Here is a 288,358-nt window from a genome sequence, read left to right as displayed (position 1 = left end):
CGTACACATGTGTACGCATCTTTCTGTGTGCACCTGTGAATGCGTGTGTGCATGTGTGTGTCTGTGTACACCTGTGCGTGTGCATGTGTGTGCATGTCTCTGTGCACCTGAGCATGTGTATGTGTGCATGTGTGCCCATCTCTCTGTGTGCACGTGTGTGCATGTGTGCACCTGTAGGGCTGGGGTGGGCCCGGGCTGCGTGTGCCAGGAAAGTGCTCTTCATTGAGCTGCTCTGGTCCTATTTCTTAGTTAACAGCAAGTTTAATGTCTGCCCTTTCCTCGCCGTCCTCCTGTAGTGCCCCCAGCATCCCTTACCCTCCTCTCCTTTCCTTTTCTATCAACTTATCATGGAGAAAGCCGCCAGGCTCCAGGAGAACAGTATGGGGCAAGCGGCCCTCCAAGTTGTCTGCCGAGCTGCCAGCCCAGGATTGGGCCCTGCTCCACTGCTCGGAGTCTCAGCACCAAGCACTCTGTGTTGAAGTGCTGGGCCTCGTGGAGATCTCGATACATATGTTACCAGGACCACCTGAAGCCGCCAGCCGAGCGGCACACTCCATCTCCCGAGAGAAGCTGAGTCCACGTGCACTTGGACATGGTGGTCCCTGGTCCACTTTCATCTCCAGCTCACTGTGCCTCTGGCCCCAAGCAATTCCAGGCTCCAGATGCAAGACCCTAAGGTCAATATCTGAGAAAAGTGCTCCCTGTCCCGGGCCTTAGTCCTAGGTTTTCTTCATATCGCCTTATCAGGAAAAAAACCCAAAGATGTTTTAATTAAAAGTAACGATAATCAGAAAAAAAGAATGGCTATAAAGTTTATGATTTTATTTCCTCTTTGAGAAAGGAGAGCCATAATATTCTCATGCATATCAATCTCTTGAATACGCATTTTTCATGACGATGGGAAGGAATTCAGATGCAAAGTGGACCGCTTGCCGTCTCAGGCACAGGAGCCCCTTCATCTCCCCTGCGGCATCTCACTGCATTGCCAATCAAACAGCTCACAGAAGTTGCCAACGGAAATGCCCAAGTCCCCTCTTCAGCTTTACTCTGTGTCCTCTTCCACTCCAGGCACACCTGCAGATTTTAGCGCATGTGTGTCTGTGTGCTCTCTGTATTTCCCAAATGAAGAAGAGTTTATAAAAGAAACACAGGTAGAGGGATAAGAGTGAACTCTTTCCATCTCACACTTTTCAGCACTCTTTGCCTAGAATCCGGCTGATGTATTTATTGTCTTTAAACTAAATTACTCTGCAGATGACATGATTATGAGTTTAGAAAGTTCAGAAGTTTCTGCAAGCTACTAGAATTAAAAGTCAAGTTAGCAAGGTTACTCTCTGCACAAATCAATCAAATTCCCATATAATAAAAAATGCATAGTGGGAAAAATTTATAACTACACATATAAAACATACAAAAATAAATCAAACGCAAGTGTGCAAGACCTGACACTGAAAACAACCACATCCCTGAAGGCTACCAGCACCAGTGTGTCCCCAGGTGGGATCTGTGTGGGGCCGGTCTGCTCCCCATGTGCACAGCACAGGGCGAGGGTCTGGGGCCATGTGCGGTCCACAGGGAAAGCCGATTATCCCTATCAATTCACAGGTAAGTGCAGGTGCATTGCAGATCTCAATGTGAAAAATAAAGCCAAAGTTTTTAGAAGAAACAATAGACCATCTTTATGATTGGAGTAAGCAGAGATTTCTTAAAAAGGAGAAAAAAATTGAAGAATTTGGACACAATAAGGTTAAGTACTTGTGATTATCAAAAGACACTATTGAAAGAGCCAAAGGATAAAACCCAGAGCAAGGGAAAAAATACTTGCCACATGCCCATCCAACAAAAGATTCACACCCGAAAATGTAACACATCTGACCAAATTAAAAAAAAGTAACAACATCATTGGGAAAAAACACAGGCCAAGATGGCCAATGAACACAGTGAAAGGCACCAGATTTTACCATCAGCAACATGCACATCAGATTTCAGAGGGAAACTGAATTCCCCATCTGGAAAGATAACATGCAACAGAGATTCACCATCAGCTATGGGGGTTGTGGAATGGCGACACCCATCATCTTGTAAATGGTAACACTCTGGAAAACAGGGAATTGGTGGACTGAATATTGAACAGCAATGTCTCAGCAGCTGGGAGCTGCAGACCATGCAGGGACTCGTGGTTGAGCCAGTGTTACACGTGAAGCTCTAAGGCAGCAAGGACCACTGAGCTGTGACTTCTTGCAGCAATGTGACAGATCTTAGGATGAAGAGCAAGGCCCAGCGACTGCCTCCTACAAGACTCTACTGTGAGAATTCCAAGAGGAAAAACCAAGGTGGCATCATGGTCAGAGCAGTGGCTGCCGCTGGAGCAGGCAGCAGTGGTGGGCTCAAGGGGCTAGAAGAGAATTCCGGGAAAGGCAGGCATGTTCTGCTCATGAAAGTCCACTGTACGTGTGCTGGACACCTGTGACTTCATTCTATAGCTCAAGGATGCCCTTCTTCAATAAGAAGTCTTCCAAACTATGTCTCTTCATATAAAACCACACACCTTGATCACGTAATGATTCTTCCAAACCTTTATTTTGTAAATGTGATTTTTATGGCTTACTGGAGTTCAGAATTCTTGACCTGCTTGATAATCTTGCTCACATTCGTCAGTCAGCTCTGCTGTATTAATTCTGACTCCCAGAGAGTCTTCAATATAAAATTTACACATTCATAAAACTTTTTTTTTACACTCTACCTTCAAGGTCTCAATAAATTTTGGCATTTTTGTGTTGAGAAGTGTTTTCATGTGAAGTCATCTATCAACAGTGTCTTTCAGCATGAAATGCCCACTGTGGACTTCTCCTGGGTCCTCTCAGGCTCATGGTGCAGGTCCACTACAGAGGAAGGGCAGCAACACACTTTGGAAAAGAGGAGCCTGTGGGGCCAAGCAATCCTGCACTCTAGATCCCATGCACCTCCTCCCACTTCCCCGGGAGCTGTGAGCCCACTGGGTTGCCTGGCACAAGGGCAGGCTTCCTTTCCCTGCGCCTGCCGCTGGCCCCTCCAGGGCCCCATCCAGGGAAGGGGAATGGCCTGCAGGAGGTGGACGGGTGGCCCAGGCTGTCCTCTGTCTTTGGAGCCTGCCAGGGGTGGGCGCCCTGCTTCCAGCCAGACCTGTTTTCTTCCTGGCCACAGGTCCACAGGGCAGTGAGGGCAGGCTGGGTCATATCAGCTTCCTCCAAAACCTTTCCTCCTCAATCTCTCTCTCTCCCTTAAAAACAAACAAACAAAAACAAAAACAAAAAAAAAACAAAAAAACAAAATAGTGATTCTAAGGGTTTCGGGAATATGCAAATTCCTCTCTCCGACATATCAAGAGATCCATGGTCTTGGTTCACAGTGGCCGTAGTATCTATGGATATCTTACTCTGATCATGTGTCAAGAAAAGGAGGGCAACCACAGAGGTGGTCTCTGCTGCCTGCCCACCACAGAACCTGGTCGGGAGCCAGTACCAAACTGTCCTTCAGAGCCTTCGGCTTCTGCTTGTCCGCCTCTTTACCCTGCGACCTGCGCCCTCTGCACAGCGCTACCAGCCCAGCCCACACACCTGCGCAGGAGCAAACACTCCGGCTCAGGCCCACGGGTGGTTTTGCGAGTGCTCCTACCACGTGGCACTTACACTTGGCACGGTGCAGCCTGGCTTGCTGCTGGGTTCTTGTCCCCTCCCTGGGCAGGTAGGCAGCTGCCCCCGAGAAGCCATGCAGCCTTGCGGGAGCCCTCGGGCTGGGAATGCATGCTGTTCCAAGGCTGCCGTGATTATATGAACTTGAAGCAGTGCTTGGGTCTGAGAATTGTCCTTGAGTGTGTTCTACAATAAATTATTTAAGTGAGATGTGAAAGAAATAATTGGTTAATAACCACAATTGGGATTAAAGAGTAATTTTGATTTTCAAAAGATGCTTAAAAGGATAAATATTCAGTTGTCTCATTTTGCTATTAAAAAGAAATAAGCCTTCTTAAATGACTTCACATAATGGAAAAAATAGGTGGGTTAAATGCTACCCTCCTTGTGGAGGTGACAAGCCATTGTCAAAGCTCCTGCTGGTGGCAGGCACCTGGGAGCAGGCCACTGGCCTGTGCGTTGCCTCGAGGGCATGGGCTGTGATCACTTGTGTTCTACTTGCTCAGTGAATGTGCACTGCGCAGGACAAAGACGAAATCCTGCTGAATAAAGGACACCTTTCTGGCCCCAGGAGGGGGCTTAAATTTTAGATGCTTAAGTGACCCAGCTCAGGCCTTGCTTAGCAAGAGTGTAGGGCACAGGAGCATAGTGAGGGGGTTGGCAAGAGCTTTGCCCTCCAAATCGGCCAAGTAGCAGGATCCCTGGGGTGGGGCCTGCAGAGGGAAGCGGACTTGGGCTTTAGAGAGGAAAGGGAAGGGCCACAAGGAAGGAGATCTAGAGGAGAAGGAGGGACCCACACCACATGCTGTCGCTCCCACTTGTGCCAAGTCTGGCTCAGTCCTGGCAAATCCTGTGCAGACCATGGGTAGATTTTTAAAAACTACTTAATCTGTGTGGATGCTAACTGGGTAGGAATGGTGCTGTCCTTCCTAGCAGTATTTATAGGACACTGTATGACTAAGAAGCAATCAGATTTCCAGGTAGCTGACTGAATTCAGGTCCTCCTCAGTTGTAGAACCACAGGGCCACCTTTGTTTCCCACAGTGATTTAGCCAGGACTTGAATGTAGTAAGTGCTCAGTAAGTACTTATAGATGTAGTAAGTACTCAGTGAGTCTTTGTAGATGTCATAAGTGCTTGGTAAGTACTTACAAATAGAATAAGTGCTCAGTAAATATTTACAGAAGGCCTGAGCACAGAGTTCAGCATTCTCCCTTTTTGAGCACAAAAGGGAATAAAGATGTATTTCAAGTTCTGAGGTTCGGGGTGTTTGGTTTTAGGAATGTGTGGTCAAGACCTTCAGGGCTTAATTCTACAGACAACCAGGTACTGTGTCAGGATAACTGAGCTACACCTGGAAAGGGTTTGATCCAGGCATACATTTCAAAATTATATCCACAAATTCAGGACACTTGCCAGGTCTAATTCTGGAAATTCTAGAAATGCTAGATTCTTTCCGTGCAGTGATAAAGAAGTACCATTTCATGACCCACAGCTGATGTTTGGTTTCTTACTCCATTTATAACCAAGTCACTTCCCAAATGTGATTTCTTCAAAGAAATTTCTAATCTGAAAGGAAGTCCAAATTGGCACAGACGCAGCAACCTTCTTGGCACAAGTGATATGTAGAAAGCAGCACCCTAACCCTCCAGCAGCCATCCTGTGGCAAACGCTGCTCGTGTGTGCCTGGTAGGAAGGGATGGCCGCACGGTCAGGCAGAGCCCAGGGATACCCACTGCCTCCTCTTAACCTCCCACAGCCTTTGCCTCCCAGGTGCCTCTGCCTCCAACTAGTGCAAATATCCACCCATTGGAGAAGACACACTCACCTGGTGGCCCTGAGGCCCTGCCTGCTTTCCCACCTGGCTCCCGGGCCCCACCCAGGCTCGGGCCCTTCCGTCCTCTCGGAGCCTCTAGCACCCTCCAGCACCCTCTCTCCCTGGGGGGCAATCCTGGACTTCCGTTCCAGGAGATCTGGGTGAATGTCACATGTAGTCAGTCCACGGAGCTGAGAGAAGGCGTGATCCCAGGAAGCTCTGCAGAGAGAAGACTTGAGCCAGAGGTCATCGGACCAGTGTTTCCTAGTTCAACTGCTACTCACAAGTTTTCCTGAGCTTCTCTCTGAAACACGAATCAAGCTGCTGAAGGTGAAGGAGAGCTGCTCATGGTCCACACTGCCTTGGCCTGGAGCCCTGAGCCGCTCCTCCTGGCCTGCGGCCCCGCTGTCCACGTAGGTGGGACAAGGGTGCTCACCCCGGCTCCGCGGTCTGCCACTTTGCGAAGCCACGTCCCTCTCCTGCGCGAGGGCCCTCTCGGCTGCACCCTGGCTCCCTCACCGGCCTCCCAGCTCTGTCCTTCATGGGGCCTGCTTCTCCGGGCCTGCTTCCTAGGTAAGGGTGCAACGCATGCCCTAGGAGCTACAGTTCTTCATTTCCTTAAATAAAATGTGTTGAGGAATAAGAAAAGCAGATGCCTAGGAACACAGTTCCTAACGATCCGTTGAACTCGGGGCCCCCGTTGGCAGATTCCAACACAGATGAAAATCCCCGGGAACCTGTTGAGTTTACCTGAAGATGTGAGGACAGAGGTCAGTGTGACCAGGCCGAGGAGTCTGCACTAACCATCCCATGAGGTGAGTGGACCATCTCTTCACATTATCAGAGAGAAAGTCAGAAAAGGTGGAAACAAAGGGATAAAAAGGCCGTCCCAAAAGCTGGCTGCTCGTCCCTCACAGTGTGTCTAAAGCTCTTCTGACACTTTCAGAAACTCATACTAGTGCCCCATGGAGAAAAATGTCATTAGTATTCTTAAATGTACTGAGATGCCCTGTGGAACCCATTTTCACTGCATAGTATTAGTCAATTTATATAAGATGTTTGTGAAAGAATAATCTGAAGGCACCTGAAAGAAAATATTTGTTATTCTTTTAAAAAATCTTGAAAATTTAAATAGTAGGGGTAGTGCATTTGGTTAGGGTGGCAAGACAGAAGGACATGGGGAGAGAAACTGGGCAGGACTGGCCGCTGGAGAGGGACTAAGTGAGAGCTCTCCATACCTCCTCTGCTGAAGGCGGCATGCGTTGGTGTGCAAGACCCTGGAGAGCCTGGGCGCCCTGCAGGCTCCCTGGTCTGGAGACAGCTGGCCCGAGGGCAGAGGACGAGCGGTTTCAGAAGCCACAGCATGGCCTCTGACTAAACCCCTGGCTGACAACCTGAATACTCAGGAGCCCAGCAGGCCATGGATTACCACATTCCACTCTGGTGCAGGCACATTAGTGCTCTAGCAAGACAGGGCAGACAGCCCTCAGAAGAACACAAAATCCAAAGTTGCCATATGTGTCATCTACAGTGTCCCATTGCAACCAAGAATGATTAACCCTGGGCGCAGAGAGGAAAGGCCACCCAAAACCAGGTCCTTCCTGTAGTCCTTGACTTGGAGCTAGTGGTCAGTAACTGAAGAGCAGCTCTCACACATACGTTTAAATAATCAAAGATGATCCATAACTCAATAAAAATACATGATTAGTGAGTGATAGAATAAACCAATGAAGACATGAAAACTGTATAAAACTACATAACTATATTAAAAAGCCACAAATTCCAGAGCTGAAAAGCACATTGTGGAATAAAAATCAGCTGAATAGGTGTGTCAGCACATGGACATGGACGAAGGAGTCCACTTAAAAAGGACAGATCCATAAAAATCCAATGTTAGGAGCAAGGAAAAGATGGAGTAAAGCTGAAGAGACCCTCAGGTCTTGGGAACAGCATGAGGCTTTCCAACACACCTACAAGTGGGGAATCATAGAACAATCAGAGCACCAGTGCCTAGAATTTTCCATCGATTTGCAAATCTATAATGCTCTAAGTAAGTGCCCTAGAAAAAGAAATGCGTCTGGACGCCTTACGCTCCTGCCACGCAAACCTCAGAGAGCACACCTTGAAAGCCGTCAGGACAATTCGTGCTCTAAAAGGAACAATGTGACTTATGGGTGATTTCATCCAGAAGAGTGGGAAGCATGGAGGCTAGGATAAAATATTCAAAGTACTGAAAGAAAAATCATATAGCCCACAAATCTGTCTCTTACACACAAAGACAGAAAGGGATCTTGGATAAACAAATGCTGATGGAATTCTTGCAGCAGACCTGCAGTATAAAAACATCCAGAGAGGTCTTCAGAGTGAAGGCTTCAAGATGAACCCTCAGATCCACAAAAGAAGTGACGAACACTGGGACTGGTAAATACGCAGTAGAAATCAGAATTTATTGATTTGACCTTATTTTGAAATACAGTAGTGGCTTAATACATGTTGTGTATTTCTTTGGTTCTCTTGACTTTATTAAACACACATGACCACTTAAAACAAAGTTTATAAAGTACATTTTAAGTTTTATGATGTATATTGATATGATATATATGGCAATAAGGAGTGGACAAATTGATATGATATATTTGTCACTAAGGAGTGGACAAATGAGAACGCACTGACATGAAGTTCTCACTTGGTTGTAGATGAATGTCAGTATTAACTGGAGGTGAAACATCACCTACAGCAACAAAGAAAATCAGCTAAATAGTCAACAGAGAAATTAGAAAGACACAGTAAGACATTCGACACGAAAGAAACAGCAACTGAATAGGAGACAACCACCCTGTGGCCACAGTAGGACTACCAGCCCCCTGTGACACTTGGACTGCTGTCACTTGGACTGGGAAAAATCAGCCATTTTCAGACTGGTTAAAAGAGGAAATCACATTAGATTTGCTCGACATCAATATGGACCTGGTGGACATTTTAAAAATGGTAATAAAGAAATTATATGAAAAAATTCATGTTTGCAACTTTGATACTTTAGATGAAGTCAACAAATTCTTCAAAAACTAGGAATTATAAAATAGACTGGAGGAGGCGGAGAAATCTCAGCCACCTATGTCTACTATGGACATTTAAATAAGAGTTAAAACTAGACCCACGCGTGCCCGTGTAAGCACCTCCAGGCCCAGATGCTTCCACTAGTGAAGGCTCTCTAAGAAGCGAGAGAAGGAAAGCACTCCCACATCTAGGACTTCAGTTTTTTCTCAGTCCCCCCAAAGGGGAAAAAATCCCAAGAAATGTAAATACTGGTATTCTCAAAAAACATGGCTGTGAAAATTCTTATCAAAGTATGTGCAAACCAAGGAGACCGCATATAAAAAGGGTGCCAGACACACAGGAAGTGGACGCATCCAGGAAGGCAAGGTTCAGTGACCACCCGAGGGTAGACTGACGGGAAGCTTCACTACTGTAATCAGATTCAGATCCTCTCAAGAGATGCAGAGAAACACTGGACCACAGGAAGCCCATATTCGAGGTGGCGCTCTTCATGTACAGGAGTAAGAGACCCTTCACCTTGATGCAAGGAGTCTGTGAACACAGCTAAGTCTGTATTTAGTGGAAAAAACACCTGCAGGTTTCTGCTTATAGTCAGGAGGAAGGCAAAATGTCTCCTTTCATTGTTTTATCTAAAGTTTCACTGGAAGTCATCGTACAAATATGACAAGAAAAATCTAAAGTAATTTGGGCCTGAAAATGAAATATTTTATTTTTTCATAGGTGATATGAATGTTTACACAGAAATCCTGAGGAAATTACAAAATAAGATATAATTACTACGTGCATTTTACAAGGTTTCAGGACATTATGGAAACACACAAAACCCATTTTACTTTTTTATGCTAATCTTAAAACCATTCAAAACACCCATTTACAATGATATTAAAAATAAGGTACTAAGAAATAAATTTAACTATGTAAAGCACATGTGCCCTGGATGCTAATAAACAAAGAAATGTCACAGTGTCAAAATACGTGAAGAAAGATCCTGAATCCACCAACTGGAAGACTTATTATCATGAAGATGGAACTCTTCTCCAGGCTGACCTATAAACTTAATCAATATCCTTGAAAATACATGTAGAATTTTGTGTAAATTCATGAGCTCATCCTAAAATGTATATGGAAATTCAAGACACCAAGGATAGTCAGTTTTTTAAATGACCAAAGCCTGAGGAGTTTGTCTGATTTAAGCCTTCTCTAAATACTGCATGTTCGAGACAGCAGGTATTACAGAAGGACAGACACACATTTTGTCAGCAGAACAGAATTAAGGGTCCAGAAACAAATCAGCTTATGAGCTCAGCTGAATTTTGAAAAATGTGCCTTGGTTATTTTTAGAGAAAAGAATTGCTTTTTAAATAAATGGTGCTAAAATATGTGGGTATCTGTGTGGATAAAAAGAACTTTGACCCTTTCCTCACACTACACACGGGTATTATTCAAACGAGTCAGAGGTCTAAACTTTATAATTACGAATATTAGGGGGAAATAGGAGAAAATCAACTTTTGTGGTCTTGGATTAGGCAAAGTTTCTTAAATAAGTCATGAAAAATATGAATCATAGAGGAGAGAAGGCGGCTGAGTTGGCCTTTCTTCAAAGGACACCATTAAGAAACAAAAGCGCTAGCCACAGACGAAGGAAGTGCCTCAGACTCTGGACACAAATGACCCCTCTGTCAAGAGGCAGAGAGCAACTGTAGGAGGAACTGGGTGGAGCACTGTGTCAGAAAAAAGATGGGGGTGGACCTCCACACCTTGGCCTCTGAGGCACATGTTGGAGGCCATAGAGGTACAGGGTCCCAAATGGGAGCAGGTGTATGGGCAGCTGGGTGGGTGGGGGTGGGAGAGACAGCTCAGCTATGTCTTCTAGGCTTGGAATACACATGCCACGGGGCCCCAGACCTCGCTCCTGGGCCTTATCCACTAGCAAGGAAACATGTCCCCACCAAGATCTGGATGCAGACATTCACAAAGGTCATGAGTAGGAAACAAGCAAAGTGCCAGCAGAGACTAGTGAATGTTGGCACTCCACCCCCCAAGGAAATGCCACCTCTCACCTGAATGTCACTGACTGCCGACCCTGACAATACCTGGGTAGATTGTAAAGTCAGCGAACTTGGGGCAAAATCTCTGTAGATAGAGTTCCACTGTCCAGGGTTCTAAGGAAGTCAGTGTGACTACAGGATGCCCCTCGGCCTCTGTGTGGAGCCAGGGTAGAGATGGAGGCTGACCACTGATGGACAGCAGGGAACTCTGGGAGGAGGTGGGGCTGAGCACCAAGGGACAGCAGGGAACTCTGGGAGGAGGTGGGGGCTGACCACTGAGGGACAGTGAGGAACTCTGGGTGGAGGTGGGGGCTGACTGCCTGTGGCAGGACCCCTTCTCTATTCACTGTCAGGAGCAGGTGGGGAGCCTATGAGTCTCCTTGGGAGGTGAAGTCCCACCTGCTGTGGCACCCAGAGCAGGAGGGAGGTCTGTGCTGCACTCTGAAGCCACCCTGACACCCTCAGAGCCCTGGCTCGGAGCAGTATGAAGGCCACCTGCCCAGTCGAGGCTGGGATCTGTCTCCTAGGCCCTAACAGAACACTAAAGGTGACAATGATGAGGAGGGCCCCACAGGGCCTCTGTGATCACCGTGCCCCTCCTGGGTCTGTGCTAAGCTCAGAGCTGGGAGGAATAGCTGCCCGTGGGTGGAATGGCCGGAGGACATCCTTGTGAAGGTGGCCAGTGAGTGAAACTTCAGGGATAGGCAGAGCCCACCCCAGAGGCCAGGCCCTTCCAGTGTGGCTTGAGCTGCTGCTCAGAGGAGGGGTGTGCACGGGGCCGACTAACCAGACTTGAGGATGGGGTGTCCTGGCAAGCAGGTGGAAAGGCGAGAACCCGAAGCCAGACTGCAGAGTGTGGAGGGTGGGCACTGGCATCCCTGAGGGAGTTCTGGAGTAGAGGGACAGCAGGGCTTTAGGTGGACACCTCAGGAGATCTATGGGTCTCAAGGCTGAAGGCACAAGTGGACCAAGGACAGAGGCATTGGCCTTTCCCATTAGCCCAAGTGGGGCTGAGGGACAAAGGTAGACTTGGGTGCAGGCCAGTGGGTTGGCCAGATAGATGGCCAGGAGCGAGGGCAGAAGAAGGGAGGACAATTCCCTCCGCAGCATGTCGAATTGAGTAGGAAACTGGAGAGGACAAGAATTGGACACTACAGGACTTAGCCGCAGATGACTGGGAGGATCCAAGAGCCACACAAATGGCGGTGGGACACACAAGGACAGGTCGTTGTGGGAGGTAGGACCTCAGCTTGGACACCGTGCAGCTCACCATCTTTCCTGGGGACCAAGACGTGGGTCACACTGACCTCAAGAATGGCAGAGGTCTGTCCCTCCACTCTCTTGACACCTGTAAGGCTGCTGAGCACGTAGGGGGGCCTGGCCCATCCCCATGATCCTCTGTTCCCAGTGTGGACGCTGCTCTGCAGTTTCAGCTTTGTTGCTGTGGCCATCGAAGAGGTACCCTGTCCCATGGACCCTGCGCGGCTCCTGCTGTCTGGCAGCTGTGAAGACCCTCCTGGTGCTCCCACCCTCCCACCCACTGCTGAGCCCAGTGGACATGGGAATCCCTGGGCACCCTCAGCCTCCCTGGAATGCAGAGGCCAGGTCAGCACTCCCCTACAGCCTCAGACGATGGGCACACTGTGCCAGGCACAGGGGTGCCGTGAGTGAGATGTGCCAGCTCATGGTCACCGGGAGGCCACCTGGGCAGCCAGCTACTAGGAAACATGTGGTGAGGGCACTACGCTCAGTGTAGCTCCATAAATTGCATGAAGGTGGCCTGGTGGGCAGGTGAAGCTTCATGCAGAAGGGGCCTCTGACCAGCCTTGAGGAGTGGACGAACCCAGTGTGGGAGCAAGACCTTAGCTGCTGGGTCTGCCTTTGTCAGCCATGTGTGTCTTCTCAGGGGCCACATCATCTGTCAGCACAAAAGTCTGTGTCACCGGTCAGTGTTTGTGGTGGTTTCTGAGTCCTGAACAGTGTCTCATGGCTCCCACAGCATGGGGGGGGCGCCCTATTGCTTGCAGTGTTGGGGGGGTGTGCGAGCATGTGGCCGTGCCCTGCCTGTGAGGCTCTCCTAGGACCCAGGAGCTGGAGGCAGGTCTGGGTGTGGGAGGCGGCCATGTCCCAGCTTCCTGGGGCAGCTCCTCCTCCCTTCCTGGGCACTGGGGACTGCTGCTGCCCTTGTGGACGAACCTGACTGCAGCTGTGCTTTGTGGACTCATGGTTTCTAAACAGCCTGGAGCCTGCTCTTGTCCCTGCTTTCTGACTTGCCGCTTCCCCAGTTGGTCTGTGGCTGGAGCTGCCGAGCCAGCTGCTGGTCCCTGTCGATGCTGGCTCTCAGAACAGGAGGGCCGCTGCCTTCCCAGCTTGACTTGGGCGCCCCGCGCAGGAGAGAGTAGCAACCACGGGGCTGGGGCTGCTGACCTCTGGTTGCCCTCCTGGCCCGCGTGGCCTTCAGGACGTGAGGAAGACAGACCTGCTTCAGCAGTGGCTAACTCCCCTGGACACCTGGCAGGTCCTGCTCAGTTTAAGGCAGCTGCAGACATTCCCTGTCTAACGACTTTCCTTATTGCCTGACAATCTATCTGAACTATCGGCTCATTTTCGACCTGCCAGTTCTCTCAAAAGTTATGAGAATGGCCTTCAAACTGCAGCCTCAGCACCTCGCCCCAGGCTGGCTGTGCACACAGAGAGCCTGTCACCAGAGGGCAGAGGCCCAGGGAGCCTCTGCAGCACTCGCAGGGCTGGCCTGGGGGAGCCACACTGCTGTCATGGCTGGCCTGGGAGTGCTGCGGCCTCCAAGGGCAAGGCAGAGAGCACTGGCCGTGGCCAGCATCGGTGCCCTTGGCACAGATGGGGAAGCACAGGGAGAACTGGCCTCCAGGTGGTCTCTGTGCTGGGCAGTGCTCTGTGCTCACTTCCACAGTGTCCTAAGGACTTTGTCCCCCCGGGGAGGCAGGGCATTGAGGACAATGTCCTGCCTCCCCTGGGGGAAGGAACTCACTTAGGAACGCTGTGCTCAGGGTTCCCTGGCAGCTCAGTCATGCCAGGGACATGGTGAGAGCTCCCTACGCTCCTGCCAGCCCCAATGCCAGGCAGGAGGTGGGGGGAGCAGAGGAGCCGACCCAGCCAGGGAAGGAGCTGGCACTCCTTCTGCCCCTCCCCGTGGGCAGAGCCCACAGTCACTGAGGTCTCTGCTCCATGTGGGAAAGGAACCTACGGCACTTCCGCCCTCCCACACCTGTCTGTCTCCTGAGCTGAGGAGGCAACGTGAGGGCAGCGTGTTGGAACTGCACAAGGAATACAGGAAATGGCTGCTGTGGTCATCGGTGATGCTCTAAGAGGCCTGGTCTCCACCCTGGAGACCCTACTTGTAGGAGAGGCAAGCACATAGAGGCATTTTCATACCACGGCGTTCTCTCTGTGTGGAACAGTCGTGATGAAGTTCTCTTCCTAGAAGCACTAGCATAGGAGGCTCTCCGAGCAGCCCGAGGCCAGCGCTGTCCTGACCCACAGGCAAGTTGTGCCATCGGGCCTGCAGCTTGTGACAGGGCAGCTCTTGCCCCCAGACTCCCAGGTCCAGCCGAAGCTTGAAGCCCTGTTGTGTTGACCTCCTTGAGAGCCTACAGCACAGCTGGCTAGTCTGGATCCCATCCGAGCCGCTGCCCATGGCTGGGGGAGCTGGGAGGCAGCAGCTGCCCTCCCGCTGGGGGCTCTCTGCTGCAAGGGGTGGGGGAAAGACCCGCTCTTGCTCACCCTTATGTCCCTGGGGCCTGGCGGCAAGTCTAGACCTCTACTCCTGCTCAGGGACTATTTGTGTATTAAATAGAAAAATGATGAGTGAGCAAGTGCAGCCAAAGAGAAGTCCAGAACCAAGCTTCTCACAGAAGTTAGAGCTGAGCCGTTCCTAAGGAGCTGGAGGATGCTTTGCAGCTACCAAATGGGGAGAGGAGAATGTTCAGAGGGAGCCACGGGACCAACAGTCAGATGTGAGGTGGACGAGGTCCATGTTGGATCTGTGGGTGAAGTGGGCTCTTCTTCCTTAGCCTTTACCAACAAGTGCCACCATGGAAAGGCAGGTGCATGCATGTCTGTGCATGTGTGCACGTGTGTGTGTGTGTGCATGTGTACAGGGAAGGAGAGGAAAGAGCAGACTGAAGAGCAGATGTCTTGCTCCCAAGGTGCTGGACACCTTTGCAATACTGTCCTTCTGTGAGGAGCTAGGGGACACGCATCTCACTCTGTCACCTTACTCTGCCCCCTTCCCTGAGCCCTTCAGTGAGAAGGCAGGAGATGTGGTGCCTCACTATCTGTCCTATAAACCGTACATGTACATGCTTCCCCAGACCGTGTCACCCGACCTTGGACCTAAGTGCACCACCTGTGCACAGGGCTCACTGCTGCCCGTGAATCCATGAGCGTCCTCATCGGGCCATTTCTCCTTTCTGACAAAGCACTTGCCTGTTGAATTAGGGCCCTGTGCTTGGGGCAGTGTCTTTCTCCCCGAGCCCATTCAGTGAGTCCCACAAGACCAACGTGGACACAGGAGCTCCCTGTGCAGGTCAGGAAGCATCTCGCCTCCCCTGCCATCCAGGACAACCTGTCCTGGGGCCTGGCACACCCAAAAGTTGAGGACATCCTGAGTGGCACCTCTTCTGGTACACTTGATCTGCTGAGCATCAGGTGTGGCAGCCCCCTAAAGTGCCAGCCGTGTAGCCTGGTGATCCCAGTGCTGGCAGCAGTAGCAGTACGAGATGAAAGATGGGTGAACGGAAGGTGTGTGGCTGTCACAGCATCTTAAACCCCAGATTGTAAGTTAGAGCATGGAGTCAGGAGGAGCTGGACCTGCAAACTTCTGATAGCACTTTGAGTGTGAGGAGCGCTTGGAAGGAGAGGAGCCCTGAGCCCCAGGCACCTGCGAGGAACATGCGTCACTCCCGGCAAGGTCACACACTTGGCCTGGCCGAGGGTGCTTTGCTTGAGCCCATGGGGGCTGGAAGAGACCCTGGCACAGGGGCTGGGGCCACAGCCAGGTTCTCAAGCACACGAGCTGGTGATGGAGTTAGGGAGGAGGGTCATATCAGGCAGGAGCCTGTGTCACCCTCCCTGCAAGAGGGACAGTGAGAAAGGAGAATAAGAACAGTGCCAGTACCCAGGGCTCACCCGGGTCCTCACCCCAGGAGGGAGGAGAGGTGAGGGTCAGTTCCCATAGCAGTGGGGTTCGGATTGCAGTTGGCCTTTGGGGAAGGAGGGAGCTCGTGTGCAGGAAGGGCATGGAGCGCCATGTGGTGGGACTCGAACTCAGCTGGGGACGGGTGTAAGGGGCAGTGGGAAAGGGCAGGGCAGGTGTCCAGAGGAGTCATCCCAAAGGCTCCTTCCCTTTTCTGTGGAGAGGGGCAGTGTGGTTGGCCGGCCAACCCACTGCCCAGCCGGGCTCAGCCACTGAGACTTCTTTCCAGGTGGAGGAAGGGGCCCCTCATGGCCCAGCCCTGCAGGCTGTGAAGGACAGCGGGTTTCACCTGAAGCTGCAGCTTGTCCACTTCCCACAGCCTTAGGGGCAGAAAGGGCCATGTGCACAGAGTGCGAAGCATGCCAGAAGTCAGCCAGGGGAAGCTGTGCCAGCGGACAGCAACATCCTTGGACTGGCCTGTGAGCCCAGCGTCGACCAGGCTGGGTCCTCTGTGGATCCTGAGGCAGGCTATCAAAGTGCTGAAAAGCGGCGGTACTTTGAAGTGCTGGCTCTGATGTCAACATTCTGATGTTTAATGTAAATTCATAGGGTTTTTGGCCTCACAATTGTACTGTTTAGTTTTAGACAATAAGCTTGATTTTTTAGGTTTAAAGAAAAGTCAAGTGGACAACGTGGCTGCTGGGTATCCCCACTCATGCCTGCCACGGTTTCTACCCCCTGAATGTGCTGAATCGGGTGGGACAGTGTTCTACTGGAGAGTAGCTTACTGGAGGGCTCTGTGCGGGGGGGGGGGAGCCCTGTGGGTTGGCAAATGCTGTGCGTCCGCCATTGGGACTCGAAACACAGTGACTCCCTGGCCGCAAACCTCCAGTCACGGATGGAGCTGCTGAACGCCTTCACGTGCGAGTTTCCGTGCAGATATGCTTTTCACTAGGCAAACACCAGGGACAGGAGTTCTGAACCACTCGTAAGTGTGACTGAGGTCGACACGATGCCAGGCTTCTCCGAGGTGGCTGCCCCTTCTGCATCCCCTCAGCATGAGTTACGTGCTGTTGGTCAGATGCTGCTTCCAGCCTCCCACTGTGAGAGTCCTCAGCCTCCGTTCTGGAGGCTGCAGCAGTCGCTCATTGCTCTTCTGATTTGCATTCTCTGTTGGAATACGCTGATTAGCATCTATTTTTATGCCCATTTGCCATTTGTTCAAGTGAGGTGTCTGTTCAGTCTTTTTGGCCACTTTTTAACTAGTTGTTATGTTTCTTATTGCTAACTTTTGAATATTCTTTGTATATTTTGGATACTGATAGTATAAGTGCCTTGCAAACATTTTTCCCTAGTGTTAGCTTACCTTTTCCTGTTCTTAAGATTATTTTTACAGAACAGTTTTAACCTTAGTGAATTGCACCTTCTTTTTTTTTCTTTCATGGATCATGTGGTTGGTGTCATAATTGCATTTTTAAATATATCTCAAGTAATTTGGCTTAAAAGGAGTTATTATCTTAATTTAGGTTTATTTTGACAAGATTAGAAATAGATGAATGTGTACATAACTTTTAAAAATGGCAAAGTCAATTCTAGTTATGTGTATATCTTTTTGTTGTTTTGGTGGATTCATACTATTTTTTTTTTTGCCTCTGATGCTGCTGATGTTGATGAGACTGATGATGATAGTGAGGATGATGGTGGTGTTGATGGTGATGATAGTGGTGGGTGATGTCACTGATGATGTTTTGATGTTGATGATGATGTTGATGGTGATGGTGGTGATGATGGTGTTGGTGGTGTTGGTGGTGGTGAAGTTGATGGTGATGGTGATAATGGTGGTGGTGAGTAATCTTATTGATAAGGATGATGTTGTGATGGTGATGGTGATAGTGTTGATGGTTTTGATGATGGTGATGATGGTGGTAGTGTTGATGATGGTGATGATGATGGTGGTGGTGTTGATGGTGATGATAATGGTGATGGTGGTGTTGATGATGGTGACATTGATGGTGATGGTGGCAATGGGTGATGTTAAGGATGAGGATGATGTTTTGATGATGGTGGTGTTAATGATGACATTGTTGATAATGATGATAATGATATTTCTTGATGTGATGATGATGCTGTTCATGATGATGATGATGATGATATTGCTGCTGCGGTGTTGGGCTGTGAGAACCAAACATGTCTTTTGGCAGAAATACATCACACTCTTCTTGCTTTTGCCAACCAATGCTTCAAGTCCTGTGAACTAGATGGAAATGATTTGAATACAAAATTATTGATTTGCATCAGTCTCTGCATTAGCTCAGTCAATTGGTTGGAGACCTGGCATTCTACCACTAAAGCCAACAGGAGAAGTCATGTCCTGAGTTTTCATTTTAAATCTGGTTTCTATTGTTTTGCTGTGTCATATCCTAGAATCACGCCTTACTGGGTATTATTATGTTTTTCTTGTTTATGATGCTGCCTGTTTCCAGGCCGTGATGTTCCCTAGCCTCTGCCAGGCTGAGCTGCTTCTCACACAGAGAGCTGTGGAGCTCACCTGTGCATCCTGAGATTTGCTGAGGTTCTGCTTGGTACTATCTCCTCAAAGACTGATTCCCGAGCCATCCTGTGAGTGGCCTTCCACCGGGGACCCGTTTCTCTGAGGGTTTCCTCAGGCTGCTCTTCCTATTCAGAATCGCACTGCCTTTCTGTATACTTGCTTGGGGTCTGCCTCTCCACTGTGTCACTTCCTGGAGGACAGGGGTGGCCCAGCCTGGTGCGGCTGCCCTGTGAGCAAGTACTTTGACAGGTTTCTTCATAATACAAGCATGCCGCTGGCAAAGGTCGCCTCTGGATTTTGTTTTGGGAAGATTATAATACTAAGTTTCCACTTGGCGATGTTGGTCCTGAGTATAGGTCAAGCACATGCTTCTGTGTGCTGTACAGGAAAAGAAAGCAGAGCTCAGAAGGTCTTCTTTGGGGTATGAAGCAATTTCTTAACACCATGCTCTTCTTCTTAGTTAATATGAAATTCAAAAGGAGAGGAAAAGACATAGACCATGAAAAGTCCTCATGACTGTCGTTCAACACACGTGATGTGCCGAGGGCAGAGACCAAGACAGCTTGAAAACCACTGAAGGGGACTAGCTGTGCAGCAACTGTGAACGGGGGTCCTGCTAGAGGGTGTATGTCACTGGGGTGTGCTTTTGGGTTTAAATTTGATCTCCCTGCTTCCTGGTCGCCACACCTTTCTGCCATGATGTTTTGCCTCTCCTTGGGCCCAGAGCTGTGGAGCTGCCATCTGTGAACTGAACCTCTGAAACTGAGAGCCAACATATCCTTCTTCTCTGCATTGTTCTTGAAAGGCAAAAGCTGACTAAAACAGAGGTGGTGGCTTGGATATGGCCGGATGTTCCCTTTAGCCTAATCAGGATCAAATAGCAGAGAAGAAAGAATTGAAAAGCCTGCCATTTAGCCAGAAAAGTGAAAGGCAAATAACAGTCCATAAATTTTAGAAAAATGGTAGAGTAATAAGGCAGGTGTATTTTTTATAATCTCACTGACATAACAAATACCACAGACGGGAGGGCTGAAACAATGCAAATTTATTTCTCATACTTCTGGATGGTGAAAGTCCAAGGTGCTGTCCATTTGATTCTGGTAGAGGCTCTCTTTCTGCCTTAGGAATGGCTGCCTTCTTGCCAAGTCCTCACATGATAGGTGTTGGCAGGGGAGATTTGATGACCCTTTCTCTTTTGTAAGGAGATTCTATACCATCGGGGCTCTAATGCTGTTTATAATAGGAAAGACACATTTGGATAGGACTTCAACATAATAAACTTGGCATAGGGAACAATATAGCCCTTAGCAGTAGGTGAGGTATTTTCTCCTACCGGTTGCAACACATATTAAATATCAGAATGTTGAAATATCAGTCCAAGATCATAAGCTATAGTTAAAAACAGAACAAAACAAAACAGAGAACCTATAGGCAGACTCTCACTATAGAAATTTCACCTTTAACAAAAGTGATGTTAAATTTAATAATATAGATGATATCATCATTAAATGGTGCCAAGGTATTAGGTTATTTATATAGAGAAATATTACAAAAAGATACTAGCATTTATCAGCATAAAATTTCAATTATAGATAAAGCAAAACTATGTAAAGGATTATATCTGGATAACATTCTAAAATTCTTACAAAGAAATAACAAGAAAACAAATATCCTAAAGGAAAAAAATGGGCATGACAGTCTATTTTGGTTATTTCTGGTAGTAACTTTCTATAAAGTCATTACAAACATTGAATTAGCAGAAATGGAGCCACCATTCATAGTGGGTGTACAGAGTTAGTTTTTTACAAGTCTCTGTCACAACATTTTCCTCCACCTGTCAATACATATATTATATGATATATAATATTTTATATTATATATATATATATATAATTGATTTGTTAGCATTGAAGTCACAGCCAACAGCATTATAGTTCATGTCTGAACAAAGATTGTAGAACACACATATTTCTTCAAAGATACATCCCAGCCTTCTCAGGCTTTGGAAGGCTAGACAGCAGTTTTGCTCCATGACTGGGAGCTACTTTAGCCTGGGAAATCACCAACAAAAAAGCATAAAAATATATAAAAAATATGACACTAAATAGTCCACAAAAGTAAAACTCATTTATAATCTGAGAACTAAAACAAGAAGTGTTGCTCTGTAACCTGAGCTTGGAAAGTCTGTTGTTTTGACTCAAATTTTCACCACTCTGTGCATATCAATGAATAACTAGAAAAACACCCTAATTGTTGATTTTGAGTTTCTAAATAAACCATAGTGAGTAAGTGACTTTGCAAACAGAGAATCTACAAATCATGAGAACATGTGTTGTGTGAACAGACAATTCAGTGCCTATTAAACCAAATAGATGAGGTTCAACCTCATGATTAACTAGGGAAATCTAACATAAAATTATCATTTGGCCTAGGACACTGGCAAAAATTTTAAGTTCTGATAAAATCATGCTCTATAAAGAGTAATGGGAAATGATAACTCACTCATTGCTGCAGGACTCTTGAGTCCCTCAGCCTCTATGGAGGGCAATCTGGCTCTTCCTGGGGAGAAGGGAGGTGGCCACCTGCAATTCCACCCCAGAAATCTGTCCTGAGTTGATGCTTACCCTCAGGAACAGGAGGACACGGGGCAGAGGTCCACTGTGAGGTGGTCTGTATTAGTGATAAGAGCTAACCTGTGTCTACAGGTAGTGAATGTGTACTTAAAAGCAGCACTGGTGTACAGATTTGAACACTGAGTATTAGATAAAATGAGCACATCTTATGTGGAATTTTACCTTGAAAATTACTCCTCTCCAACATCCAAAAATTATCTAGTTACATGCTACTAAACAGAGACCTACATATAACAGGATGTAAAATATGATTTTTTTAGCTATTTTTTAAGTAGGACAAGATAGTAAAATGAATTCCTGGCAAATGCAAATGAAAGGAAAGTAGGTATAGTTATTTATTCAAAAATGAATTCAAAGCAAAAAGTATTAAAAGGAATTGTACCATGTATAGCCAGAGGAATGAGAAATTGTACTCCATTTATGTATAATGTGTCAAAATATATTTTACTGTCATGTATAACTAATTAGAACAATTTTAAAAAAATAATACAACAAAACTCAGAAAGCAATAAAACCTTTAAAAAGCCCAATGACAGATTTGGGGCAGAGAGATGCAGCCAGAATGGTGTTCAGAAGTAACTATATTGTCTTAAATACACTTACATGTTGAGATCCTTTATTCAAAGTGCTTACCACTGAAGTATTCCATACTTTGAGAGATTTTTTTGTATTTTGGAATGTTTACCTAGACTTCATAGGTTGAGCTTATCTAATTTGAAAGTCAAAAATGCTCCAAATTCTGAAACTATTTGAGTACTAACATGAGGCTCGAGGAGTTTTGGATCTTATTTCAGATTTTGGATTTTCACATTAGGGATGTCTGACCTGAATTTGAACATCAAAAATTACTAATAAATATTACTTTTACAAGATGCTAGAACAATATAAAATATCAGTTGGACCACTATACAAAAGAGTAGCTAAACTTAAAGAGACTGACCACCCCAAATGTCACCAAATATATGCAGTGACTAGAGCTTTCAATGCTATTGGTAAAACCACAGAATGTGGCATGAGGACTTTAGATAAAGGTCTAAGAATTTCTTTAAAAATCATGCACATATCCCAATAATTCTATGCCTAGGTAACATTAGCAAAAATGAAAACACATGCTCACAAAAATCTTGTATGAGAATATCCATACCAGTTGTATTTACATAGCCAAAGACTGTAATGTGCTTAGGTGTTCATCCATGGGAGGTTGAATAAACCCACTGGTAAGTTTAGAAGATGGAAACTACTTGGAAATGAACAGCAATAACCTGTTGCACACTTACAATGTAGATGAATCTCAAAAACATCATGCTAAGTGAAGGAAGCAGGCTTACACAGCTACAGGCTGCAAGAGTTCATTTCTGTGAAGTTCTAGAACAGGTAAAACTCATCCATGAAGAAAAAAATAAACAGTACGGTGGGTGCATGGAGAGAGAAGTGACTAGGAAATCCTCTGGCTGAACTTTCTAGCATGCCAATGCTCTGCTGGGATAGTTGTTTACTTCAGAGGATTGTTTTCCTGTTAGCTCTCATTGGTGGTATTGAAAACTGTACATTACATTGTATGTAAACTTGAACTAAACAACAAGAAATGGGAATAGGAAACAAATATAAAACTCCTTAATAATATATATCCTGAACTATTTCAGGGTAACTGTAAAATAATTGTAACATATTGTGAAATGAATGAGAAATAAGATGGACTGATGGAAAGAATGGAGGAATAGGTGAGAAAGAGAAATGAAAAAGATAGCAGAGGAAAATGTAAATCTTAGAACATGTCTGGCAGGTGCATGGATGTTCTCTATAAAATTCCTTCTGTTTTCATATATTTAAAATGTCTCATAAAATATTGTTAGGAAAATCACAATGCCTTAAACCATGAAGTGGTTCTTTATAGGAAAATTCAATTTAAATTTCAGTTTTCACCAAATTAAATAATATTCATTATAATTCCAACCAAACCACCATCAGAATATTTCAAGGAAATTGAGGCATTCTTTTAATGAGGTAGAATAAGAAAAAATATTTATAAATAACAAAATAATTTAATTTCTATATGACTTAGAAATAAGACAGGGATAATTATTTAAAATCATTAAGAAAAAACATTAAGGGAAAATGGACAGAGAATACAAGGAGGTAAATGATAAATGGAAGCTACCAGTGATAGGAATTTCTCATTCACAGGCTCAGTCTCACCAGTAATGAAGGAATGGAGAATAAAGCAGGTTTGATAACATTATTTCATCCTTCAAAGTGGCAAAATTAATGAATTTGGAAATCAACTTATGGAAGATAAAGAGAGCCATGTGTTCTTAGGACATGGCAGGAAAGTAACCTGTGAACAGTTGTTGTCTGTATTAATTAAAGTAGTCTCCCCTTATCTGTGAGAAATACATCCAGAGAATAGTTAAACTTATAAGGACAGACCACCTCAAATATTGGCGAATACGTGCAGTGACCAGAACCCTGATGTTATAGGTGGTATATTACACAGTGGTGCAAGGGCTTTAGGAAAAGGTCTAGGAATTTATTTTAAAATCATGGACATACATATACTATGTACACATCCTCATTTGATACATGAAACCACCAATAGCACCATAAACTATATATTCTGTTTTTTCCTTTATACACATACTATAATAAAGTTTATTTATAAATGGGCACAGGAAAAGTTTAACAATAATAACTAATAATAAAAAGAACAAACATAACAACATACTATAATTACATTTATGTGAATGTGGTTTCTTGCATTGTTTATATTTCAAAACTGACTTTAAAAAGACACACGTCTCTTTGGAAAATCTGAATTGCCAATAACATTTCTCTTGTGCCATGGGGCTCTTACTAAGTAAAATAAGTGTTACTTGAACATAAGCACTGTGACACCATGACACTCAATCCAATAATCAAAATGGCTAACTAAAGTGACTAATGGGTGTGTAGCATATATAGTATGGGTATACTGGACAGAGGGATTATTCATACTCTAGGTGATGGAGCAGAACATTATGAGATTTTACCATGCTATACATAATGGCACATATCTTAAAACTTATAAATTATTTCTGGTATCTTTAATTTCATATTTTCAGACTGTAGCTGACTGAGTGCAATGAAACCTTCAAAAGCAAATCTGTGGATAAAGACTACCACATAAAAAGATGAACAGTGTGGGCTCGGTTTGTGGCTTAGTGGTAGAGCACTTGCCTAGCATAATTAAGGCCCTGGGTTCAATCCTCAGGAACACATAATTAATTAATTAATTAATTAAAGATATTGTGTCCTAAAAGAATAAATTTTTTTTAAAAAAAAGATGTACAGTGTGCCTTAGTATGTTTTACTCTTCAGAATCTGTCCTAGAGAAATTTATCCTTAGGTCCCAAGGCACATGGCCAGGGAAATCAGTGTAGCACTATCAATGGGTCCATTAGAAATGCCAATCACTACGGGAATAGTCACATGCTGTATGCACAAGTTCAGAAAGAAGAAAAGAGATTACCAGGGAAATTTAAAATACACAGACATGGAAAGATATCTAAATACAAACTGCTAACTAAGTATATCATTTATTTACTAAATCATAAATAAATGAGAAGATATATTTCTCCAGGTACACTTACATACAATATCCCCCCAACACACAAACATTGGTCTGGTTCAATTTGACAAGGGAAGAAGCTTTTGCCATACTACAAGTGCCCAAATTATTTACATGAATGTGCTGATTTAACCCAAAATTTAAAATGAGAAGGAAATTATCATAAAAATGGTATGAAGTATTTCATACAAATATTTAATTATATAAATGTATAATGTAGCATATATATTAAAATATTTCACATTTATATAATAAATTAGCTTTATAATTCTAAGTAAAATATTTACATATTTTTAAATTATATATTGTTACAATTACATATATATTGTAAGAGTATATATTTATAATAGGATTTGTTATTTTTATTTGTTTTTGCAATGCTAGGGATTGCACCTACAGCCTCACATGTGCTAGGTAAGTGCTGTACCACTGAGCTACATCCCCACTCCCTACTATATGTTTATAATATAATAATAAATAAAATATAGTCATTATAAAATATATTAGTGTAAAGACATAAATTAGAGAAAAAATAATAACTTCTGAAGGACCTATGCTTTCCCCAAAGCCCATCAGTATGTGATTGATGCAACTTCTCTGCCTAGTCATCCTAGGTAGGATTGATCACTAAGGATTTGCTTCAGCACTATATTTCAACAGAGACCTTCTCAAGTAGGCTACCCACACTCCCAACATGGCCCCACAGCACACCACCCTGTGGAGGCCTCAGGGAAACAGAAACCAGCAAAGACTGAGCAGTTCATTGACAACACAGTGTTCATGACACTGCTCAGAAAAGCTGAATGTGAAGCCATAGCTATCCAAGGTGGCTGTGTGGGAAACAAAGGGAACTTAGTCCTTCCTTGTCTCAAACACTGACAATGAAATTAGTAATTCTCCCTGTACCTAATGACAGCATTTTCAGTTCAGATGAGAACCTCCTAATCCAGTGGCACTGGGTCAGCCATTGTGCTGGAATAAAAGAGGCCCAAGTTCCCAAGCCAAATTAAGCCAGCAGCTGGCTAGGGGGATGAGTGCCTGGCTGTGTGTCTCATCCTTTTCATTTATAAGGTGGCTTGAGACCCTGACAGTAGGGAGTGCCCTAATCTTTATATACTCCATGTGCAGTGGCTGGGCATGTAGCTTAGTAATAGAGATGCCTGCTATGTGAAAGGCCCTGCGATGTATCCCCACCACTGCAAAAAATAAATAAAATTAGAATTACAAACTGCAGATGGGTGGGGCTGGAATTTCACAGTGAAGAACTACCTCCATGTTTGCAAACATACTTGTATACCAGGCTGCTCCTGCAGGTCCTGACAATCTGGTGTGTATGTTTATACTCCATTCAGTTGTCCTGAAAGGTCAATATCCCTGAAAGCAATTAACATTTTTTTTTTATTTTTGTGACATTTTTCCTTTACATGGAAACATGGAAAATGTGAAAGTTTCACAAACTTAAACAAGCACATTGCCATCCTTGAGTAATGCCCAGCCAAATTTTACCAATTTCAGCAAAGACAGGAGTCTGTTTGATTTAAAACCTAGATTTTTACATAATTGAAACAGAGTATCAGAAAATGGTTTGAGGAAAACAGATACTTACTGAAAATTATGATTTAGGCTGTGATTTGGACCTAAAAGGATAAAGCAAAAAACAAGGTTATTAATACTGCATGATCCAGAATACAACTGCTTTCTAGTCATGCAGTTCTTTTGTGGCCACTTGTCTTCAGGCCTTGGATTCTGTTCAGCTCATGAGGACACGCCAATGATTTCAAAAATCATTAAAACAACAAAAACATGAACAAAAAATAAGGGATGTATCTGTTTATGTGAATATTTTGAAGGCTATTTCAGGAGTTGCTGCAGTCCCTTATCTCTCCTCATCTAAACTTCACACACAAAGTCTGTTTTACTAATTGTAGCTGGCAATGGTGTAGACCTGGAAGGCAGGCCTAGGGCATCCATAGCCTGGGAACTTCTCCCAACTGGGACTAAAGGAATGCATTCTTTCTTGCCATTCAATTCCATTACCTCATGTGACAAGCACTCTGCTCTCTTGCCCCAATTAGGCCAGGTGTGCATGAGGAAGGGAGGTGCACGCACTTTTACAAAATCTTGGCACAGACTCCAGCAAGTGAGCTGAGACCCGTGTGACACAGTCCAACACTCACCTGGCCATCTGCAGTGTAGCCAGCCACCCCATGGACACCTGACCTGCTGAAATGTGGCCTTTCCACTGAATGATACAGTTCACTTTGTGTTTCTGGGATTCTTTTCTAGGCTCCATGTTTACACACCACTCCATCTGTATCTATTTTCTGTTATTACTAGTAAATGTGTAATATGTTAAGCCAGGGCTGTGCTCAATGGGAAAAGCGTTGGGGAATGGTTTTATTGGATTCCTTTCATGTTGATTTGTGTATTTCATTTTCAAATATCGAACCAATCTTTTGTTTGGTGGCTGTGAGCATTCCTATCCATGAATCAACATGTTTTGCTGTCCAACATGTTGATTCATGATTCATTGACTCACTGAAGACTTCAATGAGGACTTCAATGGTGGTAATTATCTTTAACCCATCGGTGGCCACACACTGGTAGTAGCCAGTTTCTCTTGTGTCCAGGTCTTGGATTTGCAGTTGAGAGCCATATTCCATCTTTCAGATGATGATCTGCCTTGGCTTTTCCATGACGGGGGCATCATTCTTCAGCCACCACATGTTGGGAGGTGGGTTTCCTGCCACCTTGCAGGAAAGATTTGCTGTCTGGTCCTGGACAATGGTGATTTTGTTGACTGTCTCTAGAAAATTTAGAAAGTAACCTGCCAAGCACAGGGATTATTAAAAAGCAAACATCAGTGAAAGGTGGAAGAAAGTGCCCCTGGGGGCTCCTACTTGAACTACTTGTAAGGGAAGATTTCCATTTTTGGTCACATATACACATACAGTGGATTCCAGGTTTTGGAATTAATTACATTACTTTGCACAATGTTGCACTGAATCCCGAGTTAGGTAGTAGGAACTGTTGCTGCTGGGGAAACATAGGGTCAGGTTCCTGAGATTCTCTGGTCACATTTTTGTCAATCAATTGATACAAAACTAATTTTACACTTGTTTCTGTTTAAATATTCCTTACTTAATACAGATTGTTGACTCATTCATACTGAAATCAAGGACAACATCCTGCAACTTGTGTGCAAATGAGGCTTCTCTAACATATATGTTTCCTTTTGGAGGGACATGGAAGCTTGATTGTGCTTTTGCACAGTACATAGCACTTCAACACTATGCCTGGGGGGCCTTTAAGCAGCAAAATTACCAACATAAACTGAAAAACCACACAGGCACCCAAAAAAATATAAATATACTGAGAATAGAAAATATGTTCAAAACATGAGAACATTGGCCCTCTGGGGACACAAATTCTTAAGAGTTGTGTACAATTCTGATATTCCACCCTTTGTGCCCTATTCTGGGGTCCTTGCACACATTGCTCTGGTGCTCCATAAACTTAGGTAGAAGTATGAGTCATAATCCTTGTCCCCCAGGTCCAACAAAAAAGGGATGTGTAGGCCAGGCTGCTGTGTTTAAGCTTCACTCTCTGACAAACTCACAAATCAATTCAGGAAAGTATCAAGATACAAAATTGACACCCATAAATCAACTGTCTTATCATTTAATATTTAAAATAAATTGTTAGATATATAATAATATTAGTTTGTTGATAGTATAATTATTTTATTTTCCATGTGATGAAAGTGAATTGAAAAAAAGCTAAGGGACTGTCTAGGTAAGCATCAGCTGAAGATATTGGTCTTTTCTCTTCTCTGAATTTCCTCCCAGGGCTACCCATGCTCCCTTGAATGGTTCTCATTGTTTTATGACAATATAGATTTTTTTCTACTTGGGTGAAGCCCAAAATTGATATTTCCAAAAACAATCTCCATAGCTCATTATAGATTTTTACTCAAATTAGTGATATGTCCATATCTATCCCTGTGTCTTGGTGGACATTTTTTAAGTTGGGTTAACTTTAGGATATCTCTTGCCCTAAACTCCCCTAGAATTTCAATTGCTATTTTGATATTTCACTCTAAGCATAGTGTTATATTTTTGCAATGTGTTGTGCTAACTGGCACTGCTTTGATTCTTTCCCATTTTTTAAATTATAAAAAGGCAAGGGTGTGAGACTAAAATATGAGGATGTAACTAAGAATAGAGGACATGTCATCAGCAAATGACAAAGAAAGTTTAAAATTAAAATATAGGTAGCTGTCCTATAAGAGTGCTTTAGTCCTCTCTGTCTCCCAGGCCTTTCCAGCAGCTCTTCCTCTATACAGAAGGCACTGTCGCTGAACTGTGGTACCTGAAAGCCTATGCTACTCAGCCTCCTCACTTCTTCTGTGCAATCATTTATCCAGAATCCCACAGTATTGATTATTTTTGCAATGAGCCTGGATGTTTGGCTAATGAAAAGCAGAGTAGGAAAAAATAAAACTATTTCTTTTTTCTCTTTGTTTGTTTCTGCTAAGGAACACCCATTGCTACTCTTGACAGAAAATCCAGCCTTGATAGTCCAGAAATAATTTAGTCATTTAGGGACTGATACATAATTATTTGGTGTTTTTTCTTAGTCAATTTGAGGTTTCCTTAGGATTCTTTCTTCCTGGGTAGACAGAAGCTCCCAGAGGCCTTCCACTTGGTGCACATTGCTTACCTATCTTCCTACTCCCTGAGGGCACAGAAAGCCAGGACTTTTTTCTTACATGTTTATGGGGGGACACAGCATGCTGGTAAGGGCAACCTAGGAACCATTATATTATATAATTTCTTCAATGATTACTAAGTAGCACTCAAAGATGGTTTCAAATATGTGTTCCCTACCACTTTTTTTTTTGTATTTCTAAAGTTACCACCCAAACCAGGCCACAAAACTGTTTTCTCTGTGAATCTCCTAAACTTTTCTAATATTCTTTGCTCTGGAAAGTTTTGGTCACCTAACTAATATTCAGAAAACAAATTCTGTGCTCCAAGTAATTGATGTCACTCTACAATCTGACCATGAAAAAGCATTTTTTTCTTAAGAATCTAAAATAGTGGCCAGTCGGGATGAGTGAAGGAGGAACAGAGACCCTGTTGGTTGTTGTGAGGTTGTCCCCAGCGGCAGGGGCAAGAAAAGGGACTCACTGGGGACTGCGGGCTCAGCACACCTCATTATCAAGGATCTTGGAGAAATTCATTCAAAGCTTTTGAATCACAGACCAGTTATTCAAGGTGAAACTCGTTATTTTGTAAAATAATTTGAAGAAAAACGTGGTCTTTGAGAAATGTGAGTTCTTGAAAATTGGAAGAATATGATCCATAAAACAAATGAACATACTCTTCCCAAATGCAGAGAAATGATGCAGGAAAACTTGAACGAAGTTCTCCAGAGATTGCAAGAAGCTTATGACTCCATTTGTAGACTTCAGCAGAGGGAATAGGAATGAATAAAGATATATCATGACCACTTAATAGCTACTGAGAAACAGCATCAACTTCAGTGGGAGGATTTCATGAAAAAAAATCTGCTTTCAGGCTGAGGTGGATGAAGAATACAGAAGAGCCATGGAGAGACTTAAAGAGCAATATGCTGACATGGAGAAGGGACTAGCAAAATTCTCAACTTTTTCAGAAATTGAATCACAACATTGACAAATGAAGAAAAAGACATTGATTCCTCCACAAAATACTCCCACCAAAATTAAGCCTCTGCTTCAAGCTTAGCAATACCTTCAGTGGCACTCTCCAGTGGCACACAGAGAAACTGTAGCTGGAACCTGACTGAATGGCCAATAGAAGAAGAATGCTATGCCATTCCTGTTTCCAGTGCCTAAATATGATCATTTGAATGGGGAAGAAGAAGGGGAAAATGGGATGAATTTACTCTTTGTCAGAAGTTGATTTGTTTTCTGATCATTAGCTGAGAGAACTATGACTACAGATTTCTTAGAAGTATCATTCAACTCATTCTCATACAGGGTTGATGTTAATTACTGTAGCTTAAAAGGCAGGTAGCACAGCTGCCTCCCAAAGCTTCCCTGGCTGTGAGAGACATAAGGATGCATAAAGTATCATTCCATGAGTAATGTAAACAAACAGCTGTCCTTGGAACAAAGATCACATTTAAAAGAGAGAATGATCAAAGCATTGTCTCCACTATGACAATGATGGCCATGGTGGTGCTGGCACTGCCTGTTGGGAAAGATTAGATTTTGCAGTGCAGCAGAGTGCCCTGCATTTCCATGGAGACAAAAATTGTGTGTTACGCTTTGTGGCCTTCCAGCTCTTAGTATTTTCATGTTTTGAAACATGCTTAGAAGGAAAAGCTTACCAAAAATATATTTTGGCTTTTAGCCCTTTTCCATGAACCACAATCTTGCCCATAGAATTTAACTCATTTTTGTGTCTGTTTTTCTGTGGATAAGCTTTATAACATAAATAACATCTATACATGTTCAACTGTTTAAAGAGTAATCAGCAAGTTCTGCCAAGGAGTCCCTCTGGAACCATATAAGCATCCTGGCCCTAAATGAACCAGAAGTGTTTTTCCACATGGCAAATGATCTGTGTTAAATGTAAATCCTTTTTAATGTTCACATCTGCTCTCATAAGCAGGTGTATTATGATAAAACGTGTACCAATTTGTCATCACTGTAATTCTTAAAATTCTGCATTTAACAATTGAATTGAAGAACTAAGTTGATTTTGTTTGCCATACACCAAGCAAAAGTAAATGCAATAATTTCAAGAGATTTATGAAAAATTGAATTTGAAGTATGGCCAAATCTTTGTAGTAGTTTTCATTGCTTTTCAGTCAAGAAAGGTACAAGAAAGAGAATATCTAACTCTCTCATCTTATCTCACTATTGTCACTGCAGAAAATTGACAGTGCTCAACTGTGTAAACTTATGGCTTACTGTCAAACTTCATTCTTGGCTGCATGTTGAAAATGTGATTAAAATTAATAGCGAAGATGGAAAAAAATAATATAAAATAGAAAAATTGCTTTGGAAACTCTACATTGAGCAATTACCAGTTTTTTCCTAGATGTTATAAACCACTCTACACCAAAATTTGATAAATTATTTTAGTATAGAACCACATGGAAACTTCGAATATCCAGCAATGAATGTGTATTGAATTTTTCTCTGTTAGTATTCAGTGATTTTTATCCTCTATATATCTTTAAAATTGAAAGTTATATTTATATTCTCAATCCAGAAAATGTTGTTTTCACAGTGAACTATTTATATTAAAACATATTAAAATCATCATAATAAATATTTCTCAACAATTCTAATAACCAACTATTAGAATAACCACTTTTTTCTTTTGTTTTTCATTTGTCATGCTACATTAAAAACATATAAAAATAACTTTATCAACTACATAGAAACTAAAAATGGTTTGAAATGCAATCAATTTTACCTTAGACTAAAAGTAAACACTACTCTTAATCCATATATAAGTCAATAATGGACTTTATAATATATGGAAAGCATGTTTGTCAAGATAGCTAATGCCAATATAAGTTTTCATAGGAACTTTAAAGAGGGGAGATATTGCAGTTGTTAGTTTTGTCTACATTGCTATTGACTTTAGAAAGCATATTTTATATTATATTATATTTAAGGGGAACATGAGTAAATTTGTTAGCAGTCTGTCCTTTAGGAGACAGACTATTCTGGGTTTTTATTAATATCACTGGTTGTACTATAAACTGTCTATACTATTCAGACACCACAGACTGATTTTTTTCTGACGAATGAGATGTACATCCTACATATCCCCCTAAATAATAGATTTAAAAGCATTATTTTATATTTAGAAAAATCAATATATTTCAAGATGTTTGTGGTTATAACTTAAAAATTAAGATGGAAGACTCAATTAAGAAGTGTTACATAGAATCATAATTATACTCTTAATGATTGTTGTAATTAAATTCATTCTGTGTTTTACTTGTGAATTGAGGCAACATTGATGAAATTTCTACTGCTCTGAAAGATTGAGAACAAATTATGTTTTTAAAACACTACTGGCAATTTAATATGCATATTAATTGATATTTAACTTTTTGCACTGAAATTGTTTCCTGAAAACTTAATTACCTTATCCTCCATATGGGTTAATTATGAAGCAATACAATTTGAAATTGAAAGTGTATATGGTTTTAATTTAATTACATTGAATAATTAATAATGTAGATAAGCTTCTTCCAGTAAAGATACCCATGATCAAAGAATATATTTGCAAAGATTATTGGAATATTTTTATCACATTTTGTAAAGGGATGCCTGGGTATGTAAGTAAAAGATTAAAGTGTTTTAATAAGAAAAGTTACCAGTGGGATTCCTGTGCAGACTCTAAATAAAAAAAATTAAAGACATTCTCAATATTTGCTTAATACAATGAGTACAATATTTACTACTGGAAAGATTATCAGTTTAGCCTGTGAGTATCAATTATTAGCAGAAAAAGTGAAAAATTATTTTATAAAATGCATCATGCACAAAAATTGAAACATGTAGAGAGACATCTATTATTTTCCTTTCAATGATAGAGGTGTTTTAATGTTTAAAATGCTTTCATTTTTAAAAAATATTTTCTTTCCTGTGTTAGTTGGAAAATTTAAGTTTTGGCAAAATACAATGGTGACCCTTCTTTTAAAAAGTCTATTTCATTCTATCTTTAATAGAAAATTTCTTGCAATTTAATTAACCTCAAGTAACTAGAGGGATAACTTCAAAAATTGTAGAAACACTGTGAATCACAGTTGGCTAATTACAGTAATTTTCAATAATTTTTCTTCTTTAATATACTCTATGCAGAACAAGACATATTTGACCTTTAGACATTGAGATGTGTTAATTAATTTAAATTTATTTAATTCCCATTTTAGAAAATTTATTTCTGATGATCTATCAAAAAATTTATACATAATTTTATAAATAATAATTTATACATAATTTATAAATAATAATAATAAATTTACAAATAATCATTTTTTTATTCCTGTTTTGGTGTTTTGCATAATTATACTCTCAAGAACTTTTTATACTCTATGCTTTATTCTGTTGATCTCCTTATTGCTTTTATGAGATCCTCTTTTTATCTTCTCTTTTTAGCTTCCATATGAGAGAGAAAACATTTGATACTTTATTTCCTGAGTCCCTTAGCATAATGTTCTTCAGTTTCATCCACTTACCAGAAACTGATATAATTTTATTTTTCTTTCTGGCTGATTGAAACTCCTTTGTGTATAGACAGGACATTTTCTTTATTCATTTCTGTTGATGGACACTTGAACTGCTTTCATAGCTCAATTATTGTGAATTGTCTTGCTGTTTACATTAGTATGTATGTATCACTGTAGTATGTTGCTTTTAGTTCTTTTCTATAAATTCATAAGGAGGGGGATAGATAGGTTTTATGTTTTTTTCATATGTGGTCTTTTGAGGAATCTCGATACTGCTTTCCAAATTAGTATTACTAATTTACAGTCTACCAAGAGTGTACCTTTTCCCACATATCCTTGACAGCATTTATTATTATTTATATTCTGGATTGACATTCCAATTGGAGTGAGGTAAACTCTCAGTATAGTTTCGATTTGCATTTCCTAGTTTGCTAGGAATGTTGAACATTTTTTTCATACATTTTCTAGCCACTTGTATTTCTTTTTCTTTCTCTCTTTTCCTTTATTTTCTTTCTTGATAATTATCCATATAGTTCATTTGGCTGTTTATTTACTAGGTTATTTGTTTTTCTGGTGTTAAGGTTTTGAATCCTTTATATATTCTCCATATAAATACCTCATTAGAGGAGGAGTTGCCAAAGATTTTCTCTCATTTGTATATTCTCTGAACACTCTTGTTTCTTTTGATATAAAGCAGCTTTTTAATTAGAGGCCATCCCACTGATTGATTCTTGGTTTTATTTCTTGAACTTTAGAAGTCTTGTTAATGAAATCAGTACTTGCACTAACATATTGGAGAATTGACTCTTAAGATTTTTTTTTTGTTTTGTTTTTGTTTGTTTTTGTTTTTCTTCCTAGCAATTAGAGTGCTAAATCCTAGATATTTAATCATCTTTGAAATGACTTTTGTGTAAGGTGAAAGTTAGAGATCTAGTTTCCTTCTCCTATGGGTTTTCCCAGCACAATTTGTTAAAAAGGCTCTCTTTTCACCCACTTAATATTTTTGGCATCTTTGTCAAAGATCAGATGACTGTATCTAGGTGGATTTATCTCTCTGATTCTATTGTTTTTCATTCCTGTTGGGAATGTATCTCACTGGAAGAGTATGGGTAATGTCCTAGGTTTTATCCTGAGCACTACAACAAACACAAACACAAACCAAATTCATTTTGAGGAGAACGCAACAGAGAGAACCACCTTCAGAAGACTCCTGCTGCAGGAACTGGTGAACCTGGGGTAGTGGTCCCTTGGGTTTCTCCCTTGTACCATTTACAGAGGCCAGCCTCTCTGTTAGGCAGTGTTACCTTATCAATCTTTGAATAAATTTCAGTAGGAGGAGAGGTGGAAGGGTAGTAGAAAGGATGAGACCTAGAAGTACCACACCACAGTCACGGGAATGGAAAGATAAAGTTCGTACTTGAAGGGTACATAGGCCATCAGGTGAGTTTCATAAAGAGTCCTGTGCTGAAAATTTGTGTTTGGGGGATTCAGAGTAGTAGTTCATGGCATGGAAGGGGTAGAGGTGTTGAGTAAAGGAAGAGATTTTATAGAAGATAAAGAGCTGGCTTCCCAACTGGGCTGAGGGCCATCTCAGGGTTAAAGAAGCATTACTGTTTATCTGACAGATGTTACTTCTGCCTGGATCTCTCACACTTGCCTGTCAGACTTTCTCAACTGGTGTCTGTCACTAGAGTTCATCTACACTCTCATGACCTCTGCAAAAAATCCTTTAGGGTTTTCAAGATCTTATCCTTCTCAATAATGCCTGTTTTCTCTTTCATTGACTGATACTATTCTTAAAATGACTCAGCCTATAGGCACCAAACAAAGGCAAGATGACAGCTACAGGGTGTCAGAGTCCCATTCCCATCACCTGGCCTCCCCCTGTTCCTGAGCTGACCTCTCTGACCCTGCTGGAAAAGTCGTGAATCTCCTTCACTTTATATTCTTAATGAGGCTATTTACCCTGCATACTAAAAGAGATCATGACTGTATAATGAATTTCCCACTCTGAGCTAAGCATACAGAGTGACCCATTTGAGCTGCTTACAGTTTAACCTTTTAACAGATGAGAACACTATTGTCACACATAGAGACACATTGTAAGGTTGTCATAATTAAATAATCTCAGTAATCTACAGCTTTTTTACATTTACTTTTTAAAAATTGTTTTTTAATTGAAATTTTAAGACTGGTTCTTATGTTTTTTTAATTCTGAAAAATATCTGGGAAAATATATGAACTGATAAAGATTTTTTTAAAATGTCATATGCATATCCAAATGGGAATTTTGCATATTCAAGGAAAAAGCCCAGTTTTCCAGGTGTTACCTAGAGCTGGATCTATTTTATGACTGGCAGTAAGTCTCATAACTCTCTGAGTCAGGTGCATCTTGTGTATTTAGAAAGTTTTGTTATCAGGCCACAGAGGTCTGCACCTGGGCAAGACTGGAGGTTTGGAGAAAGGATGGAAGTGTATTCGTGGAAAATTGAGGATGGACATTAGAAGTGAACTTTTGGTGTAAAATGTGCACTGGATGAGATAAAACCCTTCCTTAAATTCCTATATATTGTTTACAAACACCTTGATTAGTAGATTATTTATTTAAAATGTGAAGAAAGCTAATATTGATTGAGTTTTGAAATGGGTTGACTTAGAGGCAGCATGATTGTCTGATTTTTCATGTGTTGGAATGCACTTATTTTTAAACAATTTTGTCTCTTAAATCCTGAAATCTTAACAATACAGACACCTCTTTTAAGCAATTGTCTTTTTCTTGCATCTTTCATGGAATAAATTTGTGTTTCCCCTGAGAGCTGCTAAACAAAATGGTAAAGAAAGTAAAGCAATCAAATTCCACACTGGGCCCTGCCACCCAGGCCAGCCCTTGCCTATGTACCCAAGGGTGCTGCCAATGCAGGGCAGGATAGCCTATGAGAAAATAACATCTGCTTTTATTTTCCATTATACCCTATCCTCCCCTGTGATTTATCTAAAGACCGCAGCTCCTGAATCTTGGTTTTGGGCAAGCTAGGGAGAGAAGCTGATGGAGACCCAGGAAGGACAACTGTGGCAAGAAAGAGGGAGGAGATTGTGATTGAGGATTTGAGCTGCAGTGGGAGAAAGGTCTGAATGTTCTCCAGGGGAAAAGTAGGTATGATGTGTGTGTGTGTGTGTGTGTGTGTGTGTGTGTGTGTGTGTGTGTGTGTGTGTTTTCACACATGGTATGAGTGGAGTATCATTGTTTGTTCTTTTATTATTGATTTATATGTTATGAAACTCCTGTGTGTCTAACATGTTCCTCAATCTCCACAAACCCTCTGTCTCTGGAAAAAGCCTTCATATGTATGTGAGTTATCCACTTAAAGTTCATGGTGTGAGACAAACAAGATAGTTTAGAAGGGCTATGATTGGGTTATGAGATTCTTAACCCAATCAGTGAATTAATCCCCAGATAGGATTAACTAAGCCATCACTGAATGTGGGTAGAGTATGGCTGGAGGAGGTGGGTCATTAAGGGTGTGCCTATGGAATATATAGTTTATATCTGTGAATGCAGTCTTTCTCTGATTCTGATCCTCATATGAGCTGCTTCCTCAGTCATACTTTTTCACTATGATATTCTGCAATTACCTTGACCCCCAAAGATTGGAATTAGCCATCTATGGATTAAGACTTCTGAAACTGTGAGTCCTTAATAAACTTTTTCTCCTCTAAAATTGTTCTTGTTTGGTCTTTTAGTCACTGCAATGAAAAGTCTAACTAAAAAAAAATGAAACTAAATGCAATAAGTAATTAGTGCTAGCAAAGGGCATATAAGACTTCAACCTGCCCAGGGGACAAAGCCTATACATGGTTCAGCTTACCTCTGCAGCTGACATCATGGTGTCACAGTTTCTGTGGCCAAAGAAACTATTTCACCAGTCCCCCCATCACTGAAAGGTCCAGTTTCCCCCTTAGATCTCAACAGGCTAGTTCAGACTTCTCCACTGATCTGCTTTGAAAGATGGAAACAATTTTCATCTTGCAGAGGGAACATCGCATGTTTGATGGCCCACCAAAGGTAACGGAATATATCAGCTGCCTCATTCTGCAATATTTATTCAGGAGGAAGGTACATTTTTAAAAGGGAAGGCTTAAAATGTGGCTTTAAAACTTAACCCTTGAGGTCAAATAGCTCTTAGAAATCTTACTAACTAAGAATAATTACGAAGAGAAATGAAATAGCTATTGCAAAATGTCACTCCTGTTCTCTCTCATTCATATATAGATGTATATGTAGATATATTTATATATCTATAGATAGGTTGGTTTTATCCATCTTTCTATCTATCTATCTATCTATCTATCTATCTATCTATCTATCTATCTATCTATCTATCTATCTACCTACCTATCTGGCATGCTATTGAGGAAGGCTAGAAAGCCTTTCTCTCTCCTAGCAAATACAAAACTTAACAGGAAAGACTATGATGTAGAAACTCAGCTGCTCTCTGTGATGTTAACCCTCCAGCCAAGTGCCTTCTCTACCTCTTTCCAGGAATTTCTTGTTTCCCATTAGTTTTTTTCTCCTTCCTTTTCCCCTCTGTCCTTCCCTTCCTTGCTTTCTAAGGACTGGGTGTGTGTAATTCACTTTAGCCAGCACTTCTTAGTTTTTGAATTACTATTGTCATTATCTGTCTGTCAAAGCCTCTCTTTTTAAAAATGTCATAATTTTCTCCTTTGTCTGATTTCCTTAATCCCATTTATTAACCTTCCCACCCTTTGATACCCATTAGTGTTTTAATGCATCTTCTGGCATGTTTACTTAGATAATTACATGTTTACTTATCTAAGCAAACAAGGTGGTGAACTAACTGGAACATATTTACTTAGATAATTACAAATGTCTGAAAAATACACAGTGTTCTGTGGGCATTTAATTTTGCATAGATGGTGCTGGGTTTTGGGATCTCCTGTTCTTTCCTCTTTTTCCTGCCCAATGTGTTTCTGCAGTCTATCCTTGTGTTGGTATGCAAATTTAACTCACTGTCTTCGATTACTCATAGTGTATGACATAGACTATAATAAGCTTGTGTTACATTTTATGTTTATGTTTCATTCTTCCACACATGGACAAATACTCTGCAATATTTAGCTGTGCTGCAATAAAAAACCTGTCACCTGGTTCTGTTTTGTTGTGCACTTGTTTTGGGTTCCCATATGGAAGGACAGACTGATCTTGCTAGGAGGTAGGGTATATACATTCTTAATTTCAGTAAGGTCCACTGGATTGCTCTGTGGAATGGCTCTAATGGTGTAGGTACACCTAAGCTATTCATTTATACCCTTTCTTGTAGCATGTAAAATTATCCAGAATTCAGATTTCCCCACATATCTATGCAAAATGTAATGACTGAATTCTAACTGAAGATTGGGAACATTAGGTAGTTAATCCTTTTCATAAGAATTTTTTCTGAGTTTATGTTTTTGCTGTAATATATCCAGAAAAGTAAGTGGCATTACTCTGCTCAGACTGTACCCCTTCCTGTATTTACACCTTTAACCACAACATCACTCTGAAATTCCTTACACAAAAAGTAATGTGATTTCCTCACTCCTCTGATTATAAGCTGAGCAGAAATGATATAATGCCAGTTCTAGGGTGAGGTTTTAAGAACACCAAGAGTTTCTGTCCACTGTTTTGCACTTCTGCAAATGGCAGGAGAAAAATACAACCTGGGTAGTATATTGGACTTTCTATTGAACTGAGTTACCTTAGCAAACCACAAACCTCATGACTTAAAGCAATACCAATTTACTCTTTACTGTTCTGCAGTTCCAAAATGGATCACGCTGGGCTAAAATCAAGGTGTCAGCAGGACTGTGTTCCTTCTGGAAGCTCTAGGAGTATCACTTTCTTTGCCCTTTCTTGATTCTACATTTCTTGGTTTTTGGATCCTTTTTATATCTTAAAAATCTGCCACATCAGACTGAATTTTCCTTATGCTGCTGTTTCTCTTACTTTTCATTCTGTTGTCTGTCTTGCCTTCCATCTTCTACTTTTAAGGACTCTGTGATTACAATGGGCTCAGCCAATTACTTCAGGAGAGTTTAATCTTGTCTCAAAGTTATTTAGTTCAACACCTTATTTTAATCAGCAGCCTTAGTTCTTCTGTGCTATAAAACCTAACTTTTATGGGTTCTGAAGAGTCTAGAACATGTACATCTCTGTGGGACCATTAATACCAACACAGGTTTGGGAGGTGGGGCAGGAGCATTGCAAGTTCAAAGCCAGCCTTAGCAAAAGCAAGGTGCTAAGCAACTCAGTGAGACCATTTCTGTAAAAATTATATACAAAATAGGACTGGCGATGGGGCTCAGTGTTTGAGTGGCCCCAAGTTCAATCACCAGTACCCAAAGTGGAAGGAAATAAAAGAGCATTGTTAATCCAACCTGAATCTAATCCCTGACCTGGAGCCAAGTGCATCAGAGATCAACAGAGTGGCCCCAAGCAACCTTCATGAACTTGGAAAAAGATAATATCTATTATCACTGAAATGTTCAAGTTGTTTGATCTTCTTTGGCAACTGTTAACTAAATCATCTACAGACAAACTCAGCTTAAAATTTTAACCTGATTTCATGAGAAGCCAAAAATTTTCTGACAATTTCTTGTTGTCTTTTCTGTGCTAACATACACAATATTTCATCCTTTTCCATAGGATCTTCATTTATATAATGATGCTAGATTGCTGTCAGTTCTGATCACTGCCATCTTTTTTAAAGAGCAAAGATTGTCTTCCTCAGAATCTCTTTCATCACAAGTCTTTGGGTCAGAATATGAAAATGAGTGGTACTGCAATACAATTTTGAAGGCAGAAGAGAAGGAAGAGTCTTTAATCTGTGAAGACAGCTGCAAATAAGGAAGTGGGCAGAGGAGAGATACTTTGCATCTTCCATCCAGTTATAAGTGTCATTCTTTTCAGTATCTTAGCCTAAATTTTTCAGAGTGGCTTCCCAATCTGTCCTTCCCCAAACTCTTCCAATAGTTTTAAAGCTACCTTCCTTGTGTAAAGCTATGGAATGCATGAAATAAAGTATCTTCTTGACAATAGACAGAAACAATGTCAAAAGACATTAATTGAGAACATACTACCTGCCAATCAGTATAAATGGTGCTTTCTGGTTGATTTTAATCTCTATCCCTTTAAGTGTCATTTCTACATGGATCCAACATTTGACCATATTTTCTTCATTCCAAGAGACTAAGACATTATTTTCATGTTATCATATTATTACATCTGGTATTATGTTGACTTCAGTCATCTTTCCGTACATATTATTAGTTACTACTTCCATACCATCTATATGTGAAGTGGTTTATTAGGAGGGACCTTATGATCAATACCTGCCAAATACTATTCAATATAGTCTTCCAGGTGAATGCAAAAACATTGCAATAACCTGCTTTTAAATCCCCTGAAAAAATAACCACTTTCTTAGTTTGTGTGGCAATCATCTGTGGGTTACAATCAAATGATTTATAAAATTTTAAAAAAGCTTTACTGAAGTAAAAACAAGATTTTTTTTTAAAAATGTTACCATTCAATTCATTGAAGTCAATTGTGCTACATTTAGAAATATAATAAATTCTTAATATTCATATTCAATTCTTGTGCACAAGAATTGTCAATTCAAATTTTGGTTCTTCACATTTACTGGAATTTATATTTGTTGACATTAGGCATTTGTTATTATGTTAATATTTGACTTGTCATCTCTCATAAAGCACATATATATGATGTGCATGGATAGCCATCGTGATGATATGTCTATTTCTATCATATACTCTATCATATTTTACAAATAAAATGGTAAGATTTGGATTATGACTATAAATAGTGATTTAAAGGATGATCCCACCATACAAAGCAATCAAATTCTTTCCCCAAACTTTCAGATGATTATTGTATTTGTCTAAAAATTCATATTTTCTTTCTTCCTTTTTTCCTTTGTGATTTTCCTTAATGTTTTAATGTTTTATTTGTGTATTAATATTATATATGAGCTTTGAATTCATTGTTACATTTTTATTTCCCTTTCTATTCAGATGAACAATTTACTATAGACTATGGAATAAAATTGCCTGCAATTATCACCTGTTCCAATAAAAAGGGTTTCATTTTTAAAGTTATTTATTATAGAAGACATTTTCAGCAAATGCTTTTTTACTAAGATACATGCTTGTACTCCATCCCATGTTCCTGTATTAGTGCTTTTTTTATGTCTGCCATTTCCCATCAACTTGCCTTATGTTCTAGGTTCCTATTTTTCCAGGATTCTGGAATTTTATCTATTGCATTAACTTGCTTTCTAGTGGCTGGGTGCTCTTTTTCCTTGAAAACCTGCTTGATTTGTTCCATGGCTTGCTTTTCCCTTGAGCTTCAATCTGTGCATTCCTCACTTTCTTCCTTTGAGCACAGGGCACTGTGCAGCCCAATTCTAAATGACCTTGACTTTTTCAAATCTACTACTTTAATCTTCTTAACTTAAAGAGAGTGGATATAATAAAGTGATGTCCACACAAATAAATTTTAAAGGTAATACAACCTTCAAATATTAGCACTCCAGCATGTTCAAGGACAACTTGAAGTTTTGCGTTTAATATGTAGAAAAGCTTGCACAATTAAAAAAATATTTTCAGGCTTCTGAATATTTTATGGTTTTGGTCATAATTTGGAATGGATTCTATCTTTATTGGAAGGAGTGTACAAAATCAAATATTTGAATAAATTATGTTGTATATATACAGCAGCATTTTTCAAAGTGTGGTTATGTGATATTCACTGATACTAGATGAATAAAACCAAGATTGTATTTGCAAAATTTGAGAAATACTGAGGATTATCAAAGTTAAACAGATTTATTTTATGTAGATTTTCTCTGGACTTTTTATATGTTAATTGGATTCTGAATCTTTATAATAAGAGGTAAAGTTTGCAGAATATCCCTGAGTAGTTTGACTACAGATTCCTTTTATCTATGCAACACATTTTAAGATATCTTACTGGATACTAGAATTCTGTGGAGCATGATTTCCATAGAAATGCTGCAAAATAGACTTTCAGAAAATCTTTTAATGATAAAGGGCACAGATTAAAATAGCTCCCTCTCAATAAGAGAAATCTGCCTCATTGCAGCCTGAGTTAATATTATTTGTGAGCCTGAAACAGGAACTCAGCAGAAGAGTTAGATACAGTCAAGAACTATCAAAGGCCTAAGAACCTAATGGGCATTGTGACTGCTCTCTGGTGAACATACCTATTACAGGCAACCTTCATTTTTCATTTCAAAATTACAATGCATCCAGACTACAGACCTCTCTACTCTTATTGTTGTATTGTAACAAGAATCATGTGATAAAACTGGTTCCATCTAACTCTGTCTGAAAATTCACACAAGGATGTTGATTGCATGTCAGTTTTGACTAGAATATGTTACTCAAAATTAAACTAAGGGAGTCTGTATCTGTAGTCTGCATTTTTTTTTTAAGTTTTAATCCCCCAAACAGTACCAAATTTTTAAAGTGAATTGGGGAAGAAGAATATTTTTTAGATATTAGCCACTATGTTTGTGAATCTTGTATTTTTCTCTTCCCTGTGACCTGAGGCTTTATTTCATTTTGTAAACTTAATATCCTATAGTTACCACCTTACGGGAAAGAACCTTTGAGATATTAAAAAAGAGCCAAAGATACTGGCCATAGTTTCAATGAAGAATGCAGCAGAAGAAGGAAGAGGACAGAAGACCATGTTGAGAGGAAAGACCTGTGGGTACAGAACTGGAGATTCAGACTGAGTGATTAGCTGACAGGAAGGGCATCTGCACCTGGGCACTGTCTCATGCCCATTGAGCAAGCATCGTCTATCAACACTGAAAACCACCAGATGCCAAGAAATTACTGCACCCATCATATTTCCATTCAAGGCAGCCTAGAACATTGTACAGAGTGAGCATTCCTAATCTGAAATTCAAAAATCAGAAATTCTCCAAAATTAAAACTTTTTGAGTGTTGACATGATGCCACAGCTGACCTCGTAAGTCATAGTCAAAATGCATGAGCACTCAGAATATTATGCAAAATTACCTTCAAGTATGTGTATGGGTGCTATATGAAACAAAAATGACTTTTTCATTTAGACTATGTTTCTATCTCCAAAATATATCATTATATAATACTCAAATGTTTCAAAATACAAATATTTCTGGTTTCAGATGTTAGATAAAATTCTCAACCTATATAAATTTGACCAGTTAAGCATGACTTTTCTTTGGTGTCAAAGGATGACCTCCCAATGTTCTTTCACATTTTGACGCCAAATAACAGGGATTCCCATCTGTGGCCTGGGATTTTACCCTCATTCTTATTTTATGTGAATAACATTTCTTTCACCAGCCCAAATCCCTTCAAAGACAGAAGGGGTTTGTACTTGTGTAGACTCACTAGTGTTTATTCAAATCTCACAATAATATCCAATTAAAGCTGAAACCCATCTCATCCTGGATTACTGGTATTTCTGCCTCTTGGCAAACTGGATAATATTTGCTTCAAGAATTGTGTTTCTAAAATACACTAACACATTCCTTGACTGAAGAATTATACCTTTTACTGTTTAAAATTTATTTTCAATTTCATATGAACTAAAACAATTCTCTAACTGGGAGTGGGAGTGCATGCTTGTAATCCAAGCAGTTCCAAAGGCTGAGGCAGGAGGATCAAAGTTTAAAACCAGCCTTGGCAACACCAAGGCAATAAGCAACTCAGTAGACCCTCCCTGTCTCTAAATAAAATACTAAAAAGGGCTAGGGATGTGACTCAGTGGTTGAGTGCCCCCAGAGTTCAATCCCTAGTACCTCCCACCACTAAAAATAATCTCTGGCTGTAGTTAAAAAATGTAAAGCACAAGATGGTTTTCCAGGATTGTGCTTCTCTGGAAGAATCATTAAAATGAACCAGGATAGGGATTTGCTGTTATGTCCAAAGACATTCTGTGAGCCACATCATGCCTGATACAGTGAGTCCCCTCTTAATGGCAAGTGCTATACATAGCCCCACCTTCCAAATACCCAAACAGCTGTATTTCTCTCCAGTGAAGAAGGACAGGGTCGACCTTCTAATATTATTGTGAAAATGTTCAGTTTATAACTGATGAGTGTGTTATTCATCTCATCTGATTCAGGTTCTCGTTTTCGCTTCTTGCTTTGCATCTATATAAACCTGGAAATAATCTAAGCATGTATATTTGGAAGTATTTCCATTTTATGAGAGCAACTGGAGTCCCTAGGATATGTGAAATAGCTAAACTTTCATCTGGCTTCCTGAAAATGCTGGGGCATTTTCATTTTTATCTATACTGTTACCTTTTTCTAAATGATCAACTTTTCTTGTTCCATTTTCTTTCATGTCACAGTTATCTTTCCCAGAATAGTAGATGAAAAGCTATGAAAATACTAATGAGTATTGAACATATTTTTGGAAAGTATTTTTTCTTTATATTCACATATCCTGACTCTTATTTATATTTATGCATAAAGTTTGGTTGTGCACAATAATTATCTATTTTTTTTTGTATGTATGAAGACCAGGCTGCTATTTGAAGCAGTATCCAGGACTTGAAAGGAAGATAATGCTATAACATGCATTTCAAGAGAACTCAGAAGCATCCTTTCGCCCATTTATCACCTTCACAGCCACAGTGATCACGTGTCTTTTTCTCTCAGTAAACACATTAATTGGAAACTAATTTTTAGAGGGCCCATGGAAAGACAGTGTTGCTTACATCTCAACCACCTCTTATGACAGATCTGGGCCAGACTTTCCTTTTCATGAATGGACAAGGGTCTCTCCCTTTTGGGGCTCAACATCCAACCATTTGAGAGCAGAATTTCTTACACAGACCAATAACTGAATCTCTAAATCTTTATAGTTATCTAATGGTAATAAATAACAGGAACATTTTCAGAGCCTCAGCTTTTTCATCTATAATATAAACATAAGATCTGACATGTCTATTTCAGAAAGTTGTTACACATTTCAAATAAGACTGTAAAATAAAGGAACATTAAACAATAAAAGTTATGTTATAGATGGAAAAAGTTTACATGTAATCTCAGAGATCTTCCAAAAAAACCATGAAGAACATATTATTATTCCCTATTGTCAAATAAACAAATTAGAGGCAAAGTACATTAAACTGACCTGTGCTTTATAAGTGGCAAATTTCTGTATGGTAGGACCCCAAATCCAGAAATCAAAAGACAAAGAAACAACAGCAATGGCTGTCAAAATGGAATAAGCTATTATATTTTATAAGCTAATAAGCAGATTTTTAAAATCACGTAAGATAAAAGTTAGCATAGGATAGGAATTAGCAGTTCAGAGAAAAATACAACCAGCTAAAGCACTCTTAGGTGTTAAAGAAACTAATAAAAATATGAAAAAGATAGTGATAATTTTTAATAAAGGTGTGTTTCAGATAGATAATAGATTATTAAAATGGTTCTACATCGACATTTGATGAGAATGTAAATTGAAGCAAATTTTGGAATGCTTTTTGGTAATCTATATTAAAATTTATGACATCTTACTCTCTGATCCAGAAATTCTAAATTTAGAACTTTACTCTAAGGGTATTTATACAAATATATTTTTCCAAACTGATTTATTGTAGAAAATAACTAGGAACACTACAAATTATTTCCAATTGGGAATTGGTTAAATAAATTTTGATCTATGGATATATAGATATATATTTATATATAATATATCTATATTATATATAATAGTAATTTAGTATGAAACTGTATAGTTATTAAAAATAATAAAATATGTGTGTTATATGGAAAGATGACAAAGATATATTTTGAAGTTCAAAATTGTTTTGACAAAATATGGCTTGCATTTTGGGTATTTTTTTAAAATAAGGTATTTATCAATATACAGTTGGCCCTCCACGATCTGCATCTTCTATTCCAACAGCCTGAAATTTTTAAAAAAATATGTATGCACAAATAAAATGATGTGCAGGTACACCCTTCCTATAGCTTCTTGACATTTGGGATCCTCAGTCTGTCACCAGCAATCTTACACAAGCCTTGTTCCATGTGTGTCTTGTTTGTGTACTGTGCATTTAGGCCTGTGATGCTTGTGTTGTGAATCAAACAGAGAAATATTTTTCCTCTTGTCATTATTCCCTAATAAATACAGTATAACAACTATTTGCATAGTGTTAACATTGTGCTAGGTGTTGTAAGTAATCTAGAGGTGATTTAATGTACATGGGAGAATTGTGAAGGTTATGTAAAAGTACTACATGAGGGGCAAGTGCAACGGTGGATTTTGATATCCTTCTTCGACACCCAAGGACAACTACACACATCCACAATTTCTAGAGGACTTTGACCAGTTTAATAACAGTGATAATTTATTGAGGGAAGAAGAGAAAAAAATATTATCATTACTTTTTCCCTTTTTCTACATTTATTAAGTGTTTAAATTGTTTGCACTCCAAGGTGATTTTCTTCCATAAATTCTTTACATTACCCCATGTCACTGTTTGGAAATGCTTTGTAAAATACAAAGAGCAAAATTATTATTATATGTGATCTTCTGGCTGTTGGTTTGATGGAGTTCTGCCTTAACAGAGTTCTTCTCAATCATTTTGATTACCCATTGCCATTAGTGCCAGGCATTTGCCTGTATCTTCAGACCCACTTCATACTTTCTTCCCTCGGCCCCATTCTGAGTTTTAAAGGGGCTGACTCTGCACACTACACTTAGCAGAAGCCAATGAACCCTCACCTTGGCCTTTGGATAGGTGTGGCCAAAGGGGACTTTCTCTGAAGGTTGGAAGAAGAGTGGAGGAGAGCAGTCAGGGTAGTATTTGTCCTTCCTCTCTACATTAGAGGCATATTCAGTGGATAGCAGCACTTTCTCCTAAGGGAACCTCTCCCTCCATGCCCCAGGTTCTACTCTCCTGCCCCAGTTAACTGTTCCAGATTTTTTTAAATTTAGTCTAATTTGTTATATTTGATAGCAGAATGCATTTCAATTTATAATACATGTATATAGCACAATTTTCATATCTGATTTCATATCTGATTGCACACTAGAAAAACTAGGGATAACAGGAACATATCTCTACATTGTAAAATCTATCTATGCTAACCCCAGGCCAACATCATTCTGAATGATCCAGGGTTTTTGCTTGTCTCTTAGATTTGCCAGTCTGAAATTGGTAGCACTTTCCTGTTCCTGCTAATGTTTTTGCTGTTTCATCTTCTCTGTCTACACAGTCGTCCCAAGGTATCCATGGAGGACTGGTTCCAGGACCCCTCATAAATACCAGACTTCACCAATGATGATTTAATCTGTTATATAATATTACATAATATGTACATATAATCTATGCACATTCTCCAGTAGTCCTTGAACCATCTATAAATTACTTATAATACCAATTACAATGTAAGAGCTATACAAACAATTGTACTCTATTTTTTAGAGAATAACTTCAAGAAGAAAACCTGAATGTGTTAAATACATAAATAATATGTTTGGGTATATTTGATATGGGGTTATTTGATTCCCCAGATGCAGAACCTACATACATAGTGTGCAGACTGTTCTTGCAATTCTCTTAAAACTGTTTTGAGTAGGCCCTTGTATTAAAAAAAAAAAAATCACTCTACAACTACACAGCCTGTCTAGTATTATTCTAATTGGACTTTGACTGATACATAACTTTCATTCAATTTATTCACCATAATTTTTACTGCTTGATGTACTAAAAATATATATTTTTAAGAGGATGGTGTGCCCTTTTAGCATTATAGAGAGATAAACTAACAATATGGTGAATAATTTTTCTTCTATTAAAAAATAATGCTCAAACTCTTTACTATCACAAAGTTCAGTAAAGTGATAGACTCAGAGAATAATTATTTGGCCTAAAAATGGCACAGATGGGATTCAGATGCAGGTCTCACTACCTTCAAAGTCAAAGTTATTTTCAGGATGATAGCAAGTTGATTTCTGTGTTTTTTATTTTTTCTTTCTCTACTTAGTTTCCTCTTTTACTTCACTTTTTCAGGCATGTAAAATACACTGGTGTCCTGACAACATAGCATTTTAGATTTTTAATGGTTACTTTCTGCTCTGCCACAAAAGCACTTGTTAATTGTGCTATGCATTATTCAGATCTTGCTTTCTACTAAACTGATAAACAAACTTGAGCTGAACTCATATTTGATAATTGTTACTCTGCCAGAAAAAAAATGGATTTGGAATTTTAACTGAAGGCTGTGGTTTCACACACACCAAAAACATATTCATCTATTCAACTTTTCTTTGCTGAAAATGTGCTGGTTGCTAGATACACAGCTCTGAACAAGATAGATTGCAACCTGGTAGGGAAGATAGTGATTAAAAATGTGTATTGACTTTTGTGTAGGAGAAATATTCTGTGGAAGCCTTTGAGAGGAAATTGTACTGTGGAGTCCAGAGACACTTCCCTAAAGAAATGAAGTTTGTGTTGACCATAAAGAAGGCATTAGATAAGTAAAGGCTGAGTAAGTGGGAAAGAGGAAAAGATTATATGACAGCATTATGTAAGTCTTTTGTTGTTCATGTAGACTACAAGAATCTTCAGACTTTTTAAGGCCATAGTACTCGACTGTAGAGAGAAGAGCCAGCTAAAGCACAAGAGGTGGGAGGAAGCCTGATCACACAGACCCTCCAGGAAAATATTAAGCAAGGATTGTGTCTTTTCTGTCCCAAGAGTAATGGGAAACAACTTAAAGGCATTTAACAAGGAGGAAACATGACAAGCTATTGCTCTCTAAAATGAATATTCTGGCTATATTATGAAGAATGAAATGGTAGACAGTGATAATGGATGCAGGTCAAGTATTTATGAGACTTTTTGAGGATTCTTATTGATAGATGATGGTGGCTGGCACTATGGGGTGAGGGAGGAAGACAGAGGAAATAGATGGATTTGAGAAGTGTGTAAGAAGTAGAACTAAGAGGATTGTGGGAGTCAAGGATAGGAGGAATAGAGAATAATTCCTAGTCTTAGATTATGTGGTAGAGTTGGAAAAGGTTCATAGAGAAGCTTAGCACAGAAGCCGTGCATTTAGTTATCTTGGACATGTTGGGCTTTTGGGTCTTTGAAATGTCAAAGTGAAGATGATGTGTGACATTACTGCATATCCTTTTCAAGCACAGAAAAGAATTCAGGACTGCATTACAAAGAAAAAAACATGGCATTGTTGATACTTGGATGATAATTGAAGTTAATAGGGGGTAGATGAATTTGTTTACAAAGAAAGAGTAGATTAAGAAGAAGGCCTATCAGAGAATTCTGAAGAATCAGAAGTATTCTAACATCAAGAAGGGAAATAATTGATAAATTCATCAAGATATATTTTTCCTTGAGTGTCTTGGTAACTCAATGATACTGTCCAATTCTATCTTTGGAAGGGACACATTCAAGAAGAAGGATTGTTTTAGAAAAAAAAGATCATTTTAAGCAGTTAGTGTGTTCACATTTGCACACACACACACACACACACAAACACATAGACACACCTCTCCTTCTGAACAACTGGAATGGCACACTCACATTTCTCTAGTTCTCAGGCTAAAAAGATATTGCAGATGTGTCTCAAAGAAACAAAGGCATGTTAAACATAGTCTTCAAGATTGCTGGTGGGAGCCTGAATAGACTCTCCATATTTTGCTAATGTCAATCTTAATTAACTAGCTTTCCAGTTTAGAATTTTGTTATTCATGTAGACTACAAGTACCTTCTCCACTGAGTCGTGCTTGCTATCGACTGTGGGAGTAATTTTATTCTCCTTTTAGTTATGAGTCTTTTTGAATGGAACTTTCTTATTTCATAGAAACTAAAAATCTGAGTGATGCTAATAATCTGATGGGGATCTTCCTTGTTACCAACATTACCTTTTCCTGTGTTTGTTTTTGTTGTTGTTGTTGTTGCTCCTGTTCTTGTCCTGGTTCACTTCAGGGTTGTGTTCATATCAATATGGCTGTGTACCCTTGGTGAGAGACAGCAAAGTCCCTAAGACATGGAGGCCCCCCAGTCACCCTAACTGGGACCCATCATCATTTACGAATCTGCTGAAATTTTTGTTACAATTCCATTGGATTAAAATATTAAATCAAGGATAAATTACTATTCATGTGTTTAACTATTACTATTATATTTCAAAATAGTTAAACACATAAAAGGCAAAAAATAATGTACAAGGGAGTAGGAGAGAAAAATAATTACTAAAAGTTGAATCAAGTCTCTGAAAGGCCAGGCAGAAGTTAAAAGAGACTTCTATGATATTCTATCAAGGTAATTGGGGTATAAGGATTTATGTTGAATCTGTAAATAATACTGTGTATTTCATGTAATTTAAGGTTATTTTAAGATTGCTTCTTTAAGGTTTAATTTATTTATCCTAATATCTGCCCATTTAAAGTATGCAATTCAGCAGTTCTCAGTTGTACAATCTGCACACTAGTTTTAAAACAACTTTGATTACTCTAGAAAGAATTCTCTCTACTTGTTAGAAGTTATCCTCCCTTCTCCTTCCCCCAGTCCTAGGCAAGCACTAAAAAAGAGCTCTCATGAGCTCTACAAGTCACTAGGTGCAATCCCTGGTGATATTCCTGACTACACAAGTCAAAAGAGAAGTGAGTCTGAGAAACAGCTTCTTATTTCTTATTTTTCTCTTAATCTCAGTAAACCTGAATCAATTTACCTCTATCTCGACAGAAATTTTTTTCTTTCTGGTTACACTAGGTGGAATGTACGTATACATCTACTCCTATGCCACTTATTATCTCCACCTAAAATATTGCTTTGTTTTCATAATCATGAAAAATATCCTCTTACCACTTGTGAATCAGCTTTTCTTCACCTAGGAGAGTGGTTTTCTTTAGGATCCACACCTTTTCACCTCTCAAAAGCATTTTGTTACATCGCACCATCTTCGGCTAGAAATCTGCTTCTTTCTTCACACTTTCCTGAAGTCTCTATTGGGCCTTAGATGGATCCCTGATCAGCCTTTTCTTCCTTTTTCTACCCACATAGAAGGAATGCCTAAGCTCCTCTCTGCACTTCCTCCCTTCTCTCTCTCATTTAACATCACCCTCTTGATGTATTTTAAGGTTTACCTATTTGGGGAAGAGTTCAAAATCCCTATGTTTATGCTGGCACCTCCCCTTTTCTAGGGCTCATACAGAAGTGATTTGAAGGACACAGTCCCCTTCCAGAACCTCAAACCCAGAATGTATCCAACCATACCTACCACACCTGTTCCCTCAGACAGCTTCCAGCTTGTAAATACCCTTCTTCAATTGGTGGAATAAAGCTTCAGCCTCCATCTGGATAAAATCTAAAATTTTTTATTAATCTTTCATCCTCTTGACATTTCATATTCAGTTGCCGATTCCAAAAGATTGTTCCTTTTTGACATTTTTCCACCTATCACTTCTCTTTCCCCTTTACTCTGTGAAGAGAAATACTATTTTTTTCCAGCTCTCTTCATGGTCTCCTGTCCTGATTTTCTCTGATATTAGAGGCAAGTTAGTTTTTCTAATATAAGATTTAAATAAGTCCTATTTTCTACAAAGGTCACAATTGTTTACCTCACATTATATCTATAAATAGCCACAGTCTATTTGCTAAGCTTTAATTTGTCTTTCATGTCACTCAGGCCAAACAAGATCACCTTTTTTTCCTCAAAGTGCCTTCCCTAGAGTTTCTGTTAGTCAGTCTATTATCAGAACATTAAACTCTTCACCTTTCATATTACCCACTGACCAAAGCTTTCTATTATCTTTTCCATGAATTTTTTCTCTTTTCACCCTGAGAAATGTTTTTTTTTTTTCCTCTTCTGAGCTCTACAATATTTACAGTCTACTTACTCATTTGTATATCTTTGTTCCCTTAGTTTACTGGAGGAATTCTGCAAACAAATGTTAGGAAAAAAAGAAATATATATATACAGAGATTTCATCATATTATATTAGTTTGTATTAGTCGTGGCTATGGTTATCAAAATACACCAAGTAATGGTGATTTTTAAAATATTAAATTTAGTTTTGTTTAAACAGATTTAGGGCTGTTTTTATGGCTATTTTATGTCTGCAGAAATTTAGGCTTCTTCTTTATTATTCTATTGCTATGTCACATGTGATTTTGATCTCAGGGACTTTTAAAGTAAACATAAAAATGCTCTGAAAAAGGAAGTCTATTAAAATAATCAAGGCACAACTAGTAGTGTCTACCCCTTTCCTCCAGAATAGATTGAAATAAAATAAAAATATTGTGGCTTAAACAAACCAATGACAATGTAGGGTGAAAGATGGTTTAGGAAGATTGAAGTAATTTTCTGAGGGAATTATATTGAGACTTTTAGTTTTAGTTTTTTTTTTTCTTTTCTGGGTACCAGGGATTGAACTCAGGGGCCTCAACCACTGAGCAACATCCCCAGCTCTATTTTGTATTTTGTCCAGATACAGGGTCTCACTGAGTTGCTTAGTGCCGCCGAGCTCTTGGGATTACAAGCGTGAGCCCCCATGTCAGGCCAACACTTTTAGTTTTTTACTTAGTAAAATTTATGCTTAATGAAAATATTTTCCTTGATATAATATTCTGTGTTCTGAGTTAGTGTTTATAGTCTTAATAACTATAGCAAAAAAATATCTTCCAAAATCAGTTCCTAATCAAGCATAGCTTTAATGGATTCATATCTAAATTATTTCTTTTAAAGAAGAGGAGATATTTTTATCTATTTTGAAAGCTTGACAATTATCATTACATTTGCATTAACTTGTAAAATAGCTATGTCAGCTACTATTCCTATGTTCAATTCTTCTAGAGTAAGCACTAAATAATTTCACTAAAAAGTTGTATTTTCCAAATAAGTTTTTGTAATTGTGTTCCTTCCTATATTTATGTTGCCTGATTCTGTTTTATAATGAGTATGAGGAAGGGAGTTTACTTTTTAATATTGGCCAATTTCTTTAGTCTCTATTCAATTCTTTAATGTATTTTCCTTTTGTCTCATTCTACACCAGTTCTTTTGGTCTTCTAAGAAAAATATATGGTTGTAAATGTCTGAGGAAAGTGATTTGTTTGTTCATTTGTTGTGTTGTGTTTTGTTTTGTTTTAAAAAGCATCTATGTAATGATCATATTCATGTAATATACCTTTCTACAAGGTAATGTTGCCAATTTAATTAAGAGAAGGGGCTGGGCTGGGGATAAAGCTCAGTTGGTAGAGTACTTGCCTTGCATGCACAAGCACCTGGGTTTGATCCCCAGCACAAAAAATAAATAAACAAACAAACAAACAAACAAATAAAAATAAAAATTAGGATAAGGAGGCCTGGAATAAATTTATCTTCCAATCAGTCATCTATCTACATTTATTAAGCTCTTCCAGAAGAACAAAACCAATAAATAATATACACAATATCATGAGGGTATTTATTGGTTTGGCTTTCTGATAAGAAGATGGATAGTCCCACAAATGCTGTTTATATGCTAGAGAGCTGGGAAATCAATAGCTGCTCAGTCTAAAAGGCTGGATTGGATGCCTCAGAAGAGGGATCAGGGATGTGACCCCAGTCCATGGCTGAAGTCCTGAAAGGTCCCTGGAGAGTCACTGATGTAAGTGGAAGAATCTGGCAGAAAAAAAATGCACTTGAAGAAGAAGGGTTGTTGAGCCTATATTTGCACTTCCTCTCTCTTTCATTTTTTGTTCCATATGGGACTCCAGACTATTAGATAGTGGCATACAGTTTGTTCACTCATATGCCAATAATTCCTAGAAAAGCCTCACAGACACACCAAGAATGCACCCAGCACCTCTCTCTCTCTCTCTCTCTCTCTCTCTCTCTCTCTCTCTCTCTCTCTCTCTCTCTCTCTCTCCATATACATGTATATAATTATATGTATATAATTATATAATTGTATTGTTGCATATATAATTGTAATATATAATATAATCTCATTCACATCCCACATGGGTGATGGAATTTGTGTTTCTTCTGCATAAATGAGGCTGGATGCAAAGTAAAACTAAGAGAAGAAGATGACAAAAAAATCACAGGACACAGAAAGTAATTTTGAAAAGCAAAGGCAAGATGGCTCTACAACCTTAGGAGTCAAGCTTCCACACTGGAATGAGAGAGAGTAAGAGCCCACGTTTGCTTTATTTTATGTGGAGAAAACTTCAAAGTTTTCCACAGAATGTTCTTCTGCCAAATAAGGTAGGATTTTGCCTGTCCAGTCCCAATGGGTCATGCCAAGGGGAACTAGGAAAGCAGCCTTCCTAGCCCAGTGAAGACTGAGGTCATGTGCATTGCATAATCTATTAACTAGGAGGAGCCACAAAATGACTTGTAACGTCAAACCAAAATCTCCTTGGCTTAGGCTGAGTGAAGACACTAAATAGCTCAAGATTGGCTTCCCACAAGTATATATATAAAATAAAATATTATTTTCCAGTGGTTACTATGTTTCTAGTTGTGTTTGGGCACAACATGGACAATACTTTACAGAGCCTGTGGAGACACAAATAGGCAATTAGATGTTCTAGTGGGACATACAGAGGCTTTTTCTCTAAATGTATTTAGGAAACAGGCTTTGTGAAACAAGAGGGTACATTGTCATAGATGCATCTCCACAATGATGGGCATAGAGTCATGGTATGTACAAGAGTGTGCTAACTCTCTGGACTAGCACCTGGAAAGAAGGTATGGCTTTCAGCAACAATAGCTACACCACAACCCCATCAACCACTCCTTACCACCATCTATGGTGGTCATGCTATAGGGAAACTCTGTATTAATACCATTACCTGTATGATTTTTTTCCCATTTAAGGATGGGAAATTTATTGAAGCTTCAGAACCATGGAGCTCAAGAAGGAGATCATCCTATGATGTCAGAAAGAACTAGTTGAGGGGGCCTTTTTGGCTGGTTGGGAATGTGAACTATAGGGACTGTGGCCAAGTTAGCAACTTGTGTGAATCATCTTCATGTGATTGTATTTCTGGGTAAGCTAGCTAAGGAAAAGATCCAGCCCCATGATGAAGCATTGGGAGCACATGGACCTACTTCTGGATTTTTTTTTTAAAAAGTTGGCATTCTATAAAAATCTGCCTGCAGAAATCACACATGCTGGACAGGAAAGATGCCTCTTTGTGGTGTTATTAGGTTTGACTTGGAGGGTGATTATCTTACCCATTGTGGTCTGCATATAGACATATCACTTGACTAATTATTTATGAGAAAGAGGAATGTGTAAAGGATGATCTTTATTAATCTCATAATAACTTTAGAGTTTGGTATTGATCAAAAAAGGAAATTAATACTCAGAAAGCCTATGTTTAACCCTGTACTGGACATGGGATTAATATATATGGGACATGTTTCTGGGCCTGGTATCTATATTTAGTCCAAATTGTTTAGTTTTGTTTGTGAGAGGGAAATATTCCACAGGTAAGGAATGTTGTTTTTTCAGGCAAGCATCTGTCCCTCTGATTGATGCTTCAAGTCACCCTATTCTTAATAAGGCCAAGGAAAGTATTTGTATCCCTTGGTGAGGAAGTAGTTGAAATACAACTTCGGGGCATCATGACAAAGTGGGCTACAGTACAGCATGGATAGCCATAGCCACTGGAACCATGATGTGGCAGAGTGTGATGCCTCTTCCAGTCCAGCTCTGTTTTGAGAGGCAATATAAAGCTGATCACATAGGCAGTGGACTGGTCTGCTAAGTGCACAGTGATTTGATTCAGAAAATACTCCTAGAGTTTCAGCCATCTTGCTCTATGCATCAGAGCAATTGGCACAGGGGAAGTGTTGTGGGTGGGGGGACAATGACTTTCAGAGAAGTAGGACTGCCAGGCACATGGATATACATGTCACAGGACACAAGAGTGGCTGTGTCCCAGGAGCTAGAGTAATTAGACAAAGAGTAGAAAGCCAATGGAGCTGGGAACATCAGAAACAAACTCATTAAACCTGGAATTTTCTTGGAATCTAACAGAACTGATTCCAGATAATAACTGATGGTATTCCCCCACCCCCCTTGTTGCTGGTGTTTTTTGTACAAGTAATCAGAAAAATGACAAACTTCTCATTGTTTTTCTGGGTGGGCTTCAATGTAAAGAGCCACTCAGCCTCTGCCTAATCAAACCTTTTGCATCAGGGCCCCCTCGGGTTTATTTCTATATCTATGAATCTGATTGTTCCCAAGAGAAGGCTAAGAGCACATACTTTGTGGGAAGCCAAAATTGCTTCAAATTGACATCAAGGACTGACCAAAGGATGAAATTAAATGTTGTCAATGACCCAGATGTTTTGAGTGGGATGGGGATGTTCATTTTCCAGTGACAGGAAAAAGTTTGGAGCCCTCCACAACTCTCTTTAGGATTCCAACTAAGTTAAAAAAAAACACTTCCTAACTTATTTGTTTTTTTAACCTTCTGTGACATTTTATTATTTAATTCTCTGAATAAAATGTTCTTCTGCAGTGTCTTTACATTCCTTTATTGTGAGTCCCTTCTCTTCTTAAATGCACTATTGATCAATTGATGCACTTGTTCTTTTTGGACTCCTTGGGAACAGTTACAAATTCATTGTTAAACTCCTAAATGGATCAAATCAATTTCCCAATTCCCTGAGAATAAATATCAAATTCCTGTCTTCCAGGATCCATAAGCAAAGAGATCACTCTCCATTAATGAAATAAGGTTTCTTTTAAGTGTTATTGCTAGTAAGAGGAAAAAATGCTCAGTTATTTTTTATAACCAAAAAAATGTTCTGAATAACTCTTTGAACCCACTGAAATCTAGCTTTCACAGATGCCTATCAAATTTCACTGATATAAAATGTCTTTACTTGGAAACTGACTAATAATAGACCATGAATATCTCTATATTTGTGTCATCAATTTAGTGAATAAATATTTTAGAGCCTTTTAAAAAATAGTTCAACTTTAAAAAAAATATTTGTTTTTTTAGTTGCAGTTGGACACAGCACCTTAGTTTTATTTATTCATTTTTTATGTGGTGCTGAGGATGGAAACAAGGGCCTTGCATGCACTAGGCAAGTGATCTACTGCAGAACCACTACTCCATCCTCTCTTTTTTAATAGTCATAAAATCAAGTTTAGTAGACTCAAGGAAATGATATGATGGGATTACAAAGGTCATAACATTGGAGTATAATAGCAAGAATGAATCTGTTGAGTCAATGCTATGTTAGTCAGCTTCCCCCTCACTATAGTAAACACCTGAGATAATGAACTTACAAAGACAAAAAGTTTTATTTGGATTTACAGTTTTGAAGATACCAGTCCATGATTAGTTGACCCTGTCACTTTAGGGCTGTGGTGACACACTGTATTAGGAGTATGAGGTAGAATAAAACTCCTCCCTCAAGGCTGGAAAGTAAAAGAGAGAGGAAGGAAGTGCTAAGCATCCAGAATCTCTTTCGAAGTCATGCCCCCTTTGACCTAAAGATTGTCACCTCTTAAAGGCTCCAACCACTTCCCAGTAGCATTATGGACTGGGGTCTAAGCTTCTAACACATGTCATTTGGGACCATTTAAGATTCAAACTGTAACAAATGGAAAAAATGAAAAACAGAAGTGATTTGAACATAGGACAGTGACAACCTCAGAAAATACAGAAAAACAGTCCAATCCATTGGATTCAATTTCAGGTCTGGTTCAGATAAAATAAATAAGAACAAGGTGAGAGTGGACTATAGAAAATGAATGAGATAGGAAACTTGATAGGAGTTAAATGCCATCACCAGAGATGTTGCACATTTCTATACATAACTGAGTAATAATAATAGTTAATCTGTGCTAAATTCTACATGACAGGCATTTCTTTTCTTTTCTTTTTTTTTAAATTTATTTAACTTTTTTTACCAGATATTGAACCCCGGGGCACTTAACCACTGAGTATGATAGGCATTTCTAATCTTAACTTGACAATCAATCAAAAGATTAATTAACTCAATCATCATGGTATATATTTCTTGGGTTAGCTATTATTATTCCTATGTTACTGTTGAGATGTAATAAATTGTTGTAGTTTACAAATCAAATATGCCTTGAGGCTGCACTAAGCGTCCAGTAGCCTAATTTCGGAGCTTGTCCTCAACCACTGCAAGACACTACCAGGGTAACAAGGGAGTGCAGGTAGCAGGCAATTATAGAAACCTGGAGGGAAGAGATGGAGGGGGTCACCATAGGCACAGAAATGACATCCTGGAGATTGTTTCTTCTCCCTAGAGATGTACTTCACATTTTCATGGGTGAAAGTGCTTGTTAGTGGACACCAAGCAAAACAGAGGCCAGAACCCAGAGTCCAGGGCAACAACTATGAAGCCTTGTTTATAAGGCATGTTTGAGGCAGAATACTTAAAATGGAGAACTAAGATAGAGGATGAGTTGGCAAAAATAATTTGGAGCCAGAAGACACAGCACATTGAATGGTGAGGAAGCAGAAAAAAAAAAAGATCATATGATGAAATCAATGTGTTAGATAGAGAGGCAAAAATATCTCTCAAAGGGAGAGACTTTAAAGAGATAAGAACAGAGGGGCAAGAAATCACCTGTATCAGTTGAATCCTGAGAAGAAGGAGGAGGAGGCTACATGAGCATGCAAAGACAAGGCATGAGGAGAGTGTGGCAGTCTTTGGAAAAGAATCTGCTTGTGAAATAGATCAAAGAATGTGGATTCATGAGTCAATGATATGAGAAAACTCAGTATGGTAGAGAGCCAGTATACTGTAGAGGTCAAGATCAGAGATTTGAAACGAGACTGCCAAGAGACACAACTGAGCTCTGATAAGCTACACAATCTTAGAGAAGCTACCTACCTTCTTGTAGCCCAAGACCATCATCTGCATGATGGATGGCATGTGCATTTCTGTGATACTGTAAGCCTTAAATGACTTGATACTTGACAGTGTGTGGTACAGTAAACAGCATACCATGGGCTGTACAAACATAGTTGTTAAATAATTCAAGGAAAAGAAAAACGTCAGGTTATGATTGGGGCGCATAACTTCTACAGTTTTCATTAAGAAGTCAGATCAATGAGAGGTAACATTCAAAAGTAAGCCTGGATACTAACCCTTATTGGAAGCCTTGAGTTTTACTTTCCAAATGTCATTTTAACTGGGCACGGTGGTACACAACTGTAATACCAGCAGCTTGGAAAGCTAACGCAGAAGGATCACAAGTTCAAAGCCAGTCCCAGCAATTTAACAAGACCCTAAGCAACTTAGAGTGACTCTGTTTCAAAATAAAAATAGTTATAATAAATAGGGCTGGGTATGAAGCTCAGTGGTTACGTACTTCTGGGTTCAATCCCTAGTACAAAAAAAAATGCTATTTGTATTGCATATATACTATATGTGCTTTTCAGTTTTGATATATTGTCATAACTCTCTCTCTCTCTCTCTCTCTCTTTATTCTCTCTCTCTCTCACACACACACATAAACACACACACACACACACACACAACTCTCCCTCAGTATTCAAGAGGGATTGGTTCTAGTATCCTCTGTAGGCAACAAATTAACAGATACTCAAATACCATATAGAAAATGTCCCAGTATTTATAATAAGTTACACACATACTCTTGTACACTTTGATATAGCACTAGATTACTTACATTATCTAAGACAATGTAAATCTTACATAAATAATTATATTATTTAGAACTAATGACCAAAAGAAAATAAGCATGTTGTTTTAAAAAATATTTTCAATACATTGTTGGTTGAACCTGGGGATGTGGAAGTTGCCAATAAAGGGAATCAAGTTTATTTGTAATGTTTTATAACCATCTCAGTATCCTGGACATACTTAATGTTTAATAATATCTGCTAATGATGCTAATTCTAACAGTGAATGTGACTACATGATTTCATGACCTATCTTTGACAAAGTCACGTAATATAATCTTTTGTTTATTTTAACTTTGCATTTCTTCTCCTTGCTTCAATATTATCCTTCCCTTTACCAGAATCACTTTTGGGTGCATTGCCATTAGCCAGTGATTAATGACCTATTCTTCCTGGGTGTGGTAGTTTATACATATAGACCAAGGTTTAGATAGATTAAGTAGAATCTCTTAAGATTAAGAGGAATAATAGAAATGAAAGGAAGATATTTTGATTGGGTGTAGAGAGGTGCCAACAAACCAAGATTTTTCCATTATTCTATGAAGGTTATGCTCTATGCTGATCACTGAGATTTTTCCTTCCTGTACTGGGTAAGGCAAAAGGTGTTATGACTTGTATAATTAATTTAAGTGGCAAGCCTGACAGTATTCTCCTTGTTTTTGTCTTTTGGGTTCTACTATATTTCAGAGTCTGGCATAAGACATGAAAATTGTTATAACCTACTCATTAATAAAAATGAAGATCGTGACTCTTTGCATTATGGTCAGAGGTACTACCACTGTCCCCCATGTCACCTACTAGTTTTTAATGACTAGAATACAGCAGAATGCCACAAATTTTTGGCATTCACATTGCTTATGAATAATAAAAATGCAATTCAAACATATGCTTTCTCAGGCTGGCATTGTGGCTCAGTGGTATAGTGCTCATCTAGCACATGCAGGGCCCTGGGCTGGATCTTCAGCACCACATAAAATAAATAAATAAAATAAAGGTCTTGTGTACAACTACACCTAAAAATAAATATTTTTTTAAAAATATCATATTTCTTCTCATTCTGTGATCCTCTCATTGTCTGCTCTTTCTCTTAATGCACAATGTGAATGTCAAATCTGTTTGCTCTAATTATGTTACAAGGTTATGTTGGAAGGTTATTCATTTAGTCTTTAACAACATGAAATAGCACTTATATTATCATTGTCACTTTACACACATAAACAAGAACTTGATTAACAGTAGCCAACCATGAGAAAATAAATGTTCTCATAAATGAGGATATTTTTAGTGCTTAAGCACTCGGTGTCACTAGTATACTCTCAACTACAATTATCTGCACCAAAAGAATGTGAAGTGAAGCAAACAGTTGAAGAAATTCAGGCATTTTGAGCAAAAATGGACAACTGTTCTTTCATCAAATAACATTCTTTTGAAACAAAGGAGACATCCCTGAGGCAAAGTTTATGAAATAATGGTGAGTATGGTCGTTAAATACCTTTGAGCTATGTGAGAAAGCATCATTCTGCAATTAGAAGGATGTGGAAATTGTGTGGGAATCAAATATTTGTAAGCTGAATTATGTTTCCCATTGACTTTCTTTCCAATTTTGGACATGTCCTACTACTTCATTTAAGATAAAAGTTATTTCTAAGGGGGTGAAAATGTTCTGTTTCTAAATAGAGTTCCATGGGAACAGTTCTATGGAAGAATACAGATGGAGAAAAGTCATTGTGGTATTTGAGATTTGACATTTTACTGTATAAAAATTATACCATGATAAAACACTATCAAAAATTACCATTATTCATCTTAATGTTGTTTCCAATAGCCTTTTGCTGTTGTAAACAGATATTCTGTGATTAAGTAATGATTCTACAGAGCATTTCAAGTACATAGACAAATGAATGCTGAATCCTTCCAACCTTTGCATGTTCTAAAATATGTCACGTGGCTAATTCCCACATCTTGAGAACTGCTTACCATTTGATAAAGATTTGAGCTTTCATATTTAAGAGACCAGGCTGGTGATTTTCACACTGATGTGTAACCATTTTGTGGATTGCAATAAGTGCCCCTTGAATCTGAAGAGATTTCATGAAGGTGAGCAGCCATACTATTGATGAAGGAACAGTTGTTTTAAATTTTGTCTATTACTTTTCTTAAAGCAGAAATCCTCACACTGTGTAAGCACTGTTCGAATTCAATTTATGTATACAGGTTCTCTTAAAGTCAGGCATATATACAATTTACCAAGTGAATTTTGCTGTCATATCATCTTCTAGCCCAATTATTAAGTATGATACTTAGCTTTTGTTTCTCTATAAACTGGTTGAAGATTAGTCATTTCTTAAATATATAAAACCTGGAATTAAAAGTTTATTTAAAACAATTTCAAAGAAATTTTTGATGTGTGTTTAAAAAATGAAAAAAAAAGAATAAAAAGAGAAAACAAAAATCCCAACATATCCAAGCATACTGCGCTTTATTTTGCTTTTATTAACTTAAAAATTTTTCTCTTTCACATCACCCTAGATAACATAGATTATTCTTAGGTTTTTATTTTTCTTGTCTTAGAAAAGAAAAATCATTTGGTTGTACCTAAACTAATCTTTGAAATCAAACAGAGTATGTCTGGACCTTACCTACTGAACTTTGATTCCAGACCACTGATACACTCAGGCTTCAGTGAGTATGTTACCTCTGGCTTTATAATTTCCCAATTAATTATGTGCTTCTTAGAATCATTTAGAGGCTTTCTTTCTTTTTGTCTCAGCTGTCCAGAACTTAAACATTGATTATATATATATATATATATATATATATATATATATATATATATATATAAAATATCTTAAAGAATATATATTGTTTATGTTGTAGATGAACACAATATGTTTATTTCATTTGTTTATTTTTATGTTGTGCCTGGGATCTAACCCAGTGACTCACGCATGCTAGGCAAGCGTTGTACTACTGAGCCACAACTCTGGCACCATAGCATTGTTTCTAAAATCTACCTGTCCTACAAACCAGCATAATGCATGAGTTGACCCCCATCCAAAACCTTATTTCCAATTATTTGTAATATATGGTACAGTATTTTGTTTGCTGCTTTTCCACCCTACTGTTAGAAGCTAGAAACAATTCAAGTAAAAGAAGATATTAGATTTCTACTATGTTCCAGGTACCAAGCTAATGAAATGATGGACACATGGAGGTTTAGACATGGTCTCTGATCTTGAATACCTCACAATACACTGCAGGTCATGTATTCATAAATTGGTTATTTAAATATCATTGTGTATACCTCCCATACACAAATTTTGTCAATTCCAAAATAAAAGATAGAAGATAACTTGCTACAATAATCTAAAAATAAGTCAGTATAATCTCATAGGACAGAATTCCACATCAGAGAGTTAGATCAGCCCCAGAGATTAGACTAGATTGAAAGAAAAGTCTAACATACATTCTACAAGTTTTCACACTTGTCTCTTTTTCTCTTGTGTACTTTGGTATTCACATTATCCTCAATCCTAAATAAAGTTGAAATGGGAAAAAAAGAGAAAAAATAAAAATAAGCAAGCTTTTGCATTTGTGAGACCAGAAAGTGAAAGACTATTATTAAATAAACTTGATAGTGAACTCCCATCTGAGAATCCCTGTTAGGCTAGAAAAAATTATCATGAAAGATTGTTTACAATAGCCCAAACACAAATGTGTGTACATATATGTGTGTGTCTGTGTGTGTGTGTCTGTGTGTGTGTGTTCATTATGAATACAAAAATCAGATATCTCCCAATGAGTATGTTGCAAGCCACTTCCATACATAGGGCTATGATAGATAGTTTCCTTTTCTCTTTCATAAGTGCCTGATCGCTTTTGAGTAATTTTTAACCTTGTTTTGTTCAATAATATACTATATGGGAGAAAATTGCTAGTTTTTTCTTTTCTTTCCCTGGAGGAAAAATAAACACTCCTCATAGCATTGAATTTCCTTCAGGATCCCCTTTGGGAGTCCACAGTGAACACCTATAATAAAGAACAAGTGTAGAAGAACAGCTTACATGAATGATGATGAACAAGATGTACTGTGGAGTTGGGAGTCATTGTTTGCTGCTGCTATACACGGAGGTCCTGCTAGTGTTTGAGGAGACAGCCACCATCACTCAGGGCATTATGTCAGCTCTGGGCATGGTGTGAATCTCTCACGCTGTCCCTAGGCTGTGTAAGACACTACTGTGTCTTAAGGGCAGACCCAGGAGGGAGAGAGGCACATCTAAAGTCAGCAATATGAAAGATAAGTTTGCATTTGGTACCACAGACCAAGAAATGATAGTTTAATATCAATCGTCAGAAACAATTGCAAAACAACTAAATGTTCACACATAGAAGATATATTGACCATTAAGAGGCAAATGTATCATGAACAGCACCCTAACACTTACTTACTAAAATCTGAATAAGCATCATATGTCCAAGAGCAAATAACCTTAAGCTTATGTGTTTGTAAAGATGAAATTGGATTGACCTTCAAGTGCCTTGTACTTCTAGGGTAGCAACTACAGAATAGCCTCATTGAGGGCTTCATTATCATAATTAGGAGATTTCTCTTCTACCACTGTCTTGATGAGTTAGTTTTCATAAATGAAATAGATATAAACCTCGTGCATGAAACACATATTTATTCTCCCATCATCATACCGGAGATCTTAGAATCCCAGAGATCATCTCTCTCTTGATCCCAAAGCTTGCTCATTGCAGAATCACTAGAGGGCATAGAACTTTTAAAAGACAGTTATCTTTGCCTTACTTCTTGAATCAGAAGTTATATTTGATTCCTGTCATTGCCATAGCAAAATTCTAAAAATCTGGTGGTTTAAATAACAAACAATAATATTGTCTCACAGTTTCAGAGGCCATGAATCAGAAATCAAGGTTTGGGCAAAGCCATGTATCTATGAAGCCTAAGGGGAATTCTTCCTTATCTCCTCCTAGTTTCTGATACTTTCAGCAATCTTTGACAGTACATTACTTAAGTCTCTGCCTTTCTCCTCACATGGCTTCTCTCTTGGTTTATGTGACTGTCTGTCTCTTGTACTCTTCTTATAAGGACTCCTGGGTATATTAGATCAAGGGGCAATTCTATTCCAAGATTATCTCAGCTTAGCTAATTATGACTGCAAAGATCCTGTTTCTGAATCAGGTACTTTAGATAGAACCTAAACATACTTTTGGGTGGGGAGTAATAATTCACTCCATATCATTGGCACTAGGGTGAGAATCACTTAGGTGATTTGGCAATAGCAACATTGAGAACTATTCATAAATCATTCCAATTTCCCTGGAAAGTAGATATGTCCAGGGGGTTTGGGTTGATGGAGTCAGAATACAGATGAGCAATCTATGTAAAACACAATCCTCTAGAATCCCAAATTATTCGTTATGATAACCCTGCAGCTTCCTTGATCTTGAATTAAGATCACTTGATATTGTTCAATTTAATCAAAATCTCTATATAAAATGTATTCTATTTTGAAACCAATTACCTAACTTTAACCTAAGAGTTTCACATATAAAAAATTTTAGCAGCCGTGCTATTCAGTTATTCAAGCAAGACTAAATAGATTGGATGCATTTGCAACTGCAAAGAAGCACACACATGCATAGACATACACGTTTATCTATGAAAGTGAAATGCATTACTCAATGTAGTCTCTCAGAAATATAGTTATTATTTGGGGTAATGCAAATTTAGGGCTAAATGTTACTTATTTTTTTAAAAAAGCACTTAGAGATATATAGTTATATGTCTGCAAAAATCAAATGTTCAAATAAATGTACAATAGCCTAGTCCACTTCCTGACACATGTGCCTCTCAAATTTCTTTTCAGCTATGTCCAGGGAGTCATTAAGGCTTGTCAGGTATTAATAAAATGAATTCAGAAACAAGGTTTATAGTTCAGAGGGGAGGATCATAAAAATGTTTCCTTCACAATCACTCTCATGGAAAAGGGCAAAATTTGGGCAAGATTGTCTCAAAATTGGTCACAAGAGCCATTGGAATATGCAATAAATAGGTACATGCTGACATCAGCCCGAAAACATGCAGAGATTCTATTAGCTTCTATAAAAGAATAAAAAAAGCAAAATTGAGATCTGTGTGGGATGATATTTGACCAAACATCTTAAATCAGAACACAATTGCACTTTCAGTCCTACTCCCCATAAATTAAGGAGATATCACTTACTTTCCTTATGATATGCTGAGTATCTCTAATCTGAAAATCTTGAATTGTTTTAAAATCCAAAACTGTTTGATCACTGACATGAGCTTTGAGAGGAAAATTCCACATCTGGTCTATGCAATGGCTCATATTTAAAACACTGTTGAACTTAAACTATTATATACAATAACCTTCAGACTATGTGCATAAAGGCATAAAGTATGTATGAAATATAAATGGTTTTATGTTTAGATTTGAGTGTTATCCTCAAGATATAGTTATATTTATACAAATGTATCAAAATTTAAAAAAATTCAAAAATCTAAAATATTTGGTCTCAAGCATTTTGGATAGAGGACACTCAATCTGATATAATTCAGAGGGGAGGATCATAGAAATGTTTCCTTCACAAACAGAATTATATGCAATCACTGGCATGGAAAAGGGCATATATAAAACAAAGGATCAAAATTAAGAAATTTGGAGAAAGATATTTTCAAATTTAGACAGGATTGAGAGTAATATGAAAAAAGTTGGAAGTTAAAAAATGAACATAACAAACAAAAGGGTACATTTTGTATGTTTATACACACATAAACACCCCCACACACAGGATTTTCAATTGCAGATGCATAAATTGGGACAATGTACTCTATGAGAACAAGTATTTACAATTAGCCTGTAAAATTATCAGGAAAAAGGAGCCCTTATTTGCATATACTGATATATGGTTCTGAATATAGTTTAACGAAGAGAAATGGGCCAGGAGTAACTAGAGAATTTATATCCAAGATAATTTGAAATTTGTGACATATACATAAAAATGTTTGTCTTTTCTGATCCTGCCATTATCTCAGACCTTATCTCAAATTCATTCTTAGAAGCTATAAAGGTAAGCCACAATATGACCAATCTGTTTATAGACTGGTATGACATGGAAAATACATAAAATTTTTAATCAAGTCACTTTATAAATGTCAGTGATTTGCCTTCAAATCAAAGAAATAATTCTCAGGCAAAAGATCAAAATTTAGACATTTGGAGAAAGATATTTCTAACTTGAGAGAGAATTGAGAGTAATATGAAAAAAAATTGGAAATTAAATAATAAACACAAAAAACAAAAGAGTACATTTTGTGTACAGTGGGTAAGAAATAAAGAGTAGAGGTCAAGTCTTCTCAGAAGTCTGGTGAATTGAAAGTGTCTGAATGAGGTTCACTGACTCCAGAGACTAGCCTCAGAAGCCTCTGTCACATTTGTAAAGATGAAATTTTCCAAAATGGCTGAGTCAGAATATTGTTTCTTTGCACATATTATTGAATTCTCCCCCATGCTTCTTATGAACACTTATAATTAAAAGACAGTGCTTGGGTTTTATAATCCATAAAGAGGTTCAGAGGTGACAGCTATAAAGAATATAAGGAAACCGACTAGGATGGAACTAAGAAATTATAGTATGTAATTGAAAAGGGTTATATGAATTTCCTTAAAGAAATAAAAAAGGTAAAGATAAAAGAGCAAGTTCATGAGCTGACACCTGATTCCAGTAAAGGAAAATTAATTCAGTGATTTAGATGCAGGTGCTCAAAGTTCAAGCACAAAGGTGACTTTCATTCAAATTGTAATGAATGGCAATGCCTTGGGATGTGTCCTTCTGACAGAATTCCATACTCTTGAATATGCTTGAGCAAAGATACAGCTTTGAATGTCAAACAGAAAAAATATGATGAATAATCATGGGAGAGGGGAAGAAATATGTTATTTATAAAAAAGGCAGAGATGGACTGGGACTGTGGCTCAGCGATAGTACCCTCGCCTGACATGTGTGAGGCACTGGATTTGATTCTCAACACCATGTATAAATGAATAAAATAAAGATCTATCAACTGAGAAAAAAATTTAAAAAGGAAAAACAATTTAAAAATAAAAAGGCAGAGAGGAGACATTAGAAATTAGATATCAGTGATATCTAATAATATTGCAGAGTCGAATCTTGGAAGACAATTCAGATAGTGTTTGAAAATCACAGAATGAACATAATACAAACCTAAATGATATGAGTCAAACATTCAATGTGGCCTCTTCATGAAATCAAGAGATGTGGTAAGTACAAGATGTATGAAATTGCTGCTATTGTAACATGGTATTCTGTAGTACAGTAAACATTTTTCTAAATAAAGGAGTACTCTCTAATATAACATACAAAATATAGTAAATGTATAAATCATTTATGGTCATTTTTAAATTATCAAGTAATACGTATCGTACATACTATATTTGTGCTATAATTTTATATAGATTTTGCAGTGTTATTTACAGCAATACCACCACAAACATTTGGGTAGTATATTGTGCTACAAAGTTACAATAGCCATGACATCATTAAGCCACAGGAATTTTTCAGTATTAATAAACCATTACTTTATGTACAAAATTAGAAAAATTAAAAATATTATGGGACCACAGTTGTATGATGTGTTGACTAAAATGTTGTAATGTGAAACATGACTATATTAACAGGTAAATTGTAGCAATTCTTATAAGCAATGGTATTAACTTAATTCCAGACATAACATTGGGCATAGTTATGTACAAAGTTTTGTGTTATAGACCTAGGGTACCAGTTCCTCTTCTCCATGATTTCCATCTCTAGCATTAGCAGATATTTAAGCACAAAATACCCTTTGCTATATTTTGGATCTTGAATGTCCACAGGTCTCCAGCCTGTGGTGCTATTGGGATATGGTGGAACCTTTAGGAGGTGGGGCCTAGTGGGAGAAAGTCAGGTTATTTGGAGCATGCCCTTAAAGGAAATATTAGGAGCCTGACTGCTCCTCTTTCTCTCTCTGCTTCCCCAGCTACCATGAGGTGAACAGCTTTGCTTCCTCATGTCTTCCATATCATGATGTTCTGTGCTTCATCATAGACCCAAAAGCCACAGCGCCTACTGACCATGGCCTGACAACTTTCAAACCATAACAATATTGAAACTTTTCTTCTCTAAATTGATTTATTTCAGGATTTTTTCTCTTTAATCCATTTACTGATGCACATCCATCCTGGACAAGCTAAATGTAGATACCTGAGAAACATTAGTGTTAAAATATTTCCCTTTACAAAGACTGGTAAATGGAGTGCATTGTCAAAAATTGTCAAAAGCAATAGTTTTTCCCTTGGTTTGTTTCATATGTTATTTTCATAGTTTTTTAGAGCTCCTGGTGCCACTCAACAATCCACAGTGTGGACAAATCCTGCTCAGATGAAACCCAAGTCAAATAATTCACACTTCCATACTCTAATGATAGCTTAACTGGTTCACAGGTTTCAAGACCCTAGTGTCCAATGAAAGTCATTAGAGTTCTCTAGAAAGAAATATATACAATTGCTAAAAAGAATGTCTGGATATTGTCTATAATTACTCCAGTTAGCCTGGTATCAATGGTTTGCCTATAGCTGTTATTTGGTTCAATTACAGAATAAGATGACACTTTTAACAATTTACAACTGACTTCTCGTTGCATACAAACACACACACACTCATGAATGCACACAGGCAGGCACACACAATCGGGCACATGACGCCCCAAAAATAACAAAACAAAAGCATAGAGGGCTTTGGTGGGAAAGGAGGGGTGCTAAATAAATAAACATCTTTACAGACAGAACACTTAGGCTGTGGGAATGTCCCTGAGGTTTCTGTGAAGGCTGTGCAGAGGTCTGCATGCTAGAAGTAACTTTTTGGAGTCTCTCTCATCAGGCTGCTTGCCGCTGGGAGATGAGGGAGGTCTGTAATTAATCTGGGAAGACTTGGACTTGTGAGAACAGAACAGGGAATGTTTAGTGAAGGCAGGGTCCTTGGAGACAAGCTGCTCCTTTCCAACTGCCTTTGCATTTGGTTGCTGGGGGCCTGGAGGCTGGTGGCCTTTCTTGGCCTTGTCATCCATGGCACACTTACTCTCTGACTTGACAGAGCTCCCACCCGTCTTTTTAGACAGCAAGGTTGTCTTGCCGAGGTCCGTCAACCACCTAGTTTCTTTCTGCTTCAAGGCTGACTTGAAGAAGGACAGCCCTTTATCCTCAGACTTGCTGTCCCTCTTCAGACCAGACCACATGCTCGTGCTGGGGGAGTACAGGCTGGCTATGGAGGATCTCCACCCATGCTTGCTGACACCCTTGCCTCCCTCGCTCTGGTCTGTCTCACCCAAGGGGATCTGGGTTTGGAGATGGAGGTGACACTGGCTCTGTCATATCCCAGGCTTATTCTGGAGCCCTCCCTACTCAAGGTCCCATCTGAAGTACTGTTCTTCCCAGGAGGGAAGGGGCCCCTAATAGCAGAGCCGGAGGCTTTTTTATTTTTATTTTTATTTTTTGGCAGATGTAGAGAAAGCAATGTAATCGAGGGCAGAAGCTGATTTCTGCTTCTGTGGTTAGGGAGATGATGTGGAATTATGGGACTTGGGGAATGACTCCTTTTTTAGCTGGGCAGGAGCAGGGAATGAATGCTTTCCACTGGCCCTGGAAGAATCTGCTTTGCTTCAAGAGCAATAAAGCTTTAGAGAAACTTTTACAGGAAAAGGAGAAGAAGGGGATGTAATTGAAAGAGATGATTCTTGGCTTGCCAAGGCTGTTCTCCCTTTCTACATGCTTTTATCTGGTTCAGAGTGCCTTTGGAGCTGGGGGATCTCTTGGTGTACTCTCTGGTTTCTTTGTGAGCGAGCCTGGGTGGCCTAGGGATTTCACTTCTTTGACAGGAGAGCTGTCCATGGAATCACTCTGATCCACTTAAGCAATCTGGTTATTGTTATCAAATGCATTGGAGACAGAATGTAAGTGATGCCCTTGTGCTAAGTTTTTGCTCTGTATATCTACAACACTGGAGTTCAATTTGTAGGTCTCTGAACACAAGCCCCTCCATGACAGCTAGGTGGGCTTGGCTCACAGCCTTGTGTTCTCTGTGATTATCACTTGCTTCCTGATAACTGCTGGAAAGGTTCTTAAAGCTTCCAAAGAAAGAGATGAAGAGAAACCTTATCATCCCCTGCCTCCCCAAGCTTCTCTAAGGTGGAGGCAGACCTGTGAGTCAGAGTCCCCTGAGAAGGGGAAGGAGAATTGGAGCACATCTGCAGCTTTGCAGACAGGGACCAAGAAAATCTCCTGCAATTTTCATTAACAACCAAGGAGCTGGTCACAGATGATCTGGAGGACAAGCTCTGGCGCTGGACACTCCTCACAAATGGCTGAGATGAAAAGCCACCACCATCTTCACTCCTTTCCCTGTCATCTCTATGTAGACTCGGAGATTGAGGCCAGGGAGGTGCATTTGGAGGAGGCCACTGAAGTCACACTGGCTTACTTGCTCCCCGGAAGCCCGCTCACCCAGTGCTCGCACAGGGAAGAACTTATGGAGCCAGCTACTGAACTGTTAGCTGACAATGATGGGATGGCTGTCTGCCTTTGGTAGAAGAGGATATAGGCTGTCTGGGTGCACACCTCATCCTCCGACAGCTGCTGCACATCACTGTCATTAAAGCAATACAAGAGGCCATCCACAGAGTTCTTATAGTATGCTGTGAAGTGCCCCCCTTGCATGGTGCCATGGTGATTGCACACAGCATATAGGTCATAGATATAGTCCTCAGGGTCCCTCCTGAGTCCATAGGGCCACCTCCACAGGGACCAATGGGATGGCAAACTCCAGCTGCTCTGGCTTCTATTGACCACATGAGGAGTCATGTCCAGGCCAGTCAAGAGGAACTTGACTATATGCTGAAGTTTCACAGGCCTGTCTCCTTCCTGTTGAAACCTCTTGAGGTGTAATGATGAGCACAACAGGCAGAGTCCACAGGCTCAGTGTGATGCTCCCCTGCTGCAGCTGCTTGCAATGTGGGCAATGCCAGGCATCATCTGGGGCCAGTCGTTCCTCTCGATCTGTCCCCTTTGCGCTGCATCCCAAGGGCTGCTGGGGTCAGGCGAGGGCTCCAGCCACCCTGCCAGGTACTGGTCCAGTGCCAGGTACTGGGCGAAGAGCTCGGTGTTGCTGAGATACTGCATCACGGCATTCATGAAGCACGTGTTGCCATGGTTTTGGAGCCCCGCCACTCACCAGCTTGGCCGCTCAGGTGGGCAGTGCGGGCAAGGCGGGTGAAAGCGCGGGCGAGGCATGAGGAGCGGGCGGGAAGCAGCTGCAGAGGCCGCCACGGTTTGGGCCGCTCCCTCAGAGCTAAGGTGCGAGAGCCTGGACAGCTTCTTGGGGACGCGGCTCAAGAAGCTGCCCGTGGAAGGCGCTGAAGAAGGCGACCGGCCCGGACCCCCGTGCCCCCGCGGCCTGCGTGGCGGCTCTGGAACAGCCGCTTGCTGAAAGAGCACTTCTCCTTCCAGCCCGCCGCCTCTACCTTGGATTGGCCGCGGCTGCCCATGCTCATCACCACGCCTGCCCGCCCGGCCTGGGACCTCGCCGTTGCCGCAGCCTTACCGGCCAGAGGGCTCGATGCCCCGCACACCTCAGAGCGCCTCCGAGCCAGCAAGGGAACCTATTTCAGGATTTTTTCAGTTATGAAAATCTGACTAAAACACCTTTATCATAGGACTTCCATTATGGAAAAATGTTATTTGAATCCATATGTGCCACACACTGTACTCATTATGGAGATAGCAAGAATGAATGAATAATCTTCATTGTAGGATGTGAAGCTAATGGCAAAGTTATGCATGGGGAGACAGAATACAAGAACAAATAATGGACCCAGCATGGAGGAGAAAACTTGCTGGAGTGATAGAGGAATCAAATGAAAAAATGTGGATGAGCTGTGGCATAGTGGGATGTTTGAGATGAACTCCAGGCAGTAGGGAACAACATCATGGCAAGATGTACTAGAAAAATATAGGTACAATGCCATTTAATTCTATATAAATCCAGATATGTAAATTTAAAATAACAAAGTTTAAGAGGTATTAATAAATTATTACTTTATGTACAAAATTTGAAAAGTAAAATATTTCCTAAATGTAAAAGATTATTAACTTTAACCTGTTGAGTTAACAGTTTCTACTATTTCATGTGACCACTTTAGCTAATTCAGACAAATTTCTCCCTTCCTTTGTCAAAATTTACCTTCAAACTTCTGTGAATGCATTTGGTGACTTCCATTCTATAATTTTAGTGTGCATAATTGTCTTACTCCATTTTCTGTTGCTATTACTGAATACCATAGAAAATGTAATTTATAAAGAATAAAGTTTTTTTTTTCAGCTCATGTTTCTGGGAATCCAAGGATGAAGTGCTGCAAATGAAAAAGTTCTACTTTTTTTGGAGCCTCTTTGTAGATTCTCAAAGTGGTGTAGGGCAGCACAGGGTGAGGCAGAATGTACCGGTTAAAGTTTCTCTGCCTCTTTTTTTGTTAAAAGCAGAATCCCATTTGTTAAGTTCTACTCCTATTACCTCATTTAACCTTAATTACCTCCCAAATCCCATACAAGGATTAAATTTCTAGTCTTTTACTAACTCACAATGGGGATTAAATTTCAGCATGAATTTTAGTGGGGCATATGAACCATAACCACAACTCTACAAATCATTTCCCTGTACACTATAAAAACATAACTTAAATCTGCATTAAATATTGCTACTGGGGCTCAGGCTAATGCTTGGGGTAATGTTTCCAAATCTGAAACTTTGAAACAGGATTTTAATGCAATAAAATAACAAGAAGAAGTTCACCAATCCACTATCACATGTTCTATAGATTTAAGAAAATGTCTGGTATGAACTAATAACAAAGATTCTGGGCAGAGGTATGTAGAGTGAAATGTGTTCCTCCAAGGTGAATCCACTGTTCCGGAAAGCCATGACATATATACAGTTTAGATTTATTCACATGGAAGAAATTTTATTAAATAATGAACCTTTTGAATGATGTAGGCCTTTAGGGCACTTGTGTAAGAGGCAATTCCTGATGTTGATGGGAAGCTCATAATTGTAAGCTGCAGATAATTGGCTGGAGAAGAAAGAAAATCATGGGATCTTAGAAGTCACATCAAGCCTATGGAATTCAGCCTTTGAGTAAGGGAAGGATGATGGTAATTTTTAAAATAGCATGGCATGTCCAGATTTCTGTTTCAGAGAGAATATTATGACAACAGTGTAGGGGAGGAAAGATTTCGGGGTGGAATTTGAACAAGATAAAGAGTGTCTACATAATTTCAAAGGAGCTCTACAGATTCTTCTTAGTTTATAAATAAAAATACTTATGAGTTAATTTAAGACTGGAAAAAACCTTATCAGACTCTTTGTAAACCAATCAAAAGAAAAAGATCTCTAAAAATGAGACACACTGACATCAGTTGCTTGTACATATAAATATTAGAATATAACAGAATTTGTGTGGCATTCCTGCCTTTATTAGTTGGGGTTCTCTAGAGTATCAGATCCAATGGAGGTATAATTATACAAAGGGGATTTTTTAGGTTGTCTTACAGGACCAGAAGTAGGATACTCCATAATATCCATCTGCATGCTGGAAAGTTGCATGAGTCAGGAGCTGCAAAGACCAAGATGCTGAAGCCTCAGAACAAAAGGGATCAGTGATGTTACCCCAATCTGACTCCAAGGGCTTTGGAAACTTCCTGGAGAATACTTTTCAGAGTCTTCTTTGGAAGAGTGAAGATCTGATATAATCAAGTGATTGCAGCAGCTATCAAAAACACATTCAAGAAGAATTGAATCTTGCATCTGCACCTGCGGCTTTTTTATTATTCCAAGTTTTATTCCATCCAAGCCTCCATCCTATTGGATAGTAATACCCAAGTTTAGGAACACATGCCAATCATTTCTAGACACACCCTCACTGATACACCCAGAAGCCTCTAAATATTTGGCATCTCTTAATCAAATCAATTTGACAATTCAAATTAACTGTTATACAGCCTGAAATAAATAATGATTTAAAAATGTCCCAAAGTCCCATATTGAGAGACCATGTGCTAAATGAGTGCCCTATGTCTTAAAGAAGGCTGCATCATGGAAGACAAAAACTGAAGAGCTGCTCAGACACAGACAGATGAGAGACACTTCACCCAGTGCAGGCAGCACGGCTCTAAACTGGACTTTAATGAAAGGGTGATTGAAAAGGGCATTATCAGGACACTGACAGAATTTGTAATGGTTTGGATGTGAGGTATCCCACAAAAGCTCAAGTGTGAGATAATGAAAAAAGGTTCAGGGGAGAACAGAGTGGGTTGAGAGTCCTAACCCAATTAGTGAGTTTATCCCCTAATATGGATTAATAAAATGTTACCTGAAGTGGTAAGTTGTGGTTGGAGGATGTGGGCCTTAGGGGCATGTATTGGAGTATTTATTTTTATCTGGTAAATGGAGACCTCTTGCTATGTTTCCTGATCATCATGTGAGCTGGTCCCCACCCCCACACTACTCTACAATGATGTTCTACCTCATTTGGAGAGCCAAGGAATGTAGCTGGCCTTCTATGGACTGAGGCATCTTAAACCATTAGCCCTCTAATAATCTTTTTCTTCTCTACAATTGTTCTATTTGAGTCCTTTTTGTCACAGCAGGAAATAAACTGATTAAAGCAAAATTCAAAAACATTGTGTAGCTGAGATGGTATTTTGGCATCAAGATTACTTTTCAACAGAAAAGGTTACAGTGAAAACATTCTTGTCCTTTGAAGAAGTTTGCTGGGATTGGGCATCATGTCCACATTTACAGATGCTTCAAAACTCTACAGATGCTCATGTTTGTGTAGTCATGTGTGCACACAAACACTGGACATGCACAACACAGTATGTGGGGCACTGTAGTGAAGGCTTTGTTTGTTTGTTTTTATTTGTTTTTTGTGGGATTCAGTGAGAAAATCAGTTTCATTGCCCTTTTTTTAGAACCAATGCCTAACTTTTTTTTGACCTTTGGAACATTCCCTCTCTCCTGTACTAGTGCTAATAGTTAATTGTGCTAAGAGTTAGCCAGATTTAGGAATGTTCTTCATCACCTCCACCTCTGGCAAAAGAAGCTGTGTCTCCAACTTCTCAAGCTATGAGAAGTTTCTTACAGAAAACACTGCTCTCTGTTGACATTGCTGTCACAAAATTTGGTTCTAGAAGTCAATACAATTTTCCATTAAAAAATAAGATGCTCAGAAAATATCATTCAAAATAGGATGGAGTGCCCCTCTGCACTGGGTGGGCTGGGAAGACACCCAGGTTAGAGGGGCCTCCACTCTGGGGGGGGGGAGTGCCCCTCTTCCCTGGGTGTGCTGGGGAGCTCCTCAGGACACCCAGGTTAGAGGGGCCTCCCTACCTACCTAGAGTTCTTTTCACATTTGCCTTCCCCATTGGACCCCAGCAGGATGCTCATAGAAGTCTGGTGAGCCCCAGGCCTACCCCCACATGGAGCCAGGCCCTAAGCCCCCTCCCCCACCCTAAGGCCCCAACTGCCAAGGCCAACACTGCCCTCTGGCTCCAGTGTGGAAAGGTTAACCTTCATGAAATCCAAATGAAACCCCTGTGGATCAGGGGGACATAGCCCCCAGTCGAACTCCTGCCTCCACCCTGGGGGTGCTGCCTTCTCTGCAGGTACACCCTAACCCTAGAGTACCCTGTTCGGCAGTGCAAACAGGAAGTCCATGGGAGATGTAGGAGGCAGGCCCAGGCAGGGGCATTTGTTAGATGATCTGGGCACACACATAACCCGACCAGGGGCAGACACTCATGGGCAGGTGGTGGCTGGATGCAGAAACCCTGCTGGTTTGGGTCTGGGGGTGGATGGGAGGACCCAGGGCTTTATCTATGTCCTCCTCCTCTGCAGGTTTCCAGGCTACTGTGAACAGGCCTACAGCATTCTGTGGTGCCATGGGCTCCTCTTCCTTCATCTCTTTGCTCTGATGTGGGCAGCAGGCCTGCCTGAGCTCAGCTCCTCCAAAGACATCCAGTATTTGAAGGTATGCCAGCACAGGGCCACACCAGACTGGAGGCCAGGGTCCACCACATACTTCCCAAGGCCTGTCTAAATATCTACAGCTGCAGAGGAGCCTGCCTTCCCTATGTATAGTGTAAAAATTGAGCTTGGCAGAGCTCATCCTGGTCAGAGTGTATCTTATCTGAACAGCTCAGAGACCTAGGAGATTCACCTGACAGATGGGGGCCCTCATGCAGTCCCAGGCCCAGCAGTGCAGTATGATGAGAAGTGGCCAGAGTGGTGTGCTCCCTGTGCCTAGTCCCGCCCAGTTGCAGGTGAACTGTGATCTTGTTTGGTCATCCCATATGTCCTCAGTGTCTTTCATGCTGAGATAAAGTCCCTTGTAGGTTTGCAAGACACTTTTCATTTCTGTCTTTTCAGTTGGCTAGAGGCAGAGTTGGAGGGGGTGTATTCCCTAAAGCTTCTCCTGCCCTTCTCTCAGATAAGGTGAGGCCACCTGACCATCCTCTTGCAGTTCATTTAGGAAAAAATTTCAACAACCCAAGGGGGCAGGAGTACAGGAAGGCAGAAGAGATTGCAGAGGCAGCAGGGTCATGACCCCTGAATGTTGATGCAGTTGTGATGATTCTGTCCCAGGACACTCTGGTGCTGGGGAAAACGGAGGAGGAGAGGCTGAAGAGGAGGAGGGGCTGAAGCACTTTCGGATGAAGTTCAATGAAGCCCTGAGGGAGAGATATGAAAAATTGTGTTCTATTTGTGTAATAAAAATTGTAATATATTCCACTGCCATATATATATATATATATATATATATATATATATATATATATATATATATATATAGAGAGAGAGAGAGAGAGAGAGAGAGAGAGAGAGAACACCAAACAGCCAGGGCTGGGGTTGTAAGCTCAGAATTAGAGTGCTCCCTCGCACATGTGAGGCACTGGTTTTAATCTTCAGCACCACATAAAAATAAATTTAAAATAAAGGTATTTTTCCATCTACAAGTAAAAAATAACAAAAAGAACAAAACAGCATAAATGCAAATGCATCCTCGTGCAGAGGAGGGGTGCTGCACTGAGTCCAAGCACTGTGAGTTGGGCACCTTGAGTTTGTACCTTGCTCTTGTCTTAGGATGGGCATTCCAGGTCTTCCAGCTGGTGGATCTTGCCCAGCAAAGACTGACCTCCTCTTGGGAAAGCCTTGTTCCCAGGCTCCCCACCTAGCAGTTACTTGGCTTCCTATCCACTTAGGACACCTCAATCCCCAGATCACCTTCTGCCACCTGTGTGGCCCACCCTGTGTGTTTTCAATTGAACAAGTCCTAGACAGCTCCCAAAGAAGCCAGGGTACCCTCTAGACACAGGGATGCTTGCTCTTCACTGCTAAAGTGACTCTCGGGTAGAGGATGCCCTCACCTCTTTCACCTTCAGGTAAGAAATTAATACCACTCTATTTACTGAACCTAGACAGCTGCAGAGGAGCCTGCCTCCCCTATGTATAGTATAAAAATGAGTTTGGCAGAGCTCCTCCTGTTCAGGGTGAAAGGTCAGAGAGGGTCTGTGTGGTGAGGGAGAGGGAACAGAAGCAGGGTCATTGCACTTTGTATCCTAGTCCTGAGTACACTAGCACAGAGAATTACAATGTATTTACAAAGCATTAAAAAGTCAGTTGATCATCTACATATTTATTAACCCCATTCTACCACTTGTGAAAGCACTAGTTTGGAAAAAAATAAAGACCTTCAGAAAGAAAAAGAAAAAAAATAATTACCAATTTTTACTCTTTGTCAGCTAGTCTAGTCACTGCAACTTTTCTGGAGGTGCAAGAGGTGGGCAACTCACTGGATGGCAGAAGCCTGGAGCCCTTGAGCTGGCAGGACATGGCAGGGAGGAAGAGTCAGCTTCTGACTTTTGGGAAAAAGAGATCCAGCAGGTGTGGGCAGATGGTGGGAGCCTACAGTCCCACACACTGGGAATGGAAGGATAATCAGCATTGGGGATTTTCAGACCAGCTGGCTGAAGAGATTTTGTACATGGAGAACTCACTGGTTGGGAGCTGGGTAGCAGACATTCTGAGGTGGGGATGCAAGAGTCCAGGTTGCACTCAGTAGCTGAGTGTGGAGCTTTCCCACTTCAGCTGCTGATGCTGATTGAAGTTGTGGCTGTCCCCAGGGCCACCCTCCTTCTCCTCAAAACTCTCCCACTTGTTGATAGTGATGTCTTTCTCCTCCTCCTCTCCAGCCTCACACTTCTCTTCCTCTTCCTCCTCCTCCTCCTCACCACTATGCTAGTCCTGGTAGGTCTGCAAAAAGAGGAAGGTGCAAGTCCAGCTCATGGCCAAGTCACCCAGTGTCCACCTTCCAGGAGCAGCAGGAGAAGGGAGCCCCCAGTGAAGCAGCCCCCAGTGAGGGAGACTGTCCAGGGAAAGGGGCCTAGGCCTCGCTGGAAGTGGCCTCTCCATGGAGTCCAGGCATGCGGAGAGCTCCTGGATGGGGATGCTCAGTTCCCTCCTTGGAGCACTTTCTCTGCATAGAGTGGGAGGAGTACTATCCTGAAGCCAGATCATCTCTACACTTACACTTACTAGGTTGTATGAACTTCAGTAAGGCCTTACTGAGCCTCAGATTATCCTCCCAGATTTGAAGATCCTAGCTCCCGAGTTGTGTGGTTATAAGGTGCAGGCCCATGGAATGGAGGTGCCTGGCCTACAGTGCTCTGTAGCCTGGGGCCCTGTCTGCTCCTACCTCCTTTTGGAGTTCATGGTGATGGTCAAGGCAGAGTCACTGCCATCCACCTCATTCTCCTTCCCTGTGTCCTGGTCCCACATGATTCACTGATGTGCATCCCATTTCTGAAACACCCCCAGGATGATCATGAACACCAGGAAGTAAATTCAAACAACAATAACCATGGTGGCAGGATTCAGGATGACTGTCAAGGGAGAAAAAAGGACAAACAGGGCTGCAGAGAGGACACCCAGATAGAGGCTTCCCACTTGTCATTGGCTATACTAGGTTGGCACAATCCACCTGACCCTCAGAGACTAGAAAGCACTAGAACAGCTTTGCATGGTCTCAAACTTGCTAGGTCACTGTGGCCATGGGCAGGCAATCATTTCCTCATGTGTGATGGGGAGTGGGAACGGTGCTGCCATGCTCCCAGCCAGGTGGGACAGGGACATCTGCCTAAGCTCTGTGTGATGCTTAGTGTTTGCACCTAGGTGCCTCCCATGTCCTTCCTGTAAATGATTGAGGACTGAGCAGGTTGGGCCTGAGAGGTAAACAAAAAAGCATTGCTTAGGGTGAACAAACTGTGGTTGGGCAGCCATGTGTCTGGCATGTTCCACAGGATTGAAAGCATGGATCATGTTCACTTGCAGTGGACAGGAAGAAAGGATCACAAGGGATGAACATCCTGACTGTTTCTAAGTGGATAAATGGGGCAGTAGCAGCTGTGAACAATGCTAGTCTTAGTAGCCCCTGGGCCCTGCTGTAAGAAAATGGTGCATGTGTCAGTGACCAGAAGAAAACAAACAAACAAAAACAAAACAAAACAAAAAAAAACACTTGTAAGCACTTAGAAACCACTGTAAATCTGATGTTGTTCCATGTCCAAGAAACAGCACTTTTCTAATAAATCCTTTTTAGTTAACTTTATAAAATAATCCATCCATGAGAGCAGAATGGCAAAGCTACTTCAGGTATTAGTCACTTGGGAAGTGGATGGTGTAGACATTTCCCCTGCTTTACCCCAAAACCTAGAAACACGAAAGATGACACAATTCATAATCTTTTATTTCCTTTCATGGTAACGACGGTCAGTTGCTAATAACAAACCTGGATCCAATTCCCAAGACCACAGAGCCCTTGAGCAGTGAGAAAGCCACAGAAGATGATGTTGAAGGCTTCAGAGCAGGGTGCTGCTCTCCCTGCTGTGGTCTGACAGTGACCACTGCCAGCTAGGGCACTGTTAGCCCTGAGTGCAGTGGGTCCCTTCATCAGTCCAAGGTCCCATCTTCACTGCCAACAGTGCCAGTGACCTGACACCACTACATTTAGTTAACCAGCTGCTGTTCTTTATAGAAGAGCATCCTTGTGTCTCATGTGTGAATACTTTAGCAACAACCTTGTCCCTTCCTGTGGTATTCCCTGACACTTGCTCTCTATCACGTCCCTCCAGGGTTCCTCAGGTTCTCACTCAGAATTCAGCAGATGGTGGAATGGAGCAGCAGCTCAACCTGTCAGTACAGACTGCACAGGTCTAACCACAGCAGTCGAGGCTGAAGAAGGCCACCACTCCTGGGGTAAGCCTCATTTCCCATGACGAGTGTGCTAAAGTGTGTCTACAAACATCAGGGCCAAGAGACAGGGCCCTCTGTCACCACCACAACTGGCACTTCTGGGTAGGAGCCCTATACTTACCTCCTCCTTAAGTTCATTGCTGAGGTAGCAGACATTTAGCTCAGAGGAGATGAGAATGAACTACCAGTTGGTCAGTTGAACTACCAGTTGGTCATTGAACTACCAGGTATGCCAGTTCCAGTAGCACAGGAGTTACAAAACCTTTTGATAGCTGGCCATGGTGCCACACCTCCAGGGTTAAGAAGAGTACCAGGTGGCTCAAGTTAGGAAGCTGGGTGGGGCCAGAGCCAGGGACCTAGTGTCTAAAGGTAGGCACCTCGGTTGCTGAGCCAGCAGGCCAAATGCATGTGGTTTTCCATTTGAGGAAACAAACAGCATGCTTGGCATTGTAGGGGCATATGCTAGTGCTTTGTAAGTTAGTGCCACATGTCCCCTTCTTGTTCAGAAGGGGGACACTGTGCAACAATGCTGGCTCTCCACAAGTTTGCAGATGGTGAGAGCCAGGTGGCCTCCAGCTGGCTCTGGCCTATCACCTGTGAAAACCATGCCCAGGTCAGAGGGGTTCACTTCAATGCCCTTCTGTTGCAGATGAGCTGTGTCCACCTCCAGGCTCTCCTGCTCTGGGTTTGGTTTCTCTCTCTCGTCCATATGCAACCACCTCAGATAGCAGGGACACTTGAACTTCAGAAATGGCCCAATCAGATGTCACTGAGCCTGTGGGGCCCACCAAAGCTGGTCATACCTAATGGGCACTCAGGCTCCAGCTCACAAACCCCTTTTCAGGACAAGCAAGAGAGGTAAGGGAGAGTCAAATTCAAGAATTGGGGACTACTGATGGTGTGGCTCAGTGGTAGAGCTGAGCATACACATGGCCCTGGGTTTGATCTCACTGTGCAATAAACAAAGCACTGCACATATCCTGGGCAACAACAGCAGGAACACTGTCCTTCTATGGAGTGAGCTGAAAGACATAGCTCAGAGCCACAGATCAGTCAGGGAAAGGTGGAAAGACCCTGAATTGGTTTCCAAAGAGCATGATGACACCAGGCAAGGAAGAAGCCCTCTCAGGAACAATTTCTCCCAAAACCTCAGAGGGAAAGAAGGTGGGTACATCACCGGCAATAAGGAGTGTCCGGGAAGGTAAGGAGGCCTCCCCATGCAGAGGGGCTCTTACCCTGGGGTCTTCAGATTCATCCCCCAAGAGCTACACTTCTCATGTGATTGTGCTGATGATTACAAGCTCAGGGAACAGGAAAACCCATAAGAGCTCTGAAAATTAGAAGCAGTTCAGGCAAAGCAGTGGATTCCACTCAGGTTGATCCTGGGCTCTTCTAGCTGCAAAATCATGATGTAGCTTTCCACTGGGGGGACTGCAATGCAGGGCACCTTATTAAAACACCTGCCACCAAGAATGAGGCTGTCAGGGCTCTGAAAACCACCTGGGAACCCAAAGGTGCAAATTATGGTGGAGGGGAACCACACAGGTTCTCACTACCTTGGGACAGAAGACTGCGGCCCCTCCACGAAATCAGCCATCAGCACAGCTCCCACCCCCACCATGTGGTGCTGGCCAACTTGGAAAAATATCATAATTATCATGCCAAGTTACAGAAGTTACACACAATGTCTGCATGCTGTAGGCTTTCATTTAGGTAAAGCACTAGAAAATACAAAATAATGTATGGCAACAGAGAAGAGACCAGTGGTTGCCTTGGGGTGGGTGGCTGGGGAGTGGGGGGTTAGCAAGGCATTAGGAAAGGGCTAAAGAAATGCTTGGGATTATAAGAGAGGGGTTCACTATGATTGTGGCAAAATAAATCATGGGTATATACATATATCATATTTACCAAACTGCACATTCCTAAATATGTGAAGTCTATTACACGACAATTATATTTCAACAAACACATCTTTAGAAAATACAGGGGGAAGAAAAGTTTCCTGCCCTCTGGAACCTGTGTCTGTCCAGCAGAGTGAATTCCTAACACCCAAGGACTCCCCAGCCCACATAGGGCCAAAAGCCTCACCTATAGAGGTCCCCTTAGGGGCCACTGCCAACCATGGGGAGGAGCTCGAGATCTACCCCAGAGTCTGCCTCAGGACTTCAGAAAAAGGCTGAGGAGGGGCCTCCCTCTCAGCTCTGGGCCGGTCCCACCTGCCCAGCCTGAGTCGCCCTGACTCCTGCTACCAAGCATGAAGGGTGCCATTTCCCAGCAAGGAGCCTCAGCCTGAAGCTCTGCCTGCAGGAGGAACAAGGGAAAGCCCGGTGGGCCTCCCAGGCTCCAACCAGCAGCAACCCAGCACCTTCCCATCCCTCCCGCGGGAGCTGAGGAACATGGGCCAGGAAGGCTCCGAGCGCCCTGCAGCCTCTTTTGTGCTGTAGCTGCTATGGCTGCCCTGACACTTGCTGTTGCCACCCCCAGCCTGCCATCCTCAGGCCCAGGGACAGTACAGTACCTGAGAGGATGGCCCATCTTGGTTGACTGCCTTCCAGGCCCTATTTCCTCTGCAGCACCCTTAGATCTGGGTGTCTGGGTGAAGGGGGGAGCTCCCCCCTGCACCCAGGAGAGAGGGCACCCCCCCCTCCAGAGGGAGGCCCCTCGGACCTAGGTGTTGGGTTGGGGGGGAGCTCCACCACCCCTGAACCCAAGGGAGAGGGCACTACCACCTCCCGGGGGGAGGCCCCTCAGACCTGGATTTCGGGGTGGGGGGAGCACCCTCCTCATCCTCCCCGCACCCAGGGGAGAGGACACTCCCCCCTACAGGGGGGAGGCCCCTCTAACCTGGGTGTCGGGGGGGGGGGGGAAGCTGTCCCCTCCACACCCAGGGGAGAGGGCACTACCCCCTTCACGGGGAGGCCCTTCTTAACTGGGTTTGTGGAGGGAGCTCACCCCTGCACCCAGGGGAGAGGGCACTCTAGACTCCAGGGGGGAGGCCCCTCTAACCTGGGTGTGTGTCGGGGGGAGGCCCCTCTAACCTGGGTGACAGGGGGGAGGAGATTCCTGGCTCTGCACCCAGAGGAGAGGGTACTCTCCCTTCCAAGGGGGAGACCCTTCTAACCTGGGTGTGGTTGGAGAGCTCGCCCCCTCCGCACCCAGGGGAGAGGGCACTCCACCGTCCAGGAGGGAGGCCCCTCTAACCTGGCTGTCAGGGGTAGCTCCCCAGCGTACCCAGGGCAGAGGGGCACTCCCCCCTCTAACCCTAACCCTAACCCTCCTGGGGGAGGTCCCTGGAAACTGGATGTCAGAGTGGGGAGGTGAGCCCCCTCCCACCCGCACCCAGGGCAGAGGGCACTCACCCCTCCGCGGGAGAGGCCCCACCAACCTGGGTGTCAGGGTGGGGGAGCTCCCGCCCCTCACCCCGAACCTAGGGGAGAGGGCACTCCCCCTCTAGGGCAGATGCCCACTAACCTGGGTGTGTGTGGGGGAGCTCCCCCCTCCGCACCCAGGGGAGAGAACACTACCCCCTGGGGGGTGAGGCCTCTCCATCCTGGGTGTTGGGGTTGGGGGAGGAGCTCCCTCCCCTCACCCCTCACCTGAGAGAGAGGGCACTCCCCAGTCTGGGGAGGAGGCCCCTCCGACCTGGGTGTCGCAGGGGTAGGAGCTCCACCTCTGCATGCAGGTAGAAGGCATTCCCCCCTCTGGAAAGGATGCCCCACTAACCTGGGTGTTGGGGGGGGAGCTCCCCCTCCGTACCCAGGGGAGAGGGCTCTCCCGACTCCAGGGGAAGGCCCCTCTAACTTGGGTGTTGGAGGGGAGCTCCCCCCGCTCCACACCCAGGGGAGAGGGCACTCCCCCCTCCAGGGGCAAGGCCCATCTAACTTGGGTATATGTGTGGGTGGGGGGAGATCCCCCCTCTGCACCCAGGATAGAGGGCACTCCCCCATCCAGGGGCTAGGCCCCTCTAACCTGGGTGTCCAGGGGAGCAACCCAGTGCACCCAGCATAGAGAGCACGGCCCCCTCCAGGGATGCGGCCTCTCTAACCTGGGTGTCAGGAAGAGCTCTCCAGCATACCCAGGGTGAGGGGCACACCCACCTCCAGTGGAGAGGCCCCTCTAACCTGGGTGTCGGGGGGAGTTCCCCAGCGCACCCAGGGCACAGGGGCACTCCCCCCTCCAGGGGGGAGGCGCCTCTAACCTGAGCGTCCAGGGGAGCTCCCTTGTGCACCCACGGCAGAGGGGCACTCCACTCTAACCCTAACCTTAACCCTCCTGGGGGAGGCCCCTGGAAGCTGGGTGTCAGAGTGGGGGGTTGAGCTCCCCATCCACCCCTCACCCAGGGCAGAGGGCACTCCCCCCTCCGCAGTGGAGGCTTCACCAACCTGGGTGTCGGGGTGGTGGTGGGGAGCTCCCGTCCCCAGTCCCCACCTAGGGGAGAGGGCACTCCACCCTCAGGGAGGAGGCCCCTCCGACCTGGGTGTGAGAGGGGTGGGAGCTCCACCTCAGCACCCAGGAGAGAGGGCATTCCCTCCTGGAGTGGAGGTCCCTCTAACCCCGGTTTGGGGTGGGGAAACTCCCCTCCACACCTAGGAAAGAGGGCTCTCCAGACTCAAGGGGCAAGGCCCGTCTAACCTGTGTGTGGGGGTGAAGATCCCCCTCCGCACCCAGGGGAGGGAGCACTCCCCCCTCCATGGGGGAGGCCCCTCTAACCTGGGTGTTGGGGGGAAGATCCCAATCTCCACACCCAGGGGAGAGGGCACTCACCCCTGTGGAGGAGGCCCCTCCAAGCTGGGTGTCCAGGTGGGGGTAGCTCCCACCACCCACCCCGCACCTAGGGGAGAGGGCACCCCCCCTTCCAGGAGGGAGGCCCCTCTGACCTGGGTGTCCTGGGGGTAGGAGCTCCACCTCCGCACCCAAGTAGAGGGCATTCCCGCCTCCGGAGGGAATGCCCCACTAACCTGGGTGTGGGGGGGCGAGCTCCCCCTCTGCACCCACTGGAAAGGGCTGTCCTGACTCCAAGGGGAAGGCCCCTCTAACCTGAGTGTTGGGGGGAGCTCCCCAGTGCACCCAGGGCAGAGGGGCACTCCCCCCTCCAGGGTGGCGGCCTCTCTAACCTGGGTGTCAGGGTGAGCTCCCCGGCATACCCAGGGCATTTCCAAACACATGAGAGTAGCATTACCTTGTTATTAAAGAGGCAATAGCAAAATGGAAATTATAGAGCTCTCCATCCTGATCAAGTGAGACTTATTCCAGATACACAACATGGCTTAATATTTGGAAATCATTCAATGTAATATAATTCAATGTTTTATATATTTATATATTTTAGTTTCAAATAAAAGAGAAAATCTTTTTTTTGTTGTTTTCTAATTTTTTATGATTAGTTGTTCAAAACATTACAAAGCTCTTGACATATCATATTTCATACATTTGATTCAAGCATCAACAAATTTCTACAAACCATGATTTCTACAAACATAACTGAATCAGGTGGACATATACAATTAAAATATATCAAGTTTTAAGATTTTTTTTGTAGATGGACACAATGCCTTTATTTTATTTATTTACTTATGTGATGCTAAGCATCAAACCTAGTGCCTCACACGTGCAGTTGAGCACTGTACCACTGAGCCACAACCTCAGCCCTTTTAAATAGATCAATTTTAGGCAAGGAAATAGAAGATGCCATCAAAAGCCTATCAACCAAGACAAGCCCAAAAGCAGATAGATTCTCAGCTGAGTTCCACCAGACATTTCAAGAAGAAATAATACCAATATTCCTCAAATTTTTCTATGAAATAGAAAAGGAGGGAACCCTTCTGAACTCATTCTATAAGGCTGTTATCACTCTGACACCAATTGCAGACAAAGTCACATCAAGGAAAAAACTTAAGACCAATACCCCTGATGAACATAGACACAAAAATTCTCAATAAATTCCTGACAAATTGTATACATAAAATACACTAAAATACAGTGCACCATGACCATGTGGTGTTCATCCAGGGATGAAAGTTTGGTTCAACATATGGAAATCAATAAATCTAATATATCACATCAATAGACTTAAAGACAAGAATCATAAAATTTTCTCTATAGATGTTGAAAAATATAGAATCATTTCATTTTCAAAACAATAGAAAAACTAGGAATAGTAGGATCATACTTCAACATTGTAAAAGCTGTCTACACTAAGCCCAATGCTAGCATCACTGTAAATGGGGAAAAATTGGAAGCATTCCTCTAAAAACTGGAACTAGTCAGGAATGCCCTCTTTCACCACTTCTATTCAACATAATCATTGAAATTGTAGCCAGAGAAATCAGGTAAGCAAAAGAAATTAAATGGACACACAAGAAAAAGAAGAATTCAAACTATCACTATTTGCTGATGACATTTATAATACCCCCAAAAAAATTCCACCAGAAAATTTCTAGAACTAATAAATGAATTCAGCAAAGTATCAGGATACAAAATCAACACCCCAAAATCAAATGCATTCCTATATATCATCGATGAATCCACTGAAAAAGAAATTATGTAAAGGATTCCATTAACAATAGCCTCAAAAATTAAATATCTGGAAAAAATTGAATAAAAAGGTAAAAAAGCTCTACAATAAAAAGTACAGAACCTAAATAAAGATATTGAAGAAAACCTCTGAAGATGGAAAGATGCTCCTCAATAAGCAGAATTAATAGTTTAAAAGTCCATACTACCAAAAACATCATACAGCAATAATGCAATTTCTATTAAAATCCTTATGACAGTCTTCATTATAATATAAAAGGCAATTATGATATATTTTTTGGTAAAATAGGAGACCCAGAATAGTAAAAGCAATCTTTAGTGAGAAAACTGAAACAGGAGGTATCATAATACCAGACCTTAAACTATACTACAGAGCTATAGTAACAAAAATGGCATGGTGTTGGCACCAAAATAGACATGTAGATCAATGGTATAAAATAGAGGACACAGAGACAAACCCACACAATTTAATATGATTTTCTCATACTAGACAAAACATTCACTGAAAAAAAAGATAGCCTATTCTTTCAACAGATGGTGCTGGCAAAACTGGAAATCCACATGTAGCCAAATGAAATTAAACCTACATCTCTCACCCTGCACAAAAATCAAATCAAAGAGGATCAAAGTTTTAGGCACTAGAACAGAGACTCTGAAACTAATAGAAAAAAAAATAAGCACAAATCTTCACCACTTCAGCCTAGGATATGACTTCCTTAACAAGACTCATAAAGTGCAAGAAGTAAAATCAAGAATAAATAAATGGGATGGGTTCCAATTAAAAAGCTTCTTCTCAGCAAAGGAACCAGTAAAGTGAGGAGAGCACCTGCAGAATGGGAGACAATCTTTACCACATGCACCTCTGATAAAGCCCTCATCTCTAAGATATATTTAGAACTCAATAAACTTAGAACCATAAAAACAAATAAACCAATGAATAAATGGGCTAAGGAACTGAACAGATACTTTATAGAAAAAGAAATACAATTGATCAACAAATACATGAAAAAGTGTTCCAAAATCTCTAGCAATTAGAGAAATACAAATGAAAACTACTCTAAGATTTCCTCTCACTCCTGTCAGAATTGCAATCATCAAGAATACAGGCAACAATTAATGTTTGTGAGGATGTGGTGAAAAATCCACACTCATACATTGCTGGTGAAACTGAAAATTGGTTCAACCACTATGTAAAGCAGTATGGAGAGTCCTCGGAAAACTGGGAATGGAACCAGCTTTTGACCCAGCCATCCCACTCCTTAGTTTATATCCAAAGAACTTAAAATCAGCATACTATAGTTCCTATAGTTCCTGAATAGATGAATGGATAAATAAAATGTTATATATATATGTGAGTGTGTGTGTGTGAGTGTGTGTGTGTGTTTCAATGAAATATTACTTAGCTTTAAAGAAGAGTGAGATTATGGCATTTAGTAGTAATGACTGGGGTTGGAGAATATCATGCTAAGCAAAATAAGACAAACTTACATAACAAAAGGCTGAATGTTTTCTCTAATATGTTGATGTTATTTCACAATAAGGTAGTGGCACTAGGGAAGAATTGTATTACCTTAGATTAGATAGGGGGAAGTGGTTGGAGGGGAGGGGAGGGCATGTGAGGCTAGGAAAGATAGTAGAATGAAACAGACATTATTACTGTAGGTATATACATGATTACATGGCCAATATAACTCTGCAACATGTACGCTCAGAAAAATGAGAAATTATATCACATCTCTGTATGACATAGCAAAGTACATAACTGCATTCTAATGTCATATATAATTAAAATAAATAAAAACTCATTAAAATTGAAATAGATAAATGTAAGTCAAATAGTAAAAAAAACTCAACTGAAAAATAATAATACATCAAAAATCACATGAATCGACTCATAAGAGTTCATAGTAACAAAAGACAGAATAGCTTGAGTGATAAAATGTATATAAATAGTGAATTATAATTCACAGAATGGAAAAAATGAGTATAAACTGATATGTAAACTGCTAGAGGAGAGTTCTTCCTTACAGAATTCACATTAATGAATGAAATAGGCAATTCTTTAAAAAATCACCATTACAATACTGTAATAATTGTTGCAGAAATTGACCACAATGGGTGCTAAAAATAATGGACAAAATATTAAGGAAAATCAATATATTTGCACGGACTAAAATGAACATCAACCAAGACAATTATTAATTAAAAAAGAAAATTATTAACTTTAAAGTGGAGAATTAGAGGAATCACCAATAAACCAGGCATGGTGGTGCACACTTATAACTTGAGAGTTTGAAGCAGGATTATCACAAGTATGAGACCAGCTTCAGTAAATTAGTGAGAATCTCAGCAAGTAAGCAAGACCCAGCCTCAAATAATAAACAGGACTGAGGATGTAGCTCAGTGGTAAAGTGCTCCTGATTTCAATCTCAGTTACCCCCCCCAAAACAAAGAAATCACCAGTATATGACTTATCAACATTATATATCCTCTGATATAATTCATTGAGAAGGGCACCATAGTCACTATTATGTTATTCTCAGCAGAAACAAATATACTCAAAGTAGTCACAAAAAATACCACAGAAACCAAAAATGAGTGACATAGTCCAAAATATCTGAACAGGACTTTTTAACATAGCATGGTCATAAAAGAAAAGGAAAGGAGCCGTGGTTGTGGCTCAGTTGTAGAATGCTTGACTAGTATGCATGAGGCACTGGGTTTGATCCCTGGCACCACATAAAAAATATAAACAAACAAAATAAAAATATTGTGTCCATCTACAACTGAAAAATATTTTTAAAAAGGAAAGACTTTTAGTCCTTCAACTAAAAGACTTTTATCATTTCAAATTTTCACAGATTGGAGGAGGCTACAGACACATGACTATTAAATGTAATGTGGAATTTTGAAACATAAATTGGACATTGGATAAAAAAACAAGTGCAATAAAACAAATCATTAAGTTAAAATGATTGTAACGATATTAATTTCTTGATTTTTACCATTTTTGTTAATATTAGGGCAAGTTCAGTGCAGGATATATGAGAAACTTCTACTGGTTTTACAGTTTTGCTATAAATCTAAAATTCACTCAAAATGAAAAATGAATTAAAGATATTAGTGATACATTAGAATTCCTTTTGACATGATTACAAATGCATGGGGTATGATTTGCTCCACTTCTGTATTAAATTCTTACCCTCATCCTCTCCTCCTCCTGCTCCTTTTCCTTTAATGATTTTTCTGCTAGTTACTTACATTTATTTTTCTTAATTACTCTCTTGTGGATACATATACGGATATACACTGTATTATTGTGGATATACACTGTACTATATTAATATTAGACTTTTGAATGAAAATGTAAGAACTTTCAAAATAAAAAGTATATATTTTCCTATGGCATTGCTGTTTCACAAAGCTCTAATATGACAACCTTTAGTGATACACTAAGTAGAAAGTGATATGAATTTAAAGTCTTCAGATAAAAAAAAGAAAGTCAGAAAATAGACAAGTAGAGCCATAATATATCTAGTATAAATAGTTAGATGCTTTAAAAACAAATGACAACTTAAAATTAGTCAAACATTTTCAAATTCATTTTCTCCAATGAAAATCAGAGCAGATTCAGTTTGTGATAAATGTCTACTTACATCTATTTTCTATCTTATTTTTAAGCCTATAAAATAATATCAAGTAATGTAGCATTAAGTAAATCACAGGGAAAATACAACTTATAAAAAAGTATAGAGAATTTTTGTTTAAGATTTTTTTACACCATAACTTTAATTAATTACTTTATTTATATATGGCACTGAGTATTGAACCCAGGGCCTCATGTATACTAGGCAAGCATTCTATCACTGAGCCATAACCCCAACCCATATTAGGAATTCTCTGATATGGAAAATCACTCAAAAATTATTAATCATAACACATACTAAAATCAAAAGCAATAATTCAAATCCTCTTACCAATTTCAGCAGGTCTGATTTTGTTCCCTCAAATGCTAAGTTTTCTGAGTCTTGACAGGTTTCTTATGTTCTTTTCTACATTAGTTATACTATTAAAGCGAAGGTAGAGAGTGGTGAGAGAATCTAACCTATTACCACTGAAGGAATTTCTCTCAGTTTATTATGTCCCCAAATCTCCAAAGGCCTTTGCCACCTTTTCTCTTTCCTTGACTGATGGTACTTTGGGCTCTTTCTTTTTAGAGTGGTTTATTTTCCTAAACTACTAACTCATGGTGACTTAAACTTGGGAAAAAACCATAGACTTTTACATTGTTTGCTAGCAATCAAATTCAAAGATGAACAGACACCTTACACAACACCTGTCTGTCACATGTTGGATCTAAAAGCACTATTACCATTTCTGACAACTCATTCCAACTGGTAAAATGGTGCTGGTCAATCAATTTATTAGAATTTCTGAAATATAATAGATAATATTAAATTACCTTCTGTTAAAATTTACATTAAGTAAATAGCCTAAGAAAAACAATCTTAAAGTGAAGGTTGCTGTGGAGAGCAGTGACAGAGAATGGGAAGCTTTGTTTGAGATTGGGGTCTCTGATGACCTCATGGCTGTGGCATACCTGTTACCTTGGAATGTTTCTGTGCAAAGGTGCCAGAGTCCCAGTGGCTATACACTGCATGAGGAGACTCTGTCCTAGAGACTTACCAGCCTCAATCTTGATCTCAGACACACAGCTACTGGGAACAGAGGAACGCTCTTGCTAGAAAACCACAATGTTTCACCAGTCTGCTGCACCTGGACCTGTGCACCTAACAGTAACTTCAGACAATGGACTTTATATAAAAACAGGACTATGCAATATATATACTATGACAATGAAGCACAGAAGTATTCTTTAGTAACTAGTTTTTTTATCTTGTAAAAGAAAAAAAATTAAAAATTTTAAAATGAACAGCATATATACACAGCCTATATTCCTAACCAGCACCCTAAAATTGCTCTATCTGCAACTAACTATAGCTTTAGAAAACAAGAAGGAGAGGGTCATTATAATACAAAATACTTGTATGAAGATGTGAATTTGGTGTTAACATACCTTATATACAAACAGAGATATGATAAATGGTGGTATAAAGGTGAATTAAGAATTGTATGCAAAAAATAAGAGAAAATAGGAAGGGTTTCAAAGTTGATAAAAGAATGGACCAGCAGTGTGACAAAAGAACAAACGGAACAAAATGATATGAATGGAAAAAAGTAAATAGTTCAGGTAAAAGAGTATTAAAGTATGCACTTTAATAAGCACTCTAATTGATTCTCATACAGGTATATTGGAGGGCTCACTCCTGACCAACCATGACAGAGCAATCTCCAATGATGTCTGTATTCTAGGAAACAGGAGAAAGATCAATAACAGGGAAATTACAAAAAGTTCAAAGTAGAAGAAAAGGTAAGTAAAACCTTTGTGAAGGGCATCAGTCCTCCCTAAGCATTTTTAAATTTAAAATAAATTATTCTTATTTTTAACTCTTGTTAACTCTCATAAAACTGCTTGGTTGGAATGCATCAAGCCTCTGGGTTTGATCACAGGAATGGGGTAGTCACTTAAATTATTTTTATTGCTAATCTCTTAATAGCAAAACTTCTCCAGGTAAGTGCTTTTGTGTTTCATACATAGAATAATTATTAGGAGATGAATTAAAGTTAATGGACCAAGTTCTCAAACAATATTTCACCATTTCCTTACTGAGAAAAAAAATATCCCTGAATGCTTTTGAGATATTGATTGAAATATGGGGAAAATATAAACTTTCCACACATTTTCTAGACACTTAAAATCATTAAATAGATTTAAGTTTTATTTTTTTCTGAAAGAAGCGATAATAATTTGTTACATTTGTTTTGCATAAACATAACTTTATATAATTTTATATGATATTTATGCATTATTCCACTTTGAATTTTTCTGTCAAAAGAGCTGAAATATAGAAGCATAGTCCAATGTAATTTATTTAGAAAAAATAAACTTTCTTTCTTTTGAGAGGGAGATACAAGAGAAGTTTTGGAAAATGAAATAAAACCATAGATTTGCAGACTAACAAACTGATTTTTAACTATGATTTCTCAGGATTATAACATAGAATATTTATTTTTATGATTTCTTAATACTGACTATACTGGTTTTATTTTTTCTTATGAAAATTTTAGGAGAATTCTCTATGGACTCTGTATGCAGAAAAGTTTCTGAAGATTTGAAGTGGTAAAGGTTTTCTACTTTATTTTGTTGTAAAACAAAGAAATGTAAATTATTTGAAATTGCTGAAACTCAAGTATGTTATCCTTAAAAGAATATGAAATCATTTGTAGGAGTTTATCCTGTTTCATGCAGTCACAGTTACTAATAAATAAAAGTAACATAGTTTTCTTGTTTTAGATATTTTAAATTATTTTTGTAAATCTAGAAGATATTTAAATGATATTCAGTTTTTTTACTGTTTGTTTTGCTAGTAATAATTTACATGTATATTGTATTTGTAGAAAGAGGCTTGGTTTAAGGGATAATAAACTCAACAGAGTAGTGTAAAATAACTGTTTTATTAAATGTATTTAAACTGTATTTAAAGATTTAAATGCTTGATGATGCTTTCTCTAGTAACAAAAAAATTGAGGCAAGAATTAAACAATGCAGTTTTAATTTACCTTTTTGGATATTCTCAGCAATTGGAAGCATGTGGTGAGGAGCCAGAAGACAGAGAAGATTTGAACCAAGCTGTTACTTCTCTCATGAATCATGAATGGACATAATGTAAAAACTGTATTCATCTAGACACCAATCTTCTTAATTCCAAACTGATGAAACAATAAATATTTCTTCATGCTTCATTGTATTTGGTGCTTGGTTTTCTCAAAAAATATAAATTATAATGAAAGTTGCAATTTTAAAGGTCATGCTTTTCTTTCAATTTTCTGTTTTACTTTTTATTAGCTCTTTCACAGCTAATACACCTAAAATGTGTTTAATTATTTTTATAATCAATACAAGAGTTTAAGTTTCTTTGTAATTTTACTACTTAGGGTAATAGGAATTTTGAAATATAGAGTCTGTAGTAGTTCTTTTTCACAGCAATGAAACAGGGCATATATGTATTAGTGACAAAGTTAAAAGAACATAAATTTTGTTTATAAAATTTAGTATTTTGTTATTTTTTTTCTTTTAAAAGTCTGTGGATTATACCCATGGTTTTATTTATACTGATAACTTGTTCTGTACCACTGAATAACACCATTAGCCCAATGCAATATTTTTGCAACTTGATTTGAAAGTTTGCCCTTGAGGCAATTAGGAATTGGGATTGTACAATTATTGATTAAACTTAAATTCTTATCCTTTTTTTTTAAATTAGGGATCCAGTTTGCCTTTTTTATAATCATTAATTAATTAGAAAGAACTGGACCAACAGAAAAATGACAGAAATTGGGAAAAATAGATGGATGGATAAGCAAAGATATTGCACAGTGCTGCAATGAATTCATAATGGAAGGACAAATGCCAAGAACTGGTGCTAAGAAGAAAGACATATTTTTTTCTTTGATGGCTTAATGATCAGAAGTAAACTTAATCATGGCCAGACCAGCTTCCAGGTTACAGTAGTGCAGACTATAGATTAAAAGAAAAGTTTTCTTTTATGTGGAGAGTAGAAATCTGTGATAAGGAAGATACCTGTGGGGCAGACATGCCTTTGCACTAGTACCCCAAATGACAACAGTATCATATTTGCTGCTAAGTCTGAAGAAGAGAAAAATAATTGCATGGCAACCCTTGCTTATCTTAATTAAGGATCATATAGCTGAAGGCAATTTTTTTTGTAGTTCTATGTATGCAGTATTGTAGAAAAGGCTTTATAGAATTTGTATGTTCTATAAAATGATAGGAAACTGGAATCTTCAGTTGATTAGTTTTCTCTGTTGTATTTAAAATGTTTTTTTTCTAATTTATGTATCAACAAATTCCTTTACTTTTGGTTTCCTTCTTAGATTTGAAATTCCAGATCCAGAACCTACTGAAGCAGACAAATTGGCAATAGAGAAAAGTGAACAGCCATTCAGTGTTGGACTTCGAAATAAATATGTCCAACCAGGACAACTTAGGTTTTAATTGAATATTACATTTTCTATGTGCCATTAATGTTCAGTTTATAGTAAACACAAACGTTCTTAGCTCTTAATTTAAATATAAGTGTGTTAACTTTATGATCATTAAATTTCCAAATTTCTTTATCTATGAAGCTATTTTAAATAAATTCTCTGAAGAAATGTAGCATGCCCTTTGCATTAGCTCTCTCAGGCATGTGATATGTTTACAAATCAAAGTGTGTTATGGTAAGTAAAACTGAAATGGGAAAGGGAGGGGCAGCGTGGGGGATAAAGGAAAAAGAAAAGCAGCCAGTCAGTCCGGGGTGTATGAGAAAACTCGGTCCTCCGCTGTTTCCTTCCACCTCTTTCCCATAGAACTAATGAACACATAAGCCGGAATTCTAAATTAAGAAGGGTCCTACACAGAGCCTGGAGACCTGGTCACTTCCCTTCCCTTCCTCCCCGAGTGGGCTGTCCAGGGCGATAGGGTGACAGGCGGTTGGGTTCTGCTCCCACGGACAATGAGGTGCCAAGGGGTTGGTGATGGCCCCTGGGATCCCAACCCATTGGAGGGCGGTGGCCCTGCATCCCTAGGCTCCTCAGGACAACTCTCCACAAGCACCACCGGCAGCAGCGGCTCCCATGGGTCAAGTTCACGGCCGCCTGCGCCCCTTGCCTTACTGGAGGCCGCCCTGAGCGTGGAGGCTCGGCCTCGAGAGGTGGCGCCACGTGCGGAAAAGTTTGCGGGAGAGCTGCGGGGCCTCGCGCGACCCAATGCCAGCTCCCTCTGCGGCGCCTGGTCATGCCCAGGCCTGAGCGCCCCGCGGCGTCCCCGCCCAGAGCCTCCTCGGACCCCAAGGGTCGCCTGGGGGAAACGCCTTGAGGCTCCTCAGGGGGGTCAAGGAGCAAGTGTCCCGGGAAGACACACAGTGAACGAGGAGGGTCAGGGGGGGCGTCCCCCCCCCGCCCCCCGCGCGGTCCTCGCCCCCCCCCCGCGCGGTCCTCGCCCCCCCCCCGCGCGGTCCTCGCCCCCCCCCCCCGCGCGGTCCTCGCCCCCCCCCCCCGCGCGGTCCTCGCCCCCCCCCCCCCCGCGCAGTCCTCGCCCCCAACCCCGCGCGGTCCCCCCCCCAACGCCTGCGCGGTCCCCGCTACCCCCAGTGCGCAGGCCCGGCCGCCCCAGCGCACATGCCCTGGGCTCCGGAGCGCTGCGGGGCTGCTGGGCGGGCTGGGGGCCAGCCGCCCACGTGATCCTGTTACCGGCTGCCTGGCCCGGCCTCTGCTGGCTGCTCCGCTTGGACTTCTTGCAGCCTGGAGGTGAGTTTTCTGCGTGAGCAGCGGCGGGGGCGTTCTCCCTCGCCGGGGCGGGCGAAGTTCAACGCCCCCACTTTGCTGCGACCTTTGAGGGCTCGCTGGCGGGTGCGGACTGCGAGCGTCTGTGCGGGGCGGAGGGACACCATGCCGCGGGAGGGAGGGCTCCGTGTAAATTTTTTTGTGCAACCAACTGCGCCAGGAGCCTGTGGCGCGCGGGCGGCGAGCGCGGGGACCCTGGCGTGGCAGAGCCATGGATGGACAGGATCGGGGCCTTGGACTCTGCAAAAAGCTGCAGTTGCAGCGAGACCAGAAGATGCGCTCCGGGGTGGGTCTGGCGGCCGGCGCGGCTGGCGGCGGGGTCAGCTGGACTCAGGCGCCCTGGCTCCCTTAGTCGTTGGAAAACAATGGGAAGCCCCGGTCCTCCGCAGGCTTCTGCCCAGACCCCCGCCGAGTAAGCGGAGCGAGTCCACCTAGGCCAAAGAGGACATCATCGATGGGTTTGCCAGGACCAGCTTTGTCCCTTTTGAAGCGCTGGAGGTAAGTGCCCCCTCCCCCCATCTGCCTTTACGCACAAAAATTGGAAAAAAATGGTTTCTGTGTTCCTTCCAGAAACAGCACTGTTACTTGCACTTGGCTTCTGCTCCTAACTTTGCCACTCTGTATGTATTTAACACTAAGCAAATTTCATAATCCTTTGTACCTCATTTTAAAGGTGTTGAATGTATAGATTGCTACTATCCCTTCCAGCAGTGGAAGTCTGTGATTTTACAGATGACTGAATGCTCTGAATAAGATTAAGAAAGCTTTTTTTTTTTTTTTTTTTTTTTTACAGTGTCTACAGGTCAATCCAAAGTGCTGTAAGTGTCCTCAGCTCTTAGGTTGTTTGGTATCATTGGGAACTATAGTATGGAGTTGTTTTTTAAAATAGGCTCAAATTTTCACTTGTCTTAGTGTTTCACTTTGACATGTAGTGATACCTACTTAGAACTTTAGGGAAGATGGGTTAACTAGTGCAGAGGATGACAAGATGTCTGGAAAAATCATTATTTGAAATACTCTTCAGGTAAATAAATACATATTCTCCCAGTATTAAGGATTGAACTTAAGGGTGCTCTTCACTGAGCTGTATCCCCAGCCCTTGTAAGAATGGCTTTATTTTGAGGCATGGTCTCCCTACATTGCCCAAGTTGACCTTGAACTTGTGATCCTGCTGCCTCAGCCTCCTCCATAGCTAGGATTGCAGGCATGTGCCACCATGCTTGGCACTCTGGTTATATTATTTATTGTGCTGCCATATGAATTTTCCACCTGTTCTTCTAACTAAACTTAATTGTGTGTGTGTATATATATTTATTTATTAGGGGATTCTATCTTAAAATGAAATAGCGTCATAAAAAAGAAAAACCACAAGTATTACAGAAAGTCTTTAAATAGATATTGGTTTTAGTTTTACCATGTATAACCTGTGTATCTTTGTGCAAGTTATTCAAATCTCTGATCACCTGGCTCCTTGGATGTGAATTCTAGTGATAACATTGCTTATATTTCTTTAAATCTATAGGGTAAATGCTGGCATTACTCAAATAAGAAGGGCTTAGAATTATAACTATTGATAACTCCTTCAAAAAATGTTCTAAGAAGTAAAATGGGCCTATGAAAAATTCTTTAAACATAAAGTCCTATCCACCTGTTCATCATTATTAATTGTTACTATTGTTAGGCTTTTCATGCAGAATGCATGCTACTTAATTAATATTTGGATTATCATATATGAGTTTTAATTTGTGGAATATAGTTTTTCTTTAATGTTATCAAGACATATTGCATTAATATTTATTGGTACTATCTTTGCCTTCCTAGAGAAGTCCCTACATTATCATGATTCATTTCATTTATTGAACGTTTATTTTAAATAAACATTTAAGAATGATATTTACTATGCTCTGCTTTAGCTATATCAAATTTTGACACACAGTGCTCTGTTTTCAATGTCATTGAAATTACATTGTGATTTGCTATAAAACCCTTGTGTTTTGTAAAAGAATGCTTTTGAAATTTATTCCTGTCCTAATTTTTTTTTATTTGCAATTGGTTTGTTGACAAAACCAGGTCATTTGTTTTATAGTTTGTCTTACTCAAAATTTTGGTGATGTATCCTTGTCATATGTTTCTTTGTCCCCTCTATTTCCTGAAATTTGACTATTAAATCTAGATCCTTAATTAGGTTTTAGTGACACATCTCTGGCAAGAATATAGTAGCCAGGCATGGTGGAACTCGCCTGTAGTTTCAGCTACGCTGCAGGCTGAGGTATGAGGATTGGTTGAGCCCAGGAGTCAGCCTGTGCAACATAGGGAGACTCTGCTTCCAAAAAATAGAGAAAAAAGAAAGAAAACTTCATAGGTATTATTTTTGTGTTACCATTAACTGACAGTAACATGTTATCGTCTTTTCTAATATTAGCCATCAACAATTATTGTCTGCATCTTAAACAGTAATTGATAAAGGACAAGAGTGTATGTAAACATTACTTTTAACTGTTTGTTGAGATATTTCTATAAAACAAATGCACTCATATCAGCAATTTGACTCCCTAGGTCGAATTCAGTCAGAAAAGGTCATATGAAAATGGGATAATTTTTTTCTCTTTACTGGATGTTTTTTTTTAAATAATGGACTTGTTCTCTAGCATGAACATGATGAAGAGTTCTTTTCTTAGTATCATTATGAAAGCACAGAATGAAATGTATGTGATTGTTTCTATTATGGAATCATGACACCAAATTTGTTCAGATTTTTGCATTAGAAACCATCCTGAGTCCTTTTAACATGAACTCCAATATATTTTCACAGTTTTCTTAATTGTTTGAAGATCATCTTGTGCATTTTTTTATTACTATTATTATTATCAATATATATTATACAAAGTAATGGGTTTTACTCTACATTTCCATATATACATGTATCATATTTTGATCATGTCTACCCTCCATTCTACTTTCTCTTGCTCTTTGCCCCACCCACCCAGTATCCTTCCCCCTTCCCAATAATTTCTTTTCTACTTCAATTCATCTCCTTCCCACTTTTTACCCTTTGAAAAAACACTAAGGAATGGTCTATTTGGATTTTTTTTTTTTTGGTGGTGGTGGGGGGGAGGGGGGAACTAGGGATTGAAGCCAGGGGTACTTAGCCATTGACATTCCCTGTCTATTTATTTTTACTTTGAGACAGGGTCTCACTAAATTGCTAGGGCCTTGCTTAGTTGCTGAGGCTGGCCTTGAACTTTTGATGCTCCTACTTCAGCCTCCCAAACTCCTGGGATTACAGGTATGCACCACTATGCCCAACTCTAGTTGGATTTTATGGTAAATCTATTTTTAGTTTTTTGAAGAATCTGTAAACGGTTTTCCATACCAGGTATACTAATTTACATTTTCATCAACAGTTTATACAGATTCATATTTTTTCCACATTTCAACTAGCATTTGTTATTTTATTTTTTGCTTTTGCTTTGGTTTGTTTATTTATATGACAAGAGCCATTCTGAATAGGGTGACAGGAATCTCCATGTAGTTTTTTGTGATTTATTAAGGCTAAAGATATTATTTTTACATATATTTGTTGTCTTGTATTTGTGTTCTTTTGAGAAATGTCTGTTTAGATCATTGGTCCAGTTACTGATTGGAATATTTGTTCTTTCTGAAGATTAATTCTCTGTCAGATGAATAGCTGGCAAAGATTTTCCCCCATTCTATAGATTTTCTCTTCACTCTCTTGGTGGTTTCCTTTGCTGTGCAGCAGTTTTGATTTATTGTAATCCTATTTGTCAATTGTTTCTTTTGTTTCCTGAGATATCAGAGTACTATTCAGGAAATCATTGCCTGTTCCAGTATTTTGAAGTGTTTCCTATATGTTTTCTTCCAGTAGTTTCAAAGTTTTATGTCTTAAATTAAGATTTTGATCCATTTTGAGTTGATTTTTCTTCAGGGTGATTGAAATCTAGTTTCAGTCATCTGCATGTGGATATCCAGTTGTCTTAATACCATTTGTTGAAAAGGCTTTTCTCCAGTATATGATTTTTGGCACTTTATTGAGATCAGCTGTCTGAAGATACATGGGTTTATTTCTGGGTCCTCAATTCATATATATATATATATATATATAGAGAGAGAGAGAGAGAGAGAGAGAGGGGGGCAGGGAGAGAAAGAGAGAGAGAGAGAAACTGTAATGAAAATTGTATTATCTGTAAATAATACAGATAGCGAGATATATCTTATTTATGTTTATATTCTCTTTTTTTAATATTTATTTTTTTAGTTGTAGTTGGACACAATATCTTTATTTTAATATGGTAGTGAGGATCGAACCCAGGGCCTCACATGTACTAGGCAACACTTTGCTGCTAAGCCATAACTCCAGCCCCTTTATATTTTTTTTTGTTGTATCCATGTATATCTGTTTTTATGTCTATACCATGTTTTTTTTAATTAAAATAGCTCTGTAGTATACTTTATTTATTTGCTTGTTTAGTCATTTGTTTATTTATTTTTTGCATTACAATTCTTACTACACCTTTATACCACAATTTATCATATCTTTGATTGTATATAAGGTATGTTGACACCAAATTCACATCTTCATATTTTGTATACTGATGAGGGTCTCTATAGTATATTTTAAAATAAAGGATTACAATGCCTACATCCTTAGTCCTTTTGCTCAGAATGATTTTGATTATTTGTGGTCTTTGTTCATTCCAGATGAATTTTAGGATTTTTTTTTCTATTTCTGTGAAGAACTGTGAAAGATGTCATTGGTATTTTGATTGTGATTGCATTGAATCCATAGATCACTTTCAGTACTATGGCTGTCTTAACAATATTAATTCTTCCAATCCATGAACATGGAAGATCTTTACATCTTCTACTCTCTAATCTCTTTCTTCACTACTTTCCAATTTTCACTTAGCAACCTTTCGCCTCCTTGTTCAAGAAACACTGATTTCTTTCTCAGTCCATTCATTACTGATGTATAGAAAAGCTATTGATTTTTGTATATTGATATTGTATCCCTACTACTTTGCTGAATTTATTTATCAGTTTTGAGTCCTTTGGTGGAATCTTTAGGATTTTCTCAGAATATAATTGTATTATTTGCAAATAGGGATAATTCAACTTCCTCCTCTCATATTTATATCACTTTATATATTTTTCTTACCTAATTGCTCTGGCTAAAATTTCAAGCAATGTACTGAATGAAAAGGTTGAGAATAGATACTCTATTTCCTGATTTTAGAGGAAATGCTTTCAGTTTTTCCCCATTCAGAATGATGATGGATATAGGTTTATCATATATAGCTCTTATTATAATAAGGTATCTTCTTTCTATATGTAATTGAACTTAATCATGAAGGACTGTTGAATTTTACCAAGGACTTTTTCTGCATCTATTGAGGTGATCATGTGATGTTTATTCTTGACTCTATTTATGTGCTGTATGCTGTATTACATTTATTGATTCATATATATTGAGCCATCATTGCATCCTAGGAATGAAACCAACTTGATCATGATATATGCTCTTTTTAATGTGCTATTGAATTCAATTTGAAAGTATTTTGTTGAGGATATATATCATCTATGTTCATCAGGGACATTGGTCTATAGTTTTTTTGTTGTTGTATCCTCATCAGGTTTTGGTAACAGGGTGATACATTGCAGAATGAGTTTGAAAGGGTTTCTTTCCATTTTAATTCATGGAATAGTTTGAGGAGCATTGGTGGTAGTTCTTTAAAAATCTGGTAAAAATTCATCAATGAATCTGTCTGGTTCTTATACTTTTTTGTTGGGAAACTCTTTATTACTGCTTCAATCTCATTGCTTATTATTGATCTATTTAGATTTTTTATGTCCTATTAGTTCGATTGTGGTAGGTCATCTGGGCCTAGAAATTTGTTAATTTCTTCTAGAATTTCCAGTGTATTGATATATAGTTTTACTCAATATTGCTAATGATCCTATGAATTTGAGTGATATGTGTCATATTATCTTTTTTTCATCTCTTTATTTGTTTGGGTTTTCTTTTTTTTTTTGGTTTGTTTAGCTAAGTATTTGTCAATTTTGTTTATCTTTTCAAAGAATCACCTTTTAGTTTAATTGATTCTTTCTATCCTTTCTATTCATTTATTTCCTGTTCTGATATTTATGATTTATTTCCTGCTACTGATTTTGGATTTGGTTTTCTCCTGTTTTTCTAATGCCCTGAGAAATATCATTAGATTATTTGTGTTTGCTGTGGTGATTTTTTTATGTACTCATAGTTATAAAATTCCATCTTAGTACTGCTTTCATTTACTTCTGAAATGTTGGTAATTATGCAACACTGGCTGAGTCATAAAGAATTGAGTGTATGTCTTAGTTGTGATTATTGATCCTGAGTATATCTTAGTTTAAGTTTCCTATGTTGTGAAACAGGAATATTTGTTTCTTTGAGGATTTTGTAAAAGTAGTCCTGAGTAATTCATTTCAGATTATAATGACAACTTTTATTACTGCTTAAGTTATTGTTTTTATTTATTTTTAAAGTTTTTGGTACTAGGGATTGAACCTAGGAGTGCTTTACCACTGAGTTACCTTCCGTATTACCCCCTCTTTTTTAAAACAAATTTTTGAGATGATTTTGCTTAGTTTCTGAAACTGGCCTTAAATTTGTGATCCTTTTGTCTCAGCCTCCTGAGTTACTGGGATTCTAGGCATATACCTCCATGCCTAGCATATTAGATAGGGTTTTAGAGGGAAAGTAAGAGAAGAAAAACTTGGAAGTGAATATTCAACTCTCTGTACCAAAGTAAGATGACTTTCTTCTTTTTTTCAATCCTGCCAAATATCACAAAACCTGGACATTATGAAGGAAAAAGAAAATAAAGGTTTTTTTAGTTTTTTTCAATGTAGTAAGAAAAAGTGGGAGCAAGTAAGTATTTTCTTATGCAATATCTTACAAGAGTCTTCAAATCTTGTATAAAATAAGTGGTTTTTATCTTGAAATCGCATATAGACACTGTCTTTTTCTTATTAGACTGCAAGTGCTCCTGCAACCTCTCTAATAAATAAGCACCGCCCAACTTTTTTGAGGTCCAATACTATTTCCAAACCACATGTTTCAAACATCCTGCCATTGGATGCACCCAAGAAGAGGCGTGCTCCATTGCCTCCAATGGCAGCATCTCAAAGTGCCCCTCAGGACCTTACAAACATACAGGAGAGGCCAGCTTCTTGTGTGGTGAAATCCACAAGTGTGGAGGAGACTGATAAGGTGGGTAGGTTTGTTTTGTTTTACAGGATGAGACAAGGTTACGTAACTTAGACCCCCAAGAAAGTTAGTAACAGTTATTAATATGTAATAACATGAGTAAGTATTTAACTAAAATTGGTACTGGGAAAAGATTATATGTAGTTTGATGCAATGAAGAATAAGTTGCTATTTTAAGGAGCTTTTTTTTTTCAAGCAAATAGCTGGTCTATAAACATTAAGTCTTACTTAATGCATATATTACAGATGAAAATGCTTATTTTCAAATGAAAATGTTTTTAAACAACAGTCTTTGTGCTAATTCATGGGCTTCTAATTTGTATGTCTTCTTTACCTAATTTTGAGATTCTGCAGAGGAAATACTGGTGTGTACCTAAAATCAATACTCTGTTTTTTAAAATGAGCCTTTTAATAGAACATATTGTGATTACCTTTATGTGTTCTTATGTTCAAAGCATTGTTCTATGTGTACCTTTTCCTTTAAGTTTTATTTTTATTCTTCTTTATTGTCTTGTTTTCACTCCCCTATTATTATTGGTTCCCTTTAATCCTAAATTTGGGAATCTATTAGCAAACAGCTTTTTATGACTAAGCAATCTGAACATTCTTGTTTTATTCATGTGGAAGGTAGATGATTTTTCAAGTAAATGTGATTGAACATAAGATGATGTATTATGTTGCTTGTAATCACACAATGATTTAAATGACTTTGAGAGCAATTTTTATTTTGAAGTATTCAAGACAACAGGTGGTCTTCTCATATCTGGTTGAAGGATTTTATTTCCTCCTCAGAAGTTTAGTAAATTGTAGCCTCAAGAAATGAACTCTTCCCATCACCTAATATGCATTTGGATACTTTCTTAATTTAAGAAAAACCCAGCAACTTGATTATAGTTTTTTTGTAAACTATCATGTGTGTCTTTAGAACATAGCAATTTGAATAGAAACACATCTTTAAAGAAATGCTTAATGAAGTTGTTACTTAGAAAATCAACTCTCTTATTTCTATTAATATGTCTAATTTAATGTTTGTGGTGTAAAATCTCATAAATCAGGAATTTTTTTCTGTGATGGAGTCATTTTTCTGACAAAGTTTTCCAGGGTTACTGCTTGGTAGTTGAGTGAAGCTTTGCAAAAAAGGTGATCCTTGAGTTCAGTCTTAAAATGAGTGTGGGAGTCCATCGGTCAGGTGGAGGACCCTGTCCAGAGATTCAGTTCCTGAATACAATAGCTTGCCTGGGTGTGTGCAAGGATCAGATTGAACCAGCAAGGAAATCTAAAACCAAGTCAGGGTCAGAGACTTCATTTTGTGCTTGTAGCTCCTATGCATTTCTTCATAGCAAAAGCATTTTCAGGATTTTTTATACTTGTATTTACCCTAAAATTACATCCTAAGTGTGTAAGTTATTATACTCTCAAGTAGTTACCAAAGCATCTTTTTCTGTATATAGAAATCATCATAGCCCCTGCTTATAAATCTTTCTTCTGGATTTCCTCATTTAATCCATTCCAGTGAAGTTCCTTTGTACTTGGATCCCCAGGAGGTCTAGGTTGTCTCTTAAAATTCTGGACTGTGCTACCAGTGACCTTACTGAAAGCTATTTCTTTTGATTCTCGCCCTCTGCTCTATGACCACTTGGTGCCCTCTGTTAAGTAATCTTTTTTTAGTATTTTGCCTTTGGCAAACTACACATCTTTATACAATTTTTAATTATTTTTTCTTTTGATCTGGACATCTGGATAGTTCTTTGATATATTGTTCAGCAGAACCCAGAATTATTTGTTTTTCCCTAGAGAAGCTGAAGAACCATTTTTTATTTATTCATTACAAAAGTGCATGTATGCACACACGTGAATTCTTGGTTGCCTAGGCACCTTAGTGCCTTTTCCTTACATTCCTGGCCATACTTGATGTGAATAGTCACCTTTTGGTCCTGATTTTTTATCCAGGAGGAGTCAGTTTTTGTTTTTGTTGTTGTTGTTGTTTTTAGATGGGGATTGAACCAGTGATGCTTTATCACTGAGCAACATCAAAAGCCCTTTTATTTTTAATTTTGAGACAGAGTCTCAGTAAGTTGTTGAGGCTGGCTTTGGACTTGCAGTCTTCCTGCCTGAGTCCCTGGGATTACAGGTGTATACCATGGTACCCTGCTAGGAACCAACTTCTTGTACTTTAACCACATGCTATTTTTATTTTTCTTGCGTTCACTCTTTTACACATTGTCTGAATTGCAGATACCTGAATTCATGATTCACTATGTTCACTCTACTCTTTAAGAGGCAGCACATCTCTTCTTTTGTTAAATCCATGGGCTGATAATTTTCACTATGTGATTTTAATAGTGTCCCCCTATGTCCAGGTCTTAAATAAATGAAGTCATATTTAAAACTAGTGTTTTGTGGATATACTTATGGGTGTAGAGATGAGAGCATCTTAATTTTAAGTTAGACCCAAATCCACTGGTGAGTATGCCAATGATGAGTCCACTGAGAGGGCACATAAGGTGAAGACAAAGCAAAGGTGATGTCATGCTGCTGCATGCAGCTAAGGAGCACCAACAGCCAGCAGAAGCCATGGGATCATGGCCTTTCCAACACCTTGATTTCCTTGATTTCGGATTTCTGGCCTTAGAAACCATGAAAGAAGAACTTTGGGTTGATCTAAGCTACTCATTCATGGTAATTTGTTATAGCAGTTATAGGAAACCAATATATCAGTAACTCCAATCCTGGTATTCTTCTGGTTGTACATTGACCTCACTGTTACTTAGTGACTCATTACACGAATAAATCAACATATTTAAAACCAAAATCATTTTTTCCCTCCTAGACTGAAAAGCTAAAGATCATTTTTTTTTTTTACTTTTTTCCTTATTCTTTCACATCTACTTAGAAACCAATTCTTCACATAGTCACCCTTCATAATGTATTCCATTTCCTTTGCTGAAGTCATTCCTAGGAAAATACAGGCAGAGTAAGGTGAGAAATAGTATTGAACTTATCCTCAGGATTCTCTAAATGGAGCATGCTGCCACATTTCTATTTGTTAATTATCACTTCCCAGTTCAGAAACCTCAGTTTGCTGTGATTGATTTTCTGGGTCTCAAGTTTCTTTACAGACTGATCCTAACTTTTAAACTTTTAATCCTCATAATTTTCAGGATGCTTTTAACTCTGACCACAAGATTTGACTTCTTGACTCACATGTGAAATCCTGCTTCCTTTCCTTTCATAATTGAATGGCCCAATTGCATTTACAAAAGTGCAGGTATGCACACACATGAATTCTTGGTTGCCTAGGCATCTCAGTGCCTTTTCCTTACATTCATTCCTACTATCCCATTCAGTGGATCCTGTTTGTTTTTTTTTTTAACTTAATGAAGAATTTTTTTTTTCAGATTTTAGCATAGAATACTTTTTACTTTATCTTAACATGTCTCCCTTGTGCCTTTTTATTTTTTATGTATATGTTTAGGTTGTATGTTCATATATTACATAATGCTAAAGGTAAAAAGGGGAATACAGTGAAAATCATCCTTTTCTGCTTTGTCCTCAACTAAATTCTTCTGCCCAAGGGCAACCAATGTTGACAGTTCAAGTCCTTTTCAAGAGCTAATGAATCTATGCAAATTTAAGTCAATACTCATACTACCCATTGTTCTTTTCCCATGGTCATGTGCTACCTATACCATGTTATTCCTCACTTTTGGTACTTAATGATTCATTTTGGATATCCTTATTAGAACATAGAGGGCTTCCCTTGTTTAAAGATTGAATAATATTACATTGATGGATATAACAGGATTTACTTACCCTGTCATCTAAAGATAAATATTAGGGTTAAATTGTTATTGTTTAAAGCATAAAGCTCTGATAAATTTTCCTTTTGTCCTCTTCCAGCTATAGGGCAGGAATTGTATTCTCCAGCAAAATCCTATAACACTGTAGGTATTCAAGAGAATTGGTGGTATAGTACAGAGAATTGACAAACATTAATAAGTAGAGCTTCCACATATCCAAGTATATTATATACAATGAGAATTTGTCATATCACAAAATTTTAGTATTTATTTCAGTTTTGTATTTGTTGAATTTTCTGAAACACTTGGATAACATAGGTTGCTTATATTTAGTTTTATGGTAACTGGACCACATGGCTTTTAGAAATGTTTTCTTGGGCTTTTATAGAAAATCCAGAATTTTGACAACCTTATATTTAAAAATCAAGGATGAACACCTAAAACATTATATTATATATTACACTGTGCATATAAATATAATTAACCATTGGATTGACATTACTTATATACAAACATTCAGAAAATTCAGCAAAGCATATCAGTTACTTAGTTTACTGATTACTTGCTGAGGCTGGTCTTGAACTTGCAATCCTGCTGCTTCAGCCCCCTGAGTTACTAGGATTACAGATGCCACCACTCCTGGCTGAACTTTAAATTTTAACAAGTCACTATTTTATGTGATTGAAAGTATAGGCATGTTGGGGAAAATGTAACTGGAAGAAAAAATATTTGTACAAATCTGTTCTTAAGTATGCAAAGAATTTTAGATACACTTATGTCCTATGATTTTCATTGTCTGTGATGCAAAATAAACTACAAGGGTGCGCTGTTTAACAGAAGTACAGTGTTGCAATCTTTTCCATTTTTTTTCTTCCAAATTTACTAATGAGCTGGGAAGTTTTCACGAGTTGCACTCATTACATGTAAATTATACATGAGTAAAAAAGAATAAGGATTTGCAGAAGGGTAAAAATTGCCTTCTCAGTTGAGTCAGCCTTTATGAAGCTCTTTTCAGGAGGTTCCATGTAATATTTTTACCTTTATATCAATAGCCAGAACTTAGTTACATGACTCCATCTGCTGCAAAATAACCAGAAAATGAAGTCTTTATTTTCGTCTTACCTTATTTTATTTTTGGTTCTGGCGGTAGAATTCAGGGCTTGCATGCATAATAAGCTATACTCTAGCACTTCCAGCCCTGAAGTCATTCGTTTAATTGATTTTTGGCACTAAGGATTAAACCCAGGGCCTCACACATGGAAGGAAACCACTCTGCCACAGTGTTATACCTCAGGCCCCTGGAAGTCTTTTGTTTCAAATGATAATAGATGCAGCTATGAAATCTCAACTCTGTCCCTAAGGAATAAGGGGGAAATGGACACTAGGATAAGTTCTTCCCAGCTTTGCCATATCATATCCCAACTTCTACAACTCACCTATAAATTTAGTTTCTAGAGCAATCTATGGATTGATTTTCCCTCACTGGAGTTTTTCAAAAAATTATCTCAAGAGTACTTACTTAGTAGGTGCTGTTTGAGAGAGGAGAAATAGCATGTTCCTACTCCAGGGACCTTTTAAACAGTTTGGGCAAAAGAAACCCATATAAAAGGAACAATCCAGAATGCTATGTACCAGTATGTTCTGGAGAAGTGTTTTGTGGTTTGAACCACTACCTTAAGCTTAAAAACTTATTTGATCTAAAAACGATCTCAAGCTAACTTTAAATGAACCACATTACTATGTTGACCTATACTGAGGAGGAAACTTAATATTTGTCAACAATAAAGCATTCCAAAGTGTGAAGGTTAAAACAAACCAATAAAAAATGCTCTTCAGATCTGTTGTTCTTAATGCTTCTTGTAACTTTTCAGGTATAGATGAAACCTTGCAAAATGATATTAGAATAATTTTTAGCTTCTTAATCTTTCCACTGATGTAATCATCAAATGACTGGTTGGAGGAAAAACAGACCTAGACTATAACCTTATCAAATCAATTTAGCAAATATGTTCTTATTACCCAATAGAGCAAGGCACTATACTGGGCCCTAGAGATACCAAGACACTTCTGTCAAGCAGCTCACAAACCAGGGGAGGAATCAGGTATACAAGGAGAGATGGTGCTAAAGGTTTTTCAAATTATTGCTGTTCATCTTGTTGCTTTAGTCATAGGGATTTTAAGAGAGGTGTAATGCGTGGTAAAATAAAGAGTGGGAAGAAATGATTCCTCACTGGAAGCAACCAGAAAACACCACAGAGCAGTGGTTCCCAACCAGAGGCAATTTTGGAGCCCAGAGCACATCTGGCAATATTTGGACATATTTTTAATTGTCAGGACTGTGGACAGTGGGCAGGGGTGAGGATTGCTTTGAGCTCTAGGGAGCAGAGGCCAGGGATGTTGTTAAACATTTTACAATGCACAAGACAACTACTCACAACAAAGAAAATACAAGATGCTTGTAGTAGCAAGGTCAAGAAATCCACTTTAGTAAGAAGGAAACATTGTACAGGGATGATTAGAATTTTCTCAAGCAGAGAACAGGAATTCCAGAGAAAAGGCTGTATGAGCAAAGCCAGTGGGGAAAAGGAAAAAATCATGTACTGTTTGGGAAATGCGGAAGGGTTCCATGGAGGTTTAGGGTACCAACTGGGGTACAGTAGGGAGAAAGAATGGTCACCTTTGAGATTGAGGCAGATTGTGGAGCCTCCTGCTTTCTTGGGTTTCATTTTATGGACTGGCGTAAGCCACTAAGGGTTAAAATAGTTGAAGCAATTAAATTAAAACTGTGTTTTAGAGATATAATCAGAGGGAGAAGAAGCTTTGATTCTTAGCATATAGTAAGAAAATTATTTTTGAGGAAGACAGTCACCTTCATTTAGGAGTTGTCTGTTGTTAAGCACTGGTTGTTGCAAAGTCCCTAGGAGAAAGAAGGAGGGATTCTGTGTCATTGGACTGGGGTTAGTTGGGAAGTGAGGAGATAAGGAAGGACAGTGGGTAAAAGAGGTACAACCCTGGAATTTGCACCACCACCTTCAGATATTCAGTAAAGTTTACAAAAATCACATGTTCACTGTTTGGAATTTTATTTTTTATTTTTAGTAGAAAATTTTAATATTTATCTTTTTTTTTTAGTTTTCAGCAGATACAACATCTTTGTTTGTATGTGGTGCTGAGGATCGAACCCTGGCCTCATGCATGGCAGGCAAACACGCTACCGCTTGAGCCACATCCCCATCCCTGTTTGGAATTCTTTTGGGAAATGATTGCATTTGGCTTGACTAAGGATTGGCAGGGAGAGTGGTGATAATGGGGCAATGGCAGTTGGAGATAGGACACTGAATTGGGAGGTTTCTGTAATGGGCAGTTTCACCTCCTTCTACTTCCATCTAGGTGTTGTTGTCCTGCTCCAGGAAGCTGCTGATGCTCCTCTGATGTGCTGTGCTTACGCACACCTTCTGCCTTCTCTCGTGCCTTTCTCTCAGTTTGGTATACTTTTCTCCTCTTTCCTGAAGACTTGTGTTCACACTTCAAGGCCCACTTCAAATGTTCCATTCTCCATGCTGTATTTTATATCAATTCTCAGTATTCTATTGTGTTTACTAAAGTGTTTATTTTCCTTAACCAGAGAATAAAGCCCTCAGGGGTAGAAATTCATTTTATGGGTTGGGGTTGTAGCTTAATGGTAGAGTGCTTGCCTTGCATGTGTGAGGCCGTGGGTTTGATCCTTGGCGTTACATAAAAATAAATAAATAAACAAAAATAAAGATATTGTGTTCATCTACAACTAAAATAATGCAATTTACTCATTTCTGACTCCCCAGCAGAGTGTCTAGCATAATACCCCTGCTCAGTGATCACTGAAAAAAGCATAGGCAATATCAGCAAGTGGCAGAAAGAGCAGCTCCAGGACTATTGTCTGACTATTAAAACTGCACTTCTCCTTCTTATTAATTTTATGTTTTAAATTTCATCCCCTTGTTTAAATATTTCCTTCCAATATATGATATGCTATCAGGAAGAGATATGGCTTTAAGCTCTGAATGAATGGGCCAAAATCATATTTAAATATGCTTTTTAGAGTACTTCCATGTTATTAATTTAATATTGACCATCTTATTAAGATTCCATTATTAAGGAAACATTATAAAAATCATTAAGAACATTTTTATAGATCTTAGCCTCTGACTCATCTTGCTAGTTTTTCAATTAACTTGACCTAAACTTCCCTCATTTGGAGTATAAGGTAATATTGTATTTTCCTAATCATTAGTAAACACTTATCTTTGGGCTGATTTTTGTGGTTTTTCTGTTGTTGTTAATGTGAGTTCTATACAGGAACAGGTGCACACGTGAGATGATGCACAGGTCTGATTTAAAATCACCTTTCCAAAACCTCTTCCCCATGTTATGCACTGTCTTTGTCTAGCACTTCCAAAGTATTTCCTTTAACTTAACCCAGAATGCATGTATCAATTTTAGCTTCTCTTAAGCTAGGGAAAAACTCTTCTGGCTTCAGAAACCTGTATTTGGAATGTGGATCATTTGTCCTATTCATCATTTTTTTCTTTTGTGGTGCTGAGTATTGATCCCAGGTCCTTACACGTGAGACAAGCACTCTACCAACTGAGCTATATCCCAGCCCTCTGTCATTTCATCTTACATTCCCCTTCAGAATTTACTCAACCCTTTTATGAAAGTATAAGATGGCTCAGGTTGGGGGGGGTCAAATATTTTAGGCTAAGATTTAATGGAGGAGTCACTCACCAGTGTCTGGGGAAGTAGTAGAGGTAATACCACAGTTTCGAGGGCTCTCAGAGCCCTGGCAAATTTCTCATATGACTCTCATTTTTCTTCTTTCCGCAACACTCTCACAGCCTCCCCATCACAATGTGCATAAGAGATGATTAAGAACAATCTCATTACTTCCCTTATCCTTCGTCCCATGCTACCAGGCCATTCTTAATAACCTGCCCTATATTCTTTTGTTTATTCCCTTTTCTTACTCCATTCCTCTTTCTCACTTCTGTTCCTGTTTTGTGCTCTGTAATCCATCACCAGCAAAAACCTCTTCTCTGAATGTCCCCTACACGTTATTGTTCTGACTGAAGCTTGGACCTCACAGAATCTTGCTTTCTTGCACCCTGGTCAAGTGGTGCTTGTTTAAAAGTCCACTCTCCTTTGAGTGAAAGTGAGAAAACTGTAACTATTTCAGCCTTTTGGGGGATATAGTATGATTCTTGTGGGATCAGCACCATATTGACATATATGGAGTATGAACTTGGAATAGAATTATGGATTTAGAGGGAAAAAAGATGTCTCTCTGGGTTTTCATTACTCCCGCTAGATGAATTCTCATCTCCCTTGAGGAGTGTCAATATGAAACTGATGACATCCTTACCAGTTACCCTTCATTGTTAAAGTCACCTGCTAAGGTTGGGTCACTCCTTCATGTTCTTTGAACACTTAAGCCACCAACTGCCCTCATTCCTATATGACCACCACTATCCATAGTTATTTCAATGTACATGTGGATGATCATTTTAATATTCTGACCTCTGACTCCCTTGATATCTTTTCTAATGATTTCATTCTCTCCCAGCCTCAACCATACATTCTCATGGAATGGGCCACTTATACTCTACTTTCAACCTTGTCTTTATCAAGGAGAAGCTTACCCTTCCATAACCCCAATCTTCAGCATTCCTCTCTAGGACAACCGCCTCATATCTTTCCAGCTTACTGTACCTAGCACCCTAACTTAAAAATTATATGACTTTTGGGCTGGGAATGTGGCTCAAGCGGTAGTGTGCTCGCCTGGCATTCATGAGGCCCGGGTTCGATCCTCAGCACCAGATACAAACGAAGATGTGTCTGCCGAAAACTAAAAAATAAATATTGAAATTCTCTCTCTCTCTAAAAAAAGTATATGACTCCGTAATGCATTTTTCTCACCATCTTTTCACTGTCTTCACTGTCTTTCATACCCCACATGTTCTCATTACTTCCTTATCCATCCTAGGTTTTGTAGTCCCTCATAATAATAATCCATATGAGGGACTACATACCTTAACTCCTCTCTCACACATTTTTCCTTTGGCAAAACTCTAATCCCATTTATTTTGTACCTGTTTTCTGGTTGTTGAACTTGCTACGGGAAAATACCCAGTATTACTGCATGGATCCATTTTAAACTCATGACCCATGAACTCAAATGGTCCTGGCAATTCTAACTCATTTCCCTACCCAATTTATTCTTACCTCACAAAAATAATTTCAAACATTCTCCTCAAACTTTCAGCACTTTCTCCTTCATTTTTAACTGACGAACTTGATTCCTTTTTAATGGAGAAAGTCAAAACAATCAGAAGGGACCTTCCACAAGGCAGCTTCCATGGCTTCTACTACCAGGCTTATACCTGTGACAGTGTTTCATCTTCTTTTCTGTAGTGAGGGATTGTCTGTGTTTCTTTCTAAGGCACACTCCTTTTTGACTTCACCTCTACTCAAAGACCAGAAATTTTATCAATTTTGAAGAGGCATTTTCTTCTTCCTTATCAATTTATTTCCATCAGCCCACACAAGGTATACTTCTCATGTTAAAATGCTCTCCCCTGATCCCATGCTTTCCTCCAGCTACCTTTCCCTTCAAAGTGCTGTCCACCTTGAGTATCTGTTTCTGCTTCCCATGCTCTCTTTTGAATCACTTTAAATAAAACTTTCCAAACCTTCCCACCAAAACAGCCAGGACATCCATCTGTCAATGCTATTATTGGTTATCAGTCCCCATCTCACTTTAGTAATTGATTACTCCTCCTTGGAACTTTTTCTTCATTTGGCTTCCTGGGATATCATCTGCTTTAATCTTTTCTAACCTCACTGCACACTTTTCCAATTTTTTCTAATGATTCTGTTTTATCTCCCTGAACTCTTAATTTTGCAGACACCCCAGGATTCTATCCTTAGACCTCTTCTGTTTTCTGTCTATACACACTCACTAGATGATCTCATTTGGTCTCATAACTACAAGCTGTCTATATCAGTGCTGTCCAGTAGAGATACAATAAAAGACAAATGTGAGTCAGAAACATAATTTTGAGTGTTCTAATAGCCTTATTTAAAAAGTTAAAAGGAACAGTTTAAACTAATTTTAATAATATATTTTACTTAACCCAATACAATGAAAGTCTTAACATTTCAACATGTAATTATCATAAAATGATTAATAAGATATTTTTTCCATAGTAAGTTTTTGAAATCTATTGTTTTCCACATAGAGAATATCTCAATTAGAACTAGCCACACTAAGTGCTTGGTAGCTGCATGCTACTACTGCATAGGACAGCACAGATCTGTAAGTTGGTTGTTGGCTTTTTCTGAGTGACATGGAAGCCCATGGTAAGTTTTGAGGAAGGAAATGACATGAATCAATTCACTTTTAAAATGTTACTTTGGCTGTGCTGTTAAACATAGGCTACAAGAGAGCAAGGAAGATTCATTTAGGAGGCTGATGCAGGTAAAAGATGAAGGAGGTACTGAGGAAGGCAGGGAAAAATGATTATATTTTGAAGGTAGAATGAATAGAATTTCCAGATGAATGTGTAGAAAGAAAGGACTTCATTGATTTTTTAAAAAAATATGAGCCATGGAAGAATGGGGTTGCCTTTAAGACAGATAGGGAAGACAGAAGATGGAGCAGCTTTGGAGAAGGTAGAAGGCAGTTCAAGTTTGGATGTAAAGTTTGAATTTTCTATGAAACAAACAAGTAAGCAAACAACAAACAAAACAAGATTAACAACAAATGAAGTTCATTTCAGATAGTGAAATGTGTCTCAAAAATATCTATAGTAATACACTGTGAAGGTGTTCTTTTTTTTCTCCCTATTTTTTCAATTTTTTATTGTTGCATTATAGTTGTGCTATATATTCATACATGCATGAAGTATAATTTGGCCAATATCACTCCCCAGCACTTACCTCCCCCTCCCATCTCTGACAACCCCTAGTCCATTTCTTTTACTGATTTCCCTTTGATTTTCATGGTATCTACCCCTACTTTACATTTCCTTTTTCCTATCTTCCACATATAAGAGAAAACACAATCCTTGACCTTTGAGTTTGGCTTATTTCACTTAACCTAAGGGTCTCTGTTTCCACCCATTTTCCTGCAAATGACATAATTTCATTTTTCTTTATAGATGAATAAAACTCCATTGTGTGTGTGTGTGTGAGTGTGTGTGTGTGTAATGTAATGTGTATAGCACAATATCACATTTTCTTTATTCATGCTTCTGTTCACAGATACCTAGACAGGTACCATAGTTTGGCTATTCTGAATTGTGCTGCTATCAATATGGGTATGCGTGTATTACTGTAGTATGATGACTTTAATTTTTTAGTATAAATATGTAGGAGCATTATAACTAGGTCTCATGATGGTTCTATGACTAGTTTTTCAAGGAATAGAGGAGGTACTCTTTAGATAGGCTTGTCAGTGAAAATGTCTCTAAAGGAGCGTTTGAACTGAGTCCTGAATGAAGAAACAAGGCAAAAATCTGGAAAATATCAGAGAGTACATGAAAGATAAAAGCCTTGAGTTGAGGCAAGTATGTTCAAGGATCAGAAAAGTGGGTAGGATGGGAAGGCGGGCATGGCAAGTCATACATTTCCTCATCAGTTGTGGTGAAGGAACTTGGATTTTATCTTATGCACAAAGGGGGCACCAAGAAAACAACCCGGGTGTCTGGTGGGTTTTCAGTCCCCAAAGTCTTGTTCTTTTCCTTCAAGTTTCTGCAGCCATTTGAAATCCATTGCTCAGCACCTGAAGTTTCAGTACCTTTAGATTAGGGATCTAAACCCGTAACTGATGATCCATTAGACTGTCACACTTGGCATCCAAACAGAGCTGACAGGTCTGGTTACAAATTTGTCATTAATTACTGTGTGTAATCACATTAACCCAAGGTTGGCGACACTTTGCTGTTTTGATGTTTTATATTTGAATTGTACATATCTTTTAAAAAGAGCATGCTATTTTTGGTTTTGAATTAGAATATGGGGTTTGGGGTGGTATATATTATGTTTTTTAATTGTGCTTTTTTCCTGGGAGGGGAGAAGAGGAAAAGACTTTTTCTTTTCTATCAACAATTGCTCTCATTTATACATAGGAGGGTGGAAACTTGGTTCCTCCCTCAACCCTTCTAGACAATGAGTCCATGGCTCAGATTCATAAAGGTTATTGATTCTGACTTTGGGTTGCCCTACTCTGTTTTTACCCTCCTTTCAGTTTACCCAGCACAATCCATAAGTCCTTCTAGCCAACACTCCCTAAGGGTGGGGTAAGAAAGACAACCCATTTAAGTTGTCTTATTCTACGCTTTGGGTAATCTACTTTTATATTCGCAAAAGATGCCAAGTTGGTGGCATATTCTCCTTTGTTCTTATATCTGACATGAACTTAAAGTTTAAATGTTGCCAGAATGAGTCACATTGCTTGCATTCTTGTAACTAACTGCAAAACATTCCAGACTTGGGCCCAATAATCCAAGGAAGATGTCATGTTTCCATATATTATCTCATCCCTGTTCTGATAAAAAAATTTATTATATACTGCTTCATCCCCCATGGAAGTCTATTGTCATTCTAATATTCTTGCTCATCATCTCTCTGCCTTTGAAAGGAAGTCGACATTTCCTCTTTCCCATCTTACCTCCATCTGCTCCTTGCTATATCACCTTCCTGAGCCTGAGTTGTGTTGACTCATGGGTAAATGGAGATAATAAGGAATACCTGCCTTTCCAATGCCACAGAGTTACTGAGGATCAAGTGAGACAATGGACATGAAAGTACTTTAATTCTGCTAATGTAGGCAATTGTTATTATCATTCACATAGTGTTCTTCCCTAGCTATCTACATAGTGTACTCTCCCTTGCTGTGTTTCAAATATGGACACCTTGCTGCTCCTGTTAGTGAAGAACCATTCAAAACCCAAATAAAATTATAAGAAATAAATCAATATAAGAATCCTTTCTTGATGTGTAGTTCATTTCATTATTATGTATGTCATTTATATACTTTTCTATTTTTATATAGGTTGAATTCAGCTGCCAGCTGAATATAAAAACTGTAAGTCTTATGGTGACCAAGCACTTCCATCCAAATGGCTACCAGTCAAAATTCCTCTAGATTATCAATAAAAGGAGAACAACTGCATGTTATTCATTTTAACTAGCAACAGGAATTCCAAGCATTGCCATACATATGGATGTTTTTGTGTCAGAATGAATTTTGTGGTGAAGTGCTCTGAGCCTTTTAGTATATTTGTTTCCACTCATTTATTCCTGTGAAGAAGATGGATAAACCAAGATACAAAGGTGTACATAATTCTCTAAAGCCACATAATTGGTGTCAGACTTATGAGAGCTCCTTGCCTCCTTCTTTTCCGTTTTACATTCAAAATATCTTAATAGATAACTTAGTAAGTTTATGTTTATGGTTTTTGCAATGGCTTTTAATTTATTTTAATTTCACCCTAGGTTTCAAACAGTTTTAAGCTGCATGCTTAAAGTTTCTTTCTCAGAATTTGTAAGGTGAGGCCTTACAAACTGAATTTTTACTCCGTGCTGATCTCATGCTAAGGCTCCTCTCACACATCATTTTATTTAATCTTGGAGCAATGACTCAAATTACATAATATTATCCCCATTTTGTTGAACATTAAACTGAGATTAATAAGTTGCATTAATGGGATTAACTATACCTGTGCTGTATCTCTATGAAACATTGAATTCACTATAAGTTTAGTATTTCCATTTATGAAGAATTTAATCTTTCCAAAATTATAGTTATTTATCCTCCCTTTTACAGATTCCACTGTAGTATTTAAATTTAAAAAAAGAAAATATAGCTGGTAATCGTGGTGCATGCTTGTAATCCTATTGACTCAGGAGGCTGAGACAGGTGGATCACAAGTTCAAGGCCAGCCTTAGGAACATAGCAAGGCCCTAAGCAACTTGGTGAGACCCTATCTCAAAATAACAAATAAAGAGGACTGGGGATGTGGCTCAGTGATTATGTGCTGTGGGTTCAATTCCAGGCACATAAACAAACAAAGAAACAAACAAACAAGTAAATAAATAACAAATATAAAAGGAAATATACTTTCAATCTGGAAAGTGATAAAGATACAGATAAACAGAGAGTACCTGACTGATGATGGTTCCACTTCTGATGTTACTACTTACAATAGTATGAAAGTGAAATACATTTCATTGAAACAATACTTTGAATTTTGATCTTTCCCAGGGCTCATGATATTCAGTATGACACTCCCAATGCTTGCTAAATGGCAGCAGGTCACAGCTCCTAGTCATTCCTAGGATCTTGAGCGTAGGCAACCAGTGCTCTACAATGGTTTGTGTTGCTAGGCTTAGGTGTTCATCAGATTAGGTGAATTGAATAGTTTGATTTGTTGTGTTTTTCAAGTTATAGTAGGTTTATTAGGATGCACTCCCATCATAAGTTGAAAAGTTCCTATATTTGAAAGGTTAAATATAAACTACTAGAAATACTAAGAATAATTTATTAATACTTTTTATTCAAATGTAAAGTAAGATAACATATTAGTGCTACTGTGCATATAGTGTAGGCAGATTTAACAGCTTTCTTAATTATGACTTCCCTTAACTACCTAAAATTATATTGTGTAGTTTTAATATTAAGAGAAAAAATATAAATGGTACCTCTATTTTCCCTTTATATTAAAGAATTTTCTGAATACAAAGATATCTTGGTGGCTGGAGAACTACCAGAATGCATTGAGGAAAGTGACACTTTCTTCAATGAAAGTCCATCCATGTGCATAAATGCCTCTTTGCTCATGAGAAATTGTATCCCCTTTCCCCAACATAATCCCCAAGAAGACTGCTTATAGTTAGTGTTAGCAAATTCTGAGCCACTTAAAAGCAAAACACTACTAGTGTAATCACCCCCTAGTGGAAACTTGCAAATATTGGTACCAATAAGCTAACGGTAGTCAAGCAAATGAATGTTTTAGTCATTTTTTGTTCCTCGAGAGAGGGAGTACAAAGAAACTCTCACTCATGGAACAAATTATCTAAAATGATATTTTCTGATTTATATCTTGGACAAAATCTACAAGGTATAACAATATCCTATTTAAAAATTAGATGTGACTTTCTAGTTCAGATTCAAAACTATGTTGGTCTGCCTTTTTCCACTATGTTGATAATTCCTCTTTGAGGGAATGATTTCTGGGATTATCTTCAATAATGAGTTAATAAATATACTATACAAATACCCTTTTAAAATATGAAAACAAAAACATTTATAATCAACTGGACTTTTTGAAGTTCTGGGTTAATGGAAGGCAGACCTTGGATTTTTGCATTTTATTTCCTTCTGTCTGCCACAAGCTGGAGTTACTGTATAAAAGCCAGTCCCTTTGCATTCAAAGTAGAACTCTGGAAAATGAAGCTGGACAGCCTTAATTTCCAAAGAGCTTGAGAGTAAATTTCAGAAAATTACAGATGGAGAAATGCAGTGTCATAGAGAACTAAGTAATTTCACTTGACTACTTATTCCTTACATGATTCTGGATAATTCTTTGTCCTTGACTCCCAGTTTAGTTAGTTGTAAAATTCATAAAACAAAACCAATTTTGTGGGGATCACCACAAAATTGTGATAATTAAATGTTAAAGCTTATACAGATGCATGTTATGTACTCCATACATGATGACTAATGTCATTGGTGGTTGTTTTTATTTACCTTATCATCATTACAACAGTCCAAGGGATGCTCATTTTTCATATTATTACCCATCATCTTGTATCTAACATATGAAAAGTGTTCCTTAACCTTCCATTATTGGTGTTTGCTTCTTGCTCTTTGGATGGTGTTTGCAAAGAGACTGTTATATTATTATAATGTTGAAGATCAAAATGACAAGAACATTAACTGTCTTATGTATTAGAATCAACCTTAACAGCAAGCTCGTTTATTATGTCAGTCACTCAAGCTTGCTTTGTGGTAAGAGCAGTGTTTCCCAGCATGTGTTCCGTAGAACTTTTGTCACATCTGCATCAAGTTTCATAGTCAAATAAGAATGGGAAACTCACCTTGTCTCATCCTTTTTCTATTTTAAGGAATCATAATGCGTATGAGCATTTTTAAGACTCTGAAGATGTTATAGGAATAATCATTCTCCTATTTATGCCTAGTTTTGTAAGTGATGTTTCCATTTTCACCATGAAAACAATTAAAAAAATATTTGGGTAGCACATATAAAGTTCGGAGATGCATGAATGGCCAAATGTGTACTTATAGTATTTAATATATAAATTCAGATAAAGATAGCTATTCATAATTACATGTTAAAGAGCATCATACTTAGAAATAATAGCTTTTGAAAACTCAAATTTCATATGTCTTTTTCCAACTCACATTCTATGAGAAAGATTTCAGTGTTTTTTTCTCATTATTAGGATCACTTTTTGAATCATTTACAATTTCCTGGAGTGCTTCTTTTCTCATTTGTTGGAGATAGCACTTTTTGGACATGTCTGCATTATTACAGGAAATCTTATCCACAGTTTCAGGTACCCATTTGTATAACACAAGAATTTTTTAAAAACTTATTTATTCATGATTATTATAGCAAATGATCTTCAAATGTGTTTTAAAAATGATTTAAATTCTGAGATCACAATCCCAGAAATAATTAGTATTTTTTGTTAAATTCACTTGCTGTCTATTTAATGCTTTTTGTCAATTACCTTGTCATTTAAAATAAAGCAGCTACTAGAGGGCATAGACATGGAAGGCTGTTAGAAATGCCACATATGACAACACTTTCTTTTTTTTTTCCTTAAGGAATTATTTTGGGGAAAATGTTGTACCATACATGTATTTGTATAAAACAGTGTTGTGTGTGTATGTGCTGAAATAACTATTTCTATGCTAAAAACAGTCTCTTGGCTAGCAGCACAGAAAGTAGCTGCTGCCATCAGGTTTTGATAGGAATAGGCTATTAGCAAGTGTTAAAGGTGAAAAGATTACAGTCAAAAATCTGTATATATGGGTTGGGATTGTGGCTCAGCAGTAGAGCGCTCGCCTAGCACAGGCAGGACCCAGGTTCCATCCTCATCACCACATAGAAATAAAGGCATTTTGTTGTGTCCATCTACACCTAAGAAAATAAATGATTTTTTAAAAAAATCTGTATTTATAACCTTATTCATTCTCATATTTCCTGGGTCATTTTTCTTTGATTTTTCCCCCTCAGAATCTAGTCAAGTGTTTTTAAAAATCATGGCTGCATTCTGGGACCCTGGGATGCAGGGTGGATAAAGTATCCACCTGAGCTTTATAGGGTGGATACTCTATTGAGATTAAAATGGTAGTGAGTTAGTAGTTAGACCAAGGAGGATTCCAAAAGAAGGTAAAGGCCTGGGATAAGGCATGGCCCCCAAGACTCTGTTACCTGTATCTCCTTGAAATCTCAAGACTTACTAACCATTAAAATCTCCACAGAAGGTTTAAAAAATAGATGATGCCACCTGAGAATATGGAAGTCAGAATCACTGGGGGTGAACACCAGGCATCATTTTTTGGCAAAGTCTTTCCCAGGATTGACAGGGCCAAAACCTTCCAGAAGGCCTTTAGTTTCTTTTATGTCATCCTCCTAAAAATTTTAACGGAAGCGACTTATTCAAAGCCAAGAGTTGGATCTGTTAGGAAAAGGCATTTGTGTAATGTGCTCTTTATTCTTTATGTCTCTTCTCTCCACTTCCAAGTCACTCCTAATATTCCCATTATGGTGTTAGAAATAGAAAACCCAGATGGAGAAGCTGCATGCTCCCAATGGGATGGGAGGTTATTGGTAATGGGCAGTCTCATTGCTGAATTGAATTTGAGTGCCAGGAAAGCTTCTTGGCTAATGTTTCAGTCCTTTGGTTGAATTCATCTTTGACAACAAATGGCTGCAGTTGAAGTTACACCATTCTCATCCCTTTCCATTTCCCTTCACTGGGGCAATCTTCCTCTGTGTATTTTCTCCTTTGATGGGAAAGATTCTGCAGCTATTCTCTTCTCAGCCAATAGGCTGCCTCCTTGTGAATTATTAGAGGCTAAAAGAGGGAGTTACTAGCGAAGACTTGGGAAACAAGGATCCTTCTCCTGTGGACATGCCTCTTTGCGCATTTTAGAGAGAGAGAGAAAAAAAAAAACAGGAATACCAGTACAAAGTAATGATAATATCTTACAAGTGTATGATGCCTTACAACTTTTAAAACAATTTCACATTCATCACCTTCCCTTGGATTATTCCAGAAATTGATGCAACAAATCTTTTGAATATTCCAGAAATGGATGCAACAAATACTCACAGGCTCATTTTAGAATAAAAAAAACCCCACATATGTTGAGAAAATAAATTATGTTCCCACAAGAGCCTGGGCAAAGACAGAAGTGGGTCCAAGACCTGACCTTTAGTAATTAACTACAGCAACCCCTTATCTGGCTACTTCCTAGAGTGGCCTGGGAAGATTGTAAAATAACACAATTACTGCAAATGTGGGACTCTAATTCATTCAGCCTGGGATAGAGCTCAGGAAATCTGTAATTTATTTATTTTTTTTAAAGAGAGAGTGAGAGAGGAGAGGGAGAGAGGGAGAGAGAGAGAGAGAGATTTTTTTAATGTTTATTGTTTAGTTCTCGGCGGACACAACATCTTTGCTGGTATGTGGTGCTGAGGATCGAACCCGGGCCGCACGCATGCCAGGCGAGGGTGCTACCGCTTGAGCCACATCCCCAGCCCAGGAAATCTGTAATTTAATAGAATTTTCTCATAGATCTCAATTCCAATTAAACCTCTGAATCACCCAGGAAGTGTTAAAAAAGTCCATTGCTCAGGTTTTACTCCAGCATCTCTAGTGTGGAGTTTCAGGGGCCAGTGGTTTGTGAAATTCCATGTTGGCACTAAAGCTCTGAAACAGTGCTCTAGATTATAGCTTTACAAAGTCCCTTTTACAGGATTTCAGCACAGCAAGTAGGTAAAGACAAGTGTACAGTTGAAATTGAGGAGATCATGATTCAAATCCTGGCTCTGTTTCTTTGGAAGAACAGAAGAAGAAGAGAGGGGAAAAGGTGGTAAAAAGATAGAAATTCTGTTTGCTTATTTCATCTCTCTGAGCCACAGTCTTTAGTTTTATAAGATGAGGAAAATGAGCAGTACTTAGCATTAAGGGACATTATGAAGACCACATGGACTAAGGTACATGAAATAACCATGCCCATTCTGCTTTAAGCGATTCCTGCCAGTTCTGTTTGACCTTAAAGATTGCATAGTTTCGACCATTGGCCAAGATGTTCTTTAGGTGCCCAAAGTTTCCACCCTCAACCTTACACAGAGTTAGACTTTGAGGGCATGAAACAGAGTTCCAGAAGTTTCCACTAATGAAACAAGGTTTGGAAAATTGGAAGCCTCTTTCTGATGTTGCTATTGGCATATTCAGCCTTCTGAACCCTGGAGTTATGGATCTGCCAGTTTGCTAAATGCTTACTCAAAAGGGCCATTTATTTTCAAAAGAACACTTTAGCTATTACTATTCACCTTCCCCATTCCTCCATCTAGCTCTTTGAGTTCCCCTGAATGTGCCCCCAAGCACCTTTTATTTAGTCCCATTCAGCAAATTAAGTAAAGTTCTAGTATGTGTTTCTTATTCAGTAAATGCTGAGTTCACTGTAATCCAGGCCTACTGGAGAACAAATAAACTCATACTACAAACACCTACTCCCTTGCCTCACAATTTGTACTGGTTAGAACAGAATCTTCTAATATTAGGAATGGTAGCATGAGGATCATTTTATAACCACAAACACAGCAAAAGCAATCATGAAATTATGGATGACTCATAGTCAAAGGAACACTTGAATCATCTTGATCAACCTCCTAGGTTGATCAAATAGAGAAACTTCTGCACCAAACTCACACTGTGCCATTAGTTTGCTGTCTAATTGATTGTTATTGCTGAATTTCTCTTGAGCACATCAGTTCTATTTTTAAACTTCTCATAATTCCCTGCTTTTCCACTATTTTTATGTCCCTACCCCATTTGTTTTTGCTTTGCTGGGAATCAAACTCAGGACTCTGCACATGCTAGCTTAGTAGATCTACAACCGAGTAACATCCATAGGCTCTATTCCATTTTTCAATTAAAAGTGAAATTAAATAACTGGTTTAAGTCATGTTGCTAATAAGCAAGAGAGCAAAGAGTGAAACTTGATTTGAATCTAAAACCCATATTCTTTCTGTGAAACTCTCTTTACTATTATTTATACCATGCAACATGGTGGTAAAGATTAAATGTATGCAATGTACCTAGCACATACAATATCTGCTACATACTACGTTAAAATAAATGATAGTTACTACTGGTGTAGATTCAATTGAGTGTATTGTGTTTCTCCTAAGGGAACTATAAATTTCTTAAACTATGAAACTTAAATTATTTTGTAGCTTCAAGCAATCCAAACTATGCTAATATTTATGAAGCCAGTCACATTGGATGCAGTTAAGTAGATTGTAAACAGCATACCATGGACACTCCTATAATGCATATCAATTTCCTAGTAAAAGAGATATACATGTAGGAGCAGGTATGACAAGCAATAGTATATGTAGGGCCACCAGATCCCTTTTAGTAGAACTACAAAAATGTACACAAGATGTAACAGATAGTTCAAATAATTGTGTCTCTATTAAAGAAATTGAATTTGCAGTTACGTTTCCAAACAGCAGTCTGTTTCCAGGCACAGATTGCTACACTGAAAACTTCTTACCAAATACTTTAAGAAAAATTAACACAGTTTCGATATAATCTTTTCCAGGAATTAGAAGATGAGAACAATCTCAACTCAAATTATGATACCAGCATTACTCAGATGCTAAAGACAGCATAAGAAAAACTCAAGAACACATTAGACCAAATATGCTTCATGAACCTAAGTGCAACAATCTTGAATAAATATAACACAAGCTAAATATTTCAATGTATAAAACAATAATACACTATTACCAAGTGGAGTTTAGAGTGGCCATATAAAACTAGTTCAGTGTTGGGAAGTTCATCAATAATATTAATAGTATAAAGAAGATTTGATTGATTTTACCAAATGGTGCAGAAAATATATATGACAAAATTCAACATCCACTATGATAAAGATGTTCTGTGAACTTGAAATAGAAAGGAAACATTCTCAACCTGGTATCTGCAAAACAGCTAAGCTAAAATAATTTTTAATTGTGAAAGACTGCTTTTCCCCAAAATTTAGAAATAAGGGAAGAATTTCCATTGTTACCACTCAGTATCATACTGGATGACCTATCTAATTTTAATAAGGTAAGAAAAAAAGGAGAAACAAAGATATTCAGATTCTCAGATGATATATGATTATCTATTCAGAATATCACAAGGAATCCAGAAAAGAACTCCACTAATAATTAAGTTTAATGACATTGTACACTACAAGGCCAACATATAAGAATCTAATGTATTTCTATATGCCAACATTGAAGGATAGGAAACTAAATGTCTGTGCAGATGTGTGTGCTGGGGATTGAACACTGGGGATTAGACTCAGGGCCTTGAAAATGCTAAACACATGCTCTATCACTCAGCTTTCCTCTAGCTCCTGGAAACTAAGATATATTTTTAAATACACATTAACTCCACAAAATAACATATTTATGGATAAACATAACAAAACTTGAACAGGTTTTGTATGCTGAAAACTTCAAAATCCTGATGAAACAAATCAAACAAAATCTAAACAATGGAGAGAGATACTGTTTTATGGGTTGAGATATTCGACATTGCAAAGATGTACTTCTTTCTGAATTGACCTATAGATTTAGTGTATTTGTAATAAAATCTCACCAGTATTTTTGTAGATATAGATAAGTTGATCCTAAAATTCATATGTAAAGTCAGAGGAACTATAATAACCAGGACAATTTTTGAAAAATTGTAATAAAGTTGGAGAAATCACATTATCCATTTTTTAAGATTTACAATAAAGCTGCGGCAATAAATTCAGTGTGTGTGTGTATATATATATATATATATATATATATAACACATGGATCAATAGTCTAAAATAGAAACAACCAGAAATAGACCCACACAAATACTTCCCAATAATTTTTTACAAAGTTACAAAAACTATACAAATGAGAAGAAACAGCCATTCAACAAATGGTGTTGGAATAACTGGACAATCATGCAAAAAAGAGGTTTGATCTTAAGTTCAAACCTTGTGCAGGTTGACTTATGCTGGTGTTACATACTGATAAGCCATCAAAAGTTGAAAATGGGCAGGGGCTGTGGCTCATTGGTAGAGCACTTGCCTTGAATGTGTGAGGCACTAGGTTTGATCTTCAGCACCACATAAAAATAAATAAATAAACAAAAATATTGTGTTCATTTACAACTAAAAAAGACATTTAAAAAAATGTTGAAAATATTCTAAGTCAAAAATGTATTTCATATGCCTAATTTCCCTAACATCATATCTTAGCATGATGTTTTAAAGTTTACCTACTTAAAGATGCTCAGATCACCTACATTAGCCTACAGTTGGGCAAAACCCTCTGACCCAAAACTTATTTTGTAACAAAGTGTTGAGTATCTCACATAATTTATTTAACACTGTACTGAAGGTGAAAGGCAGAATAGTTATATGGCTACATGTTTGCACTATTATAAAGTTAAAAAATCATAAGTTGATCCTTCATAATTCAGAAAATTAACTAAGCATGGCTCATAAATCTATTTTAAAACCATTAAACTACATACAGAAAACTTTTTTGATTCTGGGAATTGAAGCAGAGGTGCTTTATCACTGAGATACATCTCCCAGTTCCTTTTGTTTTTTTATTCTGAGACAATGTCTCTGTAAATTGCTGAGCTGGGCTAAAACTGGTAATTTTCCTGTTTCAGCCTCCTAAGTCCCTGGGATTATAGTACCAACATGCCTGGCAAAATTGCAAATTAAAAAAAAAAAACCTAGGAGAAAAACCTTGTGAATTGTAATGTGAAAAAAAAAATAGATGTGAGACTAAGAGCACAATCCAGAAAAGAAAAGATTATGAATTGTATTTCTGCAAAATCAAAAACTTTTGCTCTATCAAAGACTGTGTAAGAATGAAAAGTCATTCTACAGACTGAAAGAATACAAATCACACACCAAAGGACTATTATCTAGACTCTAAATTATAATTATAAGAAAAGAAACTAGTCAAAATTTTAAAAATATTGTATTCATGAGTTAGAAGACTCAATATAATAAAGAGCCTCTTCACAAATTTATCTATATATTTAACTAAGTTCTACTCAAAAAACTAAACAGGGTTTTGTTGGTATACTAAAGCTTATTTTGAAATTTATATAAGATGATATAAGCATGAGGATGATATTTAAAACACTGTGTTGCACACTGGAAACTTGCTGAAGTTCATAGATCTTTAATCTTCTCAGCACACAAACACAAATGGTACCTTTGTAGGGGTGGTATATTAAATAGGTAGAATGTGGTGATTATTTCACAACACATAAGTGTATTAAAACATCAACTATACCCCTAAACTATACAATTTTTATGTCAATGATATATCAGTAAAAATGTTAAAAATTTTAAAAATAAAAACAAATTATTTGGAAAGACAAGGAACTAAAATATCTCTAACACTCAGAGCAAATGGAGGCACATAAGCATTTAAAAAATGTTCATTAGCCAATCAGGAAAGGCAAATTAAAACCAAAATGAGGTAACACTGCATATCTATTTGAATGACTGAAATAAAAAAAATTTGAGGAGTACAGATAAGGATGCAGAGAAATGGACTTCATACACATGGCTAGTAGAAAATGAAAAGGCAACTCTACATAACACTAGGGCAGTTTCTTAAAAAGTTAAACATATAATTATCATATGCCTCAGAAATCTCATTCCAAGGTACTTGACCTAGAAAAATGAAAACGTATGCAAAGACATTTATGGCAATTTTATTCAGAATTACCAAAACATTGGAAACACCTAAATGTCTCTTAATGGGTGAACATATAAACTGTGTTACATTTGTAAAATGGAATACTACTCAGCAAAAAGGGAGCAAACTATTTGTAAAAAAAAAATGAATGAATCTGAAATTCATTATGAAATGCAGTTGAAAGGAGCCTATTTCAAGAGATTGCACACTGTGTCAATCCATTCATATGCCATCCTCTAAAAATGATAGTGCCAGGGAGATGATCAGCCATTTCCAGGGGTTGGGGCAGAGAGAGGCTGTGACCATACAGATCCAGACAAGACAATTGGAGGCAGTAGTATGGAACTATTTTGTGTATTTATTTGGGAGGTAGTTACTTGACTCTATACATGTGCTACTGCGTTCTATGTGAAAAATTAAACTAATTGCATAGTATTTAAAAACAAATTAATTACTTGAAGAATGATTGGTACTAAAGATATTGAATTGGATGTTAAAATAAGGCTTTCCAAAACTTCATTGCATTTATTCCCCAGATTATCTGTGTTCAACTGTCACTTGATCACTGGAGCGGGGGTAATTATATACTTATATACATTAAGAAACTTTGAGTAGCTTTTGGGTAAAATATAATCCTTAGAGTAAGTCACAGTTTCCTTCAGAGTTTTAGCAGAGAATTCTAAAAGAACACTTTCCAGATCGAGGGAGAATCAATTATATGTTCAATTACCTGTATATAAATGTACTAACCTCAATATTTTCCTGCCAGAGGTCTTATTTGTCTTCAAAAGACAGCTTGTCACCTTCTATCCCTTCATTCTCTTTATACTAATTCTTACAGTGTCATTTGTATACTTACATATATTAAGGAAATTTGAGTAGCTTTTGGGTAAAATATATGTATTTGGAATATTTATGGTAGAGATATTTGTCATATACATATCTGGAACTCAGGAGAGAGGAGAGGGTGGGTAATTCCATTTGTAAATTATAGGTATAGATAAGCTCATCCAGGAATAATATGTATTATTGAGAATAATGAGTGAGACAAGGACTGAGGAATGTATTCAGGGTTATCAATGTTTGAGAAAAAATTTGAGGAGGAACTCATAAAGGAGATTAAAATGGGAGTAGGAAGTATAACACTTTGTGAAAGCCAAGAAAGCTTAGTAAGAATAGTTAGCTATCTCCAACTCAATGAAGAAGTAAACAAAGATGACGTTTGAAACATTGTCATTGTGTTGCACAAATAGAAGATCATTGGCATTGCAAAAACATTTTTAGAGTTGATGTGGGAGAAAGTGAGGAGAGGATATAGCTTTAGAAATAAATGAGGGGCAAGAAAGTTCTTTTATAAAGCTCTGGCTTATTTATATTTGAATTCTTGAATAAGGTTTTGATGTTATGATTACTCTTATTTCAATTCATTATGCCAAGATAAATTAAAAATCTCAATAAATTTTTTTTATTTATGGCAAAACTTGAAGCTAAGTAATAGTTACACATGATTAACATTTAGATAAAATCCTCTTTTGGTAAGACTCAAAATTGTTAAGTTTTTCAACACTACTTGAAATCTACAGTATTACAATGAAAAAGATGAAAACATATATTAAAAATAAATTTATTTTCGCTTTAAAAACTGGAACAAGACAGAGATGCCCTCTTTCATCACATCTATTCAATATAATCCTTGAAACTCTATCCACAGCAATTAGATGAAAGAAATTAAAGGAATACACATATGAAAAAAAACTCAAAGTATCCCTATTTGCCAATGAAATGATCTATATTTAGAAGATCCAAAAAAAATCCACCAGAAAACTTCTAGAACAAATGAATTTATCAAAGTAGTAGGATATAAAATTAACACTCATAAATCAAATACATTTCTATATGTAAGTGATGAATCCACTGAAAGAGAAATTAGAAAAACTGCCCCATTCAAAATAGCCTCAAAAAAGATAAAATACTTGGGACTCAATCTAACAAAAGATATGAAAGACCTCTACAATGAAAACTACAGAACACTAAAGTAAGAAATTGAAGACGACCTTAGAAGATGGAAATATCTCCCATGCTCTTGGATAGGCAGAAGTAATATTGTCAAAATGGCCATACTCCTAAATCTTCATCATATTGGATTAGGCCCTGACTTCCTTAACAAGACTCCTATAGTGCAAGAATAAAAATCAAGAATCAATAAATGGGATGAATTTAAACTAAAAAGCTTCTTCTCAGCAAAAGAAACAATCCAATGAAGTGAATAGAAGCTCACACAATGGGAGCAAATTTTTACCATACACACATCAGATAGAGCACTAACCTCTAGAATATATAAAGAGCTCAAATATCTTAACACCAAAAATTATAAATAACCCAATCAATAAATGGGCTAAGGAACTGAATAGACACTTCTCAGACTAGGATATACAATCAGTCAACAAATATATGAAAAATGTTCAACATATGTAGCAATTAAAGACATGCAAATCAAAACATTTCTAAGATTTAATCTCACTCCAGTCAGAATGGCAGCTTTTAAGAATATATACAACAATAAGGGTTGGCAAGGATACGGGGAAAAAGGCACACTCATACATTGCTGGTGGGACTGAAAATTGGTGCAGCCAATATGGAAAGTAGCATGGAGATTCCTTAGAAAACTGGCAATAGAACCACAATTTGACCCAGCTATTCCACTGCTCAGTTTATACCCAAAGGACTTAAAAACAGCATACTACAGGGACATATCCACATCAATATTTATAGCATCACAATTCACAATAGCTAGATTGTGGAACCAACCTAGATGCCCTTCAGTAGATGAATGGATAAAGAAAATGTGGTATATATATATATATATATATATATATATACAATGGAATATTACTTAACATTAAAAGAGAATAAAATTATGGCATTTGCAGATAAATAGATGGAGTTGTAGAATATCATGCTAAGTAAGCCAATCCCCAAAAACTGAAGGTTGAATGTTTTCTCTGATTAGTGGACGCTGATCTTTAAGGGGGAGTGTGTGGGAAGAACAGAGGAACTTTGGATTTAGCAAAGGGGAAGATGGGGAAGGGAGGGGAAGGGACATGAGGCAGGAAAGATGGTGGAATGAGATGGACATCATCACCCTAGCTATATATATGATTGCACGAATGGTGCAACTCTACATCAGGTACAACCAGATAATTAAAATGCTGTGCTCTATTTGTGTACAATGAATTGAAATGCATTCTGCTGTCATGTATGATGAAGTAGAACCAAAATAAATGAAACAAATATTGAATCTATTAAAAAAATTATTTAACCTATCTTTCTTATTTAAAAGATGAAGAAACTGAGACCCAGAAGGGAAGTAAATTGTTCAAGATCATGCTACATTGGCTCCCTCCTCTTTCACTGCCATGTTGTGCTAGTTCCCAAATCTTTTCCTTTATATAAGCTATTCTTCACCACAAGTGTAGTGCATATGAAGAAGATACTCATAATCTTATGTTTGGCCCCTTTCTAAACAAATTAGTGTAATTGGATGAAACTGAAATTTGTGAGAATAAAATAAATTACCTTACTAGGAAGTAAACAAGCAGCAAATTCAGCAGGTGGAGTGTATGAGCATGGTCTTGATGGATGAAGAGACTTGGTAAAAAGAGAAATAATAGATAGAAGGAGACAGGCTATCTTTTGAAAACAAACAAGGCCTCTGGCAGGAAAATCCTGGAGTTGGTAGTTGAAAATATTAGAATTGGTATTTGCATGTACAGGTAAATTAACAGATAATTGATTCTCTATGTACCTGGAAAGTTGTATTCTAGAATTCTCTGCTAAAACTCTGAAAGAGTCTGTGATTTACTCTAGTGAGAAAGGCTGTTGCTATACCATTATTCAAGTTATTGTTCTGAGAGAACAGGGAGTAGGGCAATTTGGTTGGAATTTGCCTAGAGGGTAAGTTGGAGGGGGAGAATGTCCCTAAGCCCAAGTTTAGGAACAGTGATTATGCCTGCAGGTGCTCAAGTTAGATGCATAGATGTCTGCTGGAGTTCATTTATTTACTTGTCAGTGACCTCAAATAAGTGTGTTCAACTCTCTATAAATCAGTTTAAACCTATAAAATGGAATTATTTGTGAGTACTGAGTATGCTATGTATGATGAACTTAGCTCATTGTATAAAATATTTAATAAATGTTAGGTTTCACATTTATATTATTAATTAGCAATGTGGTTCTAATCTGTAGGAAATGGCCAAATATAATACAAGCCAACATTTTCAGACATGAATAGTTCCTGTCTTTTGTAAATTGATTTTTATGTGGCTTAAGCTGGCATGGCTGGACCCCTCAGTGGGAATTGCAAAGATATTTAGAGTTGACTGCAAAGGTCTGAACTCAAATGGGATACACGATGAGATAATACCAAAGATATAAATGGGTAAGCATACTGTACTAAGGGAGGGGTGGGGGTGGAGGCATTATTTGTCAAGTGGCATCAATGTGCACAGCTGACTATGTCTGAAGAAGAAGGGGAGGCTGGATGGCAGTTTCTGCTACAAAAGGGGCCTGGAAAAGAGCAGTATGAGTAAGCTTCTGATTGGATTTCTTTAGGATGATGAGGGGATTATGATGCTCTGAAAGATTACTGAAGCTTAGAAAGAGTAACGTGGAATCACCTCTTCCTGCCATGGGAAATTTAGGTGTTGGATACTATGTTTTCAGCTCTTTTTATTCATCCATTCTTTCAAAAAAATATTTTAAAATAATGATGACAAAATTGGTGAAAACTGCCCAATATATTTGTTTGTTATGATTTTCTCTTGGATTCCAGAGTAAAGACAGAAAATGCAGAAAATGCAATTTACAGGGCTTTTGCCAAACCCTGCTTCAACTTAGATACACTAAGTGCACACATGCTTATACACAGATACACATGCACAAATTATACCCTACAAAACTCACTTATGAAGACTCACAGTTACACCTCTAAAAAAAATTTCTGTTCTAGTCATTTTTAAAAAAAAGTATGGATTTATAATTCAGTTACCTCTTTCTTGGAGGTGAATGGCTGGGTAGATGAGGAAGCTCACTAAAAAGCCCAAGTGGTTCTCATTTCTGGCCTGGACCCCACTCCATTGTATTTACATTAGACTCTCCAATGTTTCTAGCTCTTATTAAAAGAAAAAAAAACTTGTTTTAATAAATCATCTGTGAATAATTTTTGAAGTATTAACTTTTTTAAAAATTCCGAACCAGCATATCTATCATGGGGAATAGAGCAGGAGAAAATGGCTAGATGCATGCAAAAAATTATCAACCTTTATTCATCCCAACAATGTTTTTAAAAGCAAAAATAGAAAGCATTCTAAATGTGCAATGAGGGAGATTTTTTCCAACTCTAACTTACAGCCATTAAAAATGATGTAAGAGAAATATTTAATGCACATAACATGCATACATTCAATTCATAAAGAGAAAAAAAGATGTTATACAAGACCAGGATAGGAAAGGTAGCAGAATACAACAGTTACTAATATGGCATTATGTAAAAATGTGGATATGTAACCGATGTGATTCTGCAATCTGTATTTGGGGTAAAAATGGGAGTTCATAACCCACTTGAATCTAATGTATGAAATATGATATGTCAAGAGCTTTGTAATGTTTTGAACAACCAGTAAAAAAAGATTTTACTTCTGTGGAAAAATCCATTTAAGAAGAAAAAAAATCTAAAATAGTATTATATTCCCAGATAACGGTATTTATTATAAGTTAATATTTATAAGAAATGTGATACTTTTCACATTCATTCTTAGGCCTATAGTTATTTTTCCAGATTTCCTAAAATAATCATTAATTATTTTATAAGGAGAAAAATTGAATGCAGTTCTAGAAATCTGAGGGGGATTTATATTGAAATATTACTCTGTGTATAGATGTCCATCTATATATTTAAAGTAATTGATACCTTCATTTTGCATATGCTACTTATGTGAATAGATTCCACAGATAACATAATCTTAAAGAAACACCCTGAATTTTTGTATGGAAGTAATCACAAGCAAGTTCTTGTTTAATATATGACTTTGATTTAGGAAGTGAAGCCTGCAACAACTTGCTTAATTTGGCAAAGATAGAGGAAGATGGGATTTTATGCTCTGTGATTTGTTTTTGCAGTTGTTCCGAGCTATTAGGCTGCTTTCTTCTTTAATGTCTTATAATTAGGAACAGGTGCTATGAACTCTGCAGGATATTTTTTCTCCTCTAAGACCCCCATACCCTGAAGTTAAATCAATCTCTGTAATTAAAGAATTGGTGGAACAGATAAGGAAAGGGGCTGGCAGATTTGTAGATTTCTTCTCCTTTTAAATTATAATTTAAATGTCATGGAAGAAGTGGACTATTGTGACACAGTAAAATAATGTTACATTTTTCTAAAAAAGTCCTTTAACATTCACCTTTAAATCTGGAGAGTAGATAAAATTAATTGATTGGGCAACTGATGGAAACAACCACAAAAGTGACCAGACCCCTGTTTCCATTCTCTAAATTGATTGGATTTCAGATCAACCAAGAAGCTAAAGATAAATTCAAGACTATACTGTTTGAAGACATGTCATTTCCCTGCAATGGAGAGTAGGTGAAGTGTGGTTCTTCATAACTACTTTGTCTCACTCCATTGATAATGTTTCTTAGTTGCTCTGTGTATGTCTAGTATAGGTTTGTTTCTAAACTGAACTAAACAAGAAAGTCCCCGTGATCCAGTGGGTGAGGGGCACCTGGAAGGGGCTGGGCCTATGGGGATAACTTGAGAAGTCACTCTGAAGCCTAACCTCCCAGGGCCTCTATCATCACTAATAGTGTAGATTGGGTACACTTCAGGAAGAGCAGACTCCAACTCTTGAAGATGAATCTTGGAGATTTTGTTAGTCAGGATTCTGTAGAGATATCAGTTATCCTCCTTCTGAAAGCTAGTGAAACAGAAAAAGCCAGAAGAAAATGGTAAAATTCAATCCAAAGGCATGAGAACTGTGGGCAGGGTGGAGTTGATGAGGCTAGCCTAAGTCCTGGGGTTTGAAGAACCCCAAAGCCAGGAACTCTGATGTCTAAGGGCATAAGAAGATGGCTATCTCAACTAAAGAAGGAAAAAAATTCATCCTTCTTTCACCTTTTAATTGTGTTCAAATCCTCAACTGGTTGGATTGTGGTCAAATCCTCAACTTGTTGGATGATGCTTATCCACATTGATGAGATCATCTTCTGGAAACACCCTCAGAGACACACACATGCTATCATTTTATTAGCTATCTGGGCATCCCTTAGCCCATTTAAGTTGACACAAACTTAACCATTGCAATAGTTTCACCTTTTGTCAACTTGGCTCATCATCATAAATCATGTTTAATTTCTCATAAAGAAAATAACAAGAAAAAATTCTTTCTAACACAATAATATTATCACACTTACAACCAAAAGTAATCATTTTCCTAGAAGAAGAGTTCAAATTTTTGAGCAATTTTTATTCCTTTTCTGGTATCCCATAACTAAAATACCATGATGTAAAATTAATAATATTTAAAATCAATATCTTATGTTTCATAAAAAAGTATTAGGAGAGGAAATAAAATGAAGACATGTTCAATATGTGCACACATACCCACAGATTTATGTATGATAAAGGAGATATATGAATGATAATTGTAGTCCTCATTTTAAAACAAATGGACATGGTATTGGTGGCATTAATAACTACATTTTCCTACTATCCATTCTATAGTCCTTTTGCTTTCTACAAAGACTTTACTAGACTCTGGTTCCTTACCTAGTGGAATGACCCATATCTTCATTTTTCAAGAATATGGGTCATTCATGCTCCTGTGTGGACTTGGTAATTTTAGTTTCCCATTGATCTTCATTACAGGCATGGTAATATGAAGAGACTACCTGTGGAATTTTCTGTACTCCAGATACACTCCTCTTTGCCTTAATTGTAGAGTTGTAGTATAATTTCCTCTTGGTAGTCTGGGTCAATTATTCTAACCAACACCACAACTCCCTTCTTTACCAGTTGACTCACAAGTATGAAAGCCTAGTGTAGTTGGGTGGTAATCTCAATATCCTGTTTAATTGGATGATTATTGTGTCTGCATTCTTCCTTCTGGGACTCAGAAGTCTAGGCCAACAGGGCATAAAGTTGTATAAACAAGAAGAAAAAATTCTTCTAGTAAGTAACTTAGAGTGAGTGTTTTCACCACCATTTATATTCCTTATTTTTTGGACCTGTGAATCATGGGAGAAACATCACCAAATATTTGGATACTGATTCAGAGTATATACAACCTCATGGAGAACCTTGTTTAAATGTATTATTATCTATATGGCTCTGTAACTGAGTGTTCAAAGGGCCATTCCACCCTTATATAAGAACAATTGCTTCAGAATGGTGGAGAACATAGAAAGGCCAGAGAATTTTATGAGTATAACCAGATGCTATTCTTCTTTTGCTACAAATTTAGGATCTTGATAAGAAGCAATCCTGTGTAGAATACCATGATGGTAGATAAGGCATTTTATAAGTCTATGAATGGTAATTTTGGCAGAAGCATTGCATATAGGAAAGCAAATTTATATACAGAGAAAGTGGGGACCAAATATTGTCCCACAATGGAGGTGATCTGATGTGAGCAATATACCACCAGGTAGCTGGCTGATAACCCTGGGGAATGATGCCATATTTGACTTCTATGTTGGTTTTGGATACTAGCAGATTGTGCATTCAGCAGTGGTTGAAACCAGGTTAGCTTTGGTGAGTGAAGTCTATATTACTGCCTTCATGCATCACTTCCATTCCTGTCACCATGACACTTTGCTCATGAACCTACTGGGCATTGACAGGAGTGACTAGGAAAAACAAGCTGATTGGTATATACTAAATGGGTGATCCTATCCCTTTGATTATTAAAATCTACTCAACTGCAGTCACCCATTGGTGGGCATTCACACGGGATTCAAATATCTTTACTTTTTTGTCATTCAGGGAGGTCTATTCACACACCTCCATCTCAAAAGTCTTCATCCTAATTTTCCAATCATGTTTCTCCCAAGTCTCTGACTACCTAGCAAACCACTGGCTATAATTCATAAATCAGTGTATCATATTATGTCTAGCCATTTCTCCTTTGAAGCAATGTGCACAACCAGGTGCACTGCTTGAAAGCTCTGCCTACTAGGAAGATTTCCCTTCCCTGCTATTCTTCAAATATGTCTCAGAGGTGGGCTGTAATGAATTAGCTGTCCATTTTTGAGGATGTCTGCAAATCACACAGAACTCTGTAAACCAGACCCAGATTCTCTCTTCTGTCAACTGACTTAAGGGAATTCCCATGCAACACAGGTACAACCAGAGAAAGAAGGTAGTGTATTAGGATTGAGAACCATGGGCATTTGGCCTATTTCTTATGTAACTGCTCACGCCTGATCATATGTATATCATTCCATTTGATGATGAAATGCTGTTTCGCATGCTGAACTTTATAGCTTGGCAGGTCAGATAACAGCTATTTCTTTATGTAATAGACAGCTCAGATTACACGACAGCTTTATGGCCCATGACCAAGCATGCAGTTTCTACTGAAGCCCAATAGCAGCCCAAGAGCTATTCCTCTAAAGGAGAGTAATTATCTGCAGAGAGAGGATGGCTCTTGAAGAGAATCAGCATTGTCTTACATGGCCTTAGAGGTGGTCATTGCCATTTTCTTAGACAATACAAGGCCAGTCCTCTCAGATAGAGATTGAAAAGTTTATACCACTGTGAGTAGAGTGGTGGCTACCACTGAGGTAAGGGATACTGTTGTAGGGAAGTCAATTCTGCTGGGGTTGGAGACTAATTTCTCTGGGGTGGGAAGACATGCCCTAGCAAAGAAGGCTAATCACAACTTAGGGGCTCAGTGTGTTCATATTCATCAGGATCTCCCCATCTTAACTTATAAGATCCCATTCTTTTCAGATCAGTGACTTCACTTTACCAGTAGACATCCTGTGATGCTAAACATTTAACTTGCCTCAGAATTCATCCATCACAGGATATGATCTTACATTTGATTTTCAATAATTTCATCCCTGTAGCTACAGGAGATAAAACTCTCCCTCAGGGAGGACCTAGGAGCTCTTATGTCATTAATGCAGAATTTGAACTGGGAAGTTGAATCTGTGAGCTCATCTTTTTTTCCCCACCACTTTTCTCAGTTACTTTAGAAATAACCATCCAACATAATTATATTCTTTAGTTTTCAAAAATGTTCAAGAATATATAGAGAGCCACTGAGTTCCTTTATTCTTATAAGTGATTGGTCAGGAATGTTCAATGATATTTTGTGTATCTCTATAAATAGTACAAACCATGGACTATTAGAGCTCTCTTTACTACTGGAAATAGAGTCATTATCATCTTTAAATCTAATCATAATCAAAAGACAATTTCAGAAACCACAAAACCAATTTTAAAAGCATGCTCTTAAAATTCTTTTCCTCTAGAACCACTCTTGATGTGAAAATCTGTGTTTTCTGGAGTTCTCCAGAGAAACAGAACTGATTATATATATCACACATAATAATGGAGGAGTTATCACACATAATAATGGAGTCCCATCATCTGTTATCTGTAAACTGGAGAACCAGGAAAAGCCAGTGGTATAATTGAGTCTAAATCAAGAGACTTGAGAATAGAGGAACTAAAAGTATAACTCTCAGTATGAGTCCCAAAGATTTCAGAACTGAGATGGAGGGTGGTGGCTAGTGGCTTGTATTAATTCTGGAGTTTGAAGGCCTGAGAACCAGGAGATCTGATGTCAAGAGCAGGAGAAGATGGATATACCAGCCAAAGAGAAGGGAGAGAATTTACCCTTCTTCTGCCTTTTAGTTCCATTTTTATCCCCAATGGGGGACACACACACACACACACACACACACACACACACACACACATCCATCCCATCTGGTGGTAGGTAAGGATAACCTCACCTACCAATTCAGTTGTTATTCTCTTTTGGAAACATCTTTATAGACACTCTCCAAAATAATGTTTTGTCAGCTATCTGGGTATCTTTACCACAGTTAAGTTGACACATAAAAATATTCATTTTAGAGATCATATCCTTACTTGTACTATTTCCCAGATGATAAAGCTTACATCAGTTTATCCAAGAAAACAGAGTGAGAAAGACGGATTTTAAACTTTACTAAACCCATTGATTTCCCTGTGGCCCTCCCTCTATTATGCTATTTTCCCATGATTAGACTGGAGAATATTGTATGGGGTAAGATAGTTTTTGCTTCCCCAAACTCACAAGACAATGAGAGGAATTCCCATAAAGCATTCACTGTCAAGGAGGAAGTGGCGAGGAGCAGATTGAAGACCAAGGCAATTGCCAAGCTCGGATGTATGGTGACTAGGTCTGCCTGGGTGATGGTTGCTTGGAAGGGAAGGAATGACCAAATATGAAAATGACATAAAGAAACATTTTTATGTAAAACATCTTCTTTTGTTCACCTGTAAATGAGATGAAAAGCCCTAAGCATCATTTATAGCATTTGGTAATTACTTAGCAAATATGAGCACTTACTGATTATAGACAGTATATTAGAATACTAATGAGAAAGTTCCTCTATTTGAATAAGCCTAATGAATTGGATATGATTTCATTCCTAGGCCAATTTTATATTTTTGCTGGGCTGCCATGGAATTAGTGTTAAAGACTCATCAAAATATGTATTGAAGATACACAGATCTAAAACACATTAATATATATCTTTAACGTCAGTCATATCACTTTCTTTTTCTTTCTTTCAACATATGTATGTGCATATGTTAACACTCAAGCCTCCAGTAAGGCATATTAACATTATCTAGAAAAAGATGCATGCATTAAGTTATGGTAAAGTTTATATGCAATTAAAGGCACATTAGTTCTAGCCAGGTATTTTCTCTAAAATGTACTGCATATCTATAATTGTATCTATGTATTATTTTATCATCCATTATGAATTTCTGGCTCCTTACAGGAAATAACCTATTTACTTTGTGATTTAAAGAGGACAAAAGATTTTTCATTTGTAAGTATTCAGTACATAGTCTGTGAACAAAAATACTATAACTTAAAATATTACCTTTGGTATTTGCATGATGGTTTTTATTGTTTTTAAACAAAAACTAATCTACATATTTATTTGACAGAGATAAGTTCCATGAATGTGATGAATTAAATATTTTTCTTAGTCCTTCGACTGATACTAAAGAAATGGGATTTATTTATTTATTTTTTGCTAGAAGATGAGGCTACCCAAGAATTACTTCCTGAATGGATTCTATAGAGGTAATGGAAAACTGCCGTATCTCTTTTCCAATGAGGCCATGAGAGAAAATGATCACAGCAGGAAGTTGTGGTTTGAGCTTTAAAAGGCTCTAGTATACTATGAGGTAGTGCAGGAGAAATGTGCCATTAAAGGAATTTGGCATTCATTCTCATTCTCTCTCTCTCTCTGTCTCTCTCTCTGTCTCTCTCTCTGTCTCTCTCTCTCTCTCTCTCTCTCTTTCATTTTTTTATTTTGATATTTTTAAAAAGCAAGTAAGTCTATTCTGCAGCCTAATCTATGAAGAAATGGTAAGTTTTTACTCCCAATAATCTGTTGAAGTGATAGGTGATTCTACATAACCAATTTCATATCAACATAATCCCAGTGCCCCTTTTCTTCCCCTACCATAGGTGATGACTAGAGAAAGGAGATTGAATAGATGCAAGAAAGAAAAAGCAAATGAAACTGCCCAGGTGACTAATGAGGCTGCCTTTAATCATGATGGCTTTCCAAACCACATACCAGACATCTTGCCCCATTTTCTCTGAAGGAATTGAGTCTCCATATCAATTATATGGTTTTGGCTACAAGGAATATAAAAACGAAAAGAAATGAAAACTGAAAGCAACACTTACTATCTCACATAACACAAGGTGTCAGATGGAGATTTAGATGGTTTTAGGGTGGTTCAATGATGACATATGGGGCACAGTTTAATTCTCTTTCTTATTTGCTTAGTCAACATTTTGGTTTTGAGCTAAAGCTTCTTTCTTCATGGATCCAAGATGCCTTTAACAGCTCCACTCTTCAATCTTATTTTCTTGAGAGTATATCTCCCATATTCTCCTGACCTATTCACACCACTTGTGTCTTCATACATGTATTTTGTATAATGGTTAGATTTTCTCCCTGGGCTGTTGCTCATTTATCCATCCTGGGTTGTCTCTCTACCTTTGTCTCAAGAGTTTCCTGGATATATTTCTTAAGTTGAATCCCCTGATTCCTGGATTTCTTGCTTTTCATTTTTTTGTTTATTCTCTTGTTTGGGTAGAGTAAATCTTCTAGTAGCTCTCTGAAATAGGGTACATGGAAAATAATTTTTGAGACTTTAAATAGCTGAAGATATATTTTATCCTCATATTTGATTGATAGTTTGGCTGGATATAGATTATACTTTGGAAGTAATTTATACTCAGAAGTCTGAAGGAATTGCTGGGAAAGGTTTTAGCTTCCAGTGTTAATGTAGACAAGTCTGATGGCATTTTGAATCTTTTTTTTTACAGGTTCTGATTCCTCTTTATTTATTTTGGAGTATTTCCTTAGTGATCTGGCACACTTTTGCACAAACCATCTGTATGTGCTCTACTCCAGGGACTAGAAAGACACACATTCCCTTTGATAAAAATAATTCACAATAGTATCTGCCAGTTTTTAGAACTCTGTGCCAAAAACATGAATGTGTATTTTAATTTCCATTCAGTCTGCCGAGCAACGAGGTAGGGAATATGATTCAAGCTTACGGTGAGAATCTGAAAGGAAAATTAATTTTCCTAAGGTCACCCAGCTAGCAAGTAGTAGAACCCAGATCTTCCATCTCCAGAGCCCTTACTCCTGACCACTATGCTATATTTATGTCAGTCCTATTTTCACAACCTATGTCCTTTTTGCATAGCTAGAAAATACCATGTTTTGCTCTCATAAAACCACAGTTACAGTTTTTGGTGGATGACATCATTTACCTTTGATCTGATTGAGTACTCAAAATCCTCTATAGCAATTAGCTTAACTCAAAGTGGTTTTCCTCTGCTAATGAAATCTTTTTTTAAAATTCTGATTTGTCATATGTGACAGTAGAATGTATTACAATTCATATTACACATGTAGAGCATATTTTTTCATATTTCTGGTTGTATACAAAATATATTCACACCATTTGTGTCTTCATACACGTGTTTTATATAATGATTTCCATTTCATTCCACCACCATTTCTAACCCCATGCCTCCTCCCTTCCCCTCTTATCTCTTTGCCCTATCTAGAGTTCATCTATTCTTCCTATGCTCCCCTTTCCTACTCCACTGTGAATAAACCTGATGCTGATTGTTTTAATGAATCATAATGATAGCCATTATTTATCAGGTAGTTAGTGTGTGCCAAATACTGTAAAATCACTTTATGAGCTAGATTTCCTTTTAGAGTCCTGTTTGTTGAGATATAATTTACATATGGTACGATTTGCCCTATTTAGTTTTATAGTTACATGATTTTTGACAACATAAATATTAAAAATGGCAATATATATATATATATATATATATATATATATATATATAGAGAGAGAGAGAGAGAGAGAGAGAGAGAGACATATAGTACTACAATCAAGATATAGAATATGTTACCTACCTTGTTTTTGTTTACTTCTTTTTTAAACAACTAGAGAAATTATTTAACCCATGGATTACCAACAAAATTTGCAAAGAAAATAATTGTTGTTAAGCTATTTCATGTTCCTTTTGTTTGTCCTCGTAATTCTTTGTAATCTAATGTCTATTTAACATGTAGCACACCTCAATTCAGACTAGACACATTTCAAGTACTCAGTAGCTTCATGTAAACAATGGCTGCCATATTCGCTCCTTTCTCCATCTTTCACCTTTTGGTGAGATATATGTTGTAGGCTGAATGATAAATCTCCTTATTATGTGATTTCTCGTTGAGTTACACCAGAAAGGGACACCAAAGAGATGAACTTAGAATATAAGAGCAGAGAAAGATGCTTTATTCCTCCCCACAAGACTCAATTAGACTGTGAATTGGTTTATTCATGCTTTTGGTGGGAATAACTTCAATTAGGTCGCCTTCTCCTACAAGGTTTTCATAATGGCTCTCTCTTTTCACCTCCTACCTCTCCAAGTCTATGGAAGGAAAGGTACTTCACGAAATTTGTTGGCTTCCCTCAACCTTGCCCTTACCTTTACACACACTTTATTAAACAATTTTTACCCTGATTGATATTTTTCATCATTGAATCTTGAATAATGTTTTTTTTAATTATAAGAAAGTAAAATATACCTCATCTCATATCACAGGCATTGTATATACACATCAGATTAATTATATATTAAAATATGTATAAAATGCTAAAACTTTTAAAGAAAATATTTGTATAACATTGTGGATAGAAATGGAAAACAAAAAATATAAAATAAACAAAAACCTAAAAAATTAGATGATATTGTAGTTAAAATTTTTATGTGTAAAAATTTATCAAAAAGGATTGAAAGTTCTGGGGATATGACTTAGTTGGTAGAGTTCTTGCCTAACATGCACAGTCCCTGGGTTCAATCCCCAGCACAAAGGAAAAAAAGGGTTAAAAGAGACATTAATTATATGTATTATTGACCATTTTTTTTTATTTTTGGTATTTAGCTTGACATGATTTCTCCTTTGGTTGGCTTTTCCTTTGTTGTAGTTCTGCCCTTTGCAGATTTTATTTGTTGTTTTTCATTTTGTTCTTGTGGAATATTTTGCCAAGAATGTTCTATAGTGCAGGCTTTCTGGCTGTAAATTCTTTTAGCTTTTGTTTATTATGGAAAGTTTTTATTTTATTGTCAAATTTGAAGCTTAATTTTGCTGGATATAAGATTCTTGGTTGGTAGCCATTATCTTTTAGAGTTTTGTATATGTTGTTCTAGGATCTCCTGGCTTTGAGTGTTTGGGTTGAAAAATCTTCTGAGATCTGAATTGGTCTCCCCTTATAGGTAATCTGATTTTCCTCTCTTGCAGCCTTTAAAATTATATCCTTATTCTGTATGCTAGGCATTTTCATTATAATGTGTCTTGGTGTATATTTATTATAATTTTGTACATTTGGTGTCCTATAGGCCTCTTATATTTGACTTTCTAGTTCATTCTTCATGCTTGGGAAATTTTCTGATACTGTTTCATTGAATAGATTGTGTATTCCTTTGGTTTGAGTCTCTGAACCTTCCTCTATACCAATAAATCTAAAAATTTGGTCTTTTGATGGTATCCCATAATACTTAGATATTCCATTCATAGTTTCTTACCATCTTCAAGTGAGATCAACTTTATTTTCAAGAGTGTATATTTTGTCTTCATTGTTTGAGGTCCTGCTTCCAAGTGATCTAATCTGTTGGTGATACTATCTATTGAGTTTTTAATTGGATTATTGTTTCTTTCATTTCAAGGATTTCTAGTTTTTTTTCAGTGTCTCTATCTCTTTCTTGAAGTAATCTCTTGCAACCTGTATTTGTTCTGTTCTCTCTTTGTTGGAGTGATCAATTTTTCCTATACATGCTCACTTAGGTTGTTTTTTAATTTCCAAATCATTTTAGTTAATTTCATGATGTCTATGTGTCTTCCTCTCTCGAAGTGTGGATCGAAAGTATTACAGTTTCTGCCCTATTGTCTTATAGTGTCCCTATAAGTTACCGATACCTCACTTTTAAGGAAGAGATCAATAATACAGCATTTAATGTATCCAATATGCAGCCATATATCAGTTAGTTTCTATTTTTACATTTACACACTTGTCACTATAATCAGAAATGATGAATTCGGTTATCTTCTACTGTATAGTCAATAGGTTTGCATAGTGGTTTACAGTTTCTAGTGGTAAAAGGGGGGACTTAGAGGTTGGCTGAGATGTTTATGAGGTAGGATTTGAGAATATGGAGGTATTAGATTATATGATTAGTGAGGATAATAATAAGAAGTTGGATGTTAGTAGGAGAAATAAGAGATAGGCAACCCCATACAAAATTCCCTGTTACCTCAGCAGCAGGATAACTTTTAGCACCCCAATAGAGAAATTTGTGGTACAGCCAGGCCACAGGGACCTTGCTGATGTTATACCAGGTCCTTATTGTTGTCCCTTGATAATAGTGGCAATATCCAAGTTTTGTGGTGGTGGCAGCCTCAAGCCTATAAGTACCCTGAGGTTGGTTTGTGGAATCACGCTTTGGTGAATAGGAAACCCCAGCACAGGGTGGCTCTCAGTGCAAATGTGGGGTGGGCCTTTCCCTTTTATCTCTAGGCTGTGGTGTTGGCATTTTGATTCTTGATCTGTAGTATGTAGTATGAATTTGCCCATACCATTAATTTTTTCCTACTCTTTTCCCCAATAGAAATTTTATGATTTTGTGCCTGTTTTAGAATGTTCAGACTGCTATAATAAAATACCATAAGCGGAATGGCTTATAAAACAATAGGAATTTATTTCTTATAGTTCTGGAGGCTGGGAATTCCAAGAGCAAGATGTCAGCAGACTCAGTTTCTGAAAAAGACTTTCTGGTTCTTAGACAGTATTTTGCACTTGTGTCCTTATGCAGTGGAAAGGGAGACTAGCTAACTTGAACCTCTTTTTATAAGACCAAAGCCCTCACTTCTTAACCATTGCCTGAAGGCCCCACATTCTAATATTATCACCTTGGCTATTAGGTTTCAATATATGAGTTTTGAAGGTGACATAAAAATTCAGTTTCTAGTGTTTTTATTAATTGTGTTTCAGTCTCAGGAGACCTCTTCAATCTGGAAAATGATGAACTCCATCATGAGAATTTAAAAATTATCATCTTTCATGATTTTATCTTCTTTTTATAGAAATTCTCTAATTTAGAAATTGGACCATTTTTTTTCTACTGTTTACCCTCCTGCATTCTCTCCCCCTTCCCTACCTTTTCTTCAATTTTCAGAGAATCATGAGATTTATATTTCAATGTTTTCACTAAAATTTTAAATTTTCAAGTACTCTTTCCTGTTCTTTCAGTCTCTCTTCCAACCCTCTTATAAAATAACATCTCATTTTTGTCTTATAGATGCAAAATACATCTTATGTATCTAAGCCATTGATTTTCTGAAGCCATTGATTTCTTCTTCTGTATCATAGCTGTCTTCTCAGTGCTTTGTTAGTTTGCTTTGGATGCTTTCCTTAATCTTAGAGCCATGCTCAAATGTCTGATGATCCTTTGTAGTCTAATTACTTAATAATGGGCCACTAAAAAGCTTGGAAACTGCATGTGATTGAGCCCTGCCAATGGTGAATTTTGCTGTTGTATATTCTGGTGGGGCAAATTTATTGGAAGAAATTTTTTGGAGAGAGAGGGGTACCAGGGAAACTCCACCACTGAGCCACATCCCCATCCCTATTTTGTATTTTATTTAGAGACATGGTCTCACTGAATTGCTTAGCACTTCTCTTTTGCTGAGGCTGGCTTTGAACTCCTGTTCCTCCTGCCTCGGTCTCCCAAGATGCTTGGATTATAGGTATGCACCACTATTCCCAGCCCTATTGGAAGAATTTTTAAGAACATAATCATTAATTTTTTCCTCCTATGCTGGAATAGATTACTGAGAGAAGAATCTCCAGTCTCTTACTGAAAGGTACAATTCTGGCTGCCATTATTTGGAAACCCAACTTGTAGAAGAGAGCTGAAGATCTTGATATTTAGTATGTAGTATTTTACTTAGTTTCCCTGCTCTTGGTACTCCACCTCATCCTCAACTTTGTTTGATGCTCCCTAGTCCAGAGATACTCTGATCCCTTCTAAAGAGTAATCCTTCATTGTGGGAAGAGGCAATTAATAGATTTGCAGAGGTGGCATGGGTATCTGTTTTTCTTCCTTTCCTCCCTTCCCTTCCCTTTATTTTCTTTCTTTCTTATAGAGACTTAACAAAATCCTTTGTTAAAAGAGGGATTTATATATATCATTAGTTTCCACTTTTTGAGACTTTTAAGGATTCTTTTGTAATAATGGCTCACATTTGGCTTTTGTGGGTCTGCAAGTCAGTTCCCACTTATCTAAAGGTTTGCTGGCTTTTAAAATTTTTGTTAGTCTTCTGTCCTCTCTTATTTTACTTGTTAGAAATTTATGCCTATTGGGAAATTCCTTTGGTGTCTTTTTAGTGAGGTTTTGGAAGGGACTGGTGGTGAATACATGAATTTAATAAGTTAATCTGCCAATTTTATTGTGAAGACTTTTGGGTAACTTTTTTAAAGACTAAACACATTTTCCCCAGAAATTTTCCCATCATACTAACCCTCCCATATCACTGGCCAGGATGGGCTATTTACTAAATCCTAAAACAATCACTGGCAATGGGAATGAGATCACTTTGGCTTAAACAAATTTCCATTAATTCCTAGCAGCAAAGAGGAGCCTCTTCCATGAGCACATGGCTGTGCAAAGGTTGAACTACAAGAAAGTAATATTCAAAGTACTGAATAATTGAAAAATCATAGATACCCTCTAGTCAAAATGGGCATGCTACCCAAACAGAACAAAGGAAACTGTATGAATACCCAAATGAAATCGTATTCTACCAATAAGGAAGATGTGAAAGCATATATATAGATCACCAATGGTGACTGCAAAAGTCTTGGTTCCTAGCACCTAAAAATAAATTGTAGAAAGTGAAGTACAAATATGCTTTGTAAAGTGGAATAAATCACCTTATAAAGCTTATTCTAGTCTATAAATTTTTACCCAAAACAGAATTGCTCAGTTTAATAAATATTTTCTTAGAGCAATGTATCAATCTGAAATAAACATCATTGCAGGGAGCCAGAGATCATATAAATTACAGAGTTGAGGACACTTTCCAATTCTGGTAAAAATGAAATCTTTATGCAAAGGTTTAAACCAATACTTTGAGTAAACTTTCAGAAAAAGTTTTGCCTCGATGGTATTTACAACTAATTGGCTTTACCTCCCTCACTAATTTTTGATTGATGATGACTAGCTGAAGGGCTGAACTGAGTTGAACTCTTGAGCTTGGGCTGGGATCAGCTGGAAAGAACTCTATGTCTATTTAGTAATGTATATGTGTCACTGGGAGTAACAATATCTGGATCACGTGTATCCTCTCTTTCAGATCATACCCATAGGGGCTGAGGCTCTGTGGAATCAACTCAGCTGGAGAATTCAGGTTACAAAGTGATCTAAGACAAGGAGACAACATTTCTTCATTGATGACATTCTCAGTCTAGGAAGAACATCCTTGAGAGAGAGTTTGTAGGGATTTTGCTGTCAGTCAGAAGCAGAAGAAAATTTTGTTGAACTTCATATTTGAAAAGAAAGCTGGAAGGCAGAAGTCAAAGGAAGTTTTAGTTACTTTAAAAAAAGAAAGAAAAAATGAACAAACTATAGAATATTTCTAGAACTCTGTAACTAACAACACCAAGTTTGATAGTTTTGTTTCCTGGGGGGGGCATAATTATGAGTCAGACAACTTGTGTGCTTTGTGTCATTAAATATGATCAAGAGTAGGGAGAGCAGCCAGTCTTGAGCAACATGATTTCAAGAGATTAAGTAGTGAAAATTATTACAAGAGAGGAAAGAAAAATGAATCTCTGGGCCTACTATAGAGAGCAGAAGGGAATACCAGGAGCACCCTGAGGAGAAACTCTGGGCTGAGCAATAGGGAGGCCCTTGGAGGTTTCAAAACAGCACCTTGTACTATTCAAAGCCCTTCCTATTATTATGCATAATTCTATGAATACTCCTTGGGTTGTGTACAGTTGATATTTTTATCTCTGTTTTTTTTTCTAATAAGTAAATTAATTTTAAGAAAAGGTAAAGTGATCAAAAATAAACAGCTAAAGAGAAGTTGATGTAGGACTAAGAAAAGACCAGAACTTTTCCCACTATGCCACAATGCCACTGGAATCTAAAACAGAATTTCCTGATCAGAAAGATGTCTAGAGTACATTAGGCAAAGGTAGGGAGGGGTATGTGAATAGGGAAGACAGTGGGATTTTTTTGTTTGTTGTGCTAGGGATTAAACACAGGACCATGTACATGCTGTGAAAGTGCTCTACAACTGAACTACATTCCGAGCCTGAGAGTGTTCTAAGTAGAGGGAATATCTCTTGCAAGACCTGAAAGAAGGAGAGAGAATTGTGGTTCCTAAAAACCAAACCAGACCAGTACGTTTGAAAAAGAAAAGCAAAATGGATACTGATATGATATGAGGCTAAACATATAGGAGGGACTAGATCAGCAAGGGGGTTTAGGGCTAGTTTTCTACTTCTTTAAGTAGATCCTGCATATCCATCAGCACTCTCTCTTATAAAATAGGATAAGCACATTTTGCTAACATCAAATATGATCAGTCTTTGAGACTCTGAGATAGTGAGAAGGTGACATGGAATTAAGTGTAAGTACATAAATCTGTTTTTCACTTAATTCCATGTCACCTTCCCCCTACCTCAGAGGCTCAAATAAATATTAATGTTGTTATGAATAAAACTCAAATCCATGCCCACTTACTCTTGAATTTCTGGGAGCATTCAGCTATTACATATATAAACCCTAGATCTCTCACCTCATCAGCCTGTGACAACAAATACAGTTGCACCTGGGGCTGGGATTCTAGCTCAGTGGTAGAGAACTTGCCTAGCACATGGAGAAACTAGGTTTGAGCCTTATTTTAGCATCACATAAAAATAAATAAATAAATCTAAGTATAAAAAATATATAATGCAACTCCTTTTTGCTCTACAAATCATCATGGTTTAAAAGGGTCACCACTTGAAGTATTACCCAGTTAATTCTGAATGTTTTCATGGGTATGGAAAAGATCTTTTGAGTTCTTTCTGCTTGAGTTCCTTCTATAGTATTTTCTCTGATCTTTTCTGCTGATGGTTCATTGCAATTCTTTATTCATGATCTTCTATTCCTGTGAACCCATCACTACCTTCCCACTACTTATGTCCCCCTTGTTACTTTCAATCATTCCCACTGGTGATATCAGCACTGCTACTTTGGACTCAAAGCTCAAATAGCTTTCTTCCTACTGGGAATGAAACTCTGGTGTAACATCCTGAGATGGAGATTTGGCCCTGCCCCTTCCCTGATATTGATCTCCCCTCTAGCCATTATCTTCTGTACTTTTGCATCCACCACTGTATCTGGTGAAAAAAACACCAGCCTAGACATTCTGGAAAGCAAAGTCTTGCTCTTACAACACATTTCATCTTTTTCACCAGTATGTAGGCAGCTTGCAGCTTACTCCCTGCAGGAGAATCTCTCTGAGGGTCTCCAGACCTATACTTGCTGTCCAACTGGCCTAATGAAAAGAGAGAAAGCCCTTTGTTCCTGTAGTCCACGGGGTTATCACATTATTCTTTTTTAAACAAAATTTCATTGACCAATTCATATTTATTTGCATATTATTTATGACTACTTTTATACCATAGTGGCAGAACTGAAAGACTGTGACAGAGCTGAAAAGTTGTATGGCCAAAATTGGACCTTTACAGATAATATTTGTCAACTATCTCATCCATTATCTAGTCTGTAAAACATTCTGAGAATGGCTTCAGGATGGAAAGTGGGTGATATGGTCAGATTTATTCTTTTAAAATGTTACCCAAGTTTCAGTGACAAGAGTGAATTCAGAGTGAAACAGCAAAACTGGAGACAGAGACCAGGTAAGAGGGAGTTTCAAGAATTTAGGCAAAAGGTGATAGTGGTCTCAACCTAAAGATCAGAAGTGAAAATGGACAGCGGTCTTGGATTTCAGAATACCAGGAAGGTAAAACTAAATAAATATGGTATTTGATCAGGTGTTTAATGCTTTTCTCTGAAATTCATCCCCCAAACTTGAAGCACTTTAATTATGATAATGGATATCTTCTTGTGTCTGGAATCTCTACTCTTGAAACCCTGTCTGCATCTTCTTCTAACTTCTATTACAACAGAACAGAACTGCCTTCCTACTTTTGCCAGATTGCTAAGGCTCTGATACCTTCTGACCACCTTTCATGAGGAAGTTGAAAGATCTCAGCCTCAGGATTTCATGTCTCTTTTCTTTGTGCACAAGTGGAAGATACTGCTAACTTGGACTTGTGTTGCCATCTAGTATCATAGACTCAAACCTCTTGGGGATTTTCTTGATTTCTCTGTCGGACTGGAATTTCTGTAAGCTGTTGTGTATTTCAGATTCAACTTTTCAGAGCTCACTTGTTTGTTTCTTTTGTCAGTGTTTAAGATGTTTTGAATCAACTTCATGATACAATAGAGGTAAAGAGGAGGTGCATGTCCAGTATCTTCATTCTACATAAAAATGTCATTTCTGTGCTTATTAGTCACATATCTCAACTGAGAACTTTTTGATGTAATGAGATTTAACTCTCTTTTGCTCTCCTTTAGGGTTTTTTGTTTACTCTATATCCCAATATGCTGGTGGCTCCCAATTTATATTTTGTATCCTGATTTATACCATTTTTTCCAACTATCCAGTGGATTTCTTCCTTTGTGTGTGCCCCAAACACATGAAGTACAATCTATCCAAAAATCTAAAATTGTTTCCTTATTTCTCTTTTTCCTACTCTGTCTCCCAGATTCTCTTTGCTGAGTGTTTCCACCAAATCATCCTGCTGTGCAAACAAAATTCATGGGACTCATTTCAAAATTGTAAATTCTTCTTATATCTTACTCTACAATCTATCAGTTTTTTTGTCTCCAATGGAATGAAGTGATGAGGATTAAACCCAGGGTCCTCTGCATACTCAGCACATACTCTAACATTGAGCTATATCTCTGGCCCTTCTTACATACATTTGAAAAATAAAATGATCATCATTTTAATTTCCTCTGAAGTAAATGTGAGATTGAAAAACAACATGTTCTTGTTGGATATGTACTTAACTTTAGGAGGAAAATCAGAATTATGTATATGTATCTTGTCCTTTTGATACTCACTCTGAACTAAGATCTCTTTTCAATACATTCTGTTCAAATTCTAAAAAAAAAATCCTCCTCTGTATGGAAGACCTCAAATGTGGCTTTTATCATGACTTTAAGGTGGTTTGAAGCTCTTTTGAAATAAAAAGTTTGGCTCTTTTACAAGAACTGCTCTGGCTCTCTGGGAAGGCCCTATGAAATGAAAATTCTGCCTTTACCTTAATTTTTATAATGTCAACTTTGTCCCTTGAGAGTCTAAGCATATGCCTAAAGTAATATGGATCTCTTCAATCAACACAATGTCTTCACATCCTCTTTAAAGTTCAGGCTTGGACCAACTGGTATTCAGTCCCATCAAAAGGCTCTGCTGAGAAGAGTGATCTTTGAGAGATATTTAGAGCTAATCAATCAGTTTCTAAGTTTTAACCTTAAATCAAATTAAAAATTTGCTTGAGCTGCAGTATTAATTCTACTAGAAATGTCATCACTGAATAACATTTGAGTATTATGCTTTTGGGTTTTGTATAGGATTATTTTTTTAAGAATTTTACTTCTGAAGAAACACCCCCAAAGTATTTTCCCTTATTTTACTCAGTGTTCAAGAAAAGTGTTTCAAATATTACAATTTTGGAACCAGGAAGTCTTTAAAGATTTTCTATAACAAGAATAAAATGAAGTATGTATTCTATCATGATCTTATCTTATGCACAAGGCAGACATTGCTAGTTGAATACAGTGCTCCTTCTCACCAAGCCTAATCATGGTCTTAATAGGGCTCCTCTCAGCAAAGTTTTCCTATTTCATTTTGTTAGCATGAGAGATGACAGCTAATTATTAATCCAGATCTAGTCCAATTATTTTGAATAGATGAAGAGAGTGAGACTAGGAAAGGCACAGTAACTTGCCTAAAGCCACACAAAAATGGAATCAGAGGAGCTGGGGATGCAACCTAATGCTACAATACTTGCCTAGCATGTGAAAGGCCCTGAATTTGATTCCCAGAGCTACAAAAACAAAAAATAAAAAACAAAAACTAGCAAGAAAAACATGAAACAAGAGCCACACCTATCAAGTTCATCATTTCCTCTTCTATGTTAGACAGTCAGATTCTCAGGTATCTCTCAATCAAGGTAATTTCTAGAAAATTTCCAAGAATGTTGGTGTTGGTCTCCTGAAATCTTTTAAATTTAATTTTTAAAAGATATTTTACATCTTAGAGTGGAAACGTGTAAGTTTATTTCTCACAACAAAATATGCAGGAATTTTCTATCTGAAAAATAGAGAAGAAAAAGTAGTTTGACTAGAGGCCTAGAAACTTCAGGAATTACCTAGAAATTAGTTCCCTGGGTTTTTTATTTTTATTTTTTTTCTTGTCTCCTGTATGTCCTGAACTTGGCACAGCTAAGACTGATAACTTGGAAATAGGCACAGAAAAAACAAAATAACCACAAAAGAAACCTGGGCTCTCTGGCCAAAGAAAGAACTATGAAAAATTCTTTGTGTAACGTCCAGCTCAATGAATCAGAAGGTTTTAGTCATACCTGCCTTTTCTCAAGGTGAGTCCTATGAGCAAGTTATTCCATTCCTCCACCCTGATATGCACACTGCAGGACTAGTAGAATCCATGTGCAGAATCCTGTCCTCTAATCACTTTGAAAAAAGGAGATGATGCCTTTCCCCCATAGAGATTGCTGGTTGAATTCTGACATCCTGTGTTCATTCTTCTGCTCTGGTTGTGCTCCGGTTTGAAAATTCCCTCAAACTTCAAGCTGAAATTTAATTGTGATTATAACAGTGTTGCAAGTTTGGATCTTGAAGAGGCAATTTGGTCATGGGGCACTGTATGGTGAATGGTTTAGAGTCATTATCATGGGAATAGGTTAGTTATCTTGGGAATGATTTTCTCTCACAAGTGTCCTCTTAACATGTTATATATTCTGCCATGTTATAACACATTACAAAGGCCCTCACTAGACCTATGCCGTTAATCTTGGACTTCCAAATTTTTAGAACCAAGAGCCAAATAAAACTCTCTTGTTTATAATTTACTCAGTCTATAGCATTATGTTATTGTAGCAGAAAACAGACTGAGGGAGTTTGCCATAACATGGGGTTGGTGTCTTAAACAAGAAAAAAATTAATTTCTCCCTGGTCTGGAGTATGGAAGACCAAAATCCAGGTGCAGATGTAATTAATTTCTGTTGAGGCCTCTATTCCTAGTTTTAGACAGCTGCTGTCTTGTTGTATCTTTACATGGCCTTTCATCTCTACATTGTAGATACAGACTGAAAAAAGAACTGGTGTCTCTTCCTTGTCAGATTTGGTTCCTACGTTCTGATCTCATTTAAGCTTAATCACCTCCCTAAAGATCTTATCTTCAAATATAGTCACTGTGTTAGTCAGGTTTCCATCACTATAACCAATTCAGCTGACAAGAACTACTTAGAGAAGGAAGACTTTATTTTGGCTCATGGTTTCAGAGGTTCAGTCTGTCGCTGATTGACTGAATTGCTCTGCATCCAAGATGAGGCAGAACATCATGGTGGAAGGGCATGGCAGCACAGGATCGGGCAACCAGGAAGCAAAGACAGCTTGAATGCAAGGAGTTCTCGCTTAGGGATAATATAATCCTCAAGAGCACCTCCCCAGTGACCCACTTCCTCTAGCCACACCCTACGAGCCTACAGTTAACACCCATTAGTCTTCTCAAATTATTAATCTATCAAAAAGATTAACCCACTGATAGGTCACAGCTCTCACAGTCACATCATTTCACCTCTGAAAATTCCTGTATTGTCTCACATATGAGAGACTTTGGGGTACACCTCATATCTAAACTATAACAGTTACACTGGGACTAGGGCTTTAACCAGTGAATTTGGCAGTGTACACAATTCAGTCCACAACAACCCTTGAATCCCTGTGCTGCAGAAATGTCCTGTCTTTTCAGGTTAAGCCTATGCATAGACACCTAATATTTAACCCTGTCCTGCACTAATGAGAAAACAAAATTGATAAATTAGACTTCATCACAGTTTAAAGATTTTGCTTTGTGAAATATCTGCTAAAGGGATGAAAAAACAAGCTATAGAGTGAGAGAAAATATTTGTAAACCACATATCTAATGAAGAACTTGTATCCAAAATACATAAAGAATTTTATAAACTCAGTAGTAAGAAAATAATCACTTCAATTGGAATATGGACAAAAATCTTGAATAGATGCTTGTCTAGAGATGATATACTAGTGACAAATAAATACATAAAAATATTCAGCATCATCTTCTAGGGAAATGCAAATTAAAGTTACATTTGTTACCATAAAACACCTACTAGAAAAGGCAAATTATAAAATACTGGTAATACCAAGCACAGACAAAGAGTTTAAAAGGGTTTAATCACTTTGTAAAATATATGAGTTGTTTCTCTTAAACATACAGAAACCATATGACCTAACAATCTCTTGTGTGCATGAAATCTGTACTTGAGTTCCAAGATGGCAGATCAGAGGCATCCAGAACCTACCTGCTTTCCATGAGATAGAATCAAAAGGATAGCAATGTAGCTGCTTGTTGAGGTGGGTGACCCATGGGAGTGCTGAATACAATGGAGGAGAGCAAAGAAATCCATAGATTTTGGATAATTAAATAGAGGGAGAAATAGATCACCCTAGCATCAATAGCACAAAAGCAGTAGGGCAGGGAAAGGGGCATATCTCTTTGGCTGATGTATAGGTAAAAAAAGAGAGAGCCCTAGTGAGCTCCACTACTGCAGGATTCAGCCATGTAGTCTAAATAGATAAGAGACATGGAATCTGCATAGTGAGCTGGCTCTGGAGAAGATCTCTGCACTTCCCAACATATTCTCATGGTGTTGTGACCAGGAGCCATCTTGAGAAAGGCCCTATTATCTGAGCTTGCTACTCTGAAAATCAAATGCCTCAGGATTTTCCTCTCTTTGTGACCCTGTGTCCTTGGCAGTGTACTAGATCAAAAGACAGCTGCCTCATGAGTCAGTTTGGCCTGTGAGTGAGAATTCACACAAACCTGCTGAAAATTCTATGGAGTAGGAAACTGGACTATGATGTGGAAGGGCTTCCCATTAAAATTGGTGATCCTGGGGATGTTACAGTCAGGTGTGATTTCACTTGGGAGCCAAGTCCAGGAACACCAGCATCAGAGGCAGCAGATGTATGCGAGTCCTGCTGCTCTCACTTCCCAGTGCAGTTCTTTTATGATTCCAGTATCTTTCTCCAGTTACATGAGCATCCTCTTATACTCTGCAGAGCTGGTGTCAGGCCTGTTCTCAGAACATGCTGCCCAAAAGCTCAGAGAGAATCTTTGGGGAGTTTGCATTCTATGCTAGCTCTCTGATAAACCACAGCACCAGTGTTAATCCTGCCCTTGAGTGTCAGGCACAGTGGCACAGACCTGTAATTCCAGTGATTAAGGAGGCTGAGGCAGGAAAATTGTGTTAGAGTCTAACCATAGCAACCTAGCAAGACCATGTCTCAAAATTTAAATAAATAAATAAATAAATAAATAAATAAATAAAAATAAAAATGGTCTGAGATACAGATCAATGGTTAAAAAGCCACCTAATTCAATCCTTAGATCCACACACACTCAAAATCCAAACACAAATACACAAGACCACCAACAACAACAGTAAAACCTCTGGAGGAAATCTATTATTGGAGTTTTGCATTGCATTCTAGTTCCTTGACATGCTGCTTCCCTGGCATTTTTCAGCCCTTGGAATGCACAGACCAAAAGGCTCCAGAGAGGAATTTTACCTGGGGAACTTTGCTTTCTGCATTAGCTCTTTTCACTGAGCAAGGCAACTGAGAGGAATTTCAAGTAGCTTCAGCTAAAGATCACTCCTGCTAGTTATCAGGTGAGCATTACAACGGAAAGAAGAGGGAGCAAGTACCCCGCAGCCTTTGCTTTGTCCATGCAGTGCATGGCCTAAGAAGACTCAGAGAGAAGCTTTGATTAGCTTAAGTTGCAAACATTCATTCTTGCCCTTTCATTTGAGTAACTCAGTGAGGGGGACAGTTTTATTTTGTATTAATACATTTTTGTTTTTTGTCTTCTTTGTTCTCACCCCTTTTTAAGTTTTAATCTTTCTTTTCTCCTTTCTTGAGACAGACAGACATCCAGGCACAGGAGGCATTTAGAACCCCAAATAGACATGAGCAAAAAGGAATCTCTCTATGACTTATTATAGCTAAATTGTCAAAATGTATAGCAAAGAATATTAAAAATTATAAGAGAGAAATGATAAGTCACATTTAAAGGCAAACCCATTATAATAGACTTTTCAGAAAAATCTCTATAGGCTAAGAGGGCATTGAAATATATTTCAAGTCCTAAAGGAAAAAAAAAAAACCTTCTAATCAAGACTATTATACTCAGCAAGGTTATCTTTCTGAAGCAAAGAGGAAATAGTCTTCATAAGATAGACATCAATTAGGGAAATTCATGATGGATAGACCAGCATTACAGAAGATACTTAAGGTAATCCTACACCTATAACAGGAAGAAAGATAAACAAAATTGTGAGAATATGCGAAAGAATAGATGGTACTGCAAATGGAGACCCACAAATGAAAAATAGAAAAGAATTTAACATTGTCATATAGTTTTCATTATACTATATATAATATAATATATACTATAGTAACTTTCCTTTAAACATAAGATGAATAAAGAGAGGAACCCATCAACTAAGATGAATAAAAGAGGAAGAAATAAATGTAAAAATCCAAAACAACCTAAAGAAAATCAGCAAAACAATAAAACAACTACATACCTTTTGAAAACAACCCTGAAATGTAAGTGGTCTGAATTCACCAATTAAAAGATAGACTGACTGACTGGACTAAAGAACAAAACCCAACAATATGCTTCCTTCAAGAGACTCACCCCACTTGCAAAAACATACACAGATTAAAAATGTCAGTATGGAAATGAAATCCAAAAGCAAGGATTATGTCTGACTTATATACTTATATCTGACAAAATAGATTAGGACAAGAACAGTTAAAAGACCACAGAAGGTTTCTACATAGTGTTCAATATTGATATCAATATTGATATTTGGTGCATATGTACTTATAATCATTATATTTTCATTAAGAAGACATAATAATCATAAGTATATATGTACCAAATATCAGAGCACCAAGTTTTATAAAACAAACACTACTAGACCTAAAGGTAAAGTCAGTCCCAATACAATAATAGTGGGTGGCTCTCACCAGTATATAAATCATCAATTCAAATACTCAACAAAGAAACATCAGAGTTACATTACACTACATTTGTACTTAACAAATTCAAAAACATTGAGATAATTCTTGCATTTTATTTGATCACAAAGGAATGAAAGTAGAAATCAACACCAAGAGAATTTATAGAAATAACACAAACACATGGAGATTAAACAACACCCTTCTGGGTGAATATTGGGTCATTGAAGAAATCAGGGGTGGTGGAATTTAAAAATTCCTGGAATCAAACAGAAGTGGAAACAAAACATACCAGAACCTGTGGATAGAATGAAAGGAGTACTATGAAGGAAATTTATAGCAATGAATGCCCATATGGGTGGGGGAGGAGAGGCGGGGGGGGGAGGTGGTAGAGAGAGAGCGCGCGCGCGAGAGAGAGATCTCAATTAAATAGTCTAATGATGTACTCAAAGTCTTAGAAAAACAGAAGTAACCAAACTCCAAAGCAGTAGATGGAAAAACAAAATAAAGGTCAGAATACAAATAAATGGAATAGCAATTAATAGAACAATGTAAAAGATAAATGGAACAAAGAGTTGGTTCTTTGAAAAGAAACAAAATTGACAAACTTCTAACTAAACTTACTAAAAGAGACAGAGAAAAGACTCAAGTAAATAAAATTTGAGGTGAAAAGGGAGATTATAACAGATATCACTAAAATGTAAAGGATCATTAGGGAATATTTTGAAAAACTATATGCCAATAAATTGAAAATTTAGAAGAAATAGACAGACTTTTTGACACACAACCTACCAAAATCAAACTACAGAATGTAAAAAAAAAACTAAATAGATCAATTAAATTGAAGTAGCAATAGAAAATTTACCAAAAAAGAAAAGCCCATGATCAGATGAATTCACTGCTAAATTTCATCAGACATTTGAAGAACTGACAACAATTCTTCAATTACAAACCAAATTTAATAGCATCTTAAAAGTATCATACACCATGATCAAGTTGGCTTCATGCAGTAGCTTTTCTATGTATGTATGTGTGTGTGCATGCATGTGTGTGTGTGTATATATGTGTGTGTGTGTGTGTGTAAATATATGAATATAAATGAAGTGTGAGAAAGTTATAACAGCAATATCATCCACAATATTCTTAAAAACGTTAGTCATAAACTTAGCTAAGAAGGTGAAATACCTACACAATGAAAAATAGAAAACACTCTATAAAGAAATTGAAGAAGATACTAAAAGGTGAAAATTATTTCCCATGTTCATGATTGAAAAGAATTAATATTGTTAAAATGGCCATACTTCTGAAAATGATCTGCAGTTCAATGCAATCTCTATTAAAATGGCTTTCTTCACAGAAAAAAAATTAAAATCCTAAAATTTATCTGGAAGCACAAAATACCCCCAAGAACCAAAATAATCCTAAGAAAAACAGCAATGCTGAAGGCATCACAATGCCTGATTTTAAAACATGCTACAGAATCAGTAACAAAGACAGCATAATATTGGCATAAAAATAGACCTACAGATCAGTGGAACAGAACAGAGAACCCAGAAAAAAACCTACTCATCTACAACCAGATGATTCTTGACAAAGGTGCCAAAAATATAAATTGGATAAAAGACAGTCTCTTCAACAAATGGTGTTAGGAAAACCAAATATCTGCATGCACAAGATTGAAACTAGACCTTCATGTCTCTCCCTGTACAAAAATCAAGTCAAATGCCCCCCCCAAACCTTAAGGTAACAGCTGAAACATTGAATTTTTACTAGAAGAAAACAAATAAAGCTGGGCATGGTGGTGCACAACTATAATATCAGAGACTCCAGAGGTTGAGGTAGGAGGCTCAAAAGTTCAAGGCCCACCCTGGACACTTAAAGAGACCCTGTCTCAAAATAAGAAATAAAAAGAGCTGAGGAACATCATCTTAGAAACTCTAGCCAGAGTAATTAGACAGAAGAAAGAACAAGGTTTGAAAGGAAAAAGAAAAACTCAAACTCAATCCGTTTTTGCCGGTGACAATTATATATTTAGAAGACTCAAAAAGCTACACCAGAAAACTACTAGAACTCATAAATGAATTCAGCCAAATAGTAGGGTATAAAATTAACACCCATAAATCAATTGTGTTCCTATATATCAGTGATGAATCGGCTGAAAGAGAAATTAGGAAAACTACCCCATTCACAATAGCCTAAAAAAATATTTGGGAATCAATCTAAAAAAACAAATAAACCAAAAAAAAGCAGGCAAAAGACCTCTATAATGAAAACTACAGAACACTAAAGAAATGAATTGAACAAGATCTTAGAAGATGGAAAAACTTTGTTCTTGAATAGGCAGAATTAATATTGTCTAAATGGCCATACTACCAAAAGTGCTATACAAATTCAATGCAATTCCTATTAAAATTTCAATGACATTTTTCATTGAAATAGAAAAAGCACTCATGAAATTCATTTGGAAAAATAAGAGACCCAGAATAGACAAAGCAATCCTTAGTAAGAAAAGTGAAGCAAGAGCGTCACAATACCAGACTTTATATTATACTACACAGTTATAGCAACAAAAATGGCATGGTATTGGTAACAAAACAGAATGTAGACCAATGGTAGAGAATAGAAGACACAGAGACAAACCCACATAAACACAGTTATCTCACACTAGACAAAGATGCCAAAAATATACTTTGGAGAAAAGATAGGCTCTTCAACAAATGATGCTGGGAAAACTGGAAATCCATATGCAGCAAAATGAAATTAGATGCCTGTCTCTAACCCTGCACAACACTCAACTCAAAGTAGATCTAGGCATTAAACCAGAGACCCTGTGCCTAAAAGAAGAAAAAATATGCCCAAATCTCCATCATGTCAGCTTAGGAACCAACTTCCTTAGCAAGACTCCTAAAGTGAAAGAAGTCTGAAATTCAAGAACCAACAAATGGGATGGAATCAGAACTAAAAAGCTTCTTTTTATTAAATTATTATTTATTCTAATTTGTTATACATGATGGAAGAATGTAATTCATTTCATATTACACATATAGAGCACAATTTTTCAAATCACTATACACAAAGTATTTTCACACCATTTGAGTCTTCATACATGTACTTAGGGTAATGATGTCTGTCTCACTACACCATAATTCCTATTCCCTTCTTGCCCTCTCCTTTCCCCTCCCTCCCCTTTGCCCTATCTAAAGTTCCTCCATTCCTCACATGTTTCCCATCCCCCGTCACCATTATGTGTCAGCCTCCTCATGCAAAGAAAACATTTGGCCTTTGGTTTTTTGGGATTGGCTTGTTTCACTTAGCATTATATTCTCTAACTTCATCCATTTACCTGAAAATGCATGGTTTTATTCTCTTTTAATGCTGAGTAATGTTCCATTGTGTATACATACCAAAGTTTTCCTGTCCATTCATCTATTGAAGGGCCTCTAGGTTTGTTCCACAATTTAGCTATTGCTATTTGTGTTGCTATAAACATTGATGTGACTGTGTTCTTGTAGTATGCTATTTTTAAGTCCTTTGGGTATAAACCAAGGAGTGGGATAGCTGGGTCAAATGGTGGTTCCATTCCAAGTTTTCCAAGGAATCTCCATACTGCTTTTCAGATTGGCTGCACCAATTTGCAATCCTACCAGCAATGTCTGAGTGTGTCTTTTCCCCCACATTCTCATCAACACTTATTGTTGTTTATATTCTTGATAGAGGCCATTCTGACTGGAGTGAGATGAAATCTTAGGGTGGTTTTGATTTGCATTTCTCTAATTGCTAGAGATGTTGAATATTTTTATATGTTTATTGATTGGTTGTATATCCTCTTCTGAGAAGTGTCTGTTCAGTTAGGAAAGAATTGATAATGTGAAGAGAGAGCCTACATAAAGGGAGAAAATTGTTGCCACCTGCACCTAGATAGAGCATTAATCTTTAGGATATATAAAGAACTCAAAAACTTAACACCAACCCCCCCCCAAATAACCCAATCAATGAATGGGAAATAGGTACTTCATAGAAGAAGAAATATAATTAGTCAACAAATATATGAAAAAATGTTCAACATCTCTATCAATTAGAGAAATGCAAATTAAAACTGCACTGAGATTTCACCTCATTCCAGTCAGAATGACAATTATTAAGAATAAAGTAACAATAAATGTATATGAAAATATGGAGGGAAAGGAATATTTATACATTTCTGGTAGGATTGCATATTGGTGCCATCACTCTGGAAATAGTATGGAGATTCCTCCAAAAACTTGGAATGGAACCACGATTTGACCTAGTTATCTCATCCCTTGATATGTACTTAAAGAACTTAAAATCAACCTACTATAGTGATATTGCCACATCTATGTATATAACAACTCAATCCACAATAGCTAAACTATGGAACCAGTCCAAGTGCCCTTCAACAGATGAAGGGATGAAGAAAATTTGGTATATATACATAATGAAATATTACTCAGCCATAAAGTGAAATGAAGTTATGGCATTTTCTGGTAAATGGATTGAACTAGAAACTTTATGCTAAATAAAATAAGCCAATCCCCAAAACCCAAAGGCTGAATGTTCTCTCTGATATGTATGTAGATGCTAATTCACAATAAGAGGTGAGGTGAGGAAAAATAAAAGTACTTTGGATAGACGAAAAGAAACAAAGGGAAGGTAGTGGGAATGGGGTTAGGAAATACAGTAGCATGAATTGGATATTACTTTTCTATGTTCATATATGAATACAGGGCCAATGTAATTCCACATTAGGTACAACCAGAAGAATGGGAGGTGGCATTCCATATATGTATAATATGTCAACATACATTCTACTGTCATGTAAACATATATAAAATGAACAAATAAATTAAAAAAAAAAGAGCTGAGGGACTGCGGTTGTAGCTTGGTGGTAGAGCGCTTGCCTAGCATGTGTGAGGCTCTGGATTCGACCCTCAGAACCATATAAAAATTTAAAAATGGATAAAAAGTATAATAACATTTTAAACAAAGAGCTGAGGATGTAGCTCAATGGTTGAGTGCCCTGGTTTCATCTTCAGTCCTGAGAGAAAAGGATAGAAGGAAGGAAGCAGAAGGGAAAACAAAGCAAAACATATAGAAAACACTTTAAGATATTGGCACAGACAATGATTTCCTGAATAGAATTCAAAGAGCTCAAGAAACAAAAACAAAAATCTACAAATGGGCCTACAAATTAAAAATTTCTGTACAGCAAAGAAAGCATTAACAGAGAAAACTAACAGGAAAAAAATCTTTGTTAGCTATTCACCTGACAGAGGAGTAATATCCAGAATGTGTAAAGAACCAAAAATAAACAAATAATCCCCTCCCCCAACAATAAAAGTACAAGTAATCCAGCCAAAAAATGGGCAATGATCTGAACAGACACTTCTCAAAAGAAAGGTAAATGGCCAATAAATATATGAAAAAAGGCTCAATATATTCAGCCCTCTGGGAAATGCTAATCAAAAGTACAATGAAATTGCATCTCACACTGGTCAGAACGGTTATTATCTAAAACCAAACAAAAATTAAATAATGCTGATCGGAATGTACAGGAAAAAGAACACTTGTATCCTGTTGGTGGAAATGTAAATTAGTATAGCCACTAGGGAAAACAATATGGAGGTTATGCAAAAAGCTAAACATAGAACTAATATACGATACAACTATACCACCTCTGGGTATATCTCCAGAGGAAATGAAGTCAGCATACAAAAGAGATACTTGCATACCCATGTTTATTGTGACACTATTCACAATAGCCAAGATATGGAATCAAACTACATGTTCAATTTCAGATGAATGGTTAAAGAAAACTTGGTATATAAACACAGTGGAGCATTATTCACTTATAAAGAAGAATGAAATCATGTCATTTAAAGGAAAATGAATGGAGGTGAAGGACATAATGTTAAGCAAAATAAGTCATACACTGAAAAACAAGTATTGCATATTTTCCTTATATGTGGAATATATACAGTATATATATTATATACTTTATATATATTATACACAATTATATATTATATATACTTTATTTTATATATATATATACTTTATATATATGTAGTATAATATATAAAATATAATATATTTCTACTTTTAGAAGGGTGTATATATTTAGAAGAGAGAGTGTGTGTGTGTGTGTGTATATATAGAAGAGGGGTTATTAGTAACTGGAAGGAGCAGGAAAGAAGGGGAGAACAAGAGATGATGGATACAATCAAGGCATGATAGCTACATGCGTGTATGGAAATGTCATATTAATTTATACAATTAATGTGTTAATACAAAATTAAGAAAATCTGTATATGAATATTCATAATAGTTTCCTTTCTTTTCTTTTTTCCTTTTTTTTTTGTGCTGCTGGGGATTGAACCCAAGTCCTCATGCACACTAGGCAAGTGCTTTACCACTGAGATACACCCTGAACCCATTTGTACTTGGAACAGTCAAAAACTGCAGATAAATCAAGGCACAGTGGTGCACACCTGTAATCTGAGAGACTCAGGAGGTTGAGGAAGGACAACTTGAAGTTCAAGACCAGCTTTAGCAATTTAGCAAGGCCCTAAGCAACATAGCAGGACTCTGTATCAAAATAAACATTAAAAAAAGGCTTGGATTGTAGCTCAGTGGTAAAGCATCTCTGGGTTCAATTCCCAATACCAAAAAACAAAAACAAAAGCAAACTGGTAAATACCCAAATATTCTACAGGAGGTAGATGGACAACAAACTGTGGAATATCTATAATACTGAATACTACTCAACTCAATAGAATTAACTATTGACACAAATAACAACTTGGATGGATCTTAAAGGAGTTTTACTGAATGAAAGAATCTACTCTTAAAAGATTACATACTGAATGATTCCATTCATATAAGATGATTGAAGTGACATATCTCTAATGGTGAATCGGTCTGTGGTTGCCAGATGTTGAGTTCGGGGGCAGGATATGACTTCTGGGGTATACTTCACGGGAGTTTCTTTGTGTTGATAAAGTAATTCTTTATCTTCATTGTGGCAATGATTATACCAATCGTAGAACTATCTATGCACACACACCTTCCCCTCAAATAATAGCCAATGCAAAATCTGATGAAATCCAGATAAGCTCTGCACTTGATACTGTGTTGTACCAACATCAGCTTCCTGGTTTTACAATATCCTGTGGCTAAGTGAGATGATATAATTAGGGGAAACTGGGTGATGGATACATGAGAACTGTCTGTACTATTTCTGGACATTCTTGTAAGCCTAAAACTATTTCAAAATAAGAAGTTGCAATTTTAAAAATCAGATGTAACAAACTTTAAACAGTGTGCTAATCTGAAGCCCATCTGATTTGAAAGCCAGTACTCTTAGTCACTACACTACACTGGTAAGGATCCATTGGAAAAATGCCTTTATTAGCAGGCATAAATAAGATGCACTCTCAGCTATTCAAAACTCGTTTTGTCTCCTTAGATCTTAGAATGAGGAAAAAACTTCACAAAAGGGAAAATGGTTAGTTGAAACATTTATGGCATTTGAGATGTGATGGTTTAAATAGACTTTATATATCAGCTCGTTTAGGATAAATCTCACTTATTTGTTATGGAGTGATCTCAATGTATTGTGAATCCTCCTTGCTAGATTTTTACATCTGTATTCAGACAAACCATATTCTACATGTTTTCCCTCCTTGGGTATTCTTTTTGATAGCATACTATATTTCAAAAGCTCTTTCCTATCATTTTAGTTTAGAGGAAAGTTTAAGGGAAACTAACATGTTCAAAATAAATTCTTAAAAGCCATAGACTATATTTTTAAAACTATTCTTGTTATCCTACTATTTCATTAGTGTTATGACATTCCTGAAATATCTAAAATAGTTAAAACTGAAAAACACAAGTACTGAGAGGCCATATCAGATTTTGAAACACTCAAAAATTTTAACTGTGAAATACATAAAACAACTCTATTTGTCAGGGTTAAGGTCATGGGAAATATATCTGTTTGCATTTGTAAAATATAACATCATAGAAAGCTACGCCACATAAAGCTACGGAGCAAGAAGCACAGCACCAAACTGCAGTTACATCATCTGCTAAGCATGTATGTTGCAAATTACTTAAAAGCAATCATCATAATATTCTGGGTCCCACCAAAATGTTATGATTAAACATCCACAACAAAGGCTGTGCCCAGAAGTCCCTGCTTTTGTTCTGAGCAAGGTTTATTTGAAGGAAATGGAATGTGATTGTAATAAGAAGCCGGGGCTGGCTCTGTCTCTTCAACTCATTAGGCTGCTGTAATGTGCAAGAGGCAGTAGGTTGGAGGGAGACAGGCTGGGAAGAGACTCATAAGTTCCACTCCAGGGCTTGACAAAGCAAGAGGAGATGACAGGTGCAGAGGAGATGTATGAAGTACTCCATCAGGTAGCTCCCGCAGAGCTGTAGTCCTAGCCTTAAGGGCAGAACTCCCAGGAGGGTGCACTCTATCATAGTCAAAAATTCCAGTGATACATTGTTCATGAGAAAAATCAGACAAGGCAATTACAAGACAGTGCAGAAAGCCACTTCCTTCTCCCAATCAGACTTTCAATATTTAACCATCACTTCCTGAGTGCAGTGGGGCTTGGTGAATAATGCAGCATCCACAAGGCTATCTGAGATTTGTTCCTAATAATGGATTTTTGCATCACAAATAAATAGGGATCATATATTCCTTTCTCCTCTCTGTGGCTACTTCTGCCTAATTTGCATTTTTACCTTTAAGGTGGCCTTTGTTATAAGACATAGGCAAACATCATGGCCTATGAGTGCCTGAACTACTTAACCCTATATTAATGAAGCACAATCTTTTGGATACTTTGTTCTTTCTGGCACACAGGCCTTCAAATGGATACAAATAACATCTAGTGAAATCCAAATGTGGTCTTTTCATCAGAAAAATAAAAGCAGGAACTGGCCTGCTAAAAGCTGAAGGTGACAAAGTGGAAATAGTCATAGCTGAGATGAATCAAATAAATAATGTGAGCCTTGGGCATTTTCCATAAGAGCACTGGAGTTAGTAGTTGTCTAGGAGGGGGCATTTTTTAAAGCTGTAGTGTTTATTTAGGGTTTTCTTGGTAACATTACCAAGGTTGTGGCTTCAGACAACCATTTATTAGCTTGAAGTTCTGTAGGCTGGAAATCCAAGCATGGTGTGGCTGGATTTCTGCTGGGGTTTCAGAGGTTGAAATCAAAGGGGCTGAATGAAGTCTCATCTGGAGACTAAGGAAGGATCCACTTGTAAACTCACTTAACTGGTTAACAAAACTGAGTTCCGTGCAGTGGTCGTGAAGTCCCTTTGAGCAGTTTTGAGGCTATAGGGAGGTCACTCATGTTTAGCTGTAAGGCTAAGCATGGCAATCATTCCTCTTGAAGAGGGAGAATGTTCACATTTGAAAGACTGCCTGGGCTCTGTCCTTGTTTAGGCACCAGTTAACTATCAGGTTTGTAGACCATATTTGGCATTAAGGGTGTGTTTAACAAACTCCACTTTCTAAGGCTTCTGATGCTTAGATATAATTCAAGGGACATAATAGTTTATTTTCATCTGCATGTATTCTCACTTATATTGAGGCTGTGCCAAGGAAAGTAAGAACACCTGTATAATAGGCAGCCTCATCCCTCCCTCCCCACTTCCATTTTTCCTCCCCTTCTCTTCCTTTATTTCCTTCCTTCCTTTTCTCTTCCTTCCTTTCTTCCCTCCTCTCTTCCCTCTCCCAAAAGAAGTTGTTGAGTCCCTCCCATGTAACAGATAGGCACAGTGCTAAGTTCAAGGAAAAACTACACCTAAGAAGACATAGCCTCTGTTTTAGGGATGATTTTATAATTCAATGTGAAACACAGAAAAGTAAATGGGCAATCTCAAAGTCTGATAAAATGAATAACATTTTAGGATGATAAATACAGGGGTATCATATTCACTAGATTTTCTCTTAACTATCCATTAAGCCTAGTATCCCTTGAGCTGTATTACTCTTATTTTATTGAAAAGTCTTGAGGTTTAAACTATCCTAAGTTTATAAATTTTGCAAATTTATAAACTTAGGATAGGATTCAAATCCAAGCTTTACACTTGCTATCTGTGTTCTACAGCTCTAGCACTTATTGATCATGGACACTAATTTGTTGCTCTGGGAAAATATGGTGGGAATGTACAGCTAACATAGTCTTGGAAGATCCAGGGGGTGGACATGAAAGAGCTTAAAGAGAAAGTTATAGCTTATCTGAGAACTGAAGAAAAATTAATAGTGGAAGAACACGATATAAAGAATAAGAAAAATTTGGGCCTGGAACCTAGCTATTCCTACTTCCTAGCTTGGGGGAAATGTTTAACTTCTCAGATTCAACTTCCTTATCTATTTTTTAAAATGAGGCTAATAATATCTTATGTCAGAGTTATCAGAATGAAATGAGATAGCATATGTGAAATTTCTAGCATAAGGCTTGGCATTAAGAAGACATCTAGTAAGAATTTCTTTTCTATATTGTACTAATATTCTGTTTCACTGTGAAAACCATGGAATACATGATCTGCTTGATTCTCAAAGTCATGGGATGATTCAGATGGTTTAAAATGAGAGTTTAGATTATTTATTCTAATTTATATCAGTATAACCTGAATATTTCCTGTGTTATTTTGGGTATTTCTTTTATCTACCTGCTGAGCAACTCATTCAGCTATTACTGAATATGTTTTAAGATAAACATTCCTGGAGGGAAAAAAATGCTTGGATATTTCTCAAAAATAACAGAGCCTGAAAGAAGCATTTATTAATACAACTCAATTAAAAAAAAAAACTTATGTGACTGGTTGTTGTTGAATTAAAAAGAGAAGACATGACTCTTCAACATAACTTACTAATTGTTTCTCAAGTTCATGGCCATTTGTTACATTTTTGAAAATTGTGTACTTTATATTAGAGTCAGTTCCAGATGTAAGAAGCCCTCTCCACTCCTTTTAAGTGAACATTAGGAACCATTGAACTGAGCAGATGCAATTGGTTTAGGATAAATGGATGTGCACCAGTACTCCAAGATGAATACCCCCATGCAAGATTCATTATCTTTCTCATTAAACCTCTTCTCCTGATGGGCCATGTCTGTTAATGACATCAATATTTTCTTAATGACATTCAGGCTAAAAGATTTGACTGGTCTTTGTCTCTGCATTGCATCAAATAAGTTGTTGAATGTGGTAGGCAGAATTCTATGATGGTCCCCCAAATTTCTGACCCCTAGAACACCATTTCTAGTGTGATCTCTTTCCTTTTTGTGTGGTGTAAGGCCTATGAATACAGTGGATGCCATTCCAGCAGCCAGGTTACATCATATGACAAAGTGAAAGGGATTTTTTTCAGATGTAATTAAGGTCCCTAATCAGTTCATTTTGAATTTACCAAAGGGAATTATCCTCAGTGGGCTTGCTCTAGTCAGGTGAACCTTTTATAAAATGGCTTTGATCTTTTCTGAGTCCAGAGACCCCAAGAAGTAGAGGTTCTGTTGCTAGCTTTGAAGAAATAAGTGGCAGCAAATCTACCCCCAACTATGTTTTATCTTACACAAGTGCAGTTTTGATCATGTCTCTCTCTTTAAAGAATTTTCTTTGCTTCCATTTTTTTCCACAGTCAAGGGAGTATAACTTAGTTGTTCTGGTTGTTTTGGACTTACAGAGCTATAGATGTGAATCTCACTTTTAGCACTTAACTAGTGTTATGAACTTATACAGCTTAATAAACCTCTTCAAGCCTCAGTTTGTAAAGTGAATGTCATAAATTTTATCTTCCATGTAAGGTAGTTGTGACAAATGAGATAATACATGTCAACATTATGTCACAGAGCAGGTGCTCAGTAAATCATAGCTATTAGGGTGGATATTAAGAATTAAATTCAAACTCCTTTTTCTGATACTCAAAGTTATTTATGATTTTCAATAGGTTTTTCAGCCACATCTTTTACATCTTTCTGTAAATTTTATGAATTAGTGATGTAAGCACATTGATGAGCTTGAAGTCTTTGGTTATGGGGTCCATTTTTGTCCATTTGTTTTTTTTCCTTTAGAGGTTTTGTTTTGCTTTGTTTTGTTTACCTCCTCTTCTGCATCTGTCAAAATTCCATTAACCTTTTTGAGGCTCAGTCCTTTTGAGCCTCCTGTCTAACTAGGGCTAGGAGCCAGCTGGCACCCACAATTATCCCTGTGCCAAAAGCTTGAGTCTGTTGTGATTTGTCAGAGGCCCCTTCTGGATTGTAGTGCCATACAAGTTGCTATGTTGTAGCAATCCCACCTACCCCCTTTCTCTTTATTTTATATCTCAACTCATAACTATTGTTTCATCTCTTTTCCTGATGCCATTTTTTTAAAAAAAAACTGTATTTAGTATTTTAAACGATGCTTTGACCACTAACCTGCTCACATGATCATGTATCTTACTTTATAGGAAGATGGGATTATCCTTACATTTCCAATTCAGCTGGCACACAAGTACTCAATACTAAGCACTCAAACAAGTATTTAAAACCTTGTTGGATGGTTAGGATTAGTTTTATTGACCTTCTTGTCAGTTTTCAGAAGAATAAAGCAAATTTTTATAATGGATCTTGTCTATAAATGGTTGATTGACTTTAGGAGCATCTTGTTTCATTTGAATAATTAAATATTCTACATGGGAAGGCATCAAAGGAAGTATGTTTTATAAGGTACAACAAAATCTATAAAGCTCTAGATGTCCAATTTATTTAAATGAGCATTATTTCTAGCTCACAGATGCTTGTTTGTCAGAGCAATTGCAGAGCTTCCTTGTTATAAAAAATCTTTTTACCCCAGCAATTGCATTTATGATCCTAGAAATAGTTGTGAGCTATCACCAAGATCATACATCAGGATGACTGGATCTTTGTAAGTATTATTCTATGTCTTCCTTCCTCTCTTCTATCCCTACAGTTTGACACAGACTCTCTCTACCTAGCATCGTCTTTCCTTCTCAGGTGAAAACCGTTCTTCTGGAGAATGTAGATCTCAAATTGAAATCAAGTAGCTCTGCTTTCTCTTTTTCCTTTGGTGACTTTGCAAAATAATTCCTAAAGAGTATGTAAATTCTGTCCCTCTCCTTTCCTCAAAATGTAGGTGGAGAAGTCCTTTTGTCCTCAGAAATACAACTTAATTTCTTTCTGAGCACTTGCCTTTTAACATTATATTCTTAGACGTTGTTGATAGCCTTTGATTCTCATTCTTAGCCATATTTTCTTTTATTCCATCTTCTATTCATTTTAAATCTGAGCTATCAGATAAGACTAAATTTCTTTCATAAATTCTTCAATTATTTCTTAGAGTTTTAGAGTCCATAAAATGCTGATTATAATATTATGTTTAGGTTTAAACATTCTTAATATATACTAAACTCAGTGCTAAATATTTTACATGGATTTTATGAGTTAATTCTTCCAAGAAAAAATATGTGGTCTATACTATTATTTTGCCCATTAAAAAATTAGGCTAAGTGATTTTCCCAGGCAGTCTGTGCTCTCCTTACTTTTCAGAGGAAAACACTGAGACTTAGAGAAGTAAAACACTTTGCTCAATGTCATACTGAGGCTCCGACCTACACATTTCTTGAGTCTGTATTCTGAGCTCTTCCCATTTGTGCTGTAACTCCCTCCTTATCTTTGAAGTTTTTGACATTTGCTGTCTTAAAATCTTCAGCACACATCAGCTTCAGTATTTCCTTTTCACATTACAAATTCCAGGATGACATGGTAACCATTCAGCTCTTCCCTGTTAGAAGATGATTTAAAATAGCAGTATCCTTTCTGTATCTTTTATTACTTAAGAGACAATATTGTCAGTAAAGAACAATTGAAACCACTTTGTGCTGTGAAGAACTTCTAGTAGACATCAAGAGAACTGAGTTTTCCCCCCATAGTTTGCCTCTGTGCCAGTTTCGTCCTAGAGACAGTCCATTATCTTAGCACATCAGAGTTCCCTGAGACTATGAGGGAAATTGGATGTATAGACATTGAATTGTTGACTTGGGTATTATAATGGATAACTGTTTCCAGAAGAATAAACAATCCTTAAGTATACCAGAAGTTTTAGGAAACATGATGGTAGTTCTACCTTTTTATACACTTTATGTAAGGTCATTTTATTCATTTAAAACTAAGTTTCAATTTGAGAACTTGACTGCAAGGATGTTAACTGATGGAAGAGATCTGCTATTTTTGATACAACTAATGATGTCTCTTTTGGTTTTCATTATAATATTCTTGGGAGAAATATATTACTTATTAGTAGCACTGATATGTTTACCTTTTTATTGCCCATTCATTTTTTAGTAAATAACTACAGAAGCGTAATAGGATACTCAAATAATTGCATAAACACTGTACTAAGTGAAAGGTGGCTATGTTGCTGAAATTAAGCTGTTCGGGCTAAGAAAGAGGCAATGTCAAGTGGTGATAGTTTGAAACATTTTTTCAGCCATTTACATTGTCTAAACTCAACCCATGAATGTAAATTCAGGGGTAATGATATGTAATTAAGAAAATCAGGGCTGCTAGTGTATTTTAGAAAGTTGTTAATTATAACTTCCATTTGATTAAACAGGCTTTAGCATATTGCCACAGTTATTAACTATTCCCCTCTCACTTTATTTTTACCCAAATGGATTTACTATGCTTCTAGTGTCAGGTTTAAAAATTTTCACTAAGATTATACCTTATTTATTACTGGGCTTTTTTCTTTCCATTTATATTTAATCTATTTCTTTGTAGAAGAAATTCCCTTTCGTTGTTGTATTCTTGACATGAATTTTATCAAATGTCAGAAAAAGTTATTGGCTACTTTCTTTTATTAAAATATCAAATTCACTTTTGTTATCTGTCTTAGTCACCAAAAATTTCTGTTTATTTATAGAATACAGAAATTGTTATCTGTCTTAGTCAACAGAAAATTCTGTTTATTTGCAACAAACTGCAATTAACTTAGCAAATGCAGAATTTATTGGAAGGGAATTGGCTCATTAACGCTTAGGATAAGAAGAGAAGCTGAGGCTTTGGAGTGTCTGGAAAGGAAGCACCCAGGAAGCCATGAGCTGAAAGGTTGCTCTCTAAGTAAGGCTACTCACTTAGAGATTAAGCCTGTGCCTTCTAAAGGAGCCTAAGCAATGAACCATTCTCAGAATGAAGAGATCAAGGATCCCATGGGATGTTTGTTCATTACTGTTAAATAAATACTTTTTGCTGTTGTAGTTCATTTTTTACATTTTCACACACTCCCACAAATTATCAAGCAGGCATAAAGCCATCTACATAGTAGATGCTAAATAAATATTTGTTGAGTTAAAAAATATTATTATTCACTTTTAGAGCATTGTCACGCATTCCTTCTTGGATATGAAAGAGATGTGAGAGTGACATCTGCCCCTCCATTGACTGATTGTGCACATCAGGATTGCCCTGGGTGGGACTGACTTGATACTTTTATTTTGTGCTTTCTGCAGACTGTAATTTTCCACCTAATGAATGAAAATCTTAGATGATCAAATAGCATGAGTACAGGACAATGACCTGATTGTCATAAAAACCAAGCTGCCTGATTTGGAAAGAAAATTTTTAGAAAAATGATTGAAGAGTTCAAATTAATTAAAGGTTTGAATTAAGGAAATCTTATAGTAGATTTCATTTAAAACTTTTTATACAAATTATAATTCTATCTCAGTGCCAGAACCTTAATGCATTAAGATATCTTTGTGGTGAGATCAGTTCAATAAAACACTGGAGCAAACAGCAGAAGTTCTTTGGCAAAATCATCCTATACCAAGCTTTCCCAAGCTCTTGCCTGGGACTTCTCATTCCCCTTATTGTTCCTGACCAGATTTGGTCTTTGGCACCCCAATATTTGGATCTGCTTTTCTCTCCACATATTAGGAAGTCTTTTCTGATCCTCATCCAAGCTTCTTCAATCCCATTACCAACAAATGCAATTTGGTTTTCTAGTATCTGTCCTTTAATAGCTCTTGTGTGTGTGCCCTTGTGAAAATATTATCTGTTGACTCTGCTAAATGATTTAGCTCCACCTCTCATGCTACACACTAAGACTGATTCCCAATCACATATTCCTGTAAAAATCTTGTTTCCTTTTTTTAGGGTACAGTATTAATCACCAATATATTTCTTAGCATGGGTCCTTGGGTCTTATGTAATGAAGAGTCATGACTCATTTGTTATTGTAATCAACCATGGCAGAGTTGCCATATTATTTCTTGCCTACACTAGAAAAATGCTTGAGAGTAAAAGTAAGCACGATTCATAATTGCTCTGCAATAACAGGTGCACACTAGACTCGCCCAGGGCTAACTGGAACTGTTGTCATCATAATAATTATGATTATCTGTTTTCTCATTTCTCTCCCGAGATTTACTAATTTTCCTTTGTATTCTTAAGTCTCTCTCTGATTTTGCTAAGTTCTGGAAATGAGCCATTTAAAAAATAAATTAGGGATGTATTTTATGGAGATGGTCTTTAAAATCAAACATCCTATAAACCTTAACTTTCAAAAGACTTTGATATTTTACGCTTGTGTGCTAGGGATACTTTTATTTTTAAAGTAAGAAATGAATTACATTGTCAGAAGGACTTACCCACTTTTTTCTTTATTCATAAAAAAATTACCAATTTCTTTAATATTAGATGGCATTAGGTTTTTAAGTTTTCTGTGGCTTGGTCCAGAATGCCCACTTTAAAGTTCTGTTGTAGAAACACACATTGAAAATTTATTAAGTAGTTTGGATGTTTTTATGCAACATTTTCAAGTTTCTAAGTTTTGGATAATTTTATATATGTACACATATATATTTACGTATATTTGTAATATATGTTTACATATGTGTACATATATGTATATTAAATGCCTGAATTAATAATTAAAATACCTCAAAAACCATCTCATCCCTTGGTTCTTTCCCTTTGTGGCATATCAGAATTCTAATTTAAGTGGTCTTGGATGGGACCCAGGAAGAAGCACTTAAAAAAAAAACCCTCAGGTGATTCTAATGAGCAGCCAGCACTGAGGATATGATTAAATTCAACCCTTCATTTTACATGTGAGAATATAGAGGGCCTCTTACTTCAGCTGTCACTGTGGGTTAACAATCCAAATATCCCTGTAAAGCTCTAGATGCTTTTAAAAGGGCTCTGTGAAAGTGACATCACCTTCTTTATTTAGAACTGATCATAATTTTTATGGTTCCAACAGATGTCTGTTTCCTGAATTATCCTTTCACATCATGGGGCTTCTAAAGCATTTGCCAAAGAAGCCGGAAGGTATATCTCTTTTTTCTGTTCTCCAAGTAGTACAGCATATTTTAGCTTTTTATTTCTTGCCAGTATGTTTGCTTGAGTTTCTTCATTTATCTTTTGTCCACTGAAGTTTATCCTCTAATATTTTAGATTATGAGGATTGTACCACTAAAGAAAGAGCCTGCAGCCTCAAAAATATTTCTCTTTTGTCTTGAGTGATTATTTAGCTTAGATGTCAGCAAATTATAACCCATGGGCCAAATCCAGCACACTGTTTTTACAAATAAAGTTTTATTGGAATTCAACCATGACTTTTTATTTAACTAATGTCTATGGCTGCTTCACAACCACAGAATTGAGTAGTTGTGACCCAGAGACAGTATAATCCACAAAGTTGAAAACATTTACCATCTGATTCTTTACTAAAAATGTTCTCTGACCTCTGGTTTAGCTAGTTTAAAAAAATCTTTGTACTCCAAGATATTTGTAGCCGTTGCTCCTCTATCATATAAAGTTAAAAGCTGTGCAGTTTTCAACTAGATTCCCATTGACACTTTTATTGTATTGCCCACATTCAATACCTGGTCTTTTTTCCTGCGGGCACCCAACAGATCCTTCAACTCTGGAACCTAATATCTTCTCAGTTGCAACTATCCCACATCATCTTTTCTTGGCATACCATACATTTGATTTTTTATTTTTGTTTATTTTTAATGATATCTTGATTGAATATAGAATTGGACACCTATAATCCAAAGATGTTAATTATCCCCATTTTATTTAACTTTGGTGAGCTTCTAATGTTCTTTTTTTGCATTTATTTTATTTTTATATTATTTTGCTTACTTTTGTAGCACTTTTTATTAATATTTTTAGTAACATTTATTCATCCTTTCCCTGGCTCTTATATCTTTGCTTCAATATTGTTAAAAGTTTTTATTAAGTTCTTTGATTATATGGAAATATGCCTAATCATAATTTTATCTGCTTTATGGCAACATTTTTGCTCTGTCAAAATTCAGTTTTTTATGTGGAAATTGTTTTGTCTATACATTTCCTTTGTTTGCTTGGGACATCTTCATGTATTTTGTGTACTGGTTCCTTTGTAATAACGATTTATTTCTGAATATGTTCTTTCTGACACCTGTTTTCAGGAGACAAGACAAGGTTGTGCTTCTGAGCTGTGAAGCTTTTTATCTGGTTTGCAATCATGGCAGAAATTATTAATTACATTCTTTAACATCCATTTCTCCCTTCTATAACAACAGATACCAATTCTACTCATTGTCATTGTGCCCAGATAAAACTCTAAAATTCCCAGCTTTCCTTACTGCTGGTTTTGGTCATGTGACTAAACTCTGTCCAAGAATACATAAGTGTTGATTGTGGCTTCAAAGTAAGCACCTTCAGAGTAGGAAGGGGATGGGGTCTTATTTCTCATCTATCCAAAAGTGCTCCGAAAGTTATTAGGTGACTGTGTGGTGATCAGGAACATGAAAACCACGTGAATATCATCGCAGAAAGTTAGGAGCTGTTTCTTTGATGACAAACTCAATTATCATATAAATCCTTTTCTTGAAATTTTTCAAGGACAGAAAATAGTCATCTATCATTCTAAGGCTTCTTTTGGTTGTTATATAGGTAAACCTAATCTTAGCTAATATGGTAATACAATTTATAACAGGATTGTGTGAGTGTGGATTTGTATACAAGATAATTGATTGGACTTTACTTTTTCACTGTTAACCAAAGGGGTCAGCTTGAATCTTTCTCCATTCTCCCCATCTCACCAACAGGTTGTTTTCTGTTGAGATGTCTGTGTGGTTCTTTCTGCAGCCCCAGATTCCTTATTTCTCTGAGTGCCAAATGAGGACCAAAGAAGTTTCAACTACAAGCTTGCATGTTCCAACATCATTGTTTAGACAAGGAATCATCATCTGCTCTTCTTGGGTTCTCCCGCATCTTAGGAGAATAGGTGCTCTGCAGGCTTTGTCTGAGCTCTGTGTTTTCAGGTGGGTCTTGGCTTTATCTTCTTGTGGGCCTCTCTACCGGTCTCTATATTGGGCAATTCCCTCCTCGTATATATTGGTTCAGATTTAGTTTTCCTAGTATTGTCAAAGACATAGTTTCCATTTCTATTTGTTTTCTGCCTGTTGTAGCAAGGTGACTTTGGAGAAGAAAAGGGGTACAGATGTATTTCCTCCACCATTTTAAAAACAGAAGTCTCCTTAGTTTGTTTTAAAAATAATAATATTTAAAATAGAACAGGATATATGCTCATCAATCAATAGTAACTACTCTCTTTTTAAAAATATCTTTATTTCTTTATGTGGTGCTAAGGATCGAACTCAGTATCTCACACATATGAGGCAAGCACTCTACTACTGAGCCACAATCCCAGCCCAATACTGTCTACTGTTAACATTTTAAAGAATGTTTTTTCACCAAATTTTCTCATTTTCTCTCAATCTTGTTATCTAAGTAGAGTGATAGGAAATACTTATATATGTGTTATATATATATATATATATATATATATATATATAAATAAATAATAGGTTTATATATATAATATAAATTATATATATATATATATAATAGGTGATATTTATTTATATCACTTATTTAATTTTTGGGAACATGATCTAGAATATACTTAGTCTACAACAATATTTTAATTATTTGTTGGCATTCTACAATATGGATATACTAAAAGTTATTAACCAATTCCCTAATTTGAGATATTAATTTTTCACCCATTGGCTATGATAAGTAATTCTGCAATGTACACCTTTTTTTCTTAAAAAACAACAAGCTAAGAGTGCCTTATTTTTTACATTTTCTTAGAAAATTTTTGTACAGTGAAATTTCAGCTCAGGTCAGATGGTCATTAATTATGATTTAATAACTGATTATTAGGTTCTCATTATTATTCAAGGTCAGTGAGGAGGCAGGATGGTAAATGGAGCCCTGTAACTCAGTAGTTATGTCATCCTCATCACTAGAATAGAAGCTATGTTCCTCAACTTACTAGCAGACCCAGACTGAAGCTTTTTATATAAACATAGGCAAAAAAGGCCCCAGAGTTTTAAGGGCTGGGAAACATCCTTTGCTGGGTATTCCTAACATCATAAGACCTAACAGTCTTCTCTACTTCCTATTAGAATTTTTAGAAAACAATTTTTTCTTTTAAATCAGCTTTAGAGCTGTAAAATAGATGAAAAATATTACAGAATTACCTTCTATTCCTTATTGTATGTCTCTTAAGACTAATGTCTTAGCCATAATATAATGGTTAAGAACACTATGTTAACATTGGTAACTTTGGAAACTAAACTACATGCCTTCTATGAAATTCACCAATTTTTCCATTAATGTTCTTTTTTAAATAGTAGAGGCTCAGGACAATTCCATATAACATTTAGTTTTATTTCTCCTTATTCCAGTCCAGCCTATAATAGTTTCTCAGTCTTTCCTCATCTTTTGCGATATTCACACTTTTGATTAATACTGCTCCCTTACTTTGTAGAATGCCATTCTATTGGGATGTGTCTAATATTTTCTCATGATTAGATTGAGGCTGTTTGTTTTTGGTGACAATACTACAAAAATGATATTATAACTTTCTCAATGGATCATATTGAGTTCATAATATTGACATGTCTTATTGCTGGTCATGTTTACCTTTCTCAGTTGATTAAGTTGGTGTCTGACCATTTTCTCCCCTATAAAATTATTGCAATTGATAAGTATCTTGGGTGACATACTTTCAGACTATGCAAACACTATTTCTCTTCAAAATATTGCCCAGTAATTTTAGTATCCATTGGTGGATCTTTCCTTCAACAATTATTACTGTGATGTTTATCTAATGGTAATTCTGAATTTTTTTCCTTCTATGTTTATCAATTGGAACTTGTGTGAAAGAGCTCTTGCTTTTCCCTCATTTATTTATTTGATTATTTATTATATCATTATGAACATATGGATATTTATTTTATTCTTTTGATTAAAAGCATGTATACAAAGTTATTTTTCTTTAGCCTCAAAGTTGCCTATCACATTATCTTTCATACTTACTTAAATTAGTTCTTCATATATTTGCATTATTAGCCCTTTGTGCCATATATGTTGTGAATCTTTTGTCTCTGTCAGTTGCTTTTTGATTTTTCATTATAGTGGTTTTGTTATACAAAGCATTCAAAGACATTTATATAGTGAAATTTATCAATCTTGCTTTTTGTTGATTCTAGATTTTGAATTATCCTTAGAAAGCTTTTCCTACACAAAGTTTAAAGTAAAATTTACTCCATGGCTGCTTCTTGTATTTGTAATGTTTTATTTTTTTAAATTCAGCTCCCTAATTCATTTGAAACTTATTTTTATGGTTGATGTAAAATATGGATCTAATTTTATCTTCCTTCAAATGGCTATTGTTTTAAACATTGTATCATCCTCTGTGCTCCTGTGTGATAGAGTGCAGAGGAAATAAAATCATGTTTGTGGCTCCTGACAGCATTCCCTATCCAGTTGTTGGGTTGTATTGTTGTGGTGCTGGTGTGTGTTTTTAATAATGCCATGTAACTCTTAAGCAATTTCGTTTTTGATCAAGTCCCAAATCTGCCAGGCTGTTTTCTCTTCCTAACTGTGGAAAAATGAGACAGTTACTTGAACATTTATTTGGTAAGTAAAGCAATCCATTTCCTCTGTTACCATGTAGCCAGAGTTTTTGTGAATATTTGGGTCTGTTTGGAAGAGGGGGTCTTGGCTACAGCAGCTAGGGGCTTCATTAGCAGGAACAAAATAAAAGCTTTTAAAAAGAGTCTGGAGTTCAGGTGACTGTTTGAATCCACTGTTTTTCCTGATAACCTGCAGCTAGGAGGGAAGATTTCACTTCCTGTTTACCCTCAGCCAGGGGAGAAATGTTCAGGGCATTGTCACTTGCTTCTATACCTTTAACTGGGTTTGTTTGGATCTTAGGACTCTGCGTAGGAGGTCTGCTTCTTGTAAGTTAATGCAACTTCTTGTTCTTAGAGTCACAGAGCCCTACAAACATGGGGGGGGGCAGGGAGCTAACTGTTGGTGTGTGTGTGGGCATGGGGGTGTCAGTACTTAGTTTTAGGGTTACTTAAATGTAGTGCAAAATCCCATCCACCACCAAACTTGATTTCATTCAGGACTCAACTGATCAGCAGAGTTGGCCTTTTTCCACACCTGACCCACACATCTGTAAGCACGCTGACCTGACTTGGCTTTATTTGTCTTTTTCTACTTTTCCCCTGGTCTCTGGATGCTGTAGCTAGAATTTAAAAGTGAAAAAAATGTCCACTTTTGCTTAGCGTTACCTTTAGAATTCCCTTGGAAATTCATTCCATACATTTCCAGCTGGGAGACCAATTCAGCAGGATTTTAAGTGCTAGAAATATATTCAGTATCTGTGTTATGCCAACTTGATGAAGTCAGTTAATCTTTTTTTCTTTTTAAAGTAGTGTCCAGCCACCCAAATTTTGACACCAGTTGGATGAAGGTCCATTGAATAAGGAGAAATGCACCAGATTCTAATTTGAAGTCTAAGGTGGGTCAGCATCTTAGAGTCAAAGTGCAGAGGGTGGTGATATTTTATATGAAACAGCCCACCCCCAACTTAAGTTCAGACACTTAGCTATTTTCTTTGTTCTTATCTCCTTGCTCTAAATGGAAATTTCATATTGAGCTTCTCATGCTCTCCCTAGAATCAATATCTAATCACAAGACGCCTGGTTTGGTGTCTTCAGTGTTTGCATAATACAGTGTTTGTTGGGCTGCAAGGAGACTTAAGGACAGAGCATCTGTCCTCTAAAAGCTTGCATTAAAATGGCTCCCACAGGTTTGGAAAGCTAAGACCTGTTTTCAAGTGTGCTGCCCCAGCACCTTCCCAGCCCCTGGATCAAGCTGGTCACTTTTCCTCTGGTACTGTGGCCATCCCCAAGCATGGGTCAGTAAAAAGTTAATTGCTTTTCAAAGTAGCCTTTATTTCCCACTTCCTAAGAGGAAAGAATGTCTGCATTGCAGCAGGACGAGGTAGAGACAGCATTGTGGGCCCACAGAGCATCCCAATGGGCTTCCTCTCTCTCGCTCTTGAACCAATAGACTGGGAGGAAAGGTTAAAGATTGACAGTTGCAGTGGCCGGACTGAGAAGGGGTGTTCTGGAAATTTCTACTACCATCTTTGTTCCTTTCAGGAAAAGCAGATCCCCAGGCTGAAGAGTCCTACATTTCATTCCTCGGGCATCCTCCTTCCTCCCCCCTTGCTTCTCTCATCAAGGTAGAATGTTCTTCTGCCACATTGCTAAATTGCAGAGGATGAACATAATGATGGGCTGTTTTCCTTTTTTCTTCTGCCTCCTCGGTCCCCAAAGAGAATGACAGCTGCATGGAACAAACACAGACACACTGGAGCTTTTGATTCCTTTTTTTCCCTCCAAGACCCTCCAGGATGGATGCACTTTCTGCTTTGGGAAATTAAGTGGTATTCACGTGGGGGAGGGGGAGGGGGAAGCAATGGCTTTTATTAGCTCCAGAAAATGGTCAGTGTTCAGTCTGTAACTAGGAATTAATTACATATAATCACTCAGTAAACTTTCTTCAGAGTTTTTTCTAATTGCTGAGCATGAACTTAGTGAGGCCATTGGAGCCAAGTCCAGCTACTTTTGTAATTAAGAGCTCAAAGATTTGAATCAGAAAGAAAGAAACAATGAGGGCCTCTTGGTTATAAATTAGGGATGTAAACAGTAGTCATTTTCCTTTCTTTCTTGTAACCACTTTTCTTTTAAACAAAACATCCCCCTTTTCTTTCCCTGGAAGATCCAGTAGGGATCTTAGAAGTAGAAGATTGAGTCACTCTTCAGAAAGCTGGGTGGCAATAACCTAGCAAAACCTACAGGCAGGGGTGGGTTTTGGAAGGACCAGCCACTTCCAATGGGTGACCTTCTTTGTTTCTTCGGCCTTCTCTCCCCTTCTGTCCTCTGGCAGAGGCAGCCAAACATTAGTCAGCCCTGGATCTTGTTTTGCCTCTGGTTGATTCTGAAAAGAAAGATACATTCAAGGGGGCCTTCCCCACCCTGCAGCAGAGACCTGAAAGCCGGCCTGTTTGGAGGCTCCAAGTTGTTCTTAAAATGCACAAACAAGTAAGGATTCACCCTTGGCCTCAGGTTGCTGCACTGGGGCTGCCCTTCCCCCCACCCCCTGCTCTCCTTACAGACAATCAAGCAGGCAGTGGCCAGGCCAGGTCTGCAGCCTGAGCCTGCCAGGCTGGCCCTCCCCATCACAGTCACCTACCTACCAGCCGGCACTGAGCCAGTGCCCATCCTCATCCTCGCCCTGGCTTGGCCCTGGGCTCTATGCCCTCTTTCTCGCCTGGAGCAAAATAGCAGTCACCTTGAAACTCCTCATTCCCAGCTCTGGAGGAATCCTGAGGCCAATTCTCAGACCTTAACAGTAAATGACATTATCCACCATGAGGCTATTAGTTTGGCCTCTGAAAAATGGGTTTTGGAAAACTTATTGCTCATTCTCAGGGCCCTGTTGGGGGTGGACAAAAACCTAATTTGTGAGTATACTGTTCCTTGGAGAGGGGAACCTGGGACTTAGGATTTCTCTTTTGCAGACTGGGGTTGTCTTTCCTTGATGTTAACGTCTTAGGGGTGGCTCTGCAGAGGGCTGGGTGGATGGTGGCCGTTTTCAGGCTTATAAACAGCCTTTTAATTTTACCTTGGCCTCAGCCTGTGGTGCAGCCCTCCAGCCTAGCTCTGCAGATGCCTGCTGTTCCAGAAGCACTTTCATTTTACCTAATTTGCAGGATGGATGCAGAGCTGGCCACCCTGCACTGAGAAGGGGGCGTGGGCTTCTACCCACCCCCACCCTGCCCCCACCCCAGCCTGCTTCCTGGGAACATTTCCTGTTTGCACAAACACTTGTCTGTCTGCCAGTGTGATTCCTAACCTTCCACCCACCTAGTTCAAGGGCAAGAGGGCCCCATCCCAGAGCCTCCTGTTGAAGGCTCAGAATGTGAAAGGGAAGGCTTTTTCTCAAGAACATTCAACTTCACAAACTCTCTCTCCCTGTCACTGCAGGTTCTTTTTTTTAAGCTTCTAAGCCTTGGGTTGTTGGTGTCGTTTGGTCGAGCTCTTCCTGGTTCTGATATTTAGGAAGGTGGCTTTGAAACTAGTAGGGGTGTCGTTTGGTCGAGCTCTTCCTGGTTCTGATATTTAGGAAGGTGGCTTTGAAACTAGTAGGGCTGCTTAGACACAGGCTCAGCTATTGAACAAACTGCTACCATTTTAGCTTCAATCCAGGAATGAGGCAGTGTTGTCAGATGCCATTTTAAGAATCCTGCATAAATAGCTTAGCCACCGATGACTGTTGTGTTATTGTATGTTAGTGAGGTGTTTAAATTTAGCAGGCTGCTCTCTTCTGATGAAAACCATTTGTAACAACATGTCAGTTGTTTCTTTGGTGATTTGTGTCACTGGCTTCTCTACAGATGCTGTGTAAATTAAATTGTTAATGGGGTCCAATATCGGAATGTTAAATGTGTTAATATCCTGATTTAAACCCAGACCAGCCTCCTTCTCCTCCTCTGCTGGGACTAGTGAGTGGAGGCCCGGAATTCCTGTGATTTAATCCTGAGCTATCATCTTTTCCTTTCTGCCTGCCGCCCATCCTGAACTCTTCTCCCAGCAAACCTGGGGCACTTCTAAACACATCTCCATCCTACACTGGGGTTCCAGGCCCAGGTCGGCTTTCTGGACTCTTTTGCCTTGTCACTGTCTCAGACAGCCTGACAGAGACAGGATGTTCTTCTCTAGCCTTCTTCCTGCCCTGGCTTGAGTCTTCCCAAAGGAAAACTCCAGCCCTGTCAGTTGGGGATGCACCTCTTGCTCCTTGTGGAACTATGGTCTGATGGAATCGCATTCTGAGTGGTGGCTGAATGGAAAGTTCTAGCACCTCAAGCCCTTCTTCACACCTATAAACTCACAACTTCACTTCTTCCCTGGGCTTGGCTTGGGAGGTGGTATGGGGGAAGATCTGGAATGGCCCAAGTTCCAGCAGAGAGGAAGAAGGTTCTGGAAGACTTTCCAGCTAAGGGTGCTTGCTTACCTTCCTTCTCTCCCCATCCCTGACTCTTGGCAGGGTCTTTCCTCATTCCACATTTGTGGGGGAGGATAATTAGTCACAGCTCCAGAGGGAGCCAAGCCTTCTCTACAAGGATGCACCATGGGGGGCTGAGGGGTGCATACACCCCTAATTTGTGGAGTCGATGCTGATTGTTGGAATTGTTTTGCAATCAGCTCTTTCTTCTTCTAGTCAGTCTGGGTATATTTTACTACTTTGTAATTTAACCTGTATCTTTCCCCCCTCCTTGAGTTCCTGCCTCATCAGAGAATTGTAAGATTTTAGCAGTCTGGGAAATACTCACTGTAGAGTTTAGAGATGAAACTCTGGGAACTCTGTGAACCCTTCCTGCTGCCTGATTTTTAACCCAGTGCTGGCAGTGAGAAGCTTGTTTATTTGAAGGCTGGGTTCTCATGAGCCCAAAGGAGTAGGTTGTAATTGTGTATCCAAAAAGATTTGCTTCTTTGCATACCCAATAGCATGACAACTGGAATAGTAATTTGACTTAAAAAACCATCTAGTGTTTTAAAGGAGTCCTTTAGGAATCTTAACACTGTGAAATCAGGTTTGTTCTTTCCCCTATGGTGGAGAAGGATGGGGGTTTGTCTTACTGATGGGGTGTGGCTAGGCTTCTCAGCGGCTGCCCCCAGGCAGGTTCTATCCCTCCTAAACATGAACATAATTTGCTCTATTTCAGCTTGGCTGAAGAGGAAATAAAAACAGAAGAGGAGGTGGTAGAGGGCATGGATATTTCTACTCGCTCCAAAGGTGAGTAAAATTCTTGCATTATCTATTTCTGCACAAAGGAAGGAATGGGGGTTTCTTTTTATTGTTGGGGAGCCGTGAAGTGTGGCCCTCTGAGCTGGCATTGCAACAGTCCATGAATTGTGAGATGTGGACCCTTTAATGACTGAACCTAACTTCTGGAGAAATCTTTTGATTATCTTTCCCCTGCATGTATGCTTAGGTGTACCTACTTGTCAGGAATTGTCCCGACATTAGGTTTTGGGCATGTGTTGGGCCTGGAGATGGGCAGCTGCTGCTGGATTCCTGATTTTAGCAATAGGCCTCTTTGGGATCTCAGAAGTGGGATGAAGTTGGCCTGGTGCCTTGGGAAACGGTGGTTTTGGGTCAGAGATGAGAAGGAAGATCTGGGCTTTCTGGAATGCTGGGGGCAGTGTTTGCATTTAGGGCAAATTGTGGCACATTTGGGCACATCCAGGCCCCATCTACCTGTGGAGACGCCTCTTCTCGTCCTATAAGCATGGGGAACTCTTCTCTTCATCTCACGCCTGGGTTCTCCTGACTCGTCATCGGTGGCAGCCCCTCTGCTGCCTGAGTGACTGCTTTGGGTGACCATGGCCTCTCCCTGCTGGAGCTAGGAGGATATTAAAAAGCGTCTCTTTTTTGCTGGCCCCTCCACCAACCTGCCAGCACCCTCCACCAACCTTCCAGCACCCTCCTTTCCAGTCTGAAGTCCCGGTGCCCTGCCTCCCGGGACAGCCTTGCTCCCTTCCTCTTGTGACATCCTGTTCTCCTTGGGCCATTTCTCCCGACTCCACTCTACCTCTCTGGCCTCCTTCTGTGCCCTCCTTGGGGCTTGTGTGCCCTCTTTCTGGAACATGCTGCCCTAGGACCTGGCTGCCTGTGTCTTGTTGCTTGGATTCCTCCCTGAGGGTGACTTTTCTCGGCCGCCTGGTCTGAAGGAGTCATTCCTTCATTTTCTGTCATTTTTTGAAATAAACTTTTTGTGTTTTAGAGTCACTTTAGATTTCCAGAAAAGTTGTAAAGACAGTGCTGAGAATTCCCACGTCACCTGGCTTGCGAGCCCACCCCACCCTGCTCCTAGCATCCTGAGTGCGAAGCATTTGTCAGAATCCGAGTCGGGGTGGCATGTCATTACCAACAAAGCCTTTGCTGTGTTCAGATTTCCTTAGTTTAGCCACTGAGGCCCCTTTCTGTTCCAGGCTCCCATCCACCATACTTGGTTGTCTTATCTCCTCAGATTCCTAGCTGTGACAGGTTTTCAGCCTTGTTTTCAATGACCTTGACAGTTTTGAGGCGTGGGCCAGGCATTTGGTAGGTTGCCCCTTCCCTGGGTTCATGTGGCACGTCTAAGGATAGATGGTGAGTTGATAACCTCAGGATTGACGTGATGGGATTTGGGGAGAAGAACCTCCCAGGTACAGTGCCATTTCCGTCACATTAAGGGTACCTGTTATCAGTGAATTACATCAGTGCTGATGTTGACCTTGGCCACCTGGCCTTGGTGACAGTTCCTTTGCTGTTCATATGGTGTCCTTTGTGGGAGGCCCACTCCACCTACTGAGGGTGGAGGATCTCAGGAAATTATTTGGAGCTTTTCTGTGTGGGAGGTTTTGTTTCTTCTGCCCTGTTTATTTGTTTATTTAATCCTTTATGTGAGTGTGAATTTAAGGATAATTGGTTCATACTTTGGGTTGTAATACAATGCTAATTATCTATTTTATTGCACATTGTTCCCATTTTGGAAGTTGAATCCTCCTTCCCCATAATTGGGGATTGAACCCAGGAACCCTCTACCACTGAGCTACATCCATATCCCTTTTTATTTTTTATTTTGAGATAGGGTCTCACTAAGTAGTGGAGGCTGGCCTTGAACTTGAGATCCTCCTGCCTCAGCTGCCTGAGTATCTGGAGTTACAGCATATGCCACCTCACCTAGATCTGTTTTTTTTTCTTTTTCTTTTTTTTCTTAATTGGAGAATGGTATCAGAAATCAAGATCTGGGGCTGGGGATTTAGCTCAGTTGGTAGAGTGCTTGCCTCACATGCACAAGGCCCTGGGTTCAATCTCAGCACCGAAAAGAAAAAGAAATCAAGATCTGTGTGCTGGGCATGCTCATGGTTCCTGGGTGTCTGTGCTTCTAGGTTCTCTGATTGACAGCAGGGAAACATTTACCTGTGTGGTCACCAGGGCATAGGCATCTGTCTATCCATACTCCTGCTTGTACCCATCTGTGTTAGCTAAATGTGAGATCATGAGATCCTGCACTTGACTCCATGCTTTCCTATTCCTGCACGGATTAGCTCTAGCTTCGTCCCCTTAGTTGAAATCTTCCCCTTCAGCAGTGAGAAAGGTGGCTCCTGCTGTCTGCCCTTGGTGTACCATGTCCTGGTGCACAGTTAACCTGATCTGTGACATACAGCTTGACGAATGACCGAGCGAACACTTGGGTCTATTACTCAGGTCAAGATAATCGAGCATAGTCAGCATCCAGAAGGTTCCTTGATCGCTCTGATATTGCTCTCATACTGTATTTATTGGTTTTTGTGCCAGAATGTGGATACCTATTTTAGAAGGGCCTGGGCCTCCATGATCACTCCTCCTCTCCCTTCAGGGGTCAGGAACCGCAGAGGTTTCAAAAGCCAAACTCCTCCAGCCAGATTCCCTGGTTCTGGGTTGCCTCCTCCCTAGTTCAGTATTTATTCTTTGTGGCTCGGTTTCCCCACCTGGGGGTGACAAGGATATAGGGTTAGTGCTGAGGTGAAGTTGCCCACCTGTAGAGTGCTCGGAGTGGAGCTGGGCTGTGGTGAGGGCTGAGGGGCTGGCCACCATTGGAACAGGCTTGCAGAGTCGGGCGTGTCCAGGTGGGCCGCCAGGGCAGGTCCTCCTCACTGTTCTGCTCTCCCCGCATCTTCAGCCTCTGGGAAGAGGGTGTGCAGGGAGATGGGAAAACGGTATCCAGACTGACCCCTGCTCAATAGGGAAGGATCATGTAGGGTGGCCTCGCAAAGGGCTTGGGACCTCTGTCTAGAACACGACCCCGGTCACCGCCCTGCACCTGCCTGTCCTGCGGCCCCCAAGGCAGTGGGAGAGAGCTGCTCTGCCGTTGTTTGGGATGAGCTCCCAGGTGCTCTGTACTTTTCTTGGGTGGGGAGTCCCTGGAGGGGCTCACCTTGTTTTAAGGGTGACCTTCCTCTTTACTGGGTGTTTCTTGGAGGCTGTCCCTGGGCAGAGCTGAGTGCTCTTTCCTGGGGAGGGTGGGTGTGGTGGGGGCTTTTGTGTCCAGGACACCTTTCTCACAGAGCCACTGGCACCAGGTGAGGTAGTGACACATGTAGTGGCCTGGGCTTGACTGGGTTGCTGAGACATCAAGATCCCAAGTCTGTGTGCACAAAGGTCTCATTTGTTTTTTCTGTACCAGGGATTGAACCAAGGGGCGCTTACCCACCGAGCCTCACCGCCAGCTCTTGGTATTTTATTTAGAGATAGGGTCTCACTGAGCTGCTTAGAGCTGTACTACACTAAGTGGTTGAGGCTGGCTTTAAACTTGGGATCCCTTCCTTCAGCTTCCTGAGCAGTGGGGACTTCAGATGTGCACCACCGTGCTTAGCCAACGGGACATTTGTAAAAGTGGAATAGGATAGCTGTGGAGCCTGATCTCTCTTTAGCTCCAGTTACCTCTGAGTTTGTGGCACAGGGCTCCTGACTCAGTGAATGCTGGCTACTCCTCCAGCCTGCTTTTCTCTTTGGGAAAGTCAGTTCTTTGGTCCCACATGACACTTCCCATCTGTGTTCTTTGGTTATGAGCCATGGAAGCCAGCTCTCATTTATTCGGATAGGAAGATGGTCAGCAGGCTCCCAGGAAGGCCAGTGGTCCAGGTGGCTCTGGGGAGTGGAATCACTCTGTGCCTCTCAGGAACAAATTGAGTCTATGTGTCATGTGTCTGTCCTTTGGTTAGGGAAGGGGCCCACCAACACCATCCCCTCCCAGGAAAAGAGAGTTCTCAAAAGGAGTGGAAGGGACCGCCTTGGCATGTGGGGAAGCTGGAAGCGGTACTCTGCTGGCAGTTAGAAAACAGTCCTGGGCCGTGCTCTACTTGGGAACCTTGGACACTGGTGATTGGCCCAGAATTCTTCCCTCTTTCTCCGGTGTCTGCTCCTTACAACCTTCCAGGTTATCTGACTGGATTTCCTTCTGTGTCCTCTGCCCAGCGAGCTCACCTGTTAACCAAGTCCCAAGTCACCCTTTCCATTATGCCAGCCTTGGCATTTTTCAGAATGTTAACTTCTCAGAAGACAAAGCTTTCAGGTTTTCAAGATGACACTGGACATTCGTATCCAAGGAAGTGTCATCTAGATGCCAGGGGTGTTTGCGGGGCTCATATTTTGTGAGTACTTACTGGGCTCACCAAAAAATTTGCAGATGACCACATTTGGTTCTATGATAAAGGCTTTGGTGTAGGTATGCTGTCCCTGTTTTGTAGTGAAGGAAATCGAGGCTCCTATGAGCTGACAAGAGCACTGTGGTCAGACTTTATCTTTGGCTTTAAGCCTTCCACTTAACCATGGACCATATCCAAAGATTCTGAGTTAAATACGTGTAGGGCCCAGCAAGTAGGTCAGGGGCATGTGGGATTCTGGGGACTTCTGTGAATGCGCGTGCAACCATTTCATTGTTGACCCCTAGGGATATGGCCTACCTGGTTTAGAAATGTGGTAAGAGAGAGGAGAGATGTAATCTAGGTACACCAGCTTTTCAAAGACTGGATGAATTTAAAAAAACATATCTTGAGACGGAAGTAGCCGAGGACTGTCAGTTTGCATTCTCTGTGTTGGGTTGGTCACAGCAGAGTTCTTGCAGGACTTTGGGCATCCTATGTGTGAGTCAGGACAAGCCCCTGGAAGGTCTGGCTCTAGAAGCTTGAAGAGTGATGGGCGCGGGTTGAATCCTGTCTCTGTACAGGAGGCACAGTCCTGCCATGCACCATCCTGCCATGCATGCATTCACAGCACTGATTGTGGTATGCGTTTGCCAGGCTGACAAAGCTGAAAACATTTTAAAAAATGTCTGTGTAATGTCACCAGAATAACGGAATGAGCCACTTGGAAACCAGGCACAGATGCAGCGGAAGCCCGAGATATTAAAATCCTGCACGGTACCGTAGTTCCTTAGATCTGCCTGGGTAGGAGATGTTTTCAGAGACAGGGGGATGCTACAGAATATACAATTATAACAATTTGCTAACCAGCCCCAGACCTTAATTAGTACAGGATCCTCGTTTTCATTGTTGTATGTAAATTAAGATTCTCACAAAGGGATTGTTTATGAGGATGGCTCTGAGACCTTCTGTCATTTTTCAAGGAAACTCTTTTAAGAAAATGAAACCATAAACACTTTGTGTAGAAGTGCTGAGAATTTTTTTCTTTGAAGAAATGAGCATCAGTAATTTCAAGTCTATTTTGCCTTTTTGTACTTCTCCAAGTAGCACCGTTCATGGACTGTGCACTAGAGTGTATTTGTGAGTTAGATAGCCACCAGATTGTTCCTCTCCCAACAAGATCTGAAATATCCTGGAACTTGGAAGATGCCTGACTAGAAGCTGGGACGTGGTCCACCCTCCCGGCACAGAGCCCCGTTGGTGACTTAATTTAGCTTTGGGGTTCACTTGCAGAAACCCTGCGCCTGCTCCACATTTGAAGCCTGACCCTGGGACTTGTTTGTGGGGCTATTACTATTCTGAGGGACTATGGTCAGAAATAGACCCTTTTCAGCCTTAAAAAGGAGCCCCATCTCTTTCTTCCTCCCAATGCCTTGAGTAAACCCCAAGGGCCCCCAAGAGCTTTTAGAGACCCTGACACATTTTCACTTGAAGTTTTGGGTAATGTTAAAGGTTGAGTGTTCTTTGTCTGAAATATTTGGGACCAGAAGCGTTTTGGAGTTGGGATTTTTTTTCCTTCAGATTTTGCAATATTTGCGTGTGCATACTGTGGTATCTTGGACGGGACTCGAGTTTAAACAGAGTCTAACACGAGTTCATCACTGTTTCATATGCATCTTCCACAAGTGGCCTGTAGCTCATCTTGGGCAGTATCTTTAGTGGGCCTCTCTTGCAACTGACCTGTCACATGAGACCGGGTGTGGAATTTTCCACTTGTGATGTCACATCAGCATGAAAAGTGTCAAATTTTAGAGCATCTTGGGTTTTGGGTTGTTGGACTCGAGATGCTCAACCTCTACTTCATTTGGCTACAGTGGATTTTTTTTCTTTTTTTTTTGACATGGGATCTTGCTGTGTTGCTGAGGATGGTCTTGAACTCGGGCTAAAGCCATTCTCCTGCCTTGACCCCCTGAGTAGTTGGAACCACAGGTCTGCACCTTGGGAGCTGGCTCATATAATGGATTCTTTACCAGTGACATACGGAGCATGTTTGGGAAGGCCATAGCTTGTGGTGGGAGTGAGTGCAATGCTGTAAGGTCCCCAAGGTCCCCTTCAACCTCCTGGGAATCCCTGCCTTTCCCTGCACTCCTAGGAACCTAGAGAACAGCATTTCACAGACTTGAAGAAACACCTTTATTGATCCCCACCTCTGCTGCCCCGTGTGTGCCTCGATTCCATCCTGGACACGCCTTCTCACAGGACTTTGAGGACCATGCAGTTCTAGTTCAAGAAAAGCAAATCCCACCTCTTGTTCTATACCACTGACCTACACCCCCTGCTCTCCTTGGTTTTTAGGGTGAAGATCTCCGTCCTCAAATCCTCATGAACTGCCCCTGCCCATCTTTCTTGCCACCTCACTGGCCTCCTTACTCCCTGTATTCCTCTCTTCTTCATTCATACTCGAACTTACAGATCCTTGAAAGTGTCACTACTGGCCACAGGGCTTTTGCTCATACCTGGAAGTTCTCTCCTCCCCTTTCTCTTCTTGACGCCCCTCCCCACCCCACCATTTAAAGCTCTAGGAGAGGAAGAGTTCTGCCTGTTGTTTTGGTTCATCCTCTTAACTAGTACTGTGCCTGTCGTAGGTGGTGCGCAATGAATCTTTATTTTGAATGAATGACTGAACTTTGTCTATCTGATGGATGGAACTTTGATCCTTTTGGCTTGGTTTCTAGCATAATCCAGTGCCTGAAAATACTTCCCTGGCTCAGGTGTCTGTTCTGTGTGCTACACCTTGTGGCTTATCTTTTCCCTCCAGGGACATGGGACTGTTGGACATGGCACCTTCCCTGATTGCTTTCTTTCTTGACATACTGTTTCTGCTGGGCTCTTTCTAACACACAAATCCAGGTGTGTGTCTTGCTTTGTGTCTGAGGGCTGCTGCGGATTGGGTGGTGCAGAGGCAGACTCCCTGTTGGGTTGGGGATGCCCCGCGGGGCTCTGAAGATTGGCTGCCTGTGGTCCTGTGATGCGCCCTTACTGAGCCGTCCTTCAGCTCCTTCCAGCTGCCTCTCTCTGAGGACACCTTCCCCTGGTCTTCCATATCCCTGAAGACCCAGGCCCTCCCTCCTGAGCCCTTGATTCACACAATATAACTCTTGAAAGTGATTAAATGGCCCAGGAAGGGAATCCGTTTTGATCAGAAATTCTTAGGCTCACTGAAGGTCTGAGAAGTTTAGAGCTAGACTAAAGGAGGACTGAAAGGCAAGGCCATGTCCACCTCTCTGGTCCTTGAGTTCACCTTCCAAACCCTCCAGGCCGATGGGGAGGAGCCTGCCTGCCGGCCTGTGGCCTGTTCTGGGTCTTCATATCAAGTTTCTACTGCCCAATATGGCAGCCGCAGGATGGCAGTGTGTGTTTGATTCACAGTTTGCAAAACCAGACCTCTTTCCTGAGAGGTTCTAGCCCTGCTTCACGTGCACAGCAGCCCAGCGGGGCTGGAGGCCACCATAGTGGACAGCACAGATGAAGAAGAGACCCAGAACAGGGCCACCATTATAGCAAGCGCTATCTGGCTACCCTCCTCTGTGGCTCCAGAAGTGAATGGGATCTTTGTGAACTGAGCTGGGCCTGGAGGGGGACACACACAGCCGGGCCCAGTGCCGGGTGGATACTCTGCCTTGTGTTGAGTTGACATTTTGCTTGATGAGATCTCTCTTCCCATCTTCCCAAGTTGGCATCTCTTGCCCAGGTCCTGAGCAACTGCCTTTTGCCAGACCCAAGCACTGAGGTTCCTTAGGGGGTAAATAGAGAGCCAGCTTCCCTCTCCTGGCCTCCTTTCCTGCTTTGGGTATGTTTCCTGTCCCTGAACCCAGGGGCCTAGGCCTGCTTCCTGTCTCTGCACCCCAGTGTCCAGCCCTTGCATCTCTTGACTGTGGGGCGGTCACTTCATAGTAGCTGCTGAGTACATGCCTTTTTCAATGAAGGGTGTCTTCCTACAATTAAAATTAATTTTAAGGGAAAAATGTTTTGTTGGATTATTCCTTTACCAATCACAATAAAATCAGTGTAGATCTCCTTGAAACAAGTCAAACCACTCAGAGAAAAAGTGAAGACCCCTCTTTTGGCAGGTGACCATTGTTAACGGTGGTGTGCTTATATCTGGACTTCCCTCCCCATGTATAGATAAACCTGTTCAGACCCTAGGAGGCTGAACCTGAACCCCCCACTCCATGTCCCCCAGTTCTGCTTCTCTGGCTTTCACTTTTCCTCATTGCCCTCTTGGCTGTATCTTATCCCTGCCCTGTGAGCAGTTAACAGTGGAGTCTGCAGTACCACCTGAGGGGTAGCCATGGACAGTGGTCTGTGTGGAATGGGGGCTCTGCAGGGCCTGATTTGGTGACTTCACATCTGGTTTTTAAAATTTAGTTTCTACTTTTCTTTCTTTCTTGTTTTCTTTTGTGGTGCTGAGGATTGAACCCTGGGATCGTGCTAGGCTGGTGTTGTATCACTGAGCAACACCCCTAGCCCTACTTTCTGCCAATTTTTAAAAATCAAACCAATTAATTATTTATCTGTGGTACTGGGGGTCTAACCCAGGGGTGCCTGACTGCTGAGCCAGGTCCCCAATCCTTTTTGTCTCAATAAGTTGCTGAGAGTCTTGCCAAGATGCTGAGGCTGGCCTCCATCAGCCGCCTGAGTCTCTGGGATCACAGGCCTGTTCCACTGTGCCCTGCTGCCGATTTAAAAATTTTAGAATAGTGATGTCCAGCTGTTGGGACTTCTGTTGGCCACCTCTGCCCCAGGCCTTGCTGGGGGTTCCCCTGGCCTTAGTGCCAGTGGTGGCTATCCTGGATTACTGGTTCCCTTGTTACCCTAGTGGGGCTCTCCTTCCTAACCAGCCTGACCTGGTTTGTCACCTCCTCTACCCCAGTGAGCCTAATTCCCTTTGTGGCACTTTAGTCTTTGGGGGCCATCTTTCAAACCCATGGCTATTTTTGTGGGACCAGAAATAGTAGGCTGTGAAGAGTGAGGGACTGTGTGGTAGGGTAGGTGGGCATCTGTGAAATCTGGACCAAGTCTGGGGCCACAGACGCTTCGCCAGGCTGAGGAGGCCCAGCAGAGGCTGAGGAGGCCGAGCAGAGGCAGGAAGAAGGTTGACTCCTCTCACTCCTGCCCTGGGGCTGGGATGGGGTGACAGGCTTGAAAGGCAGCTTTGGCCTTGTCCTGGCTGCAGGAGGCTTCACCGTGCAGGTGCAGAACTAAGAATCCCAGTGGCTGAGGACCTGGGGAGGTGTCCCCAAAGAGAGCTTCAGACTTAAAAGGCCCCTAAGACAAAGGGCAGAGAGGCGGGGGCCTCAGGTGCCTGCGATCTCCTGGCAGGGAGTGTGTTTTCCCCAGGGAAAGTCACTTCTCTTTTTTACTGCCCCTGATTCTCCAGAACAATAGCTCTCCCCAAGAGTGGGATGAGTGGGAAGTGGGGGACCAGGAAGCCTCCCAATTCCCCCACTTTGGTCTTCCAGTGTTGTGTCTGAGCACAGCCCTGACACATTTAGGGTATAAATCCTCACTTAATCCCTTTCTTTTAGGGGGAAATGGGCCCGAATGGCCCTGTGCCTGTGGAGAGGGGAATTTCCTGTTTTCAGGTCCCCTTTGGGCTGTTGACTCCACATTCCCGCTCTGCTGGATTTGCTGAAGACATTCCTGAATGCTGGGGAAGACAACCTGGAGTGTCCAGGTGGCTGGCACCCCTCTGGTCCTAACCTCCTCATCCAGATGTGTTTTGGGGCACCTGACCAGGTTGTGTGCCCAGCTGTGGACTGCAGCAAAGGATAGACATGCCGAGATGAAAGCCACAGTCAGGAGGAGACACAGTCAGCCAGTGAACTGGCAAAGGAGGAGAATCACTTATTTTACTTATTTATTTTATTTTTGGTCCCAGAGATTGGACCTGTGGGTGTTGAACCACTGAGCCCCATCCCCAGCCCTTTGTGGTATTTTACTTAGAGACGGGGTCTCACTGAGTTGCTCTGGGCCTCGATAAATTGCTGAGACTGGCTTTGAATTTATAATCCTCCTGCCTCGGCCTTCTGAGCACCTGGCAGAAATTGACTTGATAGTCCTCAGTGAGGGATGGCGACCCAGGGAATACGCCACAACTTTTGGATACTGCGATGAGGAGGCTGAGTCCAGGGTGTTCAAGGAAGACCTCTCTGGGGAGCTGATATTTGAGCCCAAAGCCGAAGTTGCCAAGGAGGCTGCCGAGGAGCTGGAAGCAGGAATGTCTGCAAAGCAAACCTCTGTGACTTTGGAAAAGGACAGGCCAGGCCCTCAGAGAAGCCAGGCTTCCTCCATGGCCAGTAAGCATGCCCTCCCTGATTCCTGTGCTCACTTTAGGTCACAGTGCCCAAGTTGCCAGGGAAGTGACCCTCTTATCCCACTGCCTTGTTTTCCCTTTCACCCCATCTCCTGGTTCTAGGTGGGAAACTCCCATCAAGGAGGGCGTCCTGGAGGAGCCACCAGGGCCGTGGAGGAGGCCGCTGTCCTCTGACCTGGCAGGCCCAGGCAGGCAGGTGCCGTGTTCCCCATGGGTTCCTGTAGCTCTGAGGCCACATCTGTCCAAGGGCTGTGGGGACTCACATGCTCCTCGGGGCTTGAGGTTCTTTGCTCTAAGGACAGTTTCACTCCCTGCCCCTATCCTTTTCCCTAATTCCTGCTCTCTGCCAGGAGGAAATTCCAGGCCTTTTTTTTTTTTTTTTTTTTTTTTAGTAGTTGCTCCTAGCGGAGGCCCCAAGATTCCTGCAGTGGGAGGCTGCTTGGGTCCATGCTCCTGGGCAGCTGCTTTGGAAGTGACCAGCCCTGCTCCACCTTCCTGCTTCTGGGAGGGCAGCTGCGGGTGGTCCTGTTTGAGGCGGGCTGTGCGAGGCCGTGGTCACTGAGAGCTGTCTGAGCCTTGCCATGGCCTCCTCTGACCTCTTCTGCTGCTGTTATCTGGGAATCCTGCATTTTTATAGTCTGATTGAAATGCAGAAATCCATCCTGGCTCATTCCGCATTCCACATGGACTGGTGTATTTGATAACTGTGAACTGTTTGTGGGGTTGATTTAACATGCTTTTTGGAGAAGGCATGCTCTGCTTTAGGGGCAGGGTGGTGGTGGGGAGGAGGAGGAAGAGGAGGAAGAGAAGGAGCAATGGTTGAAATAGTTCCTTGATTGTGCTCACTTTGTGCCCAGTCTTCTCCTGAAAGCTAAGCAAAATCATCTCATCTCCTCCTTTGGTGACTCTGCCACTTATCTCCATCTTACAGAACAGCCCAGAGAGGCTGAGTCGCTTCCTCACGGTCACACTGCTGAGGAGAGCAGAACTATGTTCTGGAGGCTGTTATTGCCAGAGAGCAGTTTCCTGACTGCCTGTCTTTGTCATCTACGACCTGGTGCCTCTACTCTGTAGGATGACCAGTTGTTCCAATTTACCCAGGGTACCCAGCTGCAGTGGTGGACATGCATGTCCCACTTATCTTGCATGCAGGCCCCAGCAGGCTTGTGCAGATGTTAACACCCACAGAAACAGGAGGCCTGGGCCTTGGCACTTCAGCCCTTCCCCTGGTGGGAGGCGATGATTCCCTGTAATATGTGTCATTTCTGAGACCCAGGAGAGCATCCAGTGCTGAGTTAGGCCCTGGGTGTGGGTGGGGATGAGGTGCCTGGTGTGGCCTGTCTGGGAGACCTCAGTGGAGACAGGGAAGGGAGGGGAGGTGACCCTGGAGCCCCCAGCCTCTTTTGTAGCACCTGGCAGGTTCTGATGCCACCGTTGGAAGATTAGAAGGTGAATGTGCTCCTGGGCGACTGTCGTTGGAGAGAATGGTGTGCCACCTTTGCCTAGTTCCTGCAACTCCTTGTGGGACCTTCCCTGTCCCCACAGCTGTTAGGGAAATAAACAAAAACAAAAGCAAAATCAGAGCCACCTGTTCAACCCTGCGCCCTAACTTAGGAAGTCCTCGTGCTTGGAGCCAAGGATGAGGCCCTGCTGGGGCAAGGTCCTGTGGTGCCAGGGTTGGCAGCGTGGGCCTCAGAGCCAGCACAACTGCCTGGGTTCAATTCCCAGCCTGCCATTCAGCAGCTTTGCCACCTTGGACAAGTGACCTGGAGGGAACATCAGGGAAGCATTTTAAATGGTGCCTTGTACTTATTGCATGTGACAAAGCACAGTCTTGGCTGTTACTACCTGCAGCTCAGGGAGGCTCCGAGGCCAGGCCTGCTTGGAAGATGGATTCTCTCAAGTCCCGGTGTGGCTGGGCAGGGGTGAGCAGGTTTATTTCTGGTGGCTCCCAGTTAGGTCTGGGGAGGATCTCATCACATGCTGGCTCTTGGTACCCAGGAGACTTCCCGTATTTTGAAGATCTCAGGGAAGTGTCACCAGCCGGGAAACTTGTGCTGCTTCCTGTTGCAAGCCAAGCTGTTTCCCAGAGTCATTACCCTGCCCCTCCCCGGCCCGGTTCACCAGGATGATCCCTCACAGGCCAGACCTACACGGAGGGCGGGTGGGGGCCCAGGGTTGCCGGTGGGCCAGCCCCATAGAGTCACCAGTCTCCCTAAACCAGAGAAAGTGGCCAGAAAAACCCAGACCAAAACAGAACCAAAAAACCCTTCAGATCAAAGGTGAACCCTTCCCCACATCGCAGTCCAAGTGGCTGTTTGTCATCCTTCCAAGTTTGTGGATGAAATGTGCTTAGCAATACGGCCTAGTCAGAATTAAATCATTAAAGGAGAAAAAAAATGAATCAGCCTTTTGGAAAAGCTCCCTGTGGTGGCTTCATTACCATGACGACAGCCAGATTTCTACCACCATCTTGTCACCACCAGAGGTCTGACGCCAAGGGCTTGTGTCAGAGCTGACCGCCATCTCCGACTTCTGAAGGGTGGGGGGTCCAGCGGACGTTTCCTGAAGTTTCTTCCTCGGAGCCTTCACATAAGGCCCTGCTCTTGCCAGATGTGTCTGCTGATTGGAGGCTATTAAATTTCTGTCCCTTGGATACAGTCACTCAACTCTCTCATTAACTCTGGGGGGAATTGGGGCCTTTGTAACCTCAGACAATTGTTTTTTTTAAATTATTTATTTATGTTTTAAAAACTATGTTTAGTTGTTCATGAATACAATACCTTTATTTTGTTGGTTTAGTTTTATGTGGTGCTGGGGATCGAACCCAGGGCCTCGCATATGCTAGGCAAGCACTCTAAACACTTGAGCTACAACCCTAGCCCACAATTGGGGTTTATATGTTCTGCTGAGACTGGAAAGTTTGGAATACTCTTCAGTGTGGTGACCCTGGGCCAGACCCGTCCTTCCACAGTTCAGGACCCCAGTTTCCTCTTGGTGTCCTGGTGGACTTGGGCAAACCTGCGTTGGGCGCTCTAAATGGTTGACGAGAATATTAATTTCTGGTGTTGTTCTGAATCTTTCCCATGTAATTAAAGGATTTTTGAAGTCCCAGAGGGACTTTGAGATCTTCTGGCCCTGTGGTCTTGATCTCTAGGACACCTCTGAGAAGCCTGAGTAGGCTGTGGTCGCTCGGCCCAGGGAGTTGTGTCTGTGTGCAGGACGTGCCTTGTGTTGGTAGTGGACTCCAGGGAAGAGCTTCTACTTGGGTTTCTTTCTTTCTTCCTTTCCCACTTTACAGATCAGGCGCAGAGGCCCTGAGAGGGAAAGACACTTCCTAGGGTTCTTTTTGATGTAGCCTCATTTTCGGGCCTGGTCACCTTGCCTGGCTCTGTTTGTGGAGCCCCAGACCAGCCCCCGCAGGGTGATGGGAGGTGGAGGAGATGCCTCCCCAGGCCTGAGACCTCACAGTCCCCTCAGACACACACCACCCAGAGCATCTCAAAGTGGGAGCACCTTAGTCCTGGAAGGCCGTTGAAGAGAATGGCTGGGCCCTGCCCCAGTGTTTCTAATCCTGTAGATCCAGAGCAGGGTCCCAAAATTGTCATTTCTAGTGTATTCTCAGGTGCTGCTGCTGCTACTGCTGCTGGTTTCCATCACCCCAGGGGACCTCAGTCACAGAGATAACAGGGTGCCAGGGGGAGCTGGCACTGCTCCGGCCCCAGCAGCCATCTGAGCACTGGCTGGGCTGGTCTGATCACCAGACCCTGTGTATCTGGGGACTGATGGAAATGAGTGGCAGAGTGCTGAGGTGGTCCTTGCAGTGAGGATGAGCCTTCCCTTCCAAAATTCTCTTGAGAAACACTGAAAACCTTCACTCCCTCTCCCACTGGTAAGCTTTTCTTCTCTCACAATACACTTGAAAACACACCAACCAAAGCCTTTGCCTGATTGCTCTCTATGTATGTGTTTTGTGTGGCTGGGATGGAATCCAGGGGTGTTTTGCACTGAGCTGTACCCCAGCCCTTTTTAATCTTTTTATTTGTTTATTTTATTTTATTTTATTTTATTTGGTTCCGGGGATTGAATTTGGGGGGGGGGGCACTTGACCACTGAGCCACATGCTCAGCCCTGTTTTATTTAGAGACAGGGTCTCACTGAGTTGCTTAGTGCCTCACCTCACTATTGCTGAGGCTGGCTTTGAACTCTCGATTCTCCTGTCTCAGCCCCCTGAGCCGCTAGGATTATAAGCATATGCAACCCGTCCTGGCTCCTTTTTATTTTTTGAGACAAGATCTTGCAAAGTTTGGAGGCTAACTTTGAACTTGTGATCCTCCTGCCTCAGCCTCCTGAGTCAATGGGATAACAGGTGTGCGCCACCACTCCTGGCTCAAAACACCTTTCTTAAACATTTATACTCTGACACTTGAGCAGACTATGGGGGTGTACTAGAGTCATGTAGCGCAAATCCCAAGCGCCTTCTGTGGTTCTCAATCCAGTCCCAACTTTATCCACCTGGGATGTTTTTATACTGAATTGGGCCTCCTCCTTCATTCATCAGAGACTTTGGTGCGCACCTGCTGCTTTCTTTCTTTCTTTCTTTTATTAAATGTGTAACTGAACTTTATAAATAATTTTAATCTCCCTTATTTTGATAAAGTCATTCAGGCACATAGTGAATACAATACACAGAGGTATCTAGTGAAAAATAATCTCTCTCCACTCCCTACAGGTCTCCTTCCAAGGCGGCCACCTGTCCCCATGTAGAGCCCTGCTGTGCTTTTGTGTTCATGTGGGAGTCTTTTGAGGATGCACAAGCACCGATGTACAGTCACATCCTTACAGGTCCCTTAATGTGCTAGATACCTGTTGCTTTTACAATGTGGCACCAAAGCTTGGCAATTTCAGTTCACGGGGAGGTGCCCTTTGGATCCTTCCTGTTTTGCAGTCCTAGGGAACATGCCAGGGCCTCCCACATCCCGGCCCTTTTTAATTTTTTCTTGGAGACAGGGTCTCACTAAGTTGCGGAGGCTGGTCTTGAACTTGCCATGCTCCTGCCTCAGCCTCCTGAGTCACTGGGGATAACAGGTGTGGGTCATGGCACCTGGCTGCCTGTTTTTCTAAAGGGCTGGAGCATTCCATTGTGTCTGAGGACTGGCTCTTTGTGGACACATAAGTTGTCCAGTTCTGGGCACAACACACGGTGGCTGAGTAGGATCCTCTTGTTCCTGCTCTGCTCCAGGAGAGGTCTGTGGAGCCAGGCAGTGTGGAGAAAGTGAGTTTTCCCATCAAACAGTGGAGCGGACCCTTCTGGGAAAGCTGTTTTCCCTGGGGGATGCTCCCTATTTTGGGAGCCTATCCCGGGTTCTGTCTTTTAGCTTTCTCACTAGCTGACTCCTGCGCCTTGGGGGCAACCCTTTGGGCTTTCTGGGCCTCCACTTGGTGTCTGTGGGATGCTCCCCCAGACCCTGGGCTCTTCACCCTCAGGACACCTGTGGTTAGCATTGAATTTCCTCTGCCAAACATTGGTTCAGAACTTTCTGGAAGCCTGGTGGTGAGGCAGGAGTGTCCACTCATTGTCAGGCCTTGTGCACTTGCTAGAGGCTGCCTGCCCTCCCAAACCAAAGGGAGCCACTTGGAGGCCTTGCGTTCATTGGTGTTGGACCCTGAAGGTGGGAGAAGTGGTGCAGGGTGGTGTGTGTGCTGAGACTTGCCCAGTGGTGAGCTGCAGGAGGAACATCTTTGGGGATCGTCATCTTTCTGTATCTCACATCCCATCAGCCCCAGTGCATGGGGTGCATTCTCCACTCTCCTGTGTCTGTAGCTTTTGCTCTTCAGGATGCCAGCTGTCCCAAGCTGTGCCACTATTGTCCATAACCCAGGAGGCCACCTTGGGGCATGGGACGGACTCTTGTCCTTGCAGGTGAAGACTGAATGAATGGTGGTTGAAGGATTCTGACTGGGAGGGAGGCTGGAAATGAGGGGGGTCTGGTAAGAGGGGGCTGGTACTTTTCAGGTGAGAATCAATAAGAATGTAATTTGTATTGATTTCTTGGGAGGAAGGTCTCAGAGTGCCCATTGCTGACAGCCGGGAGAACTTTCCGGTGGGCAGGGTCATTCTTTTTACCCATTCTCTTTTGTCAGCTGTGAGCATACACAGGAGTGCTCCTTTTCTGCACAGAGCAAGGTGCTGTTGTTGCCCTGGTGTGTGGCCTTGGTGACCTGCCTTTTATCGTTTCCTGGTTGGCCATCGTTATGGATGTGGAAAAGAAGTTCTTGGGCATGCAAACAGTAGCAGGTGCCTATGTGACGCCTCCTAGGAGCTTGGTTGTGGCCTTGTCATCAGGGACACAGTCCGGAATGGTGATGAGTGTGCAAGGTGGAGGCTCATTCTCACCCCAACGTAAGATTGTTGCTCAACTTTATCTGGTGTCATCACAGCCTGTGGGCCCTGAACTTTTTTTGTTTTGGCAACCAACCAAGATTTCATAAAAATGTCACATAGGAGTAGAGTGTGGTGATTCATGCCTGTAATCCCAGCTCATTGGGAGGCTGAGGCAGGAGGATCACAAAGTCAAGGTCAGCCTGGGAAGACCCTGTCTCAAGATAAAATTTTTAAAAAGGGATGGGGATGTAGCTCAATGGCAGAGTGCTCCTGGGTTAAATCCATAGTACCCCCTCAAAAAAAAAAGTCATGCACATCTTTGACCTTGGACAATAAAAAGGGGGGCAAGTATATTCTAGGAGGAGGAGTATACTTGCAAATGACCTTGAGTTTGGGGAAAAATGTACCACATCACATTCACCCTCCTGTGGGACCCTGGCTACCCTGGTGCTTTAAAATGTGTAGTCCTGTGTGTCTCACTCAGATCCTGACTCTGCAGACAGAACAGCCCAGAAAAGAAAGTTCCCCCAGCCCTCCACATTCTTCCAATGGCCACTCATTGCAGGACACCTCTACAAGCCCCATTAAAAAGAAAAAGAAGCCCGGTTTACTGAGCAGCAACTGCAAGGGGCAGGTAATGCTGAGGCTGGGTGCAGCATGGCAGCAGGCCGCCAGTGGGCAGCAGTGCTCCGTTCCTCAGCTTGGCATCTGTTTAGCAGGCTGCCCTGGCACTGCTTATTATTTGCATATGTAGAAAGGCAGCTCAGAGGGGCCTGTGTGAGGTTTCCAGCAGGTTCTCAGATCTGCTTGGGGACAGAGCAGTGACCCACAGGAGATGAGGACATTGTTCTTGAGGGGCTGGGGCTTCTCCTTGGCTTCATGTTTCTGTACTCTTAGGACTGGTTTTCCCGGTGGCCTGAGGATTTCCCCTGATGACCAGTGCTGGGCAACACAGCTCCCTAGGTGTCTCGTTTTCTCATCTGTAAAATGAAGGGTGTGGGCCCTTGATAGAGGTATAGCCCAAGGGTCACCTTCCCTTTTCCTGAGCACAGGCTCCCCGTCCCCTTGCCTGACAGGATTGTCAGAGGCTCGGGAAAACCTCTTCACCATCCTGGGTCTCATCTAGGGAACCTTCTGGCTTTAAAATTCTCTGGTGCAGCTTAGACATTCCAAATAGGGAATGTGAGAGCACTGTGGACTCACTGGTGGAAATGTTCACCCCTGTGTGGACTGCAAGGTCAGGGGGCCTTGAGTGGTTCTTGAGCAGCGGTCCCTGGTGACCAGCTCATCTGTTCTGTGCATTATCGGGCACTGGAGTGGGACCTGGAAATGGAAGGTTGAATTAGATGAGATTGTTGCTTTCACGGGAAGAGCCCTAGCCACATTAAGTGCCCAGGCCAGGGAGAGGCATGTGTCCAGAACAAATCTATTTTCATTCTCAAAATTATAGAGTGAACTGCCAGTTCTGCCCTTGGCCCTGTGACTGTAGGCACATGGACCTCCGTGGGTCTGGTTTCCTTGTTCATGGAATTGGGCATCCTGGCACTGCTGCTCAGGCTCTGGGGCTGTCATGGCAACTGACGGAGATAAAGGACAGGGAAAGAGCAGAAATGAAGAGCACAGCCGGGATTCATTGCCAGAGTATGATTTGACATTCGACCTGGGAGGCAGGATGTTTCTGTGGCAGTGTCCTAGACCCCGATGTCTGGTGTCGACCCAGTCACGTGTGGCTCATGAGCCCTCGAAATCAACCAATGTCAGGGAGAAACTTGGATTTTTTCATTCTGTTTAAAGTGACGTGGCTGCCTGTGGCTGGCAGCTGCCTCGTCAGTTAGGAATCCCATTGGAGGAGGAGCAACTGGGGGGTCCCACGTGTGTTTTCAGGGGCACTTGGAAAAACTACTTGAGGAAATAAGAAGCGTTGATGATGATACCAAAGCAGCATTTGCCCCATGTCACCTGCCATTGCAAACATTTATGTCAGTCTGAATGTTTTGCCAGGAAGGGCCATGTGCATCACCATTTTACAGTTGAAAACACAGAGATTGAATTGCTCCTTCTGTCCCAGAAGCTGGTGAGGACTTGCTGCAGTCACCCTGGAGCCACCTCAGAGCTATCAGAAAGAAAATGGTAGTCAGATAACCCTCAGCCCTTAATTAAACTACCAGTTTGGCTTCCTGAGCCAACACTCCCTTTTCAGTTCCCAGGGAGTCCTGAGAGCAGATGTCCTTCCTGACCAGAAGCTGTCCTTTCCTGTCTCCTCCCTCTGCCCATGCACACCCATGCACACTCACTGTGGGAGTCCCTACTGTTCTCTAAGGATTTGCTCACAGTTCTTTCTCTGGAAGCTAATCCACTCGGGTATTTGCTGCTTTGCTCTTACCCTGTGTGAAGACCATTTCTGTGGCACAGAAACCTCTTGACCAACTGATGTGTCTGTAAGTTGGTGTCCCCTGCTTTGGACCAGCAGTCTCAGATCCTGGCTCTACAGACAGAACAGCCTGAGTGAGGGTTCAGGGCTAAGTCGCCACAGGGTGGAAACTTGTGGATGCAGAAGGCACTCGGCCATGGACACAGCAAGGCCAGCACCGGGGACACAGGGCTGAGCACACTTTCTGTCCTCTCCAGTATCCACAGATAGGGGAGGTGCTCCTCTTGGACACAGGATTCTTCCAGTTCATGGAATCTGGGGGACTCACCGGGTGGCCACATCAGTGGCTTTCTCTTTGAGCTTCAGTTTATGTCCTAAAATAGGGTTTTGGACTAAAACATCCTAAGGTCCATTGCACGTTGGCATTTCTGATCCAAAACTCCAAGGCACAAAGGCCCAGAGACTTTTGTTAGCAAAAATGGAGTGACCTTCACTGAAACCAGAAGATGTCCCTGAACTTTGACCCTGTCATTCCTAACAGCATTTTTTTTTAAATGCTGGCAGAGTAGGGCCAATATTCTTCATGTGCAATCTCTGTTTTCCTCATAGGGAACTTATAAGAAATGATACTGGATACCTACTTTCTTTAATTTTTTTTTAGAAGTACTTAGACACAATACCATTATTTCATTTACTTATTTTTATGTGGTCCCAGGGCCTTGCAATGCTAGACGAGAGCTCTACCGCTGAGCCCCAGCCCCAGCCCCTAGATACCTACTTTTCCTTTCCCTCCCCTTCCCCATATGTTGGTTTGACCAATATGTCATGATTTCTGTCAGTCACCAACCTCTGAGGATTGTGAGATTTCAAATAAAAGCTTGCATTTCTGGGTTTTTATAAACACATATTGTCTTAGCTGTTTGATTGGCTGTGACAAAGCACCATGGGCTGGGTGACCTACCAACAGCAGAAATTTCTGGAGGCTGGAAGTCCGAGATCAGGTGCCATCACAGTTGTGTTCTGTGATAGAGGTGTGATAGAGGATGTCCTGTGGTAGAGGGTGAGGGCCTCTCTGGTATCCTCCTGGATAAGGCCCATTCATCAGTGCTCAGAGGCCCTGCCTTCTGGAAGATACCAACTTGGGACTTTTGAGGGAGACACAAAGATTTAGACTAGAGCACTTAGCAGAATCCAGCAACCTCAGGGCTGAGTAGAATCTGCCCTGCAGACACTTGGCTGAGCTAGTGTCGGGCTGAGCTAATGTCAGCCTGCAGCGTACTCCCCATCCCTCCCTATAGGGTCACAAGCAGTCAGCTCTACTCAACCCTTCCACGTCTCGTGGGGGGGGATTAATAGTTTTCTGACTTTTGACTTATGTCCCTTTCTCCCCCAACCCCCCTGGTTTTTTTCTGTGCTCCAGTGTTCTGAAAGAAAGCCATTCTGGCCTTGTAAAAAAAAGAAAACCATGAATTTCTATTTTTTATGGAGACCTGTTATTATAAAGAGCTGAGCCAAGTATAAGTGCAGGCACTTTTTTTTTCTCTTTTTCACATATTGGAAGTTAAGGACTTTTAGAGGGAAGCTTTCTGTTTTTCTGGTTTTTTTTCTTTACTTTTTTCTTTCTTTGGTGGTTATCAGACCCAGGGCCTCCTGAAGGCTGAACATTTGCTCTGCTACTGAGCTGTATCCCCAGGGGGAATTTAAAAGAAAAATAAATTATTATTATATTTTTGGTATTGGGGATTGAATCCAGGGATGTTTAACTGAGCCACATCATCCCCAGCCATTTTTAATATTTTATTTAGAGACAGGGTCTCCATGAGTTTCTTAGGGCCTCGCTAAGTTGCTGAGGCTGGCTTTGAACTTGGGATCCTCCTGGTGGAGCACACTTGGCCCCAGGGTGGGAATTTAAGAAGACCTTTAAAATACTTTATATTGGGCTGGGGACGTAGCTCAGTGGTAGAGCTATTGCCTGCCATATAGGTGGGTTCCCTGTGTTCCCTCCCCACTACCAAGAACTTGTGTACGTTGTGCTCTTAACCGTGGGGATGACATTGGTGATGGTGGCACTGTGTTAATTCCATACATTCTATCCTCTCATTTGAACACAGCCCCATAATCCCGTGATGTTAGGTACCTCACCTTCATTTTACAGATGAGAAAAGTGAGGCCCAGAGGTGGGGAGACCGGTCCCAGGTCATGCAGCTGTTTAGTGGTAGTTGTACCTACATAGGCCAAGGCCACCTGGTGACTCTGAGACACTAGTGTTCAATCTGTGGCCTTTTAAAATGGGAGGGAGAAAGACCCTCATAGTTATCCAATGACCTGCTAATGTTGTGGACAGTAGAGGAACCGCAGCTAGCTCGACTGTTTAGCAGATGTGAAATGCTGTGATTTTCTTGTGTTGTCATTGATGTACTTGTTCAAATTCCTGTTGAGAATGCACATTTGTTTTGAAATCAAACCTGTCTTTCTGGCCTACATTTCAGTCATAACTAAGACATGGTCCGTTTTACTATATGAAGCAGCCACTCACCACAGACCCTGTTGATGTTATACCGCAGAATGGACGGATTGATTTCTACTGCTGGGTTTGTCACTGGGAAGGCCAAGTCCTTTGCTGTGAGCTCTGTCCCTGGGTTTATCACGCTAAGTGTCTGAGACTGACATCAGAACCAGAGGGGGACTGGTTTTGTTCTGAATGTGAGGTTAGTTTCCAACGAATGAATACATTACCTGCTTTGTTGCCTCTCTCTTCTCTTCCTTTGACTTACAAAATTTATAATAATTTATAATAGATAAGGGGAAAAATATATTTCTTGCCTCCCACCCGTTCTGTCCTAGCCACCCCCCTTTTGGTCCAGCATCTGCCCCTGGCTGTGGTCCTGCAGCTCTTGGAGAAATGATCACATGGAATATTGTCTGGGTTCTTCTTGAGTCTTTGAATCACTTTGACGTCTGCTACTACCTTTCTTCTTCTGGAATGCACGTTTTACACGATAACTTTTGAACCGTTAACAGTTCACATGGTCTGCAACACTCTTGCACAGCTTCTCTTGGGTGTGCCCTGCTGCGTCATGAGGTCAGCAACCGCCGCCAACCTGGGATGCCCAGTTTGGGCCCTGTGTTCTGGGTGGTGGCTGTGCCATCTGAGTCTTTCTTTCATACAACAAATATTTCTAACAGAGATGGGATAGTGCTCAGAAAAGTAGGCACAGATCACTTTCCTTTTAACAGAAAAGGACAGAAGTGAAAATGAAGTTAGAAATAATGAGTTTGAAGAAGGGTGCAAATTGAAGACGGGGGGGGGGGGGGGGGAGGGAGTTCAGGAGCCGCAGGGCATTCCATTTTAAATGTCCAGGCCTGGAAGGCCCCCCTGAGATTTGAGAAGTACCTGATGGAGGTGGGCCCTGCTGCCCTCTTGGGGAACCTTCTGGGCAAAGTGTGGCCTGGGCAGAGCAGGGGGACAGTGAAGGCAGTGTAGACTTCATGGGTAGCCAAGAGCTGCTTGAAGCTAACCAGTCCCTGGACTTGCAGGGTTCTGAGGCAGCATCTGTTATTGGCAACTCTGGACTAGGAGGCTCTTTCGAATGCTAAAAAAAAAAAAGAGAATCATCTGAAAGTAATTTGATGTAGAATGTCTCTTGGATCCCAAGGCAAATGGCCACATATTGCACATGAAGATGCATCTGGGGAGCCCTGGAGGGGCTGCCCGGATGTTTTCTGTGGAAAAAAAAATAAGTCACAGATACTGTGCAGGGAAAGGAGGAAAATAGAAAATAGGTGAAAAGCAATCAGGCATTGAGTTGGTCTGGTGAAGACCCTGGGATGGCACTCTGCCTCCCAAATGGCTGGAATGTGGCTGCTGGTTCCCTTGGTCACTCTTCCACGGAGACAGAGATGGGCTGGGTGTCGCCCACCCATACCCGCCTGTGTTTGGAGCCAGATCTTGTTCTGCTACACCTAGAGTGAGACCTGGACCCTCCACCAGTGTTCTTTGGTCCTAAGTGACTGTTCTCATTTGTTTCATCCCATTGCAGAACAGGTAGTGGTCCTCTAAGAGGAAGACACTTCTGGCATCTCTTTGTCTAGCAAAAGGATTTTATCCTCATTCTCCAACTGATTTACCCTGGCCTCAGGGTGAGCTTCCGTTCCTAAGTTCCTATGCAACAAAGGCTTCCTAAGGGCTTTGTGTAGCACTTCCAGGTGGTGCCAGCCAGGAGGTAGGAGCAGGGGGTGAGGGAGTGAGGGACAGTTGGGCATGTAACCCGAGAGTTCTCCTTGGGTGGAGCCCACCAACAAAGTGCAGTTCAAACAATCAGGACTTCTGCGTGCACGATCCACAGCCTGATTTTCTTCCAGGGTTGCCTGGTAAGGTAGGCTGCTGGCAAGACTAGCTCTTCAGGCTCTGGTAGCCCAGGGATGAGATGCATGCATCACAAAGCCTCTCTAACTTCCTAGTGACTCTTGGATGGTCCTTCTCCTCAACAAACAACCAGACTCATCTGAGAGTTCCCAGAGAAGTGAAGACTGGAAACAGCCCAATTTACCCAAGAAAACTTATCCACGCTCCTTTCACAGAGGCTGAGAAACATTGCATGACTTAGGAGCAGGTGCTATTTTTGTTGTTGCTGGGACATGGGCCTTCTTAATCCCCAAGATATGATATCACAATCCCATTGCAGAATCCACTTTCCATCATTTCTCTCTCTCTCATCTTTGATGGGACTTTCCCATGTGAAATGACATCTCTTGCCTTTGTAGACACACAGGTAGATTCTGCCCTTTGGAAATGTGCCCATGAATCCCAAGTGAGTTCACATCAATACTGATGAACAATGGAGTCCTATTAATTTTTAGTCCACTCCCACCCCCATGTTCTTTGTGCAGGGAGCCCTGTCTCTTGCCATCAGACAGTGCTGGGCCACATTCCTGCACAATAGCTCTGAGTCTCAAGAGGCTCGAGATAAGCAGCTGATGAAAGTTCATCCCTCCCCGGAATGCATCGCTGACCTTCCCATTCACATCTCCTTCTTGAGAACCAAGGTTGGGATAAGGATGCTTTTCCAGATTCCCATCTCCTCCAACCTCCCCCAGATCCTGTCATCTGTCTGAGCTGGAGACACTTGCTTGTAAGGTAGTCAGTGGGCTGGTTGCTTTCTAATGTCTACCCACAGAATCAGTATATTTTGGTCTGGTAGATTGGAGTCCTTGCCAAGGGAAACAGCTATTCACATTTAGATGGGAATCTCTTTTTATGTGTATGTTAAAAAAAAGAAAAGAAAAAGTAGAAGGAGAATAAACCCATGGCTCTGTGATTTTTTTTTCTAACCAGATGTGTGTGTATGATTTTTGACTCGTAGAAGATTACAGTAGCAGAGTGCATTGAGACCCAGAGCAAAGCCATGACAATGCTCACCATTGAACAGCTCTCCTACCTGCTCAAGTTTGCCATTCAGAAAATGAAACAGCCAGGGGTAAGAAGATTGGTCCGCCGGTGTAAGCATAAATGAAGATAAGACTCCGTTTAGTTCTGTTAGCAGCTTTCCGCGTTGCTCGTTGTCTTTGCTTTTCAGATCCCTCTCCAGACTCTTTGGACTTGTCTTGTGTGTCCCCATTTTAAATCTGTCAAGTAAACATCAGGTATGGTGCCGTTCAGTGAGTTCTCTGTAGTGAGCTCTCCGTGTCCCCAAGGAGATTAGTCAGGAAATAACACGAGGTCCAATAGTCAGTGGGGCCTTAAAGTCCTGATAAGTTGAGAAGTAGAACTCCAAAGCCCCTTGGCCCTGAGGGCTATGTGCTCCTTCCCTCAGCATGGATGGAATTCCACTTCAGGGAGAGGAGGACATCCCTGTTTATTTATAACTGAGGTCTGGTGTAGAACCAGGAAGATTTCCCTAATGGGTGAGAATCTGGTTAGTTCCGTCAATTGTGAAATGAGTCCTGCTGAACAGCCTTTGCTACTTTTGGAAACTGTATGACAGCAAGGCTGCCAGGCTTGGCTGTGCCCTCACATGGCACCCTGCTGGGAGTGCCTGCCATACCCTAGGTGTGTCTGTTATTATTATGATAGTTTTCAGGAAAATTGCAGAGGAATGTCTTCTGTCAAAAATAATATGATGATACAATGGACATATTATGACTCTGTCTCCCTCCAGATGAATCTAAAGAAGCTGAAGGATGGGTCCCTCCTTTATGATTTGCTTTCTAAGTCAAGTGCATATGCAGTAGCCGAGTATCTCACTGCTTTTAGTGACCACTGTGGTTTTGTTTCTTTAAACAAATAAAAGTTTTGCTTTGAGATATTCTGAAATTTGTTATGATGAAAAATTTAAGATGTGCCAACTAGATATTGAATTAGTTACCTATTTATCTCTTGAATTAAATCTCAATTGATGGAAGCAAAACTGTGTTAGTAGCTTTAGTTTAGTTAAAAAAACAAAAATCTTGGGCCAGGGAAGGAGCTTGCCTAGTATGTGTGAGGCCCTGGGTTCAATCCCTGGAACCATAAGAAAAGAAAAAATCTTTTAATTTTTTTTTTCCTGTGGAGTGATTGAACGTGATGACTATTTACAAAAAGATGGAGTATTTAGATTTGTCAACTCTGTCAAGTTTTAAACCAAAGGACACATAGAAGAAAGCTTTTACTTTCTCACTCTGTTTGGTATAAAGTTACCAATTTTGTTGAAATCTCCATTCTGGAACTCCGGGCCTGGCACACGCTAGGCAAGTGCCTTTCCCATGAGCCATACCCCTGATCTGGAGCATTTTTTAAATTTACAGTGGTCAAACTTTCATTCTGGATTGAAGTGAACACAGGTGATTGCAAAAGGAAATCTGTCCCGATTCTTTGCTTGAGTATAATTTGGTATTTAATTAAATATTTGGATTGAAAAAGAAAAAAATTGCAAAGTAAATACCATCCAGCTATCTTGAGCTGAGTCAAGTTAGAGCTTAAGCAAATGGGTGAAGGTAAAGACTTTTTGCACACTTGTTGTACTGAATGCATTTTGACCTCTGAAAACAAGAACGAAATCTCACTGTCTAGATTTCCCATCGTATGAGAAACATCTGTTGGCACCCAAAAGACTTTGTCTGATGTGTCATCTTTAGGTGGTGATGAGTCCCTCTAGATGTGGCCTAGCTCTAAAGTGACCCCTGGTGTGTTGGGACTCTCAGCCTCACTGGAAGGGGACAGAACCTGCTACTTGGATGTATGTTGATAGTAAAGCAAATAACAAAACCCCAACTAGTTCATCGGGGCCCAGGATTATCAACATCCAGGCAGCCTGGGATGGTGGCCAGTGGAGCTGCCTATGGCCTCCTTCCTGGCAGTTTCAGAGAGGTTCTCTTCAGCTTCTCGATCCCATGTTGGTTGGAGCATGGTCTTCCTGGCCTGCGCATGTGTACCTTTTCTCTTACAGACAGATGCATTCCAGAAGCCCGTTCCCTTGGAATAGTATCCCGACTACACAGAATATATTATCCACCCCATGGACCTTTGTACACTGGAAAATGCTGGCCTCTGTCTCAGAGCCTCCTGTGTTGGCCCCAGGTGTGGAGATGCCAAGGAAGCTCCTCACTTCCGAGTAAGATCAGTTTTATTTGGAGAGAAGAACTCTTGGTCCTCTCACTTTGTTTCCTCTGTGACGTCCTTCCAGAGGATGAGGGTGTCCTGGGAGATGTGCTCCCTGCTCTTCTGGGAGTGATTCCAGCTTCTACTTGAAAGAGCCATACTTCTAGGAATTAGTGATTTGATCAATTTGTGCCTTATGTCCTCTTCTCTTTCTTTTGGAGGTGCTAATGAGAGCAGCAGGAAGGAAGAAGAGAACATTTAAGTCTCTAGGAAACCTCCAGATTGGCAATAAGGACGTGGCTTCTTAGAATCGGCTTCTCAGACGATAAGGCTATTTTGTTAATGCCTGAAGGTGTTTTTCCAAGTTCATGCTAAAATTCCATGGTGAAAATTATATTTGTAACATTTTAGATCATGCACACCACCATGGTGCTGATCTCAATATGGGTAATGAAAAGTATCTATGAAGAGGACACATTGCTGGGTGTGTTGGTGCACACCTGACATCCCAGTGACTCAGGAGGCTGAGGTAGGAGGATCACAAATTCAAGGCCAACCTCAGCAGCTTAGTGAGAACCAGACTCAAAATTATATAAAAAATGCAAAAAAGGACTGGGGATGTGGCTGAGTGGTAGAGTGCCCCTGGGTTCTTCCCTAGTAGTCCCACCAAAGAAGAAGAGGATACATTTTTCATACTGTGGGCATAGTGTTGTGTGAAGTGGGGATGGTGATGTGTGCTTCCTTGAGTTTCAGGAGGCTCATGTGAGACCTGTCTTTATAATAAATACAAATATAGAAATCAACCTCTTCTAGGATGTAACCTCTCAACAAATGACAGCTGCATTAAGGTGACAAAATTCAAGTTCCTGTGATGAATTCAGTGGTGAATTTTTTTTAAATTGGGTCATAGATCTCTCAGGATCATGGGAAATGAGTCAACGAGCCTTAATCAATTTGCTGAGTGGTGGTGAGAGGATGGGGTGAGGAGCAGGTGGTTCTGCTGGGTGTGGAGCCACTGCTTACTGTGCCCCGTGGCTTCTCTTCCCAGAACACTAAAAAGAAAATATACGGCTGCACAGAGGCCTTCCTAGCTGACGCCAAGTGGATCTTGCACAACTGCATCATTTATAACGTGGGTAAGTGGCCGTGTGGCGCCTGGAGAGGGTACCCCACGCCTGGTGCGCTGCTCTGCTGCCCCTCGCAAAGAACCGGGCTGCAGAGTTGAGCATCAGGCTTCAGTTGACCAAGGACACTGTGTGCGCATGGCCGTGGCATGTGAACGGGGCCAGTGCGACCTGCATGGTAAGTCATGAGCTGACGTCCACTGCTCCATGATGCGTGGTTTGCGCTCTGACGGTCATCTCCAAACTCCGTAATTGAACGGAGGTAGAAATGTCAGGGAAATGCACAGGATCATGAGCATGTTCAGTGACTTGGACGGGCGCAGGGCCACACTTCGAGTCAGGTGGAGGCTTTGCAGTCCACTTCCTGTTTATGCTGGAGCTCCGCTCTCCCTCTGTGGCCTAGAGTTCCAGATGGACGGGTTGGGGGTGCACACCCTGTGTTGGGATTTGGCGTGACCGAGGATCATGCTTTTGTTGTTGCCAGGTGATCTTTGACCTGGTCAGAATGCCGAGGTCGGTCCTTTCCCCTGGTTAATGATGGACGATCCTATGGTCTCTGTCTTTGGGTTCCCTCTTTGGGTTGTTGTGGAGGAAGCTGCCGGGGACTCCTGTGTTGCCCGTGGTCTGGGCAGGTGTGCCGGTGGCTCTTGGCTGTCTGGTGCTGGACCATCGAGTGGGTCATCTTAGCTTCAGGAGCACTCTTGTCCCAGTGTGTATGCACAGGGCCAATGTCAGTGTGCTCCACGGGAGGGCATGTTCTGTCCAGCAGCCCCACATCCTGACCCTGCCTAGCTTTTTGACATGGCCGTTCTTGGGTGACGTGAAATGTCTCCTATGTCACCAGGGGTTTTGATTTGCCTTTTCCTCAGGGCCAGGAACTGAGTCATCATTTCATGAACTTCACAGTGATTTGTGTGTTAGGGTGAACCCCCCCGACTGTTCAGTCAGAAGCTGGGCTGTTGCGCTCTGTGGCTCACTGCCAGCATCTTTGATGTGCTGGATCTAGTGCTGACGGTTGTGTTTGTGGATTTGGAGGATGGAGCTTTCTGGCCAGAACTGAGGAGAATTTCCACTGATTTTTCCTCTGGCACCTCCCTTAAGGTTCTTTTCTGTCTGCCTCTGGCTGGGCAGGTCTCCCTGTCATGCCCACCTGGTGCCCTGGTCTGCAGGTCAGCTTGTGCTTGTGCTGGGTGGTGCCTGCTACTGACCCTCCACCTGCCTCTGCCTCCCTGGCCTTCCCTGTGACTCAGCCTCTTGGCCTCTAAGACTCCTTTCCTGAGGCCCCAGGCCATTGGAGGTCTCTGTCCTGGGCTCTCTACTGGCCTGGCTGCATCACCAGGATTCCCGAGTGGTGCTGTTTGTATATGCTTGATCTCTGCATCTGGAGGTGACTCTTCCAAGAGTGCATCTGACTTTTGTACCCTGTGAATGAGTGCACAACTGCAGACCCTCAGCCAGCATTCCAGGGGAGCTCCCTGAGCAGGAGCCCGCACACTGCATTGTCAACTCCTCAGCCGCAGGGCCTGGAGAAAGGGGAGGCACTGGGCGGTGAGCACAGAGAGGCCCATCGAGCATGTGAGAGAGTGAGTGGGGTCAGGGTGAAGGAGAAGACCAGCAGCCACAGGAATGGCCAGTGGGGCAAGGGGAGCAGGGACTCCTGGTTGTTTGTAGGGGCTGCTGTTGGTAGCTCCCGGGGCTTGTTGGTTACACGGTCATCAGACCTAAGGAGTTGGATATCTAGGTCGCACGTGTGTGTGTGTGTGTGTGAGAGAGAGAGAGAGAGAAATCTCTTTGTCAACAAATGTAAAACTTCTGAAAATATTCTAAGGGTCAAAGAAAACATGATTTTTTAACTACCTCATCCCCTGCTTTAGAGCAAAGTTGAGGATTTGGGTTAGACCTGTCCAGGTTTCCGGTTTGTTATGAGTGTCCTGGTAGAAGAACCTGAACTTTGCTTAGTTGATAATTGAGCTTGAATGTTCTTCCCTGCTTGCTGCTGTGGCTCCTGGAGGACTCTTTGGAAGCCCCTGGCCCAGCCACGTGGTGACATCCCCACCACCTTCTTGGGTTGCTGCAGTCTGGGGTGACAGGTACAGTAAGGCTCCTCTCCGGGACTTTTGAGCCTGTAGAAGATCAAAACCTTTTTCAGATATTAATTCATGATATGGGGAAAGCCATACCAGTCGCTCGGTTTTGGAGATGACCTTGAGGCATCAAAGACTGGTTGGTCTTGAAGGGCGGATAATTGGAACTGACATTAGAAAGCAGAAACTTTGGTCAGCTGCTGGAGTAAAGCGAGCTAAATGTTGTCAGGGGACATCTAATTGCAAGGTGGGGTGTTACAGTGTTTCCAGTAGAATCAATCCTATTTTTTTATTCCCCTAGGAAATCACAAATTGACGCAAATAGCAAAAGTAGTCACCAAAATCTGTGAACACAAGGCATGTGTTTCCCGCTGACTTGTAGATGTATCCAGAGCAGGGCTGCTGGAATCTGAAGGCAAGGTGGGGGGCCATGGCCACAGTGGGCTTGGTTGAGGGGCCAACTGCGTCCCTGTCTCTTGAAGAAAGTGAAGGCGACAAGAGAGGGGCTGCAGTGTGATGAGCACCTTTGCCTCCCGGTGGCCTCAGGGAGAAGATGCTCTGCTTTGGTTTTCTCCCTGAGGTCCTGGCCACCGCCAGGGACCTGAGCTCTTTTCCTGGTTGTCACTAGAGCTTGCTGTGTCTGGCCCTGGCTGCACAGCCTGTGGCTTGGAGTTGGTGTCCTTTCTGTCCTCCTGAAGATGAGGTTTGTGTGAAAGGTTCCGTAGGGTGGCCGGGGTGTCCTGGAGACACCTGCAGGCTGTGCTGAACCTGTTGGGTCTCTGAGATGTGAGACTCGATGTGGTGGGACAAGATGACAACCAGAGTGACAGGGAGCGGCATTCTTTACCAGATCCCTTTGTAAGAATAGAAACCAAGACCCGTCTTTGTGCATCTGTCCCTTCCTTCCTAAGAGGACCTGCCTGGGATGGCTGGGGAGCATCCATGAGGCACATGCTTCTGTGCATGTCCACAAAGAAAGAAAATAAGATTTTCTAAACTGCCTATTCACTTGAAATTCGAGTACTTTCTATTTTCTGGGTAATTGAACACATGGGAAGAACTGAATTTTTCATGGCTGCGTAGTATCCATGGACATTTTTTGTCATTTAAGTGGAACCTACTTGTGACAGCACTTTACCTAAGGTGACAATGCATGTCGTTGCCCCTCCATCTTGGGGTGTCCCATCTGCTTCTGATGGTCACTTTGCACAATGTTTAGATACACAGTGACCAGGTCGGAGGATGTGAACAGGGCAGAGGACTAGGTAGATGCTTCCTGGTTGTCTTCCAGAAGAGCTGTTACACCTCACACAGCAGCTCAGTGGTGGTCTTCCCTCACTGTGGTCACCAGTTTGCCTTTGTTGGATGACAGGTGGCTGTATGCCTTGTGCCTTTGGAAGAGCCCAGCAGCTGAGTGGAGTGGGAGGAGATGCCACCTCCCTTCATTCACTCATGTCTTTGGTCACCTGTTAAGTCAATAGGTTTTTCAGTAAGTGGCCCCTGGCATGGTGATAGGTGATAAAGAGAAAATCAGGGCTGCTGACATGGGAGACAGTAGCAGCAGCTCACCATGCAGTGGGGGAACTTCAGGGCTTTGGAGCCTGGTTGCCTGGGTTTACTTTCTGACCCAGCCACCTTGGTCCTGGTACCCTTGGACAGGTTCCTCAACTTCTCTGGGCCTCATTTTCTCCTCCTGAAAAAATGGTGATAAGAAAAATCTCCCCTCGTTGGGCATTGTTGAGTTGATCCTCAGCGAGCACTCAGAAGGCCACCAGTCTCCAAGTCTTTGTCAGCTGTTCACTTGTGTGGATACTGTGTCATCTGGCTCATTCAGTGTATTTTATTAACCCTGGGGTTGGGAACCGATGGCACCCTTTTCCTTCCGAAGAAGAGGGGAGGATCAGGAAATATGGAGCTAGGAAATGGTGGCTGTGAAGTTGGATCAAGGAGCTTCCTGGCTGTATATTCTGAGTCCAGAAGTTACTTGAGAAGTGTGCTGTCTTCTGCAGGAAAGGGAAAGGAAAGGAGTTGGATTTTTGGTTTGTTGTCACTGGAAATAAAGTAGGGATGGTGTGATTAGAAATGGAAGTGGAGCATGGTGTGTTGGGGGACAGAGCAGCAAGAAGGGCTTGGAGAGCAGCGCTGGTACCAGGGGAGCTGAATCCAGGGTGCACGTGACCTTGAGGTGCTTCAGGAATTTAGGTTTTATTGTTAGTTTCTCAAATTGACATGACTGGTATTTGGGAACTGTTGGTCGAGGGAGCAGCACCCCCCCAGGTGTGACAATCCAAAATGCCTCAGACCTTGCCAAGTTCCTGGGGCAGGGGAGGGGTGAGGAACCTGCCTGCAGACCCAGTGCAGGGAAGTCTCTGGAAGCTTTGAAGAAAGTTCAGATTTCTGTGGCTCTGGATCCCGCATGTGGAATGCGCTGTTGTGGGGCGAGAGTCCAGGCTGGATACCTGGGGTGTCCTTGGTCCAGAATGTGATGGTGGTGCCAAGGTTGGATCTATTTCCAAGGTGTTCCTACTGTGGCCCAAATCATTAAAATCATTAAGCAAACTATGTGTGTGAGCCTACAGTCCCAGCTCCTCAGGGGTAGGAGGATCCCTTGAGCCCAGGGTTCAGGGACAGCCTGGGCAACACAGCAAGAACCTTGTCTTAAAAACCAAATCCAGCAAACAGCCAAATCACCAAAAAAAAAAATCCCCTGGACATTCAAATAAAAGCATAAACACTTTAAAAAAACCATCAAGCATTTATGAAGGCCTCCGAGATGTGAGGCTCCTGGTTGACATATTCTAATGTATTTTTGTTTTACAGATGAATGAAATTGAAGTATGTCCAGAATGTTATCTAGCTGCTTGCCAAAAATGAAATAAGTGGTTTTGCGAGCCTTGTGTAAGTTGGATTTACTTTCTTTATTTCATTTTCTGAACTCTGTCTTTGATGAAAGCCTTCTCCAGGGGGCTTAGGAGACGAATCTTTGGATGAAGTTTTAATACGTGTTTTTACTGATAAAATAACCTAGATAGAATAAGCCTCCTAGGCTGTTCATGTGTGAGAACTAGTTAACCTTGGAAAACTGCAGAACCCAGAGTTGAAGGGAATTCAGTATGAATGTGGGATGCAGGCAGGAGGATGTGTGGGACGTGGGATGTGGGGGGACAAGACATGCATGATGTGGGTCACAGGGTGCATGAATAATGCTGAGAGTTTTGTAAGTACTGATGAGTGTGTCATCCACAAATCTTCTTGGGCCTGTTTTAAGAAGGTTAGAAATCTTTCATGGATTAATGTTATAGACTCTCCAGTCCATGGTGGTATTTTTTTTCTTTCTTTCCTTTTTTTAAAAATTCGCAAACAGCAAAGTTCAGCTTTTTATTCAAAATGTTAAGAACTGTCAAAAAGACCAAAGCTTATGATTGAAGCCTGGATGATTGGTTTCCATTTTCTTCTCTGGGGCAGAGGGATGGAGGGGAGGGACATCTTGCTGACACAGCACCTGCTTCTGCAGCGCCCCCACCAGCCCTGCGATGCAAATGCAGCTCTCCAGTGTGGACATTGGCCAGGGACTTTGCAGACAAACCAGGCCAAAAAGATTCAACATTTACACCACCTTCCTCAACAAGGGTATTGACCTTATCCTCTGTGACAGTCACCTTGTACTCGTGAAGGATGAGAGCAGAGTAGATGCCAGCTCGTGGACAGAGGCCATGGCACGCTGCAAGGTGAAGTGAGATCTTCACCCCAAGTGGCCTTAATTTCCTTGGAAGGACCAAGTACCTTGGTGGCATCTGGAAAAAAAAACTAAAGAGAGAACAAATCATGGTTTTTGCAGGATCTAAAGACACCTTGATTTCTCACTGTGGATCTGAATTTCCAAAGTGGTGTTTATTTTTTCCCTCTGAGACGCAGGAGGTCAAAGCCAGGGCCTTGTGCATGTCAGCTGGTATTTTGCAGAGAGCAGTGGTGTGGGGTGGGTAGAGGGGGTGGGGATGGAGGGCTGGAGGGGCATGACCGTGCAAGTGAAGGGAGAATCAAAATGTGCCTATGTCCCTTAGGGCCTTTGGAGATAAACACCTGAATAGCTGGGGCTCAGTGGTGGAGCACTTGCCTAACATGTGTGAGGCCCTGGGTTCTATTTCCAGCACCACATAAAAAAACTAAATAAACAAAATAAACGTATTATGTCCATTTACAACTAAAAATATTTTAAAAATAAAAAGAATAAACACAGCCTCTGCTGCCCTCTGTGCTGGCACAGAGCACATCAGCCCACACTTGGCGGGGGGGGGGGAAGGGGGGGAATGGGCGTCAGGGCTCTGTGTGGTGCAGGAAGGCGAGTGCCTTGCTCACAGCCATCCAGGTGGCAGCGGAGCCAGGACTCCAGCCTGGTTTTGTTGTCCTGGGATTCTGTCTCCTCCCCATTGGAGCCCTCCCTAGTTCTGTGCAGGCACCCATAGCCCCCCTTTCTAGGGAACCCCACCAGGGCCTCTGTGGCCACCTTCTTCCCTCCATCTCATTGTGTCTCATTGTCAAATGTGTGCCAACTCTGGGTTCTGTTTTCTTCTAGAGCAATCCACATCCATTGTTCTGGGCAAAACTGAAGGGGTTTCCATTTTGGCCTGCAAAAGCCCTGAGGGATAAGGACAGGCAGGTCGATGCCCATTTCTTTGGACAACACAACAGGTGGGCATTAAACATGTAGCTTCACCCGAACCTTTGACACTTTCATTGGATAAGAAGAGAGGTGAAGGGTATGGCTATTATTTTTATTATTATTACCATTTTATAAAAGCTGATTTTTCCTCTTGTTGTTCGCTGGTATGGCTGTGATTTATTTACTGTCATGATACCAACCCTTTATCTCATAGTAGAAAATCTTTTCCTGTGCTGTGTTAAGCTTGATAGTGTGTGAGCTTCAGTTTTTTTTTTTCCAGGTACGTTAGAAAATAATCTTACTTTAGTGGATTTGTTGATCTAACTGGCATCATAATGGATTCCTGGGCTATTTTAAGTGCTGCGGTCCTTTTTTATTTTCTTATTTTTCCCGTTGTAAATTAAATCTCTGTGCAAATTGCTTTTCAAAATAATGCTTTCAGGGATCAGATGTATTTTCCCAGATTGCCAGTAAATGAATCTCTTATCATCCTGCTGGGTAGTTCCCTTCTGTTCACTTTTCTCTGGAAATTACCAGGGGCTGCTGTTTTGACAGGTGTGAGCCTCCCCTCCCAGCATCTCTGCCCTCCCCATTTCCGCCACACCCTGGGAAGTGCCTTTCAGCTAATAGCAGTTGCCTTCAGGGCAGAGGCCCTGTGCTCAGAACAACTGGTAGACAGGGAGGAGCAGGTTTATATTGAAGTGCTCTCCTGGCAAGTTCTGTTAGGGTTAAATGAGGCACACGCCAGACTGCCCCACCCCTGCAGTTTGGAGAATGCATAGGGGAGTCTGTTTAAATACATGCAGCACAAATTATACCTCACACGGAATACACAGAAAATGCAGTTTTATTTTGAAATTTTGCTTGAGGTCTTGCAGATCAAAGAACAGTGTGGGGCTGGGGATGTGGCTCAAGCAATAGCGTGCTCGCCTGGCATGCGTGCGGCCCAGGTTCGATCCTCAGCACCACATACCAACAAAGATGCTGTGTCCGCCGAGAACTAAAAAATAAATATTAAAAAAAAAGAACAGTGTGAATTCCAAAGTAACTCACTTCCTTATTAGGAATCCCAAAAGTGCGTTGTCAGGAGACCAGATGGAAATTCCTTGATAGGGTACTGGTTTGATAGGAGGTATCATATTTGGATTTTAATGGCTCTTGCTGGAAATCTGCTGGAAATTCTTTTATTAAATTTTCATTCAAAGAAGTACACATTTGGAGCCTGCTCAGCTTAGGTGCTGGGTGCTGGGGATGCTGGAGTGAACAGGCAGGCGGACATCATCGCTGGGAAGATGGGTCACACCCAGGAGTCTGTTGGGCTAGCCATCGCCATCAGGAGGTGGTGGTGGGCCTGGTGCAAAGGTTTTGGCAGAGTGGGCAGCAAGAGCAGAGGCTCAGGCAGGGAAGGGTGGACCTGGTGTGTGATTAGAACAGGGAGCAGGGAGGAGAGGATGGTGGGAGACCAAGTCCCAGGGGTGGGCAGGAGTTGTTGTTCTTATTTGAAGAGCTGGAAGAGTAGGTGGCAGCCTGTTGATCCCATGTCCTGATCAGAGTGTGGGAAAGTGAGAGGTCTTGGTGATTTAGGATTCCTATTCTGTAGGCTGGCACAGCATGGGGATGTGCACTGAGATGTAGGTGACAGGGATAGCAGTGCTTGCCCCACATACCAAGTGCACCAGGAGCTAAGTCGATCATCCAGCTCCCTCTTCTGGGACCATCCTGCAGAGAACTCTTGGTCCTTCCCTTGCCAGCCATCCGCTGAGAGTGGCTTAAGTTGTGAGAAGGAAGAGTATAGGCTTTGCTCCACAGTGGGCAGAGGCTGTCCCCACAGCTTGCAGGTTCAGTGAGGCGGGCTCAGGCAGGGGGTTTGGTAAAGACTGTCCACAGTGCTGCAGTGACAGAAAAACCCTAAAATGTCCAGATGTTCTCCAAGTGTCAGAAATGACCAGCATCCTGTGTCCTGACAGCCACCTTTCTGCTCATGACTGCTGGGGAGGTTCTCCCCAGGGGAGTCCCTCTTTCCAGGAGGGGTTACTGACTCCCCAGAGGCAGGCAGAGAGGGGCAGGCTCACAGACAGCTGCTCTGGTGGGACCAGGCAGCATGAGTCCAGGCTCGTTGGCACAAAGGCCAATGCACTGTCCCCTGCTCTGGGAGTTCAGAGGTGCACCAGAGGCCAATGCTCTGTCCCTTTCTCAGAGAGTTCAGAGGTGCACCAGAGGCCAACCTACTGTCCCTTGCTCGGGGAGCTCACGTCTGGGTGGAGGAGCCAAAACATAAGCCTGAACACAGCGGAGGGAGAATTCAATGTGCGGCTCCTGTCAGCTTAGTAAGTGCTGGCGTGGGCCTGGGGGCCTCCTTCCCAACTCCAGGCATGTTCCTCGAGTCCCATGTGTGCCTTTTGTCTTTTAGAAGAATTTGCTTGTGTGTGGTTTTTTTTTTTTTAAGTTTTATGATAGATCTGCACATGTACAGCCAAGTTAAAAATTTAGGAACTGGGTTGGGAGTGGTGATGCTGGCCTGTCATACCAGCTACTTGGCTAAAGCTGGAGGCTGTCTTGAACCTAAGAGTTCAAGGTCAGCCTGGGTAACATATCAGGATCTGTTTGGAAAAAAAAAAGACTAGATGACAACAACAACAACAATGAAAAAAGAACTATTTTATTAAATACTTGCAAATTTATTTTTTTCTTTTTTGGGGGAGCTACTGGGGATTGAATTTAGGGGCACTTGACACTGAGCCACATCCCTAGTCCTATTTTGTATTTTATTAGAGACAGAGTCTCACTGAGTTGCTTAGACCCTCTCTAAATTGCTGAGGCTGGCTTTGAACTTGTGATCCTCCTGCGTCAGCCTCCCCAGCCCAGCTGGGGTTACAGGTGTGCACCAAGACGGACAAGCAGGAGAAGGTCAAGCTCAACTTTGACATGACGGCCTCACCCAAGATCCGCATGAGCAAGCCCCTGCTGGGCGCCGGCGCAGGCTGCCTCATTTCACTTGTCAGACATGACATGCTCGCCCATGAGCACCAACTCCTTGGTGCACACGGGCTCCGATGTGGAACAGGACTCCCACAAGAAGGCCACCTCCAGCCACTTCAGCACCAGCGAGGAATCCATGGACTTCCTGGACAAGAGCATTGGTCAGCTCCAGGACGGGCGGGACAGGGGACCCGAGGCCACGTGGGCGAGGGAAAGGGCTCCCGTAGGGGAGAGGCTGGCTGCAAAATAAGGACCTTGAATGTAGAACCGAGGCCCAGACCAGAGGCGGGGCTGGACAGGCTCCTAGCGGTCAGTCACGGGATTGGTGGGAATAGTTTTCTGGTGGGCGGACTTCGGGCCAGAGCCTCTGGCCGCTGGTGCTTCACCAGAACCGGGTGGAAGGGTCAGCAGGGTTTGTCCCTAGTGGGTCAGGGTCAGCCCCTGCAGTGCTGTGCTGGAACTGGAGCCTAGAAGAAGCTGGGGAAGACACGCCCTGGGGAGGACACACGCTGGAGACCAGGCTTCTCCCACCAGCTGGTCCCCTATGGAAGTTCTGATACCAGGCTTGCCATCTGATGGCCCAACGTCGTTGCTGTAGGTTGCTGTAGTTCACGCTTTCTGTTCACCGATGGCTGCCTGCCCCACTTGGGCACCAGAGCCCGAACCCGTAGCCTCCGCAGGAACTGCAGGGTTATGCTTCCCTGCCTGCAAATTTTCAATGAGTGATTAGATGTGATCCTTGCTCTGTGTGACCTACAAATGAGATTAGTGTTTCCAAAAGGCTCACTAGAATTCATTCCTACACCTGAGTGGAGGTGGCCAGAAATTCTTTTAGAGTTCACTTCTAATGTCACTATCTCTTGGATTAATCACAGCAAACTCCCCATTATTTCAGACTAAACTATGTAGCAATTATGATGTCTGCTACATGGTAATTAACAATTGCAAATGGCAGAAATCAGGTTTTAACACATGAGACCTTTAACTTCCATAATAATGATAAAAATTAAGATGATAAAATTAATAGTTTTTGAAAATAACAGTTAACATTTGATCATCATTTTTAGACTTTCAAAGAACTTACATATCAATTATATCATTTTCTCTTTACAACTACTCTAAGAGAAAGGAAAGGTGTTATACTTCTGTTTTATACAACAGGAAAGTTAAGCAACTTAACAGATTATAAACATGCTAGTTACAGATTTTGGAATAGAATTACTTTTGTATAAATCAATATACAAAATAAATCCATTAGTCTTTGGCAAAAGTTAGCTCTGAAGAATGATGAAGATGTAACTTTCTATGCAAGTGATGGTTCTGTCATGTTTGTCTCCAAACAGTATTCTTAATTCATCTCCTTCTGATTTCTTTGTTCCTGCCACATCATAAGATATAGTCCTCTTCCAGCTGAGCTCCTCACAACTGATTCTTCCGTAAGATACCTAGAATGTTCACGTCAGTTCAGATTCAAGTATATATTTCCTATACTGCACATTTAGCTTTATAAAAAAACTACAAAGCTCTTTTTTCAAAGTGGTGATAATACTTTACATTTTTACCAGCAATGTGTAAAACTTGAGTGCAGAGTGCATCCTGTTGCTAAACTGTATTCTTTAATCCCTTTAATGTCTTTCTATTGCTTTTGGAACAAAACCATGTTGTTTCATGTTTTTTTCATTTCTTTCATGATCTCAGCTTTTAACTTTGCAACTTCTTAGCACTCTTCTTTGTGCGGATTTTTTTTTTTTTGCTTACTTTTGGTTTGGATGCACCTTATATTCTCTTATCTTAGTGCTATTGCTCATACTCTCCATTGCTTATAATTCTCCTGAGTCTGTGCCATATGAAAATCTTATAATCTTGGCCCTGGTATTAAGTGACATTTCTTTATAAACATATTTCAAAAAGTCAAGTCTACCCTCATCATTCTGTTTCCCTTTAATTGGTCCATTTCTACATTTTTTATTTGTTTATTATCAGAAAGTGAATTGGTCTAGCAGGGAACTGGCTACACGAGTTTGAACACCAGGTAAGAGATCTGAGATGGAATTCCAAAATGGAAAAAAGAAATCTCCATTCCAAATGAAACTTTGATTAAGAATTATCCACAAATAAGAAAAATAAAGAGCTACTCACGATAAAGCAAAATAACGTGTTCTTGTAACATCCCCTCAAGAGTTCTGCATAGTGTTCAAATTTAGTGCTCCACCCTAGAACATGACAGTCACAACAAAGAACCATCAACCATTAGATTAAGTACATTCCCAAGTTAAATGTCACTTTGGCGTCTTTTAGGCATTGCTCATTCAATTGTGAATATCATGTTTGCTATTTTGCTTTTTCATTAAATGTTCTCTGCACGTGGATATTTCTCAGTGTAAACACAATTTATGCACATAACAAACACTTGTAGAAGTGTACCTTATGCTATTGTCCAGAAAATAAAAATATGTATAAATGTACAAGAAAATTTCTATTATCATCATTTGCCTTAGAAGTAAAATTATAATAGATGTAATATTCTTGTTTGAAAAATTTAAATTTTATGTGAATTTATGTAAACACATGTTCAAGAATTTAAGGTCAGTAATATATTAGTGAAAAGTAAATAACTTCAATTTGGTGGTATTTTTATGTTTATATTTACGTGAAGTCAGTGAGAATCAATTTCTTCTTTTATCTGACCAACTAAATTTTGAAAATTTGATCTTAAGTAAAATGTTTATCATAATGAAACCAAAGGTTGGATTTTATGAAATACGAATTGCTGTATTTGTTGACTTTTTTTCCCCTTTCTTATTTCATCGATAGCACAACAGCAGTTATGGGCCTACATTTTTAGGGCAAGAAATAAAGTCTTATAATTGTAATTGCAAATTTCAGGAGTAACATATATTTTCATGGCCACACAAACCATTTGGTAAATTAAAACTTAAATCCTATCATGAAAGCTAAAGTTCCTACAGCTTCTTGGAGATAAAATTGCCATAATATTTTTGGCTTCATAAATTTTTTTGTGTGTGTGCTCATTAATACAAATAAGGCCAAAGATTTAAGAGTATGAGTTTCATTTTAAATGTGACTTAAACATAAAAACACAGTATTTTTAATAAACATTCTAGAAAAATACAACAGGACCATCACCATTAATTAGTTTGAAAACTAAGTTTGAGCTCATGTTTGGTACTCATGGAAATAATATCCATGCCAGGGTAAACTGTGGCAGCTCTATATTATTTGTTTTTTATTTAAACTTACAAAGTGTTAAGTGGAGTTGAAGGACAGGACCATGGCAAATGAGTGAAAAAAGATCTTAGAAAACTCACATATTATTATTACAAAAGAAACTTGGCTACCTAAGACCTTCATCATCAACAATTTACTCCTCAATATGTGCCTCTTTAATTTTCTTCATTGCTACAGCCAGAGTTTGTAACTTTACCATGTGTTTTGCATTTCTCTTCATTTCTTCTTAGCAGGAGCAAGTAGTATACCTAGAACACCAGCATTCTGAGAATATTAATTATAAAATGGAAATAAGGTAAGTTAATCCTCCCAGCTCTGCTTAACTTCAAGACAAAGAAACTTGAAACTTTCCAACTGTGAAAACTTCTAGACCATCCTCTTTAGATTTCTGAATGGGTTCCAGAAAGAAGGCTGGTAAGAGATTTTCTTCTACTTGACATATCATGGTAGTGAGCTTAGGTTATAAGCTCTCTGAAAATATTTGAGGAGTCATCGTGTTTGCCGCAGAGTACCTAAGCAGCCTGGCCTGATAACTTTCTTGGTTACAGTACATTTTCAATCCTGTGGATTTTTAGTGCTGTTGGATTAAACCTATGATCATGTTTTCCCCCTCAGTGTTGAAAGACTGGAATGAGGTGCACTGTTAATGTGTACTCATAATTCTTTCTCCCCAAACTGGAGGGTATGTGCTGAACGATGCCAAGCTCGTCACCCTCCTTGAAGAGCTGCATTTTCTAGAAATGAAAATTATGGTTAATTAAGCCTCATTGTCCTGTAATTTACTTAAACCCACAAGCAAATTATTTAAGGATCATTCTCATATTTCATAAAGCCAGTATCAATCCACTGGAAAAAAGGGAGGCTTTGTGATTGATGCTTTCCAAAACCAAAATAACATTTATGTAATCAGGCATAGCTAATTCGAACAATGTGAATGGAAATATCAACTGGATTTTTTTAAGGACAATATATCTGTGTGTATATCATTAAAATGGTTTGAAACAAAAAGAAATCTGTTATACATGTTCTGCTGCTGTTAGCAAATAGAAACATGTCTTAGAATTTTAAGGAAATTTTAAAGTGTCCTTGAAATTTTCATCAGTTTTTCAACATTCAATATGTCTTTTTAGAAAATAATTTAATTTTTTTCTGCCTTCTCATATACATGTCTTCCAAAGCTATTGTTATAATTTTGCAAACTTGTACTTAAATGACTAGAAAAGATTCCATGCTACTAATTAACTACATAGAATCCTTAATTTTTATCTTACATTATACACTGAATAAAAGGAACACAAATAAAATGGTTTTTTCATTTCGTTTCACAGTATACTTGTGTTATAATTAGGCAAAGTTTAAAGTTTAGTTGTTAACACCCACTGACTTTTTCATTTTAATTTTTAAATCCCATAATCTTATAATGCTTCTATTTTAAAGCAGGAGAAACCTCTCTAAACTGGACACCTCTTACAATTTAATACACATGATTTAAGAAAATCATTTACTTCTTAAGTTGTGAAAGTCATTTGTAATTTCCAATTGCACTACTCGGATCATTAACAGATAATGATACATAAACACACATTGTGTACTTTCCAAACACTTGAACCAGTTTATTTTTTCATTAGTAAAATGCCAACGTGTATCATATCTGCCAAGTCACCATCTCTGGAAATATCAGTGTTAGGCCAACTTCACCTCATAAAACTTTAACAAGAAATTGCAGAACTTGGCTGTCTTGAAATACCTGAGTGCTTTCTGGTTCCTTTTGCTGTAGTTTTCTGCTTTTGAATTATTTCTTGAAGACAGAATATGGATATTAATCATTCAACTTTAAAGATATATTAACAAATTTTATTATCACGTTTGTAACTTTCAAAGATTGTTTTATCTTACTACTAATTAATGGATACTGGATTGCAAAAGAATTTAAAATTGCACCCCATTCCTTGTAAGTGACAGATATAAAAATTTCAGCCTTCATTTAGGTGCTTGACATCAGAGTGGGTGTTATCATATGAAGAACTCTTGGGATAGGTTTAGATTAAATGGCAATAAAATGTAACAAAGTGTAACAACCCTTCCATATAAGATCCTTATGTAGTATGTTTGTCAGTTTAATAATGTAACTGAAGTAAATAAAGCTTAATACTTCCAGTATAATTCTTCCAAATGAAATTAGATTTATTTCTACTGTAGTTCCTTACAGATGCTTAAGCTAAGGGACCCTGCTTTTATTTAAAATAAAATTTTCTGAAGAGAGGGAATAACCCACCTGCTCTAATTCTCCTATTCCTCATGAATCTCTATCCTTAGGAATAATATGATTCTTCTCCTTGAATTGGTAGAATATATTGATAGAAATAATTAACCTGTCCTTCAAACTTGTCAAAGTTGCTTATTATTTTTTTTCTTTCTCAAACAAAATCTCAGTGAGTTTTTGTGGAAGTGGGGTTAAATATTGCATAAGGATAAATGGCATTTTACTGAAAGACTGAAACAGCAACATAAAACTGTAACTTCCTCTCCCCAGGAAAAAAGGTAAATATTCTGAAAAGTGGTCTCATCCCACACTTCTAGAGACACTATCAACAATTCCGTAGAAGAGTGGCTTTGCAGTTTTCATTCTCCTCTTTTTTTTTTGAATAGAGCCCAAAGAATTAACCAAAACACACGTCTACTCAGCTTAAGATCATATCTACCAGCCTTTCCCATATGTAAGCGTGAGTATATGACTAAGTATGGCTTCTGTATTATAAAGAGAAATAGCCTGTGATACTGAAGGCACATGTGCTTGAAAAGTAGGTGCTTCCTCTTCCTTCCTTTCCTCCTTCCTGTTGCCAGAAGCCCACCTTTGAAGAGGTAGACAAGTGCTAGCCACTAATCAAACTGAAGGTGCTGTGACCCTGGGTAATGAAGGCACACGAAGGAATGTCTTTAGATCTATTAGAGATGAGTACAGATTCTAATTTGCACAGTCAATATTTTTAATAGTGAAAAATGTCAAACCCAAAGTAAAGAGAAAACTTAACAAACACCCAGGTGTGCGCCACACAAAATTAGCAAAAATTAACCTATTTTTTTCTTAGAAGTAATGGTTGTGTTGAACTTGGTGTGTATTTATCCCATTTGTTTTTGTAAGTGTACTATAAATGCATACATTTGATGCAAATGATGTGTTTATTGCATTCAGTAGTTTTATATGACGTGTATTATTTTATACTTTAGAAATTTCAAATGTCCTCTTTCTACCTATTGGTGTGTTTAATTCACTTACTTTCATTATGTTTATGCATATAGTATTAATATTTTCACATTTTTATTTATTTATTTTATTTATTTTTGGAATGGAACCCAGGGATGTTTAACCACTGAGCCACATCAGCAGGCCCTTTTTATATTTCTTTAGAAACATGGTCTTGTTGAGTTGTAAGGGCCTCACTACATTGCTGAGGTTGGCTTTGAACTTGAGATCCTACTACTTCACCCTTTGAGCTGTTATGATTACATGCAAGTGCCACTGCACGGGGCCTATGATTTGATTTTTATTTCATCATACATCTTTTCTTTACTCATTTACAAGTTATGCCTTTTATATTCATTCTTTAGAGGTCAATTTCAAGTGAGATTTTGTTAATAAACTTTAGGTAAATTAAAAATTCTCTATTAGACTCTTTTATTTAATTGATTTTATTTTTTAAATAAATGACAGCAGAATGCATTACAATTCTTATTACACATATAGAGCACAATTATTCATATCTTTGTTATATAGAGTATGTACATGCCAATTCATGTCTTTATACATGTACTTTTTTTTTGCATTGCAATTCTTACCACACATATATGACACAATTTTTATATCTGTTTGTATATAAAGTAGGTTAACATCCAATTCGTGTCTTCATACATGAACTTTGAAAAAATCTTTATTAGACTCATGAATGATAAGAAAATACCATTTAAATATGGATTGTATAAGATTTACCTTGTTATCTCCTTTTTTATGAATAATACCTGATTAGTTTCCTTAAAAGGCTTTTAAAATTACTTTCTTTACCATTAATTCTTAGAGTGAACATCTTTTGAGTTAAATCTAATTTTTGCCTGAGTACACACTTTGTACTTATTGCCTTGGCCCAGTATAGTTCAGAGACCAGACACACTCTTTACTTAGCAGTCTCTCTACTAAAGGACATGCATGTGCACACACTCACACAAATTAAAAATAAGGTATTTCCTGAAAAATCAATGTGTCTACTAAGGAAGTGACCCTTAAAATCAATAATTTTATAGAAAATCTAAGTGATTTAGTTTATTGGTATAAATTTTTATTGAGTAATCATAAATTTTATAAAGAGAGTTTTTTTTGGAGACTTAAACTCATATGAACCAAATTTATCACATTGGATAGAAAAGGATTCCTAGGATATGTTTATAATAACAGAAACATGTCTCTAATAAAAGAGGAACAATGGAAAAATGGAGAAAGCATCAAAGAATTGATTCCAAAGGACAATATTCTGTTTCATATTTTCTTACAAATTAAGCTAAAATTCTCCAGCAGCATGTACCCAAATTTTCCACATTGCACTTTCATTTCATTGCATTCTTTTGATGACCCCTTTCTTTTATTTTAACATAAATGTTTATCCCACAAGTGCATCTCCCCTCTACATGCCTGAAATTCATAAATGCCTAACATTGTTCTGATGTCAACTTAATTCTATAATTGTTTTTTACTCATTTTTAGCATAGACCTTGTTAATGGATCATTCTGCATTTATTTGAATTGAAATTAATATAATTTTGTAGCAAATGTCATTCAAGCATTTCTGTTTGGGGACAACGACATGAATGCAAAGAGGTTTAAATATTTTCAGCTTTAAGATTACCATCAAGAGAGAAGAAAACTTTATTAATAATTCCAGATGAAAGATATAGAGTTATTAATGAAAAACAAACACAGCTTTCTGTCTGATTTTCAATATCCACGTTATGCAAAGCACACACAGTAGATATTACTTCCCATATGTCTGTTTACATTACCAAAGCAGCAGAGTTCACTGATTTTTCAACCTGTGAACTTTGAGAGCTTGCTTCTATGATGATTTTTAGCTTCATCTTTTTCAAAATCAAGTAATAGTTATATAAACTAGGAACCTGGGATCATTCTTGCTACTCTCTATTCTTTACCAGTTTTATCTAAATGGTCCCTAGATCAGATCTACTGTAGATTGCATTCTATACTTTTTTTTTGGGGGGGGGGTGAGGGGTACCGGGGACTGAACTTAACTATATTTTATTTGTAAACAGGGTCTCACTGAGTTGCTTAGTGCCTGACTGATGTTGAGGCTGGCTTTCAACTTGAGATCCTCCTATCTCAGCCAAGGAGCAGCTGGGATGATAGGGGAGAGCCACTGCTCCCAGGTGTAAAACATTTTAAAAATTGACTTGGTACTAACCTTCATGGCAAGTGAAACATCATCTTTTTCCAATTCATTATCAGTTATTCCAGGGATTTTTTTCACTGATTTTTGCATTGCTACCTTCTTTCTTCTATTCTTTATTTTTTAGAGAGAGTGAGAGAGGAGAGAGAGAAAGAGAGAGAGAGAGAGAGAGAGAGAGAGAGAGAGAATTTTTTTTAATATTCATTTTTTAGTTTTCGGCAGACACAACATCTTTGTTGGTATGTGGTGCTGAGGATTGAACCCGGGCCGCACGCATGCCAGGCAAGTGCGCTACCGCTTGAGCCACATCCCCAGCTCTTTCTTCTATTCTTGATACTTAAATTCATGATATTTAAATTTAACTATTTCCCTTTTTTGCCCTCAAGACATAATATGTTCTTTCAAGAACATTTCTCATACTAGATTCTAATCTCCTATTTACTGTCATTCCAGTTAAAGTATCCCCTCTTTGGCTGACACTTTATACCCTGAAGACAGCATACTGGCTTCATATTGTAGTTCTCAATAAACAATTTTGAATTACTGAGCAGGTTAATTACCTGGCAATAATGAATATAGCAAAGATTTGTGCCTTGCATTGTTGCCTTGATAGATTCCTAATGTATCTCCAGAAAACCCAAATCTACTGCCTTAGATAAGGTGAGATAATGGGCCCATTATTCCAATGTTTCACATTGTTTTATAGCAAATCAAGTCTGTTAAATTTCAGTAGTTTTTCATGCTTGCATTGGGTTAATCCAAGCTGAGCTTAGAGATACATTCAAGCACTGTATGGCACCTATGATTTTTTTACCCCTTTGAATTACTGCAATTCCTTATGAAGAAGGGCTTATTTTAAATAGGCTTTTATCAGTAAGGTTTTGAATTTACCTGGAACCTCCTTAGTTTCTAATGCCAACAGGATAGGCTTGTCTCTTTGATTCAGAAAAGATGATGATAATTTAAGTCCATATGAGGCCAGATGTGAATGCTGAATTTAGGTAAAGATAAAAATGACAATTTCATAGCTGATTCTCAGATACAAAAAAGTTAGTTCCCCAAGCCATAGAGATAACAGCAACCAAGCAGCCTCATTTTCCTCATCTACAATCACTTGTTCCACTAACATTTTTTTTTCTCCAACACAACAAATTCCAAATTATTCTACTTATGAATCATGGAAGTCAGAAGTTATGGCTTTAAGGTTTAAAGAAGGAAAGAAATTGTTTCTTGAGTTGGTGCTAAATAGAGAATTCCTTTTCTTTACTTTTTTTCCCTTATAAATAATTTATTTTCATTTTTTAAATTTTTTTGCTTTTGCCTATAAGGGTAACCAAGATAAAACCCATGTCTTTGTATGTGTAGAAGCCTATCAGATGATGGAAAAATGATCTCATCATGTAATTTTTATAATTTAAATTATAAAATATTTAAAAATTTATAAGCAACACATTTCATTATAACTCATAAAATAATGTTAATTGCTAAGAGCACAAACCATGTAGAAACACTGCTCGAGTATGAATTTTCTGTGTGTCATTTATTCATTAGTGACCTCTGAAAAGCTTTCTAACCTTTCTAGTTGGTAGTTCACTCATCTGTAAAGGTGAGATCACTATAGTAAATTTCACATAGTTAGGTTTTGAATATCCACATATTTCATTTTTGCAAGCCATGTAGAACAATGAATGGCACACAGTTAAGTTCAACTTAAGGGTTGAATAAGCAAGTTGTTATACATGTAATTATCATCTACCCTGATTGACACTATATTCACATTTTTTAGATTTTCTGGATATAAAATATTACAGATGTTGAATTATTTATCAGTTGCTTCCTAATAAATTGCTCCCAATATTAGTGGCTTAAAACCATAAACATTTATCACAGTTTCTGTGGTTCAGGAATTAGGGAGTAGCCTTGCTGGGTGGTTCTGGCTTGAGGTCTCTCATAAGGTTATTGCCAGAGCTGCAGTCATCTGAAACTTTCCCTGAGGCTAGAGAAGTGAGTTCCAAGGTTGCTCACTCACATGGCTGGGAGAGAGGGCCTGTCTGTTCCTCTCCACATGTATCTTTCTGCAAGGACACTTGGTTGTCGTCCCAGGTCAGTTAGCCTCTTTTCTCAGACAGTGACCTGAGATAATGAGCAAGATAAAAACTGCAAATGTCTTTGCTGGTCAACCTTCTCTAGGTCACACCTGTCATTTCCACTGTATTTTATTCACTAGGAGGAAGTGCTAGCTCCACCTGTTAATGAGAAGATGATCAAATAATTTGTGAATGTGTTTCAAATCAGTACCAATGCAATTGAGCCTCCTATTCCATTCTTTGTAGTATTTTCCTCTTTACTCCTTCTTTCAAGGTGTTCACTATCCTGAAATTGACAGGCCCAAAATCTCCCAAATCAAGTTGTAATTGAGCCCCTAATGCTGATCTCCTAACATGTGAATGTGAGTGCCTGAGCTACCAGAATTACTGTCCAGCCTCTTATAACAATCTGAATATTAAGTATAAAATGATGAAGTGCCTTATAAAAGATTAAGACTTTTCATATGTATCATGACATAAAGCACTAGGTACTTCCCCTATGATGATCTCTGAAGCTCAGGCTCCTTGAGTACATGTTGGTGCTGTATGGCGAACTTCTAACCAGTGGATATGGAGATGTTAAAGATGGTGTCAGACACTGCCATTATACAGCCTTTAACAATAACTGATGGGGTGCTCTAATTCTCTTTTCTCATCCCTCACTGCCTCTTGGCTCAGATCACAAAACTGTAAATTGGAAGCAGCTTGTTGTCTGAGTAATTGCTTAGGGAGGATGTGTTGAGGAAAACACAGAGACCCTGCATCCGTATCGGGCTTGACATGAACTAGAAATTAACTTTTATTACATTAATCCAGTGAAATGTCAAAGTATATTTGTTATTGCAATACAGTCTGTCCTATCCTGACTAATACGGAAAACATAAAACAAAATGAAAACATGTGGCATTAGTTGAGAGATCACAGCAAATACAGAAGGCTCATGTATTAGAAATTAGAAAGATGGTCATCAGTGTTACAAGGTCAGAAGACATTTAGTAATACTAGATCGGTAGTCACTTGGGAGGAATCCTAAAAAACTAAGAAATGTAAATGAATAAAATAGAAGCATAGATATGTGGGTGTGGACATTAACTACACTTAAATCATTGAAAGAAAAAGAAGTTTGGAAATGGATTGGCTGGTTTATAAGCATAAATTTTACCTTTGCAACATTAAATTTTAAACAGTAAGGGCTAGGTTTACAGAACTTTGAAGAACAAAGTCATGTAATGTTCATGAGTTGGATAAACTCACATGGAGCAAAGGACAGACTGGAACTGTGGTTTGATACAAGTCCCAGCTGGATAAAGGATCTTAGGGAAAGAGAATTAAAGTCTCTTTCCCATCTGCTTATTGTACCACCATATATATATATAGTGCATTTATTTTAATTTTTTATTTAAAAAAATATATATAGGTACATATATTTAGTGGTACATATATATCCATATATCTATATCTATATCTATATCTATCTATCTATATATGGTGGTACATATATATACATCTAATAGTGGTACATATATATATACACACATACACACACACAGACACATATGTGTGTGTTTGTATGTGTGTGTATAGTGATGCATATAGATATGGAGCAGACATAGGAATGATGATAGAAAATTAGCTGTCATATTAAAACTAAGGAGAGAAATGTGATTTCTGACACAAGGAACTGACTAGAAATACATATATCAGAAACCTACTAAAGTTTCAGCAGTAGTATATTGTCAAAAATATCTGACAATTTAACACCCAAACAAGACTTGGGTTTCCATTGCCAGGAGGCAGGGATTACCTAAGGAACTCCCATTCTCCGAGTAGAGAATTCATGGACAGGGGATTCCATATGCATGGTAGATTCATGGACAAAGAGAAGAGTACCCCCTCAGGACCTGGAGTTTATGAGAACATTCATTGGAGATTTTTTTTTTCTCCACAATCCTAAAGCAAAGTGCTTTCAAAATGGTGCCCGGTGAGATTTCAGAGTTTCTACCAATAAGTGCAGCTCACGTCTTCCATTTTTCTCCTCTCTATTTGGTATATTTATTGTAGGTGTTCTCCCTATGTCAGGAATGTTTTGGTAGACAATTCCTGGGGTTACCAGCACCCCAGAAAAGCAGATTCCCACTTGGAGGTGTGAGCTGCCCGGGTAAATAAAAAGTCTGAATAATCAGTAAAGAATAAAAGACAAAGCCAAAAATTAGATTCAACAGGGGAAGTGTATCAAAGGTTTCAGTGAGGGAGGAATCTTGAGGTAAATTGGCAGGTCATTCCTATCTCTGGATGGGTGTTTGAACCTAAGGCTGTGAGCTAAGGCAGGTTGGCAGTGAATGGGACTTTCTCAAATGGGGAATTTCACTCAGGAATTCACAGCAAAGCAACTTTCCTGCCTCAATGGCTCAAACAATGTCCATAGTTCATACAGGGCTCCCAACAGGCAATGGGACATTTTAATTGACAGGTTCTTGGGTCAACAATGGCAATATCTAGATCACCACACATTTCCTATGATCCTCGTTTTTAGTCATATAGTCAATGGTGAGAAAGGACTGGATAGAAGTGACTCCTTTGGCGAGGTAAAAATATGCTAAACACATGGAAAGAATAAAACAATTTGATGACCACAATAGTGGACTGTTTTTTAGTACATCATATACTTAAGTCATGCCAATGGAGGGAGGAGATGTTAGTGAGATCCATACCTAGAGCTTAAAACATTTCTCATGACCGTTTCCTTTATGTGGAGTACTAGGAAGCTTCAAGTTCCAGATTGTAGAACTAAAAGATCATCAGAGCATTTTAGGTCTTATGCACATTGATGTTTCTTACGCAGAGATCAACTGACAAACACACACGTATGTACTTACAGATACATGCATACAGTGTTTGCAACTTAAGTACTTTCCTATGTTATATTAGTAAATGCTCCTTAGAGCAAGAAGGGTGGGCCTGTTGACTTTCCTGTCTGTGAACCGTGGGCAACAAGATATAATTTTCCTGCCATTTGGAGTTTAGCAAATCATGTGTTTAAAACACCAAGCAGAAAGTGACAGATGTAATGTTGATAATTGTTAGGTAGGAGTGGTAATGCCATTTCATTTTCAGCATATGGAGAAATCATGAGGAATATATTGTTCTTCAAGTGGTACAAATGGTCTTTCATCAAATGAGATATTAAGTTCAGAGTGTCCTTATAGAATGTGTCATTTGACAAATGTCTTTCCTGAATTTTAATGTAACATGCCACTTGAATCCAAAAATAGAATAAGAAAATACAAATCTCAAATTATTGAATAGGTTTCCTTTCAACATTGTGTAGCTAAAAGAAAACTAATAAGCATATTTTTAAAAATAATGGATATCAAACTCTTACAAAACAACATTTTTGTCAGCTAATCGTAAATGAATGAGAAACATATGGATTAAGTTTCCATCAAAAACCCATACATTTAAAAATTCAAGTAAAACTTGTTTGGCAGAAATCTTTTTATATTTTGCCAATTTCAAAATATTTGAAAATAATTTGAGTGTTTTTAACATAAAAAGTCATAAGATCCTCGTTTTTTAATAAATTATAAAAACGATGAAAAAATCATGAAGTGATTTCTACAGCAATAATTATCATGCAAATTATTGTCATCTTGATAGCCCCATGGATTATTTCAAAAGTAATTACCTGAAGGAAAAGAACAGCATGTTCTAAAAATCAACAGCATGTTGGAAAACTTAGGAAAATATTATGAACTAAAGATATGAAACTATGTTGCTCACTTTCAAATATAAAATGGGCAGGATCTTCCAAGTAAAAATACACTTCATATTACCAATGGCATGCTTTGAGGTTAGTATAAGAGAATACAATGTACTGTATATTGTTGGTTTCAAATAGTAGCTAAACAATTTGACTTTAGCTCTTGTTAAATTAAATGAGATTCTTTTGGAACTTGACAGGAAGTAATGATGATGGTATCAGGAAAATTTGGGATAGTGATAGAAACTCCACCAGTCTTAGATGAAAACAAATATATTTCAAAAACTGAAAAGAAACATGTTGGATCATGCATTCGAGAAGTCCAGGTCTTGGGCTGATTTTTGTTATGGCAAAATCCAGGGCTTACTCTCTTATTTCCTTTCTCTGTGTTGGTATTTCCTGAAACCGCCTGGCTCCTATGTTCCCAATATTACAGTATAGAGGAAAGCAGACAGTTTCTTTATACCCAGTTCCAGCAAAGAGCCTAAGAAGACTGTGATGGTGCTGTGTGATATGTTCATCTGCTTAGTGGTGCCTCAGTCTTGAGAAACCCACTAAGCCACAGGGAATAAGGAACAGGCACAGTATCTTCCAAACCAGATGGATGGGGGTGAGGGTCCTTGGTTTTTTAATAAGTAGGGCTAATATTTCCAAAAGGAATGAGAAAGATGACTGCACAGACATCACTTCAGAGATCACATCTCCTTATATCATCACTTGGGGTAGTATTTTAACATGTGTTTGGGAAGGGACATAAATATGCAGAACTTTGTAAGCAGTGAAATTTGTCCTGAGTTTATCTTCTGTCTCACCAATTCTGCCTGCAGAATAAAACTGGCTATGGATTTTGAGGTCAAGCTTGTCATCTTTATATCCTTTTTATGATGGAAAAATTAGACAGATAAGCCATATTCTTTGTGGTTTTACATTAGAAGATCTTCATATAAAGAGGCAGGATATATGAAAAGATCCTGACACTTGATTTCTGTGTCACTGTGTTCCATGAGAATGATTATCAAAACAAGTATTTTTTTCTTCACTTGGAACAGAGAAATGTGATCTCAAAACATGAGTGTTTTATAGGTCTTGAGTATTTCCATGCACTTTGAATATTAGGTCACAGGGAAAAAATTAAACCACAATTCAAATTTCTAATAAACAGACCAAGCTATTAACACCATTTCTATTATAATCAGGTTAAAGAGTTAAAAGTTTTATAAATTTAGTGTTATTTAAAAACAAATGACCAAAATGATGTATTAAAAAAAAGAAGAAACTCAAAGCATACTACTTAAGGTTAAAAAGATAAGTGAGGGAGGCAATTTTCTTATGTATGGAAAGGTATTTTAGTAAGTATTTAAAAAATCAAGACGTATGTTAATTTTTCAATTTGCTTTGTGACTTCCTGAACAATTTTAAAGGAAGCATTTTTCTTGAATTAGTGATTTCTAAAAAATAATATTTAAAGGATATTTTCATAGATTTTTGTCATATTTTCAAAGAATTTTATTTTTCTAATATTAAGTAATCCAATCTTCTGTACTAAATTCAAATTTTTTTTCCAATCTTTTTTTTTTTTGTATAAAGAGAATACAATGTACAGTATATTGTTGGTTTCAAATAGTAGCTAAACAATTTGACTTTAGCTTTTGTTAAATTAAATGAGATTCTTTGGGAACTTGACAGGAAGTAATGATGATGGTATCAGGAAAATTTGGGATAGTGATAGAAACTCTACTTCACCAATCTTAGATGAATACAAATATATTTCAGATTGGTTCAAATGAAGTTGAACCCAGGGGTGCTTAACTGTAGAACTACATCCCTATTACTTTTTATGTTATTCTTATTTTATTTTTCTTATTTTTATGCAGGCTTGCTTAGAGCCTCACTTAATTGCTAAGGCTGGCCATGAACTTGAAATCCTCCTGCCTTAGCCTGCAGAGTCTCTAGGATTACAGGTTTGTACCACCACATCCAGCTTACATTCTGCTTTTACCAAACTGGACGACATGTCTTTGTTAGTGCTGCCTAATCTATACATCCTGTTTATATTTTCATTTGAACAGCTTTCATAGATTTAAGCAGTATTTCTGTAATTCTTGAGATAGTTTATGAGTGATTCAAGAAGTAGGCATAAGATAATAATACCTGTAATCTTTGAATAATCAGGTTGACCTATATGTCATGAAAATCTTACTAGTAGAAATACATCAACCATTAGACATTATTAATTAATATAAATTTACATTTCTTGTATAGCATACAAATACATAATAAGATATACGATGAAATTTCTCCAAGACTATTTGTGTGATAAGCATTATTCTAAATATTTTGTGTGTGAACACATTTAATTCATAGGGCTACCTAGTAAGGTGATTATTATTACCCCCATTTTATGAAACCTGATAGTTGATTGACATCTGTAGTGGCAGGGCAGGTGCACAGCTGCTCATATATCCTTCACTGGAGAACGGTCCTCCTGTGAGGAATGTCCTCCTCTTTCACAGAACTCACAACTTGGGAAAGTATGCACATGGACCCTGAGAGAGGAAGGAGACACCTGCCTGGTCAGCAGATGGGCCAAGTGGACTCTGGAAATCAATGGGTGGCAGGTTTGCAGGCTGAATTGCCCTTGCATCCACATGGGCCACATTTAATGATGAAGAGAGTGAGCACAAAAGCTTATGAAGTGGCTAAATTCACGCAAGTGGTTAAAAAACTCCTTCTCCTTTGGCATATCCATCAACAGCTGCCCTTCCTGTCTCTCATCAGTTGACCTTTTCCACCTCTTATAAGGAACACCTCTCTGGTTCTCTGAGTCCTTTTTTTGAAGATGCTCTCACTAGGCTAAAGGTAAGGTAAGGGGAGCACTTCCTTGTTTTTCTCTTTAAAGCTACCATATTAACTATGACCAAATTTTCTTTTTAAACATTTTCAGAATTAAGACTACATTTAAGGGAAGTCTTCAAGAAGGTTGTGATTTATTTGAGGGGAGAGGCATGAAAAGAATTACAAACCAAGACTGTATGCTAAATTTTATAAAAGAGATACAAATATATTTCAATCCCTATCATAATAATTAGAGCTATTCAAATCAGATCTATTAGGAATGGTTTCATGTAGAGTTAGTAAATGTGTTAGTAATGAATTTAAGAGGTGTGGGTGGAAAAGAAGGATGAACAAAAGCGTAGAGGTGAACTAGAAAGAGCAGAAAAACAACTGTCGAGGGAAATATACAGGAAGTTGAATTGAAGCCCTACATGGATGCCAGACCAACTAATCTCCCTGACTACAGAGTTTGTTAGATGATGGGAAATTTGTAAATCCTTTTAAAAAAGGAGGTGGGGCAAGGTTGCATTTGTGTTTTAAATCTCTGCAGGAAAACGTAGAAATTCTTTAACCAAAATACATCAATGAGTTGCATAAGTTCAAAAACCTTCAGAAAATTGATATAAATTTTCAAATATTTTATATCTTTTTGCATTTTCTCTGAAGAAACACGATGATTCAACCGTTTAACAATCATTGGATTCTGCTGTGAGAAAATTCTACATGACGAATCCCATTTTTGCACAGTCAGAGCTTTCTGAGCAAGGAATAGAGGCACTGGGGAGCTAAAGGAGAATTGAATACCAAAACACCACTGGAAGTCAAAAACTACTCCTGAGAGATATAAAGACTTAGCTCTAAGGAACCATTTGTTTTTAATATGTCCGGGTGGTAAAGCAGTGACCTTGTTTCTAATCCCAAAGACAATTCCTTTGCATTCTGTAACTTTCCCCCTCTTTCTCATAGAGGATGGCAGTTTGCTAGTAGCTCTTACATAAATGCCAATTTTCAGAATTTGAGGGCCCTTTTACTGTGGTGCAACATACATTACATGACAGGCAACAACTGGGTTTCATGGTATTCACTTGTAGCAGCATGAGGAATGAACACAAAGTGCTTTGTGAGAAAATTACCTTTTCCCCAATCCAGAATGAAATCACTCTCTCTCTCTCTCTCTCTCTCTCTCTCTCTCTCTCTCTCTCTCTCTCTCACACACACACACACACACACACACACACACACACACACACACACACACTTACGTGCACATGCATACACACAAACAAACACACACATACCCCCGATGAACAGACAAGAGTATTTAATCATTTTAGCTTAAATTTCTTGAAGGCAACTATTGCAGTGATTTTAGACTCTTTTCAGTTTTGAATAGAATCAAATGCAAATTAAATTACATACAAGAGTAATAGAAAGAGTGTCACAACCAATTCAGATTGTTCTCATCAATGCCAAGATGTTTCAACATTATTACCTGCATTCATGAGCTTCGTCACATGAAAATATTGAAAGAATAAAAAGAATGACATAATCATATTATTAAACTTCAAAAAAATTTGATAAAATTATGTGTCTATCTCTAATAAAACAAACAAATCTTAACAAACTAAACCATGCAATATTTTATTACTATTACCATAAACCACTAGTAGAAATCCACCACAAAAAATATGCTTATTAAAAGAAAAACAAACATTTTAGATTCCAAGGAAGAGGGCAGAGTGACCAACCTCAGAGGAACCCTGTTGCACACATACACAATGGAATAATAGAAATGTTATTATACTGAGTAATAAAACATGAGTATCATTACCATTGGCTTTCAGTGTTCTACTAAGATACTAATTCTAATGATGATACTCTCATTATTTGCAGATTAAGTAGTTATTATATAAAAAAGTAGTCTTTAAATTGTAGTCCCTAGACCAGAGGTATAAACACACCTTGGCAACATATATTAGTGGTGCACTCAATCTTTCAGATTTTATCACAGATCTACTGAGCCCAGCACTGGATGTTTTAGTAAGCACTGTAGGTAAATATGATGCACGTTGACATCTAAGAACCCCTAATATAGAAAATTCAAGAAATTTTAAGAAAAATCATGAAATTAAGGATAACAAACTGAAACAGTATTGGAATAAGAGAAATGAGAGAAGTGATCAAACATTTAACTAAAATACATAAAGTTTTCTTACATACAACAATTTATTAAATATAAAATACAAAATTCTATATAATAATGTAGTAGTAAAACTCATGAAATACATCAGAAAAAAGACAAATATCTAGAATCTTGAAGTCTTACTGTCAGAAAGATCTATAGGGTAAAATTTGTAAAATCTATGACATTAAAAAACTATGAGATAAAATATCAATATAGGTAATAGATAAAAACCATCCCCCCTAAAAAAGGAGCAAAATATATGATCTAAATAAGAAAAAGTATACATGATCAGTAAATGTATAAAAATATTCACCTTCAAACACAAATCATGGAAATTAATGCAACAATAAAATATTTTCCCATTACATGGATAGTGCTGACAGACCCAATACCCGATACCACCCAGATTGTAAAAACCATAGACTCTTGGAAGTCATTATTGAGATTGTTGATGGTTACAGTCTTGGGGACGAAAATAGACAATTGCATACATAGCTCTTATTAAAATTAAAGCTATGTGTCTTCTTCAAGTCAGAATTTACACTGCTAGTATTCTACTCTATAACAGTTCTTGCACATATGCAGAAAGATAAAATTACACGTGCATTCAAGGCACTATTTACTGATAGCAAAATGCGGCAACCACCTCAGTGATCTTTATAAGGGAAACCATATAAAGAATTTGTGTTTGTGTGTGGGTGTGTGCGCGCACATGTTGAAAAGGATAGTAGAAGGAAAGGAGAAATCGCAAAACCAATTTGAGACAGGGAGTGACCCTGCCCCAGTGTCATTGATGAATTTTCAGACCTTGGATTTGCTGAGGGGCTTGTGGGAAAGGAACTGCCAGAGACAGGTACAGGATTAGGCTGAGGAGCTCTTCTGATAAACTCAGAAAGTGTTAACAGGCAGAAAATGATAGATTTCAGCCAATCACAGCCTGAGATGTGGTTCCTACATTTGCAGGGAATGTAGACAAAATGGAAAGCCAATTTAAGTGGGGTTCAGCTAACAGTGGAAAGAGAAAAGAGCTAATAAGAATGAGTTTGAAATGATGCCACTTAAGAAAGAGCCTTTGTAGTGAAAGAAGATGTTTCAATTTAGGTATTGGATAAGGCCATTTTAAGAGGTAACTTTTCCATCTTCTTACTCCTTAATGCATTTACAGATCTCATTAATAGACTGAATATTTTATACATGCATTGGTAAGACCAGTCCAAACTGAATCAGTTATATACTATCCTTATTTTATCTAAAATGATTTTGAGTTATTATAATCAAATAATTACACATTAATTTTGAGCATTGGATAAAACATATAGATATTGAATTTGTAAAGAAAGGTCAGAAATTTCAAACATGAAAGATATAGAAAAATAGAACAAAACTTTTTGTTTTAAAGATACTGGAATTTTAGATTACTTTGTATCATGAAAATAGTGACAGATAGATTGTATTTCTTAAAAAATCAGTAATACATTTGGCAGTTGTATTCAGAGATCTAAACAACCTAACTGGTATCCAAAATAGTTGGAAGATTTATCATTACTAACATGTTACCATGAAGTTCATAGAGAGAGTTGGGTTTCTGACAGTTTACATTACCCACTGCCCATGTTTATGTTCCCATCTATTTATTTATCCCTCAGTTATTTATTAAACTCATGTTTTGTGAATATCATTATGCCAACTACACAGTTTCTGTCATCCATGGGTACATACTGAGCTGAAAAGATGAGACATGGCTGCCGGGGCTGAGTGACCTCAGAGACAAAATTAATTTATAGGTCAATTTCAAACTAGATTGATGTGAAATACATTAATTTTCAAAGAAAAATGGGAATAGAACAATTGTACTTTCCTTATCACTGTTTAGTATCTTGTACATGAGTCAGTAATGAAATGAGACAGATTAACAAAAAGAAAGAAGTCATTGTAAAGCTGCCCCTTACATAGGAGAAATAGAGTTTAAGGTGAAAATATTATGCTTATATTTGATTACCTAACTTTTCCACTTTTATTTAAAATTCTAATAACTGGATATTAAGGACAAAACATTTGAGAATAAATAAACTTGTGCATTTGAAACATACATAAATTTTATTAGAATCTCAAAGTGATTTGGAAGATATTTTTTCCATATAAGGTGAATAAAGTCACTTCCTCTGTTGATCTGCTCTGTTGCATAAGAGTAGGTCAGGCCCTGTAATGATTGTTTGCTTTATAGAATGTACTCTGTTTTTCTACTCTTCAACTTGAATTCAGAATCATTCTGTCTTTCCCATAATTCAGCCTGCAGAGATGTGTTACTGGCCTGCAGAATGTTATTCCTCGACATATGCAGCCAATTGTATAGGGTCTGTATCTCTGTTGCTTTGATCTTTCTGAGCTAGAAGAATGCAAATGTCATTCTTGGGGATCAATCTGGAAAGATCTTAAATCATGGGTAATTCCATCATTTTGTATGAGAAATGATAGTCCACAGAAACCAGGAAAGTGAGAACACATAAAATCTCTGGGCTCAAGTATGTTTATCATATGAAAGTTACAGGGCCTGGATGTCCATATTAATTTATGTCTGTAGATAACAATGAGCAAAGATCACTTTGTAGCTTCTCAAATGGGTTCCAGAAACTTAATTTTATATAGTATCCACAGTCCTCATGTAAGGAAAAAAATATAGTTGCAAAACTTCTCCAATAACTCTGATGAATCTTCACTCACAATATTCTAAAAACAATTGCTAGAACATCCATTCAGGACTCGCCAATGGATGGCTCAAAATCTGTTCTGTTGACTTTCACATATTATCCTTTATGTAAGAAAGAGGATGGGAGAAGATGGGGTTACTCTGATGGAATACTTAGTCTGAATGGCATTTCCTCCATTAGCATGTGTGGACAAAAGGGAAAATACCTTTCCTCTTTAGCTTAAATTAAGGGAAGGGGGATGTTTCAGAAAAAGAGAGAAATAAGGAGAGAGGGAGGGAGAAGTGCAGGCAGATACAGAAAAAAAGCAGAATAAAATTTCTGGAACTTTGATTTGATCTCTGGATTTCACACAGGAGACACTAAGTGTGTGCATCTAGCTGAAAAATGATAAATTAAGCTATATGTATTTTTTTTAAATAAGAGAAAAGAAAAGAATAGAGTCCCCAAGGACTCCATATATCTGTTAGAGCATCCTGAGTTTAGGTCATTGTAAAAGGCACTTTGAACAATAGGACCATCAAGAGGGACAATGTAACTCCAAGAAGGGGAAAGGTGACCTAAATTCTAAAGGCCTATTTTATAGAGAAGTGCTGAAAGACCACAGAAGGACCTCTGAGGACCCTCCAATAACATCTCACTGGAGGACAAGTCAAGAGAAAACCAAGACCATCTTGTGATTGTGTCATCCACTGAAGCCTGTACCTGGTACTCCAAGGTCAAACAAGCTGGGTCCTCTTGGACAGCCAAACCAACTGAAGGGAATGGGAATTGAAGAGAAGGAAAGGAAAGGGAGCCATTGGACATCTTCTGCTGTAGTTTCCCAAGGCTGGGCAAACCTGGTGAAGAGGGGAATGGTATGTTTCATAGCTGTTTGCAATTTTTTTCCAGTGGATTTGACTTTGCAATTGAATAAGTTGAAATTGTTACTATGGCCAAACAGGTATTAATCAATGACCTGTTATGTTCCAGTAGAGATGTTTATTTAGTGGAACAGAAAAATAAAAAATAAAATTGCCTTTACACAATGCCACAGGAGTATTGTATTTAATTTTTTAAATAATATATTCTGTATAACTATAATGCACTAATAAAAACATTTTTAAAAACACATGTACATTCAGGTGTTTTGACTAAATTATATAAATCCCCCCTTTCACAGAATAAAATGTATGTGTGTTCTGGCATTTACAAACACTGAGAAGAAGAAATTTTCTTTTTTCCCCCCTTCATTACATTTTTATTGCCACAACAATCTATCCCTAATCAAATTTTCTATGTCAAAAATGCCAAACATAAATGGTAGTTCAGCCCAGGTTTATTGTCACTGAATTATTCTACAAGTTGAATACATTGTGAGATGGGCACCTTAAACAAAAAAGGTGCCCATGTTCAAAAGCACATGTCATTAAAAATGTTAGAGATTTAAGTTTTAATATATAATATATCTTAAAATTAAAACTTTATCACAAATGCAAAGAGGAAATGGAATAGATAATGCAAAGAGGAAGTGGAATAGGTACAGAAAGAAACTGGCAAAGAGAAAGCTTTGTACAAAGTATCAAGATACTAAAGCACTATAATACAGTACTGAATGTGTTGATAAATGATCCAACTAAGTGCTATGTATTGTTTTTAAGAATTTCAGAGCTCAAAATGCTAGTGGCTTCTCCTGCAGGTCGCTGGTACTAGATATTCACAAATCTGACTCTGATTATTTAAGAGAAGAAAAACAGAAAATGGCAGAAATTAAAAAGAAAAGAAAGCTAAAAACTCAGGGAACACAAAGAAAAACTCTCCTTTAATATTATTTGGTTCATATTTAAAATTATATTACATATTCCTTTCCAATCTGCTAATCACCCAACAACAAACATATTCCCCTTTTTAGGCTTATCCATCAAAAGTATTTTTGAGAAACTGTCATAAGCCCGACAGTGTATTCAGGTTATAATTCTTCCACTATTTGAAATAAGGCTTAACCTGAAAGTTTACATGGAGTTAACAAGTGACCAAATATTTAAAATGACTCAAACTGAACACGCTTTGTTTAGTTCAGGTCTGTTAAATATCAAGGGTGGACATGCCAACCTTGCAGAAGTTCAGCACTTAAATTGGTCAGCTATCTTATGTTGGTCAATGACAAAGAGGCAAAGATGACATTTTAAAACTAAATGAGCCTGAGAAAGTGAAGTTGGAGGCCTCTTTAAGCATGTCCATAAACATACACACAGTTCTCTGTCTCACTTTGTCTGTCTCTCATGAGTGCAAGTCTGCACACACACACACGTGCACACACACACCCCTCAAGTCACATCTCACAAAATAATTTCATCTACCAGCATGCACAGTTTGGAAAAATATGTGTAGAGGGAGACAGGTAACAGTCTGTTTTTATGGTAATGAAAAAATACCTCTTCTCCGTGGCTTTTTAAGTTGGATACTTGGGTTAAGAACAAAGACTGCTGAAAAAGAGCTTAATAATCATCAACCTTCTCAAAGCAGGGATAAAACAACCACTGTGGGATTTCAGATCCTTCAGCAATCTCTCTTGTAGTTCACTCATCACAAGGCCCCTGGATTTAACAAGCACCCACTTCAAAGACCATGCAGAAACAAACCTCTTAAACAAAAGTCTCCTTTGAGCCTATGTGGAGTGATTGTTTTTCTTGCTCTTCATCCTAGAGGTTAATTCCAGGGTTTGCTGATACCAGAATCTTGACCAACAGTCTCTGCAAATCTAAACACTTGTTGACTGACTTTTTCCCATTTAAAATGCATGGATTGTTACCGTGATTCAAGTTGTGTTTTAAACATTGATTTTTACAAAAGCCTAAAATTCAGGAGATGCAATGCTTCATGTGGTTCATGTCATGGTAAAAAGAGTATCTCATGGAAACAGAAAATGAAAAGTAATATTCACTAGTAATGGCCAGATATCAAGCACTTCTTATCTACCTACATGCCATGAATCTGGGGAATTAATAGGGTTTCAAATGGATTGCCATAAAATATATATAATCAATTTTCAAATTTTCTTGTAGTTGTTTTGGTGTCTGGATTAGAATATTTATTTATTATTACTTCTTTTTATCTTGGTTCATTTCCCTTTGTGCATTCTCAGGGAACATTATTGGACCTGAATATTATTCTTTTTTAATTGTGTGTAATAGAAATGACTGATAATTTGAAACATGATGGACATTATGCTGATATTCAACACATGAAGTAGATCTGTGAGTTACAGTTCAAAAGACTACAAGGTTGGGTGGCTTGCATAGGTCACATTGGCAGAGCCAGATGAGGCTCAGTTATATCTAACCTCCTCTATGTGCAGTCTCTAACCTCTTAGACTCCAAATCCCTTATTACATCCCGAAAGCACTGGCTGTGTCTTTTATTTGGACATGTTAATATCGTCTACCGTTTTCCATTGTCAGTCATCTAAGCTGACTAAAAGTTTCTGGTATCACACATTCATTCTTTTCTGTTTTGTATTGCTCCAATGTCCTGTAATTACTTGGCAATCTGAGTAATAGAGTTTCAGCCAAAGTTCTAGAAATTGCTTCACCACAGTGTAAATCTTTTAAATGCAATTGTTACAAATAAAATTGGGTGGGGGGTTGTGGAGGACCATACAAAGTAGTGTCCTAGAAACACTCTTTGATTCAGCACAGATTGGTCTACATCCTCTGATGCTTCCTGGCCATTGCAAGGGCATCTTTATCTTCAGGAAACCAGAGAGGTGAGCATCATCTTATTTTGAAGTATCTAATTCAGCTTAAAATTTAAGTAAAGTGGGGACTCTATCCTGCCCTACACAGGTATGCCCACCTTAGTTAAGGTTTAAAACATGGAATCAGGTATGAAGTTCAGTTCCCAACTCTGGATTCAATTTTTAGCTCAGATCATGACTCTAAATTAATAATAACATAATTAGTACTAAAGGATGACTGAATGCTCAGCCACTTGTTTCAAGTTAGTGAGGCTAAAGCATGCCAGCCCAATGCTGTTCTGTTTTCTCTGACAACTTGTCTGAATTTTCACACATTAAGTTAATTTCAAACTACACTAAACACATTTGGGCTCTCAGAGGGTTGTCTCTAGTTTTAATCTACTTTAATACATTATGCATTGTTTCTCTTAAAGTCATGCTGCTTTATTTATATTTAACAGAGTTTACCTTTAACTCAGCTCAGGAAATTGTCCCAAGGTTCCCAGCAGCTCTCTCAGCCTGCAATGACTTTGTTTCTCCCACTCTTTCTCGGTAATGGATTTCTTTTCTTTTATTTCTTTCTTTTCTTTTTTTCTTTTTTTTTTTTTTTTTTGAGATACAGTTCAGGTTTCTGCTATAATTCTTCTTTCTATCTTTACATTCCTTGGTCCTCAAATGGAAGAATTTATAACTCTTGACCTTGTTTTAGTCAGTTTTCATTCTTCGTTATTGCCTAAAAAGCTGCTTTGCATGCAGAGGTGATAACATCTGTTAAAAAAATCACTAATTCATTAAGAAGTTACTAAGCATTAATTATGTCTCAAGCCCTATGGAACCTCTGACAAAAAAAAACAAAAAACAAAAACAAAAACATGGTTCCCAAAGAAATTCCACATCTAAGGGAGGAAAGAGGCATACAAATCAAAAAGTAAAGAACCATAAATGAAACATTTCATATTAGTGGTATCTCCAGAGTGCTCCAACAACAATTTCAAAAGATGAAACTGTTTTGTTTTCAGGAATTAGATACTTAAGAAGTCGAAAAATCACTAGATAGGAAGGGAAAGCAAATATGCAGAATTAATGGCACATCCAAATCACAAAATTGAGAGTTGACATGGCATGTTGGGGGGAAAACAGGCGTTTATTTGCTGGGGAGTAACACGTAATGAAGAAAGTTAACAGATGAGTCTTTGTCTCTAGCATGGGCCAAATATACATTTGCTTGCTCTTTGTGTCTTATTAAATATATAGTTCTCTCTAATGGAATGCAAAGAATAAGAGTTAATAAGTGAAAACAACACCTCTGACAGTCAGGAAAGCATTCTTTATCATTGCTATTAATCTCTCATAAATTACACCTCCTCAAAACAGAGAGAACCCAATCAGGCAAGTTGAGATTTAAGGTAAAAAGCATATTTTTTAGAAATAAGGCATCATTTATCCAGGTCATTCATACCATTGACACTGAAAATCAACTGTTTTTATGTGATTCTGGGCCCATTACTACAGAAGGTAAAACTCCATTCAAACAGAGCAGACACAGTGACAGAAACAGTGACAGAATTATTTTATACAATATTACACATGCAATAGTGTAAGCAAAATCTTGTGCAGAGAATATCCCTAATGTGGCAGCTTACTGCAAAGAAAGATGACTCAGAGCAGAAGCAGTGTGGGAGGGCTTCAAGAGGAAGATAGTGACTCCAGTAAATTTTCCATGAGGATTGAGTTTGAAGTGAGGGAAGGGAATCTTAACCAGAGAAATCGGAGCAAAAACAGAGGGTTATAAATGTGTGTAAGTTCAACACTCCAGAAAGTTTGTTTTGATTTTGGCCCTTGCTTGGCCTTTCAGAGCTAACACACTCATGGAGGAAAAAAAAAAAAAGTAATGTTTGCCACTAATTTTACAACATCTAGAAACTAAGGAAATGAAGAGCACCTGAATATCAAACTCAGTAAATGTCACTAACCAAAACCCGAGAGATTAAATAAGCAGCTTCTTTAAAAGCAAATGAGAAACAGTTGCTGTATTCTTTTAGAGCACTATATTAATTGGTCTCCTTTGTTGGTGCCACAAGATATAAATTATTTAAAATAAATTATGTAGATTTATCTTAATAAGAATAAATGAGCACATCATTGCAACAGAGCAGGAGCTTCTTCCCTAACTGACTTTATACACATCATTAGAGTTCCAGGGCAGCCATTCTTGGGCAACCCTGGTTTAGGGCGTTATTTATTTATGGTCAAGCTTCCAAAAGTGTGGAAGCACTGAGGCAAAATGCTGACAGGTCAGATCGACAGAGCACACAGCAAGCTGACCTTTGCTATTCCTTGGAGTGAGAAATATTTATGAGGCTAAACTTTCTCCTAAAGTGCAAAGCCTAGAGAAGAACTGTTTCTCAGATCCTGCTACTCAACAGAAAGCATAAAGCATGGAATTTCGAGTCAGAAGATCTGAAATCAAGTTGTTTTATCACTTAGAAGCTTTTTGATTTTGAATATGGAAATGATTAATATCTGCTTTAACTATATATTTGCTGTGAGGAGAATAGAAAAAAATCAAAATTATTTTATATGATGTTTGTAATTTTCCAAGTCATATGATTCTTAATTTTATAACTGAAACTTGTTTACTCTTGGTGGAATAAACCAAAGGTCTTTTCTTTTTTCTTTTTTTTTCCTAACTACCTGTTGAAATTATCAGCACACAGATCCCATTAGATTTTGCTGTTTTGATTTCATGTTTCCATTTTGGCTCTTCAGCTTTCTTTTAAAGAAAAGCCATTTAAACTGACAGTTTCTCACTCTTAGGACTTTTGCCTTTTCCTCAATTGCACGGCGTCTCAGGTTACACCATCCGCGGTATTTAATGTAAAATACACATTTCCATGATGTGCTAATTGTTTCAATAATGCAACCTCACAGTTGTAATTAGTTCTTTTTGCATAGTTTCTTCCTGCCATGGATAGTATTTTTTTCTGAATAAATGATAATATAGGATTGTCTGTGTCAGATCAATAGCCTACTGTTTCCAAGAGCATGCATCTCAGAGGATGCATTTCCAAGAGAAGGTTTTTCTTCTGTAATGGATGGCAATTCTCTTGTCACCCTATCACAACACCCTGTATGTAATCAACCTTAAGACATACAGATTTTCAGATGGGATTCTGAAAATCTGCTTCTGAGGTGGAAAGCAAAGAAGGTTCCATGTCATGAGTCCATTGTATATCCCCCCAAAAAACAACAAAAGATAGATATAAACAAATTACTTAAATATTAATGAGAACCCCCAAACAACACAAGATGATATAAATAAATTATTTAAACATTAATGTAGAAGTAATTACTATAAACATGTCTGAATATGTTTATTTTAATTTAGAACCTTAGTATAGTACTTATATGCTATATGTCCTTCTGTAACACTTTAAGCATATTTAATTTATGAATTGTTATCAGTAAGGAAAAAAAGGAGAAGGATCTGGCAATGAGCATTCTAAGTCTTCAGCAATACTTGAGGAGGGTAGGTAAAGATGACCTGGGATCCAGTTTTCCAGGGATAGTGAGAAACTGACCTCTGACATCAGCTTAACTGGGCCAACATGAGATTAAAAATAAAAGAAACTTAATGAATACATTTTTGGCCTCGTTAATTTCATTTTATATTTTCTTTGTAGAATTTTATAAGTTTTGCATATTTGTGTTTTGAACAGGTACTCCATCTAACAGAACAACCTGAGTTAATTTGAGATAATAAGCCATCATCTATAGGTTAGAATAGGATGTAAGTTTGACTTCTAATATTAAACCCAGTAAAATGGAAGAGATAACTACAAAATTATAGAGATTAAAGTTACTGTTGAAACTGACATGCTGAATGTTTAAACCCAAAACTTGGAAACCAAAGACAAGGGAGTAAAAGGGCAAAGGGAAAAGTAGCCAGTATTTCGACCATTGCCCTCTAGGGTTAGCTTGGACCCAGGGAATGACAGAACTGTTCTAAGTGTCCTGCAACTCCAGGTGGGTGTTACTTGAACTCCCAATCGGGGATTATGAAGACCTTAGAGAACAGGAAGCCAACCAGTGCACATTCATTGAGGAGGGAAATGTCTCTAATGCTTCCATTGGAAGCCACAAGTGGTCATCAAGATGATGACCTATTCTGGCAGATGGCACAAATGGTAGAGGAAGACCAAAAGAGCCAAGAGGCTTCCCACAAGCTCTCCTAGTGACCCTAAGGAGAGACTCTGCTAAAATAACATTTGCCCTAAGTTATTTTTTTTAATCTGATAGAAAAAAATCCAGATCCTGAGATGTGTAGGTGAATATAACTATTAATACTTACTTATGTAACCTCACTTGGATGTTTCCACTGTTAGGACCTCTGGTAATATTTCTGCTCCTCCTGTTCAATTCAGGTCTTTTTAATCTAAGAAAGTTTGTGTCTTCCAGATTACAAAATTCCATATCCAAAGGTTCACAACACAAGAATATCAACCTATCCCTGCAACTGAGACCAGTGCCTATCTCCTTTATAAAGTCAGGATGAGACTTTTGATCCTTCACTAGGCAGTGCCATAGCCCCTGGCCAGAATAAAGCATCCATAGAAGACATATCTTCACTGGTCACCAGCCCTTAAAATTCAAGGATCAAAGTGGGCAGGGGGAATTTAGGATAAAGAGAAAGAGACACTGAATCTTAAAGGAAATACTCACAAGCCTTTGAGATGTAGAAAGCATACTTAAACAATATTCCCTTGGCCCATGACCTTGTAAAGTGAAGGATATACACAAGTGCAGAAAAAACTGGAACAAAATTGTGCAGCTTCATCTCCAGTGCTGCCCATGATATACCCCATTTATAAATATTGGATCTTCAGCAGAAATTAGGCCTGCTTCTCGTTCTCTAGATAGCGTGCATTCTCCCTTGAACATGTGTCTACCTTCCAAAATAAACCTATGTCTATGTCTTTAAAAAAAAGAAAAGAAAAGAAAAAGAAACTTAAACACAACATTTCAATGTCTTAAATAGCACTGGAATTGTTGACAAATTTCAAGAAAATAAGAAATTGTGAACTAGATCCCTGGCAGTGAAAATGAAGGCAACTGAATGCATTAAAGATAAATTAGGGAAATCAAATCAACACAAACTAATAAATATATGGATATGGGGACAAGAAAGGAAGAGTAAATAATGAAAGATGGTTTCTAGGGTTTGGGTTTGGATCACCAGATGTTGCCAATAATTCATCTGAGAAACATGGTAGAAAATGACGTTTAAAAAAGATATGAGAGGTTGATAATTACAACATTTTGAAAAGTACAGGCCTTTGGAGTAGTCAGAAATATCCAATAGGAAGCTAAAGTATGTGTATAGAGCTCAGAGAACTATCAGTGCTATATTTTCAGACTTAGGAGACCTTAGACATTGATCCTAACCAAAACTGTTAAGTTGAAGAAAAAGAACAGGAACTTAAAAGAACAGAAAGTATTTCTAAGGGAAACCAAGGGTCAGCAGAGAAAGAGAATGTAGGGACAGAGACTTAGAGGGAAGAGTCGAGAAAGAAACTGGGAAAAAAGCTGTGCCATTGAACTCAAAGAACAAAGGAAAGTTTAGAAGAGAAAAATTAATCATTACTATCATCAAGCCTTCATTAATGCATTGAAAACATTAGTTTCAGCACCGTGGCTGCCACAGAATGATTGGCACTGGAATGATCATGGAAGAGTTCACTAAAAGTACAAAGTGTAGGTTTGTCTGGCAAAAGGAGGAGAGAAAGGACAGTGGCTACACAGGGATGCAGGATGCAGATTCAAAGGTTATCATTTTTCTGCATTTGAAAGAACAATTTTGAGGTTTGTTATAGTCAGAGAAAAACCAGTTAATGGAGAAAGGTTTGTAGGTAAACAAGAAGGAGGAAGTTATAGGTGGGAAAAATCCTATGGTGTCAAGAGAGATTGCTATTCAGGGAAATGCTGTCTAAAGTTCATCTCTAATGTAAAGAGAGGCACTGCTTCCTTGGGGAAGGGTGTAAAGAAGGTAAAGTGCTGTGCAGATAAGTTCAGAGAAATTGTATAGAAGATGAAGCAGTCCAAGTATGTCTATTCATTTCTAGGCATATTTATTTACCTTGAAAACTTTTAATTTTTATTTTTTAATGCTTGGCAATACATGTATACAAATTGGCTTTAGGTGAAAAAATTTGTACAAACTATGGTTAATTATGTAAAAAAGATAAATAAATAAAAATAAAGAATTGCTACACTGCTCATAGTATCTGACTACTCTATCTAAAGTATTTCCTGTCCCTGTGTCTGTGACTCTGGGCCTGAATTAAGCAATTCGCAAAACTACAAATTATCTTCTTCTATTTCTCTCTAGGTCTTTATGGATTTGCTTTCCTTAATAAAAATATGGAATAAAAAATATAATAGTTTTTTAGTTAGAAGACCTCTCTAACACATTAAAATGCTATTGGCAGAAAATATTCTAGAGATAAATCTTAACATTTTCAAGAGGAGTAGAGATGCGTTTGTTTTCATATCAAGAAGAATGGCCCTTCAAAGAGGACTATTGATTTCATAGAGATTTCAAAAAGAATAATGAATGACTAAAAATAGCAGCAGGGGTGAGAGATGATACTGCTGTAACTCCTTAGTAAACACAAGAAACTAAATTAGGCAATTAAGGCCAAATGAATCTCATTCTTGCATTTCTGCAAAAGAAATGTTCTCTGCAATACTATTCAGGGCAAAGATTGTACCTTGGTCATTTCTAACCCCTAACCTGCCACAGAATCTAGCATAAGAATAGAAAAAGGAAAGTATAGAAAACCAGGGAGTGGGCCAGGTGTCATGGTGCACACAGATAATCCCAATGGCTTGAGAAGCTGAGGCAGGAGGATCTCAAGTTCATACCCAGTCTCAGCAATGGTAAGGTGCTAAGTAACTCAGTGAGACCGTGTCTCTAAATAAAATACAAAATAGAGCTGGGGATATGGCTCAGTGGTCAAGTGCCCCCGAGTTCAGTCCCAGTACCAAAAAAGAAAAAAAGAAAGAAAAAAAGAAAAAAGAAAGAAAGATGATGAAGAAATAGTTTGCATTGAAGATGTCAGAATATAGAAAATGAGTGGTGTGAAAGAAAATAAACACCACAAAAAAAGGTTGATTGGTGTGATACGAAAGCAAGCACTCTTGCTTCAATAAATGTAAAGTGTCCATAGAGAAGATTACTCCTGGTCCTACTATCTCTGGAAGTTAGATAGACAGTTATTTGAGAAACCAAAATGAAGACAGATGCTGAAAAATTGTGTGAGCAAAGCACTTTCCAGAATAGTGGAGTGTAGAAAACATGTCATAGGAGTAAGAGTGGGAGTTGAAGCAATTGTGGAGTCAGAAGAAGAGAAGACCGATTCTTGTGTGATAATATATGGAAGATTAAACTTATCCTTTTCATTCCAGAGGGGTAGAACAGAATGTTTATTTTATTGTTTTCCAGTTTTAGAAATTGTCATTACAGATGGTTGAGTAAATTATACTACCAAGTTTATGGTACTGTATTTATCATTGGTCTTTACAATGATTTACCTCTTTGTTTATGGTCTGTAATTCCCTTGTTTGACCCATTCTTACTCTATCCCATTGGCAATCATGTTTCATATCAATCTTTTTTCTTTGTTTTCATTATTAAAAGTGTTTTAAATACCATTATATGCTATACAACTGTGTACTTAATTTTTGTCAAGCTTTATGATGCGAATGTGCATTTGTTATATTACATTTGCATCTAATCGCTTTTAACTGCGGTGTAATACTAGACATGGGATATTGACTATGACTTCTCTATCTAGTCCTTGAATTAATGGCAACAGGATTACCTCAGATCTCCATCCTGTGCTCTTCACACCATCTGTACAAAAAAGCCATGAAAAAGATTTCTGTATATGTTCCTTTATGAACCTGTTGAGAATTTATATGTATTACAGTGCTATCCAGAAAAACAGAACCAATAGATTACATCGATGATGTAGATGTAAGGGAATTTTTCCAGGCCCTGTGGTGCCCTCCTATAATCCCAGAAGTTTGGGAGGGAGGCTGAGGCAGGAGGATTGTGAGTTCAAAGCTGACCTCAGGAATAATGAGGTGCTAAGCAATTCAGTGAGACCCTGTCTCTAAATACAAAATACAAAATCAGGCTGGGGATATGGTTTAGTGATTGAGTTCCTGAGTTCAATCTCTGGTAATTCCCCCCACCCTCTGCAAAAAAAAAAAAGAAATTCTAGGGGAATTGACTCATGTACCTATGGAAGCTAAAAAGTTCCACAATAAGCTAGAGAACCAGGTGTCAGTAGCATGGTTCAATTCAGGTTGGAAACTTCAGAATCAGGGAAATGGATTGTGTAACTCTTAGTCTGAGGCCAAAGGCCTGAGAACCAGCAAGACCATTAATGAGTGCATTAGCATATGTCCTCGAATCGAAATTCCAGATAACTTGGAGTTCTGATGTCCAAGGCTAGGAGAAGAAAGGGGTACCAGCTCTGAGAGAGAAAGAGGGGTGGGGGATTCACATTTCCTGTGTCTTTTTGTGCTGTCCTTATCCTCAGTCAATAGGATAGTGCCCACCTACACTGAGTCAGGGAAAATCTTTCTTACTCCGTTCACTGAATCGAATGCCAAAGTCTTCAGGAAAAACACCTTCACCACATATCAATAAACCATGCTTTGCCAGTTACCTGAGTACCTCTTAATCCAGTCATCTTTACGCTTGAAATGAATCATCACAGGGTGTGTTAAAAAAAACATAATCACTCTGCCAATGGTTATTATGCATATGCTCAGTTAGCCTAAGTAGTTCAGCACTATTCGCCAGAACCCTGCTTCAGTCTCTACTCCACCAACAGAGAATGGAGACAACTATACCCCTACTATTACTATTATCCAGCACTCTAATATTAATCAGTCTAATAGGGGTAAAATGATCCTATTGTAGTTCAAATTTGCATTTATATGGTTGATATTTATTTTGAGGGTCTCTTCTCATGCTTGTTAGTTTTTGTTTATTTTACCTGTAATCAGCCAATTTATATCTTTCTAAATGTCTCCATACATTTGCATTGGTCGTCCTGCTTCCATACAGAATTTCCTAGTAACATTTGAACATCAAAAATGGTTTCTCTTATATTATCACTTATCTACTGTCCCAGGTGTCCTTAGTTGAATTGGGAATCCTTATTTATTTATTTATTTATTTTTAATTTATTTTTTAGAGAGAAGAGAGAGAGAGAGGAGAGAAAGAATTTTTTTAATATTTATTTTTCAGTGGACACAACATCTTTATGTGGTGCTGAGGATCGAACCCAGCACCCCGAGCATGCCAAGTGAGTGCGTTACCACTTGAGCCACATCCCTAGCCCCCCAAATCCTTATTTTTTAGATAATCAATGTCATCAGTTTTCCACATAGCTGATTATTTTGAAATTCTAAGAAGTTCTTTCCAGCCATCACTTCTCAAAATAACCTCCTAAATTTTCTTTCCATTTGTAGAACTTGCAGTAGAAGAATGTGTGGCGTAACATGCATACGTTTTCTGCGCATTAGAACTAACCTTAGAGAAAAAAAAATAAAAAACCAAAAAGATTTACCATGGAGTACAGAAAAAAACCCTGTTACAGAGGAGGCTGAGGTTGCTGTCATTAGCAAGGAAGTTTGAACGGATGGTATCAGTGAGTCTTAAAGAGAGAGGTCAAGAACAGTCACTAAAAAATAACTTTAGGGGCAAAGGGAAAAAAAATTAGAATCAGACAAATGTCCATAATTATGAGAATAGAAAACCAAATTCCAGTTTATTCAGACCTACAATATTAACCACATAGAAATTAGGAGAATGCAGCACACAATATATCCAACCATGAATAAATCTCAAATATAGTATGAAATAACATAAAATTGCCTACATTAAAACACAGTATAAACCACTGAAATGTATAAAGCACATTGTTTAGAATTTTGTTTTAGAAATAAACTGCTGGAAAAGTTTCCACAAATAATGGTGGAAGGGATTTTTTAAAGAATTGGGAAGATAGTTTCATCTATTAACATCTTAATAAAAATAGATATTTGAAACAAATAAGACAAAATATTAATTAATAGTAAATTTGAGGGAGGAACCACACATGTGTCTTTGGTATACCTTTACATTTTTCTACATATTTAAATTATTTCAAAATTTAAAAAAAAACTTCAAAAATGAAGATTGATATCATAAGCAATTCATGAAAACACTGTGTTTTAGAAAATGATAGTTATTGAAATGCAACAGCACATGTTTAATAGACCCAGCTGTTTAGCTTAATTCAACTGCTTGACTCTGAAATGAGTCTCTGTGTTCCAATACTATGAAAGATACAGCGAAGCACAGGTTGATGATACAAAGGATGATATATTCAGTAAGTCTGAATTATACTTTTGGGGCATATATGAAGGCTAGGTACATTAATTAGAAAGTTAAAAAAAACTCAATTAAAAGAAACTCTTTTTCAAAAATATGCAGAAAGACCTATAACACATCTCTGGTGGCGTCCTGAGTTTCACATTAGGAAGCAATTTGATATATAATTGAATGCTGGAGAAACAGATGAGTTATCCAAAATGGTGAAAAGAAATCAAATGAGTGTCAGTTCTCAAAAGCTATGGATTGAGAATGCTAGAAACATAGCTCTGCCTCATCTAATTTCATGAATCCCATTTACTTTATTTACTATCAAACACCCAAGTCCTTTAGGACTAAAATTTTCAAAAGTATTCATTCTTCAAAATTATTAGCACTTTGAACATGTTGCCAACATTTTCTATGATTTGACTTCTCTGAAGCAGTTTTCCATAGATTTCTTTCCTCCCAAACCATTCCACTATGTGTTTTGAACCCATCATCTATAATCAGCAACAGATCTGGAATTCTTTAAACCTTCCCCCCATGTCACAATATCCATGTAGTTATTTGAGAAGAGATTCTTTATTCTCTTAACCTTCATGTGCCTCAAGCTCTGGAAGAGAACCAATATTCCTTTCCTTCTCCTGCTTCCAAACCCTCAGCCCAGGCCATCAGACTTCCCATCTGCTACTCTCTGTGGTCACTTTCACCTTCTGACTCTCTGGTTACTCTTCTTCATTGACAGATTGTTTTAGTTCCTGATTTATTATCTCCTTTTGTACTACTATAGATGATTTCCAAATTTCAGTACTTATTTCTCTCCGGTCCCAACTTCTTCATCAACCAAAATAGATTTTTACACCCACATCTGCCATCTAGTCCTTAAAAGTTAGGGATCACTCATGACTTTACCACTTGGAGAAAAAACTCAGTTTAATACCTTCTATTCTATGACCACACCTCCTGGCCTTCATGCTCATTTGTCTAACATTTCTTCAATTTCTAAAAATCCCATTGAGCCCTGCAGTCCATTGTTTCTATCCTTTCCTCACTACTGCTCACCCTTGTTAAATCCCCTCTGTCTTTTCTTAGATTCTGTGAAAAAGAGTTACATATGTGGGCTGGGGTTGTGACTCAGTGGTAGCGCTCTCACCTAGCATGTGTGAGGCACTGATTTCGATCCTCAGCACCACATAAAATAAATAAATAAATAGATAGATAAGTAAATTAATGAAATAAAGCTATTGTGGAAAAATAGAATTAAATATTGTGCTTTGACAATATTTCTGGTTCTCTTACTTTTTTCACTTTGTGTTACCCTAGCCTGAAAAAGAAACTTCAACTATAGTTAAATTTAACTATCACTTCTTGAAAAATGGATACTGATGAATGAAAAGCACAAAACCAAGCTGTCTGGTCTCACTATAAATTCTTGATGACGTGTCTCAGATTGAGTCCTCAACACTGCCTGATAATTCATAATTTAGCTCTACTTCCCCAAACTATTTTTCTCCTAATTCCTCAAATAACTATTTTATAGCCTTTGGTGTGTCTTTGAAATTCCTACAGGATGCCCTCCCTCCAACCATCAGTCTATTTTTGACTTTGCTGCATTCTTCAAGGGGTCACGGGAAAGATACAGAAGTCGATGAGGACTTTCCCTTATCCGACCATCACCAGCATATGGCCATCCCCTCTGCCTTGAGAATAAAGTGTCTCCGCCCTACTAAGGGGCCACATATCCTTATGTGCCCTAAATCTATTACCACCACCTAACAATAATCCATGATCACCTCCTGCCACAGCTTCCCAACAACTTTTCTCCTGTTATTCCAGGGTCTTCTATCTCTTGGCCCTCTGTCACTTATCAGGGATCTTTTAAAAACACCTCATCACACCTGCTTAAAATTATACAATGACTTTCCAACACAATAAGTGTACCATCTAAAATCTTTCTTTTGGTTTTAAAAAGAAGAGTCCTTGATTATCTGTCCTGCTTCTGCGTCTGTCATTGTCCTCACTCTGTCTGTTCAGCCATGCATTCTGGGGTGATCAGTTCTTATTGTTACTACTCAAAATGCTTGTTGCTTCATGTTCAGAAAGAAGGACCCTCCTTATCTTTCAGATGCTGTGCTGGAAAATCTTCACTGCCTACCTCCATTATAAAATAACCTGACTCTTAAATCTCCTAGTGGAAATACCAGTATCTGAAATCTGGAGGAATATGACAAAGGAAGGAGATCCACAGCAGATGGCTACACAGGGCAGAGCTGTAGACAAGTCACAGCCCTCTTGAAATAGGAGTTCTTGGCTGAGTTGTTCTCACAGCAAAGCTGAATAATAACATATCATGTTAGGGTCACTCTTAACAACAACCCCAGGAATGACTTTCCTTCTGAAACTCAGCAAGGACTCAACGACAGAGGAGAGAACAGTCATGCCAACTTTAAAGGAAAGGTGGAGATGGAGATGACTGTGCACATCTTATGCTCTGTCCTTATGCCATGGCGGTGGGACTGGAATGAGAAGCGATCGAGTGAAAATCGTGAAACACGATGAAAAAGGTGAAATGAGCCTGACTGCCAAGAGCCTTAAAAGTAATTTGCTGTCAACATACCTTATATACAATCAGAGATATGATAAATTGTGGTATAAAGATGTATTAAGAATTGTAATGCAAAAAATAGCAATAATAATAAGAGAAAAAATAAATATGTAAATGTAAAGACTAAAAAAAATAAAAATACAAAAGAAAGAGCATTTGCATTTAAAGTTACATAAAAGGTCATTTCATTTTATGGTTAACATATGCCTGTGTATTATTAAGGAATAAAAATAATATAATCATAATTAATAAAAATTTATTTAATAAAAAAAAGTAATTTGCTGCAGGTAAATGAAGTAGCTTGAATCTTGGAGCTACTTTGAGCAGATACTAGAAAGCCTACTCAGGAAGAAGTTGGGTGGGCCCAGTAAATAGTGAAGAGAGTGCAAGGAAGTAAATTGGAATGAACTTATTGAGATGTGTTGAGGACGAGAAGAAGATAATAAAAAATTTGGTTATTTCTAAAGGAAACATCTAAAACTGGATAGATTTCTTAAAACTTTCTTTTTGTTTTAATCCATGCTTCAAAGACTATAATACTCTCCAAGTTCTTAGATTATTAATGACACCAAAGCAGGAGAAAAAAAAAAGAAATGTACCATAAAGGACGTGTAAAGGAAAGACAAATCACACTCAGGTTCTTGTAGGCACAATCCGATTCCCTGCCCAACTCCCTTTTATCTTTTACTGAACAAAAGGGATATGGCATTGTTTCAGAATGGTAATACATGAAATAGAAAATTAGTTGGGTGCGGTGGCCCATGCCTGTAATCCCAGTGGCTCGGGAGGCTGAGGCAGGAGGATCATGAGTTCAAAGCCATCCTCAGCAATGGCAAGGTGCTAAGCAATTCAGTGAGACCCTATCTCTAAATAAAATGTGAAATGAGGCTGTCAGTGGTTCAATGTCCCTGAGTTTCATCCCTGGTATCAAAAAAAAAAAAGAAACTTAAAGATTATCTCAGTGTTTACTCTGTTTCTCTCTCATTTCCCTATTTGCTTACCATTAGTCACCCTGAATGCTTTGCAAAAAGTTGTTCACCAGCCTGGCTGTCAGTCACTCACTTATCTACTCCTTAATGGTCTCACATGACTCTGCTTCTTGGGCTTTTCTTCATGCTCTCAAATATATCTCTTTCTCTAGCTCACACTTGTCTTTTGATCTTTGGCTCTACATACACACACATCAATCCATCTATACTTCCTTAATGCAGTTGAGTTAGAGAATGTAATTATTATCTTTTTAAAATTAACTTTCTTGGGACTGAGATCTGGAAGAAAGTATGAAAAATATCCTATCCCACAAAAGTGAGGAAAAAAGTGTTTCTTTTGGGCTACCCAGGTAAATTGAACATTAAACCCTGCCAACTCTTTATATTAGTATTGTTCTTTGTACACATCCAATTTAAGACTCAGAAGAATGCCATACCTTGAGTGAGGTAACTGAAATCATTCTGATTTCATGAATAAAGAGCATACATGGTCACATATAGAAGCACTGGCTTCATGGCTGTGAAACCTGTGCAGATGCACGAAGCTCTTGTCTGAAGGGTCTTATGCACAGTTTGATACTCTCTGCCACTATCATCTTAAATCTTATGTACACGGAGTCTTGAATTTAGATTTTATACTGAATTGGTAAATTATGGAGACTGCACTGGGTTTGTGGAATGAAACTGATGCAAGGACACACACAAAAAAACTTGACTGTCAGATTCAAGAAAAGAGCAACAGGATTCTCACAGCCATCACAATGTCCTTTTCATTAGCAGTGCTGCCTGGAGTCTCAGAGTGGATTCTCATCTTCTGAGTTAGTCGTTTCACATTTTGCAGCTCTTCAAAGCCCATCAACTGCAAGCCTTTTAACACCATTTGTAATACTATGTGAGAGGCAGTGAGATACTCAACCTTTATTTTTCTCTCTATTGAAAACAACACCCTCTCTAACTTTTGCCAAGTGTTTTTGCCTGGGAACAACTGACTAGCCAGAAAAACCAATCCTAGGGCACATTCATTTGTAGGGAAGATGGCAGTGTGTTATTGAAACAGATGGAATTTCTAAGCCTGACTGCTTCACTCTGAAATAACAGGACCATAAGGAACAAGCAGAGTGCACATGGACATTTAGAACAGTGTCCAAGTTGCTTATCTATATAAATAAAAACTGTAAAATATATCATGAGCCCATATCCTGGTATTGTGCCCCTATAACTCTATCAGAGATTAGCTGTAATCTTGTACACTGAAAAGATAGGAAGGAAATGAAGTTAATTTGCCTTTAGATGTGTAAAGTATTCATTTCAGCAAGTGACATATTTTAGTTCTCCAGAGATGCATCTTATTAGTACTGTTAGACAAACTCTCCTGGGGCAATATGTTTGAGACATGCCCAAAATAGAAATAGAAATATGTTTGAAAAGATTTGTATACTTTTCAACAATATCTGAGACAAGAAAGACAGGGTTGTACACATTTCAGGTACAGTACACCTGTTTTTAGAACATAAACAACAAAGTAACAAAAAATAAGACAAAATTGGTCACAAAATGTTTTCCAACTTTATATTTAGATGTTTATCTAAGATTCTTCCAAGTTTTTTTAAAATATACAAAGCATAAGGGACTTCTAAATACCTTCATATTGAAAAAATGTCCTGAGGCAAAGCCAAGTTTGCTTTGTGCAAATTCAGCAACAGTGGTACCCCTTGGCTGCAGGTCTTCTCACCTCCTGCTTTGGCAATGTTGAGCAGCCTCCTTGGTGAGGTCTATTTCCTCCCAAGGGGCAAAGAGGGTGGGAATTCCTGATCTACCTCTGTACCACAGTAATCTAACATCTATGCTTTTATCCTAATATTGAAACCTTGAAATTTACAGTCTAAATATACTACTTGTGAAAAGGCAAAAAAATATCATGATGGAAAAGAGCTTCCTTAACTATGTAGTATATGCAAAAGTACATTTTAATGGTTAAATTCACATGTAAATGTCATTAATGTTAGAATCTGAGCTTTTTTGTCCATAATGTTTCCTTCTCAAATAGATCAACTTAACTATCAGATTCAAGAAAGAATAAATTACTTTTTAACATGGTTTTTAACATCTTTTTTAAAAAAATATTTATTTTTTCTAGTTTTAGGTGGACACAATGTCTTTATTTTTTATGTTTATGTGATGTTGAGGATTGAACCCAGCGCCCCGCACGTGCCAGGCAAATGTGCTACCCCTTGAGCCACATCCCCAGCCCCTTAACATCTTTTTAACGTGGTGTTAGTTACTCCAACAAATACCTACTGAATGAATAGGACTGAGTAGAAAATGTGAGGGTTTAAAGACATATATTTTTCAGATATATATGAAAAAATTTATAATCAACCCCAAATCTCATTCAGGATTATTGTAAAATTTCTGGGCATTGGAAATAAAAATTCTGATTATTTATAAATGCAAAATAGCAGAAAAGAGTTTTCAGATTTGCTTGTCTATTTATACAAACTCAGAAGTATCCAGTATATGCCCATGGATTGTATCAAACAGAAATATTTATGTGTATTTTATATTTGATAAATTTATTTTTAATCAAAATTATTAATTGTATGTATTTACAAGGAAAAACTGCATAACCACATGTAGTATCGATATGTTAACTCTATAGTCTTTTATTTGATTTCTTTCAGTCTGATAAATTCATTTCTGACTATATATTAATTGCCTTTTAGGCTTACTTATGTTTATATAACTCTCTTTTTCTGAAAGTCAAATTTGGAAATAACAAGCTTTGGGGTCAAGTTATTGAACTTTCTGAAGTCTACCTTTTCTATGGTGTTTTATGATGTTGGGTTTAGATAAGAATTTTTATAAGGTATTCAAAGTATTCTTAGAATTATTCTTTAAAAAGAGAATATTTTTCTATTCAAGATTCTTTAAGTAATAAGTGATCAGTGCTTTACAGTGACTTATTTGAGTATTTGAAGTCATTAAAAAGACAAGAAAAATAAATTCAATTTTAATACACTTGTATCTTCTTATCAAGAGATATAATTTTTTCTTTGCCTATGCAGGGTTTTAGTAGATACAATTGGAATTCATTCAGATACAACAGTTGACCTTCAGATAAAGATCATTTAACATGGGTGTGAATTAATCATTTGATAATTTGTAGCATGGTCACAAACTGAAGTTCACATACAGATCAAACAGGGAAACTAAATTAATGACAAGGCCAGATAAAATGTCAGAGTCATAGCACTAATTTCCCCTCAAGACTTACTCAGGAAGGTATTAATTAGTCTGAAAGCAGACATTTTTTAAATTTTAATAAATATTTCCAAGCAGTTTTCTTGAGTAGTTTTATACATTCATACTCAAATCATCAATGCAACATATTTCATTTTATGCTAACACTTGATACATTTTCTGTTCTTTTAATCAAAGCAGTTCTCAAAATATTTTATTGTAGTTTTAACTTTCATTTCTCTGATTACTGTGGTAGTTGACTAATATTGTGAAGTGCCTATTCAATGTTTTGTCCCATTTGGTTTTTGCCTATTGTGTTGCTTTGTTTAGTCTTCTTTTACTGATTGGTTGAAATTCTTTTCATATTCTGGAATATGAGTCTTTGTTAAAAGTATATATTAAATACATTTTCCTAGATAACAGTCGCCTTATTATGGTGGCAAATTTAATGAAATTGAATGTACCAATCTTTCCTTAAATATTTAATATCAGAAAGAAATTTTTGCCATCTCATGATTCTGAAGTTACTTCTTATTTTGTTTGATGCTTTTTAAAAAGTTTATGATAGATTTTTTTTCTTGATAAATTACATATACATATTTGCAAACAGTTGAATTTTGTAGTTGCTGGATGAATTTTCCTGTGTATGTCACAGAGATCAAATCAGTTAATTGTGGTGATCAGGTATTTCTATATCTTAACTGAATATTGTCTTTAAATTGTGTAGAATTGTCTTAAAATCTCCAATTATTCTGAGATGAGAAAATCTTTAACTAGGCTTATTGGATATTCATCCCTCCTTTTAGTATGTCAAACTTTGCTTTACATTTTTGAAACTGTAATTTTCTGCATACAAAATAGGGTAATTTTATCATCATTTTGGACAATTTACTTTATCTTTAAGAAATATCACTTTTTTATTTCATGAAACATTTATTTTCTTAGATTTTGTCTGATTTTAATAATATTATGCCAGCTTTCTTACAGTTAATAAATCTTTTCCTAGTTTTACCCATAAGTTGTCTCTATTCTGATATTTGAAATATGCTTCTTAGACATAGCCTATAGTTTACTTTTTAAAGATTTATGAAATTTGACTTTTTGTTTAAATATGTCATTTTTAATAAATTACAATTACTGAAAAAATTGTGTTTAATTTACTATCTATATGCTCTTTGTACCTTCACTTCTTTCTTTTTCTGAGATGATTTTATTTTTTCCTTTTTATTGGTGCAGTATGATTGTACATATCAATGGGATTTGTTGTTGCTTATTCATACAAGCCCATGATATAACTGTAGTTTCTCCAATATCATTCCTTAGCATCCCACTTTTCCCCTTTTTGACATTTTAGATATATAGACTGTCTTTATTATCCCATTTTTTGTTTCTGTGTTATCTTTTTTTGGGGGGGTGGGGGTGGGTAGTACTGGGGATTGAATCCAGGGTCTTGTGCATGTTAGGCAAGCACTCTATCAACTGAGATATATCTTCAGTCCCTGCATTAGCTTTTAGATTACATCATTTATTTTTCTTTTGCTGGCTACCTTAGAAATTACAATATATATCCCTTATTATTATTGTCTGCTTTAAATTTTAAAATTTATCACTTTCACTTCATAATGGAAAATATTACGTATTCTCATATTCTCTCTTTTGCCAACTTTATGCATTTTGTATTTTAATTTTCATGTATTTTGTTTGTATGTTCAGCATTCTAGGTATCATTATTATTACTATTACCATATTGTTTTAAGCAGGTAATATTTATTTTCATATTTCTATATGTTCAACATTTTCATTAACTTTCATTCTTTTTTATCAGTTTCATGGTCCAATCTGGAATTATTTCTTTCAGTCTTCTTTTTTCCCCCATTTTCATTGATTCTGTTTTATACATGACATTAAGATTCATTTTTACCTCATTATAAAAGTATGAAATATAATTAAGTCCCCAGTACTTCCCCTTTCCCTTCCTTCCTCCCTCCCCTGTTCCCTCTACTGATTTTTCTGCTATTTACATTTTGTTGTTGTTGTTTTGATAGGTAGTGTCTGTAGACATACATGATAGTGAGATTCACCACGGCATATTCACATATGCACATGAGAAACTGAGGTTAGATATTTTTGGTAGTCTAGTAAATTTTGGTAATAAAGTTGTGTATGCACATGGATGTGAGTATGTGTGGGTGTGTGTGTGTGCGTGTGTGTAAAACCATTTTAATTTTTATTTTGAAGGTTATGGAATTTTATTTTTAATTTTATTTTGGTACGTTATGGAATTTTATATTGGTATTTTTTCTTTCAGTACTTTCAGTATTCTTTATGTTTAAACCCTGTTTCCTAACAAAAGCATATACTCGGGTTAACTTTTATAGCCATCTTTGTCTTCTGACTGATGCATTAACATATTTCCCACTTAAAATAAACTGTGTTAACATTTTCCCCAAGCTAAGTACTTTTTTTAGTTGTTTCATTTGTTTATTTATTTAATTTGTTCTCCTCCCTCACTATTTTCTGACTTCAGTTGTGTATTTTTATATTTCAACTCATTTACAGAAATATTATTCACAACATCTTTTGAAAGCATTTTTAGCACTTGCCTTAGAATCTACAATATATATATTTACATATTCAAAGCCTACCTTCAAAATACTTTGTAATTCAGGATTGCTGCAATAAAAATTTTTAATAATGAATGAATAGTTATAAGATAATTAACATATCTTGTTAACAAAAGTAAGAGAGTTATTGGAAATATAGATAATTCAAAATTTTATAATCTAAATGATGGAGAGACTATTATATTACTTGGAAGTTTCTTTTTAAAAAAACATTCGTTCTAGATTTGAATAGAATGCAGTTGAGAAAACTGAAACTATTCAAGATTGTAATAAGGGGAAAATGAAGAGAATTGAGAGCTTGAGCAGTCAGAATATTTTAATATTTAAAAATCATAAAGCAAAATAAAAATAAATTAAATATAAAACTGCCATAAGGTGGGTATTTTATCTACATGGCTAAAATGAATGCTTTGTAAGCTGATATTGGAACTGGAGTGAATAGAACTAAGTTTTAAAAGATACCTGGACCTTTTTGTGTCACAGAAAATAGGCCTAAAAGATAAAGAATACATGGGAGCTGTAAGACTGTCCTGGTCTTGATACCATTTATAAGAAATTTATGCAAACTATCTGATTCTCCCCCAAATTCCAACCTATTTCTAGAATGGAGAAAAATCTGGCAGGGCATAAATAGGAAGACATTGTAAGAAAATATATGAGCAGCAAAGAGAGCATGAAAGCTTACTAATACATAAAAACCACATGCCAGGGGCTGGGGATGTGGTTGGTGGTCCAGGGGTCAAGTACTTACCTGGCATTGATTGCCAGCACAATAAACATGCACACACACAAAGCATATACCAGAAAAATAAAATTGCAAAAAGAATTTGATAATTATGATCATATATTTTATTATGAATCAAAGCTGAAACAAGCATAAAATAGAAAATCTGGATACTTCTCATTTTGATATATCTTTAAACTTGTTCAGAAAAACAAAACCTCAAGCTTAGATAGATTTATTGATAAATTCTTCTAAGTATTTAAAGATGTGATAATATAAAATTTAAAAAATCACTTCTAGAGAATTGGAAAGAACTACATAAACTTTCCATTTCATTTTATGAGTCAACTTTATCTAAATATCTGAAAAGGACTGGACACAGTGTTTCATACCTCTAATCCCAGATACTTGGAAAACTAAGACAGGATCACTGAGTTCCAGGTCAGTCTAAGCCATTAAGCAAAACCCTGCCTCAAAAATAAATAAAATAAAAATTAAAAACATTGGTAATGTAGCTCAGTGGTAGAGTGTTTCCTGGGTTCAATCAGCAGTACCACACACACAGAGAAATAGAGAAAGAAAAAAGAAACTCTGGTAAGGACATTGCAAAAGCAAAGAATCTCAGGCTAATTTCTCTTCAATATATACTCAAAAAATTATTTCCAAAATGATTTCAAACAGAGTTCAAAATTGTATAAATAAATAATATATCACTATCAAGTTGTGTTTATTGCAAGAATGTATTAATAGATGAAGTAAAAACATGTGATAAAATTCATTAATGTCATGCTTTTTAAAAACCTGAGTTTGACCAGCTATAAATAGAAAGAACTTCCTTTGATAAAAAAAAGAGTCTTAAAAAACAAATATCAGCAAATATCCTAACAATACTAAATACTTAAAAAAACAAAATGCATCAAATATCCTAACAATACCAAATCAAAAGTATCATATACAACTTGAGTAAAACAAGGATACCTACCATTGCTTCACCTATGCAAAATTATTTGAAGATCCTAGACAGTAAAACCACAAAACAAAATATTGTTGTGGTTTGTCTATGAGGTATCCTCCCAAAATCTCATGTGTTAGTCAACACAGTGTCATTCAGAGTTTGAATGATTAGATTATGAGAGTTGTGACCTAATCAGTGAATTAATTCATTTGTTGATTAATAATAATTTGAATAGAATATCTGGGTAGTAACTGTGGGAAGGTTGGTGTGAGTGAAGGAGACAGGCCACACCCAACTAAGGACATGCCCTTGGGGATTATACTTTGTCCCTGGCTTTTTGCTTTCTCTTTCTTTGCTTCATGGATGTCATTAACTGAGTGGCTTTCCTCCTGCATGATGCCACATCTCAGGCCTAGAGTTGGCTGACCTTGGGCTGAGACCTCAGAAAACGTTTCTTCCTCCAAGTTATTCTTGTCAGGTATTTGGTCACAGTGATGGAAAAGCTAACTAATGCAAATATATTTGAAGTCTAAAATAATCTGCAGATAAATTACTAGATTTAGTGATTTAAGTTTAATTCAAGTTCATTGTGAATATATTTCATTTCTATTTGCTATTGGAAAACTATTTGAAAATTATTTAAATCATACCATATAGAATTGCATAATTTTGCAATCTACAATTGATGAAAATATACAAGATATCTCCATAAACAACTATAAAATATTAGTGAACAAAATGTCCAAATAAATATATAAAGAATCACATAGAAATAATTGAAGATTCAATGTTCTATTATGTTTGATTTTTCTATTGATTAAATAAAATTCCAATGAATACCCCATTAGTTTTTTTTTTTTTAAATTGGGGAGGCTATTTATATAAGCTGACTACAGAATTTACATAGAAATGCAAAGAATCTAAAATAGATAGAAAAATTGTGATGCAAAATAAAATGAAAAGATTTATACTATTAGATATTAAGACTTTAAAAAACAACAGTAATTAGGACAATGTGGTATTCCTGAAATGATGATCCAATATATAAAGGATAAAACTGTTTCCAAAGCCAACCATAGTATATATGAACACTGGATTTATGACAAAATTACTTTCCTGTAGAGCAGTTATAGTAGGGGAAGGATATACTTTCTAGTAAGTGTTTCTTAATCAATATCTGAATGACAAACATAACTTATGATTACTATGTTATATCATATTTTAAAAAATAAGTGCAGTTCATAGTCCTATATACAAGCCATGAAATAATAGCACTTTTAGAAGGTAATAGGTAAATACCTTTATGACTTTAAGTAGAGAAATAGTTTTTAAACAGAAATAAAAAAAGTTAATTATAAAGGTAATCACTGATAAATTGGACTATATTAAATTTAAGAGCTTTTGTTGAACAAAGGACAACATTTATGAGCATGAAAATGGCAACTCACAGCTGGGCATATCATGGTGGACATCTGTAATTCCAGTTACTTAGGAGGCTAAGGCAAAAGAATTGGAAGTTTGAGACTAGCCTAGGAAACTGGGTGAGAACCTATCTCAAAAAAATATAAAGGACTGGTGATGTAGCTCAGTGACAGATTACCCCTGGATTCAATATCCAATACCCTCCCACCCCGCAAAAGGCAAATGTGAGAGGATATTTGATATTTTTAACATATGTATCTTATAGAAAGATTCAAAACAAAGAACTTTTAGAAATAATATTTACAAAAACTCAGACAAATCAGTTTAAAAATAAGAAAATCCCTAAAAGCAGTAAAAGTGCCAGATGGCTACATCATAAAGAGTATATCCAAATGACCAATAAATACATAAGAAAACCTCTCTAATCAGGGAAAGCCATATTGAAATCACAATGAGATATCACTATTCACATGACAGGGGGTAAAATGAAAAGATTGACAAAGAGTGTTTGCAAAGATATGGAGAAAACCAAAGTAGCATAACCTCTTAATAGAAATGCAAATTGTTACAACCACTTTGGAAACTCTGTATAGAGTCTATACAAGCTGATATATGCATTCCCCTTTTCTGGTCAAGTTTCATCATGGATCCATGATTTCTGCCTCCTGGTATTAACTCAACAAAATTGTCTCCTCCCACAATGAACAGGAATGAATCATGTAACCAGTAAAATTTTGTATGACTTCCAAATCCAAGTCATAAAATGCACTGTGTTGGATCAGTCCCTCTTGGAAAAGCTAGCTGTCATGTCATGAGGGCATTCAAGAACCTTATGAAGATACCAGCATGGCAAGGAATTGAGGTCTCTTGCCAACAGCCATGTGAGTGAACCATCTTGGAAGCAGATCCCCAAACCCAGTCAAGCCTCCAGATAAATGCAGCCAAGGACAACATCTTGACTACAGCCTTGTGAAATACTCTGAGCCAGGATTGCACAGCCAAACTATTCCTGTATTCCAAAGTAGCTGAAATTGCTTGAGATAATAAACATATATCATTGTTTGAAGCCACTAAATTGGACAATACATTCTCTGACAAAGTAGTTGCATTTTTTTTAGCTAAAACCTTATAGAAGTCACATATTTTTGTGCACAAAGAGACAAGTAAAACTTTGTTTATAATAGCACTAATTTTTATAGGTTAAAATGGAAACAAACCTAATGTTCTTCAATAGTAGAATACCATACAAGGATAGAAATGAATGGACTCTAAAACAAGCAACAACACAGATTGATCTCACAGACATTACATTTAGTAAAGTAAGGCAGATATAACAACACAAGCTATATGATCTCATTCGGATAGCTTTTAATTGCAGGTGGAAAGATTCTATGGGGACAGAAACCATAAGTCACTTCCTTTTTGAGAGTTACTTAACTGGGAAAGAGTTTGATACTGAGATGTGAGAGACATTCTGTTTCATGGTCTGGTTGGTAGTCATGTGGGTATTTTAATCTCATGAAAATTCATCAAATGATTTGTGTATTTTTATTCATTTATGTTATACTTCAAAATATTTCCTTTACAAGAAAATTCTATCATCTGTTCAGCTCTCAAAGTACTTCGTAGAAAGTAAGTATTCAATAAATATATATATTGAATTTATATTACAAAATAAGATACTTTAGATTGTTTGACAAATATGGATACTTGCAATTTTCAAATTTCAAATTAACATATATTCATATATATCAATTTATTATTTTGTTTTGTTAAATGTGAACACACATGCACACTCATCTATATATCTATATATAATTTTAAGTATTAACTAAAATAACTCATCCAAATCAAGGTTTTAACTAACAAAGTGTTCAAAATTTTCACTTATACCAAGAATATTCCTTCTGTAATAATTTAAAAATTAGATTATTTTAAAGTGGATACAGCAAGCCATTTGGAGATGACAAAAATGGAACTTCAAAATATCTGATGTTTCCTAGTTCTTGGGAGTAATTTTGAAGTTGAAACTCAAATTAAATTTTTTTATTGATATAATTTTTTATGCTCCTGTTTGGCTCATGTCTGAAGATGAAAGTGATTTATAAAAGTTAGCGAATTCTTAGATGTCATTCTGTCTTGGCTTCCACTTACTACTAATTGGCATCCAAGTAGGACACATGTTACTTAAAACAAAAAAAGTGAATGCCACTCTGTCCTTAGGCTACCTTATGGTGGTGGTAATAATAATAATAATAATAATAATAATAATAATCCTCAGATTATACTAACCCTCTGACTCTTACATTCTCTATCATTTCACTTCCTTTCAAAAAGTGGCGCTATTAATTTTTAAATTTCAAATTAAGATGCTCACATTTTCTACACACAGGACATCTCTACAATTTTATTAAACACTAATAATAAAGAAAGATTGCATCACTGTCCTTAATTAGTTAAATTTTAATTATATTGACTCTGATGCTAAGGTCAATTCCATTAAGGGATCACCCCATTCACCAATCTTCAATAGTATGGACTCACATAGCACTTAGAAACTTGTATGTGCAATTTAGCATTTAACTGTAAAGGCAACAAAACACCATTAACTCAAAAATCATGTTATCATATAATCTACAACCATCCAGGTGACTACAATCTCAGAGTTACAGAGGGAGATACTTGCCAGAAGCCCACTTGAAGAGTTTGAAAATTAGACTAGACACCATGAAGTGATACATGGCTTCACTAAAAAGGAGAATAAATCAATCTCTCCGAGCAACACCTACAGTGATCATACACTGTATCAATCTTTCAGTAAAGGTTTATACCTACCTTTTATGAATCAGACACTGAAAACAGGGTTCATGGGAATTAAAAATGGAATAACATATTAGTCTTCTGCTGGTAAAGCTAAGCAAAGTAGAGAAAATAAACTCAGAAACACATGAGTTTTTAAAAATAGACCATGATTGAGTGGAAAAGAGTTCTCTGTAGGCATGAGGAATAAGTGAGACAATGTATCTGAACAATAGGGAATGTTAAAACAAGGAGGATGTGCAGGAGATGGAGGGAGGGAAACATTCTAGTAAAGTGAAACACAAATGCAAAGGGCAGGTATTTTATACACCATCACATGAGGTGACTGTTAGCAGTCCAGTCTTACAAGGCAGTACTGTTTGAGGATCAACTGTGATCGAGATAACAAGCACATTATGGAAAATTCAACCACCAAACACTTTCTATGCACTAAGGACCCTGGACTAAATAGCCTAGAAAGTGATGCGTCACTGAAGGTTTTAAGAAGTCCATAATCCAATATATATTTCAAAAGACTCTCCTTTAGTTTGGTTTTTCATGTGAGCAAAGCCTAAGACAAAGATTTGTAATGGATTGTTCATTTTAGGATGGTCCCAGATAGAGTGGAATTATTGGAAAATTGAGGAGAAAATGAGAAAAAGAAAAAGAATACAAAGATTTAATATTAGGGTTACTACTTCGGACTTGTTTTTACCTAGAGTTTTTGAGAAATGTACAAATGTTTCCCAGAATTATCTGCTTGACTGATACGAGGTTATTGGGTCTGGTCCACAGTGGGTCAAGCGTTCTACCTGGGGATTATAAATCTCTCCCAAGTCTGGACTCTGCTTACTCTCCCAGGTACGCTCCTAGGGAGAGCCATTGGGAAGAAAATAAAGATGTATCATGCCCTTCTGGTGGTTCTTCTGGTGGAACACTGACAGGAAAGAACTGTTTTCCAAAGTATATGGACAGTTTTTTTTTTTTTTCCCTAAAGGATGTCAACATCCATTTTCTGGAAGCACAGATTATTTGATGGTAACAGTAAAACCTCAGGCTAGAAATGTGAGAGAAAAAAGACTAAGCATCAGGAAAGAAGGAAAACAGCCTTCCTGACTGTGTTCATAATGCATTAATATATATATATATATATATATATATATATATATATTTGTTTTTTTTTTTAAGAACTTTGTCAATGGGCTGGGGACCTGGCTCAAGTGGTAGTGCGCTTGCCTGTCATGCATGCGCCCGGGTTCGATCCTCAGTACCACATACAAAGATGTCGTGTCCACCGAAAAAAAAAAAAAAAACTAAAAAATAAATATTAAAAAAAATTCTTTCTCTCTCTCTCTCTCTCTCTCTCTCTCTCTCTTTTTCTCTCTCTCTCTCCACTCTCTCTCTCTTTAAAAAAAAAGAACTTTGTCAAATGTTGGGTTTTGGCTGAGTTCTTGGCTTATTTGATGTACATTAAAATTCCCAACATATACCGTTATAGTGCTCAAGTAATCTCCTAAATATTATTCAATGGAAGAAATCCAGACATAGGAGTTGGCTGGTGGCTAGTGGGCCTTTTGCATGATTTCATTTCAAAAGCTTTAATTTTCTTTATAGCCTGGGACATAATTCTGCATATGCTTGAATTTTAGTAGCTTTGAAAGTTCTATACATGGTGTTCTTATTCATTTTTCATTACTTGGTCCAAAGAACTGTGATTTCCTAAGGATTAATGTTTACATCAGCGTTTCTCACCCTTCCACACAAGGCTTTAATATGGCCTCTGAATCTATTTATTTCTTATGGCTCATTTCCTTTATTTCACAAATAGCAGTATGGACAATTCTTCAAATTTGCCAAAAAACATTCAACACTGAAAAACCATGTTTGTCTTTTTGATACTGGCATTTATTTATTCAAGATAAGATTTGATAAGAACTCATTTCTGTAGCTATTAAAAATAAAATATAGCCCAGGTAATTGTGAAACCTCAAAAGCAAATGCTTCCACAAAGACAGTGCATCAAGCTTCTAATATTAGAGATACTGAATCTTAGTAGTGCTTTATTTCCCTGCCCTGAATATAAATAATCATAATATTTTTTTAAAAAAGCTTTCCAAAGCAATGAGCTGATATTTCAGCTCTCAATGTGTCATACCAGTTTCTGTGCCTTCTTTCTCCTTCACTATTTCTTTAAATTCAGAATGAGTCTTGTCACTACCTTATACACAGAAGACTTCCATGAAAGTTACAATAAACCAGTTATTCTTCAAGCCTCCCCTTGGGACAATGGATCCCATTCAACTTTTACTACAAGGGCTCACATATCAGAAATGGATCTCTAATACATACAATTTAAAGATTTGTTTAGTGTAAATTTAGGACTCTCTTATCATGGCTTTCTTGAACTATTTCTACTATTTGTTTGAATTACTTTATCATATACATTGCCTGATTAATATTCCTTCTATATCTTATGCATCATCACTATCTTCATGCCTACCATGTGCCATCTCTGCAAAATTATTGCTTTTTTTAAATCTTGGAATTATTAATCCTTTAGATACCAAGACAGGATTAAATCTACCCTTCTCCTTCTTCCACACATAACATCATCACCAAATCCTGGAAATCGATTCTGTCTCCCCTAATACCTTTTCTTCCTGCTTTATGTAAAGAATAGTCAAATAGCCTTAAATGTAATGGAATATTTTTGATTATGTTTACATTTAAAACTGCAGCATTTGCTATGTAACCTATTAATAGGCTTGGTTGACCAAATGAATAGATAGAAGAATCAACCATTACCTTCCAGCATACATTTCAACTTTAAGAACAGACAACATTACTATTTCGTTGGCTGGAAAAATGCAACTGTAAAATCCAATGCAATCTTGTCCATTATCCTGAAAAAAAAACCTCTCCTTAAATTTATTGAACTTATAACATATGTTAAGTGCTATATAAATATTAGGAATTTAAAAATTTAAAATCAGACAGGGTCCTGTCACCAATTTGCTTACAGCCCAGTAAACACTGAACATGTGCAGAAGAACATATAACAGTATAATCAAGACCAGTTTCATGGAATTAATGGAAAAATAATATTTACTATTGCTTACAACTAGGGAGTATAGATATGCTTTGCTTCTCAATCTAAGCCCAAAGAATATACTCAACAATGAAACTTATAATGAACCCATTATAATGTTTGCTTATATAGAATTTCACATTCATAATTATTTTTGGAAGCTTAACGTCAATCCAGGCAGTTATTCTCATGCAGTTTTTAAAATAAAAAAACCAAATCTCAAATATCTTGCTGGATTTACAAAATGCCACTTTATCATGTGGTGTTAGAGCCAAATTCTAGGTCTGTTGATTCCTACTATAAGCATATCATTTACAAAGTTCCTGAAATAAGACATTTTATCGATATTTTCTTAATGGATATTTTCTTAATATATATTTTCTTTTTTCTTGAATGTTTTAATTTTTATTTAAAGGTACTACTTTAAATAAAAGTAACAAATTGTCCATTAATATATTTGAGATAGGTGAAGGATATAAGTATTTATCCCCACAGATGTAGAAACATTTAAAAGGAAACTTATACATGTTGCATGGATTCATTATCCTCTCTGGGACTGCAGAATGTATAACTGCCTTCAAATGACTGTTCCTTCTACTACAATTGCAGAGAATTTCATTAAATTTTCTATGATTTAAATCCAAATGTGCTCCAAAGACCCATGTGTTTAAGGCTTGGTCCTCAGCCTTGGTGATGTTGGGAGGTGCTGGAACCTTTAGGTGAGGCTTGGGGGCAGGCCTTCAGGTCATCTGGTGTCTGCTCCTGAATGATGTGTTCCTTTCCTTTTTCCACCCCATGTCCCTGCCATGATGTTGATGTCCTGACAAGTGGCCTATAAACAATAGATCCACCGGATCATGAACAAAAACCTCCAAAACTATGAGCCAAAATAAATCTTTTTGATTTATTCAGTCTTAAGGAAGGAAATTCTGACATATTGTGCAACATGGATAAATCTTGAGAATATTATGATAAATAAATCAGTCACAAAAGACATATGTTTGATAGTTTTATGTTTTTAAGGTATCTAGAGTAGTCAAATTCACTACTTTGGGTATCTAAAGTAGTCAAAACGCCTGATTATCTCAGGTGTTTTTTACAATAATGAAAAATTGACAAACAAATGCTGATATGTGGATGGTTCTACTGTCTGTGAGTAATAATAGCCTGTATTTTAAATTGTTGCTGAAATAGTATCTAATTAATAAGAATGATTAAAAGCACTCCAGAAAGAAATGTCATTATTGATCCTAATTCTATTAGTCAGCTTTCATCAATATGACCAAACAAGAATAACTTAGAGTAGGAAATGTTTACTTTAGGGTCACATTTTGAGGGGTCTTAGTCCCTGGACAGCTGACTCCATTGCTCTGGGCCTAAAGTAAGGCGGAACATCATGGTAGAAAGGCATGGTAAAAAAATATGTTGCTCAGAACTTGGAAGCCAGGAAGCAAAGAGAGCAAGAGCAAAGAGCCAGGGACAAGAAAAAGTCCAAGAATATGTCCCCAGTGTCCCAGCTTCACCCCACCTGCCTACAGTTACCACACAGGAGTCCATTTAAATAATTATTAGTCCATCAAATGGATTAATCCACTCATGAGGTTACAGTTTTCATACTACAATCATTTTTACTTCTGAACATTCCAGCATTGCCTATAATATGAGTTTTTGGGGGACATTAAAGTTCCAAACTATATTTTCCAGCAATGCCATTCTGGTTCTTAACTATTTTTGATCCACCTCCTGAATTCTTTGTGTCATCTATGATATTTACTTTTACAAATCATTTATTTTCTTGGATTCTCATAATAACTCCAAAAAATTTGTTGTATAATGGTTCAAGCTCATTAGGTCCAGTTCTGAGTTAATCTCACCCTAGAGGTCCAAGATGGCAGGGTAGAAGGAGGCTGTTTTCCTTGTCACTCTGTGACCTGGGATTCAAGCAATGGGAATACTGTTTCTTTATGAGTTATTAGAGGAACCCTGGCAGCTGCTCCTATGCAGAAATTTAGGCCACTGGTCCATGCAGGTCCCCAGGCCTCGTCTGTGCAGGACACTTGGCTGCTTGCCCATGCAGGACCCCCAGCCACCACTCCTGCACAGCATCCCTAGCCTCCACTCCTCTGTGGACCCCCATCTACCAGTGTGGGGCTCCACTGGTCACCTCCATCTTGGGACACTGCAACCACTGCCACAGTTGACTGCACCAGGGGGCAGCAGACAGGATGTCTGGAGATAGCTGCCAGCCATAACACTGCACACCACAGAGCTGCATCTCCTGGCCTGACACCCGTCTCTAAAAGCAGCTGCCTCCATCTTGGGACCCCTTTGTTGCCATCTGTAGTTGGGGCAAATCTCAGCTTGAGATACCCGCTGGAGCCTTGAAGCAATATCAAGGTACCTATAATGCCCCAACTCCCCCCTCTCCCCTGCAGCCACTAACCCGGCACAGTGCTTGTAGCTATGTGGCTGGTCCATAGCTCACAAAGCCTGGTCCTGATCTTCCTAATACAAAACAGCTCTCTGCAACAGGTGCACAAGTTCCAGAGTTCATCCCACAAGACTTCCGGAGAGAAAAGTTCCTGATTAGGAAGTAGAAAGCCAGGGGGTGAGTGAGACACATTTTAGAGACTAAATTAGAAACCAGGAATTTTGAGGACTACAGACAATATAAGAAGACAAGCTCAGGAGCCCACATCATATGAGTAAGTTTTAAGGAAGATCCTTGGAGTGCAGTCTCCCAATGGGGACTGACAAGTGCTGTACCCCACCTCCAGAAGTTCTGCCCCCAAGACCAATCCTTCATCATCCTCAGGGTGGCGATAGCAGAAAACAACAGACAATTCCACCTACTGGATGAGAAGGAAAGCAGGAAATATTCTGAACAGAAATCAACAGAAACAATCCTTGAATTTTCCTTTGGGAATTTTTTTTTCTTTTCTCTGTCTCACCCTCTCTCTCTCTCTTTCTTTTCTCTCTCTCTCTTTTTCCAACCTCAAATCCCCAATATTTGTAAAACCAGTTCTTTTCATGGATTAGGCTACTGAAGAGTAGGATATCTGAATAGTGTATTATAGCAGTGTTGTATATTCTTTTATCTCCTATTTTTGCATTTTTTATCTTTCTTAATTTCTATGTTTGTTTTTTGTATACTCTCTATTGTATTTCCACTTACTTGTTTCTCCAAAACCAGTTTTTCTCTTTTTGCTTGACACTAACCAACTTCTTTTAATTCCTTTTTCATGCTCCATAAGATCTAATAACTCTATACCCTCATCTTTTACCTCCTTACCCTCTCACTCTATATCCCACTCCTAGTTCTCTCTTTGCACACCATCAGAAACTGTAGACACTTTTGCAAACCTACTGTTTATATTGTAGATAATAATTGTACTTACTATTTCTGTATATTGTGACAAAAATGTAAATAATAGGAGCTATTTGGTTTAAGGCTGCATTGTTTGTATTGGGATCTGTTAATATTGATCTCCCCCTTAAAGGAAAGTTATTGGAACTCTACAGGGACACTATAAACCAATAGGGTAAAAACTGCAACACCTCAAATCCCCAGTGCTAGAAGGGAAGAATTTAGAACAACATGAATAAACAAGAAAAGAAAGTGCCCCAAGCAAACCAAGATACTACATTATTAGAGTCCATGGCCAGCACAGCAGAAAAAAATGACAGAGAAGGAGTTCAGGATATACATAATTAAAAGATGATATAAGAGAGAAAATACAGGCAGCAAAACATCATTGTGATAAAGAGCTACATAAGCAAATACAAGAATTAAAAGATTATGTCAATAAGGAGATAGAGATTCTAAAAATAAAATTAGAAATCCATGAAATAAGGAAACAACAAACCAAATTAAATGCTCATTTTAGAAAGCATCACCAAAAGATTAGATCACTTTGAAGACAGAAACTCAGTTAATGAAGACAAAATTTATAATCTTGAAAATAAAGTTGACCACACAGTAAAGAAGGTAAGAAACCATGAGCAAAACATTTAAGAATTATAGGATAACATAAAAAGACCAAATTTAAGAATTATTGGGATAGAGGAAGGGATAGAGTTACAAACCAAATGAATGAACAATCTATTCAATGAAATAATGCCAGAAAATTTTTCAAACATGAAGAATAAATTGGAAAGAGGCTTACAGGACACCAAATGTACAAAATTACAACAGATATCCACCAAGGCACATTATAATGAAAATGCCTAGCATTCAAAATAAGGAAAGAATTTTAAAAGTCACCAAAAAAAGGAATCAAATTACATAGAGGGGGAAACCAATTAGGACTTCTGCAGATTTCTCAACTGAGACCCTCAGAGCTAAGAGCCTGGAATAACATATACCAAGCTCTGAAAGAAAATGGATGCCAATCAAGAATTTTATATTAAGCAAAATTAAGCTTTAGGTTTGATGATGAAATAAAAACCTTATATGATAAACAAAAGTTAAAAGAATTTACAACCAGAAAGCCTGCACTAAAGAACATCCTCAGGAGAATATTCCATGAGAAGTAAATGAAAAACAACAATGAATATCAGCAAAGAGAGGTGTTACACTAAAGGAAAAAACCAATCAAAGGAGAAACTAAGTCAAGTTAAATACCAAAAATAAACAAAATGACTTGGAATACAAATCATGTCACAATTATAACCCTGAATGTTAATGGCCTAAACTCACAAATCAAAAGACATAGATTGGCATATTGGATTTAAAAAAGACCCAACAGTATGCTGCCTCCAAGAGACTCATCTCATAGGAAAAGACAGCCACAGACTGAAGGTGAAAGGTTGGGAAAAATCACATCACTCACATGGACTGTGGAAGCAAGCAGGGGTTTCCATCCTAGTATTAAATAAAATGGACTTCAAGCCAAAGTTAATCAAAAGGGATAGAGAAGAATATTTGATACTGCTTAAAGGAATCATACATCAACGAAACATACCAATTTAAATATATAAGCCCCAAATTACAGAGCATCTATGTTCATCAAACAAACTCTTCTCAATTTCAAGAGTCAAATAGTACACAACATAATAATACTGGGTGACTTTAACACACCTCTTTCAGAACTGGATGGATCATGCAAACAAAAGCTAAACAAAGAAACCATAGAACTCAATAACACAATCAATAACTTAGACTTAACAGACATATGTAGAATATTTCATCTATCAATGAGTAAAGACACTTTCTTCGCAGCAGCATATGGATCCTTCTCTAAAATAGACACAAAGCAAATCTTAGCAAACACGAAAAAGTAGAGATACTACCCTGAATTCTATCAGATCATAATGAATTGAAATTAGAAATCATTGATAAAATAAAAAATAGAAACTACTCCAACACCTGTAGACTAAATAAATATACTATTGAATGAACAATGGATTGCAGAAGACATCAAAGAGAAAAAAATTTAAAAATTCTTAGATACACATATAAAAATATCTGGGACACTATGAAGGCAGTACTGAGAGGAAAGTTCATTGCATAGAGTTCATTTCTTTAAAGAAGAAAAAGTCAACAAGTAAATGACATAACATTATATCTCAAAGCCCTAATAAAAGAATAATCAACACCAAAAGCAGTTGAAGATAGGAAATAATTAAAATCAAAGATGAAATCAATAAAATTGAAACAAAAGAAACAATTGAAAAAATTGACAAAACAAAAAGTTTATTATTTGAAAAAATGAATAAAATTTACATACCTTTAGCCATGCTAATGAAGAGAAGGAGAGGGAAAACTCAAATTACTAAAATCTGTGATGAATGATGAAATATCACTTCAGACACTACAAAAATACAGACCATAATTAGAAATTATTTTCAAAATTTGTACTCCAATAAAATAGAAATTATTGAAGACATCTACAAATTTTTAGTCATATGATTTATCCAGACTGAATCAGGATATGTATACAAGTTAAACAGATCAATTTCAAGCAATGAAATAGAAGACACCATCAAAAGCCTACCAACCAATAAAAGCCCAGAACCAGATGGATTCACAACTGAGTTCTACAAGACCTTCAAAGAAGAACTAATACCAATAGTCCTCAATTTATCCCATGAAATAAAAAAAGAGGGAACACTTCCAAACTCATTCTATGAAACTAATATCACCCAGATCCCAAAACCAGACAAAGACACATCAAAGAAAGAAAACTTCAGATCAATATCTTTAATGAACATTGATGAAAAAATTCTTAATAAAATTCTACCAAATCAAATACAAAAACATATTAAAAATATAGTGCACCATGATCAAGTGAGGTTCATCCCAGGCATACAAGCTTGGTTCAACATAAGAAAATCAATAAATGTAATTCATCATATCAATAGACTAAAATATAAGAACCATATGATCATGTCAATAGATGAAGAAAAAGAATTTGATAAAATACAGTACCTCTTCACGTTCAAAACACTAGGAAAAACTAGGGATAATAGGAACATATCTCAATATTGTAAAAGCTATCTATGCTAAGACCAAGGCCAACATCATTCTAAATGGAGAAAATTGAAACCATCCCCTTACAAACCTGGAACAAGACAAGGATGCCCTCTTTCACAAATTCTATTTAACATAGTCCTTGAAATTCTAGTCAGAACAATTAGACAGATGAACAATATTAAAGGGATATGGATAGGAGATGAAGAATTCAAACTTTTACTATTTGTGATGACATGATTATATACTCAGAGGATCTGAAAAATTCCACCAGAAAACTTCTAAAACTAGTAAATGAATTCAACACCCACAATCAAATGCATTTCTGTACATCAGTGATGAAACCTCTGAAAGAGAAACTAGAAAAACTAAAAAACTCCATTTACAATAACCTCAAAAAAAAAAAAAAAAACTTTGGAATCAATGAAAGAGGTGAAATACCTCTACAATGAAAATTATAGAATGGTAAAGAAAGAAATTAAAGAAGATCTTAGAAGATGAAAAGATCTCCCTTCTTCTTGAATAGGCAGAATTAATATTGTCAAAATGACCATACTACCAAAAGCACTATACATACTTAATACAATTCCAATCAAATTCCAATGACATTCCTCAAATAAATAAGATAAGCAGTCATGAAATTCATCTTAAAAAAAAAATAAGAGACCCAGAGTAGCCAAAGCAATTCTCAGCAAAAAGAGTGAAGTAGGTGGCATCACAATATCAGAACTTAAACTATATATAGAGCAATAGAAATAAAAACAGCATGATATTGGCACCAAAATAAACTTATAGACCAATGGTACAGAATAGAGGACACAGAGAAAAATACTCCCAAGTACAGTTACATCATAGTAGAGAGAGGGACCAAAAACATATATTAGAGAAAAGATAGCTTCTTCAACAAATGATGCTGGGAAAACTGGAAATCCATATGCAAATAAAATTAAGCCCCTATCTCTCATCATGCACAAAACTCAAAGTAGATCAAGGACCTTGGAATCAGACCAGAAACCCTGCACCTAGTTAAAGAAAAAGTAATTCCAAATTTTCATCATGTCAGATTAGGCCCTGATTTCCTTGACACGACTCCTATAGTTCAAGAAATAAAATCAAGAATCAATAAATTGGAGAGATTCAAACTGAAAATCTTTTTCTCAGCAAAAGAAAAAATCAGTAAGGTGAAGAGACAACCTACAGAATGTGAGCCAATTTTAACCACATGCACATCAGACGTAGCACTGATCTCCAGGACATATAAAGAACTCAAAAAAACTTAACACCAAAAAACCCAAATAACTCAATCGATAAGTGTGTAAAAGAAGAAATACAAATGAC

General features: G+C 38.8%; 3 long non-coding RNA genes and 2 pseudogenes across 8 annotated transcripts; 3 read left to right on the top strand and 2 right to left on the bottom strand.

Moving 5' to 3' along the window:
* The first annotated feature begins 16,776 nt into the window (after positions 1 to 16,776).
* Positions 16,777 to 30,251, top strand: LOC101971311 (biogenesis of lysosome-related organelles complex 1 subunit 5-like; annotated as a pseudogene).
* A 34,325-nt stretch (positions 30,252 to 64,576) lies between these two features.
* LOC144373348 (ubiquitin carboxyl-terminal hydrolase 31 pseudogene) lies at positions 64,577 to 72,855 on the bottom strand (annotated as a pseudogene).
* Positions 72,856 to 98,129: 25,274 nt separating this feature from the next.
* LOC144373340 (uncharacterized) lies at positions 98,130 to 226,986 on the top strand. Of its 4 annotated transcripts, none has more exons than XR_013433058.1 (9): positions 98,130 to 98,533; positions 187,681 to 187,751; positions 212,595 to 212,736; positions 214,684 to 214,848; positions 215,057 to 215,364; positions 215,884 to 215,971; positions 220,864 to 220,941; positions 222,617 to 225,030; positions 225,555 to 226,986. It is a non-coding gene; the product is annotated as an uncharacterized LOC144373340 (long non-coding RNA). The 4 variants fall into 4 exon arrangements; XR_013433057.1 differs by lacking the exon at positions 225,555 to 226,986 and adding an exon at positions 221,558 to 221,771 and having other exon boundaries at positions 98,134 to 98,533; positions 222,617 to 223,766; XR_013433059.1 differs by having other exon boundaries at positions 98,138 to 98,533; positions 222,617 to 222,732.
* Positions 226,828 to 234,500, bottom strand: LOC120884451 (uncharacterized). Its single transcript, XR_013433063.1, has 3 exons — positions 234,397 to 234,500; positions 227,822 to 227,895; positions 226,828 to 227,127 (listed from the first exon to the last, which is right to left on the bottom strand). It is a non-coding gene; the product is annotated as an uncharacterized LOC120884451 (long non-coding RNA).
* LOC144373341 (uncharacterized) lies at positions 228,337 to 248,983 on the top strand. 3 transcript variants are annotated; one of them, XR_013433061.1, is made up of 5 exons: positions 228,337 to 231,472; positions 231,581 to 231,654; positions 242,103 to 242,189; positions 242,742 to 243,087; positions 243,730 to 248,983. It is a non-coding gene; the product is annotated as an uncharacterized LOC144373341 (long non-coding RNA). The 3 variants fall into 3 exon arrangements; XR_013433062.1 differs by having other exon boundaries at positions 228,337 to 231,654; positions 242,742 to 243,092; XR_013433060.1 differs by having other exon boundaries at positions 228,341 to 231,654.
* Positions 248,984 to 288,358: the final 39,375 nt, after the last annotated feature.

The sequence above is a fragment of the Ictidomys tridecemlineatus genome, unplaced genomic scaffold (assembly GCF_052094955.1).
Source record: "Ictidomys tridecemlineatus isolate mIctTri1 unplaced genomic scaffold, mIctTri1.hap1 Scaffold_36, whole genome shotgun sequence".
NCBI lineage: Eukaryota > Metazoa > Chordata > Mammalia > Rodentia > Sciuridae > Ictidomys > Ictidomys tridecemlineatus.
The sequence above is the reverse complement of the archived record's forward strand: the minus strand, read 5'-3'. Positions and strand labels throughout refer to the sequence as shown.